The sequence below is a fragment of the Triplophysa rosa genome, linkage group LG12, assembly GCF_024868665.1.
Source record: "Triplophysa rosa linkage group LG12, Trosa_1v2, whole genome shotgun sequence".
NCBI classification, from domain to species: domain Eukaryota; kingdom Metazoa; phylum Chordata; class Actinopteri; order Cypriniformes; family Nemacheilidae; genus Triplophysa; species Triplophysa rosa.
In genome coordinates, this window is record NC_079901.1 from 5,236,874 (window position 1) to 5,478,899 (window position 242,026).

General features: G+C 39.0%; 9 protein-coding genes across 17 annotated transcripts; 1 reads left to right on the forward strand and 8 right to left on the reverse strand.

Moving 5' to 3' along the window:
- Nucleotides 1-1,751: 1,751 nt before the first annotated feature.
- Nucleotides 1,752-18,325, reverse strand: akt2 (v-akt murine thymoma viral oncogene homolog 2). The gene is made up of 14 exons (XM_057348113.1): nt 17,941-18,325; nt 12,879-13,030; nt 12,618-12,746; nt 11,570-11,681; nt 8,731-8,872; nt 6,046-6,177; nt 5,892-5,957; nt 5,733-5,801; nt 5,518-5,640; nt 5,244-5,372; nt 3,878-4,092; nt 3,708-3,795; nt 3,517-3,619; nt 1,752-3,254 (listed from the first exon to the last, which is right to left on the reverse strand). The coding sequence occupies exons 2-14, from the start codon at nt 12,922-12,924 to the stop codon at nt 3,175-3,177; spliced, it is 1,434 nt and encodes a 477-aa protein (XP_057204096.1). The 5' UTR covers nt 12,925-13,030; nt 17,941-18,325; the 3' UTR covers nt 1,752-3,174.
- Nucleotides 18,326-20,937: 2,612 nt separating this feature from the next.
- On the reverse strand, nt 20,938-61,135 carry vaspb (vasodilator stimulated phosphoprotein b). Of its 2 annotated transcripts, XM_057347979.1 has the most exons (14): nt 60,680-61,134; nt 37,410-37,581; nt 31,803-31,983; nt 31,656-31,716; nt 28,662-28,729; nt 27,997-28,247; nt 27,145-27,314; nt 26,260-26,317; nt 25,959-25,986; nt 25,828-25,867; nt 25,608-25,658; nt 24,253-24,325; nt 22,211-22,268; nt 20,938-22,052 (listed from the first exon to the last, which is right to left on the reverse strand). In XM_057347979.1, the coding sequence occupies exons 1-14, from the start codon at nt 60,682-60,684 to the stop codon at nt 22,015-22,017; spliced, it is 1,254 nt and encodes a 417-aa protein (XP_057203962.1). In that variant the 5' UTR covers nt 60,685-61,134; the 3' UTR covers nt 20,938-22,014. The 2 variants fall into 2 exon arrangements, with proteins under 2 accessions (XP_057203962.1, XP_057203963.1); XM_057347980.1 differs by lacking the exon at nt 25,608-25,658 and having other exon boundaries at nt 60,680-61,135.
- A 14,720-nt stretch (nt 61,136-75,855) lies between these two features.
- snrpd2 (small nuclear ribonucleoprotein D2 polypeptide) lies at nt 75,856-77,888 on the reverse strand. The gene is made up of 3 exons (XM_057348262.1): nt 77,783-77,888; nt 77,177-77,356; nt 75,856-76,337 (listed from the first exon to the last, which is right to left on the reverse strand). Coding segments are annotated over exons 1-3 (357 nt in total). The 5' UTR covers nt 77,785-77,888; the 3' UTR covers nt 75,856-76,162.
- An 11,505-nt stretch (nt 77,889-89,393) lies between these two features.
- On the reverse strand, nt 89,394-91,556 carry foxg1c (forkhead box G1c). The gene has a single exon (XM_057348468.1). It carries the CDS (start codon nt 91,400-91,402, stop codon nt 90,188-90,190), a length of 1,215 nt encoding a protein of 404 aa, XP_057204451.1. The 5' UTR covers nt 91,403-91,556; the 3' UTR covers nt 89,394-90,187.
- Nucleotides 91,557-92,490: 934 nt separating this feature from the next.
- Nucleotides 92,491-94,654, reverse strand: pglyrp5 (peptidoglycan recognition protein 5). Its single transcript, XM_057348674.1, has 4 exons — nt 94,138-94,654; nt 93,865-94,060; nt 93,232-93,350; nt 92,491-93,127 (listed from the first exon to the last, which is right to left on the reverse strand). Exons 1-4 carry the CDS (start codon nt 94,178-94,180, stop codon nt 92,940-92,942), a joined length of 546 nt encoding a protein of 181 aa, XP_057204657.1. The 5' UTR covers nt 94,181-94,654; the 3' UTR covers nt 92,491-92,939.
- A 226-nt stretch (nt 94,655-94,880) lies between these two features.
- Nucleotides 94,881-102,607, reverse strand: polr2i (RNA polymerase II subunit I). The gene is made up of 6 exons (XM_057348675.1): nt 102,459-102,607; nt 102,291-102,345; nt 102,103-102,176; nt 101,164-101,238; nt 95,791-95,842; nt 94,881-95,237 (listed from the first exon to the last, which is right to left on the reverse strand). Exons 1-6 carry the CDS (start codon nt 102,518-102,520, stop codon nt 95,175-95,177), a joined length of 381 nt encoding a protein of 126 aa, XP_057204658.1. The 5' UTR covers nt 102,521-102,607; the 3' UTR covers nt 94,881-95,174.
- A 4,696-nt stretch (nt 102,608-107,303) lies between these two features.
- On the reverse strand, nt 107,304-146,158 carry LOC130563204 (uncharacterized). 3 transcript variants are annotated; one of them, XM_057348635.1, is made up of 10 exons: nt 145,839-146,158; nt 145,211-145,363; nt 127,242-127,390; nt 126,561-126,701; nt 125,534-125,652; nt 125,157-125,222; nt 124,265-124,412; nt 114,054-114,160; nt 108,199-108,314; nt 107,309-107,589 (listed from the first exon to the last, which is right to left on the reverse strand). In XM_057348635.1, exons 1-10 carry the CDS (start codon nt 146,010-146,012, stop codon nt 107,575-107,577), a joined length of 1,188 nt encoding a protein of 395 aa, XP_057204618.1. In that variant the 5' UTR covers nt 146,013-146,158; the 3' UTR covers nt 107,309-107,574. The 3 variants fall into 3 exon arrangements, with proteins under 3 accessions (XP_057204617.1, XP_057204618.1, XP_057204619.1); XM_057348634.1 differs by having other exon boundaries at nt 107,304-108,314; XM_057348636.1 differs by lacking the exons at nt 107,309-107,589; nt 114,054-114,160 and having other exon boundaries at nt 108,205-108,314.
- Nucleotides 146,159-148,529: 2,371 nt separating this feature from the next.
- On the forward strand, nt 148,530-178,373 carry LOC130562950 (transmembrane protein 255B). Of its 5 annotated transcripts, XM_057348295.1 has the most exons (9): nt 148,530-148,638; nt 149,456-149,598; nt 154,696-154,758; nt 163,256-163,345; nt 163,997-164,077; nt 165,227-165,312; nt 167,248-167,407; nt 170,637-170,774; nt 175,679-178,367. In XM_057348295.1, exons 1-9 carry the CDS (start codon nt 148,581-148,583, stop codon nt 175,826-175,828), a joined length of 969 nt encoding a protein of 322 aa, XP_057204278.1. In that variant the 5' UTR covers nt 148,530-148,580; the 3' UTR covers nt 175,829-178,367. The 5 variants fall into 5 exon arrangements, with proteins under 5 accessions (XP_057204278.1, XP_057204281.1, XP_057204280.1 ...); XM_057348298.1 differs by lacking the exon at nt 170,637-170,774 and having other exon boundaries at nt 175,679-178,373; XM_057348297.1 differs by lacking the exon at nt 165,227-165,312 and having other exon boundaries at nt 167,291-167,407; nt 175,679-178,368.
- Nucleotides 178,374-180,837: 2,464 nt separating this feature from the next.
- Nucleotides 180,838-235,988, reverse strand: rasa2 (RAS p21 protein activator 2). 2 transcript variants are annotated; one of them, XM_057347808.1, is made up of 24 exons: nt 235,767-235,988; nt 224,287-224,401; nt 218,346-218,449; nt 218,155-218,249; nt 212,947-213,023; nt 207,669-207,752; nt 207,430-207,502; nt 207,213-207,289; nt 206,186-206,287; nt 202,532-202,685; nt 202,282-202,436; nt 201,034-201,148; nt 198,920-198,994; nt 198,640-198,763; nt 198,247-198,353; nt 197,932-198,018; nt 197,695-197,772; nt 196,609-196,682; nt 196,387-196,493; nt 187,680-187,762; nt 186,802-187,010; nt 186,583-186,686; nt 184,793-184,973; nt 180,838-184,600 (listed from the first exon to the last, which is right to left on the reverse strand). In XM_057347808.1, exons 1-24 carry the CDS (start codon nt 235,822-235,824, stop codon nt 184,570-184,572), a joined length of 2,469 nt encoding a protein of 822 aa, XP_057203791.1. In that variant the 5' UTR covers nt 235,825-235,988; the 3' UTR covers nt 180,838-184,569. The 2 variants fall into 2 exon arrangements, with proteins under 2 accessions (XP_057203791.1, XP_057203790.1); XM_057347807.1 differs by having other exon boundaries at nt 207,213-207,298.
- Between the last annotated feature and the right edge of the window lie 6,038 nt (nt 235,989-242,026).

Genomic DNA, 242,026 nt, shown 5'->3' on the forward strand with positions numbered 1-242,026 from the left:
TAGGTCACAGATTTCGGCACAGCACCGTCCTTACTGTTTATCATGGTGTTACTATAGTAAACGTGTAGTAACCATGGGTTTTGGGCAAAGTTTTTGTCAGCGCTCTTGTTATTCTTAATTTTGAACATATTTTTCATTTTTACACCAGACATATCGGTTCAAAATATCGGTTATCAGTCTACTTGATCTGCAATAATTGATATGGACATCGGCCCTGAAAAACGCATATCGGTCGATCCCTAAGTTGTCACAAAGGCTATATTTCAACTATATAGAAAAGACAAAATGTGTTCAAATCCTACTTCAATGTTTGATTTTTAATTTGTTTATATATTTTAAATGATAGCCCATAAAGAAAAATTCTGTATCTCCATGTTTTTGTACAAGCTGCTGAGTAAACAAACAACAATATAAAGTAATGATGGCAGATTTTAATCAGCCGAGGTCAAGGGCAAATAAAAAATTTGATATTTTTCCTGTTAAAAAAAACTGCTTGTTTACATTTATTAACATAAAAAATGAGCTGCACTTTCAGGACAACCCAGGCTCATTTATTAACACTACATAAGGAAGTTTATGTGTCTTATAGATGTTGTTGGGGCACACCAACACTTGTATGGCAGGTAGAAGACCTTTATATAAGATTTAAAAGGTAATACTTTATTGCCCAGCTTTACAAAGTGGAGTCTAGTCCTAAAATGTCATGTCCGAGTTGTCTTAGCTGAAAATATCTTGCACCAAGATATCTTAAAATACATCAAGGTCGTTGCTTTGTCTCGGGGCGTAAAAAAGTAATGTTTTCAAAGATGACTGGCTAAATGTAGAGATCAGGATTTCTTAGCCCAAGTTTGCCCACTGGTGGACGAAAGCTGTATGTTCCATTGTGAAGTATCTCCTAAAGTAGGGGATCCGGTGGTTCAATTTTGGTGTTGGGTAGAGTAAGACACACACAGACGTTTTTTGTTAAAAGAATTTACTTGCATGAATGTCCTAATAGCAAAACATAACCCATACCACTTTGTAGCCAAACAAATGTCTCTGAAGATTGCTAAATACTTTAAGTCTCCCCCAATTTGTTTGCGTCCCCATCACTAAGAAAAGCATACTGAGCATCAATGATGACATTCGTGATTGTTCATCACATTCAGAACAGAACAGTCGATGGTTAAAGCTGCAAAATAATGTCACTTCAAAGCTGATTTGTCCTACAGATATATACAAGGTAAAATGGTGAAATCATTTAAAGATCTTCGCCCCTTAAAAAACGTGTCCAAAAATATATTTGAACATCATGAATTGTGTGAACTACAGTGCGCATGTCTGGTGCAATGTTATATTTATTCACACGGCCATGTTTCATCTATAGCGGCCTTACTCAGTCAAGGCAAATTGGGCCATATCCCAAAACCTAGTGAGCTGCCTACCTAGACAACACTTTTGGCCACAAATTCAATCCGAGTATGCAGCTCACCAGATTTAGAAACAAATCTCAAGTTAGTCCTACAGAAGCACTTCGCTTCAGCCCTTCTGTTGAACCAGTGAGGAGCTTTTTACATGAGTGTGAAAGCGTTTTCAATGGAGGGAAGGTAATAAATATATCATGCTTCAAGAACAGCCATATCCCAAATGAAAGGAAACTTCATTTCTGGTTGCAAATATATACCGAGACCAGCCAGTCACACACACAAAACACACACACACGGATGTATAAACCAAGAACAAAAGAAACAAAAGTTACTATTGTAATATATATTTTTATATATATATATTTATATTTTATCAAGACAATTTAATTTCAGGTTGAAGTGGACAAAGGAAGAACAAATAACAAATGATCCAATAAAATAATGAATAAAACAAAAACGAAACGAAACAGTTTGATGTTGCTTACATAAAGCATCTTTAAAAAGGCAAATGAAGAAAAGCAACTCACACAAAGCGGTGTGCTCTGACAGCTGCTGTCCAAAGAATGACACAAACGTTACACATCTGGAGATGAAGTTGAACATTTCCTCTCAAACATCCTACACATTTTGTACTACACTAATGAAAAAAGGAGAAATGAAAAGGCTGCGATGAATATGGCGTAGCACGCTGGGACATGCTTCAGGTTTCCACAGTTTGCTATAGGGGGTGGGTTTATTACTCACCGGTCAGCGTGCTAACCCAGTAGCTTTTGCTGTTAAATAACAGGACGTTCAAATCTCAGCATCAATGCCTGCGAAACTGTAGAGGGGATGACGACAACATGATGGCCGGTTTGTATGATACGCTAATCTTGAAACAAACAGCCCCCTGGGGCAGCGGGTTAAAACTGGAAAATGCCCCTCCAGAACATTCCCGGTTTGGGGAGGAAACCATGGCCTCCCTATTTACAAGCTCCAGCTGTCTTTCTCTCTCTTCCCTTTAAAACACAAACGTTATCACTTCTATAGTGTGCGAGTTCCCCCATGAAACCATGATCGATCCCACCCCCCGTTCTACTCCCTATGCCCATGTACAAAACCAAAACACGAAAAGACACACGGTTTAAGATGGAGATAGAGAACACGCATCCATTCACACATTCACGCAGATTCACACGCACGCCCAGCATTCCACGTGCCGCCCGGGCAGCTAAACAGCACTTTATCCTTTCCGTGTTACCCACCATCAGTACTCCTGCTGTAAAAACAGTTAACACTATTGGTAACAGCTAGTTCCAGAAAGAGCACTTGTACGATTGCAGAAATATGGCTTTAAAACTGTGACCATCTGTGGGAAAACGTCCGAATGATTCGATTTCGCGAGTTCCCATGAGCTGATTTAGTGTGTGGAACAGTTGAGGGGTTTTGTCCTGTAGTCCAGTGTTTTGAGTGTGTGCGTGTCCTGAAACCTGCTGGTGGCGAACCGTTCTCTTCTTGGTACCTGATTGGTTGGATGGTTTTTTGATGTATTTGGTGGATTGTGTTGCAGTGTGTAGTGTCAGGCTATGACTGGCGTGTTGAAAAGCCAATCGGAAACCAGGACTGGCCAGAAGGTACCACCTGTTCAGGACGCTCACAGATGCTGTAGTCCCGCCTAGAAGCCGCTCCTTTAGGAGGCCGGGACATGCTGGTGCATGTGTCCTTGTTTGTGTGTGTATGGGAGGGGCGTCTGCTTTGCTGGTAAGGGTGAGAGAGTGGGAGAGGATGATCACTCCCGCACGCTGGCCGAGTAGGAGAACTGCGAGAAGTGTGTGCGTGTGTCTGGGTCCTCCGCATCGAGACTGTCATCTGCATGCGACACAAACAATATATGTCAGAGACAGCTACCCAACTATTCCTTTATGGTTCTGAATGTGTGATATTTCTCTGTAATCACATTTCAAACTTGCAAGAGTGTCAAAAACCAAACAGCAGTGTTGAATAATTGAGTAGTTCTCACGCCACCGAGTTCATTTTCAAAGACAGACTGGTTAACAGAAAGGCGATTTTGCACGCACTTGAGCGTGTTTTGTGAGGTCTCGCATGTAGGCGGAGAAACTGAGGTACTCACATTGGTCAGGAGGCGTGACAGTGATGGTCTGCGCAGTGAACTCGTCGTCAAAGTAGCGCGTGTCCGTCTCCGAGGTCACTTGTGGCTTGAAAGGAGGGATGAGCTGCAGACAAAACGAAAAGATGACTGTTTATCTGAAGCATTTTAAACACTCTTGGGTGAATATCTGCATTGGTTTTCGTTGCTTTTACCTTCTTTTGAAGGACATCTTGCCAGTTGATGGAACTGAAGAACTTGTGTGTCATCACTTCTTTGGCATCATCAGGACTTCCACCGAGCCTTTAAAACATCCACGTGGTAAAAATGAAGAGTCTGTCATCTCAAACACCCTCTATATAACTCAAAGAGAAGCTCCCCTCACCTCTGTTTAGGGTCTTTCTTGAGCAGGCCAGCCAGCAGGGCTTTGGCCTCAGGCGAGAGATTTCTGGGAAAACGAATCTCCTCCATTAAAATGAGCTCGAACAGACGCTCGTGGTCCTGATTATAGAACGGCAGCCGACCGCACATCATTTCATACATGACCACTCCAAGACCCCACCAATCCACGGCACGACCGTAATCATTGTCTTCTAATACCTACACGCAGAGAAAGACGAAAAGAAGAGAACAGAGAAGTAGTGAGCGAAAAAATGACGGTCCGGAATTTATTGACTTATATTTATGCATTTGGCAGACGCTTTTATCCAAAGTGACTTACACTGCATTATACTATACATTTTGTTTTTTTGAGTATGTGCAATCCCTGGGATCGAACTCATGACATTAGCGATATTACCTTGTTATATTACGAGCCACTAGCCAGACGTATGTTAACGTATGGCGTACTGCGTATGATAAAATTAAACTGCTTTTGAGGAAAGTTGACTTATTTTTTAAAGGGGTCATATGGCGCGAATACGTGTTTTTCTGTGTCTTTGTAAACACGTAAAATTGCAAAAATTAACGTGTCGGAACAAAAGATGCATTCTATCTACAAGCGAGTGCTCACCCAGACCTGCCTGAAACGCCTCGTGTAACCCAACCCCCACAAATCCACGTCAGTTCGTGGTATGATTTGACTAAGACCGCCCAAATGTATACGCAAGTAAGGTGGGCGTACCTGTCAGTACAATTGCTTTGGAACCTGATGTTCCAAATATGGTAAGAAGCGTTACATTTCCGTCACACGCTTGCAGTATTCCACCAATCACTACGCACTGGTTAACTGGCCAATCATAGCACACCTCGCTTTTCAGAGCCACGAGCTTTTTAAAAAATCTGCGCGTTTCAAAGAGGTGGGGCAAAGAGGAGATACAAACATGCACGGTATGTGGAAAATACAACGTTTTTTAACCTTAAATCGAGTATACACATTGCGTTACATCTAAAACAAACAATAATATTTGTTTCAGCCGTGTCCTATGACCCCTTTAATGTACTTCTCAGAAATATCCTTTATGTACTTTCCCATTAAAACTCTCCTCATTAAGTGGGTCTTCATGTAACCTCAACGGTGAAGCTTATTTTAATAATCTATAGTTTACAGGTAAATACCTTAATTACATTTTATTGCATCAACATCAACCAGCGATAAATTACAGTGTATAAACTCCTCCGAATATTTTAAAAAGTTCAAACTACCTTCAAAAGAGGCTTAAGTACCATATTTTTTCTATTTAAATACGTAAAACACAGTTTTAGGGTTTGGCATCAGCATCAATAGAGGAGTTTAAAGAACTGTAGTGTACCTCAGGGGCAAGATACTCTGGGGTCCCACAGAACGTCTTCATGGTGGCCTCATTAGTAATGCCCTCTTTACACAGGCCAAAGTCTGTGATTTTAATGTGACCATCTTTATCCAGCATTAGATTCTCCAGCTGCCGAGAGAAACGCATTTCAAACAGAATCGAGAAACAGATTCTGTCACTACCAAAAAGTTTTCATGATCTGACACAATTACATGACATACTTCTCGTAAATTTGTTTGACAACAATTACACAAAGTATTAAAAATGAGGAAACCTTTAGGTCCCTGTAGACGACATCTTTAGAGTGCAGATATTCCAACGCTGAAACGATTTCAGCTCCATAGAAGCGAGCTCTGTCTTCCGTAAACACACGCTCTCGTGACAGGTGAAAGAACAGCTGGAGTGAAATGGAGAAAGAGAGCAGAACATTTTTAGAGAAAGACTGACAAAAGCTTGGCTTTTTGTAAAACATGGCCGTATCTGACAAACCTCGCCACCATTCGCGTACTCCATGACGAAACACAGCCGGTCACGTGTTTGGAAGGCATATTTTAGTGTCTGTATTTAGAGAGAAATCATGAATAAATGTAGTGTAGGACAAAGATGAGTGTAGAAGTAAAACAACAGCAGCAGCCTCAATGAACTCACCGTAAGGAAAGGGTGCCGCGTGCTCTGCAAGACTCGGCTCTCTGTGATTGTGTGTGCGACTTCATCCTGAAACGGACAATAAAAACACGTCACCTTGAGTCTCAAACAAGTCATTGAAGAGCATTTGAAAATGCTTGATCCACGTGCAGCCCACCTTAGCGATGATGACTTCCTTGCGTAGGATCTTCATAGCATAGTACATGCCAGTGGCCTTTTCCCTCACCAGAATCACCTTCCCAAATGTGCCTTTACCCAGCAGTTTTAGGTAGTCAAAATCACTCATTGTCTAAGGAATGAAAAAAAAAACGATCATAAAACAATACAGTTCTGTATGACTATGTGGGCCATTCTACAGAATTGGTGTTAAATCAGAATTGGAAACGTCTTGAAAAAAAAATTCCCCAGAATTTTTTATGGATGCAAATTGTATAATATCAAAAGTACACATTTCTAGTAATTGTGCAGTTAATTTTCATATTGTAATTTTAGAAAGTTTTGAAATATTCTTCCTCTCCCCAAATTTTGTCACTACCGAAACACAATAATATATAATTTAATAAAAAGGATTATGTTTACATATTAAGATTATGTTAAATCTACTTTTTAAATATATTTATTGCTATTTTTAAAAAAAGGTTTCCACATGTTAATCAATAACAGTTTTAATTTATGAGATTTGTTGTATTTTGAATCCAATCTTTCTTTGTAAAAGGCATAACATTGATCACACAGATTTCAAAGTTTAGTTTACTCATTAGTTTACATATACATTGAACCAAACACTATCATAACATCTTAGTTGATAATTTAATATACTTTATTTTTGACAAAACACAGTTTTGGTCGTGACACACGCATTTTCAGTAGTGATGGTAATGTTTTGTTAGTGATCACAATATTTAATTTGCACAGCTGAATCAGACTTTCAATATTTTATGTTGATACAAATAAGTAGCAGCCAGCACATATAGCAGACACACATCTGACAGTAAATATCTAATAGAAAACCTACAGCTCGCATATTATCACTACTAAAAATACTAAAATACTAATGATTTGCATAACTGTACAGTGTTTTTTTATTTCCACAAATAAAGGATTAAGTGTCCCTTTTTGTCACTACTGAACATTTTTTGTCACTGTCTACCGTGATACATTTCAGTCGTGAATTGTTTTGGTCATGACAATTTTTGAATACTTTTGAGCCTAGCTCAAAGATGCTAATCAGCACATGGTTAGCAATCACAGTTCTGAGCAGATGTACACATAAAAACTAAATTTTGTGGAATAACGCAGAAAAAAGTTTGCTTAATTGCAGAAATAATATGTTTGGTAGTGACATTCCTTAAAGTTACACACAGTTTTTCAGACTTTTGAACACTTTACTTGGCCGAAGCCAAAGAAAAATGAAACACTTAACCAAAGGCCGAATACCAAACATGGCTTTTCGTATTTATTTAGCCAATTTTTTCACTATTGCATAAACTGAATGGTCAAAATGCTTTTTATATTTTGTCTTCCTTTTTAATACAATACAATATAACTTAAAATAAAATTGAGCAAAACAAGTAGGCTAAATTAAAAAACATTAGCCCTCTCCCTTCTTGAATACCATATATTAGGCCTATGACTAACTGCTGAAAGAACAACAAAACACTTAATTAAAAAGTGTCATTCAACATTATAAGCTAAAAATATGAATAAACAAAAACTTTGGATTATTATAGGCTACATTGCAAAATGATTAAAAGAAAAAAAAAACATCCATGCAAGCAATTCTGACTGACAACCATTTCAGTCCACGTCTCTCCTCCAAACTCCACCCACAAAAGCTGTCGGTCACTGTTCTCTCAGAAGGTGCACTTGTGGCCAGGATGCACAGAACATACTTTGACTTGTTTAGTACAGGGAATTGTGTGCACGCGACCACTGTATGATGTCAAAGGATGTCGCGAGCAGCGGGGCTACTCAGACCGCCCACTCCAGTCTGAAGTACACTTTAAAATGCTCCACACACTGCCGACATATTCACTTATTCGGTGCAACCCTATTCAAAATGATAAGATCACCATGTAGCTTATTAGAGAGAGCGACACAGTAATATTTCTTGATCAGAAATGTAGGGCTGTGGCTTAAATCAGTCTCAGTCAATGGACTAAAACATACACATTTTATATATATTAAAGGCAGGGTAACCGATTTCCGAATTATGCTTTAGACAACTTAGTCGGGCCAAGTACCAAAACAACCTTGTAGCCAATCAGCAGTAAGGTACACAGTGCACAGGACGGACATTAGCTGAGCCGAGTGCTGACGAACGCGAAAGATGGGGGAAGGGGTGTGTTTGTTTTGGTGATTTGAACATCAACAACGGCTAAGAGAAATCGGACACCCCACCTTTAAGCTTAGTGATATTATAAATATTATTGTGTTTTTCAATAGATGATAGAAGGATCTTAGTAAACTAAGATTTGAATACTTGAATGCTTTTTAAATGTGTTTTTTTTTATGTGGGACAGCATTTTGCACAAATTCTGTAGAATTGCCCATATACTGATAATAATTATGTAACATAACAGACATAAAAATTACAGATTTAAGCTGCAATTCGATAAAACGACAAAAACGAATAAAGCTACGCAGTATATCGGTCTCACAATGGTCGATTAAACACTTAAGCTGTCGTTACGTGAAAATTTCCCTGCTGAATGCCAAAAACAACCAATCAGTAATGCAAAATTAGCGGCCAATTGCTTTATTCTGCAATTTTTTACAGGAGCAACGTTTGTGTTCATTCTAATCATGCTAATATAAGCCAAAGTTACTCAAGATCACTCACCACTTTGGTGCGGGACTTTGCGATGGCAGCTTCAATCCCCTCCAAGCTGTTGTCTCCAGGAGAACCAAATTCCATTGGCTCCTCCTCTTCCTGTGACTTAAGTCCATTGGCCACAGCCTGGATGGCACGTATCCACTCCTCTCTGAATGAATAGCAATGAAAAAAACATCAATCATTAAAGGGAAGAAACACTTAATACAGCAAATAAAGGTTCCTCTTATTATTTTATCATCCATCACATCACATCCCATTTCCATTGTATAAAAATGACCTAAACAATAGGGGTGTGACGAGATCTCACACAATTACTTTACACAAATTGCGACCATTTTAGTCACATATGCTCCCTTAAACTTAACCTGTGCGAGCTCAAAATATATTTGGGAGCATTTGTGTGAGTGCACATTTTGTTGTGGTGCGACCTGTTTTTATTAAAGCGGCCATTCCCCGTGATGCCAATTTTCAAACTTTAGTTAGTGTGTAATGTTGCTGTTAGAGCATAAACAATATCTGCAAAATGATAAAGCTCAAAGTTCAATGCCAAGCGAGATATTGTCTTTATCAGAATTCGCTTTTCAAGGACTACAGAGAACGGCTGGAATCAGGGCGAGGCCTTCCTAAGAGAAGAGGAAGAGCCGCTGGAGTAGTGTTTGGTTATCAGAGATTGTAAACATTTGACTGAGCTGCGCAATAAATTACTTTCACTTTCATCACGGTCCTACAGCTGGTAATAAGAATTCAGCTGCACACATTCTGAGATAGCCAACGGTCAAATAACAGCTTCCATGACTTTAACATCGGCTGTGAAAGCTGTTCTGTGTAACACACTGATATTGTGTGTGTGTGTGCGCATACCTCTAAAAAACTTCTATGAAACGTCCTTTGAAGTCCTGCTTGCAAATGTCTCCTAGTCAATCTGATTGTTTTATTATCCAACCTAGGTCCAATATAAAAAGGTAAAACTAACGCTTCTGTTATTAGTGTTAATTAATATAACCGGTCTGACCCAATCGTTCCAGTGTCATTTCCCTCGCCATAGGACGAAAAAAATTGCGATCTCTAACAAAGATTGACGTTTGCACATGCACTAGCAGACCTCTGTTACACTTCGATCGATCCGCATGTTTTTAACTGATGAGGTGAAGTTGACGCCATTGTTACTGTTTATTGCTAAAAGCCAAAGCTTATAAATACACGTGCACTGAGAGGGGGACCGACCAATCACAACAGCCTGAGAAGCGGAAGCTCGCTGATATGGTGTGGGTGGGACATCTTCAGACACACGCTCTAAACGGGGAACCAATAGGCCCTTTTCACAATGACGTCACTTAACTTCTGCGTTTTTGAAAAGCAGTGTATCATAACATCTGTCTTGCAACAAACAAGAAGAAGAACTTCCGTTTTGCCATCGCGCTGGAATTTAACAACAGTGAAAAAAACTGACAGAACACGTATTCAAGTACTTATCCTAGCACCTTCGCTAACACAAAAAGAAAACAAAACACTTACCTTCATAATCAAACAGGTACTGTTCAACAAAGAATTTGTATCCTTTCTCTAGCTTTGATCTTGTCGTTAGCGAAAATTTGTCTGCAAGACATTGTACATCATCATGCCGTATTTGTGGCAGATGTGCAAGGGACTTGGTAAACTCCATTCTGAGGCGCTAGCGGAAGTAACTTCTTCTTGAGTTTTACTGGTGGTTGGCAAACCAGCTTATAGGTGCATTACCGCCACCTTATGAACTGGAGTGCGGTGAACAATAGACTTGAAATATGTGAAATATAAAGCGTTTTTTGAAAATAGACACATGAACATCCACTGTTAAACACCCAAAAAACATAATCAAAGCTTCAAAAACATCAAAAGAATGGCTTCTTTAATGTTCCCATCGTTTTTCTATGTAAACACGCGCTAGACGGATGAATTTCAACATTCGCATGCGTCTCTCGCGTCTGCAGCGCCTCGCACAAGCACAAGTGTTTACTGCTGTTCGCGCGGCCAGCAGCGCTTCGGGAGCGCGCAGCATGCGGCTGATCAGCAGCTGAGCTGACAGTACGACAAGTACAGTATAGCAATTGTAAGTTCACATTACGTTATTTTAAATACATTCACAGGCAAACCTCTTCAAAAACAGATCATCTGTCTCTTACATATGTACAATGTAAGCCTAAAACATTATGTGTTTATGTAGTTGTGACTGTTTCTCTGAAGGCTATGAGGGTTAAGTCAGTGGAGGAAGGAGGATTGACAGTGTGATATGATCGCCACCTCTGCTAACATGAGCAGTCGAGCACTATGCAAAAGCACATAGCACAAGCACAAGCACAGAAAACAAAGACAGCTCTTTACTAAAAGCTACGACTGTTAAGAAAACAAAGCATAAATTTTGTGCAATTACTGCCTGTCGGTTGAGTTTGTGACAAAACATTTTGCAGTATTTACATATTGTTTACTACTGCATAATATAATTAATCAAAATAGAAGTTTAATGTGTTTCATAAAGTACAAGTTGATTTTATAATGCCTACATTTTTTGCATTTTGTGTTATGGTGAATAAGACTATTTTTACCTATATATTTCATTATTGAGGATTTCTGAAAAAAAGTCAAAAAATCTCGTCTCGTTCTCGTGAACGCAGTCTCGTGTCGTGAGATAGGTGTCTCGTCACACCTCTACTAAACAATGCTTGATTATCTTATGCAAGTCATTGTTGGCAGAGAGCTGGTAAATACTACCAAATCTGTTTTCCTAATAAACACCATTCAACGTCCTCCTTTTCATCTGAAAGAGACGTCTGATTTTAGTCAGACCCTTTAAAGCATCTCTGGTCCTCACCTCTCAGCATTGCTGTCCACGTGGAAGGTGCGCTCGATAACAGTGGTCCACTGCAGGCAGCGGATGACAAATGTGTTCGGCCGAGGTCTTTCAGTCTTCATCAGCTGACACTCTGTTAAAAATGGTAACAGTTCCAGAAAAAAAAAAGTTTTTGCCTTGATCAACAGATTCAGTTATTCCTCTTACGGAGTGATTATTTCTTTAGGCCCGATTCACATTTCGCCTCTTTTTCGGCACGCATATTTGTTATTTTAAATGTAGACGCACGGCAGCGGCAATAGGGGGCGCCCCTGAAAAAAAGAACATGTCGCTCTTTTTTTCAAGAGCGTCGGCGCCGCATCGAGATGAAAAAATCTCAACTTTTCAGAAAGGCGCAAGCACACCGCAGGTCATGTGACAAGAACCAACCAGCCAATATAGACAAGATCAATGAAGATGGAAACACAGATGATCACAGCATAACTAAATCTAGTAGCAGAGTTATTGCAAGGTATTTTCAGTGCATATAATCCATTTATCCTTTGTTTATACCTCCTCGTCTCAACGGCTATCATGACCCATGGTTGCTTAGCGACGACAGACGCCAGGAGAGCGCAAAGTCCAGGCGCTTTGGAAAAAAAGGAGAACACAGTGCAACTCGCGTTTTCCGTGCGGTTTTAGACGCGAAATGTGAATCGAGCCTTTGAGAATAATGTGACAATTAAATATTCAGAGCATTGTACTCAGCAATATTAAACTCATTACATTCAAACAATCTTCATATTGTATTTTAGATTTGTCATTTTAATACTGTAGTTCTATGTAAAGCGTGCAATTTCTGTGCCACTAGTCTCACCAAAGAATTGCAAAACCAAAGACTTTCCCAACAAACAGAACAACGTTTTGAAACAGTCAGATCGTAAACAAAAACTGGTAAGTTATCTCAAGACCAATAACTAAACACGCAGATATATAACAAATACAATACCACCTACAGGAACCCATAGGTGTGCTAAACACAATTCAGTGTGCGTGTGTGGAGATGTTTAAATGGCAGAGTGAGACATACCGGCGACTGAGAAGTTGTTGAGAGGCGGCTGACTGTGGTCTGACGTGTCGGGCTTCTCCTTATAGCCAATGAAAGAGCCATCACTCTTTAAGATGAAATATCGGGGCCTCCAAGTCTTAATGTATTCACCTGCAGACAGGAAGAGATACAAGGAAGTAGATGACAGGATTAGGAAGAGATACAAGGAAGGCAGAAAGATAAAGATTGGTCAAAAAAGGAGAGGGACACGTCCCAAAAGATGGGTGAATAACTAGATCTCACCTCTCTTGTGGAGCCAGCCCTCCCTGACGACGCTGACCTCGTTCATACTGGGTTATGGGCTGTGTGGGGTGCAGGGCGGCAGGGAGATTGGGGGAGGGGGAGTGCCAAGTCTCGGGTCAAGCGGGCCTTTGGTACCACAGAGCTGAACTCACCTGGATAAGATAACACAATTAGACAAATGTCAAGCAAAAAAAATATTTCTACCCAGCATCAAATAAAGCAGAATCATGCCAATTTTACCACCAGCAAAATATGAAAATAAAATATGCTTCCGTCTCTGAAGTTTACTTCTATCAAAAATCATTTTGTAATAATTCAACAATTATTACAAGTTAATACAATGTACTTGTGAACTTATTGAGAGAGCTACACCAACTGTTCCCTAAATGGTCACCTGACTAGCCCTACAGGAATGCCACCTGTTCAGCAATGTTTCTAATGTAAACTTGCCATAAATGCAGCGTTCAGCACTGCTGTATCGGTCAAATCTCAGAGGATCTCATGTTTAACGGAAGAGAGTCTTTGGAAGTTACCTACTTATTATTTTACAGAATAATACCAATTGTCATATACTTCCAACATTGAACTACAGATGTGAATAGCAAGAGGAATCATGTCATGTCACAATGGTGCGTATAAAACTCTAAATGGAAATTTACTGTGCTTATTATACATTGCATGAATGAATTTAAAGTGCCGAGTCTAGTATTCTTATAGAAGTAGCTTTCTATGCGGGATACAAAGTGCTGACCTAAGATCAGAGTGTCTCTTCAGACTTTGTGAATGCTGAAGGAGAATCAGACTTTGGGTCTATCAGTAGAAAGTTAAGCGCGCCATAGTCTACTTTGTTCCGCCACAGTCTTAAAACGAGCCAATTTTTTTTCTTATAAGAACATATATATTTCTTTGAATTTCGTTGAATTCTGCACCGTTGATTCGTTGTCGTTCATTGTTCACAGCTAGACGAAATGCTTCCCCCTCTCTGTTGCTTCAGCGCAATGTGGGCAGAGCATCTACACAATCGAGCTGTACGAATCACGCGCACCCATGACATTTATAATGATGATCTATCTGCATTATTAGGGATGCAACAATACAGCTCACCCACGGTTCAATACGAACCTCGGTTTTTCGCCCACGGTTTTCGGTTCGGTTCTGATAGCTTCGGCACATTAAAGTGTTTTTTCATTGTTTTATGCTTATGTGACAGGAACAGTAAACACTTAAGAAAAAATATATTTTACTAAATTCTCTTTATTTTACTTGACTTATTTTATTATCTTTAAGCAAAAATCAACTTGTACAAATTCCTGGTGTATTGAATAAATGTAAAGATTTAAGGTCTTTGCACATACAGTCCGAAATTTTCGTATGCGTTTTTTCATATTAAGCCCATTGCACATTGAGTCCGAAACTTGCATCTGAAATTTCCGCACGTTAAAAAATAAATACGACCTCACGTTGTGTCAATCACATTTACACACTGCCTCCTATATTTTCGTCCGTCATAAAAAATTCGGACCGGGTTCGATTTTCTGCGTTTTTCGCATCCGTCAAGCATTTAGACTGGCCTTTTTTAACAATTCAGAGACACCGTACAAACGAGAGCCAAATATGAAAAAACGCATACGAAAATTTCGGACTGTATGTGCAAAAACCTTGAAGATCTTAAAATGCACCAGATTGCAGCATTTAAAATATGACAAATTTTCTTCCGGGGGACAATGTACCCGGACCGCCCTAGAGGAAAATACGTTTAGCCCCCGTGGGCTCACACAATTCTGTTGGAAACACTGTAACCGTTTAATGTATTTAGAATATGACAATGAGGCAAACAATTTTCAAGTTGATTGTACTTACATTATTAAATGCAAGTAAATATAACATTTTATTTTTACTACATTTGTTCCAATAAAACAAAGAAGATATATTGACTCAGCAAACTAAATACACAATATGTGGGTAGCAAGTTTGAATTTGGTTGGTTTTTAAAATACAACTTAAATCTTAAATACATTGTTTTTATCTATTAAAAATTGTGAACAGTTCTTCCCTTATTTTCTGCAATTTGTTTTTAAACCATTTCCAACAGGAAACTGGAGAACACATCTCTATCACTATGGAGATGACAATTAGATTTCATTGAAGCCGGTTGGATACACAGGTGAACAGAGCATTGCATACTGAACAAGACAAGACGCCTGCTGTTCACAGCCCGATATTTAAAAGCACTGCCTCCGGTAAGCTAAATTGAACTACCTGACAAATCATCATCTTTTTGAAGTGAAAATATATGTAATAGGTCTCAATTTTAGGTGACTATTTAGTCTTTTTCCAGATCCCACATACTAGCCTTGGGACATAACTAGGGATGTAACGATTCACCGTGAGCCGGTTGAAAATCGATTATAATGTGTGACGATTCAAATCGGTTGAAGTGTGAACTGAATCGCAATACATTTTTTGAACAGCAGGGGCCGCTATTTTCACTGCAGACATGCTGATATTTCTTAAATGCAAAAAATCCAAGAAAAGCACAGACAGTATTAGTTTGTTTATATTAAAGAGACCTTTTCTATTATTAATTTGTTTTAAAATTGCAGTTTAGTTTTTGTTATTTGAAATAAAGCATAATTTTACTATACAAAGAAACGTGAAGCATTTAAGAAATAATGCAAGGGAAGTTGTTCATTTTTAATTTGTTTCAACTCATTTTGTAAAAATAAATCGTGAGTAAATCGTGAATAAATTGCATCGTGAGATCAGAATCGCAAATCGCATCGCGAGCTGAGTGAATCGTTACATCCCTAGACATAACCAATACATTTTCGGAAGGACATTTAAAATCTAAAGGTCTAAATTAATAATATGAGAAACACAGTGTTAAAGCACAGTCCATGACATGCCAAATAAATGCTGATATAATCAAATAACTTGCATTAAACCCAAACCAATCTTTACTGATAAAGCCACAGATAAATATAATTTAAACAGCTGTCAGTCAAGTTTGTCAGTTTGTCAGAGGTACAACAATTTACACAGGATGTGATGTGTTGCAATTCTTCTGTACAATTTTTAACATACAGATGTCTTATACCCAGATCACAGTGGCGTGAACGGCTAACACACTGCATGTAGCAACTGGGTGTGTGGGAAACTGCTGACTGCAGACTTGCAAAAACATAAGGGTGGTCTTTCAAGCCTGAATTTCTCTGACAGTAAGAGAATAAGTTACATAGGACCAAGAGGATTAATTAGATACATTGTTTTTATGAGCTGTTCCACAATTAATCACACCCAAAACTTATAAAATAAATATAAACATGTATGTGTATGTGTTTATAAACACAAAATGAATATGGACAGTGACAGTACACAGACATTATGTAAAAACAAACTTTTATTCTTTACGCAATTAATCGCGATTAAACTGCCCTATTTATTTATTTAACTATATTAAAGAGATAGTCATTTACTCACATTTTTGTCATTTTAAACCGGTATGACTTTCTTCCACAGAACATAAAAAAACGATATTTTGGAGAATGTTGGTAACCGAACAACAGCGGTACCCATTCACTTACCAACATTCTTCAAAATATCTTCTTTTGTGTTCTGCAGCCCAGGCAATCATACATGAAAATGGACATTGAAAATTTGTTTCAAATGGTACAGCAGGTTTCATGCCAAGACGCTGAAATTGGTCACACACCTGTTTTTGTTTGTTTGGTTTTAATGTAATGTCAGCTTCTTGTTTTTTTATGATAAGTAAAATGTAAGGTAAACTATATTAGGTTTTTAAAATCTACTTTTTCTTAAATGATTTATGACAGTAAAATGGATTAGATTACCCACGGTTTCATTATCATGTTAAAAACACGCAATAACAAAAAATCATTTCTTTTTGTTTGTTGTTGTTGTGAAAGTACGATCAGTATTTGACAGCAGGTTTCCTGGCATGCAGTGCATCACAGATCTAGCATGCTATTATATCACCATGGGCACAACGCTGGATTATCCATGCAATATAAAATCCCCACCTTGTGACACCCCCCATGCTAGTCCCTTACACAACTGCTCAGCACAGCAGGCATTAAACACACAGGACTGTCTCTCTCTCGCTGCCGACTAGTGTGCGTGTATCAGTTGGTCAGTGGTCTGCATGACCGTTCCTCTTTTTTCTCACAGTTTTATCCAACCCTCATACACACACAGATACCAACACAAGCTATGAAGTCCAAAGGAGAAAGACAAACAAGAGCAGGGGCCATTTCAACAGACTAATGATTACACACTTTCAGTGCTGAGTGCAGAGATTCCAGACCTAAACCTGACCTCACTCAACCTCAATAACATTCACACACCAATTTGACTTCTCAAACTTGATGGATGCAACTGTTTAACAGCGGTCAAACATCTAACCACTTTAACCTTAAAGCCGCAATGTTTTAGACATACAAGCACAGTTGTTATGCAGAACCGGATAGCAGGTCTATTAATAAGGCACTTTGATCGATCATACAGTAAGTACAGTGAGTCGGTCCTATAGATCCACACTCATCTGTACCGCGTGTAAAGGGCCCGATCAATACTCTCATTTCCACTAAATCAGCTGGGCTTTTTTTTAACTTGATGGACTCTCCCAAGGATATCTTGAAAATAACTCAACGGGAGAGCGGCGCAAGAGAAAGATGCATAAAACACAGGGTTTACATTAATCTACAAGTGTGCTGCTGTTTATTACACTGGTATATAACGCAAACGTAAGGATGAGCACATGTGTTATGACGGGGAAGGCGTTTATCTGTCTAGTAACCCAAAGAAACACACGTTCATACGGATTCATCTGACAGTTCCGCAAAACAAATGGCAAATATACAGTCTTATTTAAATACACACACACACACAGAGAGAGAGAGAGAGAGAGAGAGAGAGAGAGAGAGAGAGAGAGAGAGCGAGAGCGAGAGCGAGAGCGAGAGCGAGAGAGCGAGAGAGAGAGAGGCTAGGCTAAACGACACGCTAGCCATCAATCATCGCTGTGTGTGTACGATAATTCCCTTACCTCCACTTGTGTTTTCCTAGGTCGGGTGGGTAAAATGCTGTGTAAAATCCTCAAAAGTCCATGTAGCCGAGTGAAAACAACGCGTTTAGAGGTGTAAAGTGTGAGTTTTTTCCTCTCGCGAGCTGGTGTGTATTGAACTCTGCCAATGACCACTCAGCTGCCCCAAAAATAACAACACCCAATCGCCAGATTATGCTCACAAACTCCCCCTCAAGCGCCCAAAACACGAGCAGGGACGCTCAAACACATCCCACGGGGTTTATCCGACGCGTTCAGCTCTTTAAACCCTCACCCTCGTCGTAGGTCTGTGTGTGGTTTTACGGAGGTGCTTGTGTCGCGGATAGGCCTCCGTCTAGCGACTCAACGGGAGCACAAACAGGAAATGACCTCATCGCACGCTCGGCGTGACGTCAGCTCTACCGTCCGAGTTTGAAAAGGATTTTCACGGATTCCACGCAGGCTTTTTAAGACTATTGCAAAGTAACGCGGACTCTGACAAGAAGCCGACCCTTAAGAAAGATTTTTTTTAAACGGTGTTAATATAAAAGAAAATAAATAATAGATTCTTCTGGAATTGAATTCATTGTCCTTCAATATTTCGAAGTAAACAACATTGGAATAATATTTTTGAGAACATTAATTGGAAAATTGTCTGGATTTATAACAACAAGTACTGTATTAACAATAAAGTTAGTGAAGTACATTTTAAAGTTATACATCTAATTTATCCAACAAGCCAATTTCTACAAAAAAATTGAAACGGTCTGTCAGAGTCTTACGTGTTTTATTATATTGGTACAGAGAATATTAGGCCTATACATCATTTTTTATTGTATGTATACCTTTTTTTTATTGATTGATGTAGAACATGTTTTTGAGTCATTATGTGGGATAAAAGTTAACATACAGAAAAGGGATGTCTTTTTATTTTATGAAAATAGTAAAATGGCCAAAAGCAATATTTTTATTTTAAACCTTATTATTTTATTTGCAAAGGAAAACCAAATATTTTCCAGTTTAAACTGGAGATGATAATTTACTTTTCAGAACACCCAACCGCAAACTTGCAAACAGAAAAGCTGCCAAAACTATGGAGTTCTACAGTGCTCTTAATTCCTCTTTTTAAGTTGATTGTATTGTCTCATGTACCCTCTCTACTTTTATTATTGTTTTGTTTTGTTTTCTTCTTCCTTTCTGTCCTTTTCTTGTTTTATTATTGTTCAAGATATGGATATTGCAAATGTGATATCATGTTATTTGTTATAAGCATTGTATGTTTGATATATTTTGAAACATGAAAAAAGGACTATTTTCTAGGACTAGTTTTTTTATATTTACCAGATGTTTGTACTTAAAAACGTTTTCAAGGATGAAATGCCATTCTCACAAACTAAAACAGGCTAAAGGAAACATGTTTTTGTTGTTGCTTAAGGTAAAAATAGTAAATGCCAAAAATGCTAAACGTTATAGATGTTATATGGATCTCATAGCAGTTTTTTATATATATTATATGTATATTTATAATATTTTTTATCTATAAATGTAATACTACCATATTTTGATAAATATGAAAGTGATTGATTGTAACGTCACTGCAATAAAGGGGAAAGTTGTATGTTTCCTTGATATGTAATCCATTTTTTAACAACTTATAATAACTAAAATAAATGTATTTAACATTAGAGTACATTGAATAACATTATATATTTATAATATTTATAATAATATTTTTCATAAAGTGTGTCAACTCGCTCAAATTGCGTCTGTTTTCAGATTTACCAAAAATATTAGAATTTCCATGTATTGTTTATACATAAACAGTATCAGAAAATCCGATGATACTACAAAAACTACGGTGTTTTGTTAGTCATTGTGATATTTTGAGTGCCTTTAGTAGTTACTATAATACTATCATGTATTTTATTTATTTTTTACATGTAACATGTTATTGACTATGGTAATATTACCAATTTATTAAGATGTTCAGGATTAATGGAAATACATTTAAATATAGTGTGAATATGTGTCAATTTATCTAGTAACATGTGAGTAGAAAAGCATCTAATATTTCCTTAGAAAGTGTGGTATAGCAAATTTGTGTACTGTACAACCCCTATAAGAATAAATAACCATGGATTTACTACAGTATAACCAAAGTTTTACTATGGTATTTGTGGTAAAATCAACAAACATACCATGCAGAAACCATAGTTGAACGGCATATGTAGTTAAACTATGTTAATACAAATGGTAATTAATCTGCCAAGAAAAAACATATGCTACACTTTTACTATAATAAAACCATGGTAATTTTTCATAAGAGTGGACTTTACATAATATCTCAAACACCTAAAAGAATACCATGTTCATTGTTGTGTTGTCTGAAAAGAGCCAAAGAAGCTTATTATAAGAAAACATAACTGACAAAAAAAAATACAGAAGAGATTTTATCTGAAGAATAGTAACATATGTATTGTTATTGCCCTTAGCCTGGCTTGTTGTTGAGGTTATTCTGATCCTCAACCAGATCTAAATGTGTTTATCAGGACTCTGGTTGTAAAGCAGCAGTTGTTGACAACTTTGCTTGGGTCTATTCATAACAGGAAACAACAGCTCATTATCTTTCCAGTGTTTCTCTCGGTCATGCTGAAAAACATTTATATAGTCAAAGAAATTGTTTCCTGGATTTCATAACAAGAATGTTTTTTATTATTCCCAGTGTATGTGGACAATCAATGTGTTCCTAACATGTTTTCCTCAACCCCAGGGACTTGGATAGTTGATGTCACTAGATTTATATACTGCTTTACAAAATATGTGGGTGCAGGTTAAGCTTTATAATACTCATCTTTAGCTGAAACAACACAAACATTGTAAACGCCATAAAAAAGGCCATAAAATCTGCTAATAGACAAGCCAAATATGATTGCAGTGGCTGTAATGTCATCTTGCGATGTGTGGATGCATAATGGTACAAATATGAGGCAGACACAAGTGCAGTAGAGGAAGCAGCTGTATTTGACTATAAAGGCATCTAATCCAGTGTCTCTACGCATTTTTCTTTATATTTCAGTGTAAAAAGCCTATACTCTATAGAAAAAGAAACAAAAAACGATAACAGAACCCCCAAAATAATAATAATAATCTCTGAAAGGAAAACATTATAATCACAATAAATCCCCATTCACCAATCATTTCAATTAAAATAGAAACATTATCTCAAGTCTTCTATCATTTTCCCTCAAAACAAATATATATCTTATATATATTTTATTTATATGCATTTTCCAAGGCAGTTTGGCATGGCCAAATGACAAAAATGATCATGGCCATTGTTATATTTCATATCTCAACACAAGGTTTAAAAACATATCTCAAATGATGGCAGAAGTTATGAGAACATTTTTAGGACCACCGGACAGAGGTGGTCGGGAGACCACGTACAAGATGATGTGAATAAAAGACACCCATACACACAACATGCAGTCACGCACACAACACAAAGCTCCAAACTTCAAATGAATCAGAAAAATACTTTTTTTCTTAGAACTGAGAAACATGCGCTAAATCAGGACTTGATATTAAAATCCCAATTCAAAGCGCAAGAGTGAGACCTGAGATGGTGGTCTGGTCACAGAAAGTGTGTTGGATGGATTGATGTTTGTGTGCTGCACGTGTTTTTGTCGCTGTCGATCATACAGGGATCTGCATATGGCCATTACAGTCACTGGGATAAGTGATATGATAATATTCCCTGAATACAAATAACTTTAGGCAATTACAGAGTTTACTGTGAGAATGTTTTGGCTTTATGTAACTGTGGATTACTACAAGAAACAAGTGTGTGTGTATGTGTAATGAAGAGTGTGTGTGTGATGTGATTTAAGACTAAATGAAGAGAGAAAGGATAAAGGGTTGAATATGAAAGACAAAATGATGGCGATAAAGCTAGTTACAACAAATCTCATCTTGGGTTGAATGGTAATGATTAGGGGCACATGTGTGCGTGTGTGTGTATGTATGTATGTGTATCCCTGGGCTACTGAGGAGCTGATCCCATTCATTTCAGTGGGACTATGTAGACCCTCGCTTCTGTAACTCCTGAATAAAGGCTGTAAAAGACAACAACAAACAAAATGAACAAAAAAGCAAAACAAACACTTACAATTGTTTATTTCAATCCAACCACGATTTTTATATTTCTTATAAGGACTGTCACGATGTCAGATTTTTTTGGGCCAATGAAAATTCTGAATGTATGAGTTCTTACCTCCGATGATTTCATTTTTAACCTTCTGAAGTTCTTTTCTCATCTCCTCTAGCAGTTCCTACAAAATCAAAGACAGACAAAAACAAATCTATTGTCAAAATTTGATTTATAAAAATAAATTGGATCTGGTCACAGATGCTAATCAGTCAATACAACATTTTAAAAATGTTAAAAAACTGAGTATACTTAAATGCGATTTTTACTTCTGCGTTGGACCTACGCCATAGCCTATGCAGAGATGCGTACCCTACACCGTAATCAATGCGACGCGGACCGCACGAGCTGTGATTGGTCTGCTTGAACCCCCTCCCTTCAGGTCAAAAAACTCAGCGATAGCGTCGGGTTCACTCGTACGCATTTCCGAATGAATTATCTAAATAAATGACGTGTTCTTCTGTATTTAACAACCCAAGCTGACTGTTTACTTGCTGCTAAATGCTTCTCAAACAGCGTACACAACGAACCGCTTCTTCTTCGGCTCTTGTCTTGGTCACACAAGCAAGATGCCTGTGGACACTGACGGCTAGTGGCCATTGCCTGTCGACACGGACAACGGAGCAGAAGTATAAACGAAAACTGGCGCGTTGCCTACGGCGTAGAGGCTACGGCTGGCGTAGAGGCTACGGCTGACACAAAAGTAAAAATCCACCTTAAAGGGGTCATATGACACGGCATAAACAAATATTATCGTTTGTTTTAGATGTAATGCAATGTGTATACACGATTTAAGGTTAAAAAACGCTGTATTTTCCACATACCGTCCATGTTTCTCTTCTTTGCCCTGACTCTCTGAAACGCGCAGATTTTTTACAAAGGTCATCGCTCTGAAAAGTGAGGTGTGCTATGATTGGCCAGTTCACCAGTGCGTAGTGATTGGTGGAATACTGCAAGCATGTGACGGAAATATAACGTTTCTTACCATATTTGGAACATCAGGTTCCAAAGCAATTGTACTGACAGGTACGCCCACCTTACTTGCATATACATTTGGGCGGTCTTAGTCAAATCATACCATGAATTCAATTCAATTCAATTCAATTTTATTTATATAGCGCTTTTCACAATGTGCATTGTTCCAAAGCAGCTTTACAGGAGCAAATAAGAAAAACACAGAAAGGTAAAACACAGCACAGTGCATGGTGTTTATAGACCAAGCAAGATCATTATAATAAATAATATCTAATAAATAAATGAATAAATAAATAAATAAATGCAGTCTCCCGGTGAGCAAGCCAACACTACACTGCTCTGCTGTGGCGAGGAACCCAAACTCCAATGCTGAATAATGGAGAAAAAAAAACCTCGGGAGAAACCAGGCTCAGCCGGGAGGGCCAGATCTCCTCTGACGTGTCATGGCTGCACTCAGTGACCCCGACCAAAGCCACCGAGCAACGTCCACGAAGAACAGGGAGAGCCCACGAGCCGCGACCCAGGAAGCCCCACCCGCCGAAACCGTGCAGGTCCAACCCGGTCTCATTCCGCGATCAACAACAGACAACAGAGGAACAACCAGGGAAAAGTAGTAATGGCATAATTAACTATATTCATCTGTTGTCCGACATCGACCACAAAACAAGACCAACCAGACCAGACCATGAACTGACGTAGATTTGTGGGGGTGTGGTTACACAAGGCGTTTCAGGCAGGTCTGGGTGAGCATTCGCTCTTAGATAGAATGAATCTTTTTTCCGACACTTTAATTTTTGCAATTTTACGTGTCTAATACATGCATGGACAACTTATAACACACCAAAGACACAGAAAAACACGTATTCGCACCATATGACCCCTTTAACAGATATGACACATGTTCACTATGGTTTATGTCAGGGACTATACAGTGTACAGCAGAATGACGGCATATAATGAAAACGCTTTGTAAAAAAAGGCTATATTGAAAACAAGTTACTTAATAGATGCAGTAAGGCACTTTGGGACTACATTTTAAATATAATGAAAAAAAAAAACGCTGAACACGTCCTTCTGAGAAGTGACAATACTTAATATTTAGCCTTGTTATCAACTTTATTTTCAATTCTGACCTGTTTAAGTCGTTCCATTTCTGACTCTCCTTCTGCGCTCTCGGCCTCTACTGATTGGCTAACAGGTTTCATCCTGTGATGATAGGAAGACAATGTATTAATAAATGAAATGATGGAAAAATGCACAAATAAATAGGCAAGAGAATAAAAGGGAAGGAGAAAAAGCAATCTTCTGCACACCATCCCAAATGGCAATAAAATGACCCAAAGTAAACGTTACCATAGTAACTGTTTTAACCAGCATAAAAATACCTGTAAAGTTACCCTGAAACCAAACAACATCAAAGTTTTTTCACTTCCATGGCTTCAAATGTAATGTAATGGCACTACCATGTTCCATATACATTTTTTAAATTAAAAATACTCAAGGCACCATTTAGGGCATCCTCAGCTGTAACCTTGTAGAATTAAAAATGTTAAACTACTAGGATTTGGGAAACTCATTTTTACTGAATTTTGTATTTAGTGAAATTGATGACTGTAGTTTTAAGATGTAAGCCACGGATGCTGAGAGAGCTTTGATGTGTTGGTGCACAGACACTGAAAACTGAGTAACACAGAGCCCCCTGCGGACAAAAAGAGAACTGCAGGAGCCTGACAAACAACCCCATGCCTGAGAAAAACAAAGAATTATCAAATTAAATTGTATAAAGAAATGTTATATGACAATGTTAAAGAAAGCCAAATGAGTTTTTACAGGTTTAAAAAGAGTTTAAAAGCGCAAACACCAGCACAAACATTGCCAAACAAGATCAGATACCCCACTCTCCAGTTAGTTTAGTTTGCAAACACAAAGTTTATCCTAAAAATGGAAAAGGTTTTCTAAGAGAGTGTATTCGATGCTTGTCTTGGGGGTTAATCTGCATGAATATAATTGCATTTACTGTTTTATTGTGTGGTGTGTTCATAATATGCCATATTTTCAACGGACATTATCATCTTTAAAATTCAGCCCTTGTTAAATGCAGATAAATGCACTTGAACACCAAACCAGTGTTTTTTATTATATTTAATGATAATAATAACAATGACTGACTATGTATGTGAATAAATACAAGTAATAATTGACAGTTATTATGTTGTCAAATTACCAACATGTAACAGAAGCCTTTAGGTATAAGAGGACATATACATTTTTTGACATACTGTATATTTAGGTTCATTATTTATATTATTTGACATATAACACAATAAAGATTTAAGGGCAAAGCGGAATATTTTAGTATAAATATCAGTGGATTATTCCCGGACGACATTTTCAGGTGAATGAGTGTAAATGTATGTAAAAGCAGGGAACTGCGAGGGTTTACAGCATTAAACCACAACCAAATGAGAAGATACTGCAGTACAGGTACCTGAGAGATGAGAACGAGGGTGAATCCAGACCTCTGGGTGCTGAATTGGTCCTGTTTAAAACATGTACTGTATATACACTTCACTTTTAACTACACGGCCCTATGGACATTCACTTTCAAAGGCTGGGATCCTTGAAGTCATAAACCAAACCAAATACCAAACCAAAGAGATATTCGAATCTATGACAAACGTAGACGGTGAAAGTAAACAAGTGTTTACCTGGGCATGGTGGCTGATTTTTCCCACGGTCTCTTAAATTCTGTTAACAAAAACATGACAGATAATGTGAAAGGACTGCAATAATTATTTAGAAATCAATCAAATAAATCATTAATTATCAGTGTTCTTACCTCCGGGACCTTGGGTGTCAGAATCATCCTGAAGATCCACAGGCAAAAGAAAGAGAGACAGAGCCAGAGAGAAAGAGAAGACGATAAAACTGTTTCTTCAGCATACAGTAATACTGCTGGCTGCTTAACTCAATTGTTATACTTGCACTTACACTAATAGCAGCCATATTCTGTGTCAAGTCTCTTGACAAGCTATAAATGTCTTTAAAACACTTCACTTGAAATGCATTTTCTGGGAATTGACATAATCTTTTGTCATATTATCCATCATGAGTCCTTATCAAGATAATGGTGCTCTTACATTATTGGGCTCTTCTGCTTTAGGAGGTGGCTTCTCTCCTTTATCTGCTGCTTTTCTCCTGTTTAAACAAACACAATAAAACCAGTCAGTACAATGATCAGTCGCGATGGAAAAAAACCAATTTGCTATTTTTTAACATCTGTGGTAAAAAAAACTCATCAAAGGGCGAAATGACATGACAGTAATATGCTGTCCAGTTTTTTATGACTTTATGTGCTTTATGTCATTTGTTTGTTTTTTAATTGGACTTCGAGTCTGTAATAAAAGTGATGATGATGATATAAAAGGCAACCAGGGAGCAAAATTTGGAAAAGTATTATCAACGCTTAACAGTACATGTCTTAATACGAGACTTTTGTGGTGCTCTAGCCCGCTTTGTGCAGTTATCCAATTTTATTGTCAAGTCAAGACCAACAACAAATAAATAAAAAAATTCATCCAGTAGGTGTCAATGAGCTCCTTTTTTAAAAAATATTTCAACTTGTGCGTAAAACATGATTGACGAATTCGCCTGATTCGCATCGCCTGCTGCGACTTTGCATGTAATTTACTCACGCAAATCATTTAATTTGCGTTCCGTGAGAACCCAGCACAAGAAAGAATATAGCATGTAGATAACTAGGGTATGACACGTAAACATAAATTACATTAGAGTTCTCCACTAGCTCCACATCAAATGACATTTTCTACCGAAATTTTCATTTTGGTGCTTTAACAAAAATATAAGCTTTAAAAACACTGGCCCCATAAAGTTACATTGCATGTGCATTACTTTAAACACATTTTCTGAATTTATTGTGAGGAAGTCAACATTATTATATGCGGTAATCAACTGAAACTGTGGTTTCACAAAGTTAAGTGATTTCAGTTGTGTATTTTACTGACCGTCGTGCCAGTATAGCACTCATCTCGCCCATCAAGCCACCTCCTCCACTGGGCATAGACACACTGCTGCGACTGCTGTCTACTTTAGGAGCTGCTGATACGCTGCCTGCACCACTGCTGCTGCCACCGCCACCACCACCAGAACCTCCACCTGCACTGCCAGCATCATCCTGCAGGGGGCAGCATTACGTTTGAAAAACGTGATGTGAGATCAGCCTTAGTATTTTAATAAGTAAATACACTAAATTAAAATGTTTTTAATAAAAGAAACAAGTGTATTTTGTAACATTAAACCAAGAAGTGACGCATCACATTTAAAAAGTTTTAAAGGGATAGTTCACCCAAAAATGAAAATTCTGTCATCATTTTCTCACCCTTTCGACATTTCACACCTGTATGGCTTTCTTTCTTCTGCACAACACAAAAGAAGATATTTTGAAGAATGCTGGCAACCAAAAATCGTTGCTCCCTATTGACCTGCATTGGTTTTGCGTTCATACAATGCAAGTCAATGGGGACCAACGGTTTTGGATTACAAACATTCTTCAAAATATCTTCTCTTGTGTTCTGCACAAGAATGAACATCATACATGTTTGAAATGTCAAAAGGGTGAGAAAATGATTTGCGTTTCATTTACATTCATGCATTTGGCAGATGCTTTTATCCAAAGCGACTTACATTGCATTGTATTATACATTTTTGTTTCTGACTATGTGCAATCCCCTGGGATCGAACCCATGACCTTGGCATTGTTAGTGCCATGCTCTAACCACTGAGCCACAGGAAAGCTAAATGATAACAGACTTTTCATTTTTGGGTAAACTACCCCTTCAAGACATTGTTTTTCTCACCTTAGGCACTTTGCGGAGTTTGGCTCCAGCCAGGGCGGCTGCAAGACCACCGCCTTCCGGTCCTCCGCCCCCACCTTCACCTCCTCCAGCAGAGGGCAATGGAGGAGCAGGTGGTGGCGGAGCTCCTCCTCCTGAGGGGGGAGGCCCAGGTGGTGGGGGAGGTCCAGATGGAGGAGGTCCAGGGGGAGGTGGAGGTCCAGGGGGAGCTGGAGGACCTCCAGGGGCCAAAGGTGGTGCTGGAGGAATGATTACTGTGGAATAAAAAAAAGTACATGAATAACAAATAAATGTTTGCAATGTTTTTATTGGGTCTCCTGATAAAAACCATTAAGTAAAACAAAAAGGAACAGACAGCAAGAATGATCGGCAATCATTTTCAGTGCCCTTGGTACTTAAAGCAGTTTTCAAATGTATATTTTCCAAAAAAAACAAAAACAGAGCTAAGCCATAAAACTTAAACAAACGACTTTGTTTCTTCTATGAACACAAACGGAGATGCTGGAACACAGGAAAGATGTTCTATCAGTCACCATTTACTATAAACAAACAAAAAATAATCTGTTTCTGTGGCTGTTAGTTCCTAATATTCTTCATTTGTGTTCCACATAAGAAAGTTTGATTTTTTTAGGTAAACTATTTCTTTTAAAGAGATGAGTGACACTGACCTGAGGCTGCTTGTCGTTCTCTTTCCTGTCGTTCTCTCTCTTGTCTCTCTCTCTCTTGCTGTTCCAATCTACAGTACGGGTCAGACATTGAGAAGGTTTCAAATTTAGATTATTTAGATTATTTCATTGAAATCAAACAGTTTTAAACGTAAAAAGAATAAGGTTTATGGTTTCAAAATTTAGTCATGCTCAGTTGCGAGTCCCGGGGCGTTCACACAAAACACATTTGTGTGTTCAGAACCAGCAAGACAGTGAACAACAGAATGGAACAAATGCAGGGGTATCACGGCACGTTTTCCATTTAGATGTGTTGTCTTGCGTTGCTCGCTAACAGAAGATTTTAAGAAGATTTTAAACATCCTGTAACTATGTCATTTTCATTTAGACATGTTCAAATTCAGTCTGACAAATCTGAGTTTTCTATCTGAGCAAAAGGCTGGTTTTAAGGAATGTCAAATATAGGTCTTTATAAATATAGGACGACATGAGAAAAGTTAACAATGATCTTATCCTCATCTACACGCCTGGAAAACTCACCTTTTTTCGCTTTTCTTTTCCTTAATGGATCTACTTCTACTTTATTTGAACAGATTTTTCTTTTCCGGCTGAATTATCGTTGTTTGCTTACACAGCAGCGCTTCAGATTTTTGGAAACGGTGGAGAAAACCACAGATCGAAATATGAAATATTTGTGTTTGCATAGAACATGACTTTCGATTACTTTGATTGTTTTTCAACAAAACAGATTTAATGTCACTTCTACTGGAATTGTTCTGGGTCCTCTAGAGTCATTCCCACCCTTCACCCAGTTAGTTACGGCTACACACCTAAAAAACAACAAAGTATGCAAACAGCCCTTTTAAAAGCAACACAAAACCTTTACAAGTATGTGTCATGAAGGACAGAGAAAACACAGTCCCACACCTATACTAAGAGTATTCAAAGCACACAGATTATAATTAAATCACCCCAATAAAAAAATGAAATAACATTCAAGTTTAATTCTGACTCACTTCAACATACAAACTCTGTGAAATTACATTTACAAGACTGCAACGTCAAGTTTCATGTTAAGTCACGTCTATAAGTAAACCATTCGAAACATTTCAGTCAAGTCAAGGCATGAGTTAACATACTTCACGTAAAGCCTTTTATCAAGATAACCATAACAACACAAAGAAAGAGAGACAGAGAGGCATGTTCTGGTGCTTGGTCTCATAAAAGCTGCTTGGAAAATCATTTCAGTTGTCCACTCCTGGAATGGGAAGAGATTGACTACTTTCAGGACAAAATTATGGTTTTTGCCTTGGTCCGAACTCTTCTAAATCCAAATATTGAAATGTAATGTGTGTGATTTCTCCAGCAACAATTCAGTTGTTAAGTGGTCATGGTAAGGAATACCTTTTTCGGATCCAAGCATCTATTCATTTCAAGCGGGGCTACAGCTTAAACAGATGTTTATGTTTACAAGTATTAACTCAAAGTATACACTACAGTCACCAGGCTCACAGAATCTAGGACATCAATATTTGAATATATGATGTAAAATAAATCGCTGACTGGCCATGTGGGATTTCGTTATGAAGATAAAGGTTAGATCGCGGTTTTCTGATAGTTTTATAGCTCGCCATGAGCGAATATTAGCATTTTTTTGTTGTTTGCCTATAGTATCTTATTGAGCGTTTGGACCCGGAAACAGTATATGACCTTCCATATATAGTGCTGCGTAACCTCAGGTTTAACAAGCGGATAGCACCAGTTAAAACTGTACAAGCGGCTGTTGTTTACACATAGGCCTTTTGCTCCGCCCACATCAGGGAGCCTCGCCTCAAAACTCATGCCAGACCAAGGTAGATCTACCAGCCAAAAAAATATACAGCCGCAGAAAATTATTAGTACATGTATTTAGGAAAAGTTGAAAATTATTTTTCAATGTGATAACCTCAATTTTGATCCGTTTTCATGTGTCTCGTCATGCTGTCACAGTCTTCAAATTGCACATAAAAACAATACGTCTAGAAATGTTGATTGAATGAAAATTTGGAATGGTCTCTTAATTTTTTCCGCAGCTGTATATATTTTGAAAACTGTCAGGGGGTAACTGGGGGTAACTTATTGTCTCGGGCCTGTGGCAGGGACAGTCCGCTACGATCTTTTATAGGGCCCAAGGGAGAGGTGGCCTATTCACAAAACCAGTCCCATATGACCCCTGAATTTAAGGGATGGCCCAGCGTTTCATAAATGGTCCAACAACAATATCAAACTAATTTCTCTGAATTTATCTTGGCACAAATTGAAGAGAAAATACAGATTGGCAGTACGTTTTAAGATCTTGGAAGCACCTGATTTCTTCTTTTGTATTTAAAAAGAAATTAAGGTAAGTATATGACATGATGCTTTAATCTTTCTCCACTACAGAGTCAACAAAAATGACAAAATTTATTTTCAAAGGACAGAGAGAGAGAGAGAGAGAGAGAGAGAGAGAGAGAGAGAGAGAGAGAGAGAGAGAGAGACAGAGACAGAGACAGAGACAGAGACAGAGAGAGAGACAGAGACAGAGACAGAGACAGAGACAGAGACAGAGAAAGAGAGAGAGAGAGAGAGAGAGAGAGAGAGAGAGAGAGAGAGAGAGAGAGAGAGAGAGACAGAGACAGAGACAGAGACAGAGACAGAGACAGAGACAGAGAGAGAGAGAGAGAGAGAGGGAGAGGATGAGGAAGGGAGAGGATAAGTCAGAAGTCTTGACCTAGACTTTCACCACATCACTTCAGGGGCTCATGGAAAGCTTCAGACTTGAGTTAATACCAGTAAATCCTGTGAGAATGTTTGCTTGTGTGTGTGTGCAAATAAGGTCAAGCAGTGACACAAGAAAACAAAGGTTCACGCAGTTCACATGATGCCAAAAAAGTGGCAAAAAAAAGATAGTACAAAAATCTAAAGGAAATATTGGCAAATTATGTGGTTACAATAAAACCAACAGAAATATTCTTGTACCTTCTCTGTTGCTCCAGTTCTTCAGGAGACGGTCCGTTTGACACGGGTCGCATGGGGTATCCTGAAAAATGTAGTTTTAATGTTTTAATTCATTATACATCAAAAGTTTTGCTTTGTCACATTGGCGTGAAAATGTGTGTTTGTCACCTGCGTCAGGTATGGCGCTGATGACCTCAAGCGCATGCAACATGCCATTGGCAAACAACGTTGCATCTTCCTTGCTGCCAAAATTCAGACCCCAAACCTGGCGAGCATCCCGCCACTGGTGGAAGTTGGGCGTGGCCTGATTATATTTTAACCCTTTTACGATTGGACAGTTTATCACCACCTGTACGAGAGAGGTCAAATAATACAATTGGCAAACATATATTACTTCAGAGATCTAGGAGAGGTTACGGTGCATGGAAAGGTTTTTTTGTTGTCGTTGGGAATAATATTTTTTATTATTATTATTATGTTCCACTATATTACAGTAATTGATAATAACGAAACAGTAATTTAAATATTTATATACGTTATACAAACATATTGTTTTATAAAAAATATTATCATATTATTGTTATTTAATATATATTATATTACATTATATTATATATTTATATAAAATATCTAAATAATAAATATTTAATCATTTATAATACTGTATGTTTTTATTTAAAGCCAGTGTGGTGCAACACAGGAATACATTTCTTTGTGACAAAAAAATTTAAACAGAGACCCTCGTGATACCATGTAGCACTAAGTGTCATTGTCAGCAAGTTTAAAAAAAAATTAAATAACAGTCTTCGTTTTTTTTTCCAAAAAGAAAAAAAAAGTTTAACCAAAGGTTTCCTTTGGTTAAACCAACACGAATCTCAAGATCACATTTCTAGCAGGATTTTATCATCTTTAAAATCCATATTTTGTTACTGACATTTGAATACACCATGCCTGCCCTCAAATGAATTCAACCCTGAAGTGACGACTGATTTGTAAACATATTTGTGTATTCCATCAGCATGAATGTTTCTTTCACAGCTCATCCAGCAGGAGGCTCTGCCTCTATTCAACATGGGAGCGCGCGCGTGTGTGTGTGTGTATGTGAGAGAGAGAGAGAGAGAGAGTTTGCCTCCAGTAAATGTGCTGATGTCACATTTCTCTGTTTGTTTTACGGTCCTGAATTCCAGCAAGTAGAGTGGAGGAGAGAGACAGAGAGAGAGAGAAAGAAAGAGAGCTTAAACAAAAGCTTAATATGATGTCCAAACAGATGTACAGTCATTAAAATACACAAACCCAGACAGAGTTGTGAAGAAAGTGACAGAAGTCATTCAGACAGTGAGAAACAGACAGATGGGCAGTAAAGAGGTACAGTCATGGAAACGGGGGGAGGGGGGTCAAACTGGCACAGGAAATGATTTGGCTTTCCAACTATCTTACAGGAAACAGCATCCACTTTAAGAGTCCCCTCTGGGGAGCAGTTGTGTCTGCGAGTATAGCGGGCGACTGGAGCAGGGCGGGGGGGATTGGGGGACAGACAGAAGTCAAGATGGAGATGAAGGTGATGGACTAATGGAGAATAGTCTCTCATTTTGTCAGTTAAAGCAGTTAATACAAAAGAAGTCATCTGAATTGTAAGAGCTACAGCAGAGGCCTAATGTTCACTTCAATTTTGATCTAATTTGTAATTTCTTGCTTTTCACACAAAGCCTCACAAAATCACAAACATGCAAATTTTGTGGGGATTTTTTTGGCCTTTTCTTATATGCATTAAGGTTTAGTGTAAAATTTTATATTTTGCTTATTGTGATTGGATTTTAGTTGAATAGAACTAAAATGGGGCCGATTGCATAAACTGCCTTAGACCAGTGGTTCTCAAACTTGTTGGTTGTAATGTCCCCTTTGTGCATCGCATTGCGGCCCCCCAAATAAAGACTTATAATCTTAATCTTAAACTTAGAACTGTAATTAAACCAAAAACATATCAAGTTATTCAATGCTAAAACAAATTATTTTGGTTGGTGGTCTTATTTTTCTGATGTTTAACTGCATAAAATTTCGTAAAATGCCACAAAATCTGTGCCTCCCCCTGGATCCATCTTGGGGCCCCCCAGTTTGAGAACCACTGGCTTAGACTAGTTTCAGAAGTTATAAATCTATTTTTTCTTCAAGACTGGTCATTACATCTTTAAAGCAGTTATATAAAAACATGATTGGGCTAATTGAAATATAAGACTATAAGACTAATTGAAAGTTGCTAGTCAGTGATAGGGGTGTAACGATACTTCGTAGTACGACATTTCACGAAATGTTACAATTCGCATGGTAGAGTGATGGGGATATTTTATGATATGATGTTTAATTCTATTCGTTAAGCGGTCAAGACACTACCTACCTACTCTGCGCCAGCGCGTCACGTGTGCTTATCTTATATATGTGGTAGAGAGAAGTCTCCGGGAGAAGGGGCAGCACAAGACACAATCTGTGTCTCCACATGGTTTACAAAGCGTCTTATTTTCCGTCACAGTCGCCGGTAAAACACAGCAAACTTGAAGCGTGACTGCTGGCGAGTCACCCCGAAACTCATTTCAAGGGCAAGCACAAACATTTTTATATGCCAATGTTAATTTATCCGCTAACGTGAGCTGCTGCATAACGTGAAATGCAATATAAAGTAACCCAAAAGAAACCGTACTGTACATGAAAAGATTGAATGTCATGCTCGAACCGATTATGTGATTTGCATGATTGAAGAAATGTAATAGTTTATGTAGTATGTCTTTTTGAAAGATATTTCTCATTCATTACTGTCTCAAGCAAAAACAGTGGAGCTTCAAAGATACGTAAGCCAATGGCATTTGAGTGTGAGCTCTATCAGAGTGTTTCATTGGTTGAATGTACTGAATGAGCACGCCCCTTCACTAAACTAACGAGTCAATTGAGTAAAAATGAGACTGAATGAACTGCTACATGTCGTTCATCATCTAATATTCTCTGTGTTGCAACAATGCTTTTCTGAAAAATAAAGGTTTAATTGGTTAAATGACCTGGTTTAATTTAATTCTAAGGTCAAGTAAATTATGTCAAAACAGTTCAATCTTTGTTTGGAACATTTAATTACCAATTAAATTAGTCAAACCAGTTTAGTAGACTAAATATAATGTAGATTTCGTAGACTAAAACTAAAATGATGGAGATATATGACTAAAACAAAATTGCATTTTAGTCAAAAGACTATGACTAAAACTAAATCAAAATTTGCTGTCAAAATTTACACTGATCTTAATTCTAATTTCATGTTAAATTGCAAATTTTTTCAGTGACAAACCTGCAGTACAGAAGGCTCAGTTAAGCCTTAAAATTAGGGATGTAACGGTATCAACATTTCACGATACGATAGTACCTTGATATGAAGACTACGATACGATATTTATTGAATTTCGTGCAGGGAAAAAACAAAACAAATGAAGACTTGGAAAAATGTGGCATAAGTGTTTATTAAACTATGACTGAACAAAGATCACATTTATTATTTTTAGATTAGGTAATTTTAAAGTGCAAAGAACAGTAATATAATAGCATAAAAATTAATAACATAAAAATTGAGAACATGAAACATGAAAAAATTAAAATGAAAAAAGTTTGAGTTGTTTGTCAACTTTTAACAACTCACAACCAGTCAGGTACTCGCCTCATTCACTGCTTCACTCACTGCTATTTTTTTTTCTCCTCGTATCATCATGAAACTTTTCAGGGTGATGCAACAAATGGCTCTTCATATTAGTCGTATTCCCCGAATTGTACTTCACCGCAGTCTGGCAGTGTCTGCATATTGTTTTTTGTCTGTCCGTCACCTTTTCTCGTTTCTTGTTACGGGAAAACCGAAATGCTTCCACACATGCGATTTATAATTCGCTTTAGCTTCAACTAGAGGTGGGCGGAATGGCCAAAAATCTATTTCAAGGAATGAGTAATTATATTTCACGGTAACGATATATTTCATGAAACAATCTCCGATTATAATTCTATATTTTATACCTCATTTTTCTTAGATTGATTTAACTAATTTATTTATTACAGTTCATTTAAATGTTCACCATAGTTAAAATGTAGGTAAGTTATGAAAATGTACTAAAGATATCAAATTAAGTTCTGATAATCAGATGTATTATTTATTCATATTTATCTTCTGGCTATATCATATGTATACAGTAGGAAGATAGACAACATATATAGCAGTAAAGTATGAATATGCACAAACAATGAGAGTACAGTATATGACTAAACTGGTGTTCATGGGGTCTGTACTGTAGGTCTTTATCGCTCTTCACTCTCTATTAGATGAGCACTTTTAGTGCGCTGCGACTCTCTGTCTTTAGGTTTGTTTATTCTCGGGCTTGTTTTTGCACTGCGAGTCTCCTAAAACTGGAGGTAGAAGCGCGTCACATCAAAGCGCTCACGCGCTCGCGATCATCATCGCGCATTTCAACGCAAGTTTCACCTTGGCTCGCCTGAAGTTAAACTTTATAAAACTATTAACAGGTTTTCAAAACAACCTGACTTCTGAAATACGTGTTGAGATTGAGCTTTTTTTAAATGCTGGCGCAGATCCCTGCACGAGCACTGCTGGTGAGAGAGAACGCGCCGGACTGGAGCGGATCACTAATCTACAGACTGAAAGAAGGTCAAAAGAAGGTTTGATACGTTCATTTGTTACGGGTGGATTAATTCATTAGTTTTTTTCAGAATAGCGCCTAATTTGCAGCGCGCCGAGTTAACCACGCCTACTTATTTACATTCCGCGGAATACACGGAATAGAAAAATCTCTTACGGTTGACATTTTATTCCGCGGTAACGGAATATTCCGTCATTCCGCCCAGCCCTAGCTTCAACAATTTGTAAATCCGTTTCTATGCCACTAGCGGCATCTGCCACTTTCGCTCAACTTGATCTGTAGCGGGCGGCAGCAGAGCGCAGAGGATGATGGGCACGCATGGGTTGATGGGAATTGTAGTTCCCGCTTCCCTCAACTCACTCCATTCGGCTGAAAAAACTACACTCTACCTGGAAGATCTATCGTCATTGCGACCACGATAGTATCGAAAAAAATGCTATCGCGATACTTCGATATTTACAATACCGTTACATCCCTACTTAAAATGTAAAAATGGTATGTGCAACAAAAAAGTTACTGAAATTGTTAATCTTTTGAAAATTTGAATCTCAGTTTTATTTTATAATTTTGTTCAAAATATCGTGATGTGTATCCTATCGTGAACCCAGCATCAAGATATGTACCGAATCGTGAGCTGAGTGTATCGTTACACCCCTAGTCAGTGAGACTAGTTGTTAAGACGCAGTCTGAACTCAGCGGCTTAGTTTTTGCAACTGGGCCCTGATACTTCATTCTTTTTTCATTAGAAAATTATGTGAAAAAGGTCGTCAATAATCTAAATTCTTGGTATGAGAATATTGATTCAGTATTTTAGATAATACTAAAATACAACAACATCTTGTGGACCACAGATTTAAAAACAGATTCGGAGTTAAAAACGAATATTTTAATTTTTGGGTGAACAGTGTGACTATGGGAGGACAGTGTCTGACTATTGTTTTGTAAAAAAAACATTAAGCATAGTTCTTGAAAACAATAACTTAAAAGTTTGAGGCAAAACCTAAAATTGTTGTATTATCATTTTCCCTGAATAAGACAAACCCCTGCAGTATTACTCTTAATAAAAATGTTTGTTTGTCAGCAGGACATGTTTGCTGCTCACCTGCTGGTCAGTTTGCATCTTGCGTCCCACCACTCTGAAGGCGTTATTGCTTGGGTTGTGGTATATTTGGACCCTGCTGAAAGCCTGGGCGCCCGTGCCGGCCGGGACCCACTTCTTATTGGCATCATCATAGATCATCACGGTGGCCCGCGCCTGACAGATACTTGATTCACTGCGCACGTGAAAGAGAAAAAAAGACAGATGTCATTAAAACATCATTTACAGTGTCACCATTCATGTCAATTTAAATGCATCTTAGAACTGCAAGTGTTTATGAAACAAGGGAGTAAACTGAAGATGTCAATAGGAGGGGGACGAGAGACCAAGACATTAATGAAGAAAGAGACAAGTGTGTGTAGAAATGTGTGAGGTAGGAGACGTCCGTCTGATTGAAACAGGCCTGGCGAGTATCAACAATGGAGGCGGACAAAGAACGGAAGTGCTCAGCATTCCATTTGATTCTAGACCCTTCAAACTAATCGCATAACACGTGACACCTATACATGATATACATTCACAGACGGAGCTTGTTTTTAAGATCTTAAAGGGATAGCTCACTTGGTTTCACCTGGTTTTTAAACTTGTCATGATGCATATGCTACAATACATTCAGAAAGGAGACAAGAGCTTTTTTTTGACACTGATGTCAAACCTGGCATAACGCATCTGTGCATATTATGATTAAAACATTGCATGCCCAAGAATTTGACCCTTACAGAAGAGATTTCAGTGAATAAAACGTTAAATCACTTTGAATAACTTGAAATACAGCACAGAAGTTTTACTTATAAGACACTTTAATGTGTTTTTTTTGTCCTTAACAGTACCTGACCCCCACTTTTTCTAAATGTCTAAATTGTTTGCCATGAAGAAAAAGGCAAATAAGTCTGAAACAGTATGAGGGTAAATAAATGATCATCATCAGGTCGCTGCATAGACAATGAGATCATCAGGCCAATGTGTTCCAAGTGATATTATTAGGACTCTATGTGCACAGTGACTTTATCAGGCCACGGTGTGCAGAGTGACATCATCAGGCCTCTCTGTGCACATTGACATCATAAGGCAGTAAAATGATGAGGCTGTACAATGACATCATCCAGCTGCTGCGTGCAGTGATTCTGGCTGTTTCTCAATATGCGTTCTTCAGCGATCTTGTGTCTCTATGTCATCATCTACCGTCAAAGTCCGATTCCAGTACCCATGTACACAAGAACAGAGAACGCATGAAAAGTACCCGGATGTGTTCTCGATATCAAGGATGCATCGAATGCAGCCTTGCGTGCGTACGGAACCCGCTTGGAGTCCCAGAAGTCACTGCGGCGCGTTCATCCAAGTTCGCTCTTCTGAGGCAGCCTCGCAAGACCGGTCTCCATGAGAACACAAGTCCATTCTTTGCGTTCTTGGAATTGAGAAACGGTAGGGGTGTAACGATACACTAATTTGCCGATTCAATACTATCCCTTCCCGATACTTGTGTGCCGATTCAATATATATTGCGATTATATAACTATTGCGAGTCGATATTACAATTTATTGTGATTTTTGTTTGCTTATTAAAGACTAGTAAAATCTAATACAGATACAAACATATGCTTTACGCCCTCTGTTGGAATAAAAGTGGTAACTCCACCACCTCTTAGGAAAAGTAAAATAAAAAAAATAAATCAATTCTGAGATAAACCAATCGATTTTTTAAATTGTTTATTTTTTTAAATAAAAAAATTGAGAGTTAGGTGAATCGATTTTTCCCAACACCCCTAAGAAACGGCCACTAGGAGGCCATCATTAGGCCGCCGCTTGCACAGTGACATCATCAGACCACTGATTCTCAGAGTCACGTGTGGCTGCACATTTGGGTCTGTACTGTTTTTAGTGTCTCTGGAGAAATGGATCAGAAACAAACAGAAGGTTCATCAAACTCTAATGTCTACATTCCTCCATGCCATTGCCTTAAATCTCTATCTACCACACTACCCAATTCTACACACACACAGAAAAAATATGTAGGTGTTTTTGTTACCATGTGCATTTTTTTGACCATTTAGAGTTATAAACTAAATCCTTAACATATTTCACACCCTTAAATGTTTATTTTTTTGTCTATTATTAGACGGCACTCTGAAATACTTGATTCTGATTGGCCAATCGCTAAATTTCAAGGTATGATATTCCCAGATAATAATCACTCAAAAATAATAACACATGGTAAATCAAATGCTGCAAACCATTTTGACAGGCACATTTTAATATTACACAAACATTAAATACAAGTATGTCTTTTAATATAATACAGTATGACATTATATTTACAAATGATTAAAGGTCCACTTGAACGCAGAGTTTCTGCCAATCTCATATTAATCTTGAGTACCTATAGAGTTAGTATTGCATACTTCGTATCTTCGAAGTGTATTTAGTTTGATCACATTTATAAAAGATAGATACAGCTGTACGAGTGTATGGAGCACAGAAATGCTACGTAATACGTCCAACTTGTTTTTTGACAAGTTGACCATGTTAAATGCAGGGTGTGCGAATTCTCTTAGCCATTGTTGATGTTCAAATCACCAAAACAAACACACCCCTACCCCCATCTGTCGCTTTCGTCAGCGCTGGGCTCGGCTAATGTCCGTTCTGTGCACTGTGCACCTTACTGCTGATTGGCTACAAGGTTGTTTTGGTACTCGGCCCGAATTTGTCTAAAGCGTAATTCGGAAATCCCGCTTTTAAGCATGAGAAGCCAGCACGTTTAACATTGTAAAGAAGTCAGAATGCATGAAACAGCATTAAATCATCCCTTTAAACCAAATTGCCTGTTTCTGGCATTTAAACAGGCATTTGATAAAATGAAAAAATCTATCTATTAGTGGTTTTTGTGATGTAGCATAGAACAAAATAAAATGTTTTCAGTATTGTTTAAACCTTTATATCTATACAGTATATATATATATACTAAACTAAAAGTGCCTTTCAAGTTGAACAAACTCATGTAGTAGCTGTTCTCCTTATCCACAAAGTACTCAACAGTATCTTTCTGTCATTTCATTATTCATACATTCTCCCTAATTTCAGTTTCCAAACTGTGATAAAATCTCCTTCCTGTGACATCACACTTAGGCCACAGCCCACTTCCTGCTCCCAGAAAGGCCGAATAAGGACTTGGTCTATGTACTGCCGAGCGCAGGCTTACACAAACACACACAGTCCAAATGTTGATTACTATTGGATGGGCTTAGATTAATCAGATGAAGGGAAAGAAGGGATGAAAGAAATCACAGAGAGATAAAAAGTATATAAGAGAAAAAACACAAGGATTAGACAGTACAGAACAGCCATTCTGTTATGGGATATAATGCATTTTTTATACATGGAAAGCGCTAGAAATAAGGACCACACTGAATGTGTTGTGAATTATTAATGAAATGACAAGTCTCTCTCACACTGATACAAAGACGACAACAAATGTGGAGCTCTATCCTGCTTTACTATTATTACTCATTGTGTATTGCAGCACTTAGGGGTGTGACGAGATCTCGCGAGATGCGACTGGTCTCGCAAGAACACAATGGGTCTCATTCACTAAGCATGCGTACCCACAAATTTGTGAGTGAAACCTGCTAACCAGGTTAACCAGCTAACGAGAACTCTTTAAACTGCGTGTCTGTATAAAAGGTGTTTTATTGTGTATGAACTGACTTTGAGGACTGTGCACTTGGAATTACTTGCGAGAGCGCGTCTGTAGCGTCACATGGGGTTGCCTGGAGTAACCTTGACTTAAGTGACGACAGGTGGTAAAGGAAAGGTTAGGCGGAAAGCCCTAAGATGGAGATGGACTGGGTGTGTTTTATGCAAATGATTAAACTCGTGCACGCAGCCGCTCATTTAGAATACTCCAAATAAATTAACATTAGGACGAGGTTGAGAACAAATTCATGTGCGTATGCATGTGTTGTAAATTCGTGGGAGGTTCAAATGTGCATATAAATACGAAAAATCTACGCAATTATTAGTGAATGAGACCCAATATCCTCACGCAATTGGCATGATGGGGTGTTGGGCTCGAAATTGCAAGCATTTTAATCGCATAATGCATATGCAACCTAAATTTAACCTGTGTGACCTCAAAATATATTTGGGAGTATTTGTGCGAGTGCACATTTTGTTTTGGTATGACCTGTTTTCATTACTGTACAGAATACGCTAATGTATGTGCGTACTTGAGCTACAGTGACCGGCCCGGCCATTCGACAACGTGCTTTTCCATCCCGCAGCGCAACTTTCCCACTGTTTCTTTATGATAACACGCACTAGATGGACGGTTTCAACGTTCGCGCGCATATTAAGCACTAGTGTTTACGGCGGTTCCCGTGGCCAGCAGCGCTTTAGAAGCGTGCAGCGCATGGCTGATCAGCACAGGGCTCTAGACTAACTTTTTGCACTGGTTGCACTGGTGCGCCTAACTTTTTTTCTTAGGTGCACCAGCACAAAAGTTAGGTGCACCCAAATTTTCGACCACATCGCATTTAACACCGCAGTTTCACCAGTTCATTTCTTTTTAAATCGCTGTCCATAAAGGCAAAATTGACTTGTAAATGATTAACTAACAATCTGGTCAACATACAGTTCTTTATTTGAAGCACAATTCTACAAGAAAGGTAACTTACTGAAAAAGTGTTGGTGCTTAAAGTGCTTCACTGAACTGAAACTTAAAACATCTCAAGATAAATGGACCAGGGCTTGACATAACCTGGGAGGTTGATGGCTCCGTGTCAGAGCATTGCTTATGATTTTCGGACGGATCAGGCCTTAACTTAACATTATTCACGAAAAAGTTGTCAGTCGTTCTTTTCATCTTCTCTCATCATCCGCGCTACATCCACTCTGTTTAACTGACGGGCCTATAGGCTCCTCCCCTCTCTGTTTAACTGACGGGCCTATAGGCTCCTCACCTCTCTCTGTCTGACTGCAGCACACGCATTTCACACGTACACACCAGAGGTTGCACTAGACGTTTTTATGGTCCGTCATTTTGACTGACAGGCTTGTAAAAAATGCGTCATAATCTATTATTACCCGTTCTAGGAGTGCAAAGTGGCGTTAGGTGGTAATTAGTATGTTCGTGACGTCATCACGCTGTACTTGCGTCTCGGAACTTGTATTTTAATACAACTGAATGGACAGTAAAGCCGTTGTTGTTTATATTCATCTGTATATTTAATGTTTATGTTCATATGTGATTCGATCTGGGAAAACCCAACACATGGTGCAAATTTATATATTACAGTTTTTGATACCATATTCAAGCCCTTTCCAAATCAGTTTTTATTTTGCTCATAACCTCGGGTATGTAACAAAAGTTATGGCTGAGGTCTGCTGAAGCGCTATGATTTTCATGAATGGATTTTGGAGAAAAACGGGTTTAAAGTTAAGTGATGAAAATAAAAGCACAACACTCCAGTATCACAAGGAAAAGTCACTTTACAGTGGTAAAAGACTTACTCTAATAACAATTTAATAAAAAAACATTTCCTAGTGTTGAAGTCTAAAAATACTGTACAAAACCGTTTGAATAAAACGAAAGTAAGGAAAATGGTGCAGGGCACACTTAAAGAATGAGAGCTCTGCCGTTATCACTACACGAGGAAACTAGCAAACATTACGGACAACAACTAATAAGCAGTGAAGCAAGTTTTACCTTGTTTATCATGTGCATAGTGTCTGGACTTTTGATCATCCCTTGTATGTTTTGCGATCGCGGTCCGGCTCGCATGAGCAGCGATAACTCCCGGTGCTGCAGACGGGGAGCTCCGCCATCTCACGAAAACATTGTATGAAAAAAACTTTGCATGCTGTAGTTTACACAGGACTGGCGGGAAATGTGCATTGATACTCCTTCATTCTTCATGTTATGTGGTTTACTTTGATAGGTGAAATGTCTTTCCCGCGTCCCAGCGCGACATCCGACGGGTTTTCTCAGATCGCATCACATATGTCTAGTCAGTAACAATGACGGGTGAAAACACGCACGTCCCTTCGCGAGCATATTGCGCTCTAATGAAGGGAAACGGGGAGTTACAAATTGCCCTCATTGTAATCCGTCAAAATAGCTGACGGCCTTCAGATTTTTCCGTCACTGGTAAACATTTTTTGTCAATGACAGAGAATTTTCGGTTAACATGACCTCTGATACACACACGTACAGGAAAATATGGACCACGGCCAATCAGAGGGGTCCGCCCTTCACTATCTCTCATTGGTTTACACTGCGTTCCAAATTATTATGCAAATTGGATTTAAGTGTCGTAAACATTTAATTTTATATTGTTCAATTAAACTTATGGATGGTATTGTGTCTCAGTGCTCTTTGGATCACTGATATCAATCTCAGACACCTGTGATAAGTAGTTTGCCAGGTGAGCCCAATTAAAGGAAAACTACTTAAGAAGGACGTTCCACATTATTAAGCAGGCCACAGGTTTCAAGCAATATGGGAAAGAAAAAGGATCTGTCTGCTGCCGAAAAGCGTCAAATAGTGCAATGTCTTGGACAAGGTATGAAAACATTAGATATTTCACGAAAACTTAAGCGAGATCATCGTACTGTGAAGAGATTTGTGGCTGATTCAGAGCACAGAAGGGTTCGTGCAGATAAAGGTAGAATGAGGAAGGTTTCTTCCAGACAAATTCATCGGATTAAGAGAGCAGCTGCAAAAATGCCATTGCTAAGCAGCAAACAGGTATTTGAAGCTGCTGGTGCCTCGGGAGTCCCGAAAACCTCAAGGTGTAGGATCCTCCAGATGCTTGCAGTTGTGCATAAACCTACTATTCGGCCACCCCTAACCAATGCTCACAAGCAGAAACGGTTGCAGTGGGCCCACACATACATGAAGACTAATTTTCAAACAGTCTTGTTTACTGATGAGTGCCGTGCAACCCTGGATGGTCCAGATGGATGGAGTAGTGGATGGTTGGTGGATGGCCACCATGTCCCAACAAGGCTGCGACGTCAGCAAGGAGGTGGCGGAGTCATGTTTTGGGCTGGAATCATGGGGAGACAGCTGGTGGGCCCCTTTAGGGTCCCTGAAGGTGTGAAAATGAACTCTGCAAGGTATGTAGAGTTTCTGACTGAGCACTTTCTTCCATGGTACAAAAAGAAGAACCATGCCTTCCGTAGCAAAATCATCTTCATGCATGACAATGCACCATCTCATGCTGCAAAGAATACCTCTGTGTCATTGGCTGCTATGGGCATAAAAGGAGAGAAACTCATGGTGTGGCCACCATCCTCCCCTGACCTCAACCCTATTGAGAACCTTTGGAGCATCCTCAAGCGAAAGATCTATGATGGTGGGAGGCAGTTAGCATCAAAACAGCAGCTCTGGGAGGCTATTCTGACATCCTGCAAAGAAATTCAATCAGAAACTATCCAAAAACTCACAAGTTCAATGGATGCAAGAATTGTGAAGGTGATATCAAAGAAGGGGTCCTATGTTAACATGTAACTTGCCCTGTTAGGATGTTTTTGATTGAAATAGCTTTTGATTTCAGTAAATATGACCTCCTAATGCTGCAAATTCAACAAATGACCATTTTCAGTTTTTTACAACCTATGAAATGTTTTCAAACTCTGTTGTGCATAATAATTTGGAACAGTGCATTTTGAGTTTTTCATTTTTTAAATAAATACTGTTGTCAGTGGGAGGTTTGTTCAATAAAATTCCAAATGTACCCTAACTGTTGATTACTTGAAAATGATACTGACTGTCATTTGCATCGACAAATTAGGAAAACCAGAGAAAGATATCATTTGCATAATAATTTGGAACGCAGTGTAGACCACGATATGCGCCTAATGTGTGTCTGTTGTTGAAGCACAGCGAGACTTTCAGAGTCGCGGAGACTTTTTTTCTCCCTCGAACGGCTGGTCGCACCGGTGCGACCTCAGATTTTTCTTAGTCGCACAATTGAGAAATCAAGTTGCATGTGCGACCAAATTGGTCGCACTCTAGAGCCCTGCAGCAGCTGAGCTGACTGTACCACAAGTACAGTAAAGCAATTGTAAGTTCACATTACGTTATTTTAAATACATTCACAGGCAAACCTCTTCAAAAATGGATCATCTGTCTCTTACTTATGTGCAATGTAAGCATAAAACATGATGTGTTCATGTAGTTTTAACTGTTTTAACAAGTTGACCATGTTAAGCATGAGAAGACAGCACGTTTAACATTGTAAAGAAGTCAGAATGCATGACACACCGTTGCACCACCCCTTTAAAAGACAGAGTGACAAATTAACAGAACGATTCATCAACTGAGGTCATTATGCAAGGTCTTTATGATTACTATAAAAAAGGGTGGAACCAAATTGTAAGTTGGTGCGACCAGTGGGAAAAATTAGTCTAGAGCCCTGAGCATATATTGTGTAAAATAACTGTTCCTTAATTTCAGCAATGTTAAATGCCTTTAAACTGAAAAAAAAAACGAATCGAAACCCACATCATAAGTGAATTGAAACCCAGATCAGTCAACCACTAATTCAAAGCACATGAAACTTCATCTTAACACCAAACGCTACCACAGTCTTCTAACAATAAAGGAGTTAACAGGAAATATGTAGAGCGGGCCTGGATGAACGTCTGGAGAAATGTCTGTATAAGGCAACTGCCCTTGAACACGAACAAGCAGAGTCAAGTCCACTAATCTGTCTCGAAGCTTTTCTTCCTCCTTTATCTCCAGTTTATCGGCACAAGCGTGCTCTGTTCCTCTCTCTTCACCTGCATTACCATCTCACTGACGACACAATGGGAATGTTGAACAGTCATGGTGTAATTACAAGTGAGTCACTCTGAATAAAGGACAAGCAGACTGGCAGATGAGTGTTTGGACAAAAGAAGAATAAGAATGTGACCTCAAGGGACTCTTGGGACTTTACGGGTCTTTCCCTAGCAGAATGTGTCATGTTTTATGGACGTTTACACAAGCTGTCAGATCTTGCTTAGACTGCTTTACTCGCTACAGGTTTTAAATAAACTTCAATCTTCACGCTCAACAGGAAGTTTCAAGGTTTACAGGAAACGTAAAATAGAATCAGAGCTGGATGATCAGTCAGACAATTTTCTCAAGTCTTTTCACGATATAGAGAGCACTGGCCTACTGGCATGAAGCTACCTACATGGCCTACTGATATAGCTATATATGGATGTACATATACACTACCGGTCAAAAGTTTAGGATCACTCTTTATTCATGTTTTTATACAGTTTAGAATAATATAAACCCATCAAAACCATGAAATAACACAAATGTAGCTGTGGGAATTATGTTGTGACTAAAAGCATCCAATGTAAATTAACTCTTGTTATATTTTAGCATCTTTAAAGTAGCCACCCTTTGACTAGAATCAAACACTTCGCACTTTATCGTCCAGCTTCTTGAGGTCTCAACCTGGGAAGCTTTTTATACAGTACTGAAGGAATTTCCATCTAGGCTTTTTATTTATTATTTAGTCCAAATAATCAATTTTCAAAAATATAAGTTTTAATAAAAAATAGGCTTTCTAATAAAATAAATTAATATGTTGGCACAATTATATTTTGTCTAGAAAAGTGATTTCAAACGTTGAAACAAACACCTTCAGATTAACAGATTTTTAAGATCACGAGAAACACTTTTTTCAAGTGATCCTAAACTTTTGACCGGTAGTGTATATACACATATACATTGTAAATGTGTCATAGAAAACTATTATTTAATTTTAGTATTTAATGCAGTAATTAAAATACAACAAAAATCTAGTTAAAACCAATCAAGGCATTTTTTCAACAGATATTTAATCACTTTAATTTATATGCAGTGTAATAATAATAAACATAACTGCATCATGCAACAGAAGTGCTAGTTTTATTTCTGTTAGCAGAAATTCTAAATCTGCGTTAACGCTCATGCAAGTGCTTTGAAAGTATGCAAGTGTGTCTTGGAAGCTATAACATCGACCGGACAGGGGTGTAGAGGAAATGACATAACCCATAAATACAGCAGGCAGTTTACATACCACACGGCCCGGCTAAAATAGAAGACCTTAAATTCCCCTTTTACAACCAAATATTTTATTTTCCTGTCTAGTGATGTTAATAGCTATTTAAAGAGAAGCTACTTCAGATTAATCTTGAAGAAAAACACCCTTCTGCAACAGCACACAGATCTGTTTGACTTGAATGTTTCTGCGTACAACATTTACAATGCAACACGACAACCACTCTGTTTATCATTAACCATATTTTCATATCAACGAGACACAGAACAGCATTTTTATCCCTTAAATAATAACTTGCCTGTTGAGGTGGCTCAGTGGTCAAGGGTTTGAGATGGCAAACATAAGGGTCAACGGCAAGCAGGTACACATATTCCCATAGTATCCAAAGAATCAAACCACAAAAATCTTTGTTTGCCAACTAAATATTTTGGCTAATTTGTGCTTCCAGCTCAGCTGTGTGAAAAAAACTAATATTCAGAAGTATTGCAATTTGCTATATTTTATCATTTGTTACTGTATAAATAGGTTACTCACGGTAAAAATCAAACCTTTTGGTTACTTTTTGTGAGAGGGAGAAATATAGTGTAGAGCTATAACAGCTTAGCTTAGAAGTTAAAGTAACTTTCTTCTTTCTGGAGATTTTTGTGTCAACAAGTCAAAACTTGTTAGACAAGTGCTGTAGGCTACAGCTTTCAGAGTCTGTCATATGTTCTGTATCAGGCAGGTAAGCCATCTCAGTTATTCATTTCTCCTCATTTCACTTAAAGTCCATGTCGAAAGTCTTATTTCCTAAAGCCAAAATATTTCAGAAAGAATCCTAACCGTTTTATTGTTTACCCCACCTGTTGTTTCTGACCCATTTAAATTACTTTCTTCAATGGAACACATTGTAATTGCTTATTTTCATAGTTAATAGTAACTTGGGTTGTCAAACTCTAAAATTTAAAAATACAATAACAGTATCCTCAAAATAATTAAAGTCATCTCAGGTATTGACCAAAACGGCTTACTATACACTGTAAGTGTTATTAGATGTGTGCATCAGGTTTGGTCAACAGTGATTCAACCTTAAACATCCTTGATGTTCAAGCATCCAAAGTCAATGACGTCAAACCCAGATGCCGCCATAGTGATTTAAAAAAATGCTGAACTATTTCTTTAAGAAATCGCTTCCTCAACATTTGGAGGCTGTAATGACACAAACACATTCCTCCTCCTCTACGTCCCTGCCTGACACTCCACATAGCCATATTTGGCTGATGAAACATGACAGTATGCTTTTGCTCTTAATTCCTTTTACAGGTTGGTGCACATCCCCCCAACACATATTTTTCCTAGGAGAGCCCCCTCTTTCATAAAAGAGGTGGAGTCGACATGAGGCAGCAAATCGCTCAGCTCTCTGCTGTCCAAACATGTTCATCTGCAATTCTTTAGGAGCTCTTTCACTTTAATCAAATGGGACTGACTTAAGCAACTGGAACAGATATCTAATATGAAATTCCTTGAGACAATAATCCAGCAAATGCAAATTCATTACTGGAGATCTGTAGGGGATGAACTGTCTGGTCTGGACACATCTGTAACAAAACAGAAAGAGCCAGAGCAAAAGCCAAAGCTAAAATCAAGCACCAGACATCTCATGACAACACTGTCCATTTCCCTGCATTTGACTGCCACACATACAGAACGTCCTATGACAGCAGCACCCTCACAAACACATTTGTAATGTAGATCGAACAAGTCTCATTTGACTATGAGACAAGCTGTCCCATTCTTGTTGTTGTCAAGTTAAAGTCTGATAAACTATGAAATAATACAAAGAAAATGAATATCCTCATTCTTGCCATTTTCTGAAAATATAGTGACCAGCTTAGTCAAATTCGTAAACTAACCAATTTAATTTAAATTGTATTTCTATAGCACTTTTTTACAATTTTGCATTGTTGCAAAGCAGCTTTAGCATAAACTGACAGCGTCTAACGCCTCATTCATTCACTGAATCTCTCACTGAGGTTCCAAGTAACCGCAAAAGTTATTAATTCTGTCGTGTGCAACCAAATACTGTTATTTATTATGTAAACTATAAGTCTGACTGTCCCAGGAGGCTTCATTAAGTGATTAGTTAGATTTGAAACATATTGTTTAACACACAATTGCATTTTTTTGTTTTTGTTTAGAATTATGGGTCTATACAGTTTGTTTCAGATTTCCAAAGAAGGAACAGCTAATAGAAATCATTGAATCATAAAATGGAAACAGAACCTGAACCAGAATCAATAGTTCAATTTATAAAACCACTTAAATAATTTATGCCCAATGAAGCTTATTCTATTTTCATACAAACAATCAACACTTCACATAAACGACGACCAAAATAAACTTTCCTCCAAGTGTGACCCGTTCAGATGAAAGATAATACTGTTTTCTTAGTAGCAGTACAGACATGTTTGACCAACAAGTTTCCATGACTCATTCCAGTTGTTTATGCCAATTATTTCATATAATAATCATTGAATACAATTTGTTGAAGAAGGTTTCTATTTAATTAGTTAAAATGATAAATTTTACAATTACAATTCAAGTAAATGCAATTTTGTCTTCACTTCCATGGCTTGTTTATTGTTAAACAAAAGCTAAAACTAAAATTCAAGATTAATGACACTTAGGGCCCTATTTTAACAATCTAAGCGCATGGTCTAAAGCGCACGGCGCAGGAGCACTCAGGGCGTGTCCGAATCCACTTATGCTAGTTTAACAACAGGAAAACGGTCGGCGCGCCCAGGTGCATGGTCTAAACGGGTTGTCCCGATTCTCTTAATAAATGCAGAAATTTGGGCAAAACGTGCAGTAAACCAATCAGAGTCTCATCTCCCATTCCCTTTAAAAGCCAGTTGCATTCGCGCCATGGCGGAATTCGCAAGAGCAAAGACCGGACGCTTCTCCAGAGAGGAAACGCACACGAGCAGACCATCTACAGGACAAGCCGGATTTATTTTCTTTATGCACACAATAATAATCTTTTACATTGTAGTCCATTTATTTTTAATATTTGGCATGTTTGTGTGCTGTTGCGTGTCCCTCTGTGTGTAATAAGCAGAATGTACGAGCGCTGTGCACCCGCCTATAGGTGCATATTCCTAACGCGCTCTTTAAATAACCAAAAACATATTGCGCCGTTGACTTTAGACTTTAGACCAGGTTTGAGTTGATCTATAGCGCAGTCTATTTTCAGTTCCTCAAAACGCGGCAAAAATGCCCTGAACAGCACGCCCATGGGTGCACAAACGGGCGCAAATGAATTTGCAATTTAAACAACGAAGGACGGGAAAATGAAAACTACGTCGGGCCGAAACTAGCAAAAAAACTTGCGCCACGCCTTGCACCGGGTGTACGATAGGGCCCCTACAATCTTTTCCTATGTGCTGTTTTACAAATAGCATTACAAATCTGTGTACCACTGTGTATAATCTGTGAGCGAGACACTGCAAACAAAACTAACATGGCTGAAAGAGAAACGCTTCTGAAGTGACTTAACCTGTCCTATATCCCTGCTGACCGTTTTAATATAAATGTGATACCAGCACATGCCCAAAACCAACAAGCTTTATTTTCCAGTGCTACTGGATCTCTTAGCATCTGTCCAGACACACTCAAGAGACACGAGATCTGTCCTAATAAAGACTAATCACATACACCACAATCTACCATTGGTCCATTAAACCCCATTACAGTCCATCATCTGTGAACATACAGAACCGGCTGCCATTATTACATCACTGCACCTGGGGCTCAGCATCTCCATTTGGCATTTTTCTGATATCTTTTAAACAAATACATCTACAAAGTATACTGTAGTGTGTAAAAATGTAATAAAGAGTGATTTTCTGTGCTCGGAGTCGATTTGTTCACATGCCTTCTCTTGTTAAGAAAGCCGACGGCAGTGAATACACAGTGTTACAGTTTCAATCGAGCTCTGCTGGCACTCTAAAGCATCAGCTTTCATGTTCAGCTGTTGAATAGATCAGGAGTCGGTTTCCTGGACGCCCGTATGTAAATGTGGCTCAGGCTCTAACACTTTTTATTATTCTCTGAGCAACCTTTTTACTTACTTATTTGCCAACAGTTCTGTATCATTTACATGCATATGAAGTTCACAGGTCAGGATTATGATAAGTAACATATACTGTACATATGTATCCACAGAACTTTGCAGTACAAACTTTGTGTTACTGTTTCTACATGGATTGATTCTACCGGAAATTTTAACTTCATTACAGAGTAAAAGTAAACATTTTGCATAAATATTATTTGGGGGAAAAGCATAAATTGCCACCAATTTTCTAAAACTTTAAGCACTAATAAAGTTACAAATTGTGTTTGTTATTGATGTGTTACTAAGTAATTGGCTGATACCATTGTGTTTTCAGATAATAAGTGTAGTAATCCTTAAGTAAGCTTTGTACTTGTAGTGTCCTTCACTTTTAAACCATTGAAAAATTAAAAAAGTATGAATAAATAGCAGCAGTTTCTGTTTTGGTCTGTCTGGTATAATATACAGTAGTATTTCTTGAGACATATTTTTACATGTCTGGGGACAGACAAAAAGACCACACAGGGTAGAGTTATAAGAACCTCCAGTTAAAGTTTTTGGGAGTAAAGATTAGGCGCGCTTGCAACTGCGAAAGGCAAAAAGGCTTTCAAATTTGTTTACAGAGAACTCAAAGCTCATGAAAATACGGCAACGTACAATACAACCGACATTCAAAAAGGATGAAACAGATGGATTTTCCCAACGTTTAATGCTAAAGGATTCTGTAGGCAACTGTGGCAATTTGTGCAGCTAATCCCACACAAGGACCATTTCACCAGCCATTCAAAAGCAGTCAAGATGGATAATGAACCAATCAGAACGCGGCGAGGGCGTGACCAAGTCTTTGTAAGTCCCGGCTCAGCAGTATGACTCTGGCACGATGCCCAGCTTCAAACAGAACGGAGACCAGTGAGCAAATACACCCGCCGCAGGGCGTACGACGACCCCCACTGCTGATCTAACAGCTACATATTACATCGATTTCAAAGCACCTCTGAGGCCTCATATTACATCTGAATACAGGAGAAGAAGTGAGATTCTCTGCTGGGGAAATGAGTTTTCACTTACATTCAATTTAATTACAGTAAAAAAAATGTCCTTGTTTACATGTACGTCATATTCCAAGACTTTTAAAACCGTGAGACATCTTTGTGATAAGGATTAAAATGTATTCAATGATCATTGCAGCATTTCTCAATCTTTTTACGCTTGGATTTAAAAATGCTGCCAGCTCTTTGCTTTAACATTGTTCTGTTTATTTTGGTGAACTGTTAATTTTATTAACATTTTTATTTTTGATTGAACTATCCCTTTAAGGCAAGTATTCTTCATCTATTTCAATCCATTTGAATATTTGTAGCTTCAGTCAGATCAATATCCTTGAGAGCTTTTAATCCCTGAGTGTGATTCAGAGTTAGCATTGCGAGGCTGTATTTTGCAGGATTTATGACGAGACAACGTCATAAAAAACCCCACAGAGGATCAGGACAAGCTAAGACAAGAAGGGCTATAATTACTCAAGCGAGTCAGCTCCAACACTCAATGGACTTAAAACAGACATGAGTCTTGGTCGTAACGTCAGATGTTATGATGGGAATTTCTCTGCGTCACTGAGGCTTTAACTGTGTGCTGAGGTTTGCGCCGCTTTCAGTCTTTCTTGGCAGCAACTGTTTCCTGCAAAAATACTTCAATGAGGATTTACATTCAGAAATTTCCACTTGGGGTTGATGGAGACCAAATGAGCTCTAGTGGTTGACCCCAGTCTGTCCCCTTCCCACAAGTTATGCGAAGAGAGGATGCATATGATACTCAAGTGGTTCTCAACTGGTGGGCTAGGTCGCAGATGTCACAGAGAGCAGAGAAAAACAGTGCTTTATATACTTAATTTTAAGAGAAAATTATTATTCTGTGTTATGGCTCTGTGGACACAAAGCCTATAGATCTAGTAGATGAGTAAATAACAGATACTATACAAATAAACAGCTTAAATAACTAAAATAACTAAAACATTTTATCAGAAAAAACCCATTCCAAAGATGCAGAAGTGCTTGAGCTTCTTGAGAAAACTTTACAGCACTGCCGCTCAATCCCTATAATCTAACAGTCATTTAGTTTTTAAAAAAAACATCATCTGTAGCAGTGTTCTGACAGACACCCGAAAGCAAGTGTCACAGATGAAGTAGAATACTAAAAATGACATTTTTTAGATAGTGAAATAAAACTGTGCCTGACAATTCATTTGAGCCTATGCAGCTCATAAAGTTTCAGTGCTGAATATAAAGATAAGTGTGACCTTGTGAAAACCCAGCTAGTCATATTTTGTGATTTGCTGTTTTCTACATACAATTATTACATTATTACATAATATAAAGTATATTCTATAAAAATATAACATTGATATCTTTAATATTGACTGAGTAAGACCATAGAGAGAAATCACAGTAAATTAAATCAATGATTGATATCAAACTTTGATGTCTCATAATAAGATTATGAGACTTTAGCCTGGTTTTTCAGGCAGGGTCACAACAATTCCGTTCGCTTCTGTACAATAAGACATTTTCTGTTGTGTCACCACCACTTGTCTAATGTAAAATCTGGATCCTGAAGTAGAACCGGTTTAGAACCACTGTTATATATTGAAAGAAATACAATCATTTTAAACACAATAAAACTGACATTTATGCCAAATAACCAAAAGTTTTAACGTTACTGGTAAAAAAGACTGGACTACTCCATTAGCATTTGCATAATTTGACTATTTTACTAAGGCGCTGCAACCGTACTGTGGTTAGAGTCAAGCTTTGCCTTGTTTATCCACATATGTTATATATATATATATTTTTAACAAAACTGTCCAGAGAATCTTTCAAAGCTAACTGCTATAATCTGTTACGTTAAGCACTAGGATGCAAATGTATTGGTTATATATTACAGTATATACCATGCGTACAGTGCTAAATGTGTCAATCAGTGTATTTTACTGTGTAATTTGTATCATGATTCATATAATAAGACTTTATGTATTTATTATTATATATTATACATACAGTACATTATGCTTTTTTATGCTTTTGTGTGTAATGTAAATGTTTGTGGGGGAGTTACACCCTCCAGCAAAAACACATTTTCCTAAACTGCCTAAAACGCCTCATTTGTAGTCATGTCATAATTTTTGTGGCAAAGCTACATCACTGTGTCACACATTTGCATTTGGTTTAAACTAATGCGTTACATATTTTAAAGCGATTTTGGCAATGATGCCAGACTTATTTATTTATTAAATTAATAACTTTATCGTTTAGTTTGTGTGGCACATATTATAGATGTAAAATGGTCTGTGCCCCATATAAATAAAACAACCAATTGAACAAAGTACCTTTAATTACCCCAAGTATTCGGTTGAAAATATCCTAAAACTGTTTCTAATGTTAACATTAATAAAACTGATTTTCAACGATTTCTCTCTAAAACAACTTGATGGGATGTAATGCATCCCAATAGTGTCATGTAAAATTCATCAGACCGTGATTTAAGATTTTAGTGATACTGGCCCACTCGTACTTCATGTCCACTTTAGGTTTCTAAAATTAATCTTAATGTCTGTTTTCTTAATGTCTCTGTATATGCATTAAGGGTTGTCCTAATCGAATTGTACCCTTAGCTTAAATCAGAACAAATCTATGCAGCTTCTTATAAGTCACATGGTGATTAAGAAACCTGCCAAGAAGAGACATTTAGTTCAGTAAAGCCAGTCCAGTGATGTTGGGGCATAACATTTGCTGACCAATACAAAGCTTGTTTAGAATTTTCGACCTTTTTTACTATGACATCTGCTAACAGCTGTACCTGCTTGGTTGACAACAGGCATCATGATCAATCATGTTTTAAAGTGTTGATGTATCAGCCATCCTGTTGTCTATATATCAATACTAGCCACTGAAAAACCCATACTGGTTAACCACTAACATCTGCGCTAACATTTCCGTATCTGAAAATGGTCCGTTACCACAATGGATCACGATAAATTAAATACTGGCAGCAGAAGGCCAGCGTTGAAGCATCTGGCATGGGGCACAAAGCCGCCAGCAGTGCCACCCAAAAGCCCTTTGGCCTAGAGAAGCACTAGTGTGGAAGTCATTTAGATAAAGACATGCTGGGCGAGTCCCTCATGGTCACCGATAACAGCAGTGAATCACAGCGCTGTTTTTAATCACACAAGCACTTTGAGAGCGACATGTTGTACGAGTGACACAAATTCACACATGAACAAACAGGAGCGAGGAAGCAGTCAGTGCCAGATGTGTGCTGGTCTTGTAATTAAAAGGGGACGTTTGTAATGTCTTAGCCAGTAGCATCACAAAAGAGAATTTAAACAATAAAGCCATTTTTAAACATTTCCCCGGTCACCATTGCAAAGATGTAGACCCACTGCAAACTCATGCCACAGGAGCCAATGTAGATATGCCCAACTAAATGTAGTGACCCGAATCATAAATAAATTTCATTCAGGTCTCAAGAAAAAAGCTTGGGCCGGTGTGAGAAAGTTTCGGGCCACTATTTTACATTCGGTGATCATGTACATGTGCCTTTATACCTTAGAATTACTTGTGTTCGTTTTAATGTTGTGTAGAGTATTCCATCATGTGTTGTGTATAGTATGTGTATCATGTGACTTTCCTGTGATCACAAAGTTAGAGCTTGCTATTTTTGCAAATTAAAAATCTAGTAATATTTCCTAATGGAGGTAAGCAAAACAAACCTAACATTTTGTGCCTTTTTCCTGGCACATATAAAAATACATTACCAACATTTCACTGGCCACAAAAAAAATTGCAATGTTGCACATGCAAAAATCTGTAGAATCAAAAACTGCACAACAAAATGTTTTTTCCTTAAATCCTGGAAATTCAATTTACTGCTGTTTCAGTGGTTCAGAATTTACACACTTCCCATTTTTTTAAAGAAGAATGCAGTGTTGAAATAACACTGGAACTTTGATTATTTAGTCAATTTGACCCAGCGACTGCAGGTCAATGACACTGCCTGGGTTCCCATGAATTCAATGCTGGGCCTCCCAAATGACAAGGTCAGTTTGAAAAGCCATTGTTGTGTTGGGAGGCCTAGCGAAACTTAAAACTGCGTTAACCGTTCCACTGCGTTCTGGTGTTGGCACTCAACATGACAGGACAATAAACTTGTAAACACAACAACATTCCATTCCTCACCTATTATGAAAGCAGATTCAAACAGTACGCTGATGGCTGTACAGTACAACAGGCCTGACCCTGCTGCCCTTGCATGGACCCAGGAAGCCTCCCCCAGTCTAGTTTCCTGTGTGTCACCATGGTAACATGACATGCATGCCATGTTGGCCAATACAGTCACAAAATTGTAATTTGCATGGACGTAAAAGGTTTTAAAGCATCTGCGTATTTGAACACATTTTCAGTGTGTGAGACAGTGACGCAACGACAAAGAAACTTGTCACACAGGTTGTTGTGGAGTGGACATAGCAAAAGTGTTTTAAATTCTCAAGATCACAACATGTTTGTGTAGCCATTTCCCCTTTTACAAACCATATTATATACTTGTATAGAACAGACACTTTCCTGTTGCACAATCTGCTTCACCTATACTTCTGCAATATCTCACCTCCTCACATCATCTCACTTAATCGGTTAAAAGGTAAAGCCATAAATAACACATTTTGGTTTCCGAAGAAAACCACCACTAAACTCCATTACACCACTGTTTGTTAAAGTCCCCGTGAACCGGAAGTTGCGATCGTTTTTACTTCGGTATATTGTAGGGCTGTGCGATTTGGGGAAAATATCTAATTGCAATATTTTTGACAGACATTGCGATTGCGATTTGATTTGCGATTTTAACTTTTCTAATTCAAGCTTCAGCTCAATATTGTTGTGTGGAGCACAGAAAACAACAAGAAAAAACATTACAGAAATTCTAATGGTTTCCATTAAAACCATTACAAAATTCATTTTTGTAGTGTGTTTTGGGCATTATTCAAATAGGGCTTACTGTTGTTCAATTGGTTCCCAATTTCCAGATTACATCACACCAATAGAATCCAAATACCAGTGTACACTATTATAGTTTCCATTAAAACAAATACAACTCCCATTGTAACCCTTAAATCCATAACATTTTCTATTGTGTTAGTGAATTATTAAAATAGATCATAGGTTACATAGGCTGATTTATATTTTTTTAAGCATGTGGGATTTTTTAAAACAAGTAGAAAATAGGCTGAATGTTTAATTTCATCCAAGTGACATTAGCAAAACAGTTAGATAGAATTTACATTTGTTTGAAACGCGGAGATAGGCGTGAGTTGATACAGGGTGCGCACGTGCGTCAAGCCTCGTCCATATTGCCAGATGCCCGTGTGGAGCCGGACTCAAGTACTATAAACGTCATTACGAAACAGGCTGTGTGTGCGCGTCAAGTTTAAACGGCTCGTCCGTGAGACGCGCAACGCGGGGCAGAGACGCGCGAGTATGAAACAGGCTGTGTGTGCGCGTAAAGTTTAAACGGCTCGTCCGCGAGACGCGCAATGCGGGGCAAAGACGCGCGAGTATGAAACAAGCTGTGTGTGCGCATCAAGTTTAAACGCTCATCCGCGAGACGCGCAACGTGGAGCAGAGATGCGCGAGTATGAAACAGGCTGTCTGTGCAGTCTTCTGAATTTGACGGTTCTATAGTATTTATTTGCCTAATATGATCGATCTGACTCTGCAGATGCCATAATAACACACACTCTCTCTCTCCTGCCTTCTGTTTGTTTTTTTATTTATTTTTGTTTACGCAGTTGGCTAGGGCAGTGCTGATTAGGCATAACGGAGGTGCGCTCACTCAGTTGGTTAGCAAGAATGCCACTCAAAGCGTGCTTGGAACAGACGCGTTTCCTATTTTTCACATCGCTTCCACATCGCAGCCTCTTGTGATTAGCAAATCGCAACGTCTCACATCGCGATTGAGATACGATTTCGATTAATCGTTCAGCCCTAGTATATTGACGCATTTCCGAGTGAAATGGAATTTTCAAATGAGAAAAATAGTGGGCGTGGGCGTGTATGAAAACAGCCGTTGCATTTTGAAATGGAACTGGCAGCAGACTGACAGTTGAGTGGAGGAGTTAACGGATGCTCCACCCAAGCCGTCTAACGTACGTCATTTAAGATGGATAGTTATTACAGGAAGGACTGGAAGTGCATTTTCAGATTTTAATTTAAGATTATGAGGGCACACGAATTTTAAAGTCCCCGTGAACCGGAAGTTGCGATCGTTTTTACTTCCGTATTCTGACACATTTCCGAGTTAAAAGGAATTTCAAAAGGACAAAATTAGTGGGTGTGGCTTGAGTTTTTCACTGCGAATTGATTGGATGTGTAAAAACAGCTGTTGCATTGATTTTGAAATGAAGCTGGCAGCAAATTTACAGTTGAAGGGACGGAAGTGCATTTTCAGATTTTAACTGAAGATTATGAAGGTCCATGAATTTTAAAAAGAAAGTGACCCACATTGATAAGCTATTTACTACAAACGCTGCAATATTTCATGAAAAAATAAGAATTGTAATTTTTAATTTCACTGGGACTTTAAAAAAAGAAAGACCCACATTGATAAACTATTTACAATAAACGCTGCAATATTTCATGAAAAAACAGGCATTGTTATTCTTTATTTCACTAGGACTTTAAAGTAACATACTTTTTTAAAAGGTTTGTATAACAGTTGTAAGCAATTAATTATCAAGCTAATATTGCAGAGCATTTTAGACATAAAAGAAAACAACTGCATGAAAATAATGACATAAAATAACTGCTGTGACCAGTAGTCTTATAATACTGTTGATAATGCCTCAATTAATAATGATAAATGCAAAATGATAATAAATAATTTGGACAATATATTGTGTTTTCATTGTAGCAGTGAAGTAATTATTTAGTTATTTTAACTGTGTGAAAAGCCAAATTTAAACAAATAAATTGAGCATACAGGTTATGAGTAGCGGAGTAACATAAATATAAAATATTTATTTGTTGTTTATTAGCAATATTGTTTGCATTGCATTCTTCTTTAGGCTAGAAATACAACTACGTCACTTTTAGTACTCAGCCTATCTAACTGCAGACTACACAGGCCAGAGCAGAAAGTGAATTTATCATACTCCAGTGCTCCATACTACATTGTGGAACAAATGTAGGTTAGTTCCGGGTACAGCCCTGACCGCCAATCCTACTATGGCATCGCGTCTGCGCTAACTCCCAGAAAGACTTCATGCGGCGCTGCGCAGACTGACCTGCGTATAACATCAACGTACCGCGAGAGAGTTCCAAACGCACAACTCTCGAATCACTCTCGCGGTACTTTGATGACACGGGCCGATCGGTCTGCGCAGCGCCGCATAAACTCGAGCACATTTTGAAAGTGCAGGGAGGGCTCGCAATAGAGGACTGGCTACGTGTTACAGAGAGACAGGTATTCAATTTACCGTTTGACAGCAATATTTTCAACATGTAAAATAAACACTTACGTTCGGACCGCCTGAGGACACAGTTATCGACAATAGTTTATTAATTCTTGTGTTAACGTACAAAACACGTTTGTGTTATGGAAAATAGCATATACACTGTGCATAGCCTACTGCAGGTGCACCTTATTTTTTTTAACTACTATTAAAACTGGTTTTCAAACGAAAACGTTCTCATAAATGGTATAAGACAACACTATTTTTTTTAAATAAATGGCCAATTATCTTTTACGATAGCAAATGTGACGCAAAACGAGCGCAACTATTTAAATACAGTTTTAATGACCCCATACAGCGTCGAAAACAACAACAGCTTTGAAGAAACAAACACCTGACAGACTGTCAAAACAAAGGCTCGATCTTATTTTACAGTTAGTAACCTTCAGAAAGAGTCTATGAAGAGTCACATACAGTAAATGTGTGCAAGTTAACAGAAGTAGCCACAGAAAGTGAATAAACTCGTGAAAAACTCAAACATGCCTCAATCGTTATGGCGGCAAATACAATGTTTATAGTGCTGCACTGTAGCGCGCAGAACTAACAGCACACAAAGCGCGGGTTACAAATCTGATTTGACACGCTTTACCTCATTGTTCGCAGACAGTGCGGATCCGTTTCAGACGTAAAGCCGAACTTCCGAAGGCAACGACACGAGGAAAAACGACGATATCGACGAGATATTCATCGATAAAGCCACTCCGGGCTGTTGGTGTTTTTGTTTAATCTATGGGAAGACGGATAAGCGCCACAGCACGTTGATTTCCTGGTTTAGGAGTGAAGGAGGGGGTTGGAGGTGAAGTGTGGAGAGAGTTGCTACTGGAGCTGGGCTGGTGTCAACTCTAATCAGTATCCTGCAGGACTCGTGTCTTTCTAAAGATCCCAGTAAAGTCCACACATATCCTGCTTCATGTCGATGTCGTCTCCATACGCTCGGCTGTTTTCACACACTGTGATTCGCCGGTCTGTAAACGTTCATTCGTGACCGAAGCCCAACCTGCTCCTCAACTATGAGGAAAAGCTTTCATTCTCGTCTGTCTCCCCCTCCCGAGCGGAGAAACGGGAAGAGAAATAAACTCTTCGACTCCCTAGCGGTCGAGATCCAAAACTCCAGCCACGCTTGATAAATTAAGGGAATTAATCAGAGGTGGACGAAGTACACAACTTCCTTACTTGAGTGAAAGTACAGATACTACTGGTCAAATATTACTCCACTACAAGTAAAAGTTGTAAAGACAGATTCTTACTTAAGTAAAAGTACAGAAGTACGTGCTTTTAAAAGTACTCAAGTATTAAAAGTAAATTTCCTTTATGTCAGTTGTGCATTGTTTTATTGTCGTATACCTTGTGCCTCTGAAGCAACCTACTGAATACACAGAGTAGCTCACAGTATCAGTTGTATTAAATGAGTAGTTCACTTCAAAATTTGCCCCCGTTGACTTTCCATAGTCATTTTTATTCCTACTATGGAAAGTCAATGGGGGCAAATTTTGCAGTGAGCAACTCCTTTAAGAGCTTTATATGTTTAGCACATATAGTATGTTTAGTTTAGATATAATCCTGTATTATCATTTAGCCTAATTATCCTCATTAGCCCCCTAGGCCTATATGTATTTATGAGCAGTGTTCTTTTATTTTGTATATTTCCTTTACCAGTTTTAGCAGCAATTTACCAGTAAGTAGTATGGTTCTTGTAAATAGTAAAGTGTAGAAGCCACGTGTTTGTTGGATTTATTACCATTTGTATTACCATAATTTAACTACAAACATAAACTATAGCTATATGAAACTATGGTATTTTAGCTGCTGTGTTTTTACTAAAGATTATTAATTGGAGTATGGTTCCTATATATAGAAAATGGTAAATATGTGGATACTGTGGTTTTACTGCAAATACCATCCCTGCTGAAAAAAACAATTAATTTTTGAATTAGAATGATATTTTTAAATTAAATTCCTGTTTGTAGTGTGTTTTGGGTTTTATTCCAATAGGATTTACCATCCCATCAATAGAATCCATCACATGCAAGTAGACAACAAGTATCCATAGTACAATTCTCATTATAACCATTAAATCCATTACATTTTATGTTGTATTTTGGGCAGGGTTCTATTGTTTTTATTTCAACAGGAATACTTCAACTATAGTTACTTCAGTAAAACCATCATTCATTTTCCAAATCTATTTAAATGATACAGCAGCAGATCAGAAGTTAACACGCACGTGTAGCTCAAGGTGTATGTGATGCTTATTTACCGTTTAGCCGTTATGCCGATCATTTTCATGACAATGTTTCTACGATCTTTGACTGATCGTAACCTACAGATGATTACACCACACTTTAACATGTGCCTTTTTCGTCTTTTATTGTTCTATTTGTCTTTTTAGAGCGCTATCAATGGTGTAGCAGCGCCTACGTATACATCAGTTTAGCGGGGAAGATCCCAGAGTTGCCAGATTTGCGTAAAAAAATCTGCCACATGGCTAGGGTTGGGAATCGTTTCAATTTTATCGATTCCAATTCCGATTCTGCTTATCGATTTCGATTCTTATCGATTCCCAGTTTCGATTCCACAGTTGAAGTAAAACATTCAGATATCAACCTGTATGGTCATTTAGCCTGCTTATTGACTTGTTTGCAAAATATATTTATATATTTATGAGCACCGTTTTGTGTATATTTACACATAGAAACACACCTTTTCTGATTTATTACAATTTGTATTATCATAGTTGAACTACATCATGGTTAAACTGCAGTTACTATAATGCAACTATGGTTAATTTGTGATTCCTGTGCTTTAATGCAAATTCTATAGCTAAACTATGCTTACTATAGTAAAAAATATCTATAATTTTCATAAGGGCTTTTATTGAGATATCAGCAGATCATGCAACGCATGTACTTTTCTGAAAATATGCACACAGGAATTGATAAGAGGAATTCAAATTTTAATCTCAAGTATCCGATTCCTATTCCTTTCGATTCCGATCCGATTCCTAGCCTTTCGATTCCGATTCCAAATTGGAATTGATTTTCGATTCCCAACGCCATTCAAAGCTTGCCGGAAAACCGCGAGCTTAGAAAAACTGAAATACTTGGCAACATTAAAAGGTCCTGCAGATCGCAAGCCAGATAAATTGCGCACACAGGAAAACCCGCTGCATAGAAACCATTTTCTACTTTTGGACCTTTTTTTAAATGTAGTGGAGTAGAAAGTATGATATTTGTCTTTCAAATGTAGTGAATTTAAAGTACAAGTACTCAGAAAAAATAATACTCAAGTTAAGTACAGATACTCAAAAAGTGTACGTAAGTACAGTACTCAGGTAAATTTACTTCGTTACTGTCCACCTCTGGAATTAAACAATTTAAAAAAAACGTCAACTTCAAAAAGTGTTGTGGATAAAATTGTTGAAACTTTGTATACTAGTTTTTATTTTATTGCCTCCCCAAGATGAATCATCACTTTGTATAAAGCCAGGGTCTACTCAATGCCTAAATGTAAATGATTATATTATAATTATTAACATGATATTAATATAATAATACCAAACTGAGATTTTTTTTTTAAATATCATTTATGTATGCCCATGTTTAATTTATGTAGCCTACCTCACAGATTACAGTAGCCTCTGTAATTTAATATTTTTAATGTGTTGTGGGACCACAGGATGATATCTGGCCTCTGTCACCTGCACTTTGTATCCTGAAAGACTCGGCGTGGTCTTGTTGACCACGGGACGATATTTGGCCTTTCACCTGCACTTCTTATTCGGAGAGACCTTTAAAGTTCCTGTGTCCCTTTTCTGGTTCCTGGGAAGCTCGGACTATTGACTGACCCAGAGTGAGACTGAAGTCCTTGCCGCCTGTCCCCGGGGACCTGGTCGTCTGTGGTGATTCAACCCATTAAAAAGGGGGGTAATGTGTCTCATATGAATGTGTTTGTGTTTTAATGGAATAAAGCTTGGATAATTGTCACAATGGTTTTTGGTCTCTGCCCTTGCATTTGCCTGATTGTTACACTGGTGGCAGCGGTGGGATCTAATTCCTAATAATAATAATAAAACGACAGGCAATGGAGGGCAGAGAGGGACGGCAGGATGAGGAAGCAGCTCTGTCGAATGTTGCCGCATCGGTGACATTACCTTTGTCTGTAGCCACAGCTGCATCGTCAAGCGGCGCTTTGGCATGCCCTGTATTTATGCCAGAGACTTTTACCGGTACGGGGCGGGAGTGGTCTGATTGGAAAGAGCAGTTTGAGATGGCAGCTGTAGTGAATAATTGGAATGATGGAATGAAGTTGAAGTTTATGGCGCTTTTATTATCAGGTCGTGCTCGAGATATTTATAGTGGCCTTCCCTTAGAGGCCAAGCATAGTTATGTTTTATTAAAAGATGCTTTAGGTAAATGTTTTGAACCATGTGAGACCGCAGAGTATAACAGAGTCAGTTTTTCATCACGTAAACGCCAGTCAAATGAGACCTTGCGTGAATTTGGCAATGCCCTTCGAAGGTTAGGTACTAAAGCGTACCCTGCGGTAGGTGCGTACACTCAAGACTTATTGGCTAGAGATCATTTTATTGCACATGTAGGGAATGGAGAGCCCGCATGCGTCTTCGTAGTTTTAAACCCCTTACGTTAGAAGAATCAATTAATTTTGCAGTAGAATTTGAACTTATTCAGGGGTTAGAACAATGTACGGTTCCTCCCGATTCAAGAGTGCAGGGTTTACAAATCTCTGCAGCAGAGAGTAAGGTAGATGCGCTGACCGGTGTGGTGGATGCGCTTCGTAATGAAGTTCAAATGTTACAAAAATCTGTAAAGCAACTCTTGGAAATTGTTCTACTGTTAGTTAAAACTGCACCCCTGAGAAATAACAGTGCCGAGTCACTATTAACAACGATGAGTGGGAATAGACCGACTCAGCCTTCAGTGGGTGGGTGTTGGGAATGCAGTTGTAATCGGCATTTGAGGAGGGATTGTCCTTATTTACCAGGAAACGGGAGGGGGCAGGCACATTAGGCGAAGTGCCTGCCCCAACTCAGGAACATTTTTATCAATTGGCCTCATCGTTCCAGAGTAATCCAGGTGTTTATCTTGCAGCTAAATTAGGTGGATATGATGTGAAGCTTTTGGTTGATACAGGTGCCCAAGTTTCTATAATATCAAAGCAGAGGTGGCTTACTCTTACTGATGGAGGGGCTCGACTTGAGCATCATGAAGGCGTGGTCAGGGTGGCCAATGGGGGAAGCTTGCCGATTTTGGGACGTTGGCAAGTTGTGTGCCAGTTTGATTCTTTGGCTGTTATTGTAGAGCTTCTTGTGGCAGATTTGGAGCCGCAGGAAATTCTGCTTGGCGCTGATATTTTTTGTTCAATCTCGATCAAAAAGAGTTGCCAATTAATGGGGAAACAAATACCTCTTCTTTTTGCCACCGATAGGGATGCACGTTCATGTGATGTAATTGTGCATGTTGATACATCTGTTCCCCCTCGTAGTGAGGCTTTAATTACAGGGGTATCCGCAGGGTATGTTAGAGCCGTCTATCTCCCTTAACACTCACTGTGATCTTTTGGTTGCTAGAGTGGTGAGTAAGGTGGAGCAGGGTCTCCTGCCTGTTCATGTAATTAATGTTACAGAGGATACCCGTATTTTAAAGCAGGGAATGAAAGTCGGTACATTATTCTGTGATGTTGTGGTAGAGGAGGGGGCCGGGGACTGTACGGATTCCATGTTTACAGTTGATACGCTTGTAGATCAGTTAGGCTTACGTGAAAAGGGGTTTGGGGAGGGCGAGATGCTTGCAGTGCGGGAACTGCTGTGTAAAAACTTGTCCGTTTTTAGTTTAAATAATGCAGATTTAGTGAGGACTAAATTGATAACGCATCAGATTGATACGGGGCGTGCGAAGCCCATTAAATTACCCCCGCGTTGTGTCCCTCTTCATTTACAATCTGAAGTGGTGGAGCATATTAAGGATATGCAGGTGAATGGTATCATACAGCCTTCGTGTAGTCTGTGGGGAGCCCCTGTGGTCCTGGTGTGTAAAAAGGACCCTACGATTTTGTGTAGATTGTAGGCGGCTAAATGATGTAACGAAGAAAGATGCGTATCCATTACCGCTGATTGATGATGCGTTGGACAGCCTTGCTCACACCCGCTGGTTTTCCACTCTTGACCTGGCCAGTGGGTATTGGCAGGTCGAGGTGGACCCCAAAGATAAATATAAGACCGCATTTACAATGCGACAGGGGCTTTTTGAATTCAATGTTCTGAGTTTTGGATTGTGCAACGCACCTAGTACATTCCAGTGCCTTATGAATTTGGTATTGGCGGATTTGCAGTGGACTACTTGTTTGGTCTACTTAGACGATATTATTGTTTTTTGGAGGACATTTGGGGAACATCTGCAACGGCTTGAGCAGGTCGTCTGTAAATTAAGCCATGTTAAGCCTTCTAAATGTGCATTGTTTGCTACTCAGATTAGTTATTTGGGGCATGTTATATCTGCCAATGGGGTACGAACGGATCCCGTGAAAATAGATGCAGTATGGCCCGTACCGAGAAATAAATCTGAGGTGCGAAGCTTTGTTGGCTTGGCATCTTATTACCGGCGTTTTATTCAAGGATTTTCCGAAATTGCACCTCCATTACACCGTCTTACCGAAAGGGGTCAAAATTTTAAATGGGACGATGAATGCCAGCAGGGGTTTTTACAGCTGAAAGCAACCCTTGTGACATCTCCGGTTCTTGCATATCCTGACCCGCAGAGACCATTTATTTTAGACACCGATGCCAGTGATGTGGGCATTGGGTCAGTTTTGTCACAGGAGATAGATGGGTTGGAGCGGGTTGTGGCTTATGCTAGTCGAGCCTTAACGAAGCAGGAGCGCAAGTATGCCACCACAAAAAAGGAGCTGCTTAGTTTGGTGGCACTTTCAGTAAATATTTCAAACATTATTTGCTTGGCAAAGAATTTGTTACGGACGGACCATTGTTCTTTAAGGTGGTTGCATAATTTTCAGGGGCTGGAGAGGCAGCTGGCTAGATGGGTTGAACAGTTAGCTAGCTTTCAATATAAAATTGTGCATCACCCGGGAAAAAAACATGCTAATGTGGATGCGCTTTCACGGCTGCCATCGTTTGATGCTAAGCGGGGAAATGCTCAAGAGTGTCTGGGTAGCGCCTCTGTGTGTGCTGTGCGTGAAGCGGCTCCGTCTGGATTTTGCAGGCGGTAGGGCAGTTACGATTGCGGGGGGAGGAGGGGCGTGTGGAAGCACAGAACCGTGCGGGTGTGGGGGGATTTTTTTACCTGTGTGGGATCAACTGGGTTTGGAGCAAGGTCGGTTAGTGTGTTATATCGGTTAATACGGATGCGGCGTCAAAGATTCAAGTGGTCCTTCCAGAAGTGATGGTCCCAGATGTGCTAAAGATGTTACATAATTCTATAACAGCTGGCCATCTAGGTGTGCAAAAGTTACAGGCAAAGGTGAAAAATCGGTTTTATTGGCCCGGCTGGTTCGAAGATGTGAAGAAGTGGTGTAGGGAGTGTACAGAGTGTGCCTCTCGGAAATTGTGTGGGCCGAATCGTCGTGCCCCTTTACAATCTACCATCACTTCGTGGCCCTTTGAACGTGTAGCGATAGATATTTTGGGGCTTTTACCTTTAACTGTGGAGAAGAGCAAGTATATCGTGGTGATCAGGGATTATTTCTCCAAGTGGACTGAAGCGTTTGCCCTGCCGAATCAAGAAGCCGCGTCAATAGCTAAAGTATTTGTACGGGAGTGGGTGTGAGAACCCACGCCACGACTGGGTTCTCACCACATAAGGTTCTTTTTGGGAGAGAGATTGTTTTGCCGGTTGATGTTGTGCTGGGAGACTTTGTCTACGTTTTTGATCTGAAAGTTTCGCGTAAACGGGGGGTGTGTCCGAAGTTACAAAGGCGTTGTTTGGGCCTTTTTCTTGTTCTTGAGCACGTTACGGATGTTTTGTATCGAATAGCGCAGTAAGAATAGGGCACTGAGTGGGTTGTTCATTTTAATCACCTCAAGTCATATGTGTCTAATTCGTTTGCAGGGGTACCGGAGTGGCAGAGAGAGAAAGTGTATCGAATGACTGGTGGAAGTGAGGAGAGTGTGTTGCCGTCTGACCCTGAGCTGCCGTCTGACCCTGAGATGTCTCCCGACCTGGAGCTGCCTCCCGACTCGGCACTGCCTGCTGATCCTGTGGTGAATTCTGCTCAGATCTCCTGTCCTGGAGTTACTTGCTGGCCCTGTGCTGTCTATTGACTCTTCATTGCCTCCTAACCATGTGCTTGAACTTGCTCCGCATCCTGATTCTGCGCTGTCTTCCGATGCAGTGGTGTCTTCAGGTTTTGTGGGAGACTCCTCAGAGCATCCTAACCTGGGGTTGAAGGCTGATTTATCTGTTGCTCCTACTCTACGGTCGGCTCCTATGCTGAAGGGGGCTGTGTCGGCTATTGATCTGTGAGATATAATGGATTGGTCGGAGGAAGGATGCCCCGGGCTAAGAAGTTACCTTCCTGGATTTTGGACTGAGTTAACCAGACTCGAGGACAAGTTTTCTTTGCTGGGGGTTAGTGTGATGTGAGGGAGTTGTGTGAATGTGTCCCGTAGGTAATGTGAGTGGGCGTGGGCTAATGAAATTGAAGTGCACAGGTGATGCGTGTTAAGCGGATTATAAAAAGGCTGTCTGACAGGCTGTTTGTGTGTTCGGGAGCTCGGATGTGGGGTGTACGCTAAACGGCTGCTCGGGACAATTAGTGTCTCCGGCGGTGAAGACAGTGAGTTAGTGGGGGTAATTTTGTTAGCTAGTGAGGGCCTATTTTGCTGTGTAGGAGAGCTCTTGATTCCTTTACCGAGATCAGAGAACGGCGTGGTCTTGTGGACCACAGGATGATATTTGGCCTTTGTCACCTGCACTTCGTATCCTGAAAGACTTGGCGTGGTCTTCTGTACCACGGGACAATATTTGGCCTCTGTCACCTGCACTTCATATTCGGAGAGACATTTAAAGTTGCTGTGTCCCTTTTCTGGTTCCTGGGAAGCTCGGACTATTGACTGACCCAGAGTGAGACTGAAGTCCTTGCCGTCTGTCCCCGGGGACCTGGTCGTCTGTGGTGATTCAACCCATTAAAAAGGGGGGTAATGTGTCTCATATGAATGTGTTTGTGTTTTAATGGAATAAAGCTTGGATAATTGTCACACTGGTTTTTGGTCCCTGCCCTTGCATTTGCCTGATAGTTACAGTATGTAGTATATAGGCTACTGTGTTTTTAGTGTCAGAAAGGAACCACAGAATTCTTCAAAGTACTTATCCAAATACCATTTTATATATAAGTATCACAATAATATACGACAACGAACAGATTTATGCGTTTGGCATCATCTTTATGAGCCACTTAAAGTGTTCAAAAGTGACGATGTGTCTTAAAGTGGTATAGTCTATAGATTAGTTAAAAATTGTTAACTGACCTCTTCCTCATCATAGACCTATACATTTTTAGATTCTTGTTAAAAAATCGAAACCCTACGTAATCCACCCCCCGGCACATATAGGCCCAATCCCAATTCTACCCCTACAATTTCCCCTACCCCTCCGTTTGGCGCGTTCACGTGAAGGGGTAGGGGTGTCTCAATTCTCTTTTGTTTAGAGGGGTAGGGGTAAGGGGAAGGGCCAGATAGCCCTTCAAACGAAGATTTTTCGGGACCTCGCTTCAAACGAAGGGCAAAGAGAAATTTCCAACATGCTCACTTGAGCAAGCAGACCCATAAATGGAAGTAATTTTTGCCATTAATAAGGATTTTTATGACAATTTTTCATTTTTTGTATGTTACATTCAATCTTGTGTTGGTATTTACGGTGATTGTTCTTTTAAAGTTTGCAAAAAAAATCGCGGCCAGCACTGATTGCACGATATTAGAAAATATTTTTTGGTCATATACCCGGTGCATTGGCGCATGTCCTCTGACGTAACAAGCTAGCAACGACGTATATGATGACGTATAACAGTGTAGTAGTGGTGTCCCATTTCTTGGCGGAAAATTTTTAGCCCTTCCCCTTGCCACTTTGTTTCAAGGGGCGAGGGGTAGGCGAAGGGGTAGAAAATAGAATTGGGATTGGGCCATAGTACATTTTGTCTCAATTAATGTTTTGGAAGCCTAATTAAATAAAATCTTCAAAGTCAAATGCAAAAACGGATATGAATGTGTCTAAAAAACATAGTTTGCTTTACAGACGTAAAAAAGATTTTTCACGTAATTATGTAATCCTTTGATAATTACATAATCAGATTTTGCTCAGTGACGCATTTGATTTTTTTATTGGTTTAGAGGCGAAAACATCCGAAAAAGAGGGCATCAACTATCAAAACAAAAGCATCTGTGGTGTGTTTGTGCGTGTATAATATGTTTTGCATCTGACTGCCTTGTAAGCATGTTATCTAAAAGGAAACCAGTGAGTTGTAATTTTAGGCTCACCCCTCCTCCGCTGAGCCACTTTTACATACTCCCATTCTGGCTCTGTCTCATGGCACAGTTTCCTCAGACCTTGTTCAGAAAACACAAGATATAGCAGAAGCTCGGACTCTGCTGTGGTCTATAACATTCCTCTACAATCTTGTTGAATTTTGTGACACGTTTAAGACTGTATTGAAAGTGAAAACAGAGCAATGTATTATAAAGTGCAATTTTAAATGAAAAAGCCATGTGTATGTTTGTCATAGGCAGACAACTAATAGTAGCTTGTGTTTAAGCAATCTGATCGCGTTATCTCTGTTGACACAAAATATGCATCCAAAAACACCCCTTTTTCTCTTTAAAAGTTATTTTTACAAATTCATTTTCAAATAAATGGTGAATTCACATTATTCGTGGTTATTATAGGACACCTAGTGGACAGTCTTTGGATGTACTTTGACAGAAGTTTTAGTGACGGTAATGTTCGTGTTTACCAGCAGGTGGGGGTGTAAGTAAGATACATTCTTTTGCACCAGAAATGTCAGTTTCAACCTGTAATTTGGACGTTAGTGAGATCATATAAAAAAAACTGGGTCAAAAAATAACCAGGCGTTATCACTGTAAGTGCAATTAAAACATTTGATACTTCATTTTATCCTGTTTTGGGGCCCAGGAGTTGTCAGATATGTCTCAGAGGCAGTGTTGTTGTTGAATGTATAGCTACGGGAATAAACCTCTCAATACTGTATATTTCAGGAGATCAGGAGACAGTAAAGAGCTGTATATTCATTATTTATTATATTTTTTATATTAAAAAGTAATATTACATTTGTTTTAGTAAAGTATTTATGGATTATGATACAAGTCTATCAAACCATATTTTAGTAGCCATAATTGTTCATTTTAAGAATTAATTTCATTTAAATGATCCAAGTCAAGCAATAAAAAAATCTGCACTTCGAAAGGCAATGCATAGAACCTCAGACCTTTTAACTAGGCTAATTTTATAATTTATTTTATTCATTGTTTCAAGTCTAAACAATACCAGGATGAGGCAAATGGGACTTAATTGTCACCCCGCAACACCTAATGCAAATAACATCTAAAACTGCAACGTTTGTTTAGTATATTATTAATAATATGAGGTCTGATCGCTTCAAACAGCTCCTTTAACGACTATCTAGTTTGGATATAAATCGTATTAATTCATTAATATTTAAGGACACCTAGAATTAAGTTACTTTTAGATCCTTCTTGGAGCAATAATTCCCTGCTCATATGACCTCCAAAATGCTGAAGATCTTAGATCATTCATCTCTACAAATGAGTTCATCATTATTTCAGGTTGATTCACTTTTGCTTTGATTTTTGAAATTTCCTTGTGTTCTTTGGAGAACAGCGAATAAAAGCCTAAATGTAAAGGAAATATTCTATTTTCGGCAACTGTTTTAATTAACCAAATCTAGTTCCTTAATGACAACATTTCTCAGTAAGTGACATACATTTTAGTGGGAAAGTAAACAAAAAAAACGTATGTGTTTTTGACTGTTTTACTATCACATAGTCACACAAATCACACACGCCGTAAACGAATAGAAACCGCCGGGCATAGTCCTATAGGCTATAATTGATTGTGCAGTCTGTCATGGGATAGGATCTCGTTTGTCTTACTCTAAATCAGTCCATAATATTTAATAAAGTGACGGAAATGGGTATGACATTCCAAAAAAACATGTAGAATAGCCTACTACACAAACAGAACGATAGCGAGAGGCTGTGCGCACAGGATCAGTTGTGCGGGCAGTGGGTGAGAGTCGGGTGAGGGTGAGCGAGCAGCAGAGTTTAAGGGCAGTTTGTTAATGTGAAGTGTCCTGTCACCTCTGGCTCTTCAGTGTGCTCCTGATCTCGCGCCTGTGATGCTGCTTGGAAACAAACTGCGGCGTGTAGAGTTACCTCGCGCGCGAGCGATCGATGGCCCCGCGCTCTGTGCGGCAGTATCGCGTTGCGCGCGCGGGGGAGACTGTATAGTATCGAGGCGTGACCGATCGCTATCGTAATCACACTTCCCCTCTTATCACCTCAACGTGCTGAATAAAACATAGCGCTCTCCTGCCAAGAGCTGTCACCCCAAACAAACTTATTCAAGTTCATATCACACACTCAAAGAAAAAGGAAGAGAACAGAAATCTGAAATGGACTGCAATTTCACACTTTAAAATCATTTGTCAAAAATATGATTGGCAGAAATGCTCTGTATACACTTGCACGGGAATGGCAGGAAATTGACAGTTTTTCACTGAGCAGGATAGAAATAAACTGAGTAATTGTTCAGAGAGGAATTAAGAGGGACGTTATAGAAACGAATTGTAAATTAAGACAAACAATGGGTGGGGTCGCCATTAAGATGGAGTAAAAATGTGGCGATAGTAGGAAACCCCTTTAAAGTAATTCGCAATAAACAAAGAAGTTAAATCTTAAATTGCCGATTCTTACAATTTTCCATAACATAGACATCATAAAAACATAAACATCCGCTTACAAGTATAGAGTATCTTAAAATTAAATAAAGTATCTAGTGGGATATTGTGATAAAAGTAAACTAACCTTTACGATCTGGTGAGATTGATATTTTATCTAGGCGATATGAAGATGTATGAAGGGACATATGGGAATATTTACTGAATAGAAATGAAAGCCTACCTCAGATGTTGCAGGCTGATGGTTAAGCAGCACATCAATGATGAAAACAGACTAAACTTTATTTGATTAAGCAGAAATAGTATTATTTAATGATAATATAAAAATAGTTTTAACCTTATAAAATAATTTGTACATTTTAAGTATGCCACGAACGATTCTGGACCACATTTCTTAAAAAAAAAATTCTGAGCATAAATTGGCCTCACCCAGTACGCGTTTTTTTCCTTTGCACTAATAAGACAAAATGTTAAATATCCTTCATATCCAACATTATGAACGCTTTCTATCATTTGCACAATTATTTATGTAACCATATTTGAAATGATAAAATTCTCATTTCTTGTTTAATTCAGTGTCATATAGTTTTTGTTGTTAAAAATATAACCTTTAAATTGCAATACAAATATTAACATCTGAAATAATAAATCTAAATTTGATCCACATTGATGGCCTTGTGTGAAGAGTTTGTTTCCAAAAGAGATTAAAAAATTTCAAAAATCATGTTTTTTATTTTGTTAGTTAGCTGTATTTTTTTTTTCAAACCGCAGTTTGATTTGTATTAATTGGAATGTAATAAAAAACGTGATTTTTGAAAATGTTTAAAAACGGAGTTATATCATTTTGTAAAGAAACTCTTCATATATAGGCCCTACTTTACAACATGTTTAAGTGCATTTCAACAAAAATGCAAGATTTTTCATAATAGCAAGTTTGTGAAATAATTTAACAATTTATATGCTCAAGACTAAATCAAAGCATTTGAACTGTTTCTGTCAAACATGAAACATGTCCATGTAAAGAACTACAGCTGTCAGGACACCTGTGTGGCCTTGAGAGGAACTTATTTCATCTGAAATCTCCTTGTATTTTGGCAGAAATACCATGGTTACCATAATGTGTTTTAGTAAAGAAAACTTGCACTTCCCATGTATTTCCTATCCCATTTATCATAACAACTCAATGGTGGAAAAAATGTAGTGATTTTAAGAGTTAACTGTGCTTTTGGGTCATCGATTAGATTGTGTTATTTGGGTGGTTTTTTTAAAGGTCTAGTTCACTTCCAAATTTGACCCCCATTCACTTTCCATAGTAATTTTTATTCCTACTGTGGAAAGTGAATGGGGGGAAATTTCGAAGTAGGCATACTCCTTTAAAATATAATGCATTAAGGGAACAATAAATATGCTGTCCAGCAAATTTATTCTTACTAATAACACAGATGCAAATACACAATGAGGAAAAACTGTTTTTCATGTCATCCTGAGAGAGATGAGTATTTTTGTTTTAAATATCATTGTATAAACAAACCATGGTTCAGTAGAGTTCACCACAAAATGACCCCAAACATGACAAAACATTGCACACCTTTGCCTTTAAATCACCAGCTCAAATTTGACACCAGCTCATGATAAGATCTCAGGTATAGAAGCATCACCTTAGCATTCACAGACCCTCAGGCTTGCCACACACAGTCTCCAGGTGCAGCGGCCCAGGGCAGGAAAGACTACTGCTGGATATGTGATCCGCTGTTGGACAGGGAAAACTAGAGTGCCTTCAGGTTCAGGACTACTCTGACATGAACACAGGAGTCTTAAAAAAAGTCTTAAATCATTTTAAATGACTATCAAACGAAAACTTAATTGAGAACATTTTTACTTCCTAAATATAAAAAACATCCTTTCTCTGCCACTTTATTGTATAGTCAATCTCTCAAGACACTGTAGATCCAAAACAATATGTATATAGTATATATATTGAAAAACTCACCACAATAGTGAAGGATGTTTATAGTTTGTTAGAGCATGGTGTGGTTGCTGAGAAAAGTACAATCCTCAACGAGCCATAAAGGAGAAATTCATCATATTAATACTTAATAAGTATAAAAAGTATAATTGTTAATAATTTATATAATTCATACAAAAATGTGTAGTGAGTTTTTGTTGTGTCCAGTTTTGTATTAAAACACATTCAAAATAAATGACCAAATAGAATAAATCTGATCCTATTGGAATGCAATGACACAAACTGATCCAGTGACGAATTTTCACAAACCCACTGAATATTTAAGCAACCTGACTGAGTGATTTCCTGAGACTGTCCTCTCAGGTCAGGTCCTGAAATAACCCTTTAGTCCATTAGTAAAAAAAGAAAAGTAATCCAAGTTATTTACTACCAACACTCTGCAGCAGAAACTTTCAAACCTTCTATTAAAACTACATTATAAATAAATAAATGTTTTTAATTCTTCTGATTCTTTAAAAAAGCACTAAGTACGAGGGGTCAGTGAAGCCCACAGTGGAGGGCAGCGGTGTGAAGTGACAGTCAGCACATCTGGTCACATTAATAATGCAGAAACCTTTAAACGGCAGTTTGTCACTTATTGAGTGCTGCCTGCTGAAATCTACACTGACACCCAAGCTGCTGCCAGGGGACTCTACCAAACGACAATCAGATGAGGGGAGGGGGTCACCAGACAGTAAAAGAGAATGAGGCCAAACAGCAATGTGAAACTTTTGACAGATGAAAACTATTTCGTTTAGCTGTAAATTTAAGCTGTGAAATCATCAAGAAACAGGTTTATAAAGGTTTGAATAACCAAAACTTTATTTAGAAAACAATTCCCGCACGACTAAACAATAGTACATTTCTATGACAGCTTGAAAACAAACAAACAAAAATACAGATGGAAAATTTTGTCATATTTCAGCCCAGGCAACAGACAAGCTTTCATGAGTATCTTTCACGTGACACTGCACAAGGCAAATGTGGCAAACGTGTACTGTTTCGAGTATAAAAGAATTTGCTTCTTGAATGGTCTAATACAAGTCAATCAGAGTCGAGCGTCCCAGGAGGGTGCCTGTACTAGAACTGAGGTTTCAGGCATCAAGCCTATTTCCCCGTGATAAGTGGGTTCCTCAAAACAACAATGACCGAATCACCTCTCAGAAACATCTTTGAGATGTAGCGATCCTTATTTACTGGCTTGGACTTCTTCTTGCCTTTCCCACTCTTGGGCACCTCGGTCCACATCTCTTTAACATTTTCTAGCACCATGTTACAATGCCTGCAAATTTAGAGAAAAGAGAAAGTGAAGAAACAAAACTATGCAAAATATGATTTTTAGATGCCGTGTGTTCTTTTTTTTGCCCTCCTCGCTTTTAAAGGGATACTTCACCCAAAAAATGAAATTCTGTCATCATTTACTCACCTTCGAGTTGTACCAAATCTGTATACATGTCTTTGTTCTAATGAACACAGAGAAAGATATTTGGAAGAATGCTTATAACCAGACAGATTTTGCCTCCCACTGACTACCATAGTAGGAAAAATACAATGGTAGTCAAAGGTGACCTAGAACTGTTTGCTGTCCAACATTTTTCAAAATGTCTTTTGTGTTCAACAGAGCAAACAAAAAATGATAAAGTAATTTGTCCTACTATGGCAGTCAATGGGGTGGCAAGATCTGTTTGGTTATAAGCATTCTTCCGAATATCTTTCTGTGTTCATCATACAAATAAATGTATAAAAATTTGGAACAACTCGAAGGTGAGTAAATGATGACAGAATTTTCATTTTTGGGTGAAGTATCCCTTTAGATAAGGTTTGTGATCTTTTTTTAACAGTGTACACTGCAAAGAACTCACAGCACAACTCAGTTGCACTTAATAAACAAATATCTAGATAGCATAATAGTATAAACTATGGTACATACGTGTAAAATGAGCAACCAAATGTTTGAAAAGAGACTGAACAGTGCGTGTTGAATTAACAATAGACTTTTAACATGTATCGATAGGGGTTTAGAACAAAACCCTAACCAAAATATTTTAGAAATACTAACACAGTTCTGCCTTGGAGGAATTGGACATAAAATGAACAGTAGGTTGCTCATTTAATACATACCTGTCAAATGCCTTGACTCTGCCCAGAAGCTTCTTGTTATTTCTGCAGTTGATAAGAACTTGTGTGTTATTCTTCACAGACTGTGTGAGGACAGAAAGGGGGCCGGTGTTAAACTCTTCCTCCTCTCTTTTCTGGAGCTCCTCTGGAGTCATCTCAGACTTGGGCTTGTTTAACAAACTCCTAAAAGAGACAACACAATTATAATGCCGTGATGAAACCTAGAGTTTACACTGCAAAATTATGTTCACTGGTAATAGTGATTATCGCTGTACACAAGAGGTGGATTACAACAGTTCGTGCGTTTCAAAACAAAGACACTGCTAACGTTACATACTAAGACACCAAAAAAAGCACAACTTTAATTATTTTGTCCACAAAAAAGAACACTTTGATTGATAAAGCGAAAAACCTTTAATTTCTATTGATTTAGGCAACAAACTCATAAAGAACGGTATGAAAGACGGTTCATTGTGTGCTAACATTAGCATTAGTGTGACCAAATTACATTTCAATCGCTGAATTTAAAACACACATGCAGTATTTCAATGCTGTAACGTCCGACTACAATATCCGCCATAATCTATAGTTAAAAATCAGTGAACTTACATGTTTGAACAAGTTTCGGCTTCTCAAATTTGCTCAAACGTACAACAGCAGAACTGCCGCTCGAATCACGTTTCCACAACGTTAATATCACTTCCGGGTCGAGATTACCTCACGCAGAACAACTTCCGGGTTCACGCGCCAAGACAGAATCGATACATTTATCAATTTTATGTTAACGTGTATAGAATTGTATTAAGAAACCATGTTTACATTATTAAAAAGCAAATTATAAATATTATAAATTATAAACCTATATTATAAGTTACATGTTTTGTTATAAACAAGTCATTTTTATTTATTTGTATGTTATTGCATTTACACGCTACTACAATAATTATTGATTAATTTATAATGTAATAATAATAAAAAAATTGTATATAGTTTGTTGTCACGCTTTTATTCTTATTTTTTATTTCGATTTTTTTGCTACTGTTCAAAAACAATGAAACATCATTTTATCGCTTTATTTATACACGATTACATTTTAAAAATAGGAACTACATTTTGTAAATAGATTTTTCTTATTATATGCCTACATCATTTCCACAGCTGTGTCAAACTGTAGGCTACAGAAATATTCTTAAAATCCCAACAGCGGAAAAAAAACCTAAAACTGTATAAGCCAGGTTAGTTGTCACATGGCCGCCACGCTGTTGCGTATTGTTTTAAGCTAGAATTACAATTTCTGTTGGACAAAATAATGATATATCTTACTTTTTTATTTTTTCATGATTGATGAGTATATGTGACAAATGACATGCATCTTTTTCTTGGGCAATAACAGTGGGAAAAGAACGTTTTTGTCAACAATTCAATGAAAACTTTTTCTAAGAATTTTCTTTTTCCTTTTCTAGTTATTATGGGTTTTAATGGTTGAGATTCGTTTTAAAACATTTAAAACATGCTTTGAATGTTTTGTTTCTGTAATCTTTTGGTGTCTTGAAGTGTAGTAGTCTGATCAGGCGATCTGTTGGTATTGAAGTATTCATGTACAGATAACAGAAGAATGTGCCTGGCCTCTTAGCTGCAGTGTGGGGTAATATTCATGGGGCAGCAGGTCAGGTCTGTAGACCAAACAGACATCTCTTTGTTATGTGTCATGACTGACAGGGAAGACGGCAGTATGATGGAGCGAGTTTGTGAGAGACAAAGATGTGTGTCTGTGCAACGCTAAGACTCAAGGGGATTGGCTTACTGCTTAGAGACAGGCGGGCGCCCGCAGACCAGAATCCCACCCATGTGATTTCACAGGGTGGTGAGTTTGCCGGGGATAATCGCACCCTATAGTGTGGAGAATGGAAGATCGTGTCTGTGGAATTGGTTTACAAAGCTCAGCTATGGTAAGGAAATGTACACTGAGCTTCAGGTACATGAGCTTGTGTTTTGAGGCCTCAAACTCACTTCCTTCCTTTCAGAATGTTTTCCTCTTAACTTCCACAGAGCATCTTTAGAGCCTTCCTACAAAAAGAAACCAGAGCATGGAGTCTAACCAAGAGAAAAAGTGTAAGCTTGACGTCCGGCCTGTAAAATCGGTGTTAATTAGGGATGTAACAATATCAAAATCTCATTGTACGGTAATACCTCAGTATATAGTCCGTGCACTGTACGATATTTACTGCAATATTTAAAATGACAAATGATGAGTTGGAAATGTGCCATAAGCATACTATTTTCTTTATCCTCTAATCATAACTGTTGCTTAGAGGTATGAGTTATAGTATGAGATGGGTCAAATTACCTAAAAATCTTTTATAAAATAAAATAATTGCACCAGATGGACTTTGCCAAAGGTAACATCTATTATTTTTTTCGAACAATCTCTATGTTAAGCCCGGAAGACCTATCGTTTCATATAGTCATGTGACCACTGTAATATTGAGACAATTTTGCTATTGCGATAACACGATGTCAATAGTATTGTTACATCCCTAGTGTTAATTGGTTTACAACAATTTTTGGGTTGAAGTAACTCAATGTAATTGACTGAATAACCTTATTTTATATTTTATAACCATTTACATGCTTAAGACATTTCCGTTGTAAGAATGTACCGTGAGACTTTAGATATAAAAACGGGGACTGGTAAGTAACTGTTTTATCATTAATATGTGATAACTCTCTATTAATTCAATAGAACGCATACCAACATGGTGGAGCGGTAGCTTCAGTGTAATGACGTCATGAGCAATCCAGTCATTTAGATCAGTGGTCTGTACCGAATAGTTGTTAGAAAGTGACTTAAGTATTGAGAAATATCCTATTGTAAAAAACTGTAAACATACCTTTGATCATGGAGGAAACGTTTGTTAGTTGAACGTAATTTTATGTCATAACTGAAAAATATTGTTATAGATTGACAGAGTGTGTGTGCGCGCGTGCGGTCTTACCAGCAGTTTTTTGGACACGTACTGTTCCTGCCTCAGGACATCATGTGGGGAGCACATGATCAAAAAGTTGTGATTTATATTCTGTTTATTTTGCGGCCTATACATGGTGTGACTGAGAGATGTGGGAATTGCTGTCAAAGAGAGGATGTTTTTTATTACACAAATTCAAGGAAGAAAGTATCAGCTTGCAACAGCCTTTAGGCGTCTCTTCACTTCTGTTTCACTCTCTTTCTCTTTTTCATTCACCTGCAGACACTTTTTGTGATTACTCAGCGATCATATATTGTGGTTATCTTCTGCATCAAAGACTAGTTTTTCAACGGTTTTCTCATAAGGTTACAGTGCCCTGTGCTTGAAGACATCAATGTTTGTCTATTAACCGCAATCACCTGTGTGTGTGAGAGACAGGGCCTGATATAATGTCATGTCTTCATAAAGCTCTCATTGTCTGAAAATGCTTCAGAGGCCTGTCTTGGGTGGCATCTGTGTTTTCTACTTTTTTTGTATCAGGTGTTATAGTGAGGTGAGACAGAGTTCACAGTTATATGTGACCCTGGACCACAAAACCAGTCTTAAGCAGCACAGGAATATTTGTGGCAAAAGCCAACAAAACACTGAGTATGTCAAAATGATTGATTTTTCTTTAATGCCAAAAATCATCAGGACATTACTGTAAGTAAAGATCATGTTCCGTGAAGATATTCTGTAAATGTACAAAGGTAAATATATCAAAACTTTATTTTTGTGAGTGGATGCAGCTAGATTACTAACAAAAATGGCCAGAAACACGCTTACAAACTTCACTTGCTGCTTCTGTTGTGGTGAAAATATCAGTCTTGTAGTTCAAAAAATCTCTCAGACAAAGAAGGTCCAGGTGTCAAGGAGTTAACTTTATTTGCTCGAGCCAAACAAAGTGAGATGTTCCAAGTCATCTAAAAACCAAGTGTTTTCCAGTCTATAGTTATAGTAAAACTTCTGACAGGTGGTCTCTTCTAAAACCAATCAGGTACTTTCCTGTTATCTCTAATTTTTTATTAACCGATTATCGATTGTCTGCCACCAATAAGTCCCAGGCAACAAGGTACGTATCTAATGGTGGTACACTGACAATTACCTCATTTTTAAAATAATTTGCATACAATGGTTACCACACAAGACCACCAAACAAGCCATGGTCACATACGAGACCACCAAACACACCTTGGCATACGTGCGTGATCATGGTTACTTTTAAACAGTGGAAAGTCCCCAAGTTTCAGAGAGAGCAACATGCTTCAAACTTTAGGCCTCTAAAAACATCACTGGATTTTACCTTGTTACATTGTGCTCAAATGTGCTTTAAACGTGCTTAAAGTGACATTAAGTGCATTTTTATGAACAATCATTGGTTACAGGTACAGATTGTATCATTAAATCATCAATTCATCTTCAGATAATCAAATCATCATCATAAAACTACTTATATGTAATCATTCTTATTAAATGTGATTTCAGATCAACCCATCCATGTACTAATGTTCCTATGAATATTATTAATACTTTTTAGGTATTTTATCAAGTGCATTTATAACTGTGGTGAATAACAGTGCTCAATACATGTAAAATATATCTTGTTTGTGTTCAAAAACTGCTCAGAAATTACACAATACTTCCCGCTCATACCCACTCAACACTGAAAAATTTTTGGAGTGAAGTTTACTTGAAAAAAGCTAGGAAACGTTTTTCACTCAGGAAATGTTAGTAAATTGATCAGAACTGTCCAAGTAAAGGCTAAACCCATGTATAAGTAGTTTTTAGTAGAAATTACCAAGTATGGGGTCAAGTAAATTTTACTCATCCTTTGTTTGTAAGTTTTATTTAAGTAATGCTTCTAAATATACTTAATATTTCTTAGCAAGAGTCCTAGTTTTCTTTTCCTCAGTAGTCTTTACTTGTTTGTTTTTTGTAAATATTACTTGAAATCATATATGAGGTATTAATATGTGTTAAGTAAAATGTATCTGACGCTGACAGGTATTTCACAAAAATACTTTTATTCAATGTAATTCAAATATTTAACAACTTATTTAAAAAACAGAGAAACATATAAAAAAAGGTAATCAAATAAATCAATTCAGATCCATTAAACCACCTTCACATTTCCTCTGACATCAGTTAAAAATGTTTTATTGGTGAGAATGGTGAGTCCAATACCTGTGGAACAGATGAACATGGATGTTAATGCCACAATTAGATTATTTGTCATTAATAATTCAAATGAACTTATTGACCTTAATGCATTGAACATAGGCTATTCAATTCAATTCAATTCAATTTTATTTATATAGCGCTTTTCACAATGTGCATTGTTCCAAAGCAGCTTTACAGGAGCAAATAAGAAAAACACAGAAAGGTAAAACACAGCACAGTGCATGGTGTTTATAGACCAAGCAAGATCATTATAATAAATAATATCTAATAAATAAATGAATAAATAAATAAATAAATGCAGTCTCCCGGTGAGCAAGCCAACACTGCACTGCTCTGCTAACGTTATACCAATTTTTAAATGTTAGAACAAATTAGTTCAAGATCCACCATTCTATCTGTAACAACAATGCCAGTTCAGAGCTAGCTAAGGCAGAGTTAGCTAAGGGTAAGTTAACACTCACATACAGCAGGCAAGATTATCAATATCATATTGGTTATATACGGAGCATAAACTTGATTTAACTTGATGAATATGCATTACATGGTTAAGTTATTTGTCTAAGTTACGTAATGTTAGACATACGAGACTTGGCACTACGTTTAACAAACTGAACACTCAACATATTAATAGCTTAACTTAGCATCACGTTAATTCTATTATCCATGTGCATAATAAAAAACAACCGTGTTTGCAAACGTTGTCCAGAAATGTTAGCAATACCGAGACTCAATAACAAGAACTCAAACTCAAACAAACCAGCGAAAATAAAGTTTATTAACGCTGCACTATGCTGCAAACGTTACTACATGAATTTTAAAAAAAAACATTTAATGACTTACCATAGTTTAATCCTATGGAAGCCCGTTTCCGCCAGGGTTGGGAATTTTTTTTAGATTTTATAAGTCATTATTATGACTTAGTATCTCATAATAATGAGAAACTAAGTCGAAATTTCGACTTAGTATCTCATAATAATGACTTAGTATCTCATAATAATGACTTAGTAACTCATAATAATGACTTAGTAGCTCATAATAATGACTTAGTAATTCATAATAATGACTTAGTAACTCATAATAATGCCTCAGTATCTCATAATAATGAGAAACTAAGTCGAAATTTCGACTTAGTAACTCATAATAATGAGAAACTATCTCATAAAAATGAGATGTTGAGTCTAAATTTTGACTTACTAAATCATTATTTTGAGAAACTTTCTCATACTGACTTTCTCGTAATATTGGCTTAATCTGCACATGCACATGTCTGCTATGCTGCTATGTGCTTTTGATCGTATGTCGTTATGTTTTATGTGCAGTCTGCTTGATCAGCATTGTGGTGATTCACGGATTTTAGACACATAGAGCAATATTTCAGACAGGGCCTTGCAAATCGTGAAATTCTTACTCTACTGGAGAATGTCCATGGTGTTAAAATTAGCCGAACTCTTGAGCGACTTTTGAGCAATTCTCACTAACTATTAACTACAACTGAATGAAAAAATGTTTCGTTGCGCAAGCTTTCCTCAGGCTCTTCGCGCCAGTTGTAATGTCCGAAGTGCGCATGCGCAGCTATTATATGGCTGTGTGGAGTATATTTTACTTGCGTTCATCAGTTTTGTACATCGCTTAATTTAATGACAAAACACCAATATTACTTGGCATTTTCATTTAAATTTACTTATGTATTAGAGCACAAATAATTACAAAGGAACCTCAAGTAACACATTGAATTAAACGCAATATTTTAAAGTAGAAAGACAAAATACAACTTGCTTGTAAAACATACTCAAGTAATGCTAGCTTTATTTACAAACTCAAAAAATCATTTTTTACAGTGAAGTTTGGTATCTATGTAAAGCTTAGAATTTCATTATCTATTCTCCACAACGTCATTACAGCGGTTAGCCGCATAGAGAGCATTAAAACAAACCTGTTTCTTCTTAGCAACGACCTGCTCCAGCGCCTCTGATGCAGTGGCGGAGCTAGAGTTTTATATATGGGGTGGCCAGGGGGTGGCCAAGGCTACTTCAGGGGGTCCACAGACCATGACAGAAAATGTGTGTTTAACCCTGACCTGGCATCAAATTTTAAAAAATAAATCCTAGGATTGCTGATAAGAGGTACAAGTGATAATTTACTTCTAAATGTATGTAGATGAAATAAACAATAAAATATAAATAATGAAAATGTTGAAAACATAGCTTAACCTTGATAACTTGTTTAATTTAAACAGAAACAATGCAGCACCAGAGGTGTCTTTAAACTGATGTAGATCAGAGCAGCATATATCTGATAAAACATAAACTCATTCCATAGGACTGCAAGATTAAAACAAATCATTGATGCTGATTATTGCCCTTGATGTTGTCATCTTGATTATTAATTTCAGATATTAGGATACATGAACACTTGTCACACGCTTTACACGCTACAAAACAAGCCAAGAAGCGTTTATGAATTATTGTACTGCTGTTTTATTGCTTTTTTGATTCTCTAAGGAACATAAAAAGCAGTTATTCAAACGGGAAATATATAGAAAACAAACAAAGAACATCCAACATCACTAAAACACTCAATGGCTTCAGGTACAGTAAAGAGTCTGACTAATGAATCTCTTTCTTACATCGTATCTGTACACAGTTAATGATAAACTTTTTGAGCGTGACACACTTCAGCTCTTCTTTACCGGTGAATCATTTAAACGCCTCTGATTGGTCAGAATATTCATACCCTGAACTTGATTGGCTGTAATGCTCAAAGCTTTAGCAGAGCAAAGAAGCTGTCATCCACATTCGTTCATTTTCACCTAAATTTTGTTTAGATTGCGACTGTCATAGCTAGTTTTTTATTATGCATGGACTATTTTTCCTCTTTTGTCTTTTTTTTCAAGCAGATTTGTTCACCTTGTTGTCATTTTTTCCAAAGCCTCTGTTAATTTCCAACCCTGATGTAAACTATGTATGTTATGTTGGGAACCGATTTACTATCTGTTAATGGAGCCTAACATAAACTTACACAATGAAAAGTTGTTTAGGAATCCTAAAGCCAAGGCTAAAGAGGGAAACTTGTTTCTTCCTTCTAAAGTTTGTATGAAGTACACCTGCTTAGAATGTTAAAAGAAATAAGAGGATCTCTCCCAACACTGTTTGTATTTATCTAAGGTTAGAAAACGATGGGAAAACTTTACATTTACGCAACATTTAAAAGTGTAACGTTAGAAAGTAGGTAGATAACACTATAATGGTATGGTTCAACAAAAAAACGTCCCTGGCTGGGTCGGACTTGAAATGGCTAGCAAGCAAGCGGGTCCTTTTGAATATTCCATTTGTTTAGCAAATTGCAGCGGTCCATTTGCTTCTTTTCTCTCTTTCGTCAGTCTTTAAAAATAAATCTCAGATATCGCGCCTGTACAATCCATCGCACAACTTTTTTCCGTTCTCATCCTCAACTAGACTCGCTTGAATTTCGTGTTCGGTGACGTCACGTGCAAGCATGGGCCCCGAACGTCAAAATAAAAGCGTTGTTCAACGAGAGGTGAAATCAGATGTCAATCAACATAAGTAGCGAATCAAATTTTGGGGTGGCACCCAGGGTGGCCCCCAGGGTGGCCAATTGGATGTCAGGGGTGTTCAGTGCCACCCTGGACCCCCCTCTTGCTCCGCCACTGCTCTGATGAACAACTTCAAAGGCGATTTTCTAAATATTTCGATTTTTTTGCACCCTCAGATTCCAGAGTTTTAAATAGTTGTATCTCAGCCAAATATTGTACTATCATTACAGACCATACATCAATGGAAAGCTTATTTATTCAGCTTTCAGATGATGTATAAACCTCAATTTCGAAAAATGTACCCATATAACTGTTTTGTTGACATATTGTTATATTACATAATATAACTGCAACTGAGCATTCAGAAAATTTGATTTGTTTACCCAGACTTATTTTTTCAACAAGGAATACATTTGGAATATAATAGTGTTTTCAGTACAGTATGTACACTGAACAGTACAATAACAAGTATGAGAAATATATTGTATTGAGAAAATGGGCATATCTATCATCCTGAAAATGGTTATTAAACTGCTTTAATCTCTTTTTGTTAAACTATCTCTTGGCAGTCAGATCACGACAATTATCATATGAGGCGAGAAAAACATCGGCAGACATTACTCCCATATTACTGGAAACACAGGGTCATACAAGGAACATTACATTTAGACACAATGAAAAAAATGTGGAGTCAAATTTACTTGAAAAAAGCTACTGAAAGCTGAATTCAGAAAAATTGAGTAGCCTACATTTTAAAGGAGCTTTCATGTAAAAGCTAAACACAAATGTCTGTATCTTTAATTAGAAATTCTCAGGTAAAGTTTACATTGAAGTTTCAAGTAAACTTTACTCGCTCTTCATTTGTAAACCCAGATATTAAGCAAACACCATCAAAAACCACCATTATTGTGTTAAGTGTTTCATTTAGTTGGGTTCTTGATTCATGAGTTTCTTTAAGATAATTCTCCTCTTTCTGTGCTTGTAGTCAAGTTTTACTCACAATCATTTGTGGTGGAAAACAGGTTGCTTAAAAAAAAAAGTTAAGGTGAAGTTGTTTTTATTTTTTACAGATAATTGTGTTTAGCTTTTACAGGAAAGCTCCTTTAAAATGTACTCACATTTTCTAAGTGAAAAAAAATTTGTAGCTTAGCTTTTTTCAAGTAAATTTGACTCCTGCACGCTTTTTTCAGTGCACAAAGTTCTGCCAGTAGTAGTATACTCTGTCAGATATGCAAATTTGGGCAAATGTTGTTGTAGGCCTTGGAGTTTTTTAGTGCACAAGCCTGTAAATTTTCATATAGTTTAGGAACAGTAGGAGTATGTGTTTGGTGATATGCTTTATTGTCAGGTCTCAGGTCTAACTACCTGTCTGCTTTTCCTTGTTTCTGTGAGTATGCGTGTTGTCGAGCACATGGCTCTGTTTTGACAGTTCACCATGTGCTCGGTGTCTGCATGTGTTAGCCTCGTCTCCTAATTCATTTCCCTGTTAGCATTCATTCCCCTCAACTGGTGTTCTCATTACTTTCTCCTTATATAATCCCCTGTGTTTCTCTGTTCTGTGTGCGATCGTCATATGACGGTCAACCAAGTTACCGGCATTTTTGCCTTCTAGCACTGCCGTGTGGATTACTCTTAAGCCTTGTCTTGTGGATGAACTCTCTTACACTGTCGGATCATTCTTTAGCCTTTTTTGGATTATTGCCCCATTTGTTTGTGGATGTTTAACGTTCCCTGTTTTTGGATTTATTAACATTTTCGTTTTGGTTCAGGTTCCGGCTTTTAGATTTTTTTGCCCCCTTTGCTTTGTCTTCAGTTAGTTTCCCGGATTTCCTCTCGCAGCCCCTCATCTCCCCTCCGCGCAGGTCTGGCACCCCGGAGGTGGTTCTTATGCACCCGGCAGTCAGCTCACCCCTCTTTGGGCCGAAACCCCCCCTCCCCACTGGTCAACCGGTTATTCTCCCTCCTGGGCGAGCCACCTAGCCTGTTGTCCACCACGAACTACAGTACCTACAGTACTGCATCACCCTTCTTGATTTTGCCCTGTTGTGTTGTGCTCAAATTTTGTTAACGCGCTGTTGAATCCGTGCGCTCTATACCTGACACTTTATAAACATTTTATTCACCTTACCGGCTCCATAGGATGGTTAACATGTGTACTTATTTTACATAAAAAATGTTCTAAAAATCATAATTTAAAGACAGTTATTTTTGAGACAGCAAAGAATCCCTGACGGGTGAGAATGATGAGGGCACATAAGGTCTGCTATAGATCGATTATTCTGTGGGATGAGATCTGTCATTGGTTTCCTTGGTTCAAGGGCAACACTTTTAATCTAGCTCACTCAATTACCGCAACTTGTTCAAATGTGAAAAACCACTTGTGTCTATTTGAAGTGGTGTAATCTGATGAAAGTGATTTTTATTTCTAGCGTGCTGTGGTTGAATTTTCTTTCTTTCTTTCTGACTTCCCCCAATCATCTCTTTTTATCTCTCTGCTTCTCAGCCATGTGAAAAATGAGATCCACTTCATTACTGAGCTGAGGTTGTGATCGCACTCTAGGGAGCATCAGACAGTGTGTGTGTGTGTGTGCGTGTGTGTGTGTGTGTGCGTGCGTTCATGTTTGTATATCCCGGTGGGGACCTAAACCTGAATACACACCAACACATGGGGACTCGTGTCACCGTGGGGACCAAAATTGAGGTACCCAGGGGCAAAAAAGCTAATAAATTGTACAGAACAATATTTTTTACAAATCTAAAAATGCAAAAAGTGTTCTATGATCTTTAGGTTTAGGGTGTGTGTGTGTGTGTGTGTGTGTGTGTGTGTGAGAGAGAGAAGCGAGAAAATAGAGGAGAATAAGTGTATCTTTATATCTTGTCTATAGACTGAAGCTGAACTCAAAATTCACTTATGCACAAATACACATAACATGTATTTTCTACATTGACTAGATAGCCTTTTGGTCTCCTCAGAATAAATATTCAATCTGTCGATAATCTAATTAATGAGATGAGGTTTTGTATCTGTATGGACAGCTAGTTGCATGCCCTCTTAAGTAACTTCTGTCATGTTTGCATGTGTGCAGTGACTTACAAAAGAAAGATTAAAACATCAATTTTACACAGTTTTAGATATTTATATAAAGGTGCTGATTTTCTGTGGGAAAAAAAAACTAGATCAGTCAATTTTCAGACATTAACTACATGCATGAAAATTAAATGTACACTTTCTTACTTGCTTATATTGGTTAAGTAAAAATGAATAAAATATTTGTATAAATTATAATGCAAAGGTTTATTGAAATCTTTATAGGCTGTTTTTTTATTTAATATATAGACTTATTTTATATGCCTGCAATTTTGTTTCAGATCTCTCTACAAAATAAATCATTTGAAACAATTGATAAAACAAACGTCTGTTCTTCAAAACATTTATTTCATTTCATTTAAGCAAATACATAGGTGTGGGCAAAGACAAAAATCGCCTGCCATGTTTTGAAATGATTGTCTTATTTAATAATGTGTTTTGTCCTTATTGTAGTGCCATCTATAACTAACTGACTATAAATGCAAACATCACGAAGACACCTGACACATGGAAAAGCATCAGAGAGAATCATGCAGTTATTTTTACATGTACTACATCTTATCCAACTACACAGCGGCATTTAAAAAAGTGCCCACATTAGTTATTATTAACGGAAACATTTATGGTCAGAACAAAACATGATGCCTGAAGCCTGACAGGTGACTTGTCCTTTTGCCTTTTGATATATAAAAACTTTTAAACTAAAAAAAAACAATTGCTAGGGTTTAGCCTCAAGGAATTAATTATTAGATAAAATGCTTAATTGAGCCATTTTACCAATGTAATAAAAAATAACAAACCCAATAAAACTTTTTAATTTAAAACAATAATACATTTTTAAAAAGGATACTGTATATGTCGGGCTGTATCCACAATGAACCTTTAACATTCGCAGAACGTTTCTGTTCAATTCTAGTGGAAAAATGTTTAGACTACAAAAAGATGAGAAATAGTTCTTTTAAGAAATAAATGCTTATTTTATGGCCTTGCTGAAACCTTCTTGAATAGGATCAATATGGCCTCGAAGAACCCTTTCTAGCACCTATATTTGTTTAAGTGATTAATAATAATTGAACATTAAAAACAATGATAAAATGACAGTTTAGGCTTTTTTTAATGTTCTATTTTAGTTATTGATGATATTTGACAGATGCTTCTTCAAGGCAAAACAAACGTCAGACTACACTTCAGTGCAGGGAGCTGGCTGTGTTAAAAGGTGGAAAATAATTGTTCACGTCTGTGCATAGTCCTCCGATGTATTCAGAAGGAGAGGGTTTTCCAGGGAAAAACTGTCCAGAAGGAGATGTTTTGGAGAGATAAGATTCCTCCTGCGTCCACGGGGAAAGTCCAGCCGCGTGAGGCACCTGATGCGAGTAAAAGTAACTGGACTGATTGGAGAGTAAATTAAAAGAGCATGGAGTGGAGAGAGACAGAGGAACAGGGGCTGTTGTAAAAGAGGAGGAGGGTTTATTCTGGTGATGGTGCCGGCGCTGTCCCGTAATAAACTGCTCACCGCCCGTCCCATAATAAGCTGCCTCCTGACCCGACTGGAGAAGTCTTTGAGCACCGGCACTATAGTGATGTGAACTCTGGGACAAAACCGACGCTGCGTAATTGTTGTGGTGAGCTCCAATGTAAGGTGTTGCTGCCGGGTTAGGGTGAGGATGCTGGAGGGTCATGAAAGGCGCAACGGGCCAATAAAAAGATCCCGCAAATGCCAGTCCTGTGGTTGTGGTGGAGGACAGTCGCGCACCTCTCTTCATGGCCAGCTTGACCCGGGACGCAGCTGTGGAGCGGCGCCTGAGTTTACCCGTGGTACCGCCTATGAACACATCATCACTGGACGGGTCAAGCATCCAGTAGTTGCCCTTTCCCGGGTCATCGTAATGTCTTGGGACCTTCACAAAACACTTGTTGAGGCTCAGGTTATGTCGGATGGAGTTCTGCCAGCCTTGTCTGTTTTCTCTGTAGTATGGGAAGTTGCCCATGATGAACTCATAGATGCCGTTGAGGGTGAGCCGTCGCTCCGGGCTCTGGCGGATGGCCATCATGATAAGCGCATTATAACTAAACGGTGGTTTTTCAGGTTTGCTCTTCTTGTCCATTTCATTTGCTGCTTTGCTTTTCGTCTCTCCAACACCCCCAGTCTCCGTTTCTCCTTTTGTGCCGTGTCTGGTCGCTTCACTCCGGCTTGGCTTTTCGGATCTTCCATTAAAATCGAAAAATTTTCCGATGTCTCCAGCGGATTGGTGGGAGCGGGCGGGGGGCTGAGCGGCACGCAAGTGCGGCGCGTCGGGCGCGCGGCCACAGTCGCTCATCACGCGCTCGTGTCGGAGCAGTAAGCTGCTGATGCTGAAGGAGGACTTGTGAAAAAAACTCACGGGGGCTTTTGCCTCCTCCATGTCGAACAATACAGAGCACGCGTAGAAAACACTAGCAAAGTACTTGAAAGTTCAAGTTGAAACAAAGCGGCACCTGCGCTTCATCATGCACGAGCCCCAGAGACGGTGTATTCATTCTTTAGAAAGTGCTTGGATGAAAAGATCTGATAAGTTTCCCGCACAGCCAATCTCTCTGACTGATCAATGAACTCAAAGGCTCAATTATAACACTTCGGAAGCTCGTGAAACTCAAGCCTCCTTCACCTAGACCGCCTCTCAGCTCCTGCCCTTCCCATCTGTTTACACATTCATCTGGCTGAATGCCTGTCAAGAACGAGGGAGGCAAAATTGACGTTGTGCTAAGGAGCACAGATACGAAAACACTTGGAGATGTGAGTAAACAAACAGCTTAGGTTAGACAAGAAGCCTGGTCTCTTGAGAATAACGTCTGCTCCATGTGCGCGAGTTCACGATCTTAGGTGGACTGTATCTTATTCCATAAGTACTATAATTTTTACACAGCCTAATTTATGATTTTTAGCTTAATTTACTTATTCACTGCAAATAATTCTTTGCTGCCTTACATTTTTAAATACAATCAACTTGGCATTACAAATCATTTCAAATTTTTTTTGACAATACTTAACACATCAAAATAAGCCATTTCAACTTTGTTTAAGTTATATCAACTCAATTTTAAGTTATATTAACTCACAATGTTTAAAACTGTAATACTTGTAAAGCCAAGTTGATTGTAGCTACCTAAAAATTTAAAGCAGCAAAATTTTGGTACAACAAATAATGACACATAGCCTGCACTTAAAATATAAATGCAATAACAGGCTATACAGAAATTGTAACAAATAACGTAAAATAAAAACTGTGCACTTTTTAAACATAAAGAAAACTAAAGAATCGTAGACTTATGCATTTTCATGATACACAATATTAATATTCACAACATGAATTACTATTAATAACACAAGTAAGAATAACAGACAGATAAAAGGCAGAATAGACGGAACATGCGCAGCCTCTATTCACCTGGACACAGCAGCTCATTCGATCATTTCAACAAGCATATTTAATTGGTAAAAAACTATAACAATGTATTTATGTATTTGACACGTAAAATTCAGACTGATCCTATATATAACAAAACCATTCACAGAATTAAATAGGCCTAACATCTTACTGACTAAATTAATTTAAAAAACAAATCTTTTCGCTTCTGAATTTCATTGGTTTACCTATCTAATTCTCAGATTATGCTTATGAGTCCATCCAAATTAGTTACAAACTAGCCCAACATCCATGATATGACACATTACATGGGAAAATTTCAGTAACCAGGGGGCTCTAATAAAGCTCACATGCCTTTTAAAATACTCTAAATTTGAACGAGTATCCTATTAGGGAAGTGGACATACACACACAGAACTGAGACCAAAATAAACACGTTCAATTCCTTTAATACACAACCACAGAAAACTATATACATTCACACACTGCAATAAATACAGCAGGGATTCGAAGCAACAAATATGTTTGGAAAGGGTCAGTCCGGGGTTTTTAATTGGTCTTTTAGTTTGGGTAGTGCGGAGTATAAATGTTCCCCCGGACATTCAGTTTTTGCCACATCTCTGTGTCCCACGAGCACAAAATCGTGCCGAAAATGTCCGTAAAGCTGTCCAACATGCAGAAGTCTGTGCAGAGCAGTCAGTGACGCACAAGTGGGCATTTCATCTGCGAAGAAAACCAGCGCCTAGTATTATAATACAGGCCTAAGTCCAGTGTAACAGAACAATGAACAAAGGTGAAAACGAAAGTGATAACGTTGGTGCTCTCACCATTAAAGTTTCCCATGAAGGCGATGCCAACAGAATCAAAGTTGTGTTCTTTTGCATGGGCTCCTACAACTCCCCATCCGCGTCCTTCATACACCGTCCCATCTCCAGAGATCAGAAAACTTGATACAGACAGACTTCATGTAAGTGTGCATTTATTTGTTATTAAACAATTGTAATATTAAATTTGGAATAAAACTATTACTAAACTGTCTACACAATGTTTCACATTCTTTAAATAACGGTGGCAGCACTATAGACGTCAATATGATGGTAGCCTACTTGTGAATTTTTACCACTTTTATATACACCATCATTTTACATAATACAATAAAAATGACCATACACGCCTGTTCTTGATGCTATATTAACTGCAATATGAACACGAATGATACAATCCTAAGCTTTTTTGGTTTTATTATAAAACCATAGTAACCACAAATTTACTATGCATGGTCTCAAGCACAGTTAAATCACAATATTTGTATGGTAAACATATTTTAATATGTTACACCTTTACTAAAAAAATTGTCCTAAAGGATATCACGTAAATTGTAGTATTCCTTCACCACGAGTGAAATACATTGTAATGAAAGCAATGAAAGGTGTGGACACAGGCTGTTTTATTCATCTTACTTGTAACCGATATCGTCAAATCCCCGCTCGTGCATGTGCATGTTCTGGATGTGCGCGAGTTGAGAGAGACTGTCACGCGGCTGGACGCAGGACCAGAGTGCGGTGTGGTGCACGATCGCTGTCTGAGCTGGACCCTTCATTTCAGTCCTAACCAGAGGATCCACAGCCTTCCAGCCGCTGCGAGGGACCACGCGCCCTGAGAAACAACACATCAGATTACTTAGACTGAGTGTGTGCTCGCTTATACATGGACGAGCAGATCTTCTTTCTCACCTGCGCTCGTGTTCACAGTTGCTCCTGGCGCGCGTCCGTCCATATCAGTGACTAACGCAAGACTAATAACTTCTCTTTAGGGCCGGTGACAATAAATCACTTGGATTGTGACATGGCCAAAGTTTCTCCGTTTTGATTGACAGGGAGGGAGCGGAACAAACGCGTTCACGAGCTTCCGCGTACTTTCCTTGCGCTCGCAACGTTCCAGCGCGTGCAGGAAATCGGGGCGCGAGTAGGCTACTATTAAAAAAATATGATGGAAATGTGCTAATCACGCCGTTTACAGGCCATCATGGAAATGCCGGTATGAAGAGGTGATTGTTTAGTCATTGCTTAAATAACAGAAATTACTAGTCGAGATTGGTAAGTAGTTTGAAGTGTCAAAAACACGCAAGTACAGACACATAAACTGTATTATGTACTTCAAACACATCATGCGAAACCACAGCTTTTATACACTTAGGGCACCTTTTAAAAACATAATTTTTCCATGATATTTTACCATCAAGTTCACACAGCGGCGGTTTATCACATATACGTGTATCGTGTTTTACGCATCTTACAACTGACAGAAAACGGCCTAGTTTTGATATTTCGCTCTTACGCAATCGCATTCATGCATAGCCTATATCTGAGGTAATATAATTTTAGTGCATCTGTTTCAACATTCCACTGATCATAAGAAAATGTTATACAAATAAAACCAACTCCTTTTTGTATTTTTTATTACAAAATTCAAAAAATACACTATTTTAAAATTACCAACTATAAACAAACTGGGAAAAGGATGAGTCTCCCAATGCATGCTGACATTTGTTGTTAGAAATATGTTGCTCAAAAGGATAAGCAAAACATAAAAACCAACATATATTTTATAAATGCATTAGAAACACATTTGGGTTACCGATCAAATACATTCAGACTTTAAATGTATGTCTAAACTTGTTCTGGAATGGAATAACAGTGACACAAAAGCACACCATGCCCCACCCTTTAACATCCAGCAGTTTGCTTTTGTCATTCTCTGCTTTATCTTCTCACTCTGTCCATCTGTGGCCACAGTGTGGAGCAGTGCAGACATAGTAAAGCCTCATGGCATCCTGCAATACAGAATTATGGCAGCATATGTCAACAAGCAGCTCATGAATCTCACACTTTTGTGTTACTTATTACATTGCTGTACTAAAAATGGTCAACAAGGAGCCAGATTATAAACAGGCATATAACTGTAATAAGGGTTGCTAATCAAAACACTGACTTCATTATACAATCATATTTATTCAGGTGACCAACATTTCTTTTTTGAACTTTAACTCCAATAAACGCCAGCAAAAATGTAAAATCGTTGATACCTTCTCACAAAGCATGAAATTCAAAAGATTTGCTAAATTAATATAGCAAATATAACATACAATTTTTATTAATTGAACAATTCTCGTTATCATTTCATTTTTACAGCACACATTAGGATGATAAAACATGTCAAGTGAATGTGCAAAAACTTACAGACAATTCCCGCAGTAAATATGAGCAACAGTGTTGTGTGTTTGAAAGCACTGTTCAGCAGACAGTCATCAGCACAGACACACGGGAGTGTTGTTGTGGTACTATGGCTAAACAACAGCAGCAAACAAAGGTTGTGCTTGTTATTACCTCAGCTTTCATACTGTGAGACTGGAAGAACACTGCCTCCTTATGGCCACACCTAAAACAACAAAACAGTCCAACAAAACTGTGCATCTGGGGGTTGCAAAAGATTAAGTGTACTACTACTATGACTAATATTAATAATAAACAATATTGTTAGCGTTAGCCAACAACAGCAGTAATTATATATTATATTAGTAATAATGATGACATATCCAGTAAGTATTTATGGTAGCTTCAAAACACTTTCAACATCCAGTGGTGGAAAACATTATTTGATCCCCTGCTGATTTTGTAAGTTTGCCTGCTTACAAAGAAATGAAGGGTCCATAATATTTATGGTAGGTTATTTTAACTGATAGAGACAGAATATCAAAAAACAGTGGAAACAATTTCATATAAAGGTTATAAATTGATCAGTGAAATAAGTATTTGATCCCCGAGCAAAACAAAACTTTGTACTTGGTGGAGAAACCCTTGTTGGCAAGCACAGAGGTCAGACACTTCTGATAGTTGGTCAGCAGGTTTGCACATGTGTCAGGATACATTTTTAGTCCACTCCTCTGTCAATCTTTAAGGTTTCTTGGCTGTCACTCAGCAAATTGGCGTTTTACCCTCCTTCACAGATGTTCTATAGGACTAGGGTCTAGAGACTGGCTAGGACCTTTAATGAGCTTCTCCTTAAGCCACTCTTTGGTTGTCTTGGCAATATGTTTTGGGTCTTTGTCATGATAAAGGCACATTCACGACCCATCTTCAGTGATCTAGTTAAGGGGAGGAGGTTCTCGTCCAAGACTTTACGGTACATGGGCCCGTCCCTCAGCCCCTCAATGTGGTGAAGTCATCCTGTACCCGTAGCAGAGATAAAAATCCCTAAAGCATAATGTTTCCAACACTGTGCTTCTCTGTAGGGATGGTGTTCTTGGGGTCATAGTCAGCATTTCTCCAAAGCCTTTTCTGAATCATCTTGATGTTCATCGTCAAACTTTAGATGAGCCAGACGGGCTTTCTTGTGCAGGAGGACCTTGCGGGTGCTTCAGGATTTCAATCTATTGTGCCATAGCGTGTTACCAATGGTTTGCTTGCTAACTGTGTTCCCAACTGTCTTGAAATCATTAACAAGCTTCTTCCATGTACAAACCCGATTCCAAAAAAGTTGGGACACTGTACAAATTGTGAATAAAAAAGGAATGCAATAATTTACGAATCTCATAAACTTATATTTTATTCACAATAGAATATAGATAACATATCAAATGTTGAAAGTGAGACATTTTGAAATGTCATGCCAAATATTGGCTCATTTTGGATTTCATGAGAGCTACACATTCCAAAAAAGTTGGGACAGGTAGCAATAAGAGGCCGGAAAAGTTAAATGTACATATAAGGAACAGCTGGAGGACCAATTTGCAACTTATTAGGTCAATTGGCAACATGATTGGGTATAAAAAGAGCCTCTCAGAGTGGCAGTGTCTCTCAGAAGTCAAGATGGGCAGAGGATCACCAATTCCCCCAATGCTGCGGCGAAAAATAGTGGAGCAATATCAGAAAGGAGTTTCTCAGAGAAAAATTGCAAAGAGTTTGAAGTTATCATCATCTACAGTGCATAATATCATCCAAAGATTCAGAGAATCTGGAACAATCTCTGTGCGTAAGGGTCAAGGCCGGAAAACCATACTGGATGCCCGTGATCTTCGGGCCCTTAGACGGCACTGCATCACATACAGGAATGCTACTGTAATGGAAATCACAACATGGGCTCAGGAATACTTCCAGAAAACATTGTCGGTGAACACAATCCACCGTGCCATTCGCCGTTGCCGGCTAAAACTCTATAGGTCAAAAAAGAAGCCATATCTAAACATGATCCAGAAGCGCAGGCGTTTTCTCTGGGCCAAGGCTCATTTAAAATGGACTGTGGCAAAGTGGAAAACTGTTCTGTGGTCAGACGAATCAAAATTTGAAGTTCTTTTTGGAAAACTGGGACGCCATGTCATCCGGACTAAAGAGGACAAGGACAACCCAAGTTGTTATCAGCGCTCAGTTCAGAAGCCTGCATCTCTGATGGTATGGGGTTGCATGAGTGCGTGTGGCATGGGCAGCTTACACATCTGGAAAGGCACCATCAATGCTGAAAGGTATATCCAAGTTCTAGAACAACATATGCTCCCATCCAGACGTCGTCTCTTTCAGGGAAGACCTTGCATTTTCCAACATGACAATGCCAGACCACATACTGCATCAATTACAACATCATGGCTGCGTAGAAGAAGGATCCGGGTACTGAAATGGCCAGCCTGCAGTCCAGATCTTTCACCCATAGAAAACATTTGGCGCATCATAAAGAGGAAGATGCGACAAAGAAGACCTAAGACAGTCGAGCAACTAGAAGCCTGTATTAGACAAGAATGGGACAACATTCCTATTCCTAAACTTGAGCAACTTGTCTCCTCAGTCCCCAGACGTTTGCAGACTGTTATAAAAAGAAGAGGGGATGCCACACAGTGGTAAACATGGCCTTGTCCCAACTTTTTTGAGATGTGTTGATGCCATGAAATTTAAAATCACTTATTTTTCCCTTAAAATGATACATTTTCTCAGTTTAAACATTTGATATGTCATCTATGTTGTATTCTGAATAAATATTGAAATTTGAAACTTCCACATCATTGCATTCTGTTTTTATTCACAATTTGTACAGGTCCAACTTTTTTGGAATCGGGTTTGTGTAGTTCTGGGCTGATCTTTAACCTTTCTCATGATCATCTTTACCCAGTGGTGTAAAGTATTGGAGTAAATGTACTTAGTTACTTTACTTAAGTATCTTTTTGGCTACTTTGTAGTTGTACTGAGTATTAAAGATATTAGCAACTTTTACTCTCTACTTAACTACATTTTTGAACAAGTATATGTACTCTTTACTCCACTACATTTGTAATGACTAATGCAGTTACACATTACATTTTGCATGGCACCTATCTTATAATTAATATTGCCATTTACAGGGCAATGAAGGTACTACAATCTTGTGGATTTTGCTCTAACTTACAAAAACTTGTCAACATCTTCTTTATATGAATATGAGTGCAGTATCAGGTAGATGTCAATCGCTGGCGGTTTACACACGGTTAGCCCTTACCCGCTATTTCTACAGTAATATATTGGCAACACTGTTGCCAGCTAGTTACTGTAGGTCACACATCTACAAAAGCTCTTATTTTTAAAACTAACTCTTCCTAAATGTGCTCTAAACATGTTTGCTCAAAATTTGACCATGTGGTGGGACTATTGCCATGAAGTGATGTAAACCAGTAAAAAGAATGTATAGTATTTCAATTTTCAAAAGTGCTCTCACACTATATAGACAAAATATTAACCTATAGAATGAGTCGGACACAGAGAAATGAACAATCCACATATGAATCTCAACAATGGTGACAATCAACTGAACAGCTTCATGCTGCAATGCATGCTGGGTACATAGTACAAAACTCATTCATGATTGTTTGTCACCATTGATGAGGTTTGTATGTCAAGTGTCTAATTGTGTCTCAATTGCAAAGAAAGATTTTCTGACAGAGATCTTTCCATTAAACATGTATCACTTTACCAAACATATCTTAATAAATCTTAAATGCTATATTATTATTATTTAATGATTGAATTCTTTCAGATGTATCTTCAGTTACTAAGCAAACATAAAGTTGCGGTTCCTGTAAAGTCCCTTTCAGTGTTATTGTATAAGTGTACATTTTAAAGCTACAAGAAAGTCAAAGAGTCCAACCAAAGCAAACACTGATCCCATAATGGTGACTTAAAACATAATTGAACCACTATGAACTGAGTTAAATCTCAATAAGATCTTACACAGATGACAGAAATAAAGTGAAAGTGGTGTCTGTAATATGTGAAGATGTTATTGATGTTTGTGTTTAATTCTCCTCTGGTGAAATCTTGACAGATTTATTGTGTTCATCTGTTATTTACACGTGTTCATCTAAGACTGTGTGACTTAAGTGCGTTAATAGATTCTTTATAATGAATCTTCAAACAGCCATTGCAGTAGTTTACTGTAAAACACCTATAGTAACTAGCAGGCAACAGTGTTGCCAATACAGTATATGACTGTAGAAATGGCAGGTAAGGGCTAACAGTGTATGTGAAATGAGGACATGACTGCAGCTGGCCATGAGGCCCAAACCAGCATGTCCAGTGCAAAAAGGCTTTGACTTTTTGATTTTACTTAACATTACTTTATTTATCCGTTATATTGAAGAGACCATTTTGAAGGAGTTTGGTTTACTTATGAGCAGTTGAGCTTAAATGAGACTTGGGTGTTTGTAATGACGTACAGTAGGTTATGATGTCGGCCATGATTTGTTGCAATTTTGAGGTGTTCAGTCTTATTATGATTTAAGAAAATAAATGCGATTGCTCTCCTCACAAATCGACTGTTTCTAGTTTTTCCACTGACGTGTCTCTTAAGTGTTGAGGATTAGTGCTGCTTTGAGCCTACATTCAGTATGAGTAAAATACTCAAGTACTGTTCAAATCAGATACTCGAAGACTTTTACTCAAGTCGTTTTGAAATTGGTGACTTGTAACTTGTAATGGAGTAATTTTCACTGCAAGGTATCTGTACTTTTACTTAAGTATGGTTTTCAGGTACTCTTTACACCTCTGTCTTTACCCCATTGGGTAAATCTTGCAGGGAGCTCCAGACCAAGGGCAATTGATAGTTATTTTGTATTTCTAAATAATTGCACCAACAGTTGTCTCCTTCTCACCAAGCTTCTGTCTGTAGCCTATTCAAGGTTTGTGCAGGTCTACAATCTTGTCCCTGACATCCTTTGGAACCTATTTGGTCTGGACCATGGTGGTGGAGAGGTTGAACTGGAAGATACAGATTCTGTTGGCAGGCATCTTTTATATACATAACAAGCTGATTTAGGAGTACTTTCTTAAAGTGACAGGACTAATCTGTGGTCCATATAGGCACATAACCAATCTGTGGAGCCAGAATTCTCGCTGGTTGGTAGGGTATCAAATACTTATTTCACTGACTGAAATGCAAATCAATTTATAACCTTTATCTACATTTTTCCCCTGATGTTTTGGTTGATATTTGGTTTCTATCAGTTAAAATAAACCTACCATAAAAATGATAGACCCTTCATTTCTTTGTAAGCAGGCAAACTTACAAAATCAGCAGGGGATCAAATAATTATTTCCCTCACTATAAGAGATTAAAAATTAAATTAATAAAAATTGAAATGTACAAACAACAAAATGCAGTTTAGTAAGATTAGCAATTGTTTGACTTAATTTGAAACAAATTCAAGTATGTTGCACGAGGGTAAAACAATGTTCAACACTTACTTGGGGCACGGATGGTCCTCTGTCCTGGGCAATGTTGGATCCTGGGCAACATCTGCAATAATCTGTGTGAGTTCACTGGGAGAAATGATCAAACAGGGATTTTAAAGGTTATGTGTTTAGAAACCTTTACTTAGAGTTTCGTCTTGTTAAAAGTTCATCAGTATTGAACTACTTTCGACACACATTTATCAAGGATCAACTTAGGCTTTTCAATGTCTTTAACTGCATATTTAGTCTTGTGCGCTGATGACCACTGGCATACAGGGACTGCCGGGGTCCTTCCACATTTATGTACTATATGCATTTAGTCCAGTTTTAGATATCTGACAAAAATGTTCTTTCTAAATTTAAATTGGACATATCTTCACAATGCACATTCTGTAAATCTAATCTTGAAACAATTTCACATTTATTTTTTGAATGTGATTTTGAAAAGGATTTTTGAAAAGAAATATCTTTGCTAATTGTTTCTGCGTACAACAAGCTTTTTATTTTTGATGTAGTTAATATATTGTTTTTGATCTGGGAGACAGGGTCGATGGAAATGAATGAGATGTTAAAACTCTTTGTGGTGTATTTCACCTTCACAAATGTAAAGTCACTGATTGAATGCCAAATATTATAATTTTTATGTTGATTTAAAAATGTTCTATGATTCTCTATCTTCTTCACTTAATAGGAAAGCAAAGAAAACTGCACTACTAATGAAAAAAATATGTTTTCCTTATAAAGATTATTGCCTGTTGATTCTTGAATGTGACACTTTTATTTTTATTGAATTATTATTATTTTAATACATATATGTATTGTGATTCTTTGTTTAATATCATTTAGTTTGATATATGATTTGCTTTTTGTATATGTTATGTATCCCCTGTATATATTTATGTTAAATAAAAAATTAATATAATATCTGACAAAGACTCTGAAAATACTCACTCAACCTCATGGGTGATTTTGTTCACATAAATGCAACTGTTGTCAGCTTCCTGTTGATAGTCACAATTCCTGCACTGAAAACATATAGTTTAACAGTTTAACTTTGAGTTTATGTTTTTTTTATAAAAGCTTTCTCATGCCACATTCTGTAAACAACCATAAAGCTTTTATTATGGCAAACAACTTACAGCGTAGAGCAGAATGCGATTTTCTTTATCCTCTTTAGGATACAACATGTTATTACTGCAAAAAAGACAAACATTAACATGAGACTTCTGCTTCTTACACGCACAGCTGATCGGATACATGACAAATAAACACCCATTCAGCTTATTAAAATAAAACGATAAACTCACCACTCTTGACAGAATCTAATGCCCACAAACCCAGGCCCATACGTGCCACCTTCTAACTCCATCTTAAAGTTTTTATAGCACTTTACGGCTGATAACAAAGACAAATCCTCTTACTCGGTCGAAACGACTGGAAACAATGCGTTGTGCGCATGCGTAAACTTCCTTTTGCGTTGAAAAGATTTCATAACAGCGCCTCCTCTTGACGGAGGACTAAACCATTGCTAGAATTTTTTTACTTCAGCACGATATGTATTCAGTTGTTTTGCATCTTGTTGTTGCATGTGAAATGTTTGGTTTACATAAGACCCACTTCGTTTTATGTATACGATATTTACCTAATTTAATAAATAACTGTATAATGTATTGTTCATTGCTTTGTAAATTATAATTTTCAAAATAACAAAATACATCAAAAACACCAATTTCCACCATACTTCCCAATTTTCTCTCTCTCTCTCTCTCTCTCTCTCTCTCTCTCTCTCTCTCTCTCTCTCTCTCTATATATATATATGTCTTTCCAAACTAATCTTGCATAGATACAATGGTAAAACAGATGTAAAATAGTTTCTTTTTCCATCTCACAAAATTCACAGATATATGAAATGTCAAGTTTAAACCTTTCTAAAACATGCTTAACAGGATAAATTCTATGCAAAATTGTATACGATACCTCCTTAATTTTATTACCGACACAAAACTTATTCTATATTTTCCATGCTTTCTTCCAGTATGTTTCACCAAATAAAGAAGATTGCTGCAGGAAAGGAAACTGAACATTAGGCATTTCTTATACAATTATTACTGCATTTTTGTTTTAGAATATTAACATTATCAATGTAAATACTTTTACAAAAATCCTCCATATCGATTTCCCTTGAACTTGAATTTCTTAAAAGAAACACCACAGTCTTCAGAATTGCATCAAGAACAACTGCAAAGTCTCTTGGTTTAACTGGTAATTTAAAATTTTCAAGAAATTCGGTATATGACAATCTCTTGTTTGAGTTTGTCTGCCTCTAGGTGGCGGTGTGACCAATTGGATGGAGTTCCTGGTTGGACTGTGCCGCCTGTTCGTGTTTTGTATATAAGGGCTGCATGAAGCACTCCTAACGGTATGCTGATATTTGGATGTTATTAAGATTTTTCTTGTTGTTTATTTGGTATTTTGTATCTTGTTGTTGAGCAATAATAAAAAATAAAAAAGCACTCCTAATGGTCCATTTTGGGCCATTTTGCTCTATTGTTGTTACTCCATGTTTGATGTGTTTTGTTCGAGTTGATTTGCTAGTTATGACTTTGATTTATCTTAACAAAATGAGTTTATTTTCTGAACCTTTGATATTCTGTTAATGAATCTTTTTCTGGTTTCGTTAACTTATTGTTTTTACTTTAAGGAAAGTAGGGAGTGTGTTGCCATCTTTATTGTGATACCTTAGGTTGGTTAATTGTTTTTGTATTATTTTATTTGCTGTCTAAAACGTTTAGGTTATTTAGTTGGGCATTTATTTAATTAGTTATTCTGTTTGTTATTTTGGCATTGACCACTCAGGAGTAATTATTATAACTAAATAATTAGTTATTTCTGTTCAGGAACAGAAACCCTTTTTTATTCATTTCTTATTTTTGTACAATAAATTTCATTCAAATGTCTAATATTTGAGTGGACATCCTTTTATGTTGCGATTGACCCTAGACAGGTCGTAACACACAAATCGATATGGAGGATTTTTGTAAAAGTATTTACATTGATAATGTTAATATTCTAAAACAAAAATGCAGTAATAATTGTATAAGAAATGCATTTAACCCATCCAGAGAGTAGTGAACACACGCACAGCAAGTGGTGAACACACGTACACCCGGAGCAGTGGGCAGCTATCACTGCAGCAAGTAGGGGTAAAGTGCCTTGCTCAAGTGCACCTCATTCGTTACCCGCCGGCCCTGAGAATCTCTAACCATTAGGCCACGACTGCCCCACAAATATAGCCTAGTTTTACTGTTAATGAGCAAAGTGCCCTGCATATTAACCTAACAACCAATTTTATTTAAAATTAATAAAAACTGCCCAGAACACTGAAAAAATTGCATTTGCTATGTGTCCCCACTATCCAGCATTATACTTCACCATGAAATATACATTTTAAATTCCTATAAAATTCTGTTTTGCATTTTTGTGTAATTCCATATATATACATGCTTAATTGTTTTAAATAAATGTAAAGTATTTAGGATATATTACACATTTGTAGTCATTGTAGTCGCTAGGTTTTCACTCAGTTCTGTTACCCCAATACATCCTTACCTCTGAAAACCTTCAAATGTTCCACAAGACTTTTTGAGCAGAACGTTTCATCATCTTGGTCTTCTGAAGGCCATGTGAATAACAAATTTATTTTTTGTATATTTTATGATATTTAAGCTATGACAGGTGAAGAGGGTCAATCTTAACAACATACAGTCCTGTTACCTAAAACTATTTCTTGGGAGATATATATATTTTTTTATGGCAAATTCCAACAATTTGCTCAATATCCTCATACTATAAGCATGTTCGACATGTGACTATATTTCATGTATTTGTTCATTTTATGCTAAAAACTCAGTCCTGTTACTTTAAGTCCTGTTACAAAAATGCATCCATCTTAAATTTTTCAATAATTTTCTGAGATTGACCAATACACATTTTGAATAGTAAACAATGTTATTAGATTCAGTGTTAAAAAAGGGGAAAAAGAGTAGTGACATCCAACAAATGTTACCCATTCTGTGGAACAGCCCAAAAACGATGATCTATTATCACCGTAATTGGTAATTGTACAATCCTTATTATTTTATTCTTAAAGACAATAAATGTTTAATTAGTTTACAGTACTCACATAAAAATCTGTATTAGTCCAAGAAATTACTTGCTAGTACAAAATGTGATGTGACACTAAATGCAGTTTGGTGCTTTATCACAAGATGGAGACAAAGCCAAACGAACCATTTCTCCATTTGTAATGTAATCTGTCACACACACACTTTGGTTTTACTATATTGCTTTCATAGACATGATGAAGATATTTTCTAAATCCCAGGGTTGGAAATGTTTTTCATAAATATTTTTGTTATACTGTCTCAGACCATAAACTATATCCAGGCCGGCACTAGGCTGGCTCGACTCAGGAGCAGTCATTTTTTTGGATGGGCAGATATATAGCCTAATCATAGTTCATTGTATGCCTCATTTTTGACAGTTCTGTGATTAAATTGAAAGATCATTATTTAATAGATAATAATAGAAAATAATTTACTTCGTAATTATCTTAATTGTCAGCGTTATATTTTTTGGGGGGCCCAAGAAAAATCTGTGTGGAAATGTGACCCAGCCCTGGTCCAGTCATTGCATTCTGTCTGAACGCAGTGAATTTAACGAACCTGTGTGTCAACCTATGTATTTGTAAAAAATCCATAAACCATGTTCTCCCATAATCAACAAGCTTACAAAACCGTGATAGGTTCTACCAATAATGTTGCTTATTATTGTAATGTTATGTACTTTGTGCTGTTGTTGTTTTTAAATGTGAATAAGACTTCAGGTGGTGCACGAAACAGCCTACACTGTAAAAACATTATTTTTGAAATAATTAATTAACAAGATAAATGGGAAAACATGTCATTTTATAGGGGGGAATCGTTATTTTACAGTTTTTTACAGTTTATTTTTTAAATAATTACAGAAAGAGATAGCAAATTTACAAGAAAAACAGGGAAAACAATATTTTATATATTGTATCCTTGTATCCTGTCATTTTACAGGGAAAAAACTGTTATTTTAAGGTATATTTCTGTCGCTCCAGCTGACAGAAAATATCTGTTTTTTTACGATTTAATTTACACTGTACGCTAGCTTTAAAGCTATAGGCTACTTCTAAAGCAACACTTCACAAATCTGTTGACACTATTGATTGATATTATGAGCTATTGCAATATAACAAGAATTTTAAATGGTGATTTGGCAATTACCCATCCATCCCCCCCACCCCCCCACACACACTCACACTGACACATACAGTATGTTGTGTTTCCATGTTTTATACGGTATATTTTTGTTAGATATATAGTGATTAATACGTTTAACAGTGAGAAAAAGTATTTTTTACAAAAATTAAATGCAAGAATTACAGTGATGGCTCTTATATGTATATTACGGTATATTTTGTTAGAGATACGTTGTTTAGTACATTTAACTGTGAGAAAAAGTATTTTGTACAAAAAATAAATGTAAAAATTACAGTGTTGGCTTGTATATATATTACGGTATATTTTGTTAGAGATACGGTGTTTAATACATTTAACAGTGGGGAAATGTATTTTTTACAAAAAATAAATGCAAAAATCACAATGATGGCTTGTATATATATTACGGTATATTTTTGTTACAAACACGGTGCCAGTGCATTTTACAGTGGAGTAATGTATTTTTCCCCCAAAAAAACTGTAAAAAATACTGCTTTGGCTGATATATACATTTACGGTGTTTCATTGTTACTAAAACTGAATTAAACCATTTATCGTTTTACGGTCTTTCACTGTCATGGTTTAGCAGTTTTTCACCGTAAAATCTACAGACATTTTTTACAGTGTAGGAAATTCCACAGTAATGAGTTTTATACTGTGTACAAACTGTATATTCTATCTATAAAGTTCTACATTTTCATACTTTCAAATAATTTAGTATGATTTATAAGCTGTTTTCTTCATGGTTACTTGATCTGGTGGGAAAGTATGTCACCTCTTTAATAATAATTTGTCAAATAACATTATAGGTATTAAAAGCTTATAAAAGAACATATGCGAACAGCAAAAAGTGCTGAAAAAACAAACATCCTCATGCAAACTGCGCTCTCAATGGGGAAACAGAATAAGGTGATTCAGAGCTCCACTGATGACAAAAGAATAATTCAGAAATCTGCTGTCTGGTGCACTGCTGTTGTCAAACACAATTCCACATTAAACGTTTGGAACATGTTAAAAACACAATGAAATAGTCTGAGAAAACATTTTATTTAACCAGAAACAACCTTTCAAAGTCCATCTGCATCATTCATGTAAAGACCCCCAGAGAGATCCAGAACTACTTAATTTTCCCCTTTAGAAATGATAAAACAAAAGAGTATTAGCATAGCTGACAGAAATTCACTACCACAACCATAACAATATAATGACATAAGTCACAAATAAAAATGTGCTTATTATTGCATTAGATAAAAAACTCCAACACGTGGCATTATTTTAAAAAGAAACATTCACAATGACACTTTTATATGTCAATATGAAAAGTATTTGGTCACTTTCTGGCTGTAAAACATCAGAGGAACAACTTCACAGAAAATATGATTAACTGTGGTGACACTGTTAGGAGATCTGGGATGGGAATTGACAAACAAAGTGTCCAAATACTTTTAAGATCATGCATCATTTTGTTCTTAAATGCTTCATTATCTGAAAATGAAGAGTTTCTTTGCAAAAACAGACACTTGCATTTTTAATCAAAATCAAAGATCTTGTTTTTATTGTGTCTTATTGTGTTAGTTAGTTACCTGTATTTTTTGAGTTATTATTACTTAATCAAAACAACCCAACTGCAGTTGGATTGATATTACTTGGAATGCGCAATAAAAAACATGTTCTTTTAAACATTTTTCAAAACAGAGTGATCTGTTTCCGCAAATGAACTCTTCAATACTGCAAACTGTACCATCTTCTGTCGTTTCCTTTTTCCAGATTTAAGCTCCTTTGAACTTTTCAAAATGGCACGGAACGTTTCTGTGGACATCCGTGTTGAGACTTGAATTTGAATTGCCGAGAGTTTAGCTGTTACAAAAGATTAAAAATATTAAAATCTCACTGCACCAAACATTGTCATGCTTTAACTGGTAATTATGCATTGTTAATCTTCAGAAAACGAGATGTAGGCTGCTTCTTTCCAACATAATTTGCACCATTAAAGTATTCTACATGACTTGTGGGTTTTGGTGATGCAGGTTAAGTCACTGGTTTGATGTTTATATGACTGTCCTGACTATAAACCCTGAGATGAAGATGACACACTAATGTTCACTATATAGTCTAGTTGCTTACTGGGCACCCAAAAGATCTTGCTGATAGAGTTGGATGTACTAATATGCAACATTATCCCATATAGGCAGCAACCATGTGTTAGCAGAGGAAAATGTATAATAGTTACATATGGAAAGTGATTTTTAAGGGATGTTAAAACAACCCAAATGCATAATGTCACAGTCTGACTTCAAAGTATAGGCTATATTAAGTAAAAAATTCCTGTAAAAAAACATAGACAGAGAACATTTTCTGGTAGCTGGGGTGCCAGATATAAACCGTAAAATAACAGTTTTACATGTAAAATGACATATTTTCTAAAATTTTCTTGTAAATTTGCATGTTTTTTCTGTAAATTTAAAAAAGTACATGAAAAATCTGTAAAAAAAACTGTGAAATTACATTTTTACATTACAATATAAGTGGAAAAACTGTTAAAAAACAACAGAAAAAATCTGTAAAATTAGGGTGATATCAGACAAATTGGACGAAGTTTTGGTTAATCGCTTGGGACACTAAATGACACTAACAAAAAACCCATGTATGACATGTGTTCTTATGATTAATAAGGACTGTTTTTAATATTTTTGTGTTGAATTGATGTAATAAAATATAATTGTTCACGCCCTACAGGTTTTTAAACATTAGCAGCCCCACATTTTTTGAGAGCAGTGTTCAGGTTAATGGACTGACTGATCAGCAAAAATGGGCCAGTCAAACAGCAAAATGAAAGAGACCTTTCTAAAAAATATTTAATTACATTTAATTTTTTAATGTAACAGTGTAACAATGCATTTAAATCACATAAGAACATCAATTGTAATTACATTAAAACATCAATTTCATCAAAAAAATTACATTTCCTGAAAAAAATGTAACAATAACAAGTAGTGTTATGGCAACAGTTTAAAAGTTAACAGCCAATGACTGCAAAGAATTTCAAAGTGAAGAGATAAGACACTCAAACCTTTCAATTAATTTCATCAATAAAGCAAATTTCATGAAAACAAATGTAACAATAACAATAACAAGTAGTTTTATGGCAACTGATTAACACAGATTGTATTTTTGCCGCATCCCTGTCAGACATCCGTTCTATCTCCTTTATGTTCCTTTCTGACCCTCTTCTTTCCTTTCTGATCCTTTCTGTTTTCCATGCTGTCTATAATAAATAGTTTAACATAGGATACTTTACTTCAAAACCTATCTCTTTGATACCTATATCAAAATGTCTCTTTCACCCTTTCTTTTTTTAGTGAGTAATGCAATGATACATTGAAGTCGCTTTGTTATCGTTCCGGTTTCGCTTGTTACTCTGAGCTATTGGGAGGCATGTCCTGCTGAATTCAGCCACGTGATCCAGACAGGTATTTAAGTGCGATTAACCACCGCGGCAGCGGTCGGGGAAGCCTAATCGCGTGAAGACCGAAGAGCGTAAAGACCATCGACTCTTCCTGCGCGACTCCACCGAGCAAGGACACCGACAAAGCACTTGAGTATTAACTTTTTGCACTTCTATTTATTCTCTTCTTGTTATTTGTCTGGTATATTTCTTATTCCCCACTTTTGAATATGTGTTTTCAAATCCCTACTGTCACTACAACTCGTAAATCACCGGGATCACGTAGAAGGCCACGCAATGCTAATGCTAATAATCTGCGCACTCTTTCAACGTTCACAACTACCTTGATTACATTTCCCATTGGTTTATGGAACTAACAATCTGCTGTAAACAAAGCAGATTTCATCACAGCTATTGCTAAACACTCTGGTCTTTCTCTTTTAGCAGTTACTGAAACCTGGATCAAGCCAGAGCACACTGCCACACCAGCTGCTCTCTCAAATAACTACACTTTCTCCCACAGCCCACGCATATCAGGGAGGGGTGGAGGAACCGGTCTACTTATCCCCAACGACTGGAAATTCAAACAGCTGGCACCCTCATGTGACAACATCTCCTTCGAGTCACATGCTGTTACTATCATCCACCCTGTTAAAACTCATGTTGTGGTCATCTATCGTCCCCCAGATCAGCTTGGGCACTTCTTGGAGGAGTTGGATACACTTCTGTCATCCTTCCCCGAGGATGGTACTCCTCTGGTGGTCTTGGAGACTTCAACATCCACCTTGAAAAACTGCAGGCTGCCAACTTCAACATGACTGCATCGTTTGACCTCAAGCGAGTTCCCACTTCAGCAACCCATAAGTCTGGTAATCAACTTGATCTTATCTACACACGACACTGCTCCACTCATCACTCCCAGGTCACCCCACTGCACACATCGGATCATTTCCTCATCACTCTTGATCTCGACCTAACTTCTCCAGACACTACACATGCTTCCCCACTGGTCACATTCCGGCGCAACCTGCGATCACTTTCTCCCTCCCGCTTATCAAAAACCCAGTACTACCACGCTAAAATTAAAGACTCGCCTGACTCTCGTACTCTCTTTAAAACCTTCTCTGCTCTTCGTTGCCCGCCTGCCCCCTCACCTCCATCCGATTTAACAGCTGATGAGTTTGCGTCTTTCTTCGTAAAGAAAACCACCACCATCAACAGTCAGTTCCCCGTGCCGCCGCCTCTTGTTCACGCCCAAACACCCGACACCTGCTTGTTCCCCTCCTTCTCTCTCCTATCGGAAGATGATGTCTCCAAGGTCATGTCTTCTAACCACCCAATTACCTCCCCGCTAGATCCCATCCCCACTCATCTCCTCCAGGCCATCTCTCCATCGGTTGTTCCCATTCTGACCCACATTATCATCTCGTCTCTCACCAATGGTACATTTCACACAGTCTTCAAAGAGGCCCATATTACCCCGCTACTGAAGAAACCCACTCTTAATCTTGCACTGTTAGAGAACTACAGACCGGTATCACTTCTCACCCTTCATTGCTAAAACTCTTGAACGGGTGGTATGTGACCAGCTCTCATCCTTTCTCACCCAGAACAACCTCCTGGACAGCAACCAGTCTGGTTTCAAGAGCGGTCATTCCACTGAGACTGCGCTGCTCTCTGTCATTGAAGCCCTGAGACTGGCAAGAGCCGCCTCTAACTCATCTGTACTTATCCTACTGGATCTGTCTGCTGCCTTTGACACTGTTAACCACCACATACTCCTGTCGACCCTCAAGGCTATGGATGTCTCTGGAGTGGTGCTACAATGGTTCAGGTCTTACCTCACAGGTAGGACATTTTGAGTATCCTGGAGAGGAGAGGTCTCTGAGTCCCAACATCTCAACACAGGGGTGCCTCAAGGCTCAGTGCTTGGTCCGTTGCTATTTTCCATATACATGACAACCCTAGGCTCTGTCATTTGGAAACATGGCTTTTCCTATCACTGCTATGCGGATGATACACAACTCCACCTGTCATTTCAGCCTGACGATCTGACTGTTTCTGCACTCATTTCAGTATGCCTAGCCGACATCTCGCTCTGGATTAATGACCATCACCTGCAGCTGAACCTTGCTAAAACAGAACTGCTTGTAATCCCGGCCGACACAAAGAGTCATCACAACTTCTCCATTCAACTGGGCTCATCAACTATTTCATCTTCCAGAACGGCAAGAAACCTGGGAGTGGTGATCGACGATCATCTTAACTTCACTGATCATGTTGCCAGCACCACCTGGTCCTGTAGATTCATCCTCTACAATATCAGGAAAATTAGACCTTTCCTATCCCAGCATTCTACGCAAGTCCTAGTCCAGGCTCTTGTTCTGTCCAGACTGGACTACTGCAATGCGCTACTGACTGGACTTTCAGCTTGCACAACCAAACCTCTACAAATGATCCAGAATGCGGTGGCAAGAGTGGTCTTCAATGAACCAAAGAGAGCGCACGTCACTCCTCTCTTCACTAAGTTACATTGTTTCCCTATAGTCGCTCAAATCAAATTCAAGACTCTGCTCCTGGCCTACAAGACCACCACTGATTTGGCACCCCCTTACCTTCACTCGCTAATGCAGACGTATATACCCGCTAGAACCCTACACTCTGCAAAGGAACGATGTCTTGTGGTGCCATCCCAAAAAGGTAAAAGATCTCTCTCACATACCTTCTCGGGATCGGTTGCACATTTATGGAATGATCTGCCCGCTGCTACAAGATCAGCAGATTCTGTCGCCATCTTTAAAAACCGTCTGAAAACACATCTCTTCCATCAACACCTGACTGATCAGCTCTGACTTCTATCTCTTTCCTACTCTTTCAAAAAAATAAAAAAATAAAAAATAAAAAAACCTTAGCTCTGTATACTGTGATAGGCTATATGAGACCAATTTTCTTTTTTTGCACTTATTCTTTTTGTTGTCCTTATGTTGTTCCAATTGCTTCCATTGTTTCCCTCATCTGTAAATCGCTTTGGCTAAAAGCGTCTGCTAAATGACTAAATATAAATGTAAATTATACAATATAATATAAATACTTTTTAATAAGAGCAACCACCAGAATTTCTGGCCCAATTTAACTGAAATTAATGGCTCACTTTATCTTACCACATTCAGGTAAATTGGGCCAGCAACTAAAAATGCTTTTTCTATATAAAAATCTTGATCATTTAGCAAAATCAGCATTTTATCTCACATAGTTATTATTATTTTTACATGTGCATTTGTTTTTATTGATTTATCAACCTTATTATTGAGAAGTAAGATTGGATTTGTCAGGCCACTCATGTTACTTTTTTCTGGCACTGTCTGGAATTGAGGCATTGCCCCTCCCCACTTAGCAACCTCAGACCAATCAAATAATTTGCTAAATGTCAAGTACTGTTATGGCATAAATTTGAAATTATTTGCAGTCATTGGCTGTTAACTTTTAAAGAGATAAGACACTCAAACCTTAAATGGCCCATTTTACCTGATGGCCCAATTTGCCTGATATCCCCCTATGTTTTTTTTTACAGTGTAGGCTATATAGCCACCTGCAGTGTTGAGGCCGGGACTTTTTAATTATTACTTTCTGTGGCCAGATTATCCATAACTCGAAAGAAAAATAATATCAGTGTATAAACCAAACATACATGAACCACATGGTTGCAGATTTGTTGACTCATTCGGTTTAAAAAAGCATAAATAACTACAACAGTATTCTCTTTCCATTTCAAGTTTTAAATTTCTTCCTTCTCTAATTTGATTAATGAATATGGATAAGAAACATTTTAATAAGCACATACTAAATAGCTTCATGTTATGGAAAATATAGTAACCAATTTTTAAAAAGTAAAAGATTAAAACAGTCCAAACAGTCCTTCTGAACTTACACTTACCACAAGCTTTGACCAGGAAGTGTTTTTATCTATAATAAAAAATAAATAAAAGGACCGATTGCAGAGCCCTGGTCTATCCCTGTGGCCGGGACACAAAGGTAACAGGAAAGAAATTGGATCTTGGTAACTTGGAAGTTAAAAACCTCCTGTCAGTCCCACCCACATAAGCACACGCTCCATCGGAGCTATATTTCCTTCACATTTCAAAAGTCCACACCTGCTTTCCTCTCTCTCAGGGACTCCAAAAGCTCTTTCCCACCAGCTTCTCCGATGTGATTCTCACCAAGGTCCAGTTCGGTCAGGTCACTGGAGAACTTCACCAGACTGACATACATATAGAGACACACATTTAATGACACTGTGAACATGCGGTGTTACATTCATTCATATAGCACAAGGCACTTCCCATGAATATTGGACACTTTGGTGTCCAGTGGTATTTTAGAGGAACAAATTTCATGTTTTTAAATGTTTGGGGATTACAGGTCAAACATATGCCTGGACATGGGGAAATACTCATTTTAAGCTTTTTTAAGCACGTAGATTTAAGTCAATAATCTAAAAAAATAAAAAAGTACACGAACGTGTTGAGAAACAGCAACAGCTGTAAACAATTACTCCAATGCTAAGCGAGAGTCTTTTAATCAGTGTTAATATAGAATATTTTGTAAGCCGCCAGGGAAATCTGTGTTTTTAAAGGGATCCTTTAAAATATTTTTTTGATGTTCACCTCTAATGTTATTCAAGGTCGTATCCGTTGCACCCTCTCTCTGACCCTTTCTGTTTCTCACAACACATGTCTACAACACATTAGCAAACAGTGACAGCAAGCTTGTGTTATGCTTTCACACTGACAGTGTTTCTGCGGTGTGACCGAGCTGTGGTTATACACAAAATATTTATTTGATCACTTCATATAGTCATATAGTCATATAGTCATAAGTCATATTTACCTGTAGAAACTTCATTATATTTCCGCATAAAGCACAGTATTGTTGTGACTTTAAAGTGATAGTTCACCGTCAAAATGAAAATTCTGTCATCATTTACTCCCCCTCATGTAATTTCAAACCTGTATGACTTTCTTTCTTCTGCAGAACACCAAATAAGATATTTTAAAGAATGTTGGTAACAGAAAACCGTTGGCCCTATTGATTGTCTTTGGTGTTTTGCAGAAGAAAGACAGTCACAGCGCCGGTTCACACTTTGGGTCTAAAGCGAGCCGCACTTGCTTTCTCCTTTTTCCCCCAAAACGCCCGGGCGTTTGCGCTCTCCTGGAGTCTGTCATCGCTAAGCAACCATGGGCCATGCTTGCCGTTAAGACGAGGATGTATAAACAAAGTATATGTAGATTATATGCACTGAAAATACCTTGCAAGAAGTCTGTTACTAGATTTATTTATGCTTATCTGTGTCCGTTTCACTGAGCTTGTCTGTGTTGGTCCACAAAAGGTAAAGCTGATTGGTTGGTTCTTGTCGCATGACCTGCGATGTGTATGCGGCATTCTGAAAAGTTGAAATATTTTCATCTCGATGCGGCACCGACGCGCGAAGAATTCGCGTCATGACTGCGTCCGCTCCCTATTTGAGCGTGGTTGCCGTGCGTCTCCATTTAAAATAACGCATTTGCAGCGCAAAAGACGCAAAATGTGAACAGTCCCTTAAAGGTTAAGAATGACGAGAGGGTGAGTAAATGATGATCGAATTGTAATCTTGAGGTGAACTATCCCTTTAAGACTTCTAAAAGTATGTGGCTTCTACGATACACATAATACAGTACGCACATTAACATCTGTCCAGAAACTCTCTAGTATACAGTATGTGGATTATTGCAATGATTTGTTTGAGGCAAATATGATCTCTTATCAGCGACATAGCAGGAGATGAGATCACAGGTGGGCAACATAACAAGACGAGCTGATAACTCAAAGCAAAAGCTCTAGAGAGAAATGTCTGTAATCCACCAACTCTGGGAACTAGATCAGTCTTTACTGAACCTGACCTCTGTGCATAACAGAGGATGAAAGCGTGCCGTGCCAGCAGAAAACATAGACAGCAAGCTCTCAGAGCAAGCATTTCATGATTTATTCCTAAACTTTCTATTTGAACAGGTTCTTGGCTGGAAATATGGTGTCAAATTGTGCCAAATGTTATAAACACATAGAACAAAAAAGGGGAGACGACTGCACTGGCAAATAATCCAACTAGACCTTTCAGCAGAGTGAATTAAATTCAATCTGACAGAGACCAAATCTGACCTGCTTTTAGTCTATGTCACCCGATGCTGTGTTTGTAATGAATGCCTCATGATTTAACTGCTTTATTGCGGACAGCAAGTCTAACTTGTTATTTAGATGTCTAAAGCTGCTGTAAGCAAGGATTTAAATATGCATTAAAAATAAACTGTATACATAAATATATATTTACACTTACATTTATTCAGTTGGCAGACGCTATAATCCAAAGCGATTTATAAGTAGGAGAGCACATAAACATTTCGTCAACACTCTAAACAGTACCGTTAGTTTACAGGCCATGCTACCACGAGGATTAAAGCTGGAGGAAGCAAAGGAGAGAATGAACAACAAGATTTTTTAGACAGACAGACAGACAGTCAGATCAGGGGCGATTCTAGGTTTTCAATATTAGGGGGGCTCAGTCTCCAATGAGGATATACTATAAATATATATATATATATATATATATATAGCCACACTCTAAGCACCACACACTGTATACATTACTAAAATAAATAATTAAGAAAGAATATGCAGAAAAGTATAAAGACAAGTTATTGTTATTCAAATTAATATCACATTAATCGGTCAAACATTTTTAATTAAAAGTGACAACAACAGCCACAAATCCATATAATAAATGTTACAATCAACTGCTGAATCATTATTTAGTAGGAATAACTTGATATGTTTCATTCTGATTTGCACGAGCGCTGTCACTCCTGTGCATGACTGCGTGTTCATCTATTACATCCACAATATGTTTTAAATGAATAATAAAAATACTGAAGCATCTGAAAAATGACAAAGAGCTTCTAGGTACACTTTTGTTTCCTCGGAACTCAGAACAATGAATAACACAGCCACACCAGGCTGAACTACAGTTACGTAACCCTATCTATTATGCTGCATTTTTAACAAAGAATGGCAAAAATGCAGATGTCATGTTAATGCACACACCTTGTAATGTTACTCTGCTTATGACATTCACTGCAATGTGCTGCTGTGAACTGAAGAATGCGCTAAATAACGCGGGCCTAACGACGTTTTCATAATAAAAGTTTTAAAGGGAAGTATAAAGCGATCTCGAATTCTTGTACAGATTACATTATTACTCACAATATTTTAGGGGGGCTAAGCTAGAACTTTAGGGGGGCTTTAGCTCCCCTAAAAAGGGCCTAGCAACGCCACTGAGTCAGACTGTTATTGGTTAGTCAAATAAATGCGGAAGAGGTATGTTTTGAGCTGTTTTTTGAAAGTTGTGAAGGATGCTGCAGTTCGGGTGGAGGCTGGTAGTTCATTCCACCACAGGGGAACCGAATGAGTAAAGGTTTTTGCAAGCGATTTGGTGCCTCGCTGTGATGGAACAACCAGGCATCGCTCATTTTCAGACCGAAGATGACGGGAGGGAATGGAGACCTGGAGCTGTTAAGGTAAATGGGCAAATTTTCCGTTATTGTTCTGAAGGCCAGTGTCAGAGATTTAAACTTGGGGAGGTAAGATTACAGGGAGTGTTACAGCGAAGTTTATAAAGAAATGGTCATGCAAGACATGCAGGGGAGTAACTAGAATATTATTAGTGGTGCAGTTACGAGTCAGAACAAGATCTAGCTGTTGTCCTCCTCTGTGGGTGGGAGGGGTGTTGGCCCTGTGAAGGTCACACGAGGAGAGGAGAGCTAAGAAGTCGGCTGCTTGTGGTTTGTCTAGGTCGATGTTGAAGTCACCTAGCATTACCAGTGGAGTGCCGTCTTCAGGGATAGAGGACAGCAGCGTGTCAAGCTCTTCTAAGAAGTTTCCCAGTTGACTTGGAGAGTGATAGATGACAACACAATGTAATTTTGATGGATAAGTGATGGTGATTGCATGGTATTCGAATGAGGAGTTGCTGCAGGGAAAAGACAGAGGGGTGAATTTCCAGGTGTTGGAAACAAGCAAACCGGTTCCCCCTCCTCGCCCAGAAGAACGAGGAGTGTTGGTGAAGTTGTTGGAAAGTGCAGATGGAGTAGCAGTGCTCTCTTTACAGATCCATGTTTCAGTCAGTGCCAGAACATTGAGATTAAGTCTGCCTTGTTGACAGATGACAAGACAAGCAGACTGTGGAGGGCTGGTGCAGAGTGACCGAAGATGGTGATGAGGTCTCCGCTGTGTACGTTTGTAAGTGCGTCTACGGTAGACAGTCTGAATGTACTGGAAACACATGTTAGTAGCAAAAAAAAAACAATAGACAGTAGGAAATTAAGGGGAAGAAAAATTAAATCAAATCTTAACGTGGCGGCCCTGAGGGTGTCGCTGCTCGGTGGAGTCGTGCAGGTAGAGTCGCAGGTCTTTACCTCGTCGGTCTTCACATGAGGACAGATGCACACTAAGGCTGCCGCTTCCGCTGCCACATCAGAAATCAGTGCTAATATAATAAAGGCTCCCTGAATGCTTAATGGGTCAGTGATTGCTACACAGCTGAGCCCACTTTTTCAGGTTTTTCAACCTCTTCGCTTCGTGACAGTGTACTGTCTGCGTACCATAGAAGTTCATCGCGAGCAGAAGGATCAGGGTAGGGTTGCACCAGCCATTCGTAAGTTCTTAAACGTGAACGTAAAGTCCACACTAGAGGCTTAGTAACTACTACTAGCTAGTTTGTAACTAAATCTTTATGTTATTCGGTTGCACCATTTGGTCTTAACTTAAGGCAGAACGTAGCTAGTTCGTATGCTCTCCGTAAAGTAATACGTAGTCTTCAACAGTCCAATAGCAGCCTGTAAATTCGTGAGAAAAAGTTGTTGAAATGTTGTGAATTTCAAAACATTCTGGATATAAACTTATTTTACCTCACATAATAATGGTAAAAACGGTATATAGAATACTACCTTTCATGAATAACATATTTAAAAGTAGATTAATAAACAAATGCTGTTTAAAACAATACAGCCTACTTAATGCAATAATAAATGACATGCAATATGGGTGATTTCATTTTACTGCCAACCGCCAATTAAATAAAAAGAAGATTATTTCATTTTGACGTGCACAACACAGGCAGATATACACACACGGAGGCGCGCTAGGACGGTTCGTGTTAGAGCGGTCAAAAATTAAATGTCATCACATAATGTTCTCTATTTTAAAAGGCAAGTGACTGTATGTCAGCATTATCATGTGTGTAAATCATTGAAGAATGTGGAGTGAAACAAGAGCTAGAGTATGCTATTTTATTCCTACAGTTATTCCTGATATATTAGTATTAGTATATTCCTGATTAAATATTTAGTTTATACGTAACATTATGCTTCAACTATGTTGAATGGTGCAACTCAAAAATATTTTGTAGTGCGTAAGTTGTAACTTCAAAACTACAGTAGGCTAAGTTGTAACTTGCGCACAGCTGGTGCAACCGGTGTAATGAAATCAGTCTTGTTTAAATGGATTTCATTCATTAATTATATTTTCGCGAAAGTTTAATTTGGGGTACTGCAATGTTTATTTTCTATAAAAAATGCTAACTTACTGCAAATGATAGCTAGCAAATTATTTTAAAATAATGTTAGCACATGAAAGCATTGCAAATTAATTGTTTACTTGACGTTCTTCGTGTATGTTTTTGACCAGCAAACTATGTGTAATGAAGAATTGGTGTAAATTACAGTAGAAGTTAAAGAATTTCTGTCTGTTAGGATTTTTTGGTCACCCTAATAAATCCAGGCCACCTCTAAAAAAAAGTTCTGGCTACGCCCCTGGTGCTGTCAATCGATAAAAAAATCTAATTAATCACACATAATATTAATGTTTTTAAATATACTTTTACATTCTAATATTTTCACATTTAATCTCCAAATTAATGTAGAAACAACATTTATGAATGAAAGCCAACATTCTGATATTAGTACTGCAAATGATGTCTCTATTAAATTGATAATTATTTTTTTTATTTTAATATTAATTATAGCCATTCAGCAGTATAACTGAGAGTTATCATGTCTAACAGGTAGGAAATATACAGAAATTGAATTAAGTTCTCAAACAAGTTCTCATTTTCACAACTCTTGCATTTGTTTAAGGCAGGGGTATTCAATAAAAGTTCCAAGAGGTCCAGTCTTTATACTTTCTTCCAAACGGAGGTCCGGACAATATGTTTTTTTTAAATAACAAAATAAATATTTAATCAATTTAGCCCACTTGGATATATAAAAGTTATTTTCTTTTATCAGGCCATTTATTTTATATTTTGATATCCACAGTATGTATGTATTGTAGGCTCTGTGGCTTTAGCGGAATGCCCTCTTAATAGAAGTCTGATCATTAATATTTGTAAATAAAAAAGCTACAAACAACAAATTTAATGTAAGAATTAAATTGCTTTCATCATAAACAGAAAACATTACTTACTAAATTAGCCTTTCCATGCCTTTCATACCAGAACTACTTCTATCTTTAAATTCCCAATTAGAACAAAATGTGATCCTGTTAGTGAAAACACAGTGAGTCTTTTTACTGTTTTCTACATAAAATCATCCTACAGAATATTCTGTGAAAATATAACAACAATATCTTCAATATTGACTGAATAATGCCATTTCAAAGATTAAAATTTTAGTTAATGCTTGAAATTAATCTTTGATGCTTGTTATTTAATAATTAATTAGTTTATGAGACTTTAGCCTGTGTTTTCACAGGGACACAAATGTTTACATGCTGATCAATAATGCTAATGATTAAATGTAGGCTAGATAAAAACGTTCATAAAATATCGCACATCTGGTTGAAAGGTTGGATACATATAGCAAACAGTAAACAGACAGAAACAAATATTTTAATATTGATGCATTTTGTTTACTGTTGTGTCTCCATTTATCTACTCTGCGTGTCTTTTTTTTTTTTTTTTAAATTATTTTTTTTTTTTTTTTTTTTTTTTTGTTTTTTTTTTGTTGGTTTAAATTTTTTTTTTTTGTTTTGTAATGGTTTTAATGAAGCGCGTTTATAGCTAAAAGATATCACAGGATATAGCGACAAAAGATCAATTACATAAATGTCCCTGAGTACGCGTGATGTGATTCTCCGTTGTGTAGACGCGCGGCTCAATTTAAACAACTGAAAGAGTCAAAATTTTAAATGTCTTGCGGTCCGGATGTAACGAAGCAAAGGTCCGCATCCGGCCCGCGGTCCGCCAGTTGACGATGCCTGGTTTAAGGTTTTAGTTAACACGTTGAAGTCTGTGCTTACGAAAATGCAAGACAAAACAGGATTTCTGGCATAAACTTGTGTGGTTTTGTTCATTCAAGCACGAACAAGAACTTAATACTGGTGCGCTATCTGACATAGCGCTTTTCCACCATCGCGCCGAACCGTTCTAAGCACAGTCTGAAACGGTTACAGTTATGTTTCCACATGAGCCTGGTTCAACACGGCACGATTTAAAACTGTTCTGGCTCGGAATTTTCAACTTGTTTTTTAGTCTCGTGCTAATGAATGTTATAGCTCAGTCTCTTGTGTTACCAAGGCAGCGCGTGACACATTTGTGTTTACATTCTAAAAATTTCTGTTATCAGCCCTGCGGTGGAAAATAAAACCATTTACGTACCAGCTGGCATGGATTGGCACAGAGTGGAACGATTAAACAAAGAGAACGATTCCGGTTGATGGTGGAAAAGCGCTCACAGAGATTCACCGACGCAGCCTTTAGCCCGTGACTGTATACATCAGACTGGACCGAATGTAGTTGCGTTTTGCCACGTCCCACAGCTAAAAGCTATCTATCTACAATGAACGTGTCATGGCTCTGCTTCATTTAGTCATGTTTTTCTTGGTCCTGTAGCAGAGTCATGACAAAGCCTTTGGTTATGTGTGGAGAGAAACATATTATTGTCCTTTTGACAATAATATACATTCTCTCCAGTGTCTCGTCATTGGCCCCGCCCCTCTCGTTTCCTTGTTATCTTTCCCTGAGTGTCTTATGTTCCACACCTGCCCTCATTCGTTATCCCTTGTTTGTCTTCCCTTTTAATACCCTCTTGTTTCTTTGTCTTGTGCTCGTGGATTGTACTACGTTGTGTATGTGTGTCCGTTCGTGCCCCAGTCCTCTCAAAGTGAGTGTTCTCTGTGCCTATGTATTGTGTTTTATTGTGCTTGTTCCCTGCCTTTTATTAGACGTTGTGTCGTGTCACAGTTTAGTTATTTTGTCCTATTGTTTTTGCCCCACCGAGGGAAGTGTTTTGTTTTCAGTTTTTTACCTTAGTCGTGTCCTTGTTACCCCCTCGTGGGTGTTTTGTTTCTGTTCATTGTTTATTGTAAATCTGTTAACCCCTTCATTGCCACTGCCTGCCTGCATTTGGGTTCTTCTCCACGCAATTCATGACAGAACGTGTCAAAGCAACTGTTTCAAATCTCACTTTACTCCCGTTCAGACAGCAAGAGACTTTGTCGCTGTGTGTCACTTGTCTCTTGCTATGAGATCGTTTGAAGGTGTTCCTAGCTTTAGTTGTCCTAGTAACAGTTTGAACAAACCCTCCAGTAACTGACAAGAGACTGATGATGTGAGCTCCACTGCTTTACTCCTATTGGTAATCGCTAGCGAAAGTCATTTCATTCAATCATTTGCATAAAGTTGAACAATTCTCAACCTTTGTCGCTAGACTCTCATCGCTAAACACGCCCACTACTTTCTGTCGCCAATGGTCACTGGTCCTTGTGTCGTCGGAAGTCGCCAGCTCTCCATTGAAATGAATGAGATCGCGTCGCTCTGCCGTTGCTAGTTAATATGGATCAACCTCCATTTCTTTCATTCCTTTACGAAAGTTGCCCATTAGCTTCTTAGGCTTGTTTCGCACTTGTGTCCTGTGACAGACATGATCTGCCTGCTCTCCAGCCCTGCCTCTGACAACATTTGAACTGCGGTGCTTCTTAGGGAATGGTTGGTGTACGTTTAGGGTAAGCCGACTAATTCACTAATGCACGGCAGCATGTTCCCGAGATAGTTCACACGCATCGGTTCGTGGGAGTCTCAGCACTCTCTCCCATCAAGCTCTTCCTGTGGGACTGTCAGTGGGTGAAGGTAGAAGGACATGGCGTGAGGTGGGCACTTTGTGATGTACTTTTAAAACTTTTAACAGGGCAAAGTGGATTTCTGGGAGTGGAAAACATGAATCCTCTGAAGCAGTCCTTGTTAGGATCAGTGGGATTTTTGTAGTTTTTTGTTTCTGCATTATGAGACAAGCAAACGTATTCAACGCCATCTTCATCTTTTTTTGTGATGAATGAATACCTTGTTAAGTCTCGAAGTCTCAGACTTTTCAAACCAGCTGTGTCTGGTGACAGATGCGGAGAGTTACGAATGAGCTCTATTTTGGCAGTGGAGATGGAAGGATGATGAGAGCTTGAGTCTTTCCCAGCCTTGCAAAACTTTTTGAGGATGGCCTTGAATACATCGTTGGATGATTTGAATTCCGGTTGTCCAATGATGTTGTATGTGGAAATATAACGGTTCATACCAGCTCTTAAAGCAAGAAAACTTGATAGGGAGTATTCCGTGCCAGCTGCAGTTCTTACAGTTGCATAGAAAGCTCTCAGGTGGTTGTTTAAAGCGTTTAGCCCCTCTATTTCTACCTCTTCAGCAGACGTATTTTTTGTTTTAAGCCAACCGTTGAACACATTTACTGCCCAAGCTGTTGTCTTTTTGGAGTTTTCTTTGTGTTTTTCACCTTCAATCTTGTCTAGTTGTTCTAGGCTGCCTTTTATGTTCGATTTCTTTTTTTTCCCTTCATCTTCTGGACTGTCAAGTACAGCTTTCACCCAATTGTCGGAATTTTCGTACTTTCCAAAAACATCAAAGTTATTTCTGGAAAATTGAAATCGTCTTCCATGTTGTTTGTTGTGGACTGTACAGTATAAATCCGTTATAACAGTTGTTTGGTCGACAGATCTGGAACTACTTCATAGGTGTGCGTTTAACCGAAAGTTAATGCACACCTGTAAAGCGTTCGTCAGCCATTCAGAATGAATCATTCAACAGCCCCGTGGTATAAATATATATACTTCTGTGTAAATTCTTACAGCACACCACTGCCTCTGGGTCACCGCCCTTGAGATAAGTGGATGCTTTGACTCGGAAACTGTATTCCTTACATCACGACTTAACAAGCAGATCGGCAACGACAATGTAATCATGAAATAATGATCAAGTCTATGAAATCTAGCAAACACTCACATGCAGATGAGCTCCATTAATGGCTTTAGCTGGTTTGGCTCCTGGTCATCAATAGAGTTATCAAAGATGTGCAGCTTTTTTAGCCAGGGTCCCCCCTTCACCTCAGGATGGCTTTTGTTTTGTGCTCTTCTCTTCTTTGTCTTCTTCCCTAATCACAACATAACATGTGTTGCTGAGACAAACCTGGCATGCATCAAAATCATATGACCGCACACCAGGGGTTCCTCATGAGATGGAATTCATTTCTATAATAACAAAATAAAAACACAGCACATCTGGTAGAACCTCTGTGAATCATTAGGATTAGGAGTAGGTGTCTTTGTTCTGATAGTTCTTAACTTCAGGTCCTATGCTAAGGGCATGCTACCATCGCAAGACCATTTCACCCACAGGTGGTGGAGCTAATATGGCTGAGATTTGGCGGTGACACTGTCTGCTCTGGTTCTTTCTAGCTCACCCAGCACCTCTTGGACTCGATGCCATGGTGCATGGTTTCCCCCAATGTCTTTTAAACCATTTGAGTTTCATCTCTTTCTAGTAGGATAGTGTCCTTTGGTTAGGAACGTGTCAATGTGTGTGCAAACATGCATGCTTATGTGTCTCTGTGTGATACTTCCTATTTTTCTTTAATATTGTTTCTGTGTCTCGGAGGATGAGCTGGGCTGTCGAGGTAACTGGAGTCCTAAGTGAATATGTTTGCTCAGGTGGTCAAGACGGAGGTACAGTAATATATGAGACATGGCAAAACTGAGATGGTGTGAAAGAATCAGGGATGTTAGTAGTGTCCATGTGTCCATGTGTGGGTGTTTCATAAAAAATCTGCTAGTGGTATGTCTCTCCACCTGAAAAGAATCTTTCTATGGGTGTCTCGGGGGTTCAGAAATGCTATTACCTTTGTGTGCTGATTTCCTTTGCACGGAAGACTTCATATTGCTCTGTGGCTTCAATTCAGCGTCATCTAAAAGAAACAACCATGTGAATGACAGTGTTTGTGAGGATCACTTTAAAACACAAAATGACTATGAGCTTTTCAATGTCTCACTGTAGAGGTGTCACTATTGGCAAAAACTGTGATATTAAAGACAACAATGAGTTAATACTACATGATAATATCATAAATGATTCTTATAACAATTATTCAAAATATTACCGCAGTGGTTAGAAACTCTTTCTACCTCTCTACACTTATATTCTAGTGTGTTTAATTGACCAAAAAAAAGAGAAAAGAGAAATGAATACAGTTAATTAAATAAAAGTACACAAGCCCACCTGTGATGGATATGGTCATGTTTTGGGTCTCTGCCATTTTCTGGCTTTTTTCAGCAAGAGGTCTAAGTAGCTCAGTGGCGCCCCCACACTGCAACTCATTGCCATCGATGAAGAGCTCCCTAGAGAAAATGATTATTATTTTTTAGTTATATGTTTAGGCCTTTACAGCTTTATTTGATAGTATAGTGAAAGGAGCATGACAGGATAAGAGAGAAGGAAACAGGAAAGGACCACGAGTCCGGACAGCCGAATAGTCTAAATCCCTGTCTGTTTCCCCGTTGTCTGTCATGTTAGTTTACTCTAAAGTCACATTTGACCATAGGAGATTTTGCAAGATTTTAATAGTCTCGAATCTCTTAGTGTGTAGTGTGCAGTCCACACACTATAGAAAGAAAACAGTTTTATCATGGTGTTTGTCATCTCTCACATTATAGAAATCTGATGAGATTCCAAAAAATTTAGCATAGGCCAGCCTTATTGTAAACTTCTATATTAAAAAATACTTTTAATTATATTTTTTCATAAAACAGTTCATAAAATAGTTTTAGGAATCCATTCAAAGCCCCGATTTCATAATTTGTGTCAATACTAAAAAAATATTCATGGAAACCCTTTTTTATATGTTTTCATGTACCCAACGTGGCCATAAATACCAAATAAATGTAGTAAAAATAGAGTAAAATAGTAAAGTGTGAACAACATGCCTTGAATACTTTTAACTACACTATTTTACTTTTTCTCAGATTTAACATTTTAAATCTTCTTCGCAAGAACGGATCATAATACTGTATGACTGTATTGACTCTGATTAGGAACAAAAACAACATTAAGTCATATATATCAATCATTATGTCATTATAATTACTCTAATGTTTTGTTTAAGCAAAAAATCAGCGGAAACTCACATTCATGAACTAAGATGATGAAATTTCATTGTTTCTCCAGAAGCTGATGGATCCCAGGAGCCCCAGTAAAGGTTCATGGATTAATAGGAAACATAAGCAACAGTGATCATAACCGTTCATACCTCACTGAACTTTTGGTGAAGAGTGAAGCTAGCACAGTTCCGCTCCACGATCCCAAACCACAATAACACAAACTCAAGGATCGTACTTGACTGGCCCCCAAACCACCAAGGAGCAGACCTTTCAACCCTTCTTCACTCATGCTGAGAGAGAGACGGACAAACGGAGTGGTAAAACCATTAATAAAGCATTAAAACTTAAAAGATTACATTAAATTTACAGTGTATAGGAAAGAAAAAATAAGATGGGAGAGGCCAAAAATAGCCCAGGGGGCCCAGAAACCTTAGCGGCGCCCCTGTGATAATATTAAATATAGACAGCACATCTCTGCACAATTTGATATGTCATTCATATATGTAACACAAACAATGCAGGGCAAGGTTTAATACTTTAGGTTCAGGGTCGGTTGGAATCCGTAACCCTAAATGTCAGCAAAGTGCAGTGAGTGAAAGTAGTTTAATAATAGCCCTTGCAAACACCACTAATAAAAATAATTAAACCACAAAAAAAGTCAAATCAACAGAGAAATCTCGGAGAAGTAAAAAAAAAGAGGTCAGTAAGCCTTGACTTTCAGATCACTTTAGAGCTGTCTAAATGTTTCATGACCTTTGATCTGAAGTACACATACAATGTTTTGATGTTTCAATGCTTTTATACACTTGATCAATCACTTGTTCTCTCACCGTGTGTAGTCCAGGCAGAGCGTGGTGATAAAGCTGCTCTTCACAGCCTTTCCGAGTCTTTCCAGACACCAGTCATTGAGTTTACAATCGAGGAGCTCCAGTAATCTGATGGGATACACTGTTCTTCCCCCCCTCTCCAACAGAAGACACTGTTGAAACAACACACATACTGTACATTTACATTTATTCATTTAGACGCTTTTATCCAAAGCGACTTACAAGTAGGAGAGCATATAACATTTTGTCAACACGCTAAACAGTACTGTTAGTTTACAAGGCCATGCTACTACACTGTAAAAAAAATTCTTTAAAAACACGGAAATTTTCTGCAAACTGGAAAGCCCGAAATATACCGTAAAATATGTTTTCACCTGTAAAATGATAGGATATAATATAAGGATATATATTACATTTTTTGCCAATTTTCCTTGTAAATGTGTTGTCTTTTTCTGTAATTTTATAGTTTTTGACCGTATTTCAAAAATAAACTGTAAAAAAAGAAATCTTGTGGCCGCAGCTGCAAGTAGGGGTATCTGCAGGTCGCAGTAATGGGCGTGCCGAAAGATTTCTCATTGGTCAAAGGTGCTCTTCCTTGACAACTGAGTTGACCAATCAGCGTTAACCACACACCAGTGGTGTAAAGTATTTGAGTAAATGTACTTTACTTAAGTATCTTTTTGGCTACTTTGTAGTTGTACTGAGTATTAAAGATATTAACAACTTTTACTCTCTACTTGACTACATTTTTTCATAAGTATATGTACTCTTTACTTCACTACATTTGTAATTACCAATGCAATAACACATTACATTTTGCATGGCACCTAACTTTTTCTGCAGCAGTTTATTTCTGCTACAGAAGAAGCAATATTGCCATTTACAGGGCAAGGTACTATATCTTGTGGATTTTGCACTAATTTACTGAAACTTGTCAACATGGCTTCTTTATGTGAATACGAGTGCAGTATCAGGTAGTTGACATCGCTGGTGTTTTATGTGGGAAGAGGACATGACTGCAGCCGGCGATAAGGCCAGAACCAGCATGTCCAGTGCAAAAAGGCTTTGACTTTTGTAATTTTTTACTTAACATTATTTTATTTATGTGTTTTATTGAAGAGACCTTTTTGAAGGATATTGGTTCCCTTTCTGTCGGTCTCTCGACGTTGTGTCGAACCGAGAGAATGGGGTTTGTCTTGAGAACCTATCATCTTCTGAGTACGGCACCGCCTTTACCCCAGCGCTCGCGGTTGGATACGTGGTACCTGGGGTCTGAGCGCGGCTCCAAGCCGTGCCCAGCTCCGGTCCCGTTCTTCCCGGAAGTGCATGAGGAGCTGAGTAAGACTTGGAACGCGCCCCTCACAGCCCTTTCCAATCAGAAAGGCTCAGTCGCCCTTACTTCCCTCGATGGTGGGGCGGCCAGGGGCTATGTCAAGATCCCCCAGGTGGAGCGTGCTGTTGCGGTGCACCTGTGCCCGCAGACAGCGGCCACCTGGAGGGCTCGGCCTAGACTCCCATCCAGGGCGTGTAAGTTTTCGGCATCTCTGGTGTCGAAGGCTTACACGGGGTCAGGCCGCCTCCGCCCTCCACGCCATGGCCATCCTGCAGGTCCATCAGGCCAAGGCGTTGAAGGAGCTCCACGAGGGTAAGACCGACCCAACGGTAATGCAGGAACTCCGTACCGCCACTGATCTCGCTCTACGGGCGACTAAGGTGACGGCACGGGCCTTGGGTCGGGCGATGTCCACCATGGTGGTCCAAGAGAGGCACCTCTGGCTCAACCTTGCGCAGATGCGGGACGCCGAGAAGGTTCGCTTTCTCGACACCCCCATCTCGCAGGGAGGGCTGTTTGGTGACACCGTTGAGGATTTCTCTCAGCAGTTCTCGACAGTGAAGAAGCAGACGGAGGCCATCAAACACATCCTGCCCCGCCGTGACTCGGCCGCCGTCAGGCCTTCGAGATCCCGAGCGGCATCTGCTTCCCAGCAGCCCTGGCCCTCTTCGACTCCGGTTCCGGCTCCAGTGCCCCCTTCTCAGGCTGCCTCGCAGAAAAGGACGTCAAAGAGGAAACCGCCTCCCCTTCAGCAGCCGTCGCAGAAGCGGCCCTGACGGAGAGACCCCAGGGATATTGAGATTACCACCGGGCCCGATCCCAGCCACTCCATCACTGGGTCGGATAGGGACGGTTCCTGCCCCGTCCTACCATCAGCTGGTCCCCCCTGGGGGGCCAGCGCCCACTTCCTCACAAAAAGAGTTTCCTCTCTCTCTGGGTTTTCACAACCGTTCCCACCCTCTGGTAGACGGTGGACGGCAACTCGACGTTGCGTCACAGTGAAGCGCAATGTCGAGTATAAACACCAGCCTTCAGCACTCTCAGACAGACAGTGCGTTGAGCTGGACAGTCGCCAGGCAGGAAAAACAGCGGAGCCGATCTCCTCCCCCGGCAAGGAATCCGTACTGCTAGCCATCAAACCACCCTCCGCGGGGGCGATGAAGCAGATCAAATCTCTAGTCCCCCTGTCTCGGTTTCTGGGAGCTTGGTCTCAGCTTCCCAGACTGTCAGGCTGGCTGAGGAAGACGATCCGTCTCGGCTACGCGATTCAGTTCGCTACACTGACTTTGTGTAAAGCTCTGGGTCCCCTTTCCTCTCCACTGGAGGGTCATAATTTCGCGTAGCGTGTTCGTCTGACTCGCCCAGGCCAGTCAACGTCGCTCCGCAGAGATTGTGACGTGGCTCAGTGCTGTGGCGTTTTCCATAGGAACCCCATTCTGTCAGTTCGACACAACGTCGAGAGACCGACAGAAAGTTAACGTCTTGGTTACGGATGTAACCTCGGTTCCCTGATGGAGGGAATGAGACGTTGTGTCCCTCATGCCACAACACTGGCCGCCCACCCCAGCGGTCGGGGGAGGATGCTTTAGGCTCCTCAGACCAATTGTTGAATGAATGAGCACGCCGGCTTCCCTCTTATACCCGGACATCCTGGGAGGAGCCCGGCATGCAAATTTCATTCGCCAATTTTCATTGGCCTTTTCTAAATACTCAGAAGATGATAGGTTCTCAAGACAAACCCCATTCTGTCGGTTCGACACAACGTCTCATTCCCTCCATCAGGGAACCAAAGTTACATCTGTAACCAAGACGTTTCCTTATGAGCACTTGAGTTTAACTGAGACTTGGGTGTTTGTAATAGACGTAGGCTATGGTGTCGACCTTGATTTTTTGCAATTTTGAGGTGTTCAGTTTGATGCGATTGCTCTCCTCACGAATCAACGGTTTCTTGTTTTCACTGACATGTCTCTTAGATTTTTTTTTTTTTTTTTTTTTTTTTTTTTTAGTCAAAAAAGTGTTAGGTGTCCACTAGTCTTAGGTGTTGAAGACTAGTGCTGCTTTGAGCCTACATTCAGTATGAGTAAAATACTCAAGTACTGTGTTATGAACGACTCAAGAGCCAAGTGCAGGGTAATCGAAGCTTTATTAAATCCCCTATAGAGTACACACACAGCAGATAGAGAGGGCAGTAACAGGAAATAATTCCAGGGGCAAAACCAAAAATGTCAATAAGGGCTCGAGCGCTCGGCCGTGAGGACCAGGGGAAGGCACAAAAGATATTTGATCCAGCAAGGGGAGGCGATGGGATAGTGTCCGAGCAATAATCCAGAAAAAGGTAAAAGTAAATCCGCCCAGCGAGGGACAATGAAAATCCACTTGATGCAGGGACAGGGCAGAAGCCAACAAGGCCACTCAAACTCACGAGATGCAAGACAGGGAAAAAATCCACTTGATTAAATCCACCCAGCGAGGGACAATGAGAATCCACTTGATGCAGGTACAGGGCAGGAGCCAACAAGGCCACTCAAAACTCGAGATTCAAGACAGGGCAAAATCCACTTGATGCAAAACAGGGCGGCAGCCAACAAGGCCACTAAAAACTCACGGGATGCCAGACGGAATGAGAGCAACACCGGCGATCCCCCTTAATCGACGGAGAAGTCCACTGCTTTGATCCAACCGACCCAGAACCAGAAGAGATCAACGGAGCAGAAGAGCAGAGCTGCGAAGACTCGTGCAGATAACTGGAGGTCTCCCAGAGCAGAGGGCAAACAGTCGTAATCTGCAGTGGTGGTAGAGGAATCCCTTGTGTGGAAGAGCTGGCAGCCGATAGCGCTGGAGTAAAACAGAAAGCAAGGCAGAGGCAGACACCCGTTGTGGTCAAAAAGCTCTGGAGCATTCAGGTAATGAAACCAAACAGACTGACACAGGACAAGAGAAACACGGGGAATATAAAGGAAATCAAACAGAGAGATAACGAGGAACAGCCGGAAAAAGAGCGGGAAACCAGCAAACCCAGGTGAAACGAGGGACACAGTAATGAAAGAATTAACAAGGTAACAAGAGGGGCGGGGTCAACGCGGACTCCAGACACATGGCGAGCTGTCACAACAAAACCATGTGCCTGACATGACACAACTGAGGACAGACAGAAAGAACCCACAGGTGCTAGACCCGAGACCTGACATTCTGTTAAAATCAGATACTCTAAGACTTTTACTCAAGTTGTTTTGGAATTTGTGACTTGTAATGGAGTAATTTTCACTGCAAGGTATCTTTACTTTTACTCAAGTATGGTTTTCAGGTACTCTTTACACCTCTGCCACACACATACGTCATTTCTTTTAAACAGGAAGAAGGTGAATTTGTGAATATAAGCCCTAAAAAACGAAATAAAATTTGATCAGATAAATCGTTTTTGCTAAATTGCTTAATAATAAATTACAGAAGGTAACTAAACAGCTCTTACTCATCTAGATGCAGCTATTGTTATGTTTTTCTGCATATTTTTGTTTACATGTGCTAAATCAAATCATAGTTGTACTAAAACAGTAGAAATTGTTATGTATGACAGCTATGTTGTTGCTATTCTATCATGACAGCAAGAAATGCAAATTATTTCGAATTTATAAAACTCTAGTGCAGTTGTGTTATTTTAGAGACATTTGTACCACCCTTTACATAATAATTGTAATTTGCTTTTGATTGTGACACTTATCAGCTGTTCCTTAAATATCAGTTATTTCTAAATATGAATCCCCTGTAAGCTAACTTCATTTTACATTTACAATAAAACGCAATATTAACTGTCATGATCCTGCCTTCCTAGCGGCTGTGTCTCTTGTTCTGGCGGACAGGATGATGACAGCCCCACTTCTTGTGTTTGTGTTGGGTGTCATGCGCTCTTCTGTCTTGAGTCTTAGCCCTGCCCCCTTGTTTCCTTATTCATTATCCCATCATTATTTTAGGCCCTACACCTGTCTCCCTCGTTACTTCTCCTTAGTTGCTTCCCTATTTAAAGCCTTTGTGTTTGCTGTCTTGTGCTGCACCGTTTTGTGACCCCCACCATCATGTTTTGTCTGCCCTGTGAGTTTATTTAGTTAAAATTGAGTTTTGTTTTTATCTTGTCATGTTTTGGTTCTGTTTCCCCCTTGAGGGATTTTTAGTTATGTTTTCATGTCTTATAAAATAAAGACTTTTTGGTTTAGAGCTGTCTGCATCTGGGTTCTGTCCATGAGTTTCATGACAGAACGGTGCAGCCAACAAAGAACCCAGCAGACAGCTCGCCTGGCACCTCTCCAGTGTGATCTCCCCGGGATCCCCTCCAGGGTTGATCTCCTAGGAGTCCCTCTCAAGGGTCGAGGCCATTGGGGTCCCATTCAAGGGTCGAAGCCGTCGGGGTCCCTCTCCAGGGTAGATGTCCCTTCCAGGGGTCGATGCTGCTAGGTTCCCCTCAAGGGTCGATGCCGCTGGTTTCCCCTCAGGGGTTGATGCCGTTGGGGTCCCCTCCAGGGTCGATGCCACCGGGATCCACACCAGAGACTGCCCGTCTGTGGCCCTCCCTCTAAGTCTGTTCCTGTTTCTGGGCCTCCAGTGTGTGTTCCTGTCTGTGGGCCCCCAGGGGTCGTTCCTGGGTGCGGGCCCGCTGGTGTCTGTTCCTGTCTGTGGCCCTCCCAAGTGTGTTCCTGTCTGCGTGCCCCCCAGGGGATGTTCCTGGGCGTGGGCCCTGTGGTGTCTGTTCCTGTCCGTGGCCCTTCTGAGTGTGTTCCTGTCTGCGGGCCCCCCAAGGGATGTTCCTGGGCGTGGGCCCTGTGGTGTCTGTTCCTGTCCGTGGCCCTTCTGAGTGTGTTCCTGTCTGCGGGCCCCCCAGGGGATGTTCCTGGGTGTGGCTCCTCTAGCATCTGTTCCTGCCTATGTGTGCTCCTGTCACTGGGCCTCAAGCGTGTTCCTTTGGACTTTTAGTTACTATTTTGCAGTGTTTTGATTCCGATTTTTATTATAATTGTTTTTGTTTTTGTCGTGTTTCCCCTTGGGGCCACCAGGTGGTGTCCCTTGGGGGAGGGGTTCTGTCATGATCCCACCTTCCTAGCGGCTGTGTCTCTTGTTCTGGCGGACGGGATGATGACAGCCCCACTTCTTGTGTTTGTGTTGGATGTCATGCGCCCTTCTGTCTTGAGTCTTAGCCCCGCCCCCTTGTTTCCTTATTCATTATCCCATCACTATTTTAGACCCTACACCTGTCTCCCTCGTTACCTCTCCTTAGTTGCTTCCCTATTTAAAACCTTTGTGTTTGCTGTCTCGTGCTGCACCGTTTTGTGACCCCCACCATCATGTTTTGTCTGCCCTGTGAGTTTTAGTTAAAATTGAGTTTTGTTTTTATCTTGTCATGTTTTGGTTCTGTTTCCCCCTCGAGGGATTTTTAGTTATGTTTTCATGTCTTATAAAATAAAGACTTTTTGGTTTAGAGCTGTCTGCATCTGGGTTCTGTCCATGAGTTTCATGACAATTAACACAACCCTGTCCTGCTTCTTTTCATTTTCATTTGGTTTAGGTAATCTGATGTGATTATTTTCATTTTTAATCAAATGAAATATGATACAAAACACACTTATTTTATTATAAAGTATAAGAAGTTTGTACAATAGGGAAAAAACAATTCACGCTCTAGGGCGCGGAGTCCTGGGGGACCTAGGAGGAGACCCGGGGGGGACAGTCTTTGACCCCGGGGTCTCCCCGGGGCCTGCTTGGCTGCCGGACTAGGGACCGGCTGGAAGGCCGGCTGGACCGGGCTTGACGCCGGCTGGAAGGCCGGCTGGACAGGGCTTGACGCCGGCTGGAAGGCCGGCTGGACAGGGCTTGACGCCGGCTGGAAGGCCGGCTGGACAGGGCTTGACGCCGGCTGGAAGGCCGGCTGGACAGGGCTTGACCCGGCTGGAAGGCCGGCTGGATCACCGGCTGGAGCCGGCTGGAAGCCGGCTGGATCACCGGACTGGACGCCGGCTGGATCACCGGACTGGACGCGCTGGATCACCGGACTGGACGCAGCTGGATCACCGGACTGGACGGGTACACAGACTGGACACACTGGACATGACGACAAGACTGGACACAAGACTGGACACAGGACTGACACCGGACTGGACACGGCTGCACTGGACTGGACGCCGGCTGCCACCGGACTGGACGCCGGCTGCACCGGACTGGACGCCGCCGCACCGGACTGGAGCCGCACACCGGACTGGACGCCACGCTGGATGCCGACTGCACCGGCGTGGACGCTCCTCCGCTGCGCCTCTCCCTCCTTCTCCGCACCACCGATCCATAGCCGACCTTGCGAATCCGTGGGGACCGGAGGGAGTTCCGCAGCGGAGGAGTCAGCCAACGTCATCCCCGGATCCCCCCTCCCCGCCCGCTCCGGCCACCAGAGTGAACGGGGACCGTGGAGCTCAAGCCGGAGGGTACGAGTCCCCCCGGGCAGCGGCAGCAGGTCGAGGCCCTCCGGCGTGATCGACCGCGAGGTGGAAGTCCCACGTGGAACCCCACCCCCGGGACCGTCCCGTTTGGCCACGAACCTGACCATTGCCGTGAACCCTAGGGGACCCAGCAGCCTCTTCTCAGACGGGGTGAGGCGCTGAGTGAGGCAGCAGTTGAAGATCGTCTTCAACTCTGCCTCGTTGAACTCAGCCCTCTCAGCCACCGCCGAGAATGCCCCGGCGAACTCCCGATTCCCATAGTTCCCCTGGCGGAACCTAGCAGCAAGCGGGCTTGAGCGGACCGTGAGGACGACGCCGTGCCGTCCATCTTGCTGCCCGCTGGGTTCTGATCGGGCTCGTGCATTCTGTCATGAAAAGTGTGCAGAAGAACCCAATTGCAGGCAGCGGGGAGTGAGGTTAACAAAAAACAAGACTTTATTTACAAGAAACACAAAACAAAAACCCACGATGGGGGAAAACACAATATAACAAGATAATGACAGGACGACTACTAACTAACACTAAACTGAAAATAAACAACACTAGATAAACCAAACTAAACACTTACTAACTGACAGGACACTCCAAACGGACCACGAGCACGGGAGACAATGACACATTGCACCGCAATGACATCTGGGACTTCAAGCGGGTTCGGTACACGCAAGCCTGCATTCGATGCATATTTGATATCAACAACACATTCGGGTCCTTTCATATGGTCTCTGTACCTGTGTTGATGATAACGCAGAGCGAGAACACAAGGACGCAAGATTGCTGAAGGTATTCTTTTTACAGATTTTTCACGTATAATGTACAAAAAATAATAATAATAATTTTACAAAATTGTACTGTATTATTTACAGATTTATCACAACATTTTTAAAATACGGTCAAAAACCATCAAATTACAGAAAAAGACTGCAAATTTAAACATGTAATTTAAAAAGAAAACTGTATTTTTACGGTATATTTCTGGTACCCCAGCTGCCGAAAAAATTCTGTTTTTAACAAAATGTTTTTTACAGTCTTATTATTGTAATACAGTCAAAAACCATCAAATTACAGAAAAGCATCGCACATTCACAAGAAAAAGAAAGGAAAACCATGTAAGTTTACAGGAAAACGTCTTGGTTACAGATGTAACCTCAGTTCCCTGATGGAGGGAACGAGATGTTGTGTCGAGCCGACAGATGGGGTTGGTCCTTGAGAAACAATTGCTTCCAACTTCTTAGAAAAGGCCAATGGAATTGGTGAATGAAATTTGCATGCCGGACTCCGCCCCCGGATATCCGGGTATAAAAGGGAGACAGAGTGCCTCATTCATTCACCTTTGATCTGAGGAGCCTGAGACCTCTCACGACTGCTGCAGTGGGCAGCACGTGTTGTGGCAAGAAGGACACAACGTCTCGTTCCCTCCATCAACGTCTCGTTCCCACCCATAACTGAGGTTACATCCGTAACCAAGACGTTCCCTTTCTGTCGGTCTCTCGACGTTGTGACTGACCTGGGCGTGTCAGCCGTGAGCGCTACCGCGAAATTGTAACCTACCAGTGGGTAGGTAGGGGGTCCCAGAGCTTTTCTTGAAAGGTGGGAAGGCCCCTGCCTTCGGCCTCACAGGCGGCGGCCTTGTTTCTCTAACAGCAAGAAGCCGCCCAGTACCGTAAGGCCACTGGGTAAGCGCTACTTCCTCAAATGGGGGACTTCCTTCCACAGGGAGGAGTTTAGTGGAGATACCAACATGGTCTCACCGTTAGGGGAGAACTCATGGGAGGAAAGTGTGTACTGAAGGAGTTAACCGCAAGGTGGAGGTCCACCTAGGGAAGGTCATGGGTTACCAAGGTGGTAACCAATCATGAGGATACATCAGACGGAACTGCCCTGCTGGGGGGTTACAACGTCCGGTAGCACTAGGTCCGGTTAGAGCTATGTAGTGGATAACTCAGTTGGTACCCGGCCTAAGGGGCAGGGCTGCTCTGCCCAGCCCGCCCACAGGAGGTGCTTGCTTAATGATGGATGGCATGCCTGTTCTTCACCCAGTGGGGGAAGAAGGGAGGCTAGTTTAGTACGCTGACCCACCTAGAAGAAAGGGGGGAAGGTACTGTCATAGGCGTACACCCTACCGGCCGCCGGTCTTGCCTGATGCCCTGCAAGACTCGAGCTGATACCGGTTTTACGCGGAGGCTGTAGGACCTCGCGAAGGTGATGGGTGTAGCCCAACCCGCAGCTTTGCAGATGTCTGCCAGAGAGGCGCCTCGAGCCAGTGCCCACGAGGAGGCTATACTCTGTGTGGAGAGAGCTCTCACCCAGTGGGCGCGGGCGATCTTAGGACAGGAACGTCGTAGTGACGGCGTCCATGATCCAGTGCGCCAATCTCTGTTTTGATCTCCCCTTATGCTGATCTCCAAAACAGACAAAGAGCTGCTCAGAGCTCCTGCGGCTCTGCGTGCGGTCCAAGCAGAGGCGCAATGCGTGTACTGGACACAACACGGATGGGGTTGGGTCTTCCTAGGGCTGTAGTCAAGTCCACCATTGTCAAGTCCAAGACAAGTCCAAGACCAGGACTAGTCGAGACCGAGTCAAGTCCGAGTCCAAAGAGGTTCGAGTCCAAGTCAAGTCCAAGTCCAAAGAGGTTCGAGTCCAAGTCAAGTCCAAGTCCAGAGAGGTTCGAGTCCAAGTCAAGACCGAGTCCAATTGAGACAGTCAAGACAGAGACAGAAAAAAATCATGACTACAAGACCACATACTTAACTATTGATAATTTATGTGATGCAAGAGACAGCATATCTTCTATTCTATGATAATCATTTTCATTATTGTTTGTAATGATCAAAAAGCAGATAAAATAAGGTCATTTTATTTTTACTATATAGGTATAGCACTAAAGTCACAAAGCCGAACTGTTTATTACTTTTTTAAGGAACTTTTTTTATCAGCCCTCCTAACAGCAAGGTTGTGCAGCAATGAACACATTTGTGCGTGTGCGTGTGTGTGTGCGTGTGCGCGCCTGCCCGTGCACGTGCATGTTCGATAGAGGAGCCGCTGAGCAGTGGCTCCACGGCTCGTTTATAAGCACGTCGGTGCCCATCCTTAAATAACATGTTCATCACAATGACAATAAAAATACGATCAATCTTATCTTTAAGCCCTACTTTCCAAACTTTCAAAATACTCAAATGCAATGCTAACTCTGAAACATGGCATTAACTTACCTCTCTTTGTGATGCCTTTGCAGGTTTCTTACGAAATTGGATGTTGTCCAACATGTTTCGGGGAAAGTTTTGTTGCAAAAAGTTTCCTTTTAAGCGCACTGTCGATACATTTATTATGGTTTGTAAAACCAATCTGTATTATGCCGCTGCTCGCTGACATCGTGCCTGATGAATGATTGATGCTGGTTCGCGCCTCGGACGAATCATTCATTCGAACCGGTTCTTTCTTTTTTCTTTTTTTTTCTCCCGTAAACACTTAATATTATCCACAAATTAATTCAGTTATTCACTTTCTGGCGTGCATGACAGTCCCGCGGACTTGAACCAATATACCGGAGTTATTTAGTAACAACAACAGCACACACTGAACTGAACTGCTGTGTGAAAAGAGAAATTATGAGCACGCGCAGCTCTCGTTCTAGAGTCGAGAGTCGGCAACAGTTTTCGGATTATTAGTTTTCGGATCACAAGAATATTGCTCTGTCAATGTTTTGTTTTGAAGGAGAAAATAAAACATATATCGCTGGACTCGGACGAGACCGACTAGAACATTTGCGAGACCAATGACCAAGTCCGAGACAAGTCCGAGTTCAAATACCAACGAGTCCAAGACAAGTCCGAGACCATAAAAAAACGTCTCGAATCTGGACTCGAGTCCGAGACCGGACTCAAGTACTACAGCACTAGGTCTTCCTCCCCGGTGGGGAGCGCCTTTAAGTTCACCACCTGGTGTCTAGGGGGAGTGGTGGGAACTTTGGGCACGTAGCCGGGCCGGGGTCTCAGGATAGCGTGAGAATCACCGGGCCCAAGTTCTAGGCAATCTGTTGACACGGAGAATGCTTGTAGGTCCGCTACCCTCTTGAGCGCCATCCGGAGAGCCGTCTTCATCGTGAGGTGAGAAAGAGCGGCATCTCCGAGGGGCTCCAGGACCGCATCAAGGTCGCAAGAGGGTACGGAGCATGGGTGAGGCGGTAGCCTTTCCGCACCCCTTAGGAAGCAAATGATCAGGTTGTGCTGTCCTAGAGACTTACCAGCAACTGAGTCGTGATGAGCGGCAATAGCGGCTACATATACGTTCAGTGTGGAAGGGGAGAGATTACTCTCAAGTCTCTGGAAGGACAGCACGTTCCCGATCGAGCAACTCCACGGGTCTTCTCTTCGAGAAGAGCACCAGGATGAGAAGAGGCACCATTTACAGGCGTATAGCCGCCTAGTGGCCAGGGCCCTAGCCTGAATGATGGTCTTAACCGCCACAGGGGGTAGGCCACTCAGGATCTCCTCGTCCCGTCCAGGGGCCAGACATGGAGGTTCCAGAGGTCTGGCCTGGGATGCCATAACGTGCCCTTCCCCTGGGAAAGCAGGTCCTTCGTCAGGGGAATCGGCCAGGGGGGAGCTGTCGTCAAGAGCATTAGCTCCGAGAACCAAGTTCGGTTGGGCCAGTATGGCGCAACTAGTACACTTGATGCTTCTCTTCCCTGACCTTGCACAGGGTCTGTGCAATGAGGCTCACTGGGGGGAAGGCGTACTTCCACTTGTCCCCCGGCCAGCTGTGCGCTAGAGCATCCATGCCGAGGGGGGCCTCGGACGGAAAGTACCCTAGCAGGCAATGGGTGGTGTCCAGGGAGGCGAACAGGTCTACCTGAGCCTGCCCGAACTGTACCCAATGAGCTGGACTGCGCGGGGGTGGAGTCGCCACTCTCCGCGAGGCATCAACTGACGAGAGAGCGCATCGGCTTTCTGGTTCAGGTCACCTCAGATATGTGTGGCTCGCAGGGATCTGCTCACCTGCGGACTCCACAGGAGGAGGCGTCGGGTGAGTCGTTTTAGCTGCCGTGTGCAAACGCCACCCTGGCGGTTTATATACGCTACGGAAGTTGTGCTGTCCGACCGGACCAGCATGTGCTTGTCCTGCACGTGAGGTTGTAGCCCCTTCAGTGCGGGTAGCACATCCAACAACTCTAGGCAGTTGATATGCCTGCGCAGGTGGGGGGCCGTCCATCGCCCCAACACTGCATGCCCGTTGCACATGGCACCCCAACCCTGCAGGGAGGCATCTGTCGTCACCACGAAGCGCCTCGTGACCTGCTCGAGAGGGAACCCCATCCGTAGAAAGGTCAATGAAGACCAAGGGGTTAGGGTGCATCGGCAGAGAGGCATAATCACCATCCGCCTGCTGCCGGTGTGCCACGCTCTCCAGGGAACTCGACTCTGTAGCCAGTGTTGCAGCAGTCTCATGTGCATCAACCCGAGTGGTATCACCCCTGCCGAGGATGCCATGTGCCCAGGAGCCTCTGATTTTGTTTCATCTGCTTGAAATATTCCAGGCAGTTCAACACTGACTGAGCGCGCTCTGTAGTCAGTCGCGCTGTAATGGAGACAGAGTTGAGTTCCAAACCAAGAAAGAGGATGCTCTGCACAGGGGAGAGCTTGCTCTTTTCTCAGTTGACCTGTGGTCCCAATCAATCTATGTGCCAAAGCACTAGGTCCCTGTGTGTACATAATAGGTATCGCGAGTGTGTCAAATGAGCCAGTCGTCGAGATAGTTTAGTACCCGCACACCTCTCTCCCTGAGGGGAGTGAGGGCGGCTTCCACGATCTTCGTGAAGACTCGTGGGGACAGGGACAGACCGAAAGGGAGGACTCTGTACTAACATGCCCAACCCTCGAAAGCGAACCGTAGGAACGGGCGATGACGAGGGAGAATCGAGACATGAAAGTAAGCGTCCTTCAGGTCGATTGCCATGACCCAATCTTGACATCTGATAGATGCCAGGATGCGCTTCTGCGTGAGCATCCTGAACGGCAGCTTGAGTAGGTGCCTGTTCAGGGTATGCAGATCTAGCAACCCCCTTTTTGGGGACGATGAAGTACGGGCTGTAAAACCCGTTGAACATCTCGGCTAGAGGGACGAGCATGATCGCTTTCTCTCCAGAGGGGTGGCGACCTCGGCCCGAAGCACGGAAGCATCCTTGCCTCTGACTGAGGTTTGAGAGGATGCCCCGAAACTTGGGCGGGCGTCTGGGGAGTTGGACCGCGTAGCCGAGACGAATCGTATCCTGTAGTCACCGTGACAGATTGGGAAGCCTTGTCAGGCTCCCAGGGACCGATACAGGGAGGCTAGGGGTACGTTCTGCTTCATCGACCTCCCGGGGGTGGTTCGATGGCCGGCAGTGTGGATCCCTCACCGTGGGGGGGCCCCCAGAGAGGAGATCGGCTCTGCTGTTTTACCTGCCTGGCGATGATGTAGCACAACGCACCATCGATTGAGAGTGCTTAGGCTGATGATCATCCTCGACATTGGGTCTCGCCTCAACGTTGAGTTGCTGAACACCGTCGTGTAGAGGGTGAGAGCGGCTGTGATAATACCCAGATGATGATGTAGCACAACGCACCGTCGATTGAGAGTGCTTAGGCTGCTGATTATCCTCGACATTGGGTCTCGTCGTGACGCAACGTCGAGTTGCCGAACACCGTCGTGTAGAGGGTGAGAGCGGCTGTGATAAACACCCAGAGAGAGAGAAAACTCTTAGAAGTGGGCTGTTGGGACGGGGCAGGAACCGTCCCGAATCGACCAACCAGCTATGGAATGGCTGGGGTCGGGCCCGAAGGTATTCTCGATCTCCCTGGGGTCTTCCCATGAGGGCCGCTTCGGCTTCCGCCGCGACTGCTGATGGGGTGGTGGTCTCCTCTTCGATGTCTTCTTCCGGGGGGCCGCCTGAGTGGGGGGTGCCGAAACCGGAAGGCGTCGAAGACGAAGAGGACCAGGGCTGCTGGGAAGCAGACTGTGCACGGGATCTTGACGGACAGAGGGCGGCTAAATCGCGGTGGGGGAGGATATGCTTGATATCCTCTGTCTGCTTCTTTACTGTCGAGAACTGCGACAGGCCCGGGAAAGCATTGCTGACATTTCGACATCCGCTTCTTCCTGGGCTCGGGAAGCGAGACGAGGTGCGAACGGTCCGCGAGCCAGTGGCTGACGGATTAGAGCTCACAGTAATCCTCATATCACCCTCGCTGCTCGCCGTAGCGGACGGTAGGGCCGTAGCCACTGCTGTCACAGAACAGGAAGCAGACGAGGTGGTGGCTGAGTCCCGTGGGAACACAGCCACCCGTGACGCAATGTCTGAATCGTCAACCGCCCGCAGTGCGGGCAGGACGTATCCACAAGGACTGCCCCAGCGTACTGGAAGCAGACCTTGTTTCTGTCCCCCTCCTCGATGAGTGTGTTGCACCCACGAGAACAGCAGGACATGCCACGCTGGAGAAATTTGCTCTTTTAGAGAAAAAACTCTAAAAAACTCCAGGGGAAGTCGCCGCAGGAAGGGACAGTCCCCTGCACCTCGTCGTAGAACCAGCAGTCTTGTAGTTGCTATCTTGTAGCGAAGTCTGTTGATCATGAGCGAAGGCTCCGAAGAACAAAAGGTGAATGAATGAGGCACGCCGTCTCCCTTTTATACCCGGATATCCGGGGGCAGAGTCCAGCATGCAAATTTCATTCGCCAATTTCATTGGCCTTTTCTAAGAAGTCGGAAGCGATTGGTTCTCAAGGACGAACCCCATCTGTCGGCTCGACACAACGTCGAGAGACCGACAGAAAGGGAACCCTGTTATTTTAAGGAATATTTCTGGCGCCCCAGCAAAGTGTACACTGTTTTTCTGGGTTGATGGGTTTTAGCCAAAATTATTCAACTTGTGCATAACTCACCCACAATGCTTTTTTTAAACCTGTAGGTTTACAATTTACAATGGCACCCACAAGCACTGGAGCAGTAACGCGGAAGTCAAGTGGCTTAAAGAATAAATATTTTGTGTTTTTAAGGTCCTACTTTGGTTTATGGAGTGTCCAACAACAAGTTTACGTACATACATGGTGTAAAAACACTTTAATTTTCTAATAATATGCAGTTATTATTAGCTTACTTCTTGACTGACTCTCAAATGATTCGTTCGCTGATTCATCTCTCTAATCCCCTTCTTTCTTTCAGCCTACTCTGATCTGATTGGTCAGATGGTCTAGTCTGCTGTGATTGGTCTACCGTGTGCAATGTCGCAAATGGAACTTAGGCGGGCATTACACGGAGTGACGCAAATTCGAACCGGAATGATTCAGAGTCAACTCCTTTTTTTCTCAAGCCTAACTTTGTTATTCGTTTACTTTCGACTTTACAACTTGGCAGACTGCTTTGTATTTACACACAGCAACATTACACACTCCATGAAATGTAATTTTAAGGACATTGTAATAGTTACTCTTTAATCTAAAAAAAAGAAATATTATTCTCTTGATGCTCAGCCTCACTGTGGTACCATTCAGACCAAACATCTGGCCATGTGTTACTTCTTTTTAACTGTGAGGGAAAAAATATGTTCATGAACATCCATCTCAGTCTATATGAACGTCCTTCCATACACTAGTCATGATCAGAATAAACATCTTATCTAACAGTAACCCTCATCAACATATTAAAAATGAGCACTTCTTACGAAACGCTCAAGCGCTTGTTATCATAACCGGCTGACCGGCACACATAAATCTGTGTACGTGCCACATTTATATGTAGAGATAGCCCTCACACACCTTTTAAGAGCAGAACTTCAATTGAATGCTTATACACCATACTGTTTTCCTTACGTTCACTGTCCGCGGCACTGGAGAAATATGGCCGCGATTTTCACAGCATCAAAGCTGTTCTGGAAGTAAATCTCGCATTTAAATTAGATAGATTTATTTATATGAGCTGAAGTGTGAACGTGTTGCTCTTGGAGGGGCATGACATGTGAATGTATAGTAGCCATAACACATTTAACTGTGTAGCCTGAAGAACTCAAATTGCTGCAGAAGTAACAAGTCACTTAGTGCTGGAAACATTTGTAATCCAATCCTCGGCAATGGGTGGCAAGTATCCCCTAATTTTAATTATGCTTTCATGGGTTTAACAACCCGCCGTGTTCTCCAAAGTACTGCGGTTCTAGTTGGAAATACAGGCCAACAGTTGACTGCCAATGGCACCGCCATGGTGATAATTAGATCTTATTTTTATATTTAAAGCAGAACAGACGCGTCTCTAATACTCCTGGGATCTCACAAGCGGCAATATTGTAAAGATATGTAATTCCATTAAAAAAATTCATAGCTTGGGATAATGTTCCACTGAGAAATAAATATGTGAGTGACTGAAAGACCTGAACTGGAGAGAGAGCAGATGCTTGTTGATCTAAAGCTACAAAATGCCAAGATGACAGAAAAACATTCAGGAATTCTGGAACCTAAATTAGTTGTGTAATTCAAAGCTCATTCCAAAGCTGAGTTGATCTAGTGTTATGATAAAATGGCAAGTGATATGGCCCATTACTGTTTATAGATGATATTAAAGACAAGAAACACATTGTGTTTTTTAATGAGAATGTGAAGATCCTTTTGATGCTGCACACCTAACGGGTGCGTTTCCCACAATAGCCAACTATGGTCGCAAGTTCCGTCATTCCAGCATAGTTCAACGATTTAAGTGTTTCCCAAAACCATCGATCCAACGATCAATCGCAAGCAGCATCGCAAGTTGTGTGGTCGGAACTACAGGTCTAGAGCTGTGGTTAGAAGCATCGTTCCTTATTATTATGACATGTAGACTTAAATGCATCAAGCTTTTGATCAAAGTAAGCAAACAGCACGCAGTGCATTCCATATCCATCATTCTAAATATGTACAAATTCAATTTTACATATTTTAGTTTGTCAAGAAAATAGAAGCGCTGTTTTTTAAAAAGTGCGCATGCGCATTGCCTGCGTGCTCTAGGACCCTGGGGAATCCCTGGGTGGAATGATGTAGGAGGACACTTACAAATGAATTAAATATGGTGAAAAATAGAATAACAAAAGTAAAAAAAAAAACATGCAACAGGTCTAATAAACAATGATAAATGATTGAATTATGACAAAAAAGGTATCAATTCTCACCAGCTCAACTATGTCTTTTTGTTCAAGAGACAGTTTCCAGATGTTTAACTCTTCCACGTGTGTGTAACGTTCGTCTCGTAAAGCCATTAACAGGGGCTGGAGGCTTGGCAAAACGGTGTCTGATGGTGTGTCATCTGGAAATGACAGTGTAATCTACAAGCGAAGAAGAGAGCGAGACAAAAGAAGGGAGAAAAACGAACATTTGCATAACTAAAGAAAATATAGCATGGGCTAATGAGTGAATCTCATTCATCTGTCAACAGCATGTATAGGTCACAATTTATTACAAAATTCAAGCGAAGAAATTATATACTTCCCTTTTCATCACAATAAAGCACACCCCACTTCCCAAACTCTTACTACCAAAATGAAAATAAATTACTTTTATTTTATCTTTAAAAAAGATTGGCCTATTTAAACTCTTCAAAAAATACAGAGAAATCTTTGTTTTTCTAAATGTTTATTAGGGGCTGTGAGTTGAATTTGCATGCGCAGAAGTGGCGCATAGGTGCTCAAGTTGATATCGCTATAAAGTCTGTAACTCCGACAACAAAGTATATTTGCCTGCATTTTTTCTGACCCTTTCGAAACTAATAACGTTTACATTTATCCCCACACTATACAATACCTTTTTTAGAGTCTGTTGCTTTTCGATGTTCAGGAGAATTTCTTGTTTGAGCAGTGTGCAGGGACAGCTGTCAGTCTGGGTGCAGTGATGCTCGTATCTTTTCCAGAGCGCGCGCAGCAGCACCACTGCGGCATCACTGCCGGTACCTCGCGACGCGGACCGCGCATTACGCATTATACACTGCCAAATAAGATAACGTTATTAAAAAATTATGCTGTTTAAATGCATAAAAAATATTAACTGCATTCTCTGAAGTTCCTCAGTAGAGTGAGGCGCTATGTCTGTTGCTATAGCAACGACAACAACAACACAACACAAGATCCTTCCGCAGGCCAATCACGACACTGCACTGAACTTGTGTGCTGTCACAACAACACGGCTATCAACTATCAACAACTATCATCGACATGTTATATAATACACTTGATCTTTAATGAATTTCAGGGATAAAGTAAAAATCAATCTTATCAGCACTCTGTAACGTAATTGTTACAATTAGCTCAGCTAAATAAAATAATTTTATGTGAGATTAGTTTTATGAAAACACTGACTCTGCTTTAGGAAACAACATATCAACTCACATGGCAAGAAATACAGCACACATTCTTCATTTATTATGCACAAACAGGAACGTTTTATTTATACCTAAGCCTACTGTTCAAATAGAAACAGAAAATATAATCACAAGTCCTCATGTGTAGGTTACTGTACACGAGGGCTCATGTATCTGTTATTCTAATGACATTCAGGCAAGTGTATTTGAAGTAGCTGTGTGTTGTGCAATGAAATAATTGTCTTTCTCGTTTAGTAAACAAACTATTATATATACCACCTTCTCAACAAAAGTTTTTTCACAAACTCTAAGAAACATGTTGAAGAAACGTGCTTCTGCCGAATGGGTCACATAAAACGAAACGGGTTATACACTGTTGACTGCTGCATCAGATGCAGTTTACAGAGCCGCAGTTATTGGAACCACAGAAATGATTAATACCACATAAAACATGATACATATGAAATCAAATAAAAACACACAGCAGAACGTTCACTGGGGAGAAACCTTTTGTGGGTCTCCACCTACAGCCAAACCGCAGAAAAGATCTTGCATGTACTCTCATAAACACCTAGCTCACTTTCCATTCAGTTAATGCAAAAGACTTTTATCCAAGGTGGTCACATTGTTTGGAAAGGGGCTCAAGCAGACATCTCCTACCACTCCTCCGGCTTTAAAATGGGTTGGTATGTATTTGTTCAGCCCACAGCAGAAGCTCTATATAATATGCTGCTTATTGACTGGAAACCAGGGAATGATCCAGGGTCTTGCGGTGTACTGCAGGAATCAAGAACCCAGAGGTCCTGATCGGAGCTGGTTATTCCCCAGCCAGAGCTCTGGAGACAGGATTGTTGACAGGGTGTTCACCACTCCAGTATGTGATACTCTGTGTCTGTGACTTGTGCTGCAAAGGTTTGTATAACGTGCCAAGTATGTGGTCAGAAAAGGGTGCCGGGCAGTGAAACAAATATCAGCTGAGTGAAGAGGTCATAGATGTGCTTTATCGTGAATAAACAAAGGATCTGTTTTGTAAAGCACAATATTCAATTCAGTTATGCACTGTAAACTATGTAAATTCATATTTACAGGGTTCCTATGGTCTTGGTAAACCTGAGAATAACATGGCATTATAAAACTGTGATTTCCAACCATAAAGTCATTAAAACTTATAGTAAGGAGTAGAAACTCAGTGAATATACATGTGTATGTTATGCTCAGCTGTAAAGTAGTTTTGCACTTAAAAAATAATGTATAAATGTATAAAAAATAATAATGTATAAATAAAGTCGTGGGTTCGATCCCAGGGGATTGCACATACTTAGAAACAAATATGTGTAGGATAATGCAATGTAAGACGCTTTGGATAAAAGCGTCTGCCAAATGCATGAATGTAAATGTGTTTGTTTAATTACTTTAACATTTAGGTTTGGACATTTTATGGCATGGAAAGATCTAAGTCAGATAAAGACAAGTGTTCAGGAGTTGGGATGGATGCTTTAATGAGCCTTTATATTTTTTATATTTTAAAAAGCTTTTTAAATGGAAAAAAGCAAGCAGGTTATTTTTGTGCAATCCATTAATATAGCACTTAACACTGTGCAGAAAAATTGAACTTAATCAAATTTTGTCTCTACTTTCCAAATTTTGAAACAGCCATCCAGTAGACTAACATGGAACTACCCCCAAAACTGACCAGCTGTCCCCTTGACATTTCTGTCACAACACAAAATTGTTACAATTATCGTTGTCAAAAGAATCCATAAAAGAATAAAAAGAGAATTCTATTGACATTTTGCGGTCAGTGATGTAAGATTCATTGTTATTTTTTCTTTGTTTTGGCTATTTAATCACTATTACATATCGTTATCTGATTGTGTTGTATACTCTAACCGCTTAAAAAAACGTTAAAGAACTCAAGCATTTCGACTTTCAACTGAACTTGAATTTTGAAATAGGAATTTTAAATATATGGCCTATATAAGATTAAAAAGACCAATCGTACAATATTTTTGTTGAGAAGAAAAAGTTTCATAACTATATCCCCGGTCACTCTTCAATGTCTGAGTGTACAGGCGCTTCACCGGAGCTCGCAGCAGGAGTATAAATTGCACGAGCAGTCGCGGCTACGCGCACAGTTACACCAGTAAGCAGATCGTGTGGATGTTAAACTAACGGAGCGCAGAGGAAACATGCAGTCACCGGAAACAATGAACCGGCACCACTCCGCTCCTCCACACACTGTCACCGGTAAGCGTGTTTTCACAAGACTCGACATAAGGAACTACAATTAGATTTAAATGAAAGAAATAACAAAAAGATGCCTAAAACCTATGCTATCCTAAGACCTTTATCAATGGAAATGAATGGAAAATACTATTTATAGTATAATATAAATATGTTTAAATCTGGATTTAACAAAAATATCTCATATACTGAAACATGCCATACCTATATTTCAAAATAACAGGTCACAATACATTCTTCATATGTGCAAGGAATGCATGACATGTATTTCTGTGAATAAACCATAAAATGTGAAACGTTATTTTCTTATTGTCAAGCTTTCACTTTTTTGTATGCTGAAACTACAGTTTAATCACTTGTCATTGTTTTATTTAATAAACATACTCTGTGGAGTCCGTTTGGAATGTTTTTTTATTCAACTTCCAAATAATTTTAAATGTAGTTTTTTCCTAAATATTTTATAGCCTAACATGTACAGTATTTACTCCTTTACACTCTCAGAAGAGAGATGATCTTTAACAGTAATTAGCTAGTTATATTGTGCCAAAAAACAGAAAGTCCTGCATGTGGGAATGTGCAGACGTGAGAAGTGTTCCCAGTGGAAAACGAGTTTGAACCGAGTTTGTTAAATAAGCAGATGTTCAGATGATGTTCACATGTTCACAATTGCTGCACCATTGGAACCAAATGTTGACGGCACATGTGTCTATGTGTTAGAAGACATAAAGATACACGTTTGATATTTTATGTCTCATTGTGTGTTTGAACAAGCTTGCAATCTCTCTCTCTCTCTCTCTCTCTCTCTCTCTCTCTCTCGCAGACAGTGTTGTGATGAGGAGGAGGAAGGCTCAATGGCTGGTCTCAGTCATGTTATGCCTCTCTTTGGTTATTGTTGTGTTGGGCATCTACACCAGCACACGCACAGAGAGTGTCAGCATCACCGGATATACGTCAGGGATTATCGTAAGTCATCATCATTGTTATCTACAAATTATAAATAACTTTTGTATACAATACATCATGTTGTTTCGGAGGTCAAGAGTGCTGGCATCTCTCTTGGTTTTAATTGTTAATTTGATAAGAGTTATTACTTTACTGTCTAACTATGAGACTTTATTATTATTATTTATTTATCATTATTTCTCAGTGAATCCAAACGATCCAAATAATAATACGAAAATCTGATTCTTTGGCTCTGAAATGGCAGACGAAGGACAGCTTTAGCTGTAATACAGTTTAGAAATGCGATTCCGTTAAAGTCTTTGTTTTACTCCTGCACTTTCAAAACTCTCCCTTAAATGATTGTGCATCAGCCTGTGGACAAAGATAGCTTACTCTTTTTTTTTTTAATGAACATATCTTGAACACAAATCTTAATGCTACAGCCTATAATAACATTGTTGGGAGTTGTGTGCTCCTACTTTTATTGCAACAGTTTGGGCAGGGCCCAATGCCTCTGTGTATAAGGCAAGGCTTAGAAATAAATGATTTATTCAGTCAACTGTGGAAGAACTTACCTGGTGTGCATAAAGCCAAGCCACGAACCCAGATGAACACCTTCGGTGTGACTTTCAATGCAAACTTTGAGCTTTCTTCAAAACATCTTCTTTTGTGTTCAACAGAACAAAGATATTTATTAAGCGATTTTTCCTACTATGGTAGTCAATGGTGGCCAAGAACTGTTTTGCTACAAGCAATGTTTTAAATATCTTTTTGTGGGTTCATCAAAACAAGAAATTTATACTGATTTTGTACAGCTTGAGGGTGAGTGAATGCAGACAGAATTTTATTTTTGGGTGAACTGTTCCTTTAAGGGAAGGCCGAATCTCTGTCCTGGACTCCAGCAGCTAGCCACACCTTTGAGTAGCTCATACATTTACAACCTCATTCTTCCTGATCTTTCCTGGCCTTTCGTAGTAGAGGTGGACACTCCACCACCGGACTTGGTGCAGTGCTGTCTCAGCAGCATGGGATCCGGTCAAACTCCTACTGTACTGTCGTGATTCACGGCAGGATTCCTTGTTATGTGTGGAGAGAAACGTATTATTGTCGTCTCGACAATAATATGCGTTCTCTCCGGTGTCGCGTCTTCTAGCCTCGCCCTCTCGTTTCCTCGTTAGCTTCTCCTTAGTGTTTGATCCCTGTCACCTGCCCGTCTCCCTCCCTGTGTTATCATCCCTCGTTTGTATTCCCCTATATATTAACCTTGTGTCTCTTGTCTTGTGCTGATTCGTTTTGTATTACCTGGTATTGTCCTTGTCTCAAAGCTCTAGTAAGTTGTCTCGTATATATTGTTTTTGCTCTGTCTTGCGTGTATCTAGTGTTAGTCCTGTCTCAGTTTTATATGGTTCTTTTGGTTACCTCGTCCGCCGGTTTTGTCCCCCACGTGGGAGGTTTTGGTTTATGTTTTATATGTGGTTATAGTGCTGTTCTCTTTTTGTCTTCCCCCATCGTGGGTGTTTGATTTGTGTTTTGTGTAATAAATTCTGTTAACCCCTTCTACGCTGTCTGCATCTGGGTCCTCATTGAGAATCATGACAGAACGTATCAGCCAACAGAGGACCCAGCAGACAGCGAGTTCCACCTCCCTGCGGAGCCGTCAGGCTCACATCTTATACGGCCTCCGTCAGAAGGGGGCTGACATCAGGGACTTCGCCTGGGAGTTCCTAGCCTCTGCGGGCAATTCGGAGTTCACCGAGGCGGAACTCAAAGTCATTTTTAATGGCTGCCTCGATGAACCCCTCAGAGGTAAGGATGCTAAGGCCCGGTTCGCGATGCACCGTGAGGAGCCCAGGGACCCTACCGCGCCGGGAACTCCACCACCCCTGGCCCCCATACCGGAGGACCGCATCCTGGCTGTGGTTTCCCTGGAAGACCCCACACCTTCCGCCTCATCCCCTGCTACCTCGTCACCACCAGTCACCCTCCGTGGCAAGCGGGGGAGGAGAGTGTCCTCGGGGTCCTCTTCAGAGGCATCCCAGCCGGAGCTAGCCGCTCCCTTCACCTCCTTCTTGCAGCCGACCACCAGGCGAGTGGTTCGGTTCAAGAAGAAGAGGCAACGGCGGGCAGCGCGGGATCCGCCCCAGCTGGTAATCCAGCCGGCGTCCCAGCCGGTGGTGCAGGCGGCGTTCCAGTCCGGCGCAGGCGGCGTCCCAGCCTGTGATCCAGCCGGCGTCCAGCCCGGTGCAGCCGGCTCCAGTCCGGTCCAGCCGGCGTCCAGGTCAGTCGGTGCAGCCGGCGTCCAGTCGGTGCAGCCAGCGTCCAGTCCGGTGGTCCAGCCCGATGTCCAGTCCAGTGTCCAGCCCGGTCCAGTCCGTGTCCAGTCTGGTGTCAGTCCCGTGTCCAGTCTTGTGTCCAGTCTTGTGTCCAGTCTGTGTCCAGCCTGTGTCCAGTCTTGTGTCCAGTCTTGTGTCCAGGCCTGTGTCCAGTCGTGATCCAGCCGGCGTCCAGTCCGGTGATCCAGCCGGCGTCCAGTCCGGTGATCCAGCCGGCGTCCAGTCCGGTGATCCAGCCGGCGTCCAGTCCGGTGATCCAGCCGGCGTCCAGTCCGGTGATCCAGCCGCGTCCATCCGGTGTCCAGCCGGCGTCCAGCCGGCCTTCCAGCCGGCGTCAAGCCCTGTCCAGCCGGCCTTCCAGCCGGCGTCAAGCCCTGTCCAGCCGGCCTTCCAGCCGGCGTCAAGCCCTGTCCAGCCGGCCTTCCAGCCGGCGTCAAGCCCTGTCCAGCCGGCCTTCCAACCGGCGTCAAGCCCTGTCCAGCCGGCCTTCCAGCCGGTCCCTGGGAGACTCCCAGGGTCAAAGACTGTTCCCCCCAGGACTTATCCTAAGTCCCCAGGACTCGCGCCCTCGAGCGCAGCCGGGGACTGGGACTATTCCCTCCAACCCTTTTGGACTCCCCCATGGACTCTGTTGTTCCCCCCCCCCCTCCCTTGTTTGTTATTTTTATTGTGTCACCCAACCCATGATTTTGTTTCTTGTCTGCCCTTATTTTGTTCAATGTTTTGTTGGTTTTGTCACTTTCACAGTCTGTCTTGTCCTGTGTCACCTTGAGGAGCGTCAGATATCGCTCCTTAAGGCGGGGGTCTGTCGTGATTCACGGCAGGATTCCTTGTTATGTGTGGAGAGAAACGTATTATTGTCGTCTCGACAATAATATGCGTTCTCTCCGGTGTCGCGTCTTCTAGCCCCGCCCTCTCGTTACCTCGTTAGCTTCTCCTTAGTGTTTGATCCCTGTCACCTGCCCGTCACCCTCCCTGTGTTATCATCCCTCGTTTGTATTCCCCTATATATTAACCTTGTGTCTCTTGTCTTGTGCTGATTCGTTTTGTATTACCTGGTATTGTCCTTGTCTCAAAGCTCTAGTAAGTTGTCTCGTATATATTGTTTTTGCTCTGTCTTGCGTGTATCTAGTGTTAGTCCTGTCTCAGTTTTATATGGTTCTTTTGGTTACCTCGTCCGCCGGTTTTGTCCCCCACGTGGGAGGTTTTGGTTTATGTTTTATATGTGGTTATAGTGCTGTTCTCTTTTTGTCTTCCCCCATCGTGGGTGTTTGATTTGTGTTTTGTGTAATAAATTCTGTTAACCCCTTCTACGCTGTCTGCATCTGGGTCCTCATTGAGAATCATGACACTGTACCATGTCCTGCCTTCTCCCATAAAATCACCCCAGTGGAGAGATATTACGACATCGGCAACAGGTAGTTATTAGCCTTCAAACTGGCCCTGGAAGAACGGAGGCTAACTTACTTCTACCATTTCAAGTGATCAAAAGAACCTAGACTAGATTATCTCTGAGAAGCCAAAAGAAGAAATCCGAGACAGCCTGGCTCTCGTTTTTTATGCAGTTCAACTTCACGATTACCTACCAACCTGGATCCAAGAATACCAAAGCTAATGCATTATCCTGCTTATATGCTCCCAAAGAAACTTCTCCAACTCCTGAATCCATTTTACTCTAGAAGACTTTCGTAAGCCCAGTCTAATGATCTCACCACACCGAGGGCTTCCCTGCCAAATACGTCCATCAACCCTCCCCCTGAGTGCCCGCCTAATCATGTCTACATTCCATGGAGTCAATGTACAGCCATCATACAGTCTGTCCATACCTCCTTGGGCACTGGCCACCCAGTGGCCAATGTAACTCTTTTGCTGCTCCGCAACCGCTTCTGGTGGCTGGGCATGGCTCGCGAGGTTCAGAGTTTTGAAAAGGGGTGTAAGGAATGGGGCATTTCCAAGAGCCCTCGTCATAAACCTCCTGGTGAGCTCCATCTTCTGCCCATTCCACGTCACCCCTGGCCACACTTAGGAGTGGACTTCGTCATAGATCTCCTCTGGTTAAACACTCATCTTCGTAGTTGTTGACAGATTATCTAAATCCTGACAACTGAATGAAAATTCTTCAAAATTCTACTTATGTATTTCACTAAAAAATAACAGTTATGGATTTGGTACAGGATGGCAGGGAATTAAAAAAACTTTCAGAATTTTCATTATTGTGTGAACTGTTCATTTAACGCCGTTTCTAAAGGGTATGTATGAGAACGGGATCTCCACAAATATAACATGGAACATTTGGGTTTACAATGTATTTTCTATTATGCTAATCTGAAGTAATTTTCAGATGAGTCAAAGCATCTGGCGTCTTGTGAGTAGATCATCAATTTAGCCTTTATGAATGTCATAACAGTTGTTTTGTTGGTAGTGTCTTGTTGAAGCGGTACTGTATGAACTTCAGTAAGACTAATGGCTATACACAGTATAACAGAATAGTATTAATACTCTCTACTCATACTATTCAGCAATATGTTTTATGTAAATTGTTTGTACGGGACATACATCTTGGATGACCCACTTAGTTTGTCAAAATGTGCCGTAACGCAAAACACGTTGCAGAATGCTGTATCTTTTCAGTTTTATAAAAGCATAGAGTGATTGTTACACACCATTTCAACTGAAATGAATTGAATCCATGATAATGAATCCCAGTGCTTCTATGGTATTTTGTATTTTCCAAGTGAGTCTCTGTTTTTACTATTGTGTTTTTTTATGTTTCCATTGATTGCAGTTGGCATTTGGATCATTCTTGGGTGTTCTTGGACTAATTCTGGAGGAAAACCGCAAAAAATTGGTAGATATCGACATGTAAAGTCTTAAGTCTTCCATCATCAGCTTTTTTCTGTTGCATGTTTCTGCTCACCATTGTGAGCAGAAACACCGCCTTGTACTCTTGGCATGGTCCATTTATCGGTTTCACAAACCTGTACTCTTTTTTTCCACTCTTGCTTCACTGCTGTTCTGAGCATTCTGATCATTGTGATCTCTAAGTGTGAGTACAAGTGTTAGGCACCTATTGTAGAGGTAAATTCTCTGTTACTGTAAGAAATGGGTTTTCTGTTAAAGTTATTTACTTTTTATCAGCTCAGTTCCATGGAATTTTTTTTTTTTTAGTTCAAATAGTATTCTTTAAAAATTCAAAATTTGTTCTTTTAATATTCACTTCAGTTAAAGACAATTTATAAGATGTTTTAATGACGACAATTTAAATTTGACCCAAAAAAATCTTGTTTCGTTCAAATTGTTGAAGTCCAAACTGAGCAGACCAGTCTTTGCTGCAGTTTGTCAAGATAAATATTCCCCATCGCGATTTCCTACACCACAGTAGTCGCTATAACAGTGTTCCAAGCCATTTTGCCATGCTTCATTTCTGTCTGTGCGTTCAGAACTTTTGGGAATAATGAAATCACTTCCTCTGACCTTCCTCTGTCACTATACTAAAGAGAGAAAACTCACAGCAAGTGCTGTACTCATGCCCAGTATTTATGACATCAGGTGACAGTCTTTCTATGGTCAGCTCCAGTGAAAAGTGTGAACAGACTGTCTGTGAGAGTGAATTTCAAAGCATTGATATTTACTGCAATAAATTAAATGATTTTGATGTTAATTGTTACTTTTCCTGGAATGATACAATTACCTGCATGACTAAATCACTGTTGCATTGTGGGCTGTAAAGTTAAGATGGTCATCAATCACCTCTGCCAGGTTCCTTGCAGAATTAGTAGGTGTTGCTGTTAAAGATCTACAGTAAGTTGGACAGTGAAATTGTGTATGACTGATGGGTTGGCTGGGATCACCAGGAGCTGAGTTCAGTTTTGCCAAGGTTGAGTTGATGGTGACTAGACACCAAGACTCTGTGTTGTTTTGACCCATGATGCGGGTGATGGTTACAGCATCACATGATGTCTCATAGCATTATTTTAACAACACGCCTAGAGAAGGATGCTGGTGTTGATTGCAGAGATCCAAACATGATAAAATTTCACTAGTATTACATTTGCCCTGTAGTTCCTTGCAGGAATCAAGCCAAGTACTTTCTGATCTCCATCTCCGAGCATTAACCACTACCCCAATACCACTATCACTTGGCCTTAGCATTTAATGCCTTGAAGCAGCCCAGAGAGGCAAACAAGATGTGGTTTTATCAAATAGTGAGACTGGGTTGGAAAGAGGCCTCTACCACAAATAGTGGTTACAATGAGTATCTCATTATTCCTTGTGGCTTGGCTCTCATACAGCTTTCCATGCTTTTGATAAATTACTCATGTAATTTATAATCAGAGTCATGATTTAGTAATTGTTATTATTGACCACATCTTATTCACATTACTCTTGACATGTACAACATACCCAAAGGTTATCAATTATTGGGTGTATGTAAAGCCAACTAAAAGCAGTGTTGTTATAACTGCAAATGATGGAAGATTCCTACTGTTGCTGAAAAAGATGGCAGCTGTGATGGTTGTATTTACCAAAAGCCACAATCACAAAATAAAAATTCATGCCACGGATGGTTTGAAAACAGACCCAAAGTCTAATTTGGTAGATTTAGTTCAGACTTATATATTTTGTCTTAAAGGAACAGCACGTTCTAGGACTGAACAATATATTGAAATTATTGCGAAAATTCATATCGCAACATGCATTTCAGAATGATTTGCAGCAACCAAATGATTTTAGTGCTTTGGAAAGATAGGTAGCCTACATGCAACATTTTAGGTCAATGCAGATAACTAAGAAAATGATATGTGAATGTTGTTATATGGTTCAAATTAATTTGACAAACTTGAAGAATTATTGTATCGCATACCATAATGCATTATTTAGCATGGTAGCAAATATCCCAAGTGGAACTGTTCTAAGTTTTAGGCGGTTGTTAGCGGGGAATAGCATAACATCGAATGTCACGAATGTCCAATCAGAATCAGGTATTCCAGAGTGACGTGTAATAAATTTGTGAAATGCTGTGTGATCTTATAACATGATAATAAGGGCTTCAGAGGACTTTTTATGTTTTTCATCATAAATAACCATCCACTCTTCTTGGAAAATGTGTAGAAAACATAAGCTTGAATAAGCTTCTTTTTAGAAAAAGTAAGTAATACAGGGTTGGCATTACAAAATATATCCATTAGTGATTATGTAACTTGCTGACTGCAATCACATATGTGCAAAACTAAATACTGTTTTTTAAATAAATAGTTTAATGACCACCTATTTTCAACCAGAGGGGTCAAAAACATATGTGGCTACATTTTATTTAGTGTAAATGCTCATGGTCAGAGGTTAGACATGTACAGTACTGTACAATAGTCATAAACTGTCACCGACTGTGGCAGGAAGAACCCAAGCGCAGGCAGGCAGTGAAGGGGTTAACAGAAAATATTTATTTAAACAACAAAATCAGAACAAAAACACCCACAATGGGGAAAACAGAACTAATAATTATATATATATATAACAAAAGACTTCCCACGAGGGGGCAAAATGAAAACAAGGACAATAAACTAAACTAAAGAACACGACAAAACGTCTTAAATCANAAAATCTTGTTTCGTTCAAATTGTTGAAGTCCAAACTGAGCAGACCAGTCTTTGCTGCAGTTTGTCAAGATAAATATTCCCCATCGCGATTTCCTACACCACAGTAGTCGCTATAACAGTGTTCCAAGCCATTTTGCCATGCTTCATTTCTGTCTGTGCGTTCAGAACTTTTGGGAATAATGAAATCACTTCCTCTGACCTTCCTCTGTCACTATACTAAAGAGAGAAAACTCACAGCAAGTGCTGTACTCATGCCCAGTATTTATGACATCAGGTGACAGTCTTTCTATGGTCAGCTCCAGTGAAAAGTGTGAACAGACTGTCTGTGAGAGTGAATTTCAAAGCATTGATATTTACTGCAATAAATTAAATGATTTTGATGTTAATTGTTACTTTTCCTGGAATGATACAATTACCTGCATGACTAAATCACTGTTGCATTGTGGGCTGTAAAGTTAAGATGGTCATCAATCACCTCTGCCAGGTTCCTTGCAGAATTAGTAGGTGTTGCTGTTAAAGATCTACAGTAAGTTGGACAGTGAAATTGTGTATGACTGATGGGTTGGCTGGGATCACCAGGAGCTGAGTTCAGTTTTGCCAAGGTTGAGTTGATGGTGACTAGACACCAAGACTCTGTGTTGTTTTGACCCATGATGCGGGTGATGGTTACAGCATCACATGATGTCTCATAGCATTATTTTAACAACACGCCTAGAGAAGGATGCTGGTGTTGATTGCAGAGATCCAAACATGATAAAATTTCACTAGTATTACATTTGCCCTGTAGTTCCTTGCAGGAATCAAGCCAAGTACTTTCTGATCTCCATCTCCGAGCATTAACCACTACCCCAATACCACTATCACTTGGCCTTAGCATTTAATGCCTTGAAGCAGCCCAGAGAGGCAAACAAGATGTGGTTTTATCAAATAGTGAGACTGGGTTGGAAAGAGGCCTCTACCACAAATAGTGGTTACAATGAGTATCTCATTATTCCTTGTGGCTTGGCTCTCATACAGCTTTCCATGCTTTTGATAAATTACTCATGTAATTTATAATCAGAGTCATGATTTAGTAATTGTTATTATTGACCACATCTTATTCACATTACTCTTGACATGTACAACATACCCAAAGGTTATCAATTATTGGGTGTATGTAAAGCCAACTAAAAGCAGTGTTGTTATAACTGCAAATGATGGAAGATTCCTACTGTTGCTGAAAAAGATGGCAGCTGTGATGGTTGTATTTACCAAAAGCCACAATCACAAAATAAAAATTCATGCCACGGATGGTTTGAAAACAGACCCAAAGTCTAATTTGGTAGATTTAGTTCAGACTTATATATTTTGTCTTAAAGGAACAGCACGTTCTAGGACTGAACAATATATTGAAATTATTGCGAAAATTCATATCGCAACATGCATTTCAGAATGATTTGCAGCAACCAAATGATTTTAGTGCTTTGGAAAGATAGGTAGCCTACATGCAACATTTTAGGTCAATGCAGATAACTAAGAAAATGATATGTGAATGTTGTTATATGGTTCAAATTAATTTGACAAACTTGAAGAATTATTGTATCGCATACCATAATGCATTATTTAGCATGGTAGCAAATATCCCAAGTGGAACTGTTCTAAGTTTTAGGCGGTTGTTAGCGGGGAATAGCATAACATCGAATGTCACGAATGTCCAATCAGAATCAGGTATTCCAGAGTGACGTGTAATAAATTTGTGAAATGCTGTGTGATCTTATAACATGATAATAAGGGCTTCAGAGGACTTTTTATGTTTTTCATCATAAATAACCATCCACTCTTCTTGGAAAATGTGTAGAAAACATAAGCTTGAATAAGCTTCTTTTTAGAAAAAGTAAGTAATACAGGGTTGGCATTACAAAATATATCCATTAGTGATTATGTAACTTGCTGACTGCAATCACATATGTGCAAAACTAAATACTGTTTTTTAAATAAATAGTTTAATGACCACCTATTTTCAACCAGAGGGGTCAAAAACATATGTGGCTACATTTTATTTAGTGTAAATGCTCATGGTCAGAGGTTAGACATGTACAGTACTGTACAATAGTCATAAACTGTCACCGACTGTGGCAGGAAGAACCCAAGCGCAGGCAGGCAGTGAAGGGGTTAACAGAAAATATTTATTTAAACAACAAAATCAGAACAAAAACACCCACAATGGGGAAAACAGAACTAATAATTATATATATATATATATATATATATATATACATATATATAACAAAAGACTTCCCACGAGGGGGCAAAATGAAAACAAGGACAATAAACTAAACTAAAGAACACGACAAAACATCTTAAATCAAAACACAACAGGGTAGACCACAAGACTCACGGAACAAGGACAAGGCTGAGAACAGGAACACTGGACAAGGCACATAAACCGTACACAACGTAACATAGCGTAATACACGAGCACAACGTAACATAGCGTAATACACGAGCACAGGACAAAGAAACAAGAGGGTATGTATAGGGAAGACAAACGACATGGGCAGGTGTGAGACATTAACTAATCAACAAGCAATAACGAGGGAATGAGAGGAATGGGGCCAATGACAAGACACTGGAGAGAACGTATATTATTGTCAAACGGACAACAATATGTTTCTCTCCACACATAACCAAAGACTTTGTCATGGCTCTGCTACACGACCAAGAAAAACATGACTAAGGAAGCAGAGCCATGACATAAACGTTAAACTTCTTGTAAAATAGTCATAAAAGCTCAGAAATGTATTCATGAATAGTCACCTATAGGTTATTCTGCAGTCACACTAAACTTTAAACAAGCAAAATATTTACACAAAACCCTGCATAAATTGAATTGTGCGACATTTATATTATTATCGTTTCTTGCATCTTGGATATTCTGAAAAATGTGATGTCATCAATCTTGTATTGGTCAAACGTCTTCACCTGATATGAATTCGCAGAGCTCACCAAACTTACAATAAAACGTGACATTTCCATTTATGTTTGAATAGCAGTGTGCCTGCGGAATTAACCATATTATTTCATTTGATTTCAGGCTGTGTGTCTGATGCATTGATTTACAACTGCAGCACACAGATGTGAACGGGGTGATCAGGGTTTTATATTGGACAGTTACTTAGTGCCAGAAACCACAGGACACCTTCAGGGGTCTTGTAGAGTATTTGATACACACATGGTGTGAGGGCTGAAACAACTAATGAACCATATCAACATTTATCTTGCTTGATTTGTTTACTTGTTAAAGTTTTGCTACTTGCTGAAACGGAAGTTTACAATTTGGCCCTAACTGCTGGCAGCAATAAACCATTATTTTACCTTATAACTCCAGCTTACATGAATATAACTCTCCTTGTGATATATTGGGTAATCACCAATAAAAGTGTTTGTCATTGGTCAGAGATGTGTAATCACTAACAAATTATTTTAATTTTCTAAATGAAATATATGCCTTAAAAATAATAAAACAAGCTTTATGTTGCCATAATTAAAAGACTCAAGGGAAACATTGCATGTATTCTTTTTTAATTCAGGCAGTTTATCAAGAAAACAAAACATTTTGTCAAAGCACCTGATGAGGCAACAAAAACCTATGGGGTTCTTTGAATAGTTTAATATAAAATGATCAACTTTTCTGTGGCATCTCTATGTGTGTTTAAGGGATAGTTCATCCCCCCCAAAAAGATTTCCTCATTCACTCACTGTTTTGGGCAGCTTTTCAGCACCAGGGCAGTCTAATAATGCAAGCATGAAATACAACCTAAAGGAGGGAGGATGTTTCAGCAGGACAATTTCTCAGAGCACTCAGCCAACATTTACGTGATGAAGCTTGATATCCGTCATTGACCAAACCGCCGCTGCTCACAGGGCTGGACGGTGTTATCTATGGTGATAATATAATCTCTCAACTGGTATGCTGGTTGTTTATTTGTGGTGTGTAAATATACGTGCACGGCTTTCAGTGGGCAGGACTGCTTGATTGACAAATTATCTTGATACAGAAGTATAGATGAATGAGACTATACAGAGCAGCATATGCTTATTTGCAATAAAGCCAGGGCTAAGTTCGGTATTTTAATGCTTTCATAATGCATGAAAGCAAAAGGTGATTGTGTATGTGATGCACTTGTCACATCGCCATCTTTATCTGCTCCCCAACTAACCTTGTATATCTTGAGCAATATTACATTGCTTCGTGACGTTTATCTAAGGCCCAATCCCAATTCTATTTTCTACCCCTTCGCCTACCCCTCGCCCCTTCCCCTTGCCTCTTGAAACAAAGTGGCAAGGGGAAGGGCTACAAATTTTCCGCTAAGAAATGGGACACCACTACTACACTGGTATATGTCATCATATACGTCGTTGCTAGCTCGTCACGTCAGAGGACATGTGCCGATGCACCGGGTATATGACATAAAAATATATTTTCTAGTATCGTGCAATCAGTGCTGTCCGCTAGCAAACTTTAGCGATTTTTTTGCAAACGTTAAAAGAACATCACCGTAAATACTAACACAAGATTGAATGTAACATACATAAAAGGAAAAATTGTCATAAAAATCCTTATTAATGGCAAAAATTACTTACATTTATGGGTCTGCTTGCTAGAGTGAGCAGCCATTTTGGAAATTTCTCTTAGCCCTTCGTTTGAAGTGAGGTCCCGAAAAATCTTCGTTTGAAGGGCTATCTGGCCCTTCCCCTTACCCCTAGCCCTCCAACCAAAAGAGAATTGAGACACCACTACCCCTTCACGTGAACGCGCCAAACGGAGGGGTAGGGGAAAGTGTAGGGGTAAGGGGTAGAATTGGGATTGGGCCTTAAAGACTGATGGCTGTTCCTTTATTTTTTGGGCTGCATGGTTGCAGCGATCAGTAATTCAAGTAAGTAATTGAAACAACTTGAGGGTGAGTAAATGGTGACAGAATTTTCATTTTTGTTTGTGAACTAAAAAATGTAAGAACTAAAAGTAAATAAAGTAAACGCATTCTTAAAAGCTTTGCAATTTCAAACATCATTGCAGCCCACATTAGAACAACATACCTTTTATTTTTAAACGCTTTAAGCACTAAGCATGTAAAGCTTGCAACCAAGAGGGAAGAGTCAATCGAACACAAAGCGAATAGCCATAAAGATGAGTATGTACGTTTATTTCTTTCTCACTTCCGTTTTTATAGACATATAGTGTTAGATATCCCATGGAGTAAACTGGAGGGGAGGCATAAATCATCTGACCAACCTCTCGCCACTGAACTTCTCTGAAGTGCCTACAGTACAGCATACAGTCCATCACTTTACCCTCTCTCTCTTCTCCTGTTCACTCCCCGTCTCTCCTTATCTTTTTATCTTTCCGTTGTGTCTGTTTTCTCTGTTGGTGGGGTTCACTTCTCCTGCCTGTCATCAGCTGAGCAAGGTCTGTCCCTGTGGACATCATAAAGCATGTAAAAATAAATGCACTATGCCATTTGTTTAAATCATTCAGGACATTAATGTCTAATTTATGGATCATTTCAAAGCCCATCTGGCTTTAAACATCTGCTATCATAAATCCACCACTGGTGTTTGGATAAAGGTTGTATTTTAGTGTGCTTGCGTGTGTGTGTAGGTGTGTGTGCGTGCGTGCGTGTTTATAATGAAGTCTTATTAAAGCTATTTGAAGAATATGAGACAGAAATACACTCCTGACATATGTTAAACTGTCCCTTTTCGGTCCAGTTGGTTGCAGCTATTGTGTTCCTGAGTTTTGGTATCATTTCCAGTTTCCTGTGTCTTGTGGTGGATGGTGTTTTCATCCTGCTAACCATTGTGAGTACATTTATCGAAACTGATCTGTGTTTTAAACATGTTTTTTAAGGTGCTCAGTACTGTACATCATATAATGAAAGATACAATGCTTGTCAAAAGTTGCCCGGATGTCTGGACTGCGTGTAAAGCTATTCTAAAGGAGCATTTTTCGATAAAAATTGACACTTGAAATTAACTATTCATTTTTCAGTATCTACAAATATGTACATTCTATATCTATGCATTCATGCGTTTGGTCAAAGAAAATCTTCATGACATTAAATGTCCTAGTTTGTTGCATGTAAACAAGAGGAACATGCTTGTTTCCAAACTTTTAACAGGCACTATAAAAAAATCTAAATACATTATGTCGCTCACATATGTTGACTGTGAGGTTTGTCAGACTTTAAGCCATTGATGTGCATGTAGATAATATGTGAATATTATAAGAGATGAGAGAGAGACGGAGTGGGCCAATGAGTTGGTGTTCTTCAATCTTTATATAAATGTTCTGCAGTCACATCATCTCTCTCAACAGCACAGATGATGTGACCAATAAAGAGCCGATGATGGTCTTGAGAGATAGATAAAAAAGAAACTAAATAAATATTGATTTTAGAAGAAAATATGGAACAAAATAACAAAAGACATTTCTTTTTCTGTCTCTATCAGGATGTGCGTCCATTGAGGGCGGGGAGATGTCAGTTCTACAACAGTGGAAACAGTTACATCTATGAGAATTACTATGCAACAGTGAGTCAAGTCCTCCACATTTCTGTCTCTGTGACAGATCAATAAATGCAGGCTTTTTTCTAATATCCTCACACACTTATTTTAAAATATCTGTCACTTTACACACAGTAGTTATCTTTACATGTGTTTTAAAATGACTGACATTTCACGCTTATTTATGCATGTGATGTTGATTGTCCATTTCCTGTATGATTGTTCTTTTGATGTGAAGCCTCGAACCGGTTTGAGCAGGTGACATGGAAGACAAGGGTTTGTTGTACTGACGCTTCAGTCATCTCATGCTGCGTTCCAGACAACTCGGATTTCGGATATTATGTCGTAAAATATCAGACTACCAACCTCAATATGTTCCAGTCAACCACGCGTCACATTCGCATGTTTACCACGTGATGTCACTGTGAGACGCCAAGAGAACGTAACAGCAGTCTATTATCTTTACATGCTAGCTATTCAAATGTAGGCATTTGTTCATAAACAGTTTCTGGATATATTAGCGTTCATGTTCAAAATAGTTGAAAGTTTGTTTATGGTTTACTTAAGGTTGCGAAGGGCTAGTCGCCATCTTGTCCGTGATGCTGAGGTCGGGGTTGATCGATCTGCCCTGAGCTCAGAGGTCGGATACCCGACATCGTTTGCTGTTCCAGATGTTCACTTCCGGGATTGAGATCGGCAATACCCAAAATCCAAGTTGTCTGGAATGCAGCATCAGTACCCTAACATACAGTTGTTTACCGTTATAACTTCGTAAAGTGATATGAAAGTAAAATGAAGAGGCCAGCAAGATTACAGATGCTTATGTGTGCACTATGTTTTAATCTGGCGCTTATTTTTCATCTTCATAAAATGCTAATTTCATGTCTGTTTTGAGAAGCATAAAACAAAAGAATATCCCACATATAAGCAAGTCATATATTGATATAGGCTAAAGTGTAAAAACAGTGACACACAAAGTGTTTGGTGAATCGAAGTAAAAAAGGACATGAATGTAGCAGATTGTAAGAGACAAATTTCCAAGTGTCTTTCCATTTGCATAGAATAATCATACGGCCATCTGTCCATCTGCAGCCCACCTGTAACCGCGATGACTTTAGGATTTGGAGATTGGATAGATGGATTAATACAGACTACATTGATATGTTTGTTTTGTAGGTTCCTTGTCAAGGTCTAACAGAGGCCTGTAGTATGAAGGTCCGCAGCGGAACATGTTACTGTTGTGACTTGTACGATTGTGCCAAGCAAGTAACTCACAAGCACTGTACACACGAAACTTTAGTCCCAAAATGAAAATTCTTTCACCATTTACTCACATTCGAGTCATTTTTAACCTCCTAAGACCCGAGCTTGGTTTGGCTTGCATTTTAGATTTCTTCTAGCTATTGGGGGTTAGGAGGAACCAATAAATATAATAACCAAATATTATATTTGAACATGAAGCACTTTTTGAAAAAAACGATGTCCACACATGTGGACAATCGGTCTATATCCACAGAAAACAGTCAAGACACCATTGTGTAATAAAGTACAAATCTATTTTATTAACAGCCTGAGTACACTGGGGGAAGTGTGGGAATGCTGTGGGTACACTAGGAGAAGTGTGGGCTGTGTGTGGGCATGCTGTGGGTACAATAGGGGAAGTGTGGGAATGCTGTGGGCATGCTGTGGGAATGCTGTGGGCATGCTGTGGGTACACTGTGGGAATGCTGTGGGTACACTGTGGGAATGCTGTGGGTGCACTGTGGGAATTCTGAGGGTACACTGGGGGAAGTGTGGGAATGCTGTGGGCACACTGGGGGAAGTGTGGGAATGCTGTGGGTACACTGGGGGAAGTGTGGGCATGCTGTAGGTACACTGAGGGAAGTGTGGGCTAGGTGTGGGTACACTGGGGGAAGTGTAGTCTGTGTGTGGGCATGCTGTGGGTACACTGGGGTAAGCGTGCCGTACACTGGGGTAAGTGTGGGTACACTGGGGGAAGTGTGGGCATGCTGTGGGTACACTGGGGGAAGTTTGGGCTGGGTGTGGGTACACTGGGGGCAGTGTGGGCTGTGTGCGCGCACGCTGTGGGTACACTGGGGGAAGTGTGGGTTGTGTGCGCATGCTGTGGGTACACTTGGGTAAGTGTGGGAATGCTGTGGGTACACTGGGGGGACGTGTGGGAATGCTGTGGGTACGCCGGGGAAAATATGGGCACCCCGGGGGAAGTGTGGGCTGGGTGTGGGTACACTTGGTAAAGTGTGAGCAAAGTGTGGGCTTGGCCCCATGGTACTGCTTGCAGTCATTGTGTAAATTGATGTTTTCAAACAAATTCTTCCCAAACTACGTTTTCAAAGTTATTTAAAAACATTAATTATTCATTATTTTTTAATACATTTTTACATTTTCAACTTAGCAAAGTCCCATTGTCCACATGTGTGGACATCAAGTTTAGAGGCATTGTACATCTTTACTGTTGCAAAAATGTGTCAAATTTGCATGCCATATTAATCATACAACACTACTATGCATAACTTAACAAGAAGCAACAATGACATTTTATTACATATTTTACCTTTTGGACATTTTGGCCTGACATAGCTGCCGTTATTTTTCAGATGTGTTCGCCGCCATCTTGACATTTTTATGTAAAGTGTTTTTTTCTCTTCTGACACCACCAGATGGCAGTGTAAAGGTCCATGTTTGTGAATAACAGGTTCCAGTTAAATAGAATTAAGTATTATCGTGCACACAACCAAAAATGTGATGTCCACACATGTGGACGCCAGGTCGTAGGAGGTTAAACCTGTATGACTTTCTTTCTTCTGCAGAACACACAAAAAGACATTTTGAAGAACGTTGATAACAGAACAATGGCGGTACCCATTGACTTGCATTGGTTTTGTGTCCGCACGATAGAGGTGAATGGGTACCACCATTGTTCGGTTACCAAATTTTCATCTTTGGGCGAACTATCCCTTTTACCATGAATAGTCACATAACTATATACAATATTACTATTATTTAAAGTAAGTCATATATGAAGGGTCCAGAATATGACATTTGATCAATGCATAGCATCTACCAATAACACCACAGCCATAACATCCGTTGCCTACCCTGAACAGTATAGAAAAAAAAGAACGAGCAAACCAACGAGCATTATAGAATTAAATTCTTGCATCTTAATTCTTTTCCAGTGGAGGATATCTGAACAGTTATTATGAGTTTGTTGGTGTGCAGAGCTGTCAGGACGTCCTGTCGCTGTATGTTCTCCTGTGGGTCCTAACTGTCCTCAATCTGCTGGGCTTTGTGACTGGAATCCTGACCACTGCTGTGTTGGGCAGTATCAAAGACATGGTGAGTCTGTAAATGAACCAGCGAGAGAAGCAAAAGGTGGGGGGGGGGGTTTGGGTGTGGTTGAGCTATTCTGAATTGCGAGTGCCTTCTGAACAAGATCTGTTCCTAGCTGTTTTCCATCTTATGATTCCAAAACCGATTAAATGGTGCCAAAGATCAAGCTAACAAACAACAATAATAATACGAATGTGTTTGGAAGTGATCAATGAAAAGAGAATAATGTACACATGTGTGTGTAAAGAGGATAAAGGGCCACTTGCGGGTGAAATAAATCAAGAAGAAGAAGAAGAAGTTTTATTTATATAGCGTCTTTTCATAGCTCAAGGTCGCTTCACATAGTGCTATACATACATTTGCACATCCACATACACATTACAACATGCACATAAGGCCACAAATAGCCACATTATCCAAAATACATATTGAAAAGATACGTTTTTAGCTGTGTCTTGAAGGTAGGCAAGGATGATATATTACGAAGTGTAAGCGGTAGCGAATAACATAATTTGGGAGCATTAACACTAAATGACCTACCACCTACAGTGGACAGCCGAAAACGAGAAATGGACAAAAGACCAAGCTCAGATGATCTGAGGGTCCGGGCAGGAGAGTAGGAGCAGAGTAGATCAGACAGATATGGAGGCGCGAGACCATTTAATGCCTTAAATGTTAGAAGTAATATCTTAAAGTGAATACGTGATGCCTCGGGTAGCCAGTGAAGATCATGCAGTAGGGAAGTAATGTGAGCATAGCGACTGGTGGAGGTGAGAACTCTAGCTGCTGAGTTTTGAACATACTGTAACCTTGCTATGAGTTTTTTAGGCAGACCAAAAACTAAATCAAGTCTTTCATTGTTTCATATTACTCGAGTATCGCAGTTCCTTTTATAACATACACTTAAAATACAATGCTGAGTTCACATCACGCTGAACAATACCAAATGTGTGTAAAAGATGAGCTTTCCTGTAGCTCAGTGGTAAGAGCAAGGTCCTAACAATGCTAAAGTCGTGAGTTTAATCCCAGGCGATTGCACATATTCAGAAACAAATGAGTAAAGCAATGTAAGTCGCTTTAGATAAAGTGGCTGCTAAATGTATTTTCCCTACTATGGCAGTAAATATCAAGTTTTATCATGGACAATAAGCTGGACTTGCTGTTTCTCACGGAAACTTGGCATAAAGATGTTCCTGTGTAGCTCAGTTGGTAGAGCATTGTGCTAACAATGCAAGGTTGTGGGTTTGATCCCAGGGAACACACACTGATAAAAATGACATGTATAGACTTAATGCACTGTAAGTTGCTTTGGATAAAAGCGTCTGCCAAATGCATAAATGTGAACAGGATGATGGTCTGCTTTTAAATCAGCTGTCCCTAGTGGGATTTTTGCTGTCTCACGGTCTACTGGTAGAGGTGGTGGAATTATAGTGGTTTACGAATTGCAATACAGTATATACCCTGTACCTGTACCTCCTTTTTAAACATTTGAATGTCTGGTCTTAAGTGTACCTGCTCATTGTGCAGCTCCTCATGCTGCTATGGTCACTAGACCCCCAAAACCAAATGGGCTCTTTTTGTCTGAATTTGCTGACCTTCTGTCCATATTGTCAGCCAAATTTGTGAGAATTCTGATTCTGGGTGATTTTAACATACATGTAGATCAGAACACCTGTGCTATGTCCAAGGATTTTCTTTGACATTGAGATTGCTCATACTACTCGAGAGCCCACACGTGTTATTACATTCTGTAAATGGCAATCAATCGATTATGCTGTTTTTGCTAATTCGATTCTCTTTACCTTAAATGTTATGTCCTCTGCGTCACTCGAGGATCAAATTTTATCATTTAACAATGCTCTCACATCCAACTTAGATGTAATTGCTCCCCTAAAAACACGTCACGTCTCATTTGTACAGTCGGCCCCCTGGTATAATGATGACTTGCGTTCGCAGAAGGTTGCTGGAGCGAAAGTGGTGTTGCACTGGTTTAAACGTGTTTTACCAAGCTTGGAGAGACCGTTTGGCACATTATAGAGTGACTATTGATACTGCAAGATCTACATTTTATTCATGTATTATTACAAATAATCAAAATAATGCTAGAAAGCTTTTCAACCCAATTGACAGTTTACTCAATGCAGATGCTTCGAGCTCCTTGACTGCATGTGATCAGTTATGTAAAGATTTTCTTCAGTTTTTCAGTGAAAAAATTGTTAATGTCTGCAAACTTATATGTAGTTCTTCTGGTTCTTCTGTTTCAACAGTTAATTCACAAACCTTCTCTGGTACCCCATTCTTTAAATTTACTTCAGTACAATATGAGTCTCTCTGCAGGCAGGTTTCTTGTATGAAAGTTTCCACTTGCATGTGTAACGAGTGAAACACTGCAGAGAGTAGAGAATCCAAGTGCATGTTGTTTATTAAAAGCTAAACTTCAAACAATCCAAAGACAGCAGGCAAATCGTAGTCAAGGGCAGGCAGGTAAATCCGAAAACCATGAGATAGTCCAACCAAACGGCAAAACAAGAGGGTAATCCTGGGCCGTGGAGCAGAGGCAGACCTTGGCCGTGGTGCAGAGGCAGAGCCGGCAGAGCAGGAAGCCTGGGAGTGGCCGGCAGAGCAGGAAGCCTGGGCGTGGCCAGCAGGGCTGGAAGCCTGGTCGTGGCAGGCAGGACTGGACGACATGGAGGCGCAGGCAGGGCTGGACGACATGGAGGTGCAGTCAGAGCTGCCATCTTGACTAAGGCACCTGGCACGGAAGAGTCCCGAGTGTCCATCTTGTCAGCGACCTTCTGGAGTGGAAGAGCAGTGCACAGCCCAGACACAACACAAAGCTGAAGCCACAACCGACAGCTGACTCTGGTGACAGTACCTCAGGAACAGATGCCTCCGGGACCACCGGACTTCGGACGACCAGCGAAGTGACCATGATGGCTGGAAGTTCTGGGCTGGCAGCCATCTTGCGAACGGGCTCTGGACTGGCGGCCATCTTGCGAGAGGTCTCTGGACTGGCGGCCATGACGGCTGGAGACTCTGGTTTGGCAGCCATTACGACTGGAGACTCATTCTCATTCAGCATGTTAAATTTCAGAAACATAAAATCATTTTTTTTTTATTTAAAATTGTGTTATAGAGTACATTGTATTATTACAATATAATGTATACAGAAACTGCTTTAATAAATGCCCTTGCATTAACAGGTTGTACTTGTTTTGTGCTGTTGTCTTGGCAGAGAAGTGGGGGGGTCTGTCCTGATGTGCCCCGGTGGGGGGGTTCATCTCTCTTGTCATTTGAAGGGGGAAACTGTTCATCTCCCACTGCACCTCTGCTAATGGAGGCCAGCTCACAGATTGGACATCAGCTCTACCCGGTCAGTACACTGAGTACAACGACACACACACAGATTCTGTTCCCATTTATGGTCTTTTATGGTATGATGTCGAGAGGCTTTTGAGCCATTACAATTTCGCACGAGACTCCCTCAAATATAAAATATCCCCTGTCAATGTGATGTGTGGACAGAACAGTCCCTGTCCAAATTCCCACAGCAAACCCTGCCTAAATACACTGATCCCTGGGCTTGTCCAGATCAAACCTCTGCCCTGCTGAGAGCTCTGGCCAGAGGTCTGACCAATCCCAGATCCCTCAGCAAACCTCATTCCTGTTGAGTAGACTACTTTTCAGTTGCTTTTGGAAGAATAACCATAAATGTGTCTGGCCAATTCAAACACAGCTCCCTAGCATCTGATATTAGACACGCTCATGACGAAAACGACAAACAAACCTAAAGCAAAAATAAAAAGCCCACTGAAACTTTGCCTTTATTAAGCATTACTACAGTTTAGGTATGGTGGTCATTCAATTCCAGTGTCTTTGAAATCCCAAAAAGGCAGAAACCTCAGGAGTTACATTGTTACCCAGCATCGATCACACATAAAAGACTAAAAATCAGGGTTATTCCATCTAATATTTCTTTTTTTAACTCTTTTTAATACATACAAAAAAGGACTATTGTTTAAAAATTTATGTTTTTTCTTTGCTGTATTCATAGTATGAAAACATATTTTTTGGTATGATCAAAAATTCTCAAATTTTCATTTTCTGTATTTAAATGCAAAAAAACCCCAAATGTTGTATTTGGAATTTTTGAGAAATGTTGTCAGTATAGTTTACAGAATAAAACAAAAAAGACAATTTTATAAACACATCTATAAATAGTAAATTCATAAAAATAAAAATAAAATCTTACATTTATATTTAGTGATTTAGCAGACGCTTTTATCCAAAGCAACTTACAGATGAGGGAAACAATGGAAGCAACTGGAACAACATAAGGACAACAGAAAGCATAAGTGCAATAAAAGAAAACTGGTCTCATATAGCTTACCACAGTATATAGAGCTAAGTTTTTTTTTTTTTTTTGACAGAGTAGAAAAGAGATAGAAGTCAGAACTGATCAGTCAGGTGTTGATGGAAGAGATGTGTTTTCAGACGATTCTTAAAGATGTCTTGAATTTGATTTGAGTGAATATAGGGAGCCAATGTAACTTAATGAAGAGAGGAGTGATGTGCGCTCTCTTCAGTTCATTGAAGACCACTCTTGCCGCTGAATTCTGGATCATCTGTAGAGGTTTGGTTCTGCAAGCTGGAAGTCCAGCCAGTAGCGCATTGCAGTAGTCCAGTCTGGACAGAACAAGAGCCTGGACTAGGACTTGCGTAGCATGCTCAGATAGGAAAGGTCTAATTTTCCTAATATTGTAGAGGATGAATCTACAGGACCGGGTGGTGCTGGCAACCTGATCAGTGAAGTTAAGCTGATCGTCGATCGACACTCCCAGGTTTCTAGCCGTTCTGGAAGATGTGATGGTTGATGAGCCCAGTTGAATGGAGAAGTTGTGATGACTCTTTGTGTCGGCCGGGATTACAAGCAGTTCTGTTTTAGCAAGGTTCAGCTGCAGGTGATGGTCATTTATCCAGAGCGAGATGTCGGCTAGGCATCCTGAAATGCGTGCAGAAACAGTCGGATCGTCAGGCTGAAATGACAGGTGGAGTTGTGTATCATCCGCATAGCAGTGATAGGAAAAGCCATGTTTCCAAATGACAGAGCCTAGGGTTGTCATGTGTATGGAAAATAGCAACGGACCAAGCACTGAGCCCTGAGGCACCCCTGTGTCGAGATGTTGGGACTCAGAGACCTCTCCAGGATACTCTAAATGACCTACCTGTGAGGTAAGACCTGAACCATTGTAGCACCCCTCCTCAGTCTCAGGGCTTCAATGACAGAGAGCAGCGCAGTCTCAGTGGAATGACCGCTCTTGAAACCAGACTGGTTGCTGTCCAGGAGGTTGTTCTGGGTGAGAAAGGATGAGAGCTGGTTACATACAACACGTTCAAGAGTTTTAGCAATGAAGGGGAGGAGTGATACCGGTCTGTAGTTCTCTAACAGTGCAGGATTAAGAGTGGGTTTCTTCAGTAGCGGGGTAATATGGGCCTCTTTGAAGAGTGTGGGAAATGTACCAGTGGTGAGAGACGAGATGATAATGTGGGTCAGAGCGGGAACAACCAATGGAGAGATGGCCTGGAGGAGATGAGTGGGGATGCGATCTAGTGGGCAGGTAGTTGGGTGGTTAGAAGGCATGACCTTGGAGACATCATCTTGAGATAGGAGAGAGAAAGAGGGGAACGAGCATGTGTCGGGGGTTTGGGCGTGATCAAGAGGCAGCGGCACAGAGAACTGACTGCTGATGGTGGTCGTTTTCTTTACGAAGAAAGATGCAAAATCATTAGCTGTTAAGTCAGATGGAGGTGAGGGGGAAGGCGGGCAAAGAAGAGCAGAGAAGGTTTTAAAGAGAGTACGAGAGTCAGGCGAGATGTTGATTTTAGTGTGGTAGTACTGGGTTTTTGCAGAGGAGACATCAGCAGAGAAAGAAGAGAGGAGAGACTGAGGTCAATAGGTTCTTTAGATTTGCGCCACTTTCTCTCAGCAGACCTGAGCGTGGCGCAATGATCACGGAGACCATCAGATAACCAGGGGGCAGAAGGGGATGCACGAGATGGCCTAGATGTTAGAGGGCATAGGTTGTCTAAGCAGGAGGTTAGTGTGGAGCAAAGCTCGTTGGTGGCACTGTTAGTATCCAAGAGAGGGAGAGCTGTTCAGAGGGAGGGAGCGTAGCGGAGACCGCAGAGGATAAGCGGGAGGTAGAGAGTGATCGTAGGTTGCGCGTGAATGTGACCAGTGGGGAAGCAGGTGTAGTGTCTGGAGAAGTTAGGTCGAGATCAAGAGTGATGACGAAATGATCCGATGTGTGCAGTGGGGTGACCTGGGAGTGATGAGTGGAGCAGTGTCGTGTGTAGATAAGATCTAGTTGATTACCAGACTTATGGGTTGCTGAAGTGGGAACTCACTTGAGGTCAAACGACGCAGTCAGATTGTTGAAGTTGGCAGCCTGTGGTTTTTCAAGGTGGATGTTGAAGTCTCCAAGTACCACCAGAGGAGTACCGTCCTCAGGGAAGGATGACAGCAGCGTATCAAACTCCTCCAAGAAATTTCCAAGCTGATCTGGGGGACGATAGATGACCACAACATGAGTTTTAACAGGGTGGATGATAGTAACAGCATGTGACTCGAAGGAGATGTTGTCACATGAGGGTGCCAGCTGTTTGAATTTCTAGTCGTTGGGGATAAGTAGACCAGTTCCTCCACCCCTCCATGATATTCGTGGGCTGTGGGAGAAAGTGTAGTTATTTGAGAGAGCAGCTGGTGTGGCAGTGTGCTCTGGCTTGATCCAGGTTTCAGTAAGTGCTAAAAGAGAAAGACCAGAGTGTTTAGAAATACTGTAGCTGTAATGAAATCTGCTCTGTTTACAGCAGATTGTTAGTTCCATAAACCAATGGGAAATGTAATCGAGGTAGTTGTGAACGTTGAACGAGTGCGCAGATTATTAGCATTAGCATTGCGTGGCCTTCTACGTGATACCGGTGATTTACGAGTTGTAGTGACAGTAGGGATTTGAAAACACATAGTCAAAATCGGGGAATAAGAAATATACAAGACAAATAACAAGAAGAGAATAAATAGAAGTGCAAAAAGTTAATACTGAAGTGCAATACTCAAGTGCCTTGTCAGTGTCCTTGCTCGGTGGAATCATGCAGGTAGAGTCGATGGTCTTTACGCTCTTCGGTCTTCACGCGATTAGGCTGCCGCGGTGTCAATTCACGATATTGAAATCAGCAGGACACGCCTCCCAATATCTCCCAATAACAAACGAAACCAGCACGAGAACAAACGCGACTTCAACACGTGACAAACGCAGTAGTAAACAAAGCAACGACACTGCATTTAAACTCAACAAGACAAGATTAATCAATTACACTTATGCGCTTCAGTTGACTTCAGCTGCAACAAAATGCTTCTCCCACAAACTGTATTTTACATACACACATATACAGTATACTCTCTTATAGTTCTTATACTTCATATTTTAAGTTAGCTTTTCTTTTTAGCTTTTAATTTTTTTGTCATTGTTTGCTATTTTGTTATGCTTTTGTCATTTTATTATTTATGTGTTTGTTTTTACGTTGCTACTGTATATAAGATTATTTTTTATTTGGGTTTTATTTTGGTTTTTCTTTATCATTATAATTTTAGTGCCTTGAACTTATTTCCGTTTATATCTGAGGCGACATTACATTTTTTGAAGTTTGGGTTTTGAAATTTTTCCAAAAAACCTTGCTCTGGAATACTTTATTGTGACTGGTCAAGTATTTTGTGGTTAAATATTTTACACTCTTAAAAATGTCAAAGCAGTTGGTCAAAAATGTACATATTAACCCAGAAAATGTTCATATTTGACCCAACAATGGGTTAAAATAACACAAGATAAGTTATAACCCAGGTGTTGGGTTTGTCCATTGTATGACCCTACCCAACATTTTTGTGTATACAGTGTATATAATCACTATTAAACTGTATATTTACCTGGCAACCAATTTCGTACATAACTGTGCTAGATGTATCTCTTTCTTTTTATATAATACTATTGTAAACTAAAATCAACATTTATATCCACTTCTTTAGTAATTTAACTATGATATATTTTACAGTACAGTCACTCTTTCTATAACACAACATAAACCACGTTATATTATTTATGAGTGTGGTGTATTTGTGTGTGTGCGTGTGTGTGCGTGTGTGTGTGTGTGTGTGTGTGTGTGTGTGTGTGTGTGTGTGTTTGTCTGATAAGTAACTGTTTGTGCACTTGTTTTGACCTGCAGAGGGCTTCACTCTACATCTCACCTGCATCAGCTGGATCCAGTGTTCAACAGACAGGATCTTCATATACGTCCCACACACAGACCAACCCACCCCCCTTTGCCCCCCTCTATAACCTGCTACCCGACAAGACCTCCACCTTCTGCACTTAAACCATCTGACTATTGTGATGCAAGTCTGCGCTTCTTATATAAACCAAACCTTACACATTAAGATTGGACTCCCCTTAAAGAGATAACCCAAACAAAAAAATCAGTCATCATTTATTCAGCCAAAATCTGTATTTGATTCTTTCTTCAGTGGAACACAAAGAAAGATATTTTGAGAAATGTCTCAGTGGTTTTGTGTTCATACAATAGAAGATAATGGAGCAGGAGAGCAATGACAATAAATTCATTGCCATGTAACAACAAACCAATCAAACCCTGACGGAAAAAGTTATGAATTTAGGTCTCATTTCCTTGTGTATTATCTGTTTAATTCAAAATGACATCACACATGAAAGTTACATGTGTAGGAATGATTTTTCATGTTATGTTTAAGATACTAACAAAGACTAACAGACTCAGTTCTCAGTTGAACATAGGCTAAAAATGAACACATTTAACTTAAATACATTATAGCTGAAAAATACTGTTTATTTCGAATCAATGTCTAACTGGCTTTGATTTAAAATATGATTTAAAACAATTGATTTAAAATGATTTAACTGCACTTTTTAAAACAAGGAAAAGGAACAGACCTTCAAAAATGTCATGTAAATGTTTGTATCTGTGTGAATGTGTTTTATTTCTGTTTTATTTTTTATGTAATGGCATATTTTATATTACTTTATAAAGCAATTGTATATTTTTATTTGAATAATCATATATATTTTTTTGAAGTGGGGCATTTTCCTTGTGAATCATTTTTGGATACCAACAGATCATTCACTTACTTGATGAACAACATTTAAAATATATATAACACATAAATATATAAAATATTCATATTTTTCTAAAACATTTTGGTTTTGACTAACAAGATCACAAATTCCCGAAATTACCCAAACAACCCAAAGCCCACATGGAGTGTCTAATTAAATCAAGCAAATGTCAGTGAAGAACTAAAAATAAGAATAACATTTAACTATCAATAGGTCACCAGTTACTCAACTTAACGTTGCTCCAAACCCATACATTTCTGTCCTTTCTCTTTGATGCAATATTATCAGTTGCAGAATACATAAGGAACCAATGACCATTGCCATATTTCATATATTCATGTATTTGTTATAAAATACATAAAAATAATAGTGCATTGTGTGGATTACCTTCATGTTGTGTACAGTAGATCCAGAGGTTTCAGGGTCTGTCAGTAAATCAGTGTTTTGTTCTGTGCGTCCCACAAATGAACTACATTAACTGATGTAATGTGTTTTGATGAGCCACTCAGAAGGGGTACAATCTGTTTCAAGTATAACGTTCTTCCCATTTATTTCATGCTTCCGATAAACTCCATCTGTCCACCAGCTTCGTGAAATATGTTACAGTTATCAACACCACACGGAAAGGATCTCAGACTGAATGTATACCATGTGTAACAACGTTAAATAGTTTTATAGCAGAGGAATGCACCGGGTTCGATACAAGTTACCACCTTTGACAGCATCTGTGGACCGCTGTTCCAGAAAATTATTGGTCTCATAGTTTATAAAATCAAAGATCACATCTTTGTAATGCATTTAAAATAGATGTTCACTACTGTAAGTGCACCAGTATTAACATTAAAATACATTCTGGCAAGGTCAAGATGATTTGCAGTTCTGGCCAAAAACTTAGGAAAATACGTTAAAGGTTTTTAGTGCTTGTCCCTCTAAATATATCCTCATATTTAAATGGTTTTAATCGAACTTTATCATCATAAAGAGCAAATGCTCTGCAAATACCATCTCCGGGCATTTTTTGGACACCATTTTTATATTCCCATAGTTCCTCAAGACAAGAGATGAGATTACTAATGGAACAACAATCATTTAACCTGACAAGAATGTAGAGTCTCATCAGCATAAGCAGGAGTACTTCTGAAAGAGAGAACCTAGATGCATAGAAAATAACGGGCCCAAAATGGAGCCTTGTGGGACATCACATGTGATAACCATTGAGGATGAGGAGTGATAGAAAACATTCTGTCACCATCTTACGAGATATACTAAGCTGGACAGTGGGACATTTGGGTTGGGAATGAAAATTCTTATTGCTTTAAGTCATAATGTGATGGTATTTCAGCAATTCTGGCTAAAGGATGAAAATAGTACATTTATAATTAGAAACCCTTGTAACAACAAAGATAACAAGCTCAATCTGTGACACATGTGTCTTTAATATTGAAATGATATTTATATACTATGACACTGTGAAGGAGCGTGGAATGATAGGTGTTGTCATCTTCACCTCCACTGTCGATGGAAATCAATGTGACGAGACTCACCAAGTCATATTTATGGATGACATCAAGAAATAAAGTTGTAAACTGTATAATTCTTTTGAATCGCTCTTGTGATATGGCAATCAGTTTGTGCAGCACATACAGTAAATGTGAGAAATAGTAGTCAGGGTTAGAGGATTATATCATTTGCATTACTACAGGAATTCACTAGAAATTTCTTTCAATGCAATAAATCTGACAGTGATATCATAAAAAGTCTCTCATAATTTATTAACCCTCATGCAAGCCCAGATACAGGTAGATATAAATGAGAGAATAGAACAGAAAAGATCATAATACAGCAAAAGCCTCAGTGTCACTTTATATTAGATGTCTTAACTACAGTGTACTTATACACAATACACATTGCATGCAGTTTTCGGTAACACTTTAGATTACGACCCAATCTACCGCATAATTAAACAGAATTTACAGCATAACTAATCGTAACAATAATGTACCTCTGGAGTACATGTCTGCAGGTATTTCTTTCAATTATGAGTTATTTTGATGAGTTTTAATGTGTAAAATGTGTCTTTTGAGAATCAAGTTCAAGATTTGGATGTTTATGCAGTTCCCTCATACATATTTTTTGTAATTTTATTCTTTCCTTTTATTGCTTTATTCCCCAAATTTTGCATATTCTTCCCCTTTAACTACAGATTTGTACTGTAACGGTTCATTATTGTTACAATTAATTACGCTGCAAATCCTGTTTAATTACGCGGTACATTGCGGGCCGTAATCTAAAGTGTTACCCAGTTTTCTTATGTGTATTGTGTGTTATTATATTGTACTTACACATTTAAAGTATCTGCATGCAATTTCACAATCCTGAACGACATGTGCACAGTAAATATATTGTCTCTGTTGGGTAGTGATGAAAGCACAGTTCATTCCTGGTGCTGGTCTAAGTCTTTCCCATCTGGCATGAAGTTAAGAACAATTGAACCCAGAACAACCAAATTTCTGAACTCTTCTCGGAGACTGTCAAGCTAGTCGACAGCCCTGTCTGCAAAACCTCTTCCCACAGCTCCTCAGTCACTCACTGTCCCACCGTGACGATTGTTACACAAACACATTCACCATAAACAAGCTTCAGCCTGAAATTCATTGAGTTCAGCCAGTAGAGTAAGCTTGGAAAAGAAGTATCTGTTTTTCAGACCAGTGGAAGTTTGTTTAAAGGTGCTTTTTGGAGGATGTATTGACAGAAATGCAGTATATTATAACTATGTCTTCAGAGGTACATAAAGACCTTACATAATGAAGCGTTGTGTTTTTATTACCTTACAGAATGAGCTGTTTCTATCTACATACACTGCGGGTCCCCTTACATGGAATTCACCATGTTGTTTCTACAGTAGCCCTAAATGGACAAACTGCTCTACAGAGCGCGTTTAGTAAATACGTGATATTCTTCGGCAAAGAAGCGAAAATGTGACGACATCTTAGTTCTGTGTCAGCCACCGTAGTGCTTTGAAAGGGAGGGGTGAGGGGTGGCGTGAGCCATTGGTTGCAATTCACAACCTCACCGCTAGATGCCACTAAATTTCATACACTTTTAAGTATAATGAAATTCACCATAATAAACATAATTTGGGCCATGTAAATATCTTTTTGGAAAAAGACTCTTAACCAAAACATAAATTATAACAGGAGAAGCATTCGTGTGTCACATTGTGCTTCTATTCTAATGGAACCACATTTATTTCTTAATCGTTCTGCAATGTGTTAAAACAAAATAAACCTGATTTTGACATAGAAAAAAAAAACCTTTAATGCACGGCTAGCTGTGGATTATCCCTTCCATAGTTTTCAAGGAGTAAGCACTGTGAACATTACACAGCTTAAAAGGTTCTTAAAAGTCTACATTTGACATAAAACAATTAGTTTTAAATTATTTAAAGCCAAAGAATTATTTTTACCAGCATTACTCAAGTGGAATTTATGATCATTTTGTTGAGCCTTCACTTCACACTATGTTGATCGTATCATGCTGGTCGTACATTGGTTGAGTGTTTGCGCTGGAGGATTTCCAGCCTCTGATAAAACATCTTTAATCACAGTTCACGTGCGGAGCGAAACTTTGCAGTGTTTCCATAAATCAAGCGCAGCAGAGAAGAAATGCGAAGCAACTGCAATTTCCATTGCAACTGATTCCATTGATCCACGTTCACACAAAAGCTTTTGTTTTAAACTGAACACAACAGATTTACCACGTAAAACTCATTCTTTATGATTAGCCATTTAGATCTTATGACATGTATAAGCGTAATTGTTTTCTTCTGTCTGTGCTGATAGTTCATCCAACGTAACCAGAATCTCACTGTTACTATGTGGCTTTTGTTTGTTTTCTTGTTTTGGTGAAATTTGATAGATTTTTGAGGGGAGAAACGTAAACTGTGGTAGCTTTAAAGAAACAACAACAGCACCAAGTATTGGGATAGTCAAGTCATGTCAAGAAACTGATTTCAAACTGGCTTCCAGGCACCATAACATCATGTCTAATGAGCTAGAACCAATTCAAATGATCTCTGAAATGACATCACAGGGTTGCATTTTCACAACCAACCACCACATTTTGTATTCAATCCAACACTAAACTGACTTGTGCGACAATTTTGATCTATGCACAATGATGCATAGAAACACGCCAGACTACTGGTGACAAACAAACGACACAAAAACGCACAAACAATATATTTATTGCAAATTAATTCCACAGGACTAATAACAGAGGAATTATGTGAGCTCGTATTGTGAAAATAATAGTATAAAAACATTTAAATAACAAAATGAAGCAAACATGTCAAGTACAGTTAGTAATACGCTGGAAGAAAATCAGGAGTAAAAACAAACAAGTGGTCAAATCTGTGCAAATATTTATAGCAGTTTTACAGACCTACATTATTCATCTAAAAATATAATAATTTAAGAAATGCATTATTCAAACGACACGGTTTTCAAAAGACTTACACATATTTGATGGGATTTGTGAAACACAAGCAACTGTTTCAACAGGGCGATTGTAGATTTGTACCGTTCAGTTAAAAACTTCAAGAAAAAACGTCATTGTCTGCATTGTTCTAAGTGCTAATCTGGGAATGTTAAAGACTCATCTTTAGACTGGGGTGGGGGTCTGAAAGGCCACTGGATGCTGGTTGAAATGGTCTCCGCATGTTGAGTTTGTATGAATGTATGCCCAGACGATGAAAGATGGTGGGCATTGAATGAGTACAGAGTAACCTAAAGAATAAAGCAGGCCTGTGGCGCAGTGCTAAGTGAACTCAAGTGGCTTTACCACAGTTATGAATGAAGGTCCATCACTACCACATTTGTGCTGAAGCCTGGTGAAGCCTCAGCGTACCACATGAACATTCACCTTCCTTTCCATCAATACACTGACATGACTTTACAGTGTACTACACATCTACACATCACACGTATGACAAAAGATAAACATATAGAAATGACACCCATTTGATGGATCAAATAAAAACGTATATTCTGGCATTAAACATTTTAACTGGATTGGGAATGTTGCATCATTTTTTTTATCAATGCTGAATAAATCTATTAGTTTTTGATGTACCTTGGATCTGCTTTCCGATTACTTTTTCAAATAATTTTTTTTCTTATTTTGGTAAGGTGTCTTTTAAGAAACGTAAAAGGTGAGACACTTCAATTTAATACATACTCGCATGCTAACATGTAGCTATATGCTAGCTGTCAGTTTGTCTGCAACAGTGCTTCTCCGCTGGTTTTGCTTTAGGACCCAAAATTGTTTATCATACCAGATTTCAATGGTTTCATGCTTGGATAATTCACAAAACTTCCAGTGGTAAACGGATATTTAATCTAATCGGGGTTGTAGATTCCTGTACATTGCGTAGTTTTGCTAATTCTTTTTAAAGATGAAAGCATTGTCATGCAACCAGATTTTGAGTCATTTGGCTTAGCTTCTATCAAACAATGAATTTAAGTCAAAATGCCACAGTTTGATTGTACACCAATAACAAAAAGTATGTAAAGTGTTTAATCGTCCCTTTTGTTATGTTCATTTCGTTACCTTTCATTTAAATGCAGATAGTTGCATCTTATTAGCTGCTTTAAACAAAGTTCCCTGATTTCTGAGAGCTGTTTTGGATCATAAGCCAGCAGTATGAGAATCACTGATTTAGACGAATATACAGCTGCAGAAAAAATTAAGAGACCGCTCCAAATTTTCATTTATTTAGCATTTCTAGATGGTAATTTCATCCCAGTGTCTGTTGAATTTCAAATTGTGTCAAAGTCATCCATCAGCAATGTGAAAGACTGACAGAATGACAAGACACATGAAAACTGTGATAAAAATCGAGGTTATCACATAAAAAAGTGTTTTTTTTTGCAGTATTTGAGGTCTGTTATTTTCACTTATTTCAGTTTTCATTTTCTGCAAATAAATGCAAATAGAAACAATATTTCGATTTGAAACTTGGAAGAAATATTGCAAGTTCACCGAATGAAACAAAAATGATAATTTTAACTAAACACATAGCTAGAAATAGTAAATTCAGACAAAACTGAAAATTATTTTGAAATGGTCTCTCAATTTTTTCCACGGCTGTTTGTATGTAGTACATAACAAAGGCAAACAGCACCTAACAGTCTTCAAAGACGTTGCAGCAAAGACACACAAAACTCTTCTCTGATGTGAATGGGTTGTGTTTAGTTGAGCACAGGGTTATTTTTAGATGTACTGTATATGAAGTGTAGACCTGTAATGGTTGCACTTTGTTTGACAGTACATGCACTTACAATGTACTTACACTACCAAACACCCTGTACTTACTATGGGTTAGGTTTAGGTTCAGGGTTGGTACCTAAATACTTAAATGGTAAGTACATAGTCCGAACAAGACTGTAAAATAAAGTCATACCACTGTAATGATCAGCAGGTTGGTCAGAGATAGACAGGACAATCCCACAAAAGATTACAGCACAACTGTGACATCACAAACGTAACACATGCGATTGTGACTTCACATAAAACAAACTAGGATTACAGCTCTGTTCCAAACCTTAGTGAGCTGCTTGCTGTCTACTGCCTACACAGGCGGCTACAATTTAAGGGACGATCTTAACCGTCGTTGATGTCACAAGTGACTGATCTATAATTTGTAATTTTGTAATGTTGAAATTTGTGTACTTCACACAAATACTCTTTCACAATTTATTCCAAAAAAGTTTGATGTTAGCATGCTGGTAAGATAACATCGTGATACTCTAATAAAAACCATAAAAATACCCAAAACATTGGGTGACCGTCTTCACATTTTGCTTGATTTGTCGCAAGGCATTATGGGATTGCCTTCGAGGAGCGTACCTGTCTTCAAATGTCGGCAGGCTTGCTAGGTTTTGGCACAGAGCTTATGACAGCGTACCAAAAAATATGGAAACATTTGTTACGAGAAAATACATTTACGAAGGCGGATTGATTGAAATTTTCTTCACGGTCTATCAAAATGTACGATGCCCCCAAAACGTACGTCAATGAAATATAGATATCTATTTTCTGTATTTAAAATTTCTGTCATAGAAAACTACACGTGTACCCTTTTCAAGTCATGAAAACCTACAAAACAACTTCTTTGGCGTAAGAAAAATAGCTAGTAAAAATCTACAGGATATGAAGGTTATCTACAGAACCTGATCATGGAACTGATCAATATTGGGAAAAAAAGTTTGATACCAAGTATCTAAAACGATCTCATCTGGAATATTCCAAATATCTAAAGTGCTTCTGCTTTACTCCCTAATTCAGACACGAGTGCGGGACTGTAAGTACCTCTACTGAATTTATAAGGCAGATTCCTTCTATCCATCACAGATAGAAAATCATACACATGCTCACGGAAATGGCATAAAGGAATAAAAATACTAAAATTCCCTTTGACAGAGTTAATCTGACTGTGTGAAAGGACTGTAGGATTATTCATTGATGGACGAAGCATAAAAAAATCAAAGGTTGAGTTCTTTCATAGAGGATTTTAGCAGCTATAATTTCTCAGACAAACTGGTGATGTCTGGACTTTCACAGCCTGGTTAGGAATGAATAAGAGCTGATGAGAATCTTTTCGTACTGTGCCGACCGATGCTTGAGGTTACTAAACAACTGATATAAGACTGAGATGAGATGGGCACACACAGAAATAGCTTAGATGTTTCCGTTGATAGCGACTCACAGACATTTCACTCTGGACTGGCCAAATTCTTCCGTGTATGCCAGAACACCGATTATCTGGAGAGGTTTGATTCAGTCACGTGTGGGCGCTGGCGGCACTTCTCTGAATGTTCTCAGAGGTTCTGCCGCTATATGTCGACCAACACAGCGCCATCTGCTGGTGTGGCTGTATCAGTATCACTTGGTCCTGTAGCCACAGTGTTATGCAGTCTTTCCCACAATAGGATTCTCACTGCAAACAAAAACAACATATTAGACTTATATTCTTGCATCAGGAATAATAATTGTGGTTCCACTTGATATGGAGAGTCAAATTGAATGCATTATGGGTTACAGTATGCTATGCTCATCTGTGTATCAGTATACTGCAAATGTAACATTAGGACGCAAGAATGTCTTTTTGAAAATGTAGTAGGTATCTTACATAGTGCCTGGCTCATCGGTCAGCACGCCCTTCGAGTCGTGATGAGCCTGCAGGTCCTCCAGCACGGATCTGAGCTCTGTAATGGTGCGGAAGGTCTCTTTCGGGTCTTGTATAGTGAAGGCCGAATACTCCTCCTGCTCTTTCTGCTGACCGAGATACACAGACATACCGGCACAGGCATCTGCGGACACACATATGGAAGCGGTCACGTATCGATTGCACACAGCCTCTATGACTGTCTGGAACCATCCAACACAGGTTTTGACAGAAGAGGAAGGAAAGATCGCAAGGCATTTAACTTCATGTGACGTACGGTTCCAGTCAAAAGTTTAGACACACTTGACTGCATTTTTCTCATGACATTAAAAGACCCTTTGATCCGAAGGATTTGTTTTGAGGGAAAAAAGTTGGATTTTTGAGTATGCTTGAGTTTTGCCAACGTATGAATTTCTTTACAAAACATTCATTTGTTTTTTAACAGAGTTGGACAAAAAAAGGAAACAAAAAGTATCCCATGATGCACTTCATGAAGTGTATTTATAGATTGTACAAAATTGTAACTGTATTGTTTTTAAATATTCAATGTCTTTTTGTAAAGCTGCTTTTTCATGTTTCATGTTGAGGTGCTTTGAAACAATATCATATTGTAAAAAGCGCTATACAAATAAACTTGAAAACATATGTTAAATAATACCTTTCCATATATTGGAACCAAGCGCTAATAATTTGAAAAATAATTCTTATTATATATTATATTATAATATATTAACAAAGTATTATTTCATATATTTACGCAAGTAAAGGTGCAGCATGTAATTTTGTGGAGGATCTATTAACAGAAATGCGATATAATATTCATATAAACATAATGAAGCGTTATGTTTTTATTATCTTAGAATGAGCTATTTCTATCTACATACAGCGCGGGTCCCCTTACATAGAATTCACCATGTTGTTTCTACAGTAGCCATAGACGGACAAACTGCTCTACAGAGCGCGTTTCGTAAATTCGTTATCTCCTTCGGCAAAGAAGCGAAAACGCGATGACATCTTATGCCACGGTCATCCATTGACTTCCATTCATACGTATGCGAATGCGTCAGACCGGAAACGCAAGCCCGTCTCAAGATATTTCCCTGCGTAGTAAAGTTCAAGTTTGGTTCAAATTCGCGTCACGTGAGTGCATGAGACCGTCAAAACGTCACAGCGTGACCTCTCGGTACAGAAATGTAAAAATTGCTTCAGCCTATTTTCGCAGCACCGTCCGAGCGAATTTCGCATGCTCAAAGTCTAGTCTGACCACGGGATTAGTCCATAGTGCTTCGAAAGTGAGGGTGGAGTGAGCCATTGGTTGCAATTCGCAATCTCACAGCTAGATGCTGCTAAAATCTCCACATTGCTCTTTAAATGATTTAATATATTGACAGTTCGTACGTGTAATTTTTTTGTGTGTAAGGGTGGCTACTTGAAAGAAATAAAAAAAATAGTTTTCATTTGTGTGAAATTTCGTGGTCGGTACATGTTCTCTGGAAAAAGTTCTCTGGAAGAGTTGATGTGTTCAAGCTTTCGACTGCTACTCAGGGAGAATATAAGGGTTGGACTCTACGAGGGTTTGACTGGAAACACAGGATAGGGTAATCTTGTTTAATATTATTTTTTCCCACCTGTGTAGCCTTGATTATGTCAGCAGAAAAGAAAAAGTATTGCACAAGACGAAATGTTTAAGATTATTTCATAAAGATTATGAAAACAAACATTTTAGTCGAGTTTGATGTTATAGTCATACGCACCCTCCATCTTCAGCAGTCTGCAGAGGTTTGATGAGAAGAAGGAAAAGATTCTCTCTGTTTCTCGGTCACAGTCGATGTCCAGTTGAATGTTAGCTAACACTGTCCTACAGGACACAATCACATGTGAAAACACAAAGTATTACAGAAATAAAAAGAATGAGTGTCCAGGTTTGAACATAAAGCACACATTTCGTAAATGTAGCTGATAAAATGTCTTACGCCGTGCAGGGTTTACAGCCCGGAGCGTTTTCATTTGCTTCCTTGCAGCAAAACCAGGATCCACTGACATAAGCAGAGGGGTGAAAGGCGCTGAGCCGTCCCGGATTACAGCGGCTCACCTGACTTAACACCTCGATCCAACTGTTTGCCTCCACGCAGTTCCCAGCCTGAACATATAGAGGCTTTTCTGAAAGGATTACCTGAAACATCTGGACAAAACAAATGCAAATGTTTAAAGGTCCAGTTTGTAAAAACCGCCGCTAGAGGGCGCACGATCAAAACAACAACAATGGCGTAGCTTGATGACGCTGTGAAGGAGCGTTGAATGATGGGATCTGTTGTCTTCAACACCACCGCCGATGGCCGTCAATCAGACGGGAACAAGAAATCATGTTAGCGGATGAGGTAAAGTAATAAAGTTTTATAAATGTTGCGTATAATTGTGGTCCATAAATAAGTGACTGCTCGAAACAAGCTAGTGGCTTGCTAGACGCTAGACACTACTTCTGCATTTGTCCACGACACTGTTGTCATGTGGTTTCTACATCAGTAAAGGTGGTAACAAAGGGGAACGTGGATATGACATCATTGACAGGCGACTTCACAGCCCCCTGTCACTGTTTATAATGGCGATTTTCTCACGATTTACAAGTAGTTAGAAACATTTGAGATATTGTAAGTACTCAGCTGAACAAAATAAATATACTGTATATATTTTTGGATATTTTACTGCAAAATTGTTACAAACTGCACCTTTAACTTATGTGCAATACATTCACTTACATGTATGCATTAGGCAGACACTTTTACAAATCCTCTCACGTAGTCACTGTATATACACACACAAGACCACACAAACGCAATTGCATGACACTCACATTTTTGCGGTTAAAGGCACTTTCATCCAGTTTCTCGACTCCGAGGATGTTTTTCACAGGAATGATGCACAATGCTTCTTTCCCTGGACACAAACACAAACATGCATTCATCCGTGAAGTTTAAACGGCACTTTATTTTGATCACATAACAGCAAAACTATGAAATGAATTTAAACTCTAAATGTAGGCCCAGACCTCTGTGTTTGGGAGTGTCTGGGACCGGTTCTCCCAGACACACATAGACAAACGTCTGGGGATGGCGGTTCTCAAACAGACGCTTGATAATCCCATGACTCCCCGCCAATACAAACACACAGCTGTTTCTCGTGCGCATTCTACACATTTGATCAATTCCTATTTTTATCACTTCAGCTGATGAACAATATTTGTACCACAGCGCAGCCAAAATACGCAAATGCTTGAGAACCAAAACCACACACACACTTTCAGCAGGTTCAAGAGATGTCAGACATTCTTGTCAGACATTCAAATGATCTTTTCTAACATCTGCCAGGTCTGTATGGCCATCCGCTGGCTTTATCAGTACGTCAGACCTGTTTCACAGTTAAACACATATAGTTATTCTTAAAACATGTGAACAAAGAGTTCCGGCGCTGATTGGTTAACCGGTTTGCTTTATGAAAATGTATTAAAAGAAAAATTGTCTAATTTTGAGTCAACTGTAATATAGTTTAAGTTTTGTATGTAGTTACACATGTCATTTTCTTTTAAGGATAAACCTCTCTTTTTTCTTTTTATTTCATTGAAGCCGTAAACTAACATAAACGAATGGCTTTTAACTTCCTAACATGAAAGAGCAAAGATAAAAGATAGTGGTTTGACATTTAACACGATCAGCTGCTGTCTCTACATTCCATTGACATTTCTGCATTTGGTAGATGCTTCTAACCAAAGTGATAACAGTAAAGCGCAAATGCTTTGTAGTCATTTCCCCCAAGAATCAAACCCATGACCTTGATGTTGCAAGCTCCATATCCTACCAGCTGAGCTACAGGAGAGGACAGCCTTACTTAGAAACATTGCTAATGAATACGCTAGGGTATTTACAGATGGGTTTCTTTCAAACAACACAAGTCACATCCGAATTGAAGGGATAGTTCATCCAAAAATGAAAGTTCTGTCATCATTTACTCATGTCAAACCTGTAAGACTTTCCATCTTCCGCAGACCACAAAAGAAGATATTTAGAAAAATGTTGTTGACCGAACAGCGATGGCAGCCATTCACTTGCATTCGTTTTGTGTCCATACAATAGAAGTGAATGGGTACCGCCGTAACTGTTAAAGAGAGTCAGATTGAGTTTATCCAGTAACGTCCTGCAGTAACCTCGCATTTCAGGGACCAATAGTAACCTTAGAACATCCTCAACCCCTCAGATCTTTAATCTGGAGAAAGACTTACAAAATGAAGGATACACATCTATAGAGACCAGAACATCATTTCCTTCAGACTCTCAGTGGTGCTGACTCAAAAAACGACCCTCCACTGAACAAATACAAGAGAAATGAAAGGGATATTTATGAATCCAAATATGACTCTTTCTTCTGTGGAACACAAAAGAAGCTATTTTGAGAAATGTCAATGGGGGGTCAATGTTTTTTGGTTACCCACGTTCTTCAAAATATCTTCTTTTGTGTTCTGCTGCAGAAAACCTTAAAGTCGTAGATCACCCAAAAATGAATATTCGGTCATCATTTACTCGCCCTCTCGTCATGTCGAACCTGTGTGAGTTTCTTTCTTCCGCAGAACACAAAAGAAGATATTTTGAAAAATGTCGTTGACCGAACAGCGATGGAAGCCATTCACTTGCATTGGTTTTGTGTCCATACAATGGCTGCCACCGCTGTTCGGTTATCAACATTCTTCAAAATATCTTATTTTGTGTTCTGCGGAAGAAAGAAAGGTTTGACATGACAAGAGGGTGAGTAAATGATGACAGAATTTTCATTTTAGGGTGAACAATCACTTTAAGAGAAACCAGACTCAGATGGGAAGGCCCATCCTCCTCTGGTATTAGAAGAATGTCCATATGACAGTAATGTATAGCTCTAATACAAGACATGTGTACATTAAACAAAACATCGAGCTGCAGCTTTTGCACGCAACGAAGATTCTCATCGCCTCATTCGCCCTTCAAAGACTAAACTCATTTTCTGACACTTTGAAAAGCATGCTTATGCTGTGTTTAACTGGTTCGATATTCCATTATACACTAAAAAAAGACATGACGAGGATACAACGTTTATGTTAAATATGACAACCACCGTGACCATTATATATTTTTACTCTTAGAATACCTCATCATCAAATCATTTGCATTTATGCATTTGGCAGATGATATTATTAAAATGTATATTTCATTAGAATGTGAAATTCCAAACCTACAACCTTTGCATTGTTACCAAATGATCATGAGGAGGAATCAGATTAAAGGACTGAAACAACAGGTTATATAAACCCACTCTTAAATTACAAGATACATGGAAAAACAACATTTGAAAGGAGAAATGATTCTCAAGGACTGCTCTCTGTCTGTGTCAAAGTGACCCAGTCCTGCCTTTACAGTTGTAACTTTATTCACTGTTGGTTATGCACACACCACGTTCACTGTCGGTTGGTCAAAACTTCTGAATGTCTGCACAAAATGTTCATATTTTCTAAAGAAAAATAAATGATGTTTGTACATGAATATAAAGCCACGGAAAACATTCAAGGACCATCGCAAATTTTCCTTCAATCAGCATTTCTAGATGTATCGTGTCTATTCCAGTCCAGTGTCTGTTGAATTTCAACAAAATCAAACCTCAGGAGAGACAAAAAGTCACCCAACAGCAATGTGAAAAACTGGCAGATAACAAAACGCATACAAAATGTGATAAAAATCGAGGTTATCGCATAAAACAATATTTTGAATTTTTTTTTAAATACATGTCAAATATAACTGTTGTATTGCTTAAAGGTGAATATGAACTTGTTTTCTTTGCCGTTTTTGAGGTCTTAAAAAATACAGAGCATCTTATTTTGACATGTTTCTCCAGTTTTCATTTTCTGCAAATAAATGCAAAAAGAAAAAATATTTGGGAGAAATGTTGACAGAATGAAACAAAAATGATCATTTTACCTAAACGTATACCTATAAATAGTAATCAGAATCTGAAAAACGGTCCCTGAAATTGTCTCTTAATTATTTCCGCGGCTGTATGTATGTCCATAAGATTTCAAACTTTCATTTATTTATGTATCAGATGACTTCACAAAGTAAAAACACGCCTCTCTCCATGACACATCCCATGATTCATATTGATAACTAATGGTGCAGAAAGTTACACATCATCAGTTTCATATTTACGGTTGGGGCTTTGTTTAAATGAGCACTTGCAATAGCATGTAAGAGCACTGATGAGAGAGAAAGCCGTTATAGAGTCATACAGCTTATATCAGGTCTCCCACACAACAGATAACACGAGTAAACCCTGCTGAAACTAACAACAAGGTCAAACCATCATGCTGGCCTGCTGTGACATTACAACAACTAAAAGATGTTTATTTGTACAACAAACCCAACGTGTAATGTGCGGGACACTCGGTGACCTTGAAATCCATGTCACATCTTGGGAATTGCTGCGTCTTTCGTTTCACAGTTAACTCACTCAAAGGAACATGGGAATTATGATCGGGATGTTATAAAGTTGTGAACGTGGTGTAATTTGACCACTGTTTTGTTGTGTTACGGGGCGTTCTTAACAGTAGAAATGTCTATCATCATCACAGTGTACACAAGTGTACTGGACAAGATGGTTAGTCATACAGTACCTGAAATCACAATAGCTGCACTGGCGGGTAACCACAGTATTATTGACTGATCAAGAGGAGTGTTAGTTCTTCCCAAGGCTGGCTGATATTAACAATAAAGTATATTCTATGCTGGGTTTTTTTTTGCCATTTTTTGCCAAATTTATGTCAATAGGGACGCTTCCTTGCTATTTCTTATATTGTGACTTGTGAGCATGAGAGTGTAAAGGTTACATATACAGCCATGGAAAAAATTAAGAGACCATTCCAAATTTACAGCATTTCTAGATGTATTGTGGCCATTCCAGTCCAGTGTTTGTTGAATTTCAACAAAATCAAACCTCAGGAGGGACATAAAGTCATCCAACAGCAATGTGAAAGACTGATTTTTATCACAGTTGTCATGTGTCTTGTCTTGCTGTCAAAGTTATCACATAAAAAAAACATTTAGAACTTTTTTAGAACTTTTTTTTAAATACATGTAGAAATATTACTGTTACAGTGTTTAAAAGTGAATATGAAGTTTTTATGCAGTTTTTGAGATCTGAAAAAATACAGAGCATCTTTTCTGTTATTTTGCCCTGTTTCTCCGAGTTTCATTTTCTGCAAATAAAATGCAAAAAGAAACAATATTTTTATTTGAAATTTGGGAGAAATGTTGTAAGTAGTTCACAAAACGAAACAAAAATGATAATTTTACCTAAACGTATACCTATAAATAGTACATTTTAAAATCAGAAAAACGGTCTCTGAAATGGTCTCTTAATTTTTTCCGCAGCTGTATTTTAACAGCAGCTCTTATTTTAACCTTAGTAACAGACATCACCTGACCTGGTTATTTCGCTTCACTTTGGTAGCAATGAATTCATTAATTTTTTTTACAGAGAAAATCGAAAACATACGAGACAAAATTGTAAAAACTCAACCTCCAAGTCTGTCCTATGAATTAGTACCAACCATCGCCCCAAACGAAAGGCTACAGTGTTTTTCACCTATAAAACAGGAAGATTTAATTAAACTTATTGCAACATCTAAACCTACAACTTGCTTATTAGTTCCCATACCAACTAAATTATTAAAAGAGTTATTACCCGTTGCAATTGAGCCCATTTATAACATTATCAACTCGTCAATTAATCTAGGCCATGTCCCAGGACCCTTTAAACTGGCCGTCATTAAGCCTCTTATCAAGAAACCAAACTTAGACCCCAATGAACTAGGAAACTATAGACCGATTTCAAATCTCCCTTACCTGTCTAACATACTAGAAAAAGTAGTGCCCACTCAGTTGTGCTCTTTCTTACACAATAATGACATACACGAATCAGATCTTACTAGAGGTGCACCGATTGACCGGCCAGAGACCGGAATCGGCCGGTTTTTCGTATGATCGGCCCGACCGGTGACCGGCTGGTCAGTCTCACGTCTCGCCGATTCCAAGCCGATCTTCTGTTGCCCGTGATGCGGGCAAGAACGTCACAGCCGTCAGTACACTCAAAGCCGCAAGTGTAAACATGTAAACGTGCACGCGCACAGCCTGTCTTTCACAGCTCGTTTATACTCGCATGTGGGTCCACCGGACCGCGAGTCTCTGCTGACTGACGCGCATCTCTCATATCCGCTGACTGCACGCGCGTGTACTGCACAGACTGTAGTTCATATCTCGCTGCTCCGTCTACATGAGGCATGTATGCTAACAGTGATGCTAAACTCTGACACATGCTAATATGGAATGATACTGCGGACTATATTAAAAAGGAGTTGCAAACTGCATTTGCAAATGCGTTTTCTGCGTGTCAAAATTGTGACATAATTCAAACGCAATTGCAAACCATTTGCATTTGCATTTACGCGAACGTACAATGTCTGCCAAATTTCAAAAGGAAAAGCAAAGTCTATTTGCAAATGAATTACCTGTGTCTTACGAGTTACGACCCTGCCAAATTTAAATCGCAATAGCAATTCCCCATATGCTATTTCACTTCCTCTGGCGTCGCGTATTAAGCCTGCCAAAACTCAATTGAAATCGCAAATTCCTTTGCATTTGCGTTTCCTCTGACTTGTACAGAAACCTGTCAATCAATGGTGGGGGTGGGCTTATTCAACGGTTTGTATCGGGATCTAGGTAAAATGCCATTCAACATGACTTCTACTTGTTTTTAAAAATCCAAAATATAAAAAAATGAATAAATCAACCAATATATGTGATATTACATAGTTCTTTACTAACACAAAAAAATGCAAATACATATACATCTTTAGAGTTGAATTCACTCATAAGATTTTTAACTTTTTTATTGAAGTTGCAGCAAAAATCAACCCACTTCTTTTAATACTACAGACACAAGATAAAGACAATTTATTTTACATTTCAGAAAAAATGAAACAAAGCAATGTTAGTTTCATAAACGGAAACAGACGAGAATAAAGTTGAAGTATTTTATTGTTATCTTAGACTTTTGTGAGATGAGTACAAAAATGAAAAAGGTAAATTAAGTGACATGTTTAGTTATATTTTATTATTTGTACTTTTTTTCAGTCACAGAGTTATTCAATTTAAGAGTTGTTTGGGAAAGAGAAGATTCTGTAATTTAATGCAGCTTGGAGAACTGCATTTAAGGAAATTGTAATGTTCAATCATTTATTCAATGAAAATAAAAAAAGTGTATTGAAGAAAAGTTAATATGGTTTTATATACAGTATACTGTCAATTATAGTTTGTGGATAGAAAATCGGAATCGGCAGGTTTCACTTGTAAAAAATCGGAATCGGCAAAGAAAATTGCAATCGGTGCATCTCTAGATCTTACTTATCAGACAGACATAAATTTGTCCATTTAAAATAGGGAATCATCAAATCTAACGCAAGTAAATTATGGATTATCTCAGGGGTCGGTTTTAGGACCCTTGCTATTCTCCATATACATGCTGCCCCTTGGAAACATTATTAGAAAACATGGAATTAGCTTCCACTGTTATGCAGATGATACTCAGCTGTATATCTCATCAAGACCAGATGATTCCTTCCAACTATCCAAATTGGCAGAGTGCATCGAAGATATAAAACATTGGATGACTTGTAATTTCCTTCTTTTAAATTCTAATAAAACAGAAATATTACTTATCGGACCAAAGACACGTGAGCAGAATATTTCGGATTATAACCTGCAAATAGAAGGCTGCACTGTTACTCCAACAAATACAGTTAAAGACCTTGGCGTTATATTAGACAGCAACCTGTCATTTAAAAATCACATCTCAAATGTCACAAAAACAGCCTTCTTCCACCTTAGAAATGTTGCCAAATTATCAAATATTTTATGTGTTGCTGACGCAGAGAAGCTTATTCATGCATTTGTGACCTCAAGACTTGACTACTGTAATGCACTGCTTAGTGGTTGTCCTGCATCATCAATAAACAAACTACAGTTAGTTCAGAATGCAGCTGCCAGAGTTCTAACCAGGTCCAGAAAATACGATCACATAACCCCAATGTTATCAACCCTTCACTGGTTACCCATTAAGTATCGTATTGACTTTAAAGTTCTTTTAATTACTTATAAAGCCTTAAACGGTTTAGCACCTACCTACATAACAGAGCTTCTACCACACTACAACCCATCACGCTCTCTAAGATCTTTCCAGACTTTTGATAACACCTAGAATAACTAAATCCACCAAAGGGGGCGGAGCTTTCTCATACGTAGCACCTAAACTCTGGAATAGCCTTCCTGATACTATTCGAGGGTCAGACACACTCTCCCAATTTAAATCTAGATTAAAGACACATCTTTTCAACCAAGCGTTCACTTAATGCAAAATATGCTAAATAAACCATCGGGAGACTGCATTTATTACATATTATTTACTAGAATAATCTTGCTTGTCCTATAAACACCATGCACTGTGCTGTGTTTTACCTTTTTTGTGTTTTTCAGTTTTTCTTATTTTCTCCTGTAAAGCTGCTTTGGAACAATGCACATTGTGAAAAGCGCTATATAGATAAAATTGAATTGAATTGAATAAAAGTATCAAATTATAACATAAATTAAGTAAATATTTTGTAAACATTTTGCAATAATTCTTTCTTGTGTTTAATACTGTAAGTGAATAACATTATTTAAACTAGATAGTCACTCTATTTAACGATATTTTGAATCTCCGCTTCGCGTCGTGGCCGCATTACCACCTCGGGGTGTGCATTAACTTTCGAATAATTGAACAGCCCGTCGTCAATTATTCCTTACGTACACTTTATTGGCCAAAAAAAGAGAAAACAAAACAAACAAAATTAAAGATGAAATTTGCTGATGTCATTATTTATTCTTCTAATGATTTCAATAGATATTGTGATTATATAATTTTTGTGAATTATTTTGGCCATGTAAATCGTGAGATATTGTGTCAGAAATTTTTTTAAGGCTGAAATCTATGAATAAACTTCCCCTTGTTCCTCTTTGTAAAACTTCTCTGTATCAGCAATTTCATGACCAGCGACCACCCTGCTTTATGCATCATAAATACTGGACAAATACTACTTACTACAAATACTACTACAATGGGACACAGTAAACGTTACAAAAAAAGGTCATATTCAGCCCTCAGTACTCATCACATTGCTAAGAAGCTCCACTGACACCAGTGAACACAAGTCCACACCCATGGCATAATAAGTCAAATAAGGGAAACAGATTGTTTCACATCCAGAACGGGTCGACCACACAAACAAGAATGTGAGCTTGAGAATTTGTGACTCTCTGCTCATGTATTTTCATCTTAACTTTTGCCATGTGAAACACTGCCAGCAAAAACAAGTGTCTGGAGTTTGACGCCCACATTTCAAAACTGAACCGGAGGAGTTTCTTTATCATTTACTCATAACTGAGATCACTCACCTTTCTGCTTGTGATAGGACAGCTCCTGGTTGGTGACTCGTAACCAGCGTTTCTTAAAGTTCTTCTTTCCTATTCGTTTTCTGCCCTGGGCCCGCTTATGTACCTCACTGTTAAAAGAAATCACAGGCATCTGACTAAACGTTGCATTTCCTGTAAACTCATAACGTGGTAAAACTCATCAAACATGACTGGGACTGATGAACTGCGGCATCTTTTACTCACCCCTCCTTCAACACAAATAAATCCTCAACGCCGCTGGATTCTTTACTCACATTAGACGAAATCTCATCTAAAAACTAACACAGAGAGAGACAAGAAAATATCTGCTTTTAGCTGAAGGCAGATTCAAACAGATTATGGAGTTATGAGACATCCAAACTCTTGTAGCTGTACACGACTGTGCATCAGATAGTTCTGGCTTTATCCTCCGTGTACAGCATCTAAGTCATGCTGTCGATAACCACAGACAATCATTACGTTTTGTCCTCCATATGTAAAAATAAATGAATTAAAATGAATTGTCATGGATTTAGAATGAAAGTCTGTGAAGCAAGACATTCAGAGTTTCAAAGCAGAAAAGCGAAGGGTTTTTGTTAAAGCACTTGTAACTGTTTCCACACCAGCATTTTGAAAAAACAGTTCCAAGACAAATTTTTTGTTCCAAGCAACATTTATGATCATTATGACAGAATATTGCTATAAATATATACACAACATATCAAATTAAAGAACAAAATCTATGGTTAAAAAAAACCTTTGTTTGTTCTTTTTTATCAACTCTGAATTGTGGGTAGGTTTCTTCAAAAATAAAATTATGAATTAAAAGCTGAGAAGAGCTTTTTATTTTTTTGATGATCAAAATAGAGTATTCGATTGTTTTTTGGTTCTGTAGATACTGTATCCTTTCAGAAGATGTGTAACAGCGCCCCCTACCATAAAACAGTGCAAACATGAAAAGCCAGAACAATTTGTCAAATGGAGAAGCGTTGTGTCATGGATAATGCTGGAAAAACCTTTTTTTATTTTTGGGCTGTCAAGAAGTCCAAGTCATCCTTCTAGTGGAGGAACAAGGTCTTCAAAGTGTTAGTGTTGGTGTGGTTACTGCAGTTTGCTTTTGTAAGTACGAGGTTTGTGTTATCACACTAGTCACATATAACCGTGTTGTTCAGTGTTTATCTGATGTAATGTCTAGCAAATTTCCATTTTTACAAACTGAGAGACAGAAATGATTTCCAGTGGCAAGTGTCATCATGGCTGAGATGCTGTCAATAGAAACGAAACTTGAGTTGGTTTGCTATTAAGACTTACCTTTTTAACCTTTTCTATACATTCGTCTTCTTGGAATAACTTGAAGAAGTCGTACATGTACGTTTCTTTAAAGCTAGACTGAAAACAAAACATTCAAAAGGTCAGAACAAAAACATCAACAGGAAGTTAAAAAAACCCTACATTATCTGGTTTGGCCCAAGGTAAAGCCCTGCCAGGGAAAACTGTGGAAAACACCAAAGGTTTTAGTGTGGGATGCGTGACTAATGGTTGACGTACCAGTTTGTTCTTGGATAGGCTGCCCCAGCTGCCCAAAGACTGGATGGTTTTCGAGATGAGAGTTAGAGTACGGGAAATTTCAGGGTCCTGAGAGGAATTCAGAGAGAAAGATTTCCCATGAGTTCATTTCATTTACTGATATTTTGACTATCTTGCCATTCTCAGAAAAGCATGATTGTTTTAAACATGCGTGTTTCCTGGCGTTAATAAATGAGTCAAATGATATATAAAGGAAGTAAATCATGTTCGTCACAGCTGGTTCAATTGCGTTGGGTTTGCTGTAATGTGGTTGTGTTTATGTGTTTTCACACTTACAGGATGATGAGAGCGCAGCTGGAACGTGTGTGGAGAGAGAACAGTAACAGCGAAGAACCTCAGAAATATAAAACTACTGACGGCCGAGTACTGCACATGAGGATCGGCTGTGAGCGAGAGAGAAACAGAGAATCTTATAGTCATGCTTGTGTCTCTGGCTCCTCCTAGTGTTCAGTAAATACAGTCTTGAATATGAAAATATTGATTGAATGTTATTATTTACAATTCATATTACAATATCATATTGTTTACTGCCTTTGGCATCTGAGAGAGTGTTTGGACCTGGAAGTGGTGGCGTGTGATGTCAGACTTAACAAGAAGATGGTAATAATAATGCTTGCCTTAGCAAACACCGCTAAAGACTAAAGTCAGATTTGTCTGTGTCTGTCGTACCTGGAAAGCGCTTCGATGCAAGCTGTCGCAGCGACCTGAAAACGTCACACATTAAAGGAGGACAGCTGGAGCTAGACTGTGTTATAGATGTAAAAACTTTCTGCACGTAGCCCTGAAGATTCTCCTGAGAACATAAATTCGTCATTTCAGGTACAATATTGTAGTGCGTGACTTAGTGTGTCTAGAAACAAAGTTCTGAATTAATTTAGAATTTCTAACACTGACAGCGTCTCGTACTTTGAAATGACGTACAAAAATGAAACCACGACATACTTCTTACCTTATTGACCTCCACGTTGTCGCCCTCTTTCAATTTGATGGGGTCAATCTCACAGGTTTTATTCGATTCAAAGATCTGATTTAAACAAAGCAATAGTAGGCTGATCAGCATTGGCAAGTTAACAATTGAAAGCCACAAATCTGCATGTTTATACACTAGAGCTGTCGTTGTTAACGCGTTAGCGCATACGATTCATTTTTTCAGATTAACGTGTTAAAAATATTTAACGCCATTAACGCAACATCCATTTTTCTGTCATCATTGTCTAGCAGTACATTATATAATCATGCTCTTATTCATATAAAGGCATTTAAACTATTTAGGCGCGATTTGAAATGGTTGTATTGACACGCCCAGTATAGATTGACAGCTTCTGGCTGTGGAACATGGCTCAACGCAGCGCGGCAGCGGTCCCATCTGGTGTACACATGCACATACATCTGTCAGACAGCGCACCAGTACTAACTTCTCTTTCATGCTTAAATGAACAAAAACACACAAGATTATGCCAGAAAGCACATTTTGTCTTGTATTTTCGCAAGCAAAGTCTTCAACGAGTTAAATAATGCAAAGAGTAGTGGAAATAGGAAGCGCATTAGACCTGCTTAGAGCGGCAGATCTTAAAGGGCCACGTTCTTAAATGTGTTACTGTGACTCCTGTCACTAATGTTAATCAAAGAACAAAAGAAAAGTTGCTTTAATGAGGATTCTCTGTATTTCATGTATTTAGCAGTAAAGACTGTAAATGTCATGGCTCTGCTTCATTTAGTCATGTTTTTCTTGGTCCTGTAGCAGAGTCATGACAAAGCCTTTGGTTATGTGTGGAGAGAAACATATTATTGTCCTTTTGACAATAATATACGTTCTCTCCAGTGTCTCGTCTCTGTTCCCGCCATCTCGTTTCCTTGTTATCCTTCCCTGAGTGTTTCATTACCCACACCTGCCCTGTGTCGTTATCCCTCGTTTGTCTTACCCTATATAATACCCTCATGTTTCATTGTCCTGTGTCGGTCGTTGTATGTGTATGGTGTGTGTTCTTCGTTCCCCGTAATGCCTATACCGCTTGTTGCTGTTTCGTCTGTTGTAGTAAGTGTTTAGTTTAGTTTAGTCCTTGTCAAGTCTATGTGAGTCTAGTGTTTAGTTAGTTTACGTCTCCATTGCCTTATTGTTATCTTGTTCTTGTTTTCACCCCATCGCGGGTTTTTGTTTTATGTTTATTGTTAAAATAAAGTATTTTGTTCTCCCTGTACTCCCGCTGCCTGCAATTGGGTTCTTTCCTGCCATAGTCCATAGCTGAGATTCATGACAGTAAAGTGTTTGAAAACTTATTAATTTTCTGTACCTGTTAGACAGGTGGGAAGGGAACACTTATTATAATGGGTTTGATTAGTAGAAAAAAATAAAAAATAATAAAGACATCAGACCAACAATGTTAGAATATTGGCTTTCATTCACAAATTCATGAAGAAATTTGTTGTTTCTACATTAATTTGGAGATAAAATGTGAAATGATTAGAATGTAAAAGTATTTGGGCTGTCAAACGATTAATTGTGATTAATCGCATCCAGGATAAAAGTTTGTGTTTACATAATACATGTCTGTGTACTGTGCATATTAACTTTGTGTTTATAAACACATACACATACATGCATATATTTAAGAAATATATATAATATAAAAATTAAGAAACGTTTATATATGTAATTTAAGTTATTGGTAAATATTAATAATACATGTCAAAATTTTATTAAATATATATACATTTATGTGTATGTTTTTGTATTTATAAATACAAAATGAATATGCACAATACATGGACACATATTATGTAAACACAAACCTTTATTCTGGATGCGATTAATCACGATTAATTGTTTGACAGCCCTAAAAGTATATTTAAAACATAAATGCTGTGTGTGATTAGCTAGATAATTTTTCCAATCGATTGACAGCACTAAAATAAACATGTTAAACAAAATAAATAGTGTATGTTTAATTTCACTATACGTGTGCGATTAATCACAGTTGATCACATGAAAAGGGTGCGATTAAAAAAAGTAATTTATTGACAGCCCTACTATAAACATAACGAGCTAAAGAAATGATGTCTGACCTCATTGAGAACAGGTTTGAGGGTGACAGTCAAGTAACTTCGGCCCACAATCTTCATCATGTCGTCTATGCAGCGGGTGGCCAGAGAATTCCCTCTGAATATGGTGTTGGCCTCTCTGCACAAAACAGAGAACATTTAATGACATGAGTAAAGAGTTTGTTTTCCCAGCCAAACATGGATGACAAAAATAAAACATCTAGTCAGCAGTCACTAGAATAATGTTTGCTTGGCATCAGCTGGTTATGTCAAAGCCTTCTCAGTATTCATAAAGTGACTTGCTGTATGAATAAAGTCATTTTTAGCGACTGACAGTTCTGGAGCATCATTGACTATCACAGTAGGACAATTTTAATGATAGTCAAAGGTTTGCTTTCCTACATTCCTCAAAATAGCTTCTTTAATGTTCAACAGATCCTAAAAACCATACAATATTTTTTTTACTATGGTAGTCAATGGTACCCCAGAGCTGTGAGTTTGTGTTCAATCAAGTTTGGAACAACTTGAGGGTCAGTACTTCATGACAGAATTTTCATTTTGGGGTATTTTTGAGTATCCCTTTAACTCTATCTTTAAATGTAAGAGTAAGAAATTTGATTTGCCATTTAAATCACACGCCACGTTTAGTTTAAAAACTTACAATTTTAATGCAAGTTAAATTGATTTCTTTTAAAGTAATAGCACACAGACAACAAAACTCCTTTTAAAATGTTTAGGTCCCGGTCACTTAACTCATCTGAACTATGGAATAACAGAATTTAAAAACTTTGGTAAATCATCTTCAATGTAATCATCCTTTGCCGGGGATTTGCAAAAATGTACTCTTTTATTTGATCGACCTGCTTCTTGAGGTCTCACCCTGTCACCCTGAAAGAGTTCCCATCTTTTCTTTTCGAGCTTATATTGGCTGATTTTCCTTCATTATTCAGTTCAAGTCATCCATTTAAAAAGAAATGTTTATCCAAATTTTGTTTCATCATGAAAAATCTAAATTATTGTTGATGAAATTATAGTTTATAGTTTGTTTAAAAATGTTTGCATATACTTCTAGATCAAAAGAGAAATATGAGAAACATTTTAGCAAGCTAAACTATTGAATGGTACAGGTAGTGTGCATACAAACACACCTTAGAAAACCTCACTGTTTAGCGTTATTAAATAACAACAGAAGTTTTAAATACATCCCGATCTAGACAAGCAGGAACACGTGTGTGTGTGTGTGTGTGTGTGTGTGTGTGTGTGTTACTCAACTGTGTATTCTCCAGCTCCAGAGCGGCTACAGCCGTGAGGAAGGGCAGCAGTCTGTTGTGATGGAGCAGCAGTCTGACCACAGGGAGCAAAGCTTCATACCCTACACTCTCCCTACAAACATCTCCCAGAACATGCGCCGCTGACGCCGAGATGGGCTAGAGACGGACAAAAACACAGGAGCGCATGTGAAAATAAAGAACAATATGATGCGTGCTCCAGTCCTCCAGGCAGCAGGGTGGCGCTGTTGTACCTTGACATCTGGAGATTTGAGCATTAGGTTGCGGAGGGCAGTGTAGCAGGCAGAGGGCAGGACGTTGTCCTCCGTGTACATTACATTCAGACGTAAAGAACCAAGATCGTCCGGCTTAGACTTCGTACCGTTGCCTTTAGGCTGCAGCAAGTACCTATAAAACAGAAAGCAAAAGAAATAAATACAACTATGCATTGTAATATCAGGATCATTTTAAGTTTCTGTGTCACTTGATTAGAATTAAGAGTTTCTTTTGTACGATAGTGCAGCAAAAACTGAGATAATGGAGGCTGAAAATGATCGAGACACAAAAAACCCAATTTATTTGCTGTCAGCATGTTCTGCTCCTTAGTAGTGTCTGACAATGTAGCATTTTAGCCTGTGTGTCATTTGCATTGCTCACACTACAAAGTACAGAAATTAATGTGGCAAGATTGCGTTTGCGAGTGTCAGTGTGTGTGTGTGTGTGTGTGTGTGTGTGCAGACTGGTTTTATGCTCAGCTCATGCAAAAGCTCACCCACGCATTAAACTCGCTGCCCTCATTCAAAACATGCAGATCAGTATCAACAAGTTCCCTCTCTGTCTTATACATACAGTACACACACACACACACACACACACACACAAATGCACGCACGTATAGTGTTTACACAATACTACCGGCAGGACGCTGTGATCTCCAGTCTTAAGACACAAGGGAAGCGATCCACCCAAAACACAGACACCTACACACACCCACGGTCTCTCGAACCCTTCCTAAAAACTATCGATGATATCCCGAGTTGTCTTTTTCGCACGATTTCACAACAAAAGTTCTCAGTAAAATGTATGAAAAAATGTATATTAATGCTGAAGTATTTTCATTTAAGGTCTGAAGTCAGGCCGTTTTCTCATGCCTGATTGGGCAGATAAGAGCGGTGGAGAGCTGGGATTGGCTGTTATCTCCCTTCCTCATCTCTTCATCAGTGTACTTCAGTCAGACTGACTGCAGGCACTACAGCTGACAGAGATCACACACTCAGATGTGTGTGGAAGCATGCACACCTGGAGTACAGGATATGACCCGTACTTGCCTTTTCAGCCTTCTCACTATACCCAATATAATTATGGCTCCATATTCATCTGTCTATGTCTGAACCAGCTTTTTGAAATGTTTCATGCAAGAGGTAAAAAAAGAAAATCTATCTGAAAACAATTACGGAATGTAGTACTCTCATAGTGAATAAGGATTAATAGTATATAATGCAATAATATAAATGTTACAAAAAATATGTGTATAAAAATACTTAAAGAAATAACTTGAAGGGATATACTTCACCCAAAAATGAAAATTCTGTCATCATTTACTCACCTTCGAGTTGTTCCAAATCTGTATAAATGTCTTTGTTCTAATGAATGCAGAGAAAGATATTTGGAAGAATGCTTGTAACTAAACAGATCTCAACACCCATTGACTCCCAAAGTAGGAAAAAAACAATGGTAGTCAAAAGTGCCCCAGTCCTACTTTCTTCAAAATGTCTTCTTTTGCGTTCAAAAATGATAAACTAACTTTTCCTACTATGGGAGTCAATGGGGGGCAAAATCTGTCTGGAACAACTCGAAGCTGAGTAATCAATGACAGAATTTTCATTTTTGGGTGAAGGATCCCTTTAAAGGAACAATACGGGTTTTTTTAGGAGGATCTATTGACAGAAATGCAATATAATATACAAAACTATTTCTTCAGAGGTGTATAAAGACCTTACGTAATGAACCATTATGATTGCAATACCTTAGACTAAGCTATTTATATCTACATACAGAGTGGCCCTACATTGAACATTGAACTCGCCGTTCAATATAATGGTAAAACGGATCGCGGATCCGTGATCCATGCGGATCGTGCTCTACGGTTCGGAACGCATGTGACCCACGGAATAACTTTAAGTTTATTCATCATTGAGTAAGAGAGTAAAACGCGCTCTCTCTCCAGTTTTAGCGCCAACACGCTCTCGCCTCTCTCTCTCCACTATCTGGACGAGTACAATAATAAAGCGGTTCCAATGACGCTCAAAACTGCTCCATCACACAGCTAATATTACAACAATAACATATCTTGGTTCTAACAAACAGAAAAACCAATGTTACTCGCATACTGATCCGAATCAAAGCAACCTCCTCGGGAGTGATTTTTAGACGATCTTTCTCTCCAACGTCTCTCTGCTGGAAAGTATCTCCATAGATATCTATGAGTATCTCTGCTAAAAGCCAAGTAGTACTGCGGGTCCTAACGCGTCTCTGCTGGAAAGTCTTTATAATATTAATGCAGGTCCCTAGCTCCTCTTTTTGTACTGTGGTGGCCACCGTCGTGTTTGGACAAAGAGATTCATTGCAAATCTATAATACAATGCTAGTGGCTGCTGTAAATCAAAAACTGCGTTTTTAAAGAACTTAAATGCACACTCACTCAAATGTTTCTAAGCTATGAGGCGTGTTGCCAAAATAAAAAATAAATAAAAAGGATAGTTCACGAAAGCTGGTTATCAATTTAAATTGGACTCCATTGACTTCCACTGTATAGACGGTTTGTGGCCCAAACTTAACTTCCGGCAAACCTCCGCAAAGAATCAATAACTGTTGAGTAGTTTTAATTTCATTTAATACAATTAATATACAATAATATAAATAACAATGTAGATTAAATATAAAATAAATTGTTAATGTATATTACTAGCTAAACACAGACCGGAGGTTAACTTTGGGCCAGGTGCATGCGTCCCATGACGCACGTGCCTGGCTCAAAGTTATCTTCCGGTCTAATAATATAATAATAATATAACTATTTATATTTTAATCAATTTATATTATTATTAATTTATATTAATATTTTATTGTATAGTATTTGTATTAAATAAACAATTTGTTGAATTTTATTGTATATTAATTTTATTAAATAATCTATTTGTTGAATGGGCTGTGTAACATTTAAGTTTAGCCAAGTAACGGTTCTTCCACTGGTAACCCAAATAAAACTGGCTAGACATACTTTCAACTTGCTAGCAAATGTAATTTACTTGTAATTTCTTTTGCTTGTTATCAGAAATAATCTACAGGCACTCTATTCTTTGCGAATGTGTTCCGGAAGTTAAATTTGGGCCACAAAAGCATGCAACAACGTCTGTTTATGTTGTTGCTTTGAAACTGTCTAGAAAGGTTTTGAATGACATGAGGGTGAATAAATGATTACAGAATTTTGATTTTGGGGTAAATTGCCCCTTTCTTTCATTTCCCTAACTTGCACCTCCACAAGGTGTGCCTTTTCTTTAAATCTCTGTTTAAGGACTAAAAATAAAGAAAAGCCAATGACACCATGTTGCAACAGAAATGTGGTATAAGAGTTATGAATAGATCCAGCTGAACTCAGAGATGAACTAAACATGCCAACTGCTGACATCTTTAGAGATGCGACCTGTCTTGGTGCTCTTATAAGTCCCCAGAACAGGGGGATTGCAAAACTGGTATAATGTCAAGTCCAGCTATATTTAGGAAATGGCCAAAAACATCATTGTGATACTCATTATGTTGTGCAATTGCATATCCAGCAAAATCATTACAGATATGTAGTCAATTTTCAATTTATCAAGCTATGAATGTGAATTTGTGTGTGTTCTTACCAGGCTCTGTGCACATGGTCATTTCTCAGGATTTTCACAGAAACCCGTGTCTCTCCCAAAAACACGTCCTGTGCCAAGTTACCGTTATTCCACAGCTCGACCCTGCAGGAGAGTCCATGAAAGAGCATGCATTAGCTAAATGTACATCTATACACATAAACACACACACAATGTTCAGTTTCAATACACTCCAACCCCCGTATGAATCACACATCACTTCAACTTCTCCCATTTCCAGTCAAACTGAATCTGAAATTCAGCACACACACATCACAGACGCAGTTGCACTGAAGTGGGTTAGTCATGTTTCTTTTCATTACTCAACGAAGCTCTTGCTAAGGAAGAAGGGTTTTTCTTCCACGTCAAACAAGCCCACAAATAAAAATCACTCTGAGATGAAAAAATAAACCAAAACACACCAAACCCATGCACACATTCGCACAAACACACACATTAGTTTCATATCTAATGTGCCGCCTGGTGGTTTCATCTACACTCACCTGACAGCGTCTGTAGAGGGCTATATGGGACGATTCAAAGTGACACATACGTGTCACACATCAGTGCCAAGTTTTTTTTAAATCATAACAAAACAAAAGTCTGCGACTAGCTACACCGTATCTACACCGGACGTGACCGGCGCCGCAACCAGTGTGGACAAAATGTAAAATTATAATTGGTTCTATTGCGTTTTACTCCGTGTCTACATCGGACGCTACAGGCGTGACGCGACATGACAACCAGCTTGTTCTTAATGTTTTTTGTCGTGTCGCACCAGTCGCGTCCGGTGTAGACACGGTGTTATTGTCTTTTGTTGCGTCGCATTGCGCCACGCCACATCCGGTGTAGACACGGTGTATGCAAAGTTTAAATAAATAGATATTAATAAACACTACAGATCTAACAAAACAAAACAAAAAACAACACGTCTGCTTCTAGCTAAGCAAAGTGTAAACAACAATGAACAAAATAAATAAATATTAATAAAAAGGAAAGATTTCACTTCATCTCTAGAACTAGAACTCACTTGATCTCTAGTTTCTCTATGTCTTCCTCTTCCACTTGAAAATGTGATCTTGCCTTATAACTGCTGGTCCTTGTGACCTGCGGAAACTTTCATAATGTGAGATGTTCAGAAAGATGTTTATTACAAACAAAAAATCATAAACATGACATTCGCAGAATAAATTACAATTCAGCTTACATTCATTGAATTATACATAAATGAGTGAATGAGGTTGTACCTCAAAGTGAAAGGTTTCTTCAAACTGAGGGTCACTGGTTTTCTTCTTGACTTTAGTTTTTTTCTGATCAGACCTGAGAGAGACAGACATCAGGATGTTATTATTGAATCAGAGCGAATGTTTTGTACTCATTTCGGAAGCTGAAACAGACTTGACTCAGATCACAACAATTCATTCTGTTCTCAATACATTTTCTGTAAAAACACCTCGACTCTGTCTTTAACCGTGTGTAAACCCACCTGGCGGGTCCTACGAGTGTTACTGTGGCGTACGGGTCACAGTTCTGCCCACTTATCAACGGCAAACCTTGACACGCAATAATCCTGCAATAAAACAAATGTCAATTAGCCAGACAGAGATAATAAAAAGTAAAAATGTGATATCTAGACTATCTTTGTTAACATTATAGTATTACTGCCATTACAAATATCATTCATAACCCTTTTAAAGGGATCCTTCACCCAAAAATGAAAATTCTGTCATCATTTACTCACCTTCGAGTTGTTCCAAATCTGTATAAATTTCTTTGTTCTGATGAACACAGAGAAAGATGTTTGGAAGAATGCTTTTAACCAAACAGATCTTGCCCCCCATTGACTACCATAGTAGGAAAAATTACTTTTTGAAAAGACATTTTGAAGAATGTAGGACAGCAAACAGTTCTGGGGCACTTTTGACTACCATTGTATTTTTTGCAAAATCAGATTTTTTGCAAAATCTGTCTGGTTATCAGCATTCTTCCAAATATCTTTCTCTGTGTTCATCAGAACAAAGAAATGTATACAGATTTGGAACAACTCGAAAGTGAGTAAACGATGACAGAATTTTCATTTTCAATTAAATATACCCCATAATTTACTGTTCCTCATGCCATACTACTTCATAATGTTGGCACGGCTTTATTTCCTTTGGCAAACAGTTATATAAAAAATATCCTGCCTTCTCTAGCTGTGTAATGCTGTTTTGAAACTCATAAAGCACAAACAATATGCAATATTTTCTACTTATTTAGCAATCGATACATTGATTATTCATGCAAGAAAACATCCCATTCAAAGATTCGATGGCATGTCGAACACGTTCTCATGTCTCATGACTAGACGTCAAATGTGTGTTTCATTTTTGTAGCTTCAATGTAGCGCATTTTAGGATTACAAAGCTAGGAGAAAATCAGGATATCTTTTAATATAATTCTGATTGTGTTCAGCTGAAGAAAGAAAGTCACGTAGGAAGGCATGAGGCTCAGTAAATTATGGGGTAATTTTTATTTTCCGATGAACTATTCCTTTAATGAGAAAAAATGTAGGGCAAGACGTTTATCCATCAGATATTCCAGACCAGAAAAAGCTAATGTGAGTTTGCAATGAAGCGTGAAGGACGACTCCCTTCCTGACACACCAATCCATTTGAAAGAAAAGGATTGTTGCAACAAAGACGACATTTTTCTCATCATTTATTCATCCTGGTGGACGTTCAAACTCTGTCATCAAGGCACGCAAGAAAGCAAGAAAGTCTCTCAAAACCAAGTCATACATCTTTGGGTGAATGTTAAAGTGAGTGTGCAAGTACTGCTATTGCACTAAATGAATCAGACCAAATATTTATGAAATTATCAGATTTATACTTCTTTAACCATTAAACTATAAAAAAAAGGAAAGCTTTATTAGATAGCAGGCTAAAACTGCTACATAAAAATGACAATTCCTATTGAAAAACATGCACGGATGAGAGAATGTCACAGTTTGTGCAGAACCCAGACGCAGACAGTTTAGGTTTAACAAAAAAGTACTTTATTAATAAAACAAAAGAACCAAGGGTAGCATAAAACAGCAAAACAAACACTTCCCACAAGGGGGCAAAACAAGAACTAAAAACTAACACAAACAAGGCTTACTTTCAGGGACTGGGCAGGAACTAGACAGACAAGGTCATGGGGGAAGTTATCAAACAACACGAACCAGCACAGGACAGCAAACACAAGGGCATTACATAGGGAGACTAACAAAGGATAATTAACAAGGGACAGGTGTCGGGAATGAAACACTAATGGAAGGCTAAACGAGGAAACGAGAGGGGCGGGGCCAAAGACGAGACCGGAGAGAGCATGTTATGTCAGAACCAACAATAACATGCCTCTCTCCACACAAAGCATGAGGCTCTGTCATGATCCTGCCACTAGACCAAGAAAGACATGACGAGGCAGAATCATGACAAGAGAACATACAGTGCATCCGGAAAGTATTCACAGCGCTTCACTTTTTCAACATTTTGTTATGTTACAGCCTTATTCCAAAATGGATTAAATTCATTATTTTCCTCAAAATTCTACAAACAATACCCCATAATGACAACGTGAAAGAAGTTTGTTTGAAATCTTTGCAAATTTATTAAAAATAAGAAATGAAAAAAGCACATGCACATAAGTAGTCACAGCCTTTGCTCAATACTTTGTTGAAGCACCTTTGGCACCAATTACAGCCTCAAGTCTTTTTGAGTATGATGCTACAAGCTTGTCACACCTATTTATTGGCAGTTTCTCCCATTCTTCTTTGCAGGACCTCTCAATCTCCATCAGGTTGGATGGGGAGCGTCGGTGCACAGCCATTTTCAGATCTCTCCAGAGATGTTCAATCGGGTTCAAGTCTGGGCTCTGGCTGGGCCACTCAAGGACATTCACAGAGTTGTCCTGTAGCCACTCCTTTTTTATCTTGGCTGTGTGCTTAGGGTCATTGTCCTGTTGGAAGATGAACCTTCGCCCCAGTCTGAAGTCCAGAGCGCTCTGTAGCAGGTTTTCATCGAGGATTTCTCTGTACATTGCTGCATTCATCTTTCCCTCGATCCTGACTAGTCTCCCAGTTCCTGCCGCTGAAAAACATCCCCACAGCATGATGCTGCCACCACCATGCTTCACTGTAGGGATGGCATTGGCCAGGTGATGAGCGGTGCCTGGTTTCCTCCAGACATGACGCTTGCCATGCAGGCCAAAGAGTTCAATCTTTGTTTCATCAGACCAGAGAATTTTGTTGAAAGTCCTTCAAGTGCCTTTTGGAAAACTCCAGGTGGGTTGTCATGTGCATTTTACTGAGGAGTGGCTTCCGTCTGGCCACTCTGCCATACAGGCCTGATTGGTGGAGTGCTGCAGAGATGGTTGTTCTTCTGGAAGGTTTTCCTCTCTCCACAGAGACATGCTGGAGCTCTGTCAGAGTGACCATCGGGTTCTTGGTCACCTCCCTGACTAAGGCCCTTCTCCCCCGATCGCTCAGTTTGGCCGGACGGCCAGCTCCTGGTGGTTCCAAAGTTCTTCCATTTATGGATGATGGAGGCCACTGTGCTCATTGGGGACCTTCAATGCTGCAGAAATCTTTCTGTACCCTTCCCCAGATCTGAGCCTCGATACAATCCTGTCTCGGAGGTCTACAGACAATTCCTTGGACTTCATGGCTTGGTTTGTGCTCTGACATGCACTGTTAACTGTGGGACCTTATATAGACAGGTGTGTGCCTTTCCAAATCATGTCCAATCAACTGAATTTACCACAGGTGGACTCCAATCAAGTTGTAGAAACATCTCAAGGAAGATCAGTAGAAACAGGATGCACCTGAGCTCAATTTTGAGTGTCATTGCAAAGGCTGTGACTACTTATGTACATGTGCTTTTTTCATTTTTTATTTTTAATAAATTTGCAAAGATTTCAAACAAACTTCTTTCATGTTGTCATTACGGGGTATTGTTTGTAGAATTTTGAGGAAAATAATGAATTTAATCCATTTTGGAATAAGGCTGTAACATAACAAAATGTGGAAAAAGTGAAGCGCTGTGAATACTTTCCGGATGCACTGTATTAAGAAAACAAAGTATATTTTAATGTTTCTGTGAAATTCGTCCATGTCACATGCTCTAATCTGAATGAACGAGAGAAAGAGATGAACGCATTAATGAAAGTGTGAGATAAAGGGCGGAAAAGCAGAAGCTTTGTTATCCAAGGCAGGAAGTGCTTCGCACTCATAGTTGTCATGGCAACAGCTGAACCTGCCTATGAAGCGGTAATGAAGGAAGGTGTAGAAGAGCAACAGAGAGAAAAAAGCAATGATGACGGCAAAGCAAAACCACAGGAACAGTGCAGAGCGGACTTCCTGTCGTCACGACATCACTTCCTCTTTCGTCAATCTGCTCCGTGGGAGAGTGTGAATGAACAGCGAGGGGAAGCGCTAAACACAAGCGTGCGCGCGTCAACAACTCTACGTTGAATCAAACTGTTTTCACACCTTGAAGGAATACACTGCAAAAAAATGTCATTCTTACTAAGCATTTCGTGCTTTGTAGTACTAAAAGTATCTAAAACTTCATAAATCAAGATACATTTTCTTGACAAGAATAGTAACGCACGATATTTAGTCTTGTTTTATAAAAAGAAATAAGAATTTATGTTTAAAACAAGCAAAAAAATCTGCCAATGGGGTGAGAAAAAAAAAACTTTACTTTAGTTGAACTTTTTTCTTAAGTACCTAATTTTAGTTGATATTTCTCACCCCAACGCAGATTTTTTGCTTGTTTTAAACATAAATTTTCCTAATTCTTATATTTTCTTTTATAAAACAAGACTAAATATCTTGGGTCACTTTTCTGGTCAAGAAAATGTCTCTTGATTTAAGAATGTTAAGATATTTGCACTAAAAAACAATACAAAAATGCTTAATAAGAATGACATTTTTTGCAGAGTACACATACACACCTTGCAGAGGTGTGAAAGTGAATATCGCAGGTTTGCTTCCTTTCTCGATGACATACACACCTGTGAATTCATCGATATCAACACGACATCTATGTGAGATCACATGTTGCTGACCGCACAATGTACGTACCTGAAGTACATTACATGTCCATGTTTGACTATTCAAATTATCATGGATTACTGTTTCGCAAAAGAAGTGTTAGCTTTAAATCCATTCATTAAAATGCAACACCTTTGTCCATCTTTGAAATGTGTTTTATCAAGCAGATAATTTTTTTACTTTATTGACTTGTGTTTGTTGAAACACAAACATACAAATTAAATAATGATAATAAAAAATAAAATAAAAATACTAATACAAATAAAATAAAATAAAATACACACAATAAGTCGAATGAAACCAAATAGAATGAATAACGACATTTGAACAAAAATGTCATATAGAACCTTATAATTCCAAGGCGACGAATATGTTTGTTTGTTCATTTGTTTCTATTTCTCCTAAGCAGGAGACACATCTGAATCTAAGTTAATACTTCAATGTAACAACTTAAAACTCCATTAGATCTCATAACCATAAAATAGCAACATCTGAGGAATAATATTTTAATCTGGGTCACTTTTTACAATACAATCGATCCATATTTTTAAAAGGTCCTCTTTCTATTGAATATCCTGTTTCACTGTTGCATTATGGAAGTCAAATGAATTGCATTTTGACATTAAAAACATAAAGGTTGGGACACACACACACACACACAGTTTGGCAGACAGACATTACTTACTGAACCACGAGCTGCTGGCAAATAGATCCCGTCTCTGTGATCAATTCATTCAGCTTCATTTCTAAATGAACTTTCCCCTGTCAAAACAGACAAACTCATGTCACAACCTGAAGCATTCAGATCATTTAACTCTTGGATAACACAAGCAAACAGTCATTAAGACTTGTGAGGTTTTTACAGCCTGTCATATTGTCTTTGGGTAATAGATACAGTTTCTCTGTCTGGGTATACTGATCTCATCCATGTCATCCATTCAAACACATTCAGAAACATTTTCTTTAATGTGTCATGTTTGATAAACATTACAATGAATTACATAAGTGATTATAGTGTAATAAAAATCAACCGGCACAACACTTGCACATATGATTTCTTGCTGTAAAAAGGGAATGAGCTTCCTTGTGAAGATTTGATTCTATTGAACACACTATCAAAGCAAGTTCCATCTTTGCATGCAAACCCTTTTGCCAAACCTAACTTCACTTTTCCGAGTTATTTTTGCAATGGCCTTTAAACATCTGATCATTCAGATCATTCTGGTGGATGTATGAAGTCAGTTCCCCTTGAGTTATACAGGTGTCATAACAGAGTAACCACAATCACATGTACTATAGTCAACAATTATGTTTGACAAAGTGACCAAAATCGTTTTCCCCTCATTTTATATGATATATTTTTTATTATTTCAAGCATGTGAAACCAAAAAGACCTTAGTTTTATTTAATTCCATTTATGATATTCTGTCCCACCAATCATCAGAGGTCATCAAAAATTAATATGTTAACAATAAAATCATCCAAGATACATATCATGATTATTATGAAGTATTTGCAGCTTCAGCGGTGAACAGGGAAATATCAACTGAACTTATATAATAGCAAGACATGTTTATGATATAACACAATGTATGTTGAAATAATCTTTTTACAGTAAGTCAAATATGGTAAAGCTGATAATATCGGAATGTGAAAGAGACGAGAAGCAAAGGACAGGGAAGAAAAACAAAATAAAAGCACCCACGCACTCCTACGCAATATTTTGAAAGTTCCTTTCAAAAATAATACTGAGTGCACACAGAAAATGTTATGCTAGTGTTGAATATACTGTATATCTACACGCATGGGTCTAACTGTACTTTTTTACTTAAAGTTGCTAAAATGCTATTTTTGTGCTGACCCTTAAACACATATATAAATCAATTCATCTAACCTTATAATCATTTAAGCATGCAGAAGAAGGCAACTGTTGAGTAGACCCACAGCGCATATATCATGCTGGAATTCATTTTTACATAAACTAATGTAAAACGTAATGTTTTGTTAAGTCAATTGTTTATGCTTTGAGTATTTTGGTGTACTGTAAGGGGCGCAGAGGTGGAGGAACGTCTGGTAATATCAGTCAGCTCAGGGTGGTTCTGCATGTTCTTATCTGACGGAAGTGCCGCCCACCTTTTTCTGAGCTCAGGGTTAAAGACGCAAAGCCCAATTTAATATATTAGATTAAATATATTTTTGCTTTTTGACAATATGTTATATAAATGTATAATATATTTACACACAAAAAGATATAGTATACTTTAGTATTTACTATAGTAAACTGTAGTAAAATTTCTAGATACAGTACTAAAGTGTTTTTAAACCTTACCGTAGTAAATGAACAAAAACAGATAACTCTCAAATAGATAAATCTCAAAAAGCATGTTTTTAATTGTGTCACTATGTTATATTGTGTTAGTTAGCTGTATTTTTTGAGTTATAACTTATTCAAAACAACCCAACAGTGGTTTGATTGATAATACTTGAAATGCACAATAGAAAAAACATAATTTTTGAACATTTTAAAAACTATCTGCTTTTACAAATGAACTCTATGCTAATTATACTAATAATCTACAAACCCGATTCCAAAAAAGTTGGGACACTGTACAAATTGTGAATAAAAAAGGAATGCAATAATTTACGAATCTCATAAACTTATATTTTATTCACAATAGAATATAGATAACATATCAAATGTTGAAAGTGAGACATTTTGAAATGTCATGCCAAATATTGGCTCATTTTGGATTTCATGAGAGCTACACATTCCAAAAAAGTTGGGACAGGTAGCAATAAGAGGCCGGAAAAGTTAAATGTACATATAAGGAACAGCTGGAGGACCAATTTGCAACTTATTAGGTCAATTGGCAACATGATTGGGTATAAAAAGAGCCTCTCAGAGTGGCAGTGTCTCTCAGAAGTCAAGATGGGCAGAGGATCACCAATTCCCCCAATGCTGCGGCGAAAAATAGTGGAGCAATATCAGAAAGGAGTTTCTCAGAGAAAAATTGCAAAGAGTTTGAAGTTATCATCATCTACAGTGCATAATATCATCCAAAGATTCAGAGAATCTGGAACAATCTCTGTGCGTAAGGGTCAAGGCCGGAAAACCATACTGGATGCCCGTGATCTTCGGGCCCTTAGACGGCACTGCATCACATACAGGAATGCTACTGTAATGGAAATCACAACATGGGCTCAGGAATACTTCCAGAAAACATTGTCGGTGATCACAATCCACCGTGCCATTCGCCGTTGCCGGCTAAAACTCTATAGGTCAAAAAAGAAGCCATATCTAAACATGATCCAGAAGCGCAGGCGTTTTCTCTGGGCCAAGGCTCATTTAAAATGGACTGTGGCAAAGTGGAAAACTGTTCTGTGGTCAGACGAATCAAAATTTGAAGTTCTTTTTGGAAAACTGGGACGCCATGTCATCCGGACTAAAGAGGACAAGGACAACCCAAGTTGTTATCAGCGCTCAGTTCAGAAGCCTGCATCTCTGATGGTATGGGGTTGCATGAGTGCGTGTGGCATGGGCAGCTTACACATCTGGAAAGGCACCATCAATGCTGAAAGGTATATCCAAGTTCTAGAACAACATATGCTCCCATCCAGACGTCGTCTCTTTCAGGGAAGACCTTGCATTTTCCAACATGACAATGCCAGACCACATACTGCATCAATTACAACATCATGGCTGCGTAGAAGAAGGATCCGGGTACTGAAATGGCCAGCCTGCAGTCCAGATCTTTCACCCATAGAAAACATTTGGCGCATCATAAAGAGGAAGATGCGACAAAGAAGACCTAAGACAGTCGAGCAACTAGAAGCCTGTATTAGACAAGAATGGGACAACATTCCTATTCCTAAACTTGAGCAACTTGTCTCCTCAGTCCCCAGACGTTTGCAGACTGTTATAAAAAGAAGAGGGGATGCCACACAGTGGTAAACATGGCCTTGTCCCAACTTTTTTGAGACTTATTTTTCCCTTAAAATGATACATTCTCTCAGTTTAAACATTTGATATGTCATCTATGTTGTATTCTGAATAAAATATTGAAATTTGAAACTTCCACATCATTGCATTCTGTTTTTATTCACAATTTGTACAGTGTCCCAACTTTTTTGGAATCGGGTTTGTATAACTAACTATACTAATACAGTATTTAATAGTTCTAATTAACTAATAGTATTAATTCACTATAAGTAATACTATAGACTACTGCACTGTAAAAAAACAGAATTTTACAGAATTTTTTATACAGATCTTTCACGAATAATGTCCAAAAAACTGTATTTTTACACAATTTTACTGTTTTATTAACAGATTTTTCACATAAGTTTGAATTATGGTCAAAAACCGTCAATTACCGAAAAAGACTGCAAATGTACAAGAAAAATGGGAAAACATTACGGGAAAAACGGTTATTTTTACGGTATGGTTCTGGCGCCCCAGCTGCCGGAAAATTTCAGATTTTTATGTTTTTTTTACAGTGTGTAGTGTACATAAACTTTAGTTTAGTATTTTTTTTATTTTTTGTAAGTTTAGTAATTATTATAACGTACACTAGGGCTGTCATGATTATTAAATAATCGTCTCATCGCGATTGTTTGACCTCATCGCGATGGTTTCAGATCATCGCAATTATTGCACATCTCTTTAGAAGACACTAGGGGGAGCTGTAGTGTATCTGCATATTGCATATTTTAGTGTATATATTGTTACTAAAGCATGGTAATACTTGTAAAATGTACCACCACAACACAATCACTTAAAAAAAAAAAACTAAAACATATACAAATTACCTGCAGTACAATTTAATATTATTTAAGCAAATCTCAGTGTGAAAACCAGTCTACCAAAATTTCATTAACACACAAGTAAAATTTTATTGTAGTCTTGCAAGTGAGAAAAAAACAGACTAGAAGCTTTTCTATGACTGATGGTATTTTAATGGTGGCTTCAATTCACACCTGATCAATTTACTTAATTTACAAATATTTGATGGTTGTATTATTGACAGGTAAAAGCCTAAACCTTAAGTATGATGACCCAATTTTTTCCGAGGTATTTCCAAGAAAAAAACATAGTCTTGTATTCAGAACAATATGGTCGTTTCAATCGCTGAATAAAAAATGTATGATAATTAAATGTCAAAGCTATAAAACAGACAATTAATCGTCATAATCGTCAAAGCCCTAAAACAGACAATTAATCGTCATAATCGCAATGATTTATTAGACAATTAATCGTCAATCAAATTTCATAATCGTGACAGCCCTAACGTACACTACAATTTACTCTAGTAAATACTTTTAAGTACAGTACAAAACAGTAAATACTATAGTTTATTTTGTTAATTATGTTTGTTTGTCCTAATAGTATACTTTTATCAGTCAATAAACCATAATTTTAGCTAAACAGCTATTGGTACATAAAACTTTTAACACAGAAAAATAATTGTTTTTCACACTTTTTTGAAAACAGATGTTTTTTACGAGCGCAAATTCCTAGGCATAAACACCTTTTGTTTCTGATAAAGCAAACCCACACCTTCAAAAGCCCCACTGTCCTCGCTACTGCTGAACGGTGAATCACACTTGTGTACAAAACAGATCCGCGCATACACTATACACAAAAACAGGATGTGGAGTGGGGCTCGCGTCTGCTTTAAAGTCATTGGACCACATATGAGAGCTGACTAATCAAATATTGATCTCATTGGGTGTAGCGAGGCGATGAGTAATGATAAACTCATCCGATTGGCTCAAACCACAGCTGAAGACCAACCGCACAAGGGAAGTAAGTCGTGTTTTTATACATCGCTCTGTTGGGTGGGTGTGTTTGTTTCGCATCCATTCCAACATTCAGATGTGTCTGTCCACTCACCTGAACTTCTGAATGTGGATCCACAGGCTGTAAGTGAAACCAGTTCTCTTTCCCGCTGTACTTATATAGATCGTCCTTCCTGATGGCTACTTTTCCTACAAACACACACATACACACAGGGTTTAGTTGACATGTACACCATTAGTCATGGGCATGTGGAAATGAGAGAAAACAAGGGCGAAGATACTGACCTACAGGTTGATCTTTCTGAAACATGCTCTTGGTGTATACATAGAAGGACAGGCATTGGAACGGGCGGGGAATTTCAAAGTAGAAGTCCTCTCCATAGAACGGACTGAAACAGAAATAATAGTGTTAAATCATAAAAGTGACTCCAAGCATAGCTCACAGCGGAAGACATTTAAAAAATCCCATAATGTTACAACTGGTTCTACTAGACAACGATGAGATTAAATCAAGACTTTTGCTTAACTTTCCTGCTTCTCAGATGTTTCCCTTAAAGGAATAGTTTGGAATAAAAATATATATTTTTAATTGTTTGTTTTATAATATGATGGCACAATTATATTTTTGTTTACAAAAGTAATTGCAGACATTATAACATTGCAGACATATAATTTGAGATTAAAAGATTTTTAAGATCATTAGAAAGATTTCAGTCAAGTGTTTCCAAACTTTTAACTTGTACTGTACATAATATAAGTCACATATCAATGATGTCTTACCAAAACAAAGCCCAAATTATCTGACAATATGCAATCCGCATTAATTTAAATGCATGTGGAAAAATGGTCTATTTTGTGTTAGATTTGTAGCGAACTTCATAAGAAACAACACAGACAAAACATAACTGAGAATTTATACGAGACTCCTGAGGAATAGCAATTTCCTCTTCTTTTATCCATGCAAACCACAAGCATGTTGTTAAGAATTGAGATCCGACTAAGGAGTTTAAGCAAGTCAGACGTTTGGCTGGCTGTGTGCAGCAGATGTGCCCAGAGAATTAAGCCAGCTGTCTTCCCAGAGGACACGTGTACAGGTGGCCTTCAGGAGAGAGGAATAAAACCACAACAAACTCTTGAGTCTCGGCTGAGTGCTAAATTTCAAGAGGTATCAAAAATCTGTTTGATAAAATTTAAGTGGGATGTAGTCAGATGTTCCTACATGAAATCTTTAAACTATGAAAGTGTTACATTTTCTTAATATAATATAATGCAATTCACACATTTGTACATGCAGCTTAAAGGGATAGTCAATGTCACAAAGAAACATATTCGCAAGAATGCTTGTAACCAAATAGTTCTTGGCCACCATTGACTACTATAGTAGGAAAAATGACAGTGGTAGCAGAGTTCCAGACTGCGCCTAAAACGGTCGCATCTGCGACCAAAAAAAAAAATTTGCGAGTAGGGTTGGGAATCGTTTGAATTTTATCGATTCCGATTCCAAATCCGATTCTGCTTATCAATTTAGATTCTTATCGATTCCCAGTTTCGATTCCACAGTTGAAGTAAAGCATTTAGATATCAACCTGTATGGTCAATTAGCCTGCTTATTGGCTTGTTTGCTAAAAATATATATATTTATGTGCACCGTTTTGTGTATATTTGCACATCGAAACATGTTTTTTCTGATTTAATACAATTTGTATTATGATAATTGAACTACATCATGCTAGTAACTATAATGAAACTATGGTTAATTTGTGGTTACTGTGCATTAATGCAAATACTATAGTTCAACTATGCTTACTATACTACAAATATCGTTCATTTTCATAAGGGTTTTTATTGAGATATCAGCAGATCACACAACGCGTGTACTTTTCTGAAAATATGCACACAGGAATTGATGAGAGGAATTCAAATTTTAACCTCAAGTATCTGATTCCTATTCCTTTCGATTCCAATCCGATTCCTAGCTTTTTGCAAATTGGAATTGATTTTCGATTCACAACCCTATTTGAGATATTTTGCAGAGATCGCCACTGGCGACCATGCAAATGTACTTGTTTTCCAAAGGAAACGCTGCACTTTTTAAAAAACGCCAGTGTAACGGAGGCCAACGAGAGAGAGAGCCGTGCAGGTAAACCTCACTTCCCGACCCAAAGAGGTGCTCTAGCGGCTGACGCTAGAGGCTTCGGTCTTTAGTCTGAGGACAAACAATGTGAGATTTGAGACACTTAAAACGAAACTAATCGCGGAGAAGTTCAGGGAACGTATCTGTTATAAGACACCACTGGCTCATTTCAAATCCGTTCACAACTAGAATGAATGACAGGCGAATTCTCTTGTTAAGTTTTATTTGAAGTTATCTTTACGTTGTGTTGTGAACATGCAGAAACATGTCATTACTACAAACTAAAATCAACATAATAACATAAGCTCTTTCGTTTTGCTTTAAACTCTATAAACAATAAAATGCAGGCTATACTTTTTCATACAGTATATATAATATATAAATATGGTCTTGACATGCACATTTTATGTTAGTTCAAATGAATTCAGAATAATTTGGTCTGGTGTATTCAGAGTTTAATCAGTCTTCAATCAATCAATAACAACACTTCACTGCCTCTTTTAAAATAAGCAGAACCAAACCTGCTGTCATCTGCATTTGAAGACAGGCAGCATTTGAAGACTATTTGAACACATTTACACACATGAGCAAAACCTATGAGAGGGAAGATGTACACACAAAAGGATAACTAGAGTATGTGATTAAAAATGTAAGTTCATGTTATGTGGCTTTTTTTTGTCTGGAGCCCTGGGTAGTCAAAAGTGCCCCAGAACTGTTTGCTTTCCTACATTCTTCAAAATATCTTCTTTTGTGTTCAATAGAACAATTTTTCCTTATTATGGTAGTCAATGGTGGTTACTTGTTTGGTTACAAGCATTCTACCAAATATCTTTCTCTGTGTTCATCAGAACAAGAAATTTATACCGATTTGGAACAACTTGAGGGTGAGTAAATGACAGAATTTGACAGTAGGGCCACTATCAAGAGCAAAAATCCTACACATATTTAAAATACTAATAAGCTATACTCATTAAAGAAATAGTTCACTTAAATATGAAAATTCGCTCATAATTTACTCACCCTAATGCCATCCCAGCTATATGTGACTTCTTTTTTTTCAGTTTCAAAACAAACTAATAATTTTATATTAAAATGGCAAAGCTCCAATAAGCTCATACATCCATCATCAAAGCAATCCAAATAATTCCAGTGGGTTAAAAATGTATTTTTGTTTCTGAGGAAACTATTATTATATTTAGTTTGTTTAGTGATTGATATGTTAGTATTCATGTAAACAAACAGATTGTGTTTTAAAATTAAAATATGCCATCTAACTCAAATCTCATTGGCTCTTGCATCTCGTGACTTGTTGTCATATGTGTGTTCTGTCAAAATGGTATGAGGGTGAGTAAATTATAAGAAAATTGTAATATTTACGTGAACTATTCCTATAATGGGTGATAGTAATATCCCAAAAACTACGAATGTTCAAAAACTATGATTTACCATGCGACTTTATTACTTTTAGCCGTGTGACAGTAACAGTCAAATACCTCAGCTGACACTTGAGAGGAGAATGCTCATCCACCCACACACACACACTCCAGCTACACACACACATACACACACACTTATTGCCCACGCATTCGACATCGCATGCGCTCCCACATACATTCACACACCAACACAGATTCAACATAACTACAGGTAAAAACCAGCTCTAGATGCACCAAACTAGCCACGAAGACTACAAGATAAAGAAATTGTGTTAAATATCATGTCTGATTGGTAAAGCTGAAGAAAGATTGAGAAAAAACCCTTCTGAGAGAGGGCGAGTGCAAACGAGTGTGTGAACGAAAGAAAGCGACAGATAGAAAATATGAGAGAGAAAAGTGAGGAACACGTAGGTGGACACGCTTCCTTAGACACAGCCGACTGAGCCCTTTGAACAGAGGAAAAAACTGTTGTGAAACACCAAGAGAGGAAAAGCCTTTAGAAAGAGATCAAGAAATTTTTATTTTAGTGACTAGGCGTTTTTGCGTCTGAAAACGTAAACAACATAATGCTGTCAAACAAAATGTTATACCTCCACTAGCGGAAGCATCAAACAAGTCAAAGATCAGCAAAAGATCTGCTTTGTTCAATTTTGGGCATTATGGTTGTTTACATATTACAAAAAAATACTAAACTGCTAAAATAAATGAAAGCATTCAAATCCTGCATTGACAAGAGGTGTACTCAACCTTTTCTCCTGAAGGAAGATAAAACAGATGAAAACTATCCCATGGCAGCCATCTGGAAACACCCTAGCAATGCCATAGCAACCACCAGAACACCCTAGCAACCACTCAAAACACCCTGGTAACGTATCAGAAAATGAACAAGTTTGAGGGGAGTCTAGACGAGATGACACATCTGTACAGGCAACTCTATTATCCAGCCATGTGGGAAAACACTTTTTTTAACAAGTATGCATAAAGTTTAAAAATAAGAATAATTTGCGCAGTATTTACAAAGTACCAGTTGTTTGTTTTCTGAATACTGTTGTATTATGGATAGTAAATAAAACCAGGGGTTTTCTTTGTTTAATTAAAATGTTAATACAATGAAAATGTTTAGTAAGTAAATATTTAAGAGATTTTTTTATGCTCTTATATTTATAGCTTATTTATAGTTTAAATATTTTAAGTTTACACACTGGATGCCCGGATCGCGTTTTATGCTCGGCTCACATCACCATATTAAAATGTTTCAAAACTGGTGAGCCACAGAATTCGTTAATATTACTTACATTAGGTATAAAAATATCAACATAATATTAAATGATTAACAATAATTTGTTTATTACCATTACTTGTTTGGAGCGGTTGTTCTTAGTAAATTAATATTTGTTCGTTAAAAATATATTAAGTAATGCTAATTTCAACAACTTGAAACATGCAAATGTACATTTCACTGCAACAAATGTTGCTTTATTTATTATCAACATTATAAACAATAAAGCCAGATATTCTTGTCAGATCTGGGTTTTGTTACCGGGAGTTAACAGACTTTCACCAGAGTAAAATAGACCTATATGCTTGTTTGTTTTTATCAAGAACATGTAAAACAAAATAAACAAGATAACCATATATCACAGACTGTCAATATACGTTGCGTTTTGTTCTTTTGTTGTGTCTGTTTTCTTTTTGTATTACAGTTCGGCGCAGGTTTAAATGCAGTTTTTATGTATTTTTCTATTTTTTCAACATAAAAAACGATATACAGGATATAATATTAATGCATTATGAATATTTAATGATAATTATAAGCTTGATGTGAAATTGTGAATAAATAAAAACGAAACAAATTACGTCATTATTAGCTTAATTTAAATAAACCAATATTCGAATATTCGTTTTTTTATGAGCTCAAATATTCGAATATGAAATTATTGAAAAATGCCCATCCCTACTTACAATAAATGTTAAACTATGGTTATTGTCATGAGACAATAGTCAATTTGTGGTAACTATTATTTTACTTCAAATACCATTGTAAAACCATGGTAAATCTTTGTAACGAAGTAACATTCTTCCAGTAAACTTCGACTTCTCAGTGCTACTTTATGTTGATATCGACCCGGTTAATTCTAGTTAATTCAGTTAGCAGAACAAAATAGCGGGCACATCGAATATGAACGGCAAACATTCAGCGAAGACTTGCGGTGCAGAGACAGACGCAAATATAAACAAGACTTTATCATCATTCTTCAACAACCCAGAACACCTTAGCAACTTCTGCCCAACCACCTAAAACACCTCACCAATACATTAAAAACACCCAAAATACACTGGCAAATAGACGTTAGCAGTACTGAAATTTTCTTCAGATACAAAAAACAATTTACTATAAACTATTTTGATTTATTTCAAAGCATGGTAAAAAGAAAACGCTGACTGCCCATTCATTTCACAATATGTTACTTGTACAAATGAGAAGCAGGAAGGAAAATATAGTCCATTTACATTTGCCATGTACATTTCTGTAAAGCAGCATAGAAACCACACATGAGAGTCGCTATACACAGATAAATATCATCAGCATCAGCACAAGGCTTCGCATGTCAGGCGATGTTTATGTGCTTATACCAAACTGGATTTGTCAGCTCACCTGACGCTCTTCTCGTAGACTTTAGTGCGGTACACTTCCTCCTGGTCCAGACTGATGGTACAGAATGTGCAGAGGTCACGGAGACGGTTCGGCCCTGAGCTCGGTTTTGCTTCGCCTGCCGACAGAGGACATAGTTTTAAAGATAAGAGACACACACACAGAAGGGACTGTCGACACACCAATGAGCGACTCGTGTATCATGCATGCTGAAATGCAGACCGAGTTGCTTTTCTGCTTTTTATCAAATATATCTAAACCTGTGCACACACACATTTTAAGAACACATTGTTGTTTTCCTAACTTTTGTAAGTCGTTTTGGATAACAGCGTCTGCTGCAAGAAAATGTACTAGATACATTTGTTTTCATACGAAGACAATTATAAATATTCGCGAAAAGCCAAACTGCGCATATTGCAAAACATGTGCACACATGCACAAGCATACACACTTCATCTTGTTCATACTATCATTCACATTAATTTTAGAAGTTATTAATAATGTTGAATATTGCACACAATTTGTCAGTTGTGGGGTCGTCAATGTGAAAACTATCAAACACTAACGTGCACACGCGCACACACACACTTGCAGGAGTGGTGTGGTGATGCAGAGGCTTGAGGAGGATGTGGCTGATATACGTGAAGCTCATCTCAGATGTGGTTACAGACGAGAAGCATTAACTTCCTCCCAGCATGCACCGGGGCTTCCAGTAGAGCGCTGATTCAAAAGATCAAATTCAAACATGCATAGATACACAACCACATATTAATGTATCGGGGGGGCAGATGTAGGCATGATTCTGACCACATCAAACCTTATCAGGATTACACAGCTAAAGAACACTCAAGATTAATGAACATATATGAAAAAGCCAGTTGTTCGGTGTTTTATAAGCCATGGATTTGCATTACATAACAGCTAAAATACAAACAAACTTGATCTGTATAAGGTTTACATTTCAATGAAATGTTTTATGTTATGCAATGCGTTCTATTTTGTGACCATCAAAAATGTATAGATATTTAAATCTTAATATTATCTGTTGTGTTTAATTTCATTAATGTTGATTTAAAAAAATAAATTATAGTGTGAGATTACTATGAGAAATGAATGCATTTTTACACTACTTCAATGAAAATGTGGGGCCTTAATTGTCATAAAATAATGTCACAACGAAAAAATCCATGCCAAATTTATATATATTCTTTTGACCTGGACAGGACATTTCACAAGATAAGGAGATTGACTCAATAATGGTTTGATGCACAAAGATCTGCCCTAAAACAAGTCATAAAAAACTAGAGATCCATTTAGTCCAGATAATGAGTTGGTATGGGCTTTGTGACCAACACACACACACAGAACACCTATAGCAAATGCATGTCTGTTTCCGACACACGCACACGCACACGCGCGCACACACACACACACACACACACACACACACACACACACACACACACACACACACACACACACACACACACACACATCTTTCCTTGAACCATTCAGAAAACAACAGCAAACGCTGAGCAACAAATAATGATGCTTGGAGTCGACACAGATAAAGCACAGAGGAAACTCAACTCCCAGCGGCACATTGCCACAGGGAGCCGTGACATCAGGCAATGCCCTACGGTTAACCCTTCTGCTCACACACACACACAGGTGCGATCGAGACAAGCTAGTGTGTGTACTACTACATGCTTAGCAACGGAAGTGAATGCAAACCGCAACCGTGAGGCCTGAACAAACAAACGACGCAGAGCTTCTGAAATACTCACACACAGAAAACACTGGAGTTTGTTACAGGGATACACACACTTGCCCTCATTTTCTCACCCATACAGTGACAGTTACACAAACAAACTGAAAACTGTACCAACCTGAACGATTCAAGTTATGACTGTAATAAATAATATATCATCTGTGGAGAACTGCACAGGACGCTTGGAATATTTTCTGCAAAACTGGTGTGACAGTCACTCATCACAACCCGTCCTCTGTCTCTCACGTGATTCTGTTACATTTTTGGCTAATCTGATGATCTATTCAGTCACTAAAAGTGTTATTTTTATTTTTGCTCAACATATATTACAATATTTTTACAAATTATACAGACCAGGCTCGAAAACCTGCTACATAACAGTCAGGTTTCATTATTAAACAAGATTTAGTTTTGGACTCTATAAAAGCAATGGCCAACACTTACAGGAGACTAGCATGCCTATAAGAAAGTTAAACTACTTACCCAAATTAAAAAAAACTATCATTATTTCATCAAATACTAAATAGTGCTGCAACTAACGATTATTTTGATAATCGATTAGTTGGACGATTATTTTTTTCTATTAATCGGATAAAAGTTTAATTAGATTTTTGCTTATACAGTAATGACTAAATCAGAAATGCGAAAAGTATACACAACTGAACTCATTAACCTTCTCCCATAATGTTGTGGGTGTCTCCCTAATTAACACACCAAGGCTGATGAGTTGATTCAGGTGTGTCATATTCGAAGCAGCCGACAATAGTCTCTCCCAAACGTGGGAGGGAGGGGACTGTTGGCCAAGGAAATCATTATTTTTTTGTGGCATGAAATGTCAGATATTTGTCATTCAAATTAAGTGAAGTATATTAAAAGTATCCAGAAAAAATAATACGTAAGTATAGTACAAAAAGTGTACTTCGTTACTTCCCACCTCTGATATAAATAAACCCCCAAATCACGGTATTTAGCATATTATGTACTTTGCAAAGTGCAAACGCCACAAATCTTTAATTTTGACATTTAAAACACCTCTCTCCTTTAAACTTCAAAACTGTGCGGCTTTAAGAGATGCATGCAAAACACGTCTGACTTAAAAACTGCGCACCAAGCGCTGCACGGAGAGACGCATGAACGGAGAGACACGTTTGACTTTAAAACTGCGCACCTCGCGCTGCACGGAGAGACACGTTTGACTTTAAAACTGTGCACCTCGCGCTGCACAGAGAGACACGTTTGACTTTAAAACTGCGCACCTCGCGCTGCACGGAGAGACACGTTTGACTTTAAAACTGCGCACCTCGCGCTGCACGGAGAGACACGTTTGACTTTAAAACTGCGCACCTCGCGCTGCACGGAGAAACACGTTTGACTTTAAAACTGCGCACCTCGTGCTGCACAGAGAGACACGTTTGACTTTAAAACTGCGCACCTCGCGCTGCACGGAGAGACACGTTTGACTTTAAAACTGCGCATCTCGCGCTGCACGGAGAGACACGTTTGACTTTAAAACACTGTGCAGCTCGCGCTGCACGGAGAGACACGTTTGACTTTAAAACACTGTGCAGCTCATGCTGCACGGAGGGACATTTAAGCCCAATCCCAATTCTATTTTCTACCCCTCGCCCCCTCCCCTTGAAACAAAGTGGCAAGGGGAGAGTTACAAATTTTCCGCTAAGAAATGGGACACCACTACTACACTGGTATACGTCATCATACGTCGTTGCTAGCGCCTAACGTTATGTCAGAGGACATGCGCAATGCACCGGGTATATGACGTAAAAATATATTTTTGAATATCGTGCAATCAGTGCTGTCCGTTAGCAAACTTTAGCGATTTTTTTGCAAACGTTAAAATAACATCATCGTAAATACAAACACAAGATTGAATGTAACATACATAAAATGAAAAATTGTCATAAAAATCCTTATTAAATGGCAAAAATTACTTGCATTTGGGTCTGCTTGCTCGAGTGAGCAGCCATGTTGGAAATTTCTCTTAGCCCTTTGTTTGAAGTGAGGTCCCGAAAAATCTTCGTTTGAAGGGCTATCTGGCCCTTCCCCTTACCCCTCCAACCAAAAGAGAATTGAGACACTAGGGGAAAGTGTAGGGGTAAGGGGTAGAATTGGGATTGGGTCTTAAAAGGGTAGAATTGGGATTGGGCCTTAAAAGGGAAGAAGACGCGCTAACTACGCAGCTCGCAAGTGACGTCACAGACCAACTAATCGATAATGAAATTCTTTGACAACTATTTTCACTATTGATAATTATCGATTAGTTGTTGCAGCCCTAATTAAAAATCACACATCCACACATGAAAGCAATTCAGTTTGTAACTGTCTAAATCAATATCCATGAATATTTTAAGTGTGAAAAACAATCATTTGCAAAGCATTAAACTATCATCGCATCCAACCTGATCTCAACGGAATTCGTAACTATTTTACGAGGTGGCTAATTCCTATGAATTCGCATGATGTGAATCGTACAGAAACGTACGATTATTAGATTAAAGGTGCAGTGAACTAGGACCACAATTTTAACCCGAGCTTTTGTTATATAAGAGGGAATTGTATTCAAGCGAACATCCTGTAAGTGTCAGACCTGAAAACGCCATTGTTAGTGAAATAACAACTGTTATCGACACGAGGCTCAGCGAACGGCAGGTTCTGGAATGCCGAATCTATCTATGTTGAACACCGCCTCCACAGAAGAATATCAACACCTACTTCTCGAGCCCTGCCCACTGGTTTGCGCATGACAGTACTGAACACAAGCTGCACGGAACTAGATAGAGCGAGTGTAAGCATCATGCCGTTAAAGATCGCAAAATATTGTGCAGTGCCTGGTTGTGGAAGAAAACAGGTGCTGCATAACCTTCCTTCGGATTCTGACAGTAGGAATGCGTGGTTGAAGTTCATTTTTAAAGACGTTCCAGCTCACGTGGGGAAAACATTGAGCGTTCGTTATATCACTAAACACCATACAACTATAGGCTATACAAACTATACGCAAAGCCTTGCCATCACATCCGGAAAATAAGTCCGTAAATTTGAGTAAAATCACGTTACATAACGTTACGTGTCTAACCAAATTCACAGAAGGCTCCAACTAAGTCAACTACACAAGCTGTTATCCAATCATAGCAGTGGGCGTTTACTTCCAAGTCTTCTATGCGGCCCGCCCTTAAAAAAACGAGCGTTTCTCCAGCCAGCCTCAAAACCAGGATAGAAAATAGCCTATTACTTATTGATTTTGATGTTTTCGAATGTAAAAACCACGCAAACGTCATAAGTAGACATCAGACAATAGTATAAAACAATAAAAATGGCCAGTTCACTGCACCTTTAAAAAAGAATACTTAAGCCCCTCCCTAACCCCACCCCTAAACCAAACGTCACTGGCACGAAATCAAATCGTAATAAAACGTACGAATAAAATCGTATCAATTCACACGAATTAGCCACCGTGTACAATAGTCCCGTGAGATTGTGTATCGAAGAGTGTTGCATGTCTTCACGTACAGTATGAACTGGTTGAGATAGTAAACGTAAAGGCTGTTAAACACAGCAGTCGGTTCAGTGTTGACTGTGTAAGCACAACATGTTAGGGGCATGTGAGGTGATGTCGCCAATCGGCTTCAGCTCTTTAAAGAACTATTAATGTCTAATCCCAGAGCCATGGACTGTGAAGACTAAAGCGACTCTTGAGCTGTGGGTTAAGCTCTCTTGCCCTGAATCAGTCCCATTCGCTCTGCTTTGTAATACTGCATACTAGGGGTTGCACGAACAACGTCGATGCGACTTTTATCACAGAATAGTCGACTTTGTCGAAAAAATCTGAGGTCGTTCAACCCCTACTGCATACATGTACTGTATACAATTTTGTGAAAAGAAAGAGTATGTGAAATAGGACGTATTACATATATTATATTATTATTATTATAGTATACAACAATCTTAGAAATACAGTTATTACCTCATTCTGATGTTGTGGAATTTTGCAGTGAAATGACTGATAAACTGTGTAACTGACTGCTGTTGCCCCAGAAAACATCCGGCTTTCTCTGTCCTCTAAAATGTTATGACAGGCAGTTATTATTAAACCCTGCACATAAAAAATACTGTAACATTTACTATAGTAAACTAAACTGTAGTGAAAATACTAGACATTAGGGTTTTTGAACCTTAGTATACAAGATATTAAGGTATAATACAGTATTTAATACAATTGATCAATTTACTAAATCTATTACCTAGAGTACTAGAGTAGTTACTTTAACACTAAACTCTTAAAAAATTGGTGCTTCAAAAGGTTCTTCAATGCCATTTGGTTCCATAAAGAACCTTTAACATCTGAAGAATCTGTCTGTTTAAAAAAAGGTTCTTTGTGGTGAAAAAAGGCAGATTATAAAAAGGTAAGAAACAGATGGTTCTTTAAAGAACTTTTGACTGAGTGGTTCTTTGTGGAAGCAAAAATTGTTCTTCTATGGCATCGCTGTGAAGAACCTTTTAAGCACCTCTATTTTTAAGAGTGTATACTTATTATAGTAAAACTATAATATTCTACAGTATACGACTATTTACTGTAGTATGATACTGTAGGGTGATAAAAAGGAAAATACAAAAATGATAATCACCCTGTTTTTGTAATAATGTCTGGATGTATGTTACATTACCAGTTATTGATTTTGCAGTTTTAATCCACATTTGTGTAAAAACGCCTTAACTTTAGGCAGTCTAAAGTTAAACACTTTAAAGTTTTAAAGTATATGGCAGAGTGCATTGTGGGATACTGTATCATGTATCCTATAAGCAGGCTCAGGTATACTCTGCAGAGTGGAATGTATTTAAATCTGTACTAGACCTTTGTTAGTTAAGCAAAACGCATAAAACACTCAACTCAAGCCAAACGCACAAGGGGTGAAGCATGCAAATAGAAGTGTGTGACATTCCCATTCTGTGCAAATCTGTGAGAGCAGATTTGGTGTGATCTGGCCATAAACCAAGTGCATTGTGGGTCCAGTATTATTAGCAGTATGGTCAGCACGTAGGGTTAGTCCAGGTGATGAGGCCTTTTAGCCCTTCTAATATTTGTCTTAACTTTATATGCTTGCATGATAGGTAGACGATAGATAGATAGATGGTCGCAGGAACATTGTGGCCAGTGTGAAGTCATAAGAGTGTGTTGTAAGATGGTTGTCATTGAAGCAGATCCTTATAAAGTTCCTCTTTGCTGGCTGCTCTTGACATGCTATTAAATGCCTCGCAGTTCTCGAACACATCACAACATCAAAACATTTCCTCCTGCTGTTTGTATATGTGCAGACACACCTGCGCCGGTGCTGGTGACCGCATGTAAATGTGGCCGTTTGTGCACAAAAAAAAAGAGGAAAAGAAAATAAGATAACATCAGATAAAATGAGTGCCCTGTAACCAATAAGGGTATGAATTAGTCCACTACACTTTCCAGTTGAAACGTGTGGCTGAACATAGCAGATATTGGAGTTGCAAGCCCACTATAAAGCAGATTTTCTCAACAAGATTGTCACCAAGATGCTGGTGGTTACCAGGGCAGTGCTATGCAGTTGTTTTCAGGGTTTTTAGCCTGTTGCTAGTGTGTTCCTGGTGGTTGCTAGATGACGTCTTATTGTCCTACAACACAAAAAAGCCAAGTCTCTATAATGGTCCCTGGATATGGCTTGTGTTGCTGCTTTAATGGAAAGGATTTAGTCATTTTGTCATCCGACAGGTCACCATGCACAATGTTTATCTCTGCAGCACAAACAGTGTGGCATGAGTTATGAGCAAAAGTTTAAGATTCACGCAAGCCCAAAAATAATCTGACATAATGCGTGTTTATTTTGCAGTACAATCTGCTGAACTGCAGACTTAAGGATGAAGTATAGTTCCCTTTTTACACGTACACGAGGGATAGCGCACTGTGCGTGTAACGAAAATTTCGTCAACAGAATAGTACGCGCACCGCCGGAATTTTTTTACCTCGCGTACAAAGTATGCGCAGGTCACGCATGCGCTTTCCATTTCTTGCAGTAATTAGTTTGACCACCAGGTGGCAACCGTGTCCCGGGAGCATCGCTTCAAAGTAGTAGAAGAAAACCTGACCCCTGTAGGCACGGAAAGGTATTGCAATATGTCGTAATGTGCAGGCATCAAAACCCGTGTGTACGCGTATGAGTCGAAGGACGCGTTCACGTAAAAAAAGAAGCATGCCACAGGATTTAAGTGTTACACTTAAGTGCACCTTTTGGTTGAATAAAAAACAATAGAATTGATTAAAACTGTTCGAGGTAAGTAATGAACAAAAACAAAAGTGGAACAAACATCAAACTTTTGTGAATGACAGGCGTCCCAATTCTGTGGAAATCTACAGAGCTTTCTGTTGAATTCCGCTTGCGCAGATTCCTACACATGAGTAATAATATGAGCAAGGTTGATGCAAGGTTTTACAAATTTTACACTATCAGGCCATACAGTTATTTTGTAGCCTTAACATCATATATGTCAACACTTTATGACATCTTATCCAGATATTTAAGAATAAAAGAAAAATTCTGTCATCATTTATCATTTGACTTTCTTCCGCAGAACACAAAAGAAGATATTTTGAAGAATGCTGGTAACGGGCCCCCATTCAATTGCACTGGTTTTGTGTCCACACAATAGAAGTGAATGGGGGCCAGTGCTGTTTCTTCAAAATATCTTTTGTGTTCTGCGGAAGGAAGAAAGTCATAAAGGTTTGTAATGACAAGTATGAAATGACAAGTTTTCTCCTCAAAATATCACCTTTTATGTTCCACAGTAGAAAGAGTCACATACAGGTTTGGAATGACATGAGGGTGAATAAATGATGACAGAATTTTCTTGGTGAACTATCTCTTTAGGTGACCCTAGCTGATGAATATTAATTGTATTTGCGGTAGTAAATCAATCACACTACAAATGCTGCACTTGCTGAATGTTTTATTTGGGTTTGTAGTGGCTGTAAACCCATTTGTGGTTATGCTTTGACATACGTGTCGACATATGCACTGTTTACAGCTCTTATGTGGACAAAGCCATCACTACAGCATGACGCACTGCACACAGTAGCCACTGCGGCTCAACTCTGCACTACTCGGTCATAACAGTCATTCTGAAACTGTAGTGTGCTTTTGTGAATGAAAAACCTATTGACTTACATTCATTCACCCCACAGAGCACTGGGCAGTTGCCTGATTATCAAACACATAACAGCTGTTGTCAAACACAAACATATTACAACAAGACAAGTTAATTCCTACGTTTCTTTTATAAAATATGTTTCAAAAATCGGTGATGCCAGATACCAACAATGCCACATATCCAGCTCAATATAGATCTCAAAGACTTTACATGACTCAGAGATTGATCAATCTCTCTGTGTCACGCAGTCCCATTTGAGTTCCAGATATGCTCAGATAAGATTTGATAGCACGTGATCGTGTCACGGGAGATGTTTCCGATCACATTCTATTTACATTCAGTCTGTACCCCCCTAAAAATATTTTATTCAGGATTGTAAGGAAGAAAGTAGGAAGTGGTTGTGTGACAGTTCAGTGTGTGTGATCTAGACAACATTTCGGAAGGCTTTGACATTTCACACCATTTTTTTCCAAAAAGGTTTTTCCAAAACTTTTATGTCTATCATCAAAGAAAAGGTATGAGCAAAACAGCCAGTCTATATAGCAGAACTCATTTTTAAGGAATTTCCCAATTCCTCATAATAGGCATTTGTTAATTTGCACTATAATAGATGTCAGATTATATACAATAAACTTTTATGCTTTTAAATGTCAACTTCAATATAAACCTGCTACTTTAAATTACACCCAGGTCACAAACTTATTCTCTGCATCATCACTTTACTCAGCACTATCGGAATTGACTTGAGGTTGGGACTTTCAAGCTAGCTAAAGGCCTCAAAAGTCCCAACTTCCCACCGACTTCCAAAAAACGTCCTCCTGTGTGTCTAAGTAAAATACCCCCATATCTCCAATGTAAACAGCTGTTTCAGTACAGTGGTATAACGCAGGTTATTGAGCGGTTACTGTAATCATAAAAACCCTACCCTCATCCAGGTGGCAAGATAAAAGGAAATGTCTTTTACGTGATAAGCGTTCCGTCTCATACACCGTTTGAAAATGTTCATAAAAGCTGTATGTAAGAGTAACATGGACAGATCTATTATGAAAGTGCTTTATTTAAACTGCAAACTTGTAGTTTGGCTGTGAATTTTTTTTTACAAATTTCTTTATAATAATAAACATCCCGTCGCAGGACATCTTTCGTCACACTTATGTAAATGTTTTTCTTTTTGTTCTCCAGTAAAAACGAGGTGTTGTGGTACTTCACAGGAATTATGCAATATCGTGGATATGATGCTGTCAGTGAGCTTAACACCACATTCTGATTTACCACGAACTTACTTGCAACACAGAAGGTTTCAGTTCATTAATTTTTTTGGGTGGGTGAGGGGTAGGAGACCTTAAAAAACGTAAGCACCAATCATTTTACCAGCTTAAAGATCTAAGCATAGAAATGAAGTTTAAGTTTACACATAAATCAACTTTTTGGAAACTTCCTGAGACATATAGTGAATCGTCACCTTATTTATAAGTTATAGACATAAAACATCTATTAATTTGCCTGAGAGTTTCAATATCACTGGTCATATCCCTTACAAGAAATTATTAGTAAAGGTACCGGAAGGTAATACTACAGTATATAGTACTCAGTGATTACCATATATCATGTATCATGACATTTAAGTGCTACTAAAAAGAATACTATGGCACTTAATATAACAACATTAATAAAGTGGTTGTTACTCTAGTAAAATATCAAACAATTAATACCTCCGTTTATTTTTGAGGTGGCTACATGATCCCATTTCGATTTAAGTAGCCTAACTGTAGTATAAAAGTACAACTGTATTATTTATTCATCTTATGGTGACCGTTTTTGTTACATTTTTAAATATAAAACTCAACTAACGTTAAAAGTAAAATCATGCTTCAAAGTTATTTCATTATAGACGTCATACTACACTTAGTACATAGTCAATATACTATCATACATTTTTTATATCTAATTTAAGCAAATTATGAATATTGCAATTATATGTCGCAGTGCTCGTGCATTTAAAGCGATGCAACAACTTCCGTCCAGCTCAGAATGTGTCAGAATTTCAGCGAGGATCCCGCCGTCTGTTTCACGCCCTCAGCCCGGGTAAGAATGAATCAAACAACCGCCCATTACCTTCAGTCACATGAAGATTGCTTGAGGTAAAGTGGCTAAATAAAGAATTTCACACACTTACCTGTTTAAACGAGTAAACAACATGGTTGTTATGAGGGGGGATCAGGCTACTGAGCACGTTAGCACCACGGCTAACTCACTCATAATCTGTCACTGCTGTTCAGTACGTGACTAAGCCGTAAAAATAAAGCAACCCTGAAAACTGTAAGTGTGAACCATGTAATGTGCCAAACAGCGTTGGTTTCTCAGAGCCTCATCCACTGGCGCTGAATATGAGTGTGTGCGTGTGTGTTGCTCGTACCGCGCCCCTCTTCTCCCCCGTGCCCGATCATTTTCGTCTCTTTCTCTCTTAAAGCCGTCTAAACACACGCATACACACACACACGCACTCAAACCTCGCCGTTCCACTTACAGATCTTTCCTCGGAGGCTCTGCAAAATCCGGATTTTCGTGTCGTCTTCTTCCGCCATGGTCCGAGTTTCGTCTCTGTACAGTACATTCAACACTTATCACATCCGTTTATGAATGCAGGCGCGCGGACGGACGGCCCTCCGCAGCGTCACCGGCGCAGCGCGATTGGTCGCAACGCTAGACAGGGGATTTGTGTGAATCAACTCTCGCAGGCAACATCATTTAGTCAAAACAAACGGAAGCCCTGGTGGAGGACGAGCGATAGAGCAGATGAGCCGAGCAGGGGCCCCTGAATGAAAGACTGGAGATCATGATGCGTTTTAAAACCTATAGTAAGCTGCCTACCTAGACAACATATTTGAGGGCAGTTCAGATATGTCAAGCATATGCAAATAATTTGTTATTTTTAAGTAGCTTTTTATGTAAAAATGATATGTAGCTCTTAATGTTTTATTTATGTCCAAATTTTATTTATAAATATCCAAATATATTAATGGGTTATTTCGTTGTAGTTCTTAATATGTATTTTTTAAATACGTATTTACTGATATTTATATTATTGACTGAAAATTACATATCGAACCTGTATATTTTATTTAATCTAGTTTATTTTGGTGGAGAACCATCTCTAAAGGTAGCATTACCTTATCAGGTCAACGTGCCATAAACGTAATATTGTTCTGTTGCTGTTTCTCACTCAATGGTGGGACAGGGTTGTCAACATTTATCACATTTATTATAGGGCATTCAAGCTATACATTTTATCAATATGTGTTCCCTTGGAATCAAACGTAATTCCCTTGTTTTACTAACGCAATGCTCCAGCAATTGCTCTACAGGGGACTGGGTCAGAAAATGCCTAGAACTTTATTATGTGTATCAATGACAGTAAAGCTGCATGTGATCCCTTAATTTGGCTCTCTGTCGCCATCTCTGTTAAAAACATAAATTTGCAAGTTGGAATTGTTTTCCTTTAAGCGGAGGTAACACAAGCAGTTTCTGCCAATCTTATATTAATCTTGAGTACCTATAGAGTAGTACTGCATACTTCGAAGAGTATTTAGTTTGATCACATTTATAAAAGACAGATACAGCTGTACTATTATTTCCGAAAACAGGCGAGCCCCTGGAGGCGTTCAGGGGGGCGGAACTAAAGCACGAGCACACAATACATCATCGCATAATCCGTGCATAACTGTTAATTTTCTATAAATTTGTGTTGTTTACATGATGCACGTACACGCCAATTGCCAACAAAACACACACATATAACTCAGTTTCACTTATGTCCGGCATCTTTTAGCGCTGGGACCGCTCCATCTATCAGTTTCAAACGATCTCCAAATCCAGCGTTATATCCACCTTTTATATAACATTCCTCACCCAAATGCAGTAAACAAACAATCACATTCAGGTTCCAAAGCAATTGTACTGACAGGTACGCCCACCTTACTTGCGTATACATTTGGGCGGTCTTAGTCAAGTCATACCACGAACTGACGTGGATTTGTGGGGGTGTGGTTACACGAGGCGTTTCAGGCAGGTCTGGGTGAGCATTCGCTTTTAGATAGAATGCATCTTTTGTTCCGACACTTTAATTTTTGCAATTTTATGTGTCTAATACATGCATGGGCAACTTATTACGCACCAAAAACACAGAAAAACACGTGTTCGCGCCATATGACCCCTTTAACATTGTAAAGAAGTCAGAATGCATGAAACTGTGTTGAACCACCCCTTTAAATGAGTTGTGCTTCGGCACTGTTCTACTGTACAGATTCAATTAAATTTTATTTATATAGCGCTTTTCACAATTTGCATTGTTGCAAAGCAGCTTTACATACATCATAATAAAAAATTACTAATAATACTAGAGGAAAATGAAAGAGAATATACAGTATTAAGATTCATGGTGTTATTGCAAGTTTTTCTCTATGCAGTGCACACTGATGTCAGTGGATTGTCAGAAACTATAAATTATTCAATCGAAGTATGTTTAATTTAGTTATATTATTCTATTAAATATTGTAATCAGGACTGGGAGCCTAAAATTACAATATACTAGAACAATTTGCAATAATAATATAAGTATATTTAATTTATGTCAGGGATTTGAGTAGGGGAAGAACCCAAGCGCAGGCAGGCGGTGGTGAAGGGGTTAACAAAATACTTTATTTAAAACGAATAAACAAAAACACCCTCGGTGGGGAAAAACTGAACTAAGGATCTGTACAAAACAAAGACTTCCCACGTGGAGGTCAAACGTAAAACAAGAACAGCAAATAACCTAACTGAAAATCACGACCAAACATCTTACAAAAGCACAGCAGGGTAACTAAGGCAAGGCAAGGCAAGGCAAGGCAAGGCAAGGCAAGGCAAGGAAACAGGACCACGAGCATACGAGGGATCTACATAAACAGGGGCACAGAAGCACATTACAAAAAGTACAACGATTCCGCACAAGACAGCAAACACACGGGCATTAAATAGGGAGACAGACAAAGGAAGATAACGAGGGGCAGGTGAGGAACATGAGACACGGCAGGAAAGCAATACGGGAGACGAGAGGGGCGGGGCCAAATGACAGACATGAGAAAGCACATGGCATGTCAATGATAAACAAACCATGTCTTTTTCACACTAAACACAAGGGTTCTGTCACGATCCTGCCACTAGACTAGAAAATCCTGAACAAGGAGGCAGAATCCTGACAAATTTAGGTATATTATTATTTTAAATATTGTTATCAGGACTGGGAGTCTAAATTACAATATACTAGAACAATTTGCAATAATACCAAAACGTGCGGAAAGAATATATTTGTTAAAATATTTGAACGTGCATGTGTGTTGTTAAACGCAAGTTTTTAGATTTGTGGATTAAACTAAATCAGCAGTATCCCAGTGAGTAACGGTGGCAAGGAACCAAAACTCCACTAAAGATGTATATGTGTATAAGAGTGGAGAAAAAAAGAACCTTGGGAGAGGCCAGACTCAACCGGGAGAGCCAGTTCTCCTCTGGCATATTAAAATAGCACTGCTGAAACTACAGAGAGAATAATTACTGTAAACTATGAGATTCATCGGAAATTGTTGAATCCAGCCAGGCTGGTTAGTGAAAAGAGGAAAGAACTAGTGAGGATAGGAAAAGAGATATTTAGGTCTGTCCAATATTATTCTGGTTCTGGATGACTGTAGGTTGTGGCTGTAGTTGTCATCAGGTGAATTACCCATCATCACGAGCGTCTAGCAGGACTGGGAAGAGCATCAGGCCAGAATCGGCACTTGGACTGACAACTTCTGGTGCCCTCAGGATCCTAGGTTGTGGCTAAAGTCGCCATTAGGTGGACTTCCAATCATCACGAGCTTTGGCTGAACTGGGAAGAGCATCTGGCCAACCGGAGCTTGGACTGATGACCTCTGGTGTCCTCAGGAACCCAATGAAACGGAACATGAAAAGCAAAAACTGATATTAGCTTAGAGGCCGCTCAAAGACAGTGTAAGAAAGTGACATATTATGATGGGTGTGTTTGGTTCCGACAAGCTAAATAAATTGTGGCATAGACTGCTTACGGTGAGTTAAGTGTTATTAGTGAGTTAGGTGAAAGCTAAATTAAAGGCGGGGTAACCGATTTCCGAATTACAATTTAGACAACTGAGTTGGGGCTGAGTACCAAAACAACCTTGTAGCCAATCAGCAGTAAGGTGCACAGGACGGACATTAGCCGAGCCGAGCGCTGACGAAAGCGAAAGATGGGGGTAGGGTGTGTGTTTGTTTTGGTGATTTGAACATAAACAACGGCTAAGAGAAATCGGACACCCCGCCTTTAAAGAGATGAGTTGTTAGTCTAGTTTTAAACTGATTGTGTCTGAACCCCGAACCTTGCTGGGGAGGCTATTCCAAAGTTTAGCAAAGTATGAAAAGGATCGACCACCTTTAGAAGATTTTGATATTCTGGGAACTATTAACAGACCAGAGTTTTGCGACCGCAGTGTGCGCGATGGATTGTAATCTGACAATAGTTCACAGAGATACTGTGGCGCTAGACCATTCAATGCTTTATAAGCTGTTAGCAGGATTTTGAAGTCTATTCGGAACTTAATAGGCAGCCAGTGCAATGATAACAGAATTGGGCTTATATGGTGAAATTTCTTTTATCTAGTGAGCACTCCTGCTGCTGCATTTTGAACCAGTTGTAGTTTATTCAGAAGCATTGCAGGAGATCCCCCAACAATGAATTACAGTAATCTATTCGTGAGGTCATAAATGGATGAATAAATTTCTCTGTGTCTAAAGCAGAAAGCTTGGCCGCAGTTTGGAGAAGTTTCTAAGATAGAAGAATGCTGTACTTTTGTTCTAAGAACTAATGATAAAAATATATATTTATATATATTTTACTGAGGTCTCTTACCTGTTCAGCGATATAGTAGCTGGGACATCTTCTGTTGATGGGAATGACACAATCATGTCAAATTTATGTCTAATTGTACCTGACAGCTCAAATTAGGAATCATTGTCATTTTAGCTTACATAGGAGACAGGCTTAAAGGAGACATACAGTAAACAATGATTATGTTCAATAACTGATTTATGTTCATTTTAACCTAAAATAGTTACGGATTGAAGCCTTTTATTACATTAATACGTGTTGACCTAGTTTCTCTACTTGTATTCAATAACTGATTTTTGTTCATTTTAACCTAAAATAGTTACGGATTGAAGCCTTTTATTACATTAATACGTGTTGACCTAGTTTCTCTACTTATGTACATCCTGTACCATCATGCCAGTGTGTTGTCTATCAGTGAGTGCGTTTACATGCTTAATAAGCTGATAACGTGTAAGTCGTTTTAAATGCGTAAAATGGTTTTCTTTTATCGGTTTTCTTTTAAGCTCATAAACGGTGTAAGCAAAACCCACTCAGCAGAGGTAGTTTTTTGCCTATTACTCATATTTCACGCTGCATGTAAACGCCGGTTTTCTCTGTTTTTTTTATCTGCACATGTCTGACAGCGCAATAGTAAAAGTCCCAAACGGAAGTAATAGTAAATAACGCATAAAAGTCCACTCTCGAATCATGCAGTTGATGTAGAAACGTCAAAATAAAGAACTATTGTTGCATATGCAGGTAGTGCGGACATGAGAAGAGATATAAAAATACAGCTTCTGACAGTTTTCCCGCTGCATTTTTATTTATTAAACAGACTATCGACGGTGACGTCACTGCACGTGAGAAACCCGGCAAGTCTCAAACTTCCATGTAAACGCGATTTTATGTGTAGCCGGTTTATTACTATGCATGTAAACACATGAAAACAGGTTTCTTTTATAAGCTGATTTTTGATAGATATCCGTTTATTTTGTGCATGTAAACGCACTCATTACTGTTGAGTAAATCAGATAACAGACCTTACAGTTAATTTGAACCTAGTCTCGCGTAGCCAAACCTTCATACTGAAGGTCTGGAACTTTTCGCCGCTTTCTTTGGCAAACGCCCGTCCAAGTGGCCCTATGACTGACAGGTAAAGCAACCAATCACGTTTCGTTTTGTGCCGCCTGTTTAGAGGTGTGGAAATGTCCCCGTAGTAACAGACCGGTGTACATTCACGAACGCGTCTCCCGGAAATCCTGTGAAATTCAACCAATCAGATGACGACTTCGAACGTGCTGAAGTGTTTCCAGAAAAGTGTGCATTATGCATCAGACATTTAGCCAACGGTCTGTGGGCGTGACGTCTGAGGCTGAGACTAATTTGAACCAGACTTGGAAATTATTTAGAAATATATATATTCATACTACTTTTCAGACGCTTGAATGTCATGATCCTGCCTCACCTTGTTATGCTTTTCTAGTCTTGTGGCAGGGTCATGACAGTCCCACGTGTTTTGTGTGCCAGCGTTGGTCATTGTTTGACCATGCGCTTGCTTGTCTCGTCTCCTGACCCCGCCCCCTCGTTTCCTCGTTTAGTTTCCCATCAGTGTTTCATTCCCCACACCTGCCTCTTGTAATTAACCCTTGTTAGTTTCCCCTACTTAAGGCCCTCTTGTTTCTCATGCAGTGCTGGTTCATTTTGATTCATCCCCTGACCTTGTCTGTCTCGTTCCTGCCTAGTCTTTGACATTCAGTAAGCCTTGTTAAGTGTCAGTTTTTGTTCTTGTTTTGCCCCCTAGCGGGAAGTGTTTGTTTTACTGTTTTGACCTACTCTTGGTTCTTGGTTTATTTTCTGTTTGCCCCTCGTGGGTTTTTTGTTATTAATAAGTC

Coding starts and splice junctions, on each gene's coding strand:
- akt2 (XM_057348113.1), bottom strand. CDS start 12,924: ATGAACGAGGTCAGCGTCGTCAGGGAGGGCTGGCTCCACAAGAGAG. Junction 5,641..5,732: donor AGTACGCGAATGGTGGCGAG/GTTTGTCAGATA, acceptor ATTTCACTCCAG/CTGTTCTTTCACCTGTCACG. Junction 3,796..3,877: donor AAGAAAGACCCTAAACAGAG/GTGAGGGGAGCT, acceptor GATGTTTTAAAG/GCTCGGTGGAAGTCCTGATG.
- vaspb (XM_057347979.1), bottom strand. Junction 26,318..27,144: donor AGTGCTATACTGGCACGACG/GTCAGTAAAATA, acceptor TTGTTTAAACAG/GAGAAAAGCAGCAGATAAAG. Junction 22,269..24,252: donor AAATGGAACGACTTAAACAG/GTCAGAATTGAA, acceptor TTGATTTTGTAG/GAACTGCTAGAGGAGATGAG.
- snrpd2 (XM_057348262.1), bottom strand. Junction 76,338..77,176: donor AGAGTCAAGGCATTTGACAG/GTATGTATTAAA, acceptor CTAAATTTGCAG/GCATTGTAACATGGTGCTAG.
- foxg1c (XM_057348468.1), bottom strand. CDS start 91,402: ATGGAGGAGGCAAAAGCCCCCGTGAGTTTTTTTCACAAGTCCTCCTTC.
- pglyrp5 (XM_057348674.1), bottom strand. CDS start 94,180: ATGGACGGACGCGCGCCAGGAGCAACTGTGAACACGAGCGCAG. Junction 93,351..93,864: donor TTTGACGATATCGGTTACAA/GTAAGATGAATA, acceptor GTCTGTATCAAG/TTTTCTGATCTCTGGAGATG. Junction 93,128..93,231: donor CTTCATGGGAAACTTTAATG/GTGAGAGCACCA, acceptor TTTTCTTCGCAG/ATGAAATGCCCACTTGTGCG.
- polr2i (XM_057348675.1), bottom strand. CDS start 102,520: ATGGAGTTAGAAGGTGGCACGTATGGGCCTGGGTTTGTGGGCATTAGA. Junction 102,346..102,458: donor ATTAGATTCTGTCAAGAGTG/GTGAGTTTATCG, acceptor TCTTTTTTGCAG/TAATAACATGTTGTATCCTA. Junction 95,843..101,163: donor GAGGACCATCCGTGCCCCAA/GTAAGTGTTGAA, acceptor TTGTTGTTTTAG/GTGTGGCCATAAGGAGGCAG.
- LOC130563204 (XM_057348634.1), bottom strand. CDS start 146,012: ATGCGTAATGCGCGGTCCGCGTCGCGAGGTACCGGCAGTGATGCCGCA. Junction 125,653..126,560: donor TTCACCAAAAGTTCAGTGAG/GTATGAACGGTT, acceptor CATTTTCTCTAG/GGAGCTCTTCATCGATGGCA. Junction 124,413..125,156: donor AAGGAAATCAGCACACAAAG/GTAATAGCATTT, acceptor TGTTGTGATTAG/GGAAGAAGACAAAGAAGAGA.
- LOC130562950 (XM_057348295.1), top strand. CDS start 148,581: ATGCAGTCACCGGAAACAATGAACCGGCACCACTCCGCTCCTCCACAC. Junction 148,639..149,455: donor TCCTCCACACACTGTCACCG/GTAAGCGTGTTT, acceptor TCTCTCTCGCAG/ACAGTGTTGTGATGAGGAGG. Junction 167,408..170,636: donor TGGGCAGTATCAAAGACATG/GTGAGTCTGTAA, acceptor TTGTCTTGGCAG/AGAAGTGGGGGGGTCTGTCC.
- rasa2 (XM_057347807.1), bottom strand. CDS start 235,824: ATGGCGGAAGAAGACGACACGAAAATCCGGATTTTGCAGAGCCTCCGA. Junction 224,402..235,766: donor GAGCCTCCGAGGAAAGATCT/GTAAGTGGAACG, acceptor CTCTGTCGGCAG/GCGAAGCAAAACCGAGCTCA. Junction 207,753..212,946: donor TGCCAGCAGCTCGTGGTTCA/GTAAGTAATGTC, acceptor GTTTTATTGCAG/GATTATTGCGTGTCAAGGTT.